The sequence below is a fragment of the Trifolium pratense genome, linkage group LG1 (assembly GCF_020283565.1).
Source record: "Trifolium pratense cultivar HEN17-A07 linkage group LG1, ARS_RC_1.1, whole genome shotgun sequence".
Lineage (NCBI taxonomy): Eukaryota > Viridiplantae > Streptophyta > Magnoliopsida > Fabales > Fabaceae > Trifolium > Trifolium pratense.
The window spans coordinates 12231705-12518650 of NC_060059.1; the positions used below are offsets into that span (position 1 = coordinate 12231705).

The following is a 286946-nucleotide window of genomic DNA, read 5'->3' on the forward strand; positions in this document are numbered from 1 at the left end:
CTCGAAGCAAAGTGTGTACCTGAATAATTTACATACAGCGGATACATTAAGTTCATCAACCAAAAGAAACGAGTTATGAACCGAATATATCACAAGGCCAAAAGGCACTAAACATGTCTGAGTATAAATGTATAAGACATACAGTCATCCAAAAATACAAACTAGGCCCTAAGCCTAACCAAAAATGTAGCCTAACAAGCGCTACTCTCTACACTCCGGGATAGTCCACGAAGTCCTCGCCGTCCACACGGCCTACGGTCTCAGATGGTGCTCCATCGTCTGGGGGTGGGAGGAGCCCGCGATATGGCATGCAAAATAAGGGTCACCAACTGGAAACAAGTAATAAAATACCGAATACACATACCAGAATAGAAAGCGGTAAACACTTATCACATCCTCACACCAAGAAGAATAAATAAAGTGCACACATACCCTAATGCAAGACCTCTAATGAATAAAGGTGATAACCGCCACTGGTTAAATCACACGCATAAACCTCGGAAACATCAATAAAATCCCGTAGCCCATCACGGTCACTACAAAGATTAGAGTGGACCCAATCACTGTCAATCACACCCCGCAGCCCATCACGGTCACCACGTATTGTGAACCCAAATAAAACCCGTAAGACATCAATAAAATCCCGTAGCCCATCACGGTCACTACAAAGATTAGAGTGGACCCAATCACTGTCAATCACACCCCGCAGCCCATCACGGTCACCACGTATTGTGCTTACTAAAAAGAATAACGGTGGACCCAATCACTGTCAGTCGCACCCCGTGGTCCACTCCCGCAACCACTTATTGAACCCCATAAAATACCTCAAACATTTGGGTGGATCCGCTCTCGCAATCACACCCCGTGGTCCACTCCCGCAACCACGTACCATGGACGCATGAGCATACGATACTCTTATCTATACTAATGCAACAACAATACATATTCACATAATATGTAATTTCCACAACAAGCATGTCAACACATATATTTCATCAAATCATATGTAAGACAAGTAACCTCATGTATTCATCACGAACTCATACCGAGAATACATCACGCAAACATACCAAGCACTCACCAACAGTGCACAAACAAACAAGCACAACAACAAGCATACCCTAATGCTATCGACGGAATTTAATACGGAAATAAAAACGGTGCCCTTACCTCGGCAATGCTTCCAACCAAAAACCACAACGTTTCACACTATCTACCGTTTCGCGTTTAATTTCCTAGAAATAACGAGCGGACAATGCATAAGTTTCTCCCAAAATATCTTAACGAAACTAAACCTATCAACAAAGGTCTAGAGGTGTCTAAGGCACTTCCTAACACTCTCGGATATTATTTCCGAGTCCTCCCCATAGTGATTAAAAATTCCCGAAGTTAAATACACTATTTTTCACAAAACAAACACATTTTCGACAAAATAGTTTTCAAACTAAAATGACCATAACTAATTCAACTCTTGTCCACTCGAGACGAACCATACGCCAAACTCTTCATCTCGAAAAGACGGATCAAATGGTTAAGTTTTGAGGGAACTGAAACAATTTTAAATGGACGAAAATGCCCCTGCACAGTTCGTCCAGAATTGAGAAATCAAGGCATTCTCCCACAAATTTTCATTTTTAAAACCATGATAATATCCCATAATACCTAAAAAGCATTAACCCTAACAATCCAAAACATTTTAGGTCGAATCGCAATTTTTGACAATTTTCAAATTGATTTCCTTAGGGCAAAAGCAACTCATTTTCTTTTCTAACAAAACCAAAACCAATCAAACTTTTTAGACTATGATTACGTCACACTACTTGTCTTAGAACAATTTCGAAAAAAATCGATTCTCCCTACCCAAATTTGTTGCCTCGGCCAAAGAGGGAAAAACAAGGCCAACACCAAATTTTTCATTTCAAAACCATGGCCTTGATCATTTTGTTCTCCAAAATTATTTCATTGATCAATCAAAACATTTTCCAAAACCCACCCAAAATCTCATAAAATTTTCTAAGTCTTTTGAGCATGAAAATAATTTTTCAAACATAAATCTTTGTCAAGATTTTTAACTTCTAAAAAGTCTTAAAACAACCTCAAATACACAATTAACAAAACCATTTTTCATATTATTGATCAATTAGAAATTCTCCAAAAACCCTAACCAAGAACAAATCCATGAAAAACTCACTAATCTCATGGAATCAAACAAGCTAAGCCTAAACAACCCTAGTTAACATCTCATGAACAACTTCCATGGATCACAAAACATTTTTAACCAAGTTCTAAAATTTTTCTCTCATGAACATAAAACCTAAAATCCAAACAAAACCATAATCATGGCCAACTAAGAGAAAGGAAGAAGCTAGTTACCTCAAGAAAGAAACCCTTGCAATTTCTATGGATCCAATGAGCTCAAAATGAATGAAAATGGTGAAGAATTGAAAATTTTGTGAAGCTAGGGCTAGGGGAAAGAGGAAGTACGGTTTTGAGAGAGAAGGAAGAGCAAAAATGTGATTTTTCTATGTACAAAACAATGACCAAAGTCATCCTATGTAAAGGCATCATGATCATTCCTAGCCATAGGATCAAATAGTGCCACTAAAGCAAGATTAAACCCTAACCATTGGATCGATCCAAGTCTATCCTCTTAAGATATTTTCTTTCTCTCATGAGAACTCACGCCTCACAGACGAGTCGCATTACGCTTACGGACCAAACTCGCGAAACTAGAAAATTTAGAAACTAAACGTTCGCCTTAAACGATTTCCAAAAATTATCGCGAAACATTTTTCCCCGACTGTATTTTTCATTCCTAACTCTTAAAAATATTCTAAAGTCATATCCCAACTCAAGCCGATATATAAAGTTCCCATCTAAAATATAAACGGATTCGGAGTTAACGAAAATTCGGAACAGCGGGTAAACTATTGCCCGTTTTTTCAAAAACTAGAATAACGCGAAAAATAAAATTCCAAGGATACAAGAACATCCTCCTTCCTATAAGAAGACTAGGAAAATAAACCCCGTGCCATTCCGGCACTCGAGCACAAATTTAAAACAGGCACGATCTCAGCAAACTATGTCGTTATAACGACGATACTCGAACTAATAACCTTCGAACCCTAATTAACCTATCCACAACCCATGGTCTTAAAATCGAAGAACCTAAAAATCATTCCTTAGCTCAACAAACAAACTTCGGAATCGAAATCTACGCGAAAAACTAAGCAAAATAGGTTCCGGGTGCAAAAATCCCTAAAAAGTCAACAAAAGTCAACCCTCACAAACCAAGCCTGCGCGCGTTGCGCCAGGACCAGAACCTACAGGATTATGGGTCTTACATTTATCATATCCAGATCATTAGTTTTCATCATGATTGAATCAATCAATCCCTTCAACCCATATTTATTCTCCTTATTGAATTTCTTTTACAAGAAAAAGTAACTCACTAAAGAAACATTCTATCTGAATAATTTGTATTGTTCTCAACATAGAATTAAATTATGTGTTGTTGGTAGAAATGAATAAACTTGAAAGATTATTCATATTTACAATTTAACTATAATGGTTCACAAATTATAATCAATAATTAATTACATAATTACAACAGAGAAGAACAAACAAATTAAAAATGGATAAACATAGAAGCTTTTTCCTACAGGTCAGGTTGAGCTTGGTAGTGAATTTCAGACTCAGAAATTTGTTTCTTGTATTGAGCAATGAAAGTTGTGGCTCTCATATCAATGACAGGATCAGCTACACCCCAACTACCTCTATCTTCATCACTAGGCCACACTTTGTTCCGTTGCTTTGCGCCATCATCATAATAATCATACCATCTTTGCTTGTTGCTTCTAGATTTGAATATGTTGAAAATAGACCTGAATGAAGATTCATACTTTCTTTGATTGTTTCCTCCCATTTCAGTACTGAGTGGTGACTAGTGAGTATTTGGCTGGTGAGAGTGAGAATATTAATTAGATTTAGTGACTAGAATGTAATTGAAGGAAGTGTGTTGTGTTGTGCTATAATTTGGAAGCTAGGGGTCTCAATTTATATGGTACTAATTACTTCTAAACACCCTTTTTGTTAAACTAAGACAAATAATCTGATTCAAACCACTAGGATGAGTGAGTTCAATATTCATGATTTAAACAAGATCACATGGAACAGTAAATTTTGGTTCAACTCTTTTTACAAACAAAAGCACAATTTCTTTGGTCCAATCGTTTTTGTGATTTGTTTTGGTTGTGTTTCTTGTTCAATGATTCATGTTTGTTGATGTGCTACTCTTAATTATATACTCATTTTAGGCTTTATATACAATCTATGAGCAACTTGAGTTTTTATATACACATTTCTTCATCGCACTATTGGACTTTGTGTGTGAATATAAAAGGTGGTTAAGTGGTTGATCATGAATTTATAGACTCTTATACTATATTAGATTTCTATATTAGTCTAACTCGACTTATAAGGTGAGGGATGTAATTTTTTATAAATTCCAAACTTAATTTCTATTTCATGTGGAAATTGGGTTTTATTATGTTGAAATTATTAATAGTAATGTTTTGTTGATAGAGGTTATATGTTGCTATTTAACAAAACCAAGTTGTGATCTCTGGTTTGTTTGTATTCCCTTGCTTTTAATTTTAAAACAATTTGGTGGTTCATCTCTGTTTATTGTTTTGTGAGATACCACACACGTTCATTACTCATCAAGTTCTGCCTCGACCTGATATTTTTCGAAAGAGCAAGGTGCGTGATACGCCGTGTTAGCGGTACTGTCGTTCATCGCACTAAGGGGTTTTATGGTTATTTTGACGATTCTCGTGTCCGTGGTGCTCAATTCCATTGATTGACCATCCCTCGATCTGGCTTAAAAAAGCCTAGTAATAATTGGAATGCCTTGTTGTACCAAATGGAGTCGACCCATTAAACAACTCTACAAACCATAAATTCATAATTTTATAAAAATTAAAAATTATCGGGACCAAACCACAATTGATGAAAAATAAAAAATAACAAAATCTAACGATTGGAAGATCATGCTTATTGCTACTAAATCGTTTGAAAGGGGATGAAACGGTAAAGTCCACCAAGTTAAATTTTACTAGAGAGACGAAAGTAAATATTTAAAAATGAACCTTTTAGAAAAAATTGATATTATTTTAAGAATCATTATTACAACATAAATGAACATTATATTTTTCTATGTATGAACTGGTAGTATAAAAAGATATTACAATACATTCAATCATACATCATCAGATACATTTATTTGATTTTCAAGTAAAATATCACAACATAAGATCTAATGAAATATGATTTGAAGTACCCGTAATAAAATTTTACACCGTTAGTACATGATTATAAAATTTTAAATACTTCTCTATCCAACATTTTCTTGCTACATTGAAAGTCACATTTTAACAAATTATTTGTCCTTGCAAGCTTCCATGCATGAATTCACAACAACGTTAACATCACGAGCGTCTGTAAAATAGTCAATTATTGTATAAAATACTATTAACTAATACAATTATATTTTATAACAATGTATAATTCAAGAGATTAAATTCCAAGTGAAAATACCTTTATTGACGTTAACAGACTTGGACATGACGCAAGTAGTTGCACAACCATAAGCACTTTTTGACGAAACTTTATGACATATCAATAATCCACATGTACTAACACAAGCAGCATATACTGGTGGAAATTGTATCACAGGAATACATTTCAAACCACACTGACCAACACAAATCAAATTACGTTTTACTGATGAGGTTGACGGAACCGGAGAACCATATGCTTGAGCAACAACTAAAATTATCATCAACAAAATTGAAACTATATTTTTAATTTCACACTTTGCCATATCTTTTCTTTATATAAATATTTATTTTCTTATTATCAAATTTGAATATACAATACAATTTGAATAAACTATGTAACAACCTGATATTTTATAGTGAACATTTTATATGTCATTCTTAGTAATTTCATTGACTTATTAAATATAATTAAATATAATCCTTATTTTATTTCTTGTTTAGGTTAATGATTTTATGATCTATTTTAATTTTAATTTCTTGTTTTGGTTAGAAATCAATTGTCTTATTATTTTAGAATTATGAGTTGGCAATGTTTTGGCAAATGAAAAATGCTATCATCTGAATCAATAACAATTAGTGTGGATATTAAGTTTTGGTTGATTTCCACATAACACATTAACCTTACTTATCATTCGTTAATCATTACCTCCTCATTCTGTACCAATTCAGGCCAGACTAGAGAGGAAAAAAAACTGACCTTCCTTTCATTTTCTCCATACACTCATCCTACATAGGAACCATTTTGTGAGATGATAGTAAAGCCTTTGTTGTAACGACCCATTTTTCGTATTCGTATATTTTATTTATTAATTGGCTTTTATTATTTTAGTGAGCGGCGAATAATTATTTAGCCGAGCATAAGTTATTAGACGCGAGAACCTTTGTTTTGGGCTTAATGGGCGTGAGAGGCATTGGGCCTAAGCCATTTGGGCTTGGTTCATGACAATGGAAAGTAGTATAAGTAGCAAGTCAAACACATGAATAGTATCACAATTCATTTCTTTGAGTTTTGAGTGAGTAAGAGCAAGAGCAAAGCTAAGCTAGGGTTTTGGCTAGGAGAATCACGAGCAAGAGAGGAGAGGAAAGGCATGGATCATCATCTTTGCTTAAGGTAAGAGATTAGAATTCATGATTCTTGAGTGGAAAGGAGAGGGGAGATTGTCTATGTCTCCATTCCCGAACTCTCCCACTCAATTTCTTTTAGACTTTTGATTAAGCTTTTGTATGTGAGTGTGATGTTCTTCATCATCACTTTGTATGTGTTAATCACTAGCTTGATTTCATGAAAAATATGCATGTGTTTGGATCATGTTGAAAAAGTTTATGAAAGTTGCTTAAAACCCAAGAAATTGGCATGATTTTGATTGTTAGAGGTATTTAGATGTTTGGAAGGGATGATTAATGTTCCTTGATACCATATATGCTTGAAATAGCTGTTTATAAGAATTTATAACATGTTTGAATGAATTTTTGAGTTGATTCAATGTTAAACCGCCTTATTGAAACTCAAGAACAGATATTTTTCTGGTATAGTTCGCTAAGCGACCAGGAGTTCGCTGTAGCGAACATGTTCGCTGAAGCTCGCCAATGCTCGCCATGAGCAGGTGATCCCCTGGTGTGGTTCGCGTAGGCTCGCTAAGCCTTCGCTCAGCGAATAGTTCGTTGAAGCTCGCCAATGCTCGCCATGAGCAGGTGACTTCCTGGATCGTGGTTCGCCATGTCTCGCTGAGGCTTCGCTTAGCGAAGGCCTCTGTGACAGCAATTTTTGTTGATGTTTGTAATTGTGATTAGGCACTTGTAACATGGTTTAAGGGTATGCTTACATGATTGTTGATACATGTTGATACTGTTAATGCTTATTGTTAATCGTTATATGATTGATAAACGTGTATGCAATAAGTTGTAGCTTAAAATGAGCAATGTGATGTTTTAGCATTAAATTGTAACGTTAAGTGAATGTGTTAGGATTGTGTTCCCGCATTCATAAAAGAGTAGCTTCGAGCTAGAGAATATCATATGGTTGATATGTGTATGCATACATGCATTCATGATTGTATGTGAACATTGGAAACTTGGGTTCCAATAACGAAAATGGATTATGTGTCCATAATGAAACCGAGGATCGGATTAGATGAATCCATGAGTCCGGAGTTGCTATCCAACAGGATATAAAACTGTGTTGGCTTATCCAAGGGAGATAAGATGGTTCGGTAAGTTCCGACATATCCAGCAAGATATAAAACTGTTCTTGGTCCACCGTTGGTGAGACACCTTGGTACCACATGCATTTAGTTATGTCTAGGGATGGCATGACAGTGAATTAATTGGCATTAGATACCTTAGGGTAAATGCGCATATATTTGATAAATGGTATGTGACATTATTTGGTTGAATTGTGTTGAACTTTATTAATTGATAATCGTTTAGTGCGATGTTTTGGCGTGAGTTAGAATATGTATGATGTAGTTCGAAAGTGTAAGACCTTTCTTATGTTCGTATGTTATGCGATTATGTTTTTCTAACTCTCTGCTTTGTGTTATTTGCTGGACCTTTGGGGGTTCAGATATTCAGGCTGAGGACTGTGCCGACGTTTAGACTGCTGTTTTAGCTTGGTGTTGAAGTACCTTTTGGTGAGGAGACTTAGCATAGATTTCTCCTTTTAGTACTAGCTTTTGACTAGAGGTTGTAAATAGTAAATGCTCTGGTAATGTAACATCGAGTCGGGGATTACGCTTGGATTTCATCGTATATCGGTGTTACCTTTTTGATATGCTAGTTCTTGTATAAGTGACATCCTTAGGGATGAATATGGCTTATGTATATATATATGTATATATATGCATGCTTGGTGTGATTGAATCCGCTGTTGCTTTTCATGTTAAACTTCATGACGCTCTGTGTGTATGCTTGTGTTTTAATTACCGCGTGGCACTCTGCCTTTACACTTGTTGAAAAGTTTTTAAAATTACGTTTTTAAGGGTAGTATGGGTTAGGGTGTTACAATAGTGGTATCAGAGCAGGTCGGTTCGTGTGAACCAATTAGGACTTTTCTTTTCCCCGTATGAGCATGTGTAGGGAACACTGTTAGTACTTTTTAACGTCTAGTTGTGATTCGTTCAGGAATCATGGCTGCTGCAAGAACGAATGCCCAGATTGCGGAGGCTTTGGCCGCACTCACCAACATAGTGGTTAGAGATCATCAACCTGGAAGAGAGGTAGAGATGAGGTTGGAAAGGTTCATGAAGCAGAAACCGCCAACATTTACCGGAGGTTACAACCCGGATGGAGCTCACAAGTGGCTGGAGGAACTTGAAATAATTTTTGAAGCAATGGATTGTTCCGAGGAAGGGAAGACAACCCTTGGGACATATGTGTTGCGTGAGGAAGCGAACGTGTGGTGGAAGAACGCCAAGTTGAGGCTAGGACCCGGTGGTATGGCTATACCATGGGCAATGTTTAAAAGAGAATTTTTGGTTAAGTATTTTCCTGTTGATGTGAAGAACAAGAAAGTGGTGGAATTCATGGAGTTGAAACAAGGAAATATGACGGTAGCTGACTATGCCGTCAAGTTTGAGACTTTGTGTGCGTTTAGTCCGCATTACAACACTTTGGAAGCGGAGAACGACAAGTGTGTGAAATTCGAAAGTGGTCTACGTCCAGACATTAAACATATGATTGGATTTTCACAGATAAGGGATTTTGCGACCCTTGTGAACAAGAGTAGGATCTGTGATGAAGATGGTAGGGCAAAGGTGAACTACTACAAGGCTATGAACGACCGAAAAGGGAAAGGACAAGAGCGCGGAAAACCTTATGACAACCGCGGTAAAGGGAATACAAGTGGTGGTAAGAAGCCGGTGAATGGGAATTGTTACAACTGTGGAGAAAGGGGTCATATGTCTTATGATTGCCCGAAGAAGGGAGATAGGTGTAAGAATTGTGGAAAGCTGGGCCACAAGACCGAGGCTTGCAGAGTAAAAGTGGTGTGTTTCAATTGTGGTGAAGAAGGCCACAAGAGTCCGACTTGTAAGAAGCCCAAGAAGGTGATGGGCAAGGTGTTTGCTTTGAGTGGAGAGGATGCTAGCCAAGAGGACAATCTCATTAGAGGTACGTGTTTCATCTATGACACTCCTTTAATTGCGATTATAGATACGGGAGCGACGCATTCTTTTATTTCTTTGGATTGTGCGAAGCGTCTTAGTATTCCTTTAACGGATATGACGGGTAGGATGGAAATAGAAACTCCTGCTAATGGTTCAGTGATTACCCGACAAGTATGTCGTAATTGCCCCGTAACCATTTTTGGTAGGCACTTTGGTATGGATTTAGTGTGTATTCCACTTAGTGGTATGGATGTAATTTTTGGTATGAATTGGTTAATCTTCAACCGAATTCATATCAACTGTCGTGAGAAGGCCGTTGTTTTTCCGAAGCCGGAGGAGAACTTGCATTTGATGAGCGGGAAGGAAGTATCGGAAGCGTTGAAAGAACATGCCGAGATGTTCATGATGTTTGCATCATTGAAACTCGAAGGAGGAGTTAAGATAGAAGAGTTACCGATCGTTTGTGAATTCCCAGATGTGTTTCCGGATGATATATTTGACGTGCCTCCAAAGCGAGAGGTAGAGTTTTCTATCGACCTAGTACCTGGAACTAGTCCGATATCGATGGCGCCGTATCGAATGTCAGCGTCTGAATTGAATGAGTTGAAGAAGCAACTTAAAGAGCTGCTTGAGAAGAGGTTTGTTCGACCGAGTGTTTCGCCATGGGGAGCGCCGGTATTGCTTGTGAAGAAGAAAGATGGAAGCATGAGATTATGTATAGACTATCGTCAGTTGAACAAAGTGACGATCAAGAATAAATATCCACTCCCGAGGATAGATGATTTGATGGATCAACTAGTTGGAGCTTGCGTGTTTAGTAAGATCGATTTGAGATCTGGATACCATCAGATTAGAGTAAAGACGGAAGACATACCTAAGACTGCATTCAGGACGAGGTATGGGCACTACGAGTATTCAGTTATGCCGTTTGGTGTGACCAATGCACCCGGAGTTTTCATGGAGTATATGAACCGAATTTTCCATTCATTTTTGGATAGATTCGTGGTGGTGTTCATTGACGACATTTTGATTTACTCAAAATCCAAGGAAGAGCACGAAGAGCACTTGAGGATTGTTTTGCAAGTCTTGAAGGAGAAGAAGTTGTATGCCAAGTTGTCGAAGTGTGAATTTTGGATGAAAGAGGTGAGTTTCCTAGGGCATATAATTTCAAGTGGAGGAATCGCGGTAGATCCTGCGAAGGTTGACGCTGTGTCACAGTGGGGAACGCCGGAATCTGTTTCAGAGATTAGAAGTTTCCTTGGTTTAGCCGGTTATTATAGAAGATTCATCGAAGGTTTTTCGAAGTTGGCTTTACCGTTAACCAAGTTGACGAGGAAAGATCAAGCGTTTGTTTGGGATGGTATTTGTGAGAAGAGCTTCCAAGAGCTCAAGAGAAGATTGACTACTGCACCCGTGTTGATTTTACCCGATGCCAAAGAGTCGTTCGTCGTGTATTGCGATGCTTCGAAGTTAGGACTTGGTGGAGTGCTTATGCAAGGGGGTAATGTGGTAGCATATGCTTCAAGGCAACTGAAGGTTCACGAGAGGAACTATCCAACGCATGATTTGGAGTTAGCCGCAGTGGTGTTTGCTTTGAAAGTGTGGAGACACTACTTGTATGGATCGAGGTTCGAAGTGTTTAGTGATCACAAGAGTCTGAAATACTTATTCGACCAGAAGGAGTTGAATATGAGGCAACGAAGATGGCTCGAATTCTTAAAGGACTACGATTTTGAATTGAGTTATCACCCCGGAAAAGCCAATGTGGTGGCCGATGCATTAAGTAGGAAAACTTTGCATATGTCATCATTGATGGTGAGAGAGTTAGAGTTGATTGAAGAATTCCGAGACTTGAGTCTTGTGTGTGAGGTTACTTCTTCAAGTGTGAAGCTTGGAATGTTAAGATTGACGAATCCTTTTCTTGAAGATATTAAAGAACGTCAGAAATCGGATAAGAAATTGATGGAGAAGATGGTACTCATCAATGAAGGCAAGGAGACCAATATCAAGATTGACGAAGGTGGAGTCATGAGATTTCACGGAAGAGTTTGTGTACCGGATGTACCCGAATTAAAGAGAATGATCATGGAAGAAGGTCACAGAAGTGGTTTGAGTATTCTGTTGGGAAATCGTTTCATAATGATCAGGTCTAGAATATTACCTTTGAAGAACAAATCTGTGGCCGCCTTTCTTGATCACAAGCACCGCACTTGCAGCACCTCCACTTAGTCCACACGAACAGGAACCTCCGATCTCACAGTGCTAGCTGTTCTTCGATGAAGGCTGAGGGAAATTTGTGCGGTTTAGGGTTTAGAGAAATTCAGAATTTCTCTAACTTCAGTTAGGGTTTTTTAAAAAAACATAAATTCTGAACCTCATAAGGCTCTATTTATAGAGTTTCTTATGAGGTCTTTAGTTTACACGAAATTGGGCTTCTCAAGCCCAATAACCGTTTGTCACTAACTGCACCCCCGCAATAAGTCTTACTTATTTTTCCCTTCTTAACTGTCCTTATGTGTGTGACCCTGTAGGTTCTTATGACGTTGGCAATAATATTAATCGTAATATTATAAACAGTGAGCGGTATCTAGCAACACATCATTGTTACCCAAGTCATAGGAATGTCACGTGATCTGACTAACCTTTTCGTGATAAATATCTTGTGCACAATTACCCTTTTGCCCTCATGTCTATATTGAACACAAGGCATAGTATGTCATCCTTGTCTAGTTCAATATTGGGCCCATAGACATATCTCCCGTTATGTAGGAGGGACAAATTCCATCTAGGTCACTCATGTCCCTCAGCATGATTCGTGAGATACCCATCAACCAACTTTATAATTATCCAGTTACGGATAATGTTTGAATGGCAACAAGGTATTACACTCCTGCATCTAGGGTACATAGTGGTTTCAGGTCGAAGGGTGGAATACACCTTTTATCACTATGAGAAAACTTATGACATTTCATAACACTCTATGTAGTATTCTCATGGTGGGTCAATCCGATATAAAGTTACCCTTAACATTTATATCTATGTGAAGACTTGATAACTCATTATCCATGATCAGTGAGATATGATCATCAGTCTACCAACATAATAGTCTTTATGCTTTAACGTTATCCCATTTCACAATAAAGCTTGTCTATGGATATGTTTAAGAATAGTGTTCTTATATGTAATGGAATCTCACGATTAAGTCATACTTAACGTTCCATACAATGAACTTACTATTCTAGGGACTCTATTATTATTTAACACATAAACATAATAAAGAAAAGCCTTTATTTAATAAGTAAAATATCCAATACAAGTATCATGCAATTATAAATAATTGGCCTCTAGGGCTTACACCAACATATTCATCCTGGAGTAACCAAGATGTATCAGGATTTGAGAAAGTTATTTTGGTGGCCGGGAATGAAGAGGCAAATTTCTGAATTCGTTTATTCATGCTTAACTTGTCAGAAATCGAAGATCGAACATCAGAAGCCGTTTGGTTTGTTGCAACCAATGTTTATACCCGAATGGAAATGGGATAGCATTGCAATGGATTTTGTAGGAGGTTTACCGAAGACCAAGAAAGGTAACGAGGTGATTTGGGTAGTGGTAGATCGTCTGACGAAGTGTGCTCACTTCATTGCTATCAGGAAAGGTACTTTGGTGCCTAAGTTGGCCGAGATTTATGTGGAGCAGATTGTGAAGCTACATGGTATTCCAACAAGTATTATTTCGGATAGAGATCCGAGATTTACTTCCAGATTTTGGGAAAGCTTGCAAGAAGCTTTAGGAACGAAGTTGAGGTTGAGTTCAGCTTATCATCCTCAGACAGATGGTCAGTCGGAGAGGACGATACAATCCTTAGAGGATTTGTTGAGAGCTTGTGTTTTGGAGCAAAACGTGAATTGGGATTTTTGTTTGCCGTTGGTAGAGTTTACATACAACAACAGTTACCATTCTAGTATCGGAATGGCACCGTTTGAGGCTTTGTATGGGAGAAGGTGTAGGACACCTCTGTGTTGGTATGAAACTGGAGAAGGTGCAATTCTTGGACCAGAGATTGTACAAGAAACAATAGAGAAGATTCGGATGATTCGTGAGAAGATGAAAGCGTCTCAGAGTCGACAGAAGAGTTATCATGATAAGAGGAGGAAGGACATTGAATTCCAAGAAGGGGATCATGTATTCCTACGAGTTACATCGACTACTGGAGTAGGACGTGTGTTGAAGTCAAGGAAGTTGACATCGAGGTTTATTGGACCGTTTGAGATTTTGAAGCGAGTTGGGAAAGTTGCATATAGGATTGCATTACCGCCATCATTGGCGAATTTGCACGATGTTTTCCATGTATCACAGTTGCGCAAGTATGTGTCTGATCCGACACACGTGATTGAATCGGACGATGTTCAAGTGAGGGATGACTTGACCATCGAGACTGTGCCTTTGAGAATCGAAGGAAGAGAAGTGAAGAGGTTGAGAAACAAAGAGATTGCATCCGTGAAAGTCGTGTGGGGAGGACCGGCTGGTGAGAATGCAACGTGGGAGTTGGAAAGCAAGATGAGAGATTCTTATCCCGATCTGTTCTAGGTAATTTCGAGGGCGAAATTCTTTTAAGGGGGGTAGGATTGTAACGACCCATTTTTCGTATTCGTATATTTTATTTATTAATTGGCTTTTATTATTTTAGTGAGCGGCGAATAATTATTTAGCCGAGCATAAGTTATTAGACGCGAGAACCTTTGTTTTGGGCTTAATGGGCGTGAGAGGCATTGGGCCTAAGCCATTTGGGCTTGGTTCATGACAATGGAAAGTAGTATAAGTAGCAAGTCAAACACATGAATAGTATCACAATTCATTTCTTTGAGTTTTGAGTGAGTAAGAGCAAGAGCAAAGCTAAGCTAGGGTTTTGGCTAGGAGAATCACGAGCAAGAGAGGAGAGGAAAGGCTTGGATCATCATCTTTGCTTAAGGTAAGAGATTAGAATTCATGATTCTTGAGTGGCAAGGAGAGGGGAGATTGTCTATGTCTCCATTCCCGAACTCTCCCACTCAATTTCTTTTAGACTTTTGATTAAGCTTTTGTATGTGAGTGTGATGTTCTTCATCATCACTTTGTATGTGTTAATCACTAGCTTGATTTCATGAAAAATATGCATGTGTTTGGATCATGTTGAAAAAGTTTATGAAAGTTGCTTAAAACCCAAGAAATTGGCATGATTTTGATTGTTAGAGGTATTTGGATGTTTGGAAGGGATGATTAATGTTCCTTGATACCATATATGCTTGAAATAGCTGTTTATAAGAATTTATAACATGTTTGAATGAATTTTTGAGTTGATTCAATGTTAAACCGCCTTATTGAAACTCAAGAACAGATATTTTTCTGGTATAGTTCGCTAAGCGACCAGGAGTTCGCTGTAGCGAACATGTTCGCTGAAGCTCGCCAATGCTCGCCATGAGCAGGTGATCCCCTAGTGTGGTTCGCGTAGGCTCGCTAAGCCTTCGCTCAGCGAATAGTTCGTTGAAGCTCGCCAATGCTCGCCATGAGCAGGTGACTTCCTGGATCGTGGTTCGCCATGTCTCGCTGAGGCTTCGCTTAGCGAAGGCCTCTGTGACAGCAATTTTTGTTGATGTTTGTAATTGTGATTAGGCACTTGTAACATGGTTTAAGGGTATCCTTACATGATTGTTGATACATGTTGATACTGTTAATGCTTATTGTTAATCGTTATATGATTGATAAACGTGTATGCAATAAGTTGTAGCTTAAAATGAGCAATGTGATGTTTTAGCATTAAATTGTAACGTTAAGTGAATGTGTTAGGATTGTGTTCCCGCATTCATAAAAGAGTAGCTTCGAGCTAGAGAATATCATATGGTTGATATGTGTATGCATACATGCATTCATGATTGTATGTGAACATTGGAAACTTGGGTTCCAATAACGAAAATGGATTATGTGTCCATAATGAAACCGAGGATCGGATTAGATGAATCCATGAGTCCGGAGTTGCTATCCAACAGGATATAAAACTGTGTTGGCTTATCCAAGGGAGATAAGATGGTTCGGTAAGTTCCGACATATCCAGCAAGATATAAAACTGTTCTTGGTCCACCGTTGGTGAGACACCTTGGTACCACATGCATTTAGTTATGTCTAGGGATGGCATGACAGTGAATTAATTGGCATTAGATACCTTAGGGTAAATGCGCATATATTTGATAAATGGTATGTGACATTATTTGGTTGAATTGTGTTGAACTTTATTAATTGATAATCGTTTAGTGCGATGTTTTGGCGTGAGTTAGAAAGTGTAAGACCTTTCTTATGTTCGTATGTTATGCGATTATGTTTTTCTAACTCTCTGCTTTGTGTTATTTGCTGGACCTTTGGGGGTTCAGATATTCAGGCTGAGGACTGTGCCGACGTTTAGACTGCTGTTTTAGCTTGGTGTTGAAGTACCTTTTGGTGAGGAGACTTAGCATAGATTTCTCCTTTTAGTACTAGCTTTTGACTAGAGGTTGTAAATAGTAAATGCTCTGGTAATGTAACATCGAGTCGGGGATTACGCTTGGATTTCATCGTATATCGGTGTTACCTTTTTGATATGCTAGTTCTTGTATAAGTGACATCCTTAGGGATGAATATGGCTTATGTATATATATATGTATATATATGCATGCTTGGTGTGATTGAATCCGCTGTTGCTTTTCATGTTAAACTTCATGACGCTCTGTGTGTATGCTTGTGTTTTAATTACCGCGTGGCACTCTGCCTTTACACTTGTTGAAAAGTTTTTAAAATTACGTTTTTAAGGGTAGTATGGGTTAGGGTGTTACATTTGTCACTTAAAACAAACCAAAGGAATCAGCCTTATATATATATATATATATATATATATATATATATATATATATATATATATATATATATATATATATATATATATATCTATATATATATATATATATATATAGAGAGAGAGAGAGAGAGAATAAATACTAGTTGATGTAATCCGAAAAAGATAGAAAATGGGGTACGATATTGATAAATACTTGGTTCTGTTTATACATGATATATTTTACTATGCTTCAGTATGTTTACTTTTGTTCGAATAGTATATATTGTCATTAGTTGACACCTTATTTGTTTTGTGGAATAATCCATGGCTATTTTGAATTGTTTGGTGTACTGTGTGCTTGTTTTTAATTCTGCTATATTATATTAAACATCCAACTATGGGTTGAGTGCTTCGTTTGGTTCTGTCACACTATAAGCTACACAAAATTTGACCATTTAATATATATAGACACATAAAAAAAGGGATAATGACATGCTTTTTTATTAATTAAATCATGGAAATTATAGAAAGAGTGTATGGAGGACTAGTTTCGTGGCTGGTCATGGTGGTCTTTTAAGAAAATGAATTTTCCTCATATTGTTGAGATATGAATCATATATGATGTGTTTAGCAGAGTCTGTATAGGTTGCCTTTGTGGCCGGTTTTACTTTTGTCTTTGTAGTATGTGCCTTTGTAGCAGGTATCTCATTGGTATGAGATTTATCATATCCGGATCATTAGTTTTCATAATGATTGAATCAATCAATCGCTTCAACCCATATTTATTCTCCTTATTGAATTTCTTTTACAAAAAAAAGTAACTCACTAAAGAAACATTCTATCTGAATAATTTGTATTGTTCTCAACATAGAATTAAATTATGTGTTGTTGGTAGAAATGAATAAACTTGAAAGATTATTCATATTTACAATTTAACTATAATGGTTCACAAATTATAATCAATAACTAATTACATAATTACAACAGAGAAGAACAAACAAATTAAAAATGGATAAACATAGAAGCTTTTTCCTACAGGTCAGGTTGAGCTTGGCAGTGAATTTCAGACTCAGAAATTTGTTTCTTGTATTGAGCAATGAAAGTTGTGGCTCTCATATCAATGACAGGATCAGCTACACCCCAACTACCTCTATCTTCATCACTAGGCCACACTTTGTTCCGTTGCTTTGCGCCATCATCATAATAATCATACCATCTTTGCTTGTTGCTTCTGGATTTGAATATGTTGAAAATAGACCTGAATGAAGATTCATACTTTCTTTGATTGTTTCCTCCCATTTCAGTACTGAGTGGTGACTAGTGAGTATTTGGCTGGTGAGAGTGAGAATATTAATTAGATTTAGTGACTAGAATGTAATTGATGGAAGTGTGTTGTGTTGTGCTATAATTTGGAAGCTAGGGGTCTCAATTTATATGGTACTAATTACTTCTAAACACCCTTTTTGTTAAACTAAGACAAATAATCTGATTCAAACCACTAGGATGAGTGAGTTCAATATTCATGATTTAAACAAGATCACATGGAACAGTAAATTTTGGTTCAACTCTTTTGACAAACAAAAGCACAATTTCTTTGGTCCAATCGTTTTTGTGATTTGTTTTGGTTGTGTTTCTTGTTCAATGATTCATGTTTGTTGTTGTGCTACTCTTAATTATAAACTCATTTTGGGCTTTATATACAATCTATGAGCAACTTGAGTTTTTATATACACACTTCTTCATTGCACTATTGGACTTTGTGTGTGAATATAAAAGGTGGTTAAGTGGTTGATCATGAATTTATAGACTCTTATACTATATTAGATTTCTATATTAGTCTAACTCGACTTATAAGGTGAGGGGTGTAATTTTTTATAAATTTCAGACTTAATTTCTATTTCATGTGGAAATTGGGTTTTATTATGTTGAAATTATTAATAGTAATGTTTTGTTGATAGAGGTTATATGTTGCTATTTGACAAAACCAAGTTGTGATCTCTGGTTTGTTTGTATTCCCTTGCTTTTAATTTTAAAACAATTTGGTGGTTCATCTCTGTTTATTATTTTGTGAGATACCACACACGTTCATTATTCATCAAGTTCTGCCTCGACCTGATATTTTTCGAAAGAGCAAGGTGCGTGATACGCCGTGTTAGCGGTACTGTCGTTCATCGCACTAAGGGGTTTTATGGTTATTTTGACGATTCTCGTGTCCGTGGTGCTCAATTCCATTGATTGACCATCCCTCGATCTGGCTTAAAAAAGCCTAGTAATAATTGGAATGCCTTGTTGTACCAAATGGAGTTGACCCATTAAACAACTCTACAAACCATAAATTCATAATTTTATAAAAATTAAAAATTATCGGGACCAAACCACAATTGATGAAAAATAAAAAATAACAAAATCTAACGATTGGAAGGTCATGCTTATTGCTACTAAATCGTTTGAAAGGGGATGAAACGGTAAAGTCCACAAAGTTAAATTTTACTAGAGAGACGAAAGTAAATATTTAAAAATGAACCTTTTAGAAAAAAAATTGATATTATTTTAAGAATTATTATTACAACATAAATGAACATTATATTTTTCTATGTATGAACTGGTAGTATATAAAGAGATTACAAGTGGAGACACCATCCACGCCTAGTATAGCTATGTTACAATAAACAAGCGCATAAGGTGCAGGGTACTCTGAACCGGGTTGACCAACAGTACCGAAAGCGTGGTAGAATAGCCAGAAAACACACGCTGATATAACACATCCCATAGCAGTTCCAATAATTTGGCTGACAAACATGGATTTCGGGGAAGCCAGTGTCATGTAACCTGTTTTAAAGTCCTGCATAAGGTCTGAAGCGGTAGAAACAATGTTCATCATGACACCACATGCTGCTAAACCAGCTATGACACCACCGTTAGCTGCACCTGCCCAAGCACAGATAATGAAGATGGCTAATTTTCCGTAGGTAGATGCAAGGGACCAATCTGTCAGTCCACAACCGTAGGCATTGCAAAAGCCTAGCGCCGGTCCAAAGACGTAAATGCAAAGTATGTGATACCACTTTAGCTGGTGGAAAATGTAGGGGATAGTGACGATTGAGATTATTGCAATTATGACATAGCCGGAGATAGCAAACCAGGAGGGGATTTGATCTTTGAGAAACATCTCGGTTCTGCGCTTGTCATCGAACTAAAGGAGAAGAACTTTCCAAGTGCTTGTACTTGCTTCTTTGCTAGTTTGGCACCTTCTGTTGTATGGAAACTGTTGATAAGAGTAGCTGTTGCAGTACCACTTGGATATGTCAATCTGAAGTCAACAATCATAATTTTTTGGAGTGGAACCACAGAGAATATACCAAGAAAACTGACAAAAAATAGAAACGCAATAATCCATCCTAAACCAGGAATTTAACATCCATCATGACACTGTCGGCACCACTTTGTTTTGCAACAATTGGACTCACTGCAAACAAGTAACTACCAAAGCCGCCGCTAAATGCAATGCCACTTGCAGCAACAACACAAGTCTGAATAACAGTATTCTCCTGTCTTGTAAACGGTTGATTCAGCAAACCCGATTTCTCGAGAACTTTAGTCCATGTCTTCACAAGAAGAACCCTAACAACCCGGCCGAAACATTGAGAGAAGGAATAATACCGGTTGTAAGATTAAGCTTCATCACGATGAAGGTGAAAAGCACTGATAACATGAAACTGACCATTACAGCCCTAACCGTAATCTGTTTCTGCCATGTTGGCACTGATTTTCCTTCAAACCCTTTTTCAATTGAAGCCTGCTCCTCCAGTTCTTCTTCCTTCTTCGACATCATCACTGTTTCATCGTTGTTAGCCATTATTCTTGTTGAATTTTTGGGATTTATCGATGATGATTAATAGTTGGGAGATAGCATATTTATAAGTGATTAGGTTGTTCAAATAATAACAGAATTATCCCTATCTTATCTTTTTATTAATTCAAATCTAAAACTGAATCATATGAATAAGATATAACAAACTTAATCATATACTTATTAACAAATATTATAAGATATTTTCTAACCGTATGTAATGTTGAATCGACATGTACTCTTTAAATGTTAATCATATTTTTACTTATATCACAAGTCACAACTTCCTCCTTACCAAAAAAAAAAAACAAGTCACAACTTTCTAAACTTTGGATTATACTGAATTCCTTGATCATAGGATAAGAACAACAAACCTAGTCATCTATTTTTATTTTTATTTTTTTGACTAATAATCATCTATATATCTTAACAAACAGTGTATAAGTATGTATAATTTAAACCAATCCAAGATTATCTCGGAAGTAGAATAAGAAGAGAAACAAACTAATTAACTTCACCCAAATTAAATTTCGTCCATCGATTTACTTTTAAATTGTAAGCAATCTTATATTAAAAAGATAGACAACAATTAGAGGCATAATTTTATTTTGACTTAATTAGAGGCATAATTTATGTAATGGTAAACCATAAAAAAAAATGTTAAGGACATTGCAATTTATTGAAAGCATAATATTATATATAATAAGGAACAACAAAGTGCAACTATATATAAGTCAACAATTCAACATATATATACTTGCTGATAATTAGTAGAAGCATTAGTTAATAATAACATATAATAAATGATAGTCCGGAGAAATAAACAATGAAATATATACATATGGTAGGGTAACTGATATTATGCATTCTAGCTAGGCAGCCGGATCTAGTTGATAACTTTCGGATTCTGAAACGCGATTCTTGTATTTGCGGATGAAATCTTCAGCTCTCCTGTTAATGTTAGGCTCAGCAACACCCCAGTTACCTTTGTCTTCATCGCTGGGCCATGTCTTGCGCCTATATTCATAATCATAGTACCCTCCACTAGACTTATTCTTAGATGAGAAGATATTGAAAATTGAGAAGCAACCTGAAGAAGCTTTTTTCTTATCACCTCCCATGATGATTAATGAATTTTGTTGGTTAAGTTTTTTAGCAAGAACTGGAAGTGATTAATGTCTTGGTTTTCAAATGATCTTGTAATATCTCGTATTTATATATAACAAATGCATGTCTTGGCTTAAATAGTGTAAAATTAAGAATCTCATAAAGCAGTGGTAAGGAGCAACATAAAGTGTTCAAATCATGTTGAGTGGCAGGGTTTTAGCAACTTTCTCAAGGCGCTTTTTATGTGGTCCGCTAGTTTCGTACTTAGAAACTTTAATTCTACGAATAACGCATGACAATTGGTTCTGCTCTTGTACTTTCTTCTCTTCTCAAGATTCATTTTGGTTATTATTATTGGCACTTTTCCACTTCTAATTCAAACACCTAAATTATGTACACTATATGAATTATAAGGAGTATAAGGTGTACTCAACCCTTACAATCCGATGAAACTCCATTATAAACTATGGAGACAAGCTAATGGATCATTACACCAATCAGAGAAAGTACAAGAAGCGGTATTTCCTATACGCCCTACAAACCAAATACTACTCTTCCTTTTTTTTTAAGAAGCTAAAAATATACTACTCTTCCTTAATCTTTGATCCTTTAAAATTTGGACACACATTAAAAAGTAATTAATAAAGTTAGATAAGTTTCGACTCATTTACCCTTAATTTGTGTTCCCTACTTAGGATCACAACTTCAACAATATTCTCATATACAGTATTATTTTGAAAGGAGCTTATCTTCTTCATAATGGCAAGATATTTTATATTTGACTGAATCAACATTATGAAACTGTTGCTTACTTTTTACTACAGATATGAGCCATTGCTGCCACTGATTCTTGAATCAAAGACCATCTTAAATTACCTTTACTTTTAGCACTTGCTATTATAGGATAGTACTAGTAAAAGAGGGTCATGTCATGTGCCATTGCCTATTTATTGGCAAGCTGATGCTGTGACATTCAGCCACTTGATTATTTATTCTTCAGCATTGACTGTCAGAACTCAGAAGTTCAGCCTTTACTTTGGAAATTTAATGGAATATACCAAATGTCCGTAAGGTAGGTGAAGGTGAAAAAAATTAATCGAAAGGAGAAGATATGTAGCATTTGGTCAACTGTGAATTTGTGACTATTATAAATATTAACATAGGCACCAGCCAGCAATTTCAGATTTTCATGCTGTATAGGATTCGGCTGAACCTGTGAAGGTCCTGCCGTTGCAACGATCGGCTGGATTTTCATCACAATACCTTCCTAACCTTGGCTCCCTTAAATTCCTTGGATTACATGTGGAGGTGACAGAGCTGTCACTAGAATCGACTTGTTTGTCCTCTAACCTCATTGTGAATCATTGGTCTAACCACCCTTTTTGTTAAACTAAGACAAAAGGAATTTGATTCAAACCACTAGTGTGAATGAGTCCAATATTCATGGTTCAAACTTTGTTAGAAGAATAACTCTCATTCAAAAGTAAACATATTTGAAAAACACAAGGTCACATGGAAAAGAAAATTTTGATTCAACTTTTGCAAAAGGTACTATATATTAAGGTCATATGGTTTTCTGTTGTTTTCTTGTTCTATAAGATATGCGAATTTGAGTTTTTCCACGGCACCTCCTCACGCCTAGTACTATATATTAAGCTTTGTGTGTTGATATAAATAGTGGGTGGCTGGCTATGAATGAATAGGTTATGAATCTTATGATATAGCGTCTAAAATTAACCTTACAAAATCGGGTCTGTAAGTCGAGAGGTGTTACTCTTTTTAAATTCATTTAAGACCTTATCTCAATATTATGTGAGAATGAATTTGAGATATACCTATAGCAGATTTGATTTTTAACTAATTTAGTTCAAGCAATCAAATTCTCCATCTTTCTTTGTTCCTTCCTTTACTAATTAAGTATTTGCAGCTGTTACTTTTTATATTATATGAATAATATAATAAGCTAGAACTATATGGTCTTTCTAACTTTAACTAACTTAAAAATTTTAGAACTAAAAAATCTGATAAATATCTTGATCAAACTTTTGAAATCTGGAGTATAAGAGTAAACTAGACATAAGATTTTATTATGATCTCAAAAGAACATCTCACAGCTAGATATGAGAGCATAATTAATATTTAATTTTGTTATAGGCAAAAACAATAGCAACTTAGCAAGAGATAATGATTGGGAAAGTAAGGATATGATATATTTTAAAGGGAGAATGCTTTTGCAAGAGATAACTACAATTTTTTGAACCCACTTGGGATTGGTCGAGTGGTGTTGGCTTGGTCCCTTGGAGTATGCTCCTCTCAAGGTCTCAGGTTCGATTCCCACTGGTGCCAATTTCGGTGGGCTAAATCCATACAGAGCAAAAAAAAACTCTGGCTTTAAATGGGGCCCCCGCAAGTGGGCGGTGAGATTGGTCCCCTTGGATTAGTCGGTCCTAAGGCCGGATACCAAGTTTTCAAAAAAAAAAAAACTACAATTTTCTGAGAAAATCTTTTTGATTCCTTGAGAAAAAGTAGAATCTTTCACAAATATAGATGGTTGCAATTCCATCCTGAAAATCTGTAACACAAGAGTATGTGCAATTTGATTTCACTTTTGTGTTTTGTTTTTGGAATCTGAATTCAAAACACAAAAGAAAGACAAGACAAAACTCCAAAAATTAGTGGTTATAGTATGTAGATACCTTATGTTTTGAAATTCTATGATGTTTACTTGTCTTTGTTCACTTTGGTTGGAGGGTACATGGAACGTGTTCTGTTATGAAAATGGTTGTATAATGATTAATGAGGTGATGGAAGAATGGCATAGCAGAGAGCTTAAACACCACAGATACAATGGTATAAAGGTGGGTCTAATGCAGAATTTTAAGCTAAGGCTAACTCTATTTTATTTCTCAATCATCCAATTATGTTCTATGTATATTAGTATAATCTTTTTGATTTTATGTATGTTCCATCATGCATCATCCACCATCCACCATAATTGAATGAGTAAATGCATATCATTTAGTCATTGACTATTCCTTCTGTCACAAGTCACAACATTATACATACAGCCATTAGTAGTTGGTATTATACAATATGGTTGTCAATTGAGACTCACGTTGAATGAGATATGAGTATGAAGCACGGATACTCCTCAGATTAGTCGTGTCCCGTGTCGGACACCAACACTTATGATTACACTTAATTATGTTATTTTCTCAAATTATTATCGGTGTCGACGTGTCAGTGTTCGGTGTCCGTATCTGTATTCGTGCTTCACATATGACCCGAACGTGTGATTATAAATAGTGGATAGTCTCGACCTTACGTTCTGATTTTGTTGAGCTAGACCCAATCAAATTTAGGGTCTATCCATTTTTAGCGCCACTTAGCATTTATCTTCACACACACACCAACCCAATATTTTAGTTAGACCCAACCTACGAATTTCTAAAATAGCCGGTTTTAATATTATTTGACCACTTATGTCATGCTCCAATTCCTAGATGTGAAGGTCAATAATTGAGTTCGGTCCAACCCAATTCTAATATGATTTTAGAGCATATGTGAGATCACGCTTAGATACTCAGCCTTAGATGTGAAGGGTGCGGGTATGTTAAGAATCTCACATTAAGATATGACATGAATATATACTATAAATGGAGGTTAGTCATTGCCTACACTTTCTAAAATGGTATTGATGTAGCATTGATGGTTGACATTTCACATGAAAGGCATATTTGCCGTGTCTACATGAGTTGGTGTCTGACATCGTTAATATGACAATCACACTATGATACTGACACATGTATTTACATTTGAATTTAAATATTTTATTTTTATAATTATTATCGGTGTCACGTTCGCGTAATAAAAAAAGTATCGTGTTTGTGTTACTTGTTTATAGTTTTTGAGTTTCTTAATCGGCATATGTTTTAGGCATTTAAAATGATCAACATATACGATGGCACATGTACATGACTACATTTAATTAACTCTTTTTTTCCAACCTCCATCGACATTTCAAAGCATGAATTACCAAAAATGGAAGATGAAATTGGTATATAATATAAGGAAGGAATAAAGATAGTTTTAATAGAAGAAAAAGTAAAAGGGAATTTTCCAAAAAAAAAATTAAAAGAAAGGACGTACGAAATTAATAAGAACATGCGTAAAATACAATCTTCTGACTGTGGAAACAAGTAGGACACCACGGACTGGCAAACATTTACTAAATGTTTGGTTGGAGAACAACTGAGAAAAGGGAAAGAATTTTAATAATTTTGTATTTGGTTCAAAAGTTTAGAGGGAAGAGATAACTTATAGATCGGTCAATGTTAAAACATAGAGTCATGAAGTTTTTTCAATTTTAATCATTCACCGGTTTAAAGACAAGACCCGTGTATTCGTGCGGATCGATTGACTTTTATTCGATATTTGAGTTTGTCATAATATTAATGTATAAAATTTATTTAAAATTTATTATTGTTAAAATATAAGTGGAATTACAACAACAAAAAAAAAGTTGAATTATTGTGTTAATTATTTCTTGTAAACTTATTTATTCAAATTTTTATGTTTAATTGACAAATAATGGTCCCGTGTATATTTTTGACCAAAAATTAGAAATTTTATTATTAATATTTATGATAATTTAGTAAGTTTGATATTATTTAACTTTATTATATTATTATTAATGGTTAGTAGTAGACTTTGTAGTAATATTATTTATGTTTCCTCTATAAAAAAAAATTGTTTCTTTTGTTTTTTTGATGAAATTTTTTGTTTATGGTTCTATTTTTATCTACGAAGCACGGACACCTCTATGATTAGGCGTGTCGCAGTGTCCGACACTCGTATGACACGTGTCGGACAAGTGTCCCCAAAACAATTTTTTTCTTTGCTTATAACTCTCCTTAAGCACGTATCACATATATCTACAAGAGTTAAAGAAGTATCGAAACAACAATATTGATCAATGAGGGATCGAAGAGATTACATTTTGATTACAATATTTTTAAGTTTTTCAATAGTAGATGGATAAAAAAAGGTAAAATACTATCATATCTTGCTTTAAAACTTCTATTAAGAAATAACTTGCTCAACTTCTATTATTATATACACTTAAATCAAATCGTCCAATCTTGATCACACAGTTGCTAACGTCTGACATTGAGATTGTATGATTTATTTATTTTTGGCTTAAATGCAGTTTTACCCCCCCTGTTTTGAAAAATGCGGAATTTTACCCCCCCTATTTTAAAATGCTGAATTTTACCCCCCCTATTTTATAATTTGTTGGATTTTGCCCCCCATCAAAATTCTGCACAAAATCTGCTTCTGAGCCTCAAGTTCAAAGCTTCGCACAGAACTCAATTTGGATCAATAATTCACAAAACGGATACCGAAATGACCGTAATCGAGTTAGCTTTTCACAGAATCAAACCCCACTAAATTTGGAGTTATAGAGGGAGATTAATTACCGTTTTAGTGAAGGTCTGTCCAGTTACTAATTCTGCAGAAATATACTCGTGACCTTCAAATTCAACACCGTCTTATGAACGCATCGTAACTCCAAATTCGAAAAAATTGAAATTCCAACAAGGGTAATTTCGTTAGCTTTCCATACATGTAAATAGTATTCAAAAATGAGTTACGGGGTGAGAGGCATGACAAAAATACCAGTAGTAGTTTCATACGATAATTAATTTGAACATATCTTCACTAAATGGTAATTAATCTCTCTCTGTAACTCCAAATTTAGTGGAGTTTGATTATGTGGAAAACTAACTCGATTGCGGTCGTTTTGGTACCAGTTTGGTGAATTATTGATCCAAATTGAGTTCTGTGCGAAGCTTTGAACTTGAGGCTCAGAAGTAGATTTTGTGCAGAATTTTGGTGGAGGGGCAAAATCCAACAAATTATAAAATAGGGGGGGTAAAATTCCGCATTTTAAAATAGGGGGGTAAAATTCCGCATTTTTCAAAATAGGGGGGGTAAAACTGCATTTAAGCCTTTATTTTTTTTGTATTAACCTTATGATTCTTAGGGAAATAGGGCCGATAATTCAGAGTTCGACCGCAAAGATAAGTAAAGTCAAGTCAAAAATTGTTCGACCAGGAATCAAACTTGAATTCTCCCGAACAATTTGCCCTAAAGAAAGCTCATTAACCGGAGTGCGTTTAATTAATCCTAGTCTAGTGGTTGTATTATTAAGATTTACTCGCCAACTCCTTCCAATCATCTCACTCTCGTATAAGAAAAACTTTTTAACTTGATATATTGTACATGACAGTTTAGTTGCAAGAATTTGACTTTATAACGTTATCAAAAACGAAGTTAAATTAATACTCTCAAAGGGGACGCTAAAATAATTATTAGTGTCTTTAATTAATTGATATTATTTTTCCTTATCTCCTTAACTTAATTTTCGATTATCAGAACTTTTTCCTCCTAAAAATGACACGGTTAAAAAATTGTATGCAGTTCAATTGAACTTGTATAGAAAAACAAATTCGAGACGTCATGAAATTTGAACAAGTTATATATTTAGTCAGCTCGGAAATAACTTCACCCAAATTAAACTTTGTCCACTAATTTATTTAAAATTTTAGTCATATATATACTTATATATTACAAATTAATATATATAATTAGAGATAGTGACAAAAATTAGAAGCATAAATATGGGTAACCATAAAAAAATTGCTAAGGCCATTGAAATATATTAAAACAAATATTATGTTACATATAAGGAAGAACAAAGTGCAACTATATATATAAGTCCACAATGCAACATTCTTAGCTTGATGATCATGCTGATTAAATTAGATGAACTTGGTAGAAGAAATTAATTATATTAACTTAATAAATGATAATAAGAGAAATAAATTAACAATGAAATATATACATATAGGAATTAATAGTACTTAGTATATTATGCATTCTCTGCAGCAGGATCAACTTGATAGCGTTCGGATTCTAAAATACGATTTTTGTAGTTGCGGATAAAATCTTCAGCTCTCCTGTTAATATTGGGCTCAGCAACACCCCAGTTACCTTTGTCTTCATCGCTAGGCCATGTCTTGCGCCTAGAATCATAATCGTAGCACCCTCCTCTAGACTTGTTCTTAGATGAGAAAATTTTGAAAATTGAGAAGAAACCTGAAGAAGATTTTTTCTTACCACCTCCCATGATGATTAATGCTAGCTGCTCCCCAAGTTTATTTTTCTTGCTAGAAGTGTTAATGTCTTGGTTTTCAAATTACTATGTAAGATCTCATATTTATATATTAAATGTCTTGAGTTATTCTTAGTGTTAACAGTGTGAAATTAAAGAATATGATAAAGGAGTGGTAAGGAGCAACATAAATGGTTCAAATCATGCTGAGTTGGCAGGGTTGTAACAACTTTGTCATGCCACTTTATCTGTGGTCCGCAAGTTTCGTACATGCATGAAATCTTTTTAGTTAGGGAATACTACGGATCCGGATTTGCTACAGTAATAAAATCACACAGTTTCACGCAGTTTCAATCTCAGCCATTGCTTCTTGATCGGACGGATCTGATCAAATCAGCTATAAAATCCATCAAAATAATCACAACCATACATAACAGATCTGACGGTCAATAATCAAAACTACGTGAAAACTTTGTGGAATATTACAGCAGGAAATCTGCTTCCGGAATACTACCAATAGCACTAATTTTTATTGGTTCTGCATGCTTTTGTAGTTGTACTTTCTTCTCTTCTCAAGATTCACGTTAGTTATTATTTTTGGTAATTTTTCCACTTATAATTCAAGCACCTAAACTATGTGTAGAATAATACTAGTTTTGCACATAGATATAGATTAGAATTACGGGCAAAGATATAATAATAGTTTTGCACACGAGTAAAATACTAGTTATACTAAATGAAAAGGTTGTGGGATCTAGCTCATCTTAAACATGAACTCAACTAGATAAAAAGGCCCTCTTTGAGTGGTTTTGGTGGCGCTATGTTTATTTTAGGCCTTCTTCTCGGGCGGGTGCTTCTGGTTTCTCTAATTGTGGTTGGTTGCGTTGTTTTTGTAGTTAGTCTGAGATTGCCTTTTTATCCCTGATTGGGATTTTTGTATTTTTTTTCTTGTTTGTGTCGGGTTTTGTTCTTAAAATTGAGAATTAGGTCTAACTCAACTTTACAAAATCATATAGTTGAATAGTCTTTTTCTTTTTTGTTATTGGCCTAGTGGTTGATATTGAAGTTGTTTGGAGGCGAGGGTGCCCAAAAACATATCTGTTGTGGGTCCTCGTCCAATTCCTACATTACAATCTTTAAATTAACTTTGATACCATGTTAGATAAGCTTTATCGTCCTAGCTCAAAGTTTGAGATGCTCAAACACAATTCTACGCAACATACCAAGAATCTAAGTAACCTGAGACTCCAAACAAACTCATTACAAACATGTTAACAAGAAAACATGCAAAACATACCAATTGTGTCTTAAAGAAACTACAAACACACTTCATGGATGTGTGTACTCTGCAGGATTCTAAGTGCTGTCACTCACTTAAACTCTTGAGAGGAATATTAGTAATTGTTAATTTGTTTTTGCTTTATAATTAAGGAGGAATTTTAAAAGTAACTCAAATGTAGGAGATGCAAACATTTGTCGCATCAATATACTGATATATAGCAAAGGAAATCTTTGAAGAATCAAAGAAAGTTTCAAAAGTACAACTTGCTTGAAAAAAAAAAGGGATGAATTAAAAAAAGTCATGAAATGGGTGATTTTAAACCAAATAATTTAACAATGGAGATTTTCTGCCAATAATTGTTACTGTTCTTTCTTTTCTTTTTTATGAAAATAATTGTTAATTGTTCTTTCCACCAAAAGTAAAATTAGTAACCTCATAAAATATCTCGACTATTTTTCTTATTTTTGTCATGGTTTTAAATTGCGGTTGCAGATGCCGTAACGGTTGCGGTTATTGTGATTGCGGTAATTACGGTTGCTGCAACACGCAATGCGGTTGCGGAGTGAAATCCTTTTGAAATTTAACAAACTATATATAGAATAACATCACTATGCCACTACATTATTTACCCACGCAGAATCTTAGTTTATTCCATAAGCACGTATTCAAATGTGTTTAAAATACACAGTTGAGAGACTGTTAAAAATAAAAATTTTCATTAGATTTGACGCAAATTAGAATTTGAGTTTCGTGAATTTTATTTTTTGGTGAAAAAATTTGAACAAACATGGCCAAATCCTTATGATGTGGCTTCTGATGCGGTCTTACATATGAATTAAAATCACCTGCAATTGTTGTGCGATGCGGTTGCGGAGCGTACCGCATTAGCAATACTGCGCCTGCTTTATATTGGAAGAAAAATTACCACTCACATGTCAAAATTGTTAGTTATTTAAATTTATTTACTTCATCATGTGTTGCTGCAAGCCTGCAACATAGTGTTGTTCCAGCAGTAGTACTTTTTTTGGGTGTAAACCGGTATGGTATCATTCATTGTAGAGAGGAATCTCTCGATCTAGTAATATTACAATGGGTGGTAAAATTCCCCCTCAAGAGTTTTTAATGTTTGTTTCATTTTCGAAACTGGATTCGAACTCATGACCTCCGGTTAAATTAGAAAAGACTCGAACCATCTCATTCAACCACTCTTGGTAATTTATTGAAATAATATTTGCAACTACATTCAAAATGCAATTACATTGTTTTACAAAATTTCTGAGAACTTCGATATGCAACGGCAAGCAACTACTGCAATGTGTTTCAAGTTAGGATTCATAGTCTTCATATAAATTGGGTCTTTTCTTCATCTTGTTTTATTTCATAGATTAGAGGAAATTTTGAAGAGTTAAGTATGTCCAGAGATAGTGAAATGGCAACATATATTTCACACCGCAGTGAGCACAATACGCATTGCAACAGCTGCAATGTCCACAATCGCAATAGTTGCAGCTGTGACTGCATCCGTGACAGCAACCACAATTTGTGCTTTGGCAAATCAAACTTAGACTCTAGAACTGTTAATATCCAACAATTACCTTGATTGAATAGGGATAAACAAGGTCATGCATAGTGATTGAAACGGTTAAGCCCCTAATTTCATTGATTCTCCTTATTGAAATTCTTTACTAAAGAAACATTTTATCTGCATTGCATACTTTGCACTTGTTCACTACATTGGAATCAATAATTCAATACTCTAATGAAACATGAAATATTATTCATATTAAACATTACTTGTCATGGTTCACAAATGATAATCAATAACTAATTACAACAGAGAGGAAGAAAAAAATTAAAAATGGATAAATTTGTTTCTTCCTACTGGTCAGGTTGAGCTTGGCAGTGAATTTCAGACTCAGAAATTCGTTTCTTGTATTGAGCAATGAAAGCTGTAGCTTTCATGTCAATGACAGGATCAGCAACACCCCAACTGCCTCTATCTTCATCACTAGGCCACACTTTGTTCCGTTGCTTTGCACCATCATCATAATAATCATACCCTCTTTGTTTGTTGCTGCTAGATTTGAAAATGTTGAAAATTGACCTGAATGAAGATTTAGACTTTCTTTGATTGTTTCCTCCCATTTCACTACTTGAGTAGAGAGTGGTGACTGGTGAGTGAGAATATTATTGGCCTTAGTGACTAGAAAGTAGTATTGAAGGAAGTGTGTTGTGTTGTGCTACAATTTGGAAGCTAGGGGTCTCAATTTATATGGTACTAATTACTTCTAAACACTCTTTTTGTTAAACTAAGACAAAGAATCTGATTCAAACCACTAGGGTGAGTGAATCCAATATTCATGGTTTAAACAAGATCACATGGAACAGTAAATTTTGGTTCAACTTTTTTGACAAACAAAGGCACATTTTCTCTAGTCCAATGGTTTCTTTGATTGATGTGTTGGTTGTGTTTCTTGTTCAATGATTCATGTTTGTTGATGTGCTACTGTTAATTATAAACTCATTTAAGGCTTTATACATTCTATATGTGCAACTTGCAACTTGAGTTTTTTTCAATACACACCTCTTAAACTAGACAGATACCTATCAGATTTGATTTCTAACTAATTGAGGGTAGGCATTCAAATTCTCCTACTTCCTTTGTTCATTCCTTTGCTAATTAAAGTATTATTGGCAGCTGTGTTACTTTCTTTGCTGTATTTTTTCAGAAAAATTTTCTTTACTATATATTACTTAATAATAAAATAAGCTAGTACTATGGTCTTTCTGTCTTTAATTAACTTACAGATTCTAGAATAAAATATCTTTTTGTTCAAAAAAACAACAAACTAAAATATCTGATAAATATCTAAATCATTTAAAATTTGGAGTATAAGACTAAGCTAGACATCAGGTTTGATTATGTCTCAAAAGAACATCTCACAGCAAGATATGAGAGCATATAATTAATATTATAAAACTGTTATAGTGAAAATCAGTAGCTTAAGAACATGTCAAAAGAACATCTCACAGCTAATTAGTAATTATAACAGTTGCAGTGTCCACAATTGCAACGGCCGCAGTTGTGACGTTATTCACAACTGCGTCCATATTTTATGTTTTGGTAAATCAAACTCTGCTCCTGACCCTTCTAAAGCCGAAACAGATAACAACAGTGACGTGATGAATAAGAAAACTCTAGGACTGCACTCTTAACTGTCTAACATTCATTTGATATCTCATTTTTTCTCTATCTTTCTCTTCCTATCATATCACTAACCTTAATGAAGTTCTTTAGCAAAAAAAAAGTAACTTACTACAGAAACATTTTATCTGAATAACTTGCATTGTTCTCTACATTAGAATTAAATTATGTTGTTGGAAGAAAAACTCATGAAGGGAAAACAAACTTCAAAGATTATTATTCATAACATATTTAACATTACTTATATCATGGTTCACAAATGGTAATCAATAACTAATTACAACAGAGAGGTACAAACAAATTATTAAAAATGGATAAACAGATAAGCTTGTATGTTCCTACTGCTCAGGTTGAGCTTGCCAATGAATTTCAGACTCAGAAATTCGTTTCTTGTATTGAGCAATGAAAGCTGTAGCTCTCATGTCGATGACAGGATCAGCTACACCCCAACTGCCTCTATCTTCATCACTTGGCCACACTTTGTTCCGTTGCTTTGCGCCATCATCATAATAATCATACCCTCTTTGCTTGTTGCTGCTAGATTTGAAAATGTTGAAAACAGACCTGAATGAAGATTTAGACTTTCTTTGATTGTTTCCTCCCATTTTACTATTGAGTGTAGAGAGTGGTGAGTGAGAAAATTATTAGCCTTGGTGACTAGAAAGTAATGGAAGGAAGATAGTGTGCTGTGTTGTGCTTACAACTTGCAAGGTAGGTGTCTCAATTTATAGGACTGATTATTATTACTAAACACCCTTTTTGTTAAACTAAGACAAAGGAATCTGATTCAATCCACTTGGATTAGTCCAATATTCATGGTTCAAACTATGTTTAGAATAACATACATGCTTTAAAAGTAAATAGATATGAAAAACGCAGATAGAGAATACACAATATTTGATCATCTTAGAATTGGGAGTTGGCTTAACTCAACCCTACAAAACTGGTTTGTAAGATGAGGATTGCCTCTTACTTATAAAGCGGCCAACTCACATCCGACGTGAGACTTCTTAACAGATCACGAAGTTCAGCCTATTGTGCATACGACTCTAACCGCGGTACTTTTCTATTGTTCAAACTTAGAGTTTGCATAGTACAACTTGTGTTTAAATACCACGGTCTAGTTTACAAGATCACCCATCAGCGAAATGTTCACTTATCATTAAACCATGAGTATATCGGAATTGGATTTCTCACAGTTACAACAGAATACTATAACTAATATAGGCCGTCCAATCTCAAATCGTTGCTGAGATTATTTTATTGCAAAATACTTAATATGAAATTTGAACCATCCAATTTCAAATTAACGACTAAGATTCACTACAACGTGAAACTACGTGGAATTTCAACAGCAGGGAATCTAGGTCCGAGAGATATCCAAGAAGCTTCAAACAAGGTCACATGGAATAGTAAATTATGATTCAACTTTTGGAAAAGGTACATTTTCTATGGTCCGATAGTTTTTTGCTTGACTTGATTAGTCATGTGATTGGATTTGGTTCTGTTTCTCCGTTCAATGGTGCACATTTGTTTGGGGACCTTTCTTTCACCTCTGAGTTATATGTTCATACTTTTGTGTTTTTTCTTTTTAAAAGAACATTTTACTGTTTCAGAATAAATTTGTGTGCATTTTAAACTAGACATATACTATACCTATAGCAGATTTGATTTTTTAACTAGTTTAGTTTAAGCAATCAAATTCTCCTTCTTTCTTTGTTCCTTCCTTTTACTAATTAAGTATTGGCAGCTGTTACTTTTTTAACTATATTAATAAGTTAGAACTATGTTCTAACTTAAAAAAATCTAGAACTAAAATATCTGATAAATATCTAGATCAATCTTTTGAAATTTGAAGCACAAGACTAAACTAGACATAAGAACCTTACAGCTAGATATAAAAGCATATAATTAATATTATATGTTATAGGGAAAATCAATAGCTTAAGAACCTGATTATGTTATTTAAACAGAATAGTATACCTGTTTACATTAATTAATATAGGCATGGAAGAACAAAATTAATATATTAGTCTAGTTTGAAGAATAAGATTAATGGATTTTTAACTAGGTGAAGAAGGAAGAAAGGCAGTCAAAAGATAGCTTTATTGATATGGTTCATGTACATCATATATAGGAACTGGCTAGGTAAGTGCTTTTCAAAAAATTTAAAAAACAAAAGTGTAAGGTTAAGGGTGCTTTAATTTTTATTTTTTCTTATTTAAAAGACAATAGAGTGATTCTTCTTTTCACCCAAGTTATTCTCTTCACATAGAATCCCTTGCTTTAGCTCGGATATTATGCGGAACAGAGGAGCCTCGCCTACCTCGCGGGGCTCACTCCTCTCCTCCACTCCTACGTTCCTTGCTTGACACCCTGATTTTAGAACCCAAGGGCAAGTAATTTTTTTAAAACATATTTTAAAAACTAAAAACCAAAATTATTTCAAACTAGCCCTTAGTCTCACGCATCGAATATGAAAAATTAAATATTGGATATATATAATATATGTGATTCTTATTTCTAGTCTTATAATTTTGAGCAGAAATGTAGTATATTACTATCTTAGTGGTCTTGAACCATTGTTTTGTTGTTACTTATGATGCTTCACTCAACTCCTAAACACTTAATGTTCTTAAAATTACTTATGATTCAATGCAAGTGACACATTTTTTTTTTGTAAAAATCATTCTTTAATTTTATTCCATTAAGTGAAGTGTTTTTATATACTATGTAGTGTTGTTCTTATCTTTCTTGTATTAGAAATGGAATTAGTGGCTACAAATCAGTGGTTGACAGGACAAGTTGTTATGGCACCACCAATACATTTTAACATGTGCCTAAACCCAAATTAATAAGCAGCAAATAATATATTGCTAAATTGCCAGAAATTTCAAGAAAATGAAGGAATTAAAGATTCCTTTTGAGTTTTGGAATATGGAAAAACAAAAATTTAAATATGTTTAAGGACCATAGTTTGGTATACCCAACTTGCACTCTTAGACACGGATCACTATTATATTATTTCTTTGCATTAGAACTTCTATTTTAAGTCATTATGCTTCCTTGCTGTAATCACATTCAAGCTTTTAAAAATCAAGTTGAATAGAAGAATAATGTGATTTTTGTGTTAAATACTTAAATCACACGCTTTGCATAATTCTAGAACAACCATATCAAATACTCTCCCTAAATGAACATTATACATCAATAGTTTGGAAAAAAATAGAAAATGGAGTTGGATGGAATAAGTGCAAACAAATAAAGATTGAATTCAAATGGTTAATAAATTTTATAATTTTGAAAATTCAAGCTCGACTCTTAGACAGGGTAATTATTGGTCAAATTTAATTTATCTCCTAACTTGCATTTCCCTGATAATCGGGGTTAATGTAGAAAAAAAATTGTTGTTATCCATTACTTATTAATTATAGGCTTTGTTGATTTTTTTTTAATAGAAACTTTTAGTTTGTTGTTGTTCTTTTTTATGGATATACATGTGTATTAGTAATATTTTTATATATTGTTTTTTGTTTAATTAAATTATCAGAATGAATAAATTTTTTTAATAGTGTCTAAAATTTTTAGCCTACTAATAATTATATCTGGATCCGCTCCTACTTTTGACCCATTATTATATTCCACGGTTTCAAGAGTAGCAGCTAACAAAGGAGGTGTGGATAATGGTTGTTTTAATTTTAAATATTGCAATTTATGTTTCCCCTCTATAATTCCCTATTCGATATATCCAAATTTCAAGTTTGTACGGCTCTTTTTGTGCGGTTTAACCTTTAAGTATTCGTATCTTTATCTCATACAGTATAATAATCATATTAGAGATCTTTGTCAAAAATACAGTATAATAATCATGTTAGAGATCTTTGTCAAAAAAAAAAAATCATGTTAGAGATCGAGTATTTGATTATGTTGCCTAGGTACAGGTACGGTATCGGTACTCGATAGTCGATACAGGTGCAGCATTTTTTAAAAAACTAATATATGTGTACGGGCATAAATTAAGATACGGGTATGTACCTGGTGGTATTAGTACGAATACATACTAGATACTGATACTCTCCCTCAAATGGAATATTCGTGCATCATAGTTCAAATATTTTAAAGTACTACTCTAAATTAGTCCCAAAAAAAGTACTACACTAAAAAAAAATAAATAAAAAAAAAACAAAACAAAACACAGATGGGTACTAAGTAGGATTTGAATCTTCTCCAATTTCCTCTCATGTTTTCTCTCATTTTTTAATTCAATGGTTGATTTTCTCTCCCTTTTATTCTTTATAAGAGCAATGTTATGGTCACACTATCTAACAATCACTTCACGATGTGGAGGTACAACAGAGGATGTGCTTGAATCGGTGTTGAACAACATTTGACGACTCCGGCGAGGGGCTAAATCTTCTATTGTGAAGCCTTCTTCTCTTTCACTCTCTGAACTTCTTGCTGCACTTTTTTGTTTTTTTTTTTTTTGGAATATTGAATTCTTGAAAAGGGATATGATGGAGAAGTTTATGAAAACTTGTTATTGGTATGTTAAGATAGTGTGCACTCTCCTCAACCTCAAGCAGTGATGGCAATGGGTAGGGTATTATAGTACCCATCCCCATACCCGCACTTTGGAAAAATACTTGTATCCATCCCCATATCCGCGTGGGTAACAACCTTTGTACCCGTCCTCATACCCTATGGGTACTTAGGTACCCATACTCGTACCCGTTACCCGTATTTTTACTAGAAATAAATCGATCCATTATAAAATATCATATCGTTTTAATATAATTAATTTTTTTAAAGATTTTAATGTCGGCTCATGAAAATTATAAGCAAAAATTTGATTAACATCATGTTAAAGTTCATTTCTTTGTTGACATATTCACATTGTGTTTGTATTGGGTTATAAATAAACATTTTATTAAAAATATGTAATAGTTTAACACACTTGTATTTTTTTAAATTGATAAACATATGTTATTATATAATAATATATATAAAATAAATAAATATATATTATGTGGGTATGGGGCGGGGTGGGTACTAAGGTACCCGTACCCGCACCCATACCCGTTCATTTTTGCGGGTAATTACTCATACCCGTCCCCATACCCAAAATGCGGGTTTTTACCCTACCCATTATGGGTATTTTTTGCGGGTGCCCACTGGGTATGGGGCAAATTGCCATCCCTAACCTCAAGCTCCTCGTCAATTGATATTATAGTGTGTTAGAGAGTGTGATGCTAGCATTCCTCTTCTTTATAATTTACCAATCTTTGGATTAAGAAAAAGGAGAAAAAACATAGGGAAAATTGGGGAAGATCCAAATCCGTACTAAGTACTGGTTTTTTAATTTTTGTTGTATGTTTCGAAAACCTATATAAATAGAAATAAAATAAAATTGTCGTATTTCTGTCCGTATAAAATTATTTATATAAGAAAGCTCAAAGTAAAAAGGATGTACAAAAAGGCTTAATTAATTGATTAGCGGCTCTTTAAACTAAACAAAAATAACAAGTTGCGGGCATTAGTCCTCGTCAGTATAAAAAAAAATAACAATTGTAATTGCAATCAGATAATGCTGTGTGAAAGAGGTTACTCATCCAAGTCTCACATCGAGTAGTTGGAAGAAAAAAGAGGTAGAAAGTTATTATAAATATGGATAGTTGATTTGAGTTTTGTTCACCACAATAACTATATTTGAGTGAATTGGGTTTGGGTAGTTGTGAGTCTTGAGAGGAGAGTTTGCAATTTTAGTCCTCTTAAAACATTACAATTGTGTGAGAGTTTGATAGATTGCAATTTCGTTTTGTAAAACTTGCAGATTTAGTAGTAAAATATTATTGTGAGTTAATTTTGTTTGGCTTTATTTATTAATTGAATATTCTGATTGTTTTTACTTATTGTGTGGAGTTTTTTTTTCTGATTGTTTTCCCAACAGATAACGCAAACTAATTTATTACTTTTTTTTTGTCAAAAAAAATATTATTTTTAATGCAAACTAATCTATTTCTAATTATGAAAAAATATATATGTGTGAACAAAGAGAAATGATATTTGTACAATCACTTATAAGACATAACACCATCCCTTTTTCAAGTCTGGTCCTACTTGTGAAGAAGAAAGATGGTGGCTAGAGGTTTTGCACTACTATCTTAGTTTATTCTTGCTAAAACGCGAAACATATAAGACAATCTCTAATGGTGTAGTACCTATTAGGTACTTATGGTACTTATTATAGGTACTACCATTGGAGTGTCATCAATTTGAGTACCTATTAGGTATCACTTCTAAAATAAGAACTATCTCCTCTTAGACTCATCTTATTTTTTATTAAAATATTCTTTTCATGGGACCCACTTTATTTTATATATTCAATTTGAATTAATGGATATTTATACAAAAACATAATTTTTTTTGGTATATCACAAAAGCACAATTTTTGAAAGGGTCATGTTAACATGTGCACAAATGGCACATGTTAAACTTCTAAATATAGAAAATAGCATTTAATGTTCGAAAAAAAATTTAATGTTTAAGAAGCTAAATGCACAAATTTCAATATATTATTTCTACTTTTGCTTCCTTAACATGTGCTCTTGGTGCACATGTTAACATTTTCCTTTTTGAAATTATGTAATGTTATTTTAAATTATTTTTTAATTGTGTAATTCTTAAAATTATGTAATGTTATTTTAAATTATTTTTTAATTGTGTATTCTTAAAATTTGGCAATATTATTTTAAATTAAATTTCGAATTTTAATTATTTTTTCAAATTATAAAAAAAATAGTACATACTAATTTTGTAATTTTATCATTCAATCAATTTATATTATAAAATAGGTAATTAAATAATAAGTTATTGTAATGATGTGAGGTTATTGATGAGACCCATTTTAGAACTTTCTAAGAAGTGCTCCATTGGAGGGGTTGAGTACCTATTAGGTACTATTATTAAAAAGAGCAATGCTATATCTACCGGAAAAAAACATCACGAATTCATCCCGAATGAGAATCCGCCAATCATAATTCGCTACCTGGCAGACAATACAGGGAGGTTTGGTAGAAAACAAGGAGGTTAGCAAATAGTCACGCAATAAACAATTGACACCTGTTTCGGGAGATGTACGGGAGCTGAAATTTTAGTATAAATAGCATTTCGCTATTAAAAAATAATGGGACTCATTTAAGTACTCAAAGTTAAAGTGCTCCATAGTAGATGCTCTAAGAAAGCCGGCCATCAAAAACAGAGGGCGTGAGGTACAAATTACATAGGTTTGGTATATAAAATTAAAGTTTTTGACACATTTTTGAGACAAAAAATATGAAATTCATAGGAAACACAAGACTAAAGGTCGAGTTTGTTTAGACGAGTTTTTGAGGTTATGAAACACATCCTAAACGCATTGGGTAGTGAGAATTTATTGGAGGAATGATCTAAACTTTGCTCTTGTGGGTCTAGTTATTTATTATGTTTAAAACTCTTCAAAACTATAGTACTTTATTATTATAAGAAAAAGGTTAATTGAATGTTTGAGAAAAAATAGTTAAATACTAAATTTATATTTTTAGGTAACTTAACCCTATTTAATTTTAGTATTTAATCTTTAAGTAAGATTTTTTATTTATTTTTAAATTGAAGAATTTGAAAAATTAAAAGTACACTAGTAGCAGTATATTCACACTTAGCTCCTAAGAGCATCTATAATGAAAAAACTCAATTTTGGGCAATTGAGTCTCACATATACACATAATTCATTTATAATTTTATAATAATAATAATACCTAATAAGTATTCAAACTCTCCAACTCAACACCTCTTAAAAAAAACTAAACGGGTCTTACGAATAACTTTACATCTCATCAATAATAGGTCCCATAAAATTATACTCAATTCGATCCTATATATAAGAAAACTTTTACTCTTTAGATTCATCATAGAATTAATGTATCTAGACTATAATATAGTATAGATAAATCCATTTTACCGTGAATCTAAAACAATAACTCTACATCTTTATTAATTGGTCCCATAAAATTATACTCCCTCTATTTCTATATATAAGAAAATTTTTACTTTTTAGATTCATAGTAAAATTAATGTATCTGGACTATAATATAATATAGATACATTCATTCTACAATAAATCTAAAAAGTAAAAATTGTCTTATATATAGAAACCGATGAAGTATTTTAATGAAGAGAAAGAGATAATGCTTATTTGAGAAGTGATATCTATTAAGTACTAAAATATGTTTTGCTCCGACATAGTAACATTTAGTAGATATAATTTATTTTTTTTTAAATAGATACTAACGGTCTAAATCCTCTAAACACAATGCGTAAAAAAAAAAACTAAATAAACACAAAATCAGAATCACACGACCCGGAAGCGAAAACACACAAGTCTTCGGAACTTCCAGTTCCAGCCCTAATTCATCACACAGCGCGGGAAAAACGAAATTCAAGATAACCAAAGCTCAAACAAACAAAACCCACTTTCTTCATTCTCCTCTTCTCTCATCACATTTTGTTTTTCCAATTGATTCATCATGGAGAGAATTCACGTCACCGTCCGTGCAAGACCTCTCTCGCCGGAGGACGCCAAAACCACCCTATGGAGAATCTCCGACAACTCCATTTTCATTCCAAATCAAACTTCGAAGTTCGAATTCGGTACTCTCCATTTTCTCTTCATTTTCATCTCCATTTCTATTTCAATTTCATATATACTTTGTTAATTTCAAATTACCCTTTGCAGATCAAATATTCAACGAGAATTGTAAAACCTCCGAAGTCTACGAAGCTCGAACCAAAGATATAGTCGCTGCTGCAGTTCGTGGATTCAACGGTTTGCAATACATGTTTATCTTTTTTTGTTGTTTTTGGTGTATGTGTTGTTAATTTAGGGATTTTGAACTGAAGGTACTGTTTTTGCTTATGGACAAACTAATAGTGGGAAGACTCATACAATGCGCGGATCGAAAGACGAGCCTGGAGTCATTCCTCGTGCTGTACATGATTTATTTCAAATTCTTCAACAAGTAACTACTTTGTGTCGTTTATTTTTCGATTTTTTATTTTCATGGAATGGGTGAACTTGGTTTTATATTGAGCTTTTGTCTTTACATTAGAGTGTTTTGGGATGAAATTGAAGACTTGAAGTGTTGACAAATGCAATTCAACTCTTGTTTAGAACAAGTGAAATACTATATGGTTACATTAGACTCTGATATTATGTCATGAAATAACTTTGAGAGCTTGAGCTATAGGGAAACATTTGAATACTTTTATATTCTAACACGGTTAAGTTAATATGGTGCTTAAATGATTCTTCTGTTAGCAAATTAGGTGCAAAAGAATATTTGAAGGGATAATACGGTACTACAGTGACATTGTTATCTTTGAATGGCCAATTTAGACATTTTTTCTTTCTAGAGCAGTTTTTTTTATTCCTATATCTTAGTTTCCACCTTTATCTATGCTGGCCGGATATGAATACATTGTTGGTTAGCAACACGAATATATTTGTTGTTATCAAATTAGTAGTTTGTCTCAGCTCTTCAATGACAGATCACTTGTTTGGTAACCAATTGATATGTATACTAATAATTAACTAGTGTAAAAAAGATGTAGAATAAACATTTTCTGAACTCCATATGGTTTGCTTCAAAAAGAAGTGTATGATAAATATTTTGCTTTCCAAATCATGTATAGCTGGATAGGTTAGTTAAAAGATGATATTAATGATATTTTAGTTCAGTACCGGTGGATTAGTTTCCATAAAAATGCATTTCTAAACACCCGTTTAAGTGCCAAAATAAATTATAGTTTAATATTTATAAAAAGTGTAGTCCTGGGGATCTTCCTTCTAATAAAAGCTAATAGAGTTGTTAGGAATGTAGTCAATGTACTTGGACTTGCATCTACTAGTTGTGACTTGCGAGAACTACTGGCTGTGATAACTGTTTTTCTTAATGATGTTTTATCCTTTGGGCATCTAGATATGATCTTAAAGTCTGACTATCTATGCTGTTCTATCATGATATCATCACAGCATTGTTAAATTTTTTCAAATTCAGTTCCTCTATTCCATATTTACTCTCATGCATGGTATTTTTATTTTTTATTTTAGGATGTTGATAGAGAGTTTCTTCTTAGAATGTCATACATGGAGATTTACAATGAAGAGATAAATGATTTATTGGCTCCTGAGCATCGAAAACTGCAGATTCATGAAAATATTGAGGTTATTTTTATTCTTTTCTTTTTCTGGGTGAAATTTGCTCATTTTTGCTGTTATATTTGTACTTCTTAATATTTTATATCATTTTTCTTTGAAATCACAGCGAGGAATATATGTTGCGGGGCTGCGAGAAGAAATTGTTACATCTCCTGAGCAAGTCCTTGATCTCATGGAGTTTGGAGAATGTAATTTGAATTATTATTTTTTCATTTTTTTCGAGTTACTTTTATCTCCGTTATCAGTTTTTGTATTGTTAAATTTTCGTTTTTGTATATTTGGACTGGCATACTAAATATGGAAATGAAACCTAAATTTGTATTTGATTGTTGAGTTCCTTCATATTAATTTTTTGTGTGATTCATGATACTTCTAGTTATCTATGCAGTATATCTATATTCATAGAGTATCTTTTAGTCTCATTTTTCCCAATCATTTTAATACTCACCTGCATATCTGTTGCTTTATATCTAACTTACTGTTTGGTATATCTTATGCTACTCCTTCTAGAAAACTAATTTTTTCTCTTTTGATCCTTTGAATTTTTATCAGCTCATAGACACATCGGAGAGACAAATATGAATTTGTACAGTAGTAGATCGCACACTATTTTCCGCATGGTAATTAGTATTCTTTCAGATTTTCCCCCTTTAAATTTGTAATGCTTGTCCCCCCCACTCATTAATATCTCGTCTTTAATAGATAATTGAAAGCAGGGATAGAAATGAAAATGAAAGCACCGATAGCTCTTGTGATGCCGTCCGCGTATCAGTGTTGGTATGTTCATTATTTCAACTACAAATTTATCTCTTGTTGAAATTGTCTTTACTCATTGCCTGTGGGCATTTAGCTATTCACATCACTTGTGCATTTTTCACTCTTCTTTTGTTATTAAAATGAATATTTTTTTTTTTTTTTTATAAATTTTCATATTTTTAATCATTATCTTAAAAAAAAAATCTAGAATTTAGTGGATCTTGCTGGTTCAGAGCGTGCTACAAAAACTGGAGCAGAAGGTGTACGACTCAAAGAGGGTTCTCACATAAACAAAAGCTTAATGACTTTGGGAACTGTGATTAAAAAACTGAGTGAAGGCGTTGAGAGTCAAGGGTAAGTTTAAATGATTATATTTTAGGTTTTTGCGCTTCAATGAGAAAATTTGAAAATACGGCATTTGATGCAGGGGTCATGTTCCATATCGAGATAGCAAGCTTACACGAATTTTGCAACCTGCATTAGGGGGGAATGCCAACACAGCTATAATTTGTAATATCACACTTGCTCAGGTAATATATCCCTGCACTGTGTCTTATGCTTCATTCACACTACTTTATCGGATATCTAAAAGTTAACTCTTTCTCTATCCATTGTGAACTATTTCTTTTCCAAATTTCTTAATATAGTGTAATGCACTAGCAGATGTTTGTCTACTATGAGCTTTTATATCATTGCAATAACTAGCACATGTAAATTTATTCCTGTCCTCCATAGGTGATATGGATTTGATTTAGTCCCAAATTTCCATTGTTCCTTCTCCCAAACAACTAGCCATTTGGAAGGTGTTTGTAAAGGAGTTTGCTACACGTAAAAAACATTTACAGTTTCTTTAATCTTTAATTGAATATAGTCCGTTAGTCAAAAAAAGTTGAATATAGTGCCAGTTCCCACCATTTTCAGCTGTGATGTTCTTATTCTTATTCTTTACATTTTAGTTGAAAAAAGCAGGCGGCTTCACTGGCTCGTAGATACAACATTGCCAGTTATTTTGTATATGAAATATTAATGGATATACATCTAACTTTGAGGCTTCCTAGCTTAACTATCAACGGCACACAATATCAAACTTTTCTAATGTGCGACTGATCTTTATTATATTTGTCATTTTATGAAGTAATTTCAAATTTTCTTTAATATTATCTTCATCCTGTTATTTCATGTGGCAGATACATACAGATGAAACTAAAAGCAGCCTCCAATTTGCAAGCCGAGCTTTGCGTGTCACAAATTGCGCTAAAGTTAATGAGGTGTCTCCTAAACCATTTCTCTTATTTGTAGAGCTCTTTATTTTGATCTTGTTCTTTTTATTTTTGTATCATACAGCATTTTGTTGTACTTTTCTGGTTGTTGTGTGTCCTATTATATGTGGTCATTCTCTTTCTTCCATTTTCTTTAATGAGTGTATTTTCATTGCATTGTTTATTGCTGGCAGGTTCAACTTTGCGCTGAAGTGTCTATTTAAGTACTGGAGTATAATGTTTTTCTTCTTTGTTTATGCTCCAGATTATGACAGATGCTGCTTTATTAAAGCGCCAAAAGAAGGAAATTGAAGAGCTTCGTGCCAAATTGACGGTTGGTCTAGTTTTCTGTTGCCATTTTTTATTTTACTTTTTCTATGAACTTTTTTGTTTGATTGAAAATGAACACAATTTTGTTTTCTTAAATATTAGTAAAATTATATATGGTCTTCTCTTTAGGGTTCTCGTTCAGAGCATTTGGAAACGGAGATTCTGAACCTTCGAAATACATTGTTACAGGTGCAGCAATTTTCATTGATCAATCTTACAAAGTTCTTGTTTATTCATTTTTTTTACGAACTTACAATGCTTTTCTTGCCAGAGCGAACTAGAAAGGGAACGTATAGCTTTGGAATTAGAGGAGGAAAAGAAAACTCAAGCTGAATGGGAAAAGAGAGTACATGAGCAAGCCAAGAGAATTGAAAACTTGAGTTCAATGGTTTTGTTTTCAAATAGGGATGAGAACAACAAATATTTTAAAAAGGTATTACTAATGCATGTGCAGATCAGATATACTTTTTGAGTGGGATGCATGCTTTTTTTTCTATAATTTTTATCCCTCCCCATCAAGTCTAACCTTACTATGTTTGGGATTGAAATACATTTACAAATAAAATATATTACTTGTTGTTGGAGTAGCTTGGTTTGTATTAGGCTCTCTGTACAGCATGTGCCTCAACTTGGGTATTTGCTAGATCTCTAAATTGAGAGGTGTCATTTTAGGTAGAACAAGCAATAGTTAGAGTTACACTGACAAATCTCTAGATATAACTTTCTCACAAATCTTTTAGTATAACTTGTTTCACTTTGTCCGAAATCTTCTATTGTAATTTTCTTCTCTATTTTTCTGTTTGATAATGAAAATTTAGGGTGAGGGGATGGTGCCTCAGTCCAAGACAGAGAAGACCTTAGGGCTCAAAGAGCACTTACAAAGAGATTTACGTTTACATTTACCTCCCTCCAAGGGCACTAGCGGGGCTTGAACCCGGAACCTCCGGTTCCGAGGCCTGTCTTTTTAGTTTTACCACAAGACCAAATCCTTGTAGTTTAATTTTCAATCTCTATCTCTCTCAGTTTTCTCCTTGATCTTTGGAATCTAATATGGTATCAAGAGCTTAATTCAATCTACATCAGTGGCTTATCTTCAAAATAATGACTAGACTCTGTATGCAGCCATTTCATGTAAATCTAAAATACAGGTAATCACAATTTAAGAAAATGCTATCAGAACGAATGACTTTTTCTAAAGCGGTCGTCACTGATTGGCGCCTTGTACCAATAACTCGTTTTTCTAATTTGCTCTTGCATGCCTATTTTTCCAGTATCCTTGATGCAGTTGCTGCCTACATAAGCATACTTGTTTACTTTTAATTTTAGCCAGTACTAACTCCTTACAACTAATATGCTTTTGCCTGATCTTTTTGTATTTCTTGCATTCTAGTCTCCTCACTACCATTGGTTGATTAAGTTTTTTCATGCATGTTCTGCAGGAGAAGAGGCGGGATACATGGTGTCCTGGAAATCTTTCACAGGCGCATCTAAAAGATGTAACATTTTTCTTTCTAATAGTTCATTATTGTTCTTGATGGGTCTTATATGAATTATGATTTGGTGTTTGTTTGTGATACTAATAAAATTATTTTTATTACTGTAATGACATCATTTATCCTTTGTTGAGAAAAAATACACAAGCTTTTACTAACCTTTATCGAGGAAAATTACACAAATCGGCAATGGTAGATGCTATGGCTGGACATTCTAAAGAGCAGAATTATCTGATATGATATTTGTATCTAGTTGTAGAAAACAATTTGGCAACTCAAGATACCAAAGAAAAATAGAGTGAGAGGAGGACATTGGACTGCTTCAATTTTATGAACTAGTTCTCATTTCTCAATATGACTTACTGTAGTTATGAGACATTAAGATTTTTGTTGCATTTACTTAGTTGTTTGGGACTCTAAAAAATTTACCAAATACTTTCATTTATTGACTTTCCTATGTTGATATAAGTAATTTTCTTATGTAAGGTACTATAAGTTTGATTTTCCTAGGTTATAAATTAAATTTATATGTAGCACCACTGTTATCCTTGCTTGCATAATATACTATGACGTTGATTTTAGACTATGATAGTTAACTTGCTTCTTGTATGCCATATTTGTATCCAAACTCATTTGTTTTCTGCACTTCAGGTGTACTCTAGCATCGACACAGATGGTTCTACTGCAGATCCTGTTCGACCTAAGCTAGAAATAGGACCACTTCTTCCTTTCAGTGAACTTATAAATGAAGATGACAATGTGGATGGTTCTTGTACGAAAGAAGATGATAATAAAGTTGATGCTAAGGACAATTGCAATCTACCGAACCCCTGCGCTTTATTGCATGTAACAAACAGGAGAAAGGATCCATCACGGAAGAAAAGCTTATCTATGGTTTGTCATATCATATTAAGCTAATTACTATTTGCTTTTCTTAAATTCTCAATAGTTTGTATTATAATATCTTGCAAACATAGCAGGAAGACAACAAAGATCTACAACTGCAAGCAGAATATGAGAATTTTAGAGAGTCAGAGGCTATTCTTGTTATCAAGAAACTTCAAGAGCAGGTTTTTCAAGAAACTTCAAAAAAAAAAAAACTTTAGTGTTGTAAATATCATATATATATATTTGTAGTTATTGTATTTGGCCAGTTAATCAGACCCATTAAGTTTAGAATAGCCTATTTAAACGAATCTGCTTGTATCCTATGAACAACTTTGAAATAGATCAGAAATATTTTCTACATGGTATCACGAGCTCTCTGTCTTGATCTCAAAACCTTTCAGTAGGTGTCCATGAAAATTGACGTTACAATGAAGCCTAAAATATTCTTCTTATATTCTAACAAAATGCATTTTATTTACTTTGTGATTCTAGATGTTTCTTGCTTACTTTTTTTGTCGTTGTTTCTTGAAGATTAACATTTTGGAAATGGAAAAGTTATCAAGCCAACAGAACCTGGATACTGTTTTTGATTTGGCAACCGAGCAGAACATAAGTGCCAGGGAGAAATTTGAAGAGGTAGTCATTGTTTTAGTTAATAATGTTTCTTCTGCTGTGCCTTCTAATCTAATTGAAAGACATTGATATTGTATTATTGGTTACACTGCCTATCATTAATTGTGTTTTTGTTGAATTGTTTGAGGAAGTGATATTTTATTAATTCAATTGGAATGGACATAATATGAAAAGAATAAAAGATTCTCTATGAGGCCATCTGGATTTCCCCTGAACTTCAGTCAAGCATAGAGATAAACTTTCTTTTTTCCCTTATGTTTTAAGTCACTTAAAGATAATATATCAAGGTAAATTCAACAGATACACCAACCTCAGCTGTTTATGTTGCCTCTAATTTTCCCACTAAGTAGCTGGTTCTGGATATCCAAAAGAATGTTCATATGCATTTGCTTTCCTCATATAGAAGTCCAAATAGCTACATTACACATGCAAAAGTATAAAAAGTAAAATAAAGGAAAAAGGATAAATTAGTAAAAGTTACTTTCCGTTTCCTAAGTTGTATTGAATTTTTTTAGTCCATATTAAGTTTTTTTTTTTTTTTTGTGACAATATGGTAGTAAGGATTGGTTATTCCATGAGACCAGGGCTCCATTTAACAACTCTGAATAATGACTTATATGCATAATTTGAAAATTTAAAATAGTTACCACTGTTGATTCCATAATTTCACCCATTTGAATGTTTTATGCAGAGCACCCACAAATATTTATCTAAACTATATATTTGCAGACACAAATGATGCTACTTGGTGATGTATAAAATTGTGTCAGTTTTTCATATTCAGGTTTCTAATTTCTGAATTTTGTTTTATGTGCTTAGCTCAATGCAGAGCTTATAAAAGCACAGGAGGCAGCTCGGCTGGCTAGTGAACAACTTATTTCCAGTAAAACTGTGAGCAACATCAATGTATGCATTTGATGCTTTGTATATAAACTTTAAGATTCTTGCTTAATTATAATGTCTTCATGGTTACATAAGCTAACCGTTTTATATGATTATTATACATACTATAACCTAGCCTATAAAACTGATTCTTGAAGTTTCATGTAGGATGGGAATGTTGACTTTATAAAAAGTGTATCTGTGGAAATTGAAGACATCATGTCCGAAGTTCAAAACTCGAAAGAAGCTGCTCAAAGTGTTATTTTGATGGTTGATGATGCGACTAAAAGTTTTTCTACTCTCTATCATATGTTCTTTGTAAGTATTCTTCAGGCTGTATATTGGATAAATGTAATAAAATTGAAATTGCTTAATTATATAGTGTTTATTTCCAATTTTGGCGTCATTCTATGATTTGATGCAGGATTTCAAAGCCTCGATAGCTCAGGATTCTGTAGAACAAAAATCAATCGTTAGTAATTATCAGAAGTTGAGTTCTTGCTTAAGACAAACAATATCTGAGCTTGAGAATGAGAAGGTAAAATTGCCTTTCTATTATGATATATTTCTAGTTGTAGCTGGGTTCTCTGGTAGGTCTAATATTTGTATTGCAGATTCTTCTGGACAACCAGTTAGCTAATATTCAAAAGCTTCTTCACCAATCAGAACTAGATGCTCAGAGCTCCCATAATTCTTTGCTGGTGGGCCTTTATTTACTATGTTATCTGTACTATCTTTATTTTGTCTGATTATGTAATGCAGCAAATGGGGCGTGCTAACTTATTATTATTACAGGAACGGTTAGGACAACAAGAATTGGAAAATGGAGAGCTGCTTTCTTATATCCAAACTCTTGAAAAAGAGATATCATGTTTAACATCATCTTCAGTGGCTAAGGAAAAGGAAACTTTAAGAAGAGATCTTGAGAAGGCAAAAACCAGGTCAAAAGAAACTGAATCTAAGCTTAAGATCGCTATACAAGAGAAAACAAAACTCGAGGTTGTTTTTGCTTTACTCAAGGTTTTTTTTTGGTTTCATCGTAACCTATTGTCAAAGTTGTATAATTTTATTCTGTAACATATTTTGTAGAGTGAGAAAGCTTGTGCTGAACGAGAGATCAAACGGTTGCATGGTCAGAACTCTCTTCTTGAACGCGATATCAGTAAACGTGATTCACTTGCTGGTAGAAGACGTGATTCAATAGCTGAAAAGAGTTCAAAGATGTTTGATCCTCAAAGACCAAAGGGTCCTGCATTTTCTCTGGTAGAAGGCCTAATATATGTTTGCAAGAAATGCAGTTATTACTTATTATTTAGAACCGATCCCTTCCCACTGCATATTTTCTATTTTGCTTTATATTTGGTTTTAAAATTAGTAATAATGTACTTTTAATGTTAGTTATGAATGTGTTTAATTTTGTATTTTTCTTTTCTGGTTTTAAGCTCTTGTATGTATACGGTATGAATTGTTTTCATTGTTTACCTAAGCTTTGATGTAGTGGTCATACCGCCACTCGCTTTAGCGTTTTGGGGGTTGGCCGCAACGATTTGCAATCCACCACCGACTACATAGATTGTAGGAGGTGATATTATTTAAATGTGGTGTATTTTTATTGTTATTTGTATGTGTATGCATGTGTGTATAAAAGCACCATTTCCTATTTCAGGGTTTTGCAACAATAGGTCAAGTGCAGTTACTGACAGCACCAATAAAGAATTATAAATAAGATTTTCTATTTAAACCTTTAATATATGGTTATATATCACAAATTATATAAAAAAAATGGTAAAATTGGCTAATACAGTCTTGTCTATGTTTTTAAAAATTTCCAATCAGGATAACTGACTTTTCAATATGTATGTATTGCTAATCAGGAAGAGCACAAAAAGCTGGAAGTTTGTGCATTTGAATCAGAAACAAGAATCACTTCGTTGGAAGAAGAGATAACAGCTGCACTGAAAGATAAAGAAGAGGTGATATCTATTAATGAAGCTTTGAATTCAGAACTGGAAGATTTGACTGAAAGACTGAGTACATCAACCTCTGAAATATATGATTTGAAGGAGGAGATTTCAGCTCTTGTAAGTTGTTTTGCAAAGTTTTTCTTAGGTTTCTCCTTTCAAGTTTCAACTCAAATGTTAAACGATTTGATAGAATGATGCAAATGAACAGAGAGAAAATGACTATTGATATCTGAATTTGATTCCATTGAGTGAAATTGACTATTGATATCTGTTGAGATCTTATGTTACATATAGTAACTAGTATTAGAGGTATTCTTCTAACTGTTTATGCCTAACCAATCAACTGTTGTCAGTTCAACAGAAAACAAACTACTTGACAACATAGTGCCAAAACTACTCTAACACAGTGAGTTGCACATACTGTTTAGAAACCATGACACAGCTAAGTACTCAAACATTTTCCCTTCAAACTCAGGGTGTATTAATTAAAATTGATCAAACATCTGAGTTTGTCACAGTTCACAGAATTTGTATGAAATAGTAGTACCTTGGTCAGAATATTTGCTTACTCATTGTGTGGGTATATATGACACATTCCAGCTCTTGTTTTGTTTTACACCTTTTATTGAAATCTGGTTCCATGCACTTGGTCTGTGAGCAAACCACTGGATGATATTTATGAGTGACACTGTGCTAAAGTTATCACAAATTCACATTTCACAATAAAGATAGGAATGATAATTGGCACTGACAACTCTATGAGCAGAGTGTGAGGCCACAATGGTTGAGCTGTTGTATTTGCCAGTTGCCATGCTCCTCTATTTTGCTTTTGTGTTGGGCATTGCAACTGGTGTTTCTTGGACCACTGACAGGTAAGGCTGGATCTTTCGCATATTTAGGAGCCAGAGATCGACATTCGGTCATCTGGATCTGAGGCTAAAGCAAATTAAAGAATAGGCCTGAAAAATAAGAGGCTGTTGAGGATTCACAGGTTGGAACAGAAATACATGGTGCATGGTGTCTATAAGATAATACATAATATGTTTGACCACCTTCTGGTGGTTGAGATAGATATGGGCATACTTCATTGAGCTGTACCTGATTTTGGGGCTAGGCTTAGTTGTAGTAACATAATGCAGCGAACCAACCACTGTTTTTTCAACTATATAACAGAATGCTGACTCCTTTAACATGCAGATTACATGGGCAGATTGGAAACTGACACAAGCATCTAACTATTTTAACAATTATACTAGTGTTTAATAGCTGATATATGTTTTCCATTCCAACCATCAAAGCTGACATCTTATTCTTGTTCATCCAGAAACAAAGATTGGAAGAATCTGATCTCAACCAAGAAAAGTTTAAAAGCTCTATCAGAGTATTGGTGGAAGAAAAGGAAGAGTTGGCAATGGTAGTGCAACTGCAACTATTCTTTATTTTGGGTGTGATTTTTCCCTTTTTAGGCAATTTCTTTTTATAAGTTTAAATTTGTTTCATTGTGTCTCCTTAATCTTGCAGCAACTCACAGATGCCCTACTGGAAATAGAGGAGGAAAGGGCAATTTGGTCTGCCAGGGAGAAAGATGCACTTCTAGCTATAGAAGAACAAGCAAGGTCAAACAATGAGCATGTTACATCATTATCAACAGAATTATCAGAAGTAAGAATCATGGTTTTACACTATTTTGAGCTAGTTTGGATAAATTTTCATCAAACACATGTAAAAGAAAAGTTGAAATGATTTTGCAATGATTATGAATCTTCTAAATGACAGCTTTTCATATAGATTGCAATTAGCTTCTGTAGTACCTCAACTTTTTCAAAAATTGCACCAATAAACTATGGAATTTTTTGCAACTTAATTTCTTTTATTGTTTTACAAATATTGTATCGTACATGGGGTCCTTGAAACTCCATTATTTATTTAGTTTGCACTGTATCTTCCATTTATTGGAATGCATTGATCCTTTCTTCCTTTTTTAATGGTTTAGACATGTAAGCTCGAATTTTAGTTTTATTCGGAAATGTTTCTTTTGCTTATGATACATTATACATAATGGCTTTGCTGTTGAGCATTCATTTTCTCATGATAACCCTAGTTTAAGTGTTGCAATTTTTCCCCTTTTAAAGGTCCTAAAAAATAAATTCTAAAATTACTAATTATCTTTGTAGAATTTGGTGTGAAGGCACAATGAAATAGCACTGTTCATAGAATTTGAACTTTGAATTTCTATGTCCATATAAGTGAGATGGGACAGAAGCATAAGTGAATTTTATATATTATACGATATAACCCTGCAGCAAATAATTTCATATATTATCCCATTGTTAAAATCAAAATTCATTGTTGCCATGATGTCTTCAAGTTTGATAGATAAAGTTTCTTTCTGACTTTCATTGCATCATCTACTTAATCTTATAAAATTTGTCTATAAATGTTAGGTAAGGAAAGAAATGGAATCCTATAGAGAAGAATGCAGGATCTTCCGGGAAAGATTGACCATTTCGTATGAAAATATGCTTGGCAAGGGAAAATTCAGGTTTACTGAACTTATTATATATTATTCTAATATTACACCCGCGACTATCACTATGTTGAACTTTGTCAAAATATCTGAGTCAACTTTTATGTATATCTTCTATAGGGAAGAAGAAAAGGAATAATTTTTTTATTTTCTGATAATCTATGCTTATTTATGTATCATCGTCATATTTTATGGCTACAGTGAAAACATTTTAGATTTGGATCACCTGGAAACGTTCAATGTTGCGAGCAAACAACAATCCCAAGAAGTAAGGAATATTGATTGTAATGATTTTATCAGCTTATGATTTAGTGCACGACATAGTTATCACTGTATTGGCCTGCAGATATCAAAACCTAAACTTGAGTTGCAACCTTTCGAGCAGGAGCTGCATGACTGTCCTGAGATTGTAGATGGAATTCAGAGAGAATCGCAAATTCGTGATAAGGGAGATCATCTACCATATCCAAGAGAATTAGATACTATGTCAGAAATTTTTATCGAGTTTCAGGTTTCACCTTCACTGCCTCTACTCGTATAACTGTCTAAGAAATTTGTCCATTATATATAAATTGGAATTAAGGGATAAAGATGTATGTGTAAGAATATGCACAATATTAGTTTTACTAATCATCTCAGGTGACCTGGCAGAACCTCAAGAGCAAACTTTCCACTGTCACAGAGGAAAGGGACAAATTGACGACCCAGTTGGAAGATCAACAGAAACATGTTATGGAAGTGGAACTCCTACTAAAACATTGTCAAGATGAGGTAGACTAAGGATTGTCTTATGATAACTTCTATCTTATAATTTTTACCAATTATATCAATATTTTTACAGTTGTCAAGGGCAAAGGACCATATTGAGGAGCTGAGTCATAAAATTTCCAGCATTGAAGTCAAAATCCATGCGGTAAGTGAGTCGTATTCAGTTATCTACCCCAGATCAGATGTATGTGTTTGTATGAACTCAAAAATATGGTCATCTTATTCTTAGTTGACATCAGTAAAATCTATTTACCTTCTAATTTGATGAACAGGATAAAGTTACAAATACCAACGAAACATCTAAGCTTAGAATGAGACTACGTGGAACACAAGCGAAGCTAGATGCTTATCGTCTTCGATATAAGGAAGCAATTGATGAATCAGCTTCGTCGAAAATAAAGTACAAAGAAGCTTCAGAAAAACTGAAAAACATGTTGGCTTTGAAAGGACTAGAGGTGCTCAACCTAAAGAAACAACTAGCTGCTGCTGAAGAACAATAGGAAATTTGTATTTTTTGTTGACACAAATTCGTATTCTCTTTAATATGTATATAGAATTTGTATTCTACAATTGTTGACCCCTATATGTGGTACATTTTGATTTTAATAATTTTATTGATTCACAAATATTGTGTTTGTATCGTACCAAAGAAAGGAAGCCACAAATGCACTACTACAAAGAACATGAAATTTGTTATAAAACAATGTCCAAACTCCAAATCAACCATATATCAGTTCAGCTGATAGCATTTAAATTGAACTTTGTTTTGCATGGTTTAACCGAATAATGAACAGAGCATTGTAGGCAAATTCAATCCAATAATACACCGTTGCCATTAATAATTAATTTTAAAAACATCACCCTGATGTAATGCATCATGCCTAAAAAAACATCAGAAATAGTCATTCTTTATCCTTAGACATGACGGCTAAGCACTACCCAAATCTATATTTTTATATATAAAAAAAAAATAAAAAATTCTATGTCCCTCCAAAAAAAAATCTGCTCAATTTACCAAAAAAAAATCTGCTCAATTTACCAAAAAAAAATAAAATTAAAGAAGTAAATTTTATATGTCCCTCCAATAATAATTCAAATGTCTGCTCAATTTATATTTATTAATTTTTTTAGAAAGGAGAATAATAATAATAACATAATATGTGGATGTCTGAATATAATTATTTACGTTATATGTTAATCTATTATTACTAGAGAATTATTACTTTTAGGATTAAAGTTAAAAGTAAAAACAATATAACCAAATATTAAAAAACACAATAATCATATATTGTTGTTCACAACTAGTATTAGTTGGAAGGAAAAAAAAACTAGTAAATGTGTATTCAAACGTGTTTGCTATTGTTAAAGTACCCCTCCTTTAGGTCTTCGAATCGCGGTTATCTCATGTATCCACCTTAGAAATGAAATTTTTAGTCACTAAGCTATTTGACAAAAAAAAAAACACAATAACATTTTTAATTATATTGTAGATTTATTCTGCCAGCTATGCATTCTATTTTTCATTTATTTTTGTGCTAAAGTAAACAATTTAATACATTACACAAATACTACTTGATACTGTCTTTAACACAGATAGTTTCACGTATATGAATATATATGAATCCATAAAGTTAACCTGAAACATAGTAGTTACATAGGAGCTTATATACAGTACACACTATCAAGCTCATAAGAAAGTATTCATACATAATAATCTACCAGAAGTCTCACTAAGCAGCTTCAGCAAAACCAAGTTGCAGATTTCCATAGTCGAAGACAGTGTGATATACCCTCATGAAAATATCACCAAGAATCCTTCAGAAAAGAAAAAGGGCAAAGTTTAGAACATGATCTATTTCAAGCATGGTTTGTTATGTACTATGCAAGTGTAAGTATATAGTTAATGTTGTAAGAGATACCAGAGAGGACCCCGTGGAGGAGGAATGTCGAAAGCAATAAACCCACTGAGGCAGACTTGTGCAATGCCTTCTCCGGTTTTCAAAATATACTGAAAAGTACAGAGCATTTTCAGAACCAATAAATAAAAGAAATCAGCAAAATAAATTATGCGGCCATTTTTTGTAAGTTATTAATTTAGGATTGTTCATGGTTCGGTTCTGGAAGGAAAAATGAACCAAACCGTTAGTAGTTCGTCCCGGACTGAACTGATATAAAGGTTCGGTGCACCAGTTTTATAGTTCTGAACCGAACCAAAACTACCTCTAGAAAATACCGAATTGTACTTTTTCAAACCGAACTGATAATTAGGACTTTTGAGAACAAAACAAAAACCGAACCAAACTAAATAATAAGGACTGTTAAAAAAACCAAAAACCAAACTGAGATAGTTTGGTTCAGTTTGGTTCGAGAGGTTCGGTTTTTGGTAACATTTTGGTTCTTTTCAGTTTAGTTAAGGTTCGGTTTTTCTTAGAGTTTTAACTAAAATCTTCTGGATAGATATTACTATTAGTTTCTCTGTAATTCAAATTTCTAGCCAAAAGCCTAAATATCTTCACAAATTTACAAAGTTAGAACATGACCCAATTGTTCTTTTCATGATTACAATAAATTTATAGGAGAGTATAACCCTCTCAAAGCTGCATTGAAATGTAATTTATCAAAATTTCAAAAGCTAACCTGCTCTGGACTGAGGACGAAAGATTTATCTCCGATAGTAAACGAAATATTTGGCAGTTGATAAATGCTATTACAGTCTACTATGGACTCCCCATTAGGACTTGGCAAGCTCTCGCATAGCTGTCAATAATTAAACAAAAAAATTAATAGATCATGCAATGAGATAAATCTAAACAACAATTCAGGTTTCTTGAAAGGATCATTCAAAAGGCTTACTTGATTTACGTAGTTGAATATTCTATCCTTAGTTGACTTTCGTTTAAGTTGATTCTGGATCCAAATCACAAGCATCTGACAGGAAGAGCACAAAGCAGTATCTTTAGCAGATAACTCTCCCTGTTCCTTTTCGGTAACCATCTCAATCCCCATGCTGCATAGGATTCAAAGATAAATTAGAGTCTGTTTGAGCCAAAATCTGGTAGCATTGTAAACTTTCGCAGTGGCAAAGAAAGAAATTAATAAACTAGTAATTGTAACCAATGAAGAGTATAAACCAACATCTTCAACTTATCGCCAATTGAAATACAATGAATGAAAGGCATTTGACACATTGATAGACAAAGATGCTCGATTTTATTTTAACAAAAAAAGAAAACCTTCTAACCTCTTAGATTGATCCCTCTTGGAAACACATAAACCAACTTGTGAACATACATCACCAGGTCTTACCTGAAAATCGGGTAGAAATTGCATAAGGAGAAAGAGCAAAGACTACAAGTCAAGGCAAAAAGAAAAACATTAAAGGGTAGGCGAGAGAACATACCCCGGCTACCAAGAGATCCCATATCAACTCTCCATATTCAGTAACAATTTCCTTACATTCTACACTCAGAACTCCTTCAGCTCCAATAGCATGGTTGATTTCGGTCACAACAGTCTGAAATTATCAACTCAGTCAACAAAACGTATAAAAGAAAAGATGAGTAAATAATATTGAAAAGATTGAGTAAATAATATTACAGTTGGACCAGCAAGCAATGATGTTCCTGAATCCACAATAGCAGCACAGCCACTTTCGCAAACACCTAAAATAACATTGACATGTTACACAATTAGATGCACTTTGTAATCAAATTTACAATTACCAAAATAATGTAAATGTACACTTTGTACATGGATTACATTTCTTTGAAAAATACTACACTATGAGAGGAAACTAAAGAAATTCATGTTTTCTCCATATTCCCCAAAATATAACTTTTATTGTTGAAGAACAGTGAAGTCACCTGTTGAAAGACCTCCGATGAAAAAATCTCCCATATTGAACTGAAAAGGTATATATATTCATGTCAAGTTTTTCTGCATTAAACTATATATTTGAATAGAATTCCTGATCAAGCTAAATTTTGTTTTTCTAACCTGCCAATAACCTTTTTGAGTGACTGGAACATATATATGTTTTCCTTTGAAGTGATCCGGATCAACACCCCCAAGAACTAGCTCACCACCCTTTTTCGCTTTTGGATCCCCATTAAGCCAAAAAGAGAACACCTGCTCATTTACTAGATCTTGCTGCACCATTTCGTACCTGTGATTTATAATGGATCATTAAGAGCCTGCTTGGATTGGCTTAACTGAGCTTATCTACTAGCATAAACACTTGTGAGATTGTTTGAGAAAGCTTATAGAAACAACATATGACATGTCCATAAGCTATTTTCAGCTTATTTCCGTAAGTTCTCTAGGATAAATTATATGAAAATAGTTTGGTTTTATTTTTCTTTTGTTATAGAAATAACTTATACATAAACACTTATATGATAAGCACTTATGCTATAAATTCTTAATAAAGTTGTTTATCCAAACAAAGCCTAAATTAAAGGATATAAGAGACTCAACATATTTAGTTCTGACATGCAATCAGATGCAAATGAAATAACAAAGGATTAATTGGAACATACCATACTGGCACAGCATTTTCAACAGAGATCTCCTGAAACCCAAGTCCAAGTAGTCCATCAAACTTTGCCAGCACAAAGGAAATACTTCCTTCACGGGTAGCTTCAATGAAATCCTACAGTTTCAAGGATAATATAATAGTTAAGCCTCTAAGATTTGCTGTATAACTATACAGTATAACTTGATGCACGAGCTCGTAGATAAAGAAGCACTCACCACATCCTTGACAACAACATCACCAAGTTTAACATCATCTTGACTGAAAAAACCAGATATTGTTCCAGATCCATATGCTATTTTACATGATGTTCCTGAATTAACAAGTAAAAGAAAAGGACATTTGAGTGTATTAAGCAGCATACAGAAGCATGTAATTTACACTTTGCGTATTTCATCGGCCACTATAAATAAATATGAGTAATGAGAGGATGGCTTTACCATTTTTGGTATATGTTTTGGATTTCTTTGCCTTGTACCAATGATGGGTGTAGCAGGCAAGCTGTGAGAGAATATCAGTCAATAAGACAAGCATATATATACATTTTTGTGATGAGTAAAGACATGAGAGTTAAGATGAACTCACAGAAAAATAGCATTTCGACGATGGAACCCAAAGGTTGGAACTACCAGTATCAAATATGACATTAAAGGTCTGTGGAGGTGTGCCAATTCCAATCTCTCCATAATATTGTGCATCCAAATAATTCTTCAAAGGCACTATGGCATCATCAGATGATTTAGCGGTATACTGGTCATTTGCGCCCAACACGGGTCTGCTTGACTTTAGCCTCTCTCTCACCATTCTAGCAGCTTTAATACTTTCAAGATCTAGAGTTCTCTTCTTCAAATCAATCCGCATAAGTCCATAGGAGAAAGAAGGAAGAAGCGAGCATGTCAAAGCCCACAAACAGCAAGCCACCAACAGATACTTGTTCCCCATAGAGAAAATCTGCCAGACAGGATACGAAGAAAGAAAGTCAAGTCGGATATAGTCCCAAACTCCCAATTTTTACATAACAAACAGCAATTATAAAGACGCCAAATCTTTGACTCCTTGTTATCTATTTTCCACATTAACAAATTTTACAAATAGGATTACCAAAAGACTGTTACACCGTATCTCCACTCAAAACCTTAAGACAATAAGTATATGAGTAAGCTCTTTCATATATCTTCATTTAGCTCATTTCTATCCGATGTAGTAGTAACCACTTACACTTAATTCCAACACTTCTTTTATCTACTGAATTAGGATATCGAGATATGGTCTCTTTCATAACCAAGGTTATTATTATTATTACTCCCTTCGATATTTTTTATGTGATACAACTGAGTAAACAGTAATTGATGTATTTGGTCTATATTATGAACTTGATACATCAACTTTTGTTGACTCGGTTGTCTCTCGTAAAAAGGACCGGGAGTAGTATTGTGAAAATACCCTATGTTAAAAAAGGTGCAAAAAAGTGAACTAACAACAATCTTCACAACCAAGGTTACTAGTGAGAGATAGAGATTATTAGAATCCCAAGAAACATCTTATAAGTAGTACAATCTTAAATGATATGTTTTTACTCTTGTCTTTCTTATCTTATCTCTATCTCCATCTTGAAGTAAGTTATTATTACTAAATTAGTCTAACCCATAAATATAGATCATGGAAAACAATCAAACAAAAAAGTTAAATATGTGGAAAAATGATATAATTGAAGAGAAATCAACAAGACTAAACTGAACAAAACATGATAATCATAAAATAAATATTAAAAAAATAATTAAGAAAACAGAAAATCAAACCTGAAGCATATAGCAGAAAAACAAAATATCTATAAAAGATTGAGGATTAAAAATTGGAAGATATAAAAAGCTTAAGATAGTATACGGATGGTGTTATCGTTAGGAACGTACCAGTCAGTGGTGAGGGCCAAAAATGAAGAAGGAAGTAGTAGCTGAGCTAAGTTGAGTGCCAAAACAAAACACATAAACAACAAAAAATAGGAAGGTGTCCACAAATAGTAGACTCTTTCCGCCTTGTGTACTATATGGATACTTGGCTTCTTTCAAATACACTCATTTCCCTTTTGTTCCTTTTGGCAACAACAAGAAAGTGACTCTTGAAATTTTTTTTTCTTTCCTTTGAACTATCGGCTTAATCCGGTTCGATGGTCAGTTTTGACATCAAGTGGTTTTAGCCTCCTCCCAATTATAGTTGTGAGGAATCGAATCGTGGCCCCCCTACAAAATTCAGCATCAATCATCACTGAACCAACTAACGATTGGTTAGTAACTCTTGAATTTATAGCTAGTTTTTAGTGTATAATGAGACTGATTGAGTTTATAGTTTTTAGAGCACTATTATTATCCCATGAACTCATATGGGTTCATTGAGTGGGTCTCGTTTCATTCTTTATATTATTTCATACTCCCTCCGGTTCTTTTTATAAGGAATAATTTGGAGAAAAAAATTGGTCCTTTTTATAAGAAACAATCATTAAATTTATTCTTACAATTCCATTTTTACCCTTATTAAATTGTATCAATTCCAAAGTTATGCATTAATTAGAGTGATATATTCCCTAAGGATAAATTAATACACCAAGGTTAGTTTTGGAATAGATTGTAAAATTTTATAATTTTTATTAAGAAAAATAAGATTTCTTGGTATGTGTGTTTTTTCCAAATTGTTCCTTATAATAAGAACCAGAGGGAGTACTTTTTAAATATTTAAACAACTCAACCACATTTTTCAAATATCCACGCAAGTCAACAAAAACTTTTAAATGGGTCCATTAAGTCCAACACATTTTTACACATTTAACATCTTTTTTCAATTCAATTCATTGCAATTCATTCATTGTCATTCATTTTGCCAGCGATATGCAGAAGGAAGTTGTGAATTAATGAACGTTCTTTAATGCTTATAAAAAAAAAAATGAACGTTCTTTAACTCCCAAATATTCATGTGCCTCTGACAAATAACATTGGTGGACATTGTAGGAACGATGCCACGGGCGATATTAATTTATAAATATAAAATTAGTCGTTATAATTTTAAAATGCACTATTATTAGTTCGTCAATCGTCACAATAAAGCTACATGCTACTATTAATTTTAAAAAAAGGTAGCACAGTATAATGTTTATTCTTATTTAAAATATGAAATTATTCATTTTAATGATAACAACTTTTTTTAATGACAACATTTTAATTTTAATCCTATATATTTGATGGTTTTGTTTTAGAATTTAATTGATATGTACCGACGGTGTAAAATAATTTTACACTATCAACCAATACCAACCATATTTTCCGCCACATCACCCCATTTTACCCTACTTTCTTGATATGACATGACAAAATAATGATTGTTTATTGGACGATGGTGTAAAACTATTTTACAGTGTCGGTGCATATCAATTAAACTCTTTGTTTTATATCTATATACTTGGAGTTTAAAAAAAAAATCAATAACTATATATGTGGACGGATAAAATTACAACGATAATGTCCCTGAGAGTTTAGCTCAGTTGGTATGGATATCGTACGATATGTACAGGAGTCCGAGTTCGAATTCGGAACACTCCGCTTATTCACTTGTAAGATGAATTTTTTAGTCACTAAACTACTTGACAAAAAAAATTACAACGATAAATTTATGCCGCGTAATAACGTTCTAACAATTATAAAAATTACAATGAATTTAAGATTTATATCATTTAGATTATTTATATAAAATTTTACCCAAATCTAAAATTATTTTATATATTATTGAGACACACTAAAATTAAATTTGAGGATTTATGCAATTTTTTTTATAGAAAGGATTTACTCGTGCATCTCTCTCTAGTCTCTGCTCTTCTCTGCTCTTTCCCTCTTTGAGAAAGCACATTTTGCAACTTTAGAAAGGGACAATAATCAAATCCAAGTGAACCACGCCACAACCGGTACAAAGGACAATAAGTTACTTCCGTTTCAGCATTGAAGCCTTCAGCAGTCGTCACCGGTAAGAGCTTCTAACCCCTTCCATGATGCTGAATTGTGTTGTGTGTATATATTTGGTTATTACAATTCTATTATTCTCTTCTTTCATTTCAAGATAGCCCTTTACGAGTTTGCATCATTGTCTAATTCATTTTAATATAATAATATGTGTGCTCACTAGGTGTTTGTCAAAATGCCTCAATGAGGTTCATTCTTTTATTACAAATTTCATCTTAAACATTTGCTTTATACTCTCCATTTATCTCAACTTTTGCTTAATTAATTCCAACTTTCTTATAGTTAGAATTACAATGGTGGGAGACTACTGTCCCTGTGAGCTTAGTTCAGTTGGTAGGGACATCGACATCGCATTATATATATGTAGGGGTCGGGGTTCATACCCTGGACACCCCACTTATTCACCTTATGGGTGGAATTTCTAGCCACTAGGCTACTTGACCAGAATAAAAATAAAAATTGTGGGACTACTTGGTTGAGAATCAAGATAAGATTGGCTTAGGGTGTGTCATTTTTTCGATTATTGCTGGTTTGTTTGGAACGAGATGTGGGAGGTGGTTGATAGTTGATGGTTGTCCTATTTGCATTCAATTGCAATGCCATCATATAAGTTTTATTTGGGAAGTGATGTTATTAAGGGTGTTGTGAACGACTGATATCAAGATTTTTTTTGTTTTCATTGGTGCCCGTTCTGGTTATATTTTGCTTGAATTAAGTACTGGCTATCTAAATGTCGCTGCTTTTCACAATGGTAATTATTTGCTATACAAATAATCTCAAGTTTCTGTTGTAGCCTTGTAGGCGTGTAAAGTGGTGATAGGTTGTAATGCTTTGATTGGGATCTTTGTAACGTAGCTAATTTGATTTGTAACTTTTATTGTATCTGCTGAAATAATGGATGTGGTTTAATTTGTGGCTTGTTCTTTTCAATTTTAACAAGCCAAACCAGCAAGGTTTTTTTATGAGTTGAAATCTGAATGTTATTTTTGGCTTTATATTTAGGTTCCCGACTACAAACTTATTATCATTCATGTGATTTACAATTATGCTTCTACATTCTCCAATCATCCCATAACAATAAAAACAAGCAGATCTAGTCAAAACATCAAGGATTTCTGTGATTTTTTTTTATTTGTCGCACATTTCTGCATCTACAAAGATGATCATTAATATGGTTCATTGACCTTACTACGATGTTGCTGCAGGTAACTGTTACAATGTCACTAAGGCAATTCTTAGGCTATTCTGAGGGCGATGTCATGAGGTCTGATTGCAAACCGTGTTCTAGACTAATGAGACACACAGCTGGAATATTTAGTGTTGGTGGAGCATTCGGATTTTGGGTCCTTTGCCGAATGCACTATGGTTCGTTCTACTTTTACCCTTGCTTCTTTTCTGTTCTACATTCATGTCTGTTAGTCACCTACAGACTAATGCTTTTGAAAGTTCAGTTCTAATTTATAAATGTCTTATAGTTCTTAATCTCCGAACTCTCACGCCTCTGTCAATGTGAATTATTATTACTAATACTTTGAATGTTTCCTGTTATTAATTTATTGTTAGACTGTGGTTACAACTTTTGAGCCGTTGCTTATTCCTGATCCTTGCTTTAAATTATTCAAACCGAATATTGCCACTTAACATTGCTTTCGTTTGGCTTGGGTGCATTTCGTTTTTCTATCTTAGCATTGTTTGCTGCTACTTTGAGGTGTTAGCTGCGTTAGACCTGTTACACGGCTTCTAAGAGTGAAAGACAAGCTATATTGAGCGCATTATTTTTCAGATTTGTATCTGTCTTGTTTTGTTTGTGTTGGGCTTCCTTGCTTTTGGTGTATCATAGTTATTTCTGGTCCTGGTGTTTTCTTGTGATGTTAAGCTGTTATAAAGAACAAAACTTTGTGCTCCTTGGCTGTTTGCTTAGGCGACTTGATAGTCTTGGTGTGGCTCATTGCTATTAGTCTGGGTCTGCATCTTTTGATGTTCTATGTATCAGACTTGCTAGTTTTGTATATTAGCACTTCTTGTGCTCATATCTTATTTTAATAAACTTCTTTGCTTTTCCAAAAAAAAAACATTGCTTTCATCATGTGGATGATGATCAATGCAAATACAGCACTATAATTGCTTGTAACCACAGCACTTTACCTTTTTTTTTAATATTAATAATATTTCTGACATCTTATTTTTCACAATCTCTTGGTCTTTCATTATAGTTCATAGAACTTTTGCTTTGTTGGTGATGCAGGTCCTCGAATTCAAATTCCTAGGAGTCTTCGATGGGCAGCATGTGGAGCTGTAACTGTAAGTTCAAGCACAGCTTTGCTTGTTCGTTTGTTTAGTCCTGAATGTGAGCCCCAGAATATAGCTGCTTATGACAATAAAAAGTAACACTGTTTGTAACCCCCCCCCCCCCCCCCCCCCCCCCTTCGCCCACATAAAGAAATAGGGAAATGATAAATTTTGAGGTGTTACGAGAATGGAACCATGTTGCTCTTATAACTTCATAATCTACGTGAGTTGGGTTACAAATACCTTGCATCTACAAGTTTTATGGTATAAATGAGTCGGGTTACAAATACCTTGCATCTACAAGTTTTATGTATAAATGAACCTTTTATGGCATCACAATGCAAAATTAGGCTGGTTACTTTCGTAAATTGTGGAGCTATTGCACTTGCAAAAGTATGTTTTATACTTTTTGTTTTTCAAAATGATGTTTTCTCTGCAGATTCCCCGTGTTTCTTTTATACCTCCTGAATTTCCAATTTTACTCTTGAAAAAACTTCGGTTTGTAGAAACTGAAGTTTTTTTTTCCTTGAAAACAAAATTCGGTTTCTAAAAACCGAAATTTACTCTGAATTTGCACTAGTAAAAATTTGGTTTCTGCGAACCGAATTTTTCTGCAAGAGAAAAATGGAATATTGGGGGTATAAAAGAATCACGGGGTGTCGGGAGAGAAAACATCTTTTAATACTTCCAAACTAGTTATTACCAGTAATTTACATAACAAGTTCATCAAGGTCTACTTTCTTTTAGGACACTAAAAGTCTTAATAGAACACCCCGGATAACCATACCCCCAAAAAATTCTTACCAGGATGTTTTTATGACTGCACACATAGGTTTGTATACAGCTTTTAACGCAAACATTATAAGCATTTCAAGATGATAGTTTTTCCTTGTTTATTTGGCCAACGTCAAAGCACCCCAAAGTGGCGAAGTAGTAATTCAACATAAAAATCTAATACTCCCTCCGGTCCTTTTTATAAGGAACACTTTGGGAAAAAAATTTGGTCCTTTTTATAAAAAACTTTGACCAATTTTCAAATGGTTTAAATGTTCAATTTCACTTATGCCCTTATTTATTATGAGTGAGAATTTAAAAATAAGTAAGTTAGTTGAATAAAATGTAATTAAATAAGGGTATACATGGAATAAATTTAAATTTATAAGAGTATTAAATGAAAATAACTATGTTAAATGTGTTTCCTTGGTATGTGTAATTTTTTCAAAGTGTTTCTTATAAAAAGGACCGGAGGGAGTATATGACAATGCTTGGAAAATGAAGCCACAAACAAACTTTTTCGTTTGAGTCTAAAATACATTGGCATCATCGACTTACATGCTTCCATGTAAAAGCAATAGCAATTATTCGAAGTCATGTTAAATGGTCCAATATAAATAAAAGATAGGTAGTAATTGATAGAATGCGAGACTCAATTGTATTGTATCCATTGATAGCATTGTGGCTTTCATGCTGTCAAAAAAAAAACATCGTGGTTGTCACCTAATTTATAAGAACCTGTTTGGTGGTTGAAGACAAGACAAATTATCTTGTCTTTATTTTAATCTATAGCAATAAAATATTATATCATCTTATCCTATTTTCACTGGTAAAAAATTTATGACTTAGTCATGGAACTTGTAACTAAAGAAGGCATTGTAAAGAAGACTTTTGACTCTTGTATTATTACTCTTCATGATTTCTATTTTTGTTTCTCTTAGATTATATGGTCTCATCCCCAAATTCAGCAGTAAAAGGAAACCAAACCAGTTAGAGTTAATTAATCATAGTTAGTTAGTGGAACACGACACGACATCAAATACGAGAAAAGAAAGAATAAAACATTGCAAACGGACGGATGAAGATGCAGACATGAATAAGAAAACAAACATCCTTAACTATAAAATAATACCAGTACTATAAAAATAACAAGTTGCATTATAGGCTTTTGGTTGGTTCTTCCGTCAACGTTTTGTATTCCTTCCATTCCCCTAAACTCATCACTCTGATAGTGATTTTGACTCTCATATCCTCCGATGGCCTTCCACGATCAAAATCACAAAAACGGCAACCTTTCAAAGAAACCAAAGCTCTGTATCTCTCCGATCACCGACGCTGAGATTCAATCAGAATTCTCCCACCATGACCCCAACATAGCACGCCTCAACAACGGAGCCTTCGGTTGCTGTCCATCCTCCGTCCTCGCAGCTCAACATGAATTGCAGCTCAAATTCCTCCGTCAACCCGATCACTTCTATTTCAACTACCTCAAAAAAGGAATCCTCCATTCCCGAACCATCATCAAAGAACTCGTCAACGCCCAACACCTAGATGAAATCTCCATTGTGGATAATGCCTCCACTGCCACCACAATTGTTCTTCAGCAAGCATCATGGGCTTTCCATGAAGGAAAGTTCAATAAAGGAGATGCTGTCGTCATGCTTCACTATGCTTACGGCTCCGTCAAGAAAGCTATTGAAGCGTACGTCACACGTGCTGGTGGTAGAGTCATCGAGGTTCCACTCGCTTTTCCCGTTAACTCCGAAGACGACATCATAAGAGAGTTCCGTCACGCGTTGGAAAAAGCAAAGAGCGAAGGTAGCAATACTAAAGTTAGATTGGCAGTTATCGATCACGTGACTTCTATGCCGAGCATGGTGATTCCGGTGAAAGAGTTAGTTAAGATTTGTAGAGAGGAAGGTGTTGAGCAAGTTTTCGTTGACGCGGCTCACGCGATTGGGTGCACACCGCGCGTTGATATGCAAGAGATTGGAGCTGATTTTTACGCAAGCAATATGCATAAGTGGTTTTTTTGTCCACCTTCGGTAGCATTTATCTACGCGCGTAAATCAGTTAATTCAGTTGATTTGCATCACCCTATCGTGTCACACCAGTACAGGAATGGATTAGCTATTGAAAGTTCATGGATTGGAAATAGAGACTATAGTTCTCAGTTAGTTGTTCCTGCTGTTATGGAATTTGTGAATAGATTTGAAGGTGGAATTGAAGGAATTAAAAAGAGGAACCATGATTGTGTTGTTGAGATGGGTGAGATGTTGGTGGAAGCTTGGGGGACACATCTTGGAACACCTCATCATATGAGTGCAAGTATGGTTATGGTTGGTTTGCCACCTTCTTTGAGGATTATGAATGATTGTGATGCTATTAATCTTAGGACACATTTGAGGGAGTTTTTTGGGGTTGAAGTACCTATTTATTTTAGAGATGGAGGGGAAGTTGGATGTGTAAGTGGATATGCTAGAATTTCTTATCAAGTGTATAATAAAGTTGATGATTATTACAAGTTTAGGGATGCAATTAACAAACTTGTAAGTGATGGATTCACTTGTGCTCTTCTTTCCACTTCAACTAATGGTAGTTTGCTTTACTAGCAATTACCATGTTCTTAGAAAATACAACAATTTTAATGTATTTGGCAAATACTGAGTTTTAGTTGAATAAAACACTGCTTTTGTGATTGTCTCACACTATGTGGTGCTCAGTTTGTTGAGATTTTAATTATCAAATACGAGTATTTTGCAGTAATTGTTTGGAAATTTTCAAGCTTTGAGTAGTAGCTAGCTACCGTTCTATTCTATCTACCTAATTAAAAGTTTTGCTATGTTATTAAAAAATAGAAATGATGAAAATGCCAATCTGTAAAAAAAATATTGTACTTACAAAGTTACACTAATGAGTATCATTAAGAGACTGATTAAATAAATATATATAAAAATATCGTTCGGAAAATTAGGATGACAAAACGGGTCAACTTGCCCCGTATCTAACAAAAAAAGAATATTTTATGTAGTCAAAATATGTATCTATTGAGTCTATAAAAGTTATCATTCGAAAGTTCATAGAACATCATAAAATATCTAGAATAAGCCAACAAGACAACAAAAATTAAAAGTTAATGAGATCACATTCGAAAAATATTAGAAACATGAGCTTAAAGTCATAAAACTAGAGTAATTTAATTAAAAGAGTTTTTCTATTTTAAGAGTCATACGATTCAAAAAAAGTGGTTGATGTCATATTTGGCTAAAACATCGGCAATTTGATTGCCTTTGTGAAAAGTATGGCCCGCCAAAAATACTTTCATCTTTTACGGAACTTTCGTCAAACGGACTTACTTTCGCCCTAACTTTTCGTGTTTTGTATGGAACGACTAAGAAATGTGATTACCTAGACAATTCAGGATGGCAAATGACATCAATTGCAACTTTCAAGGGAAGGTCCTAATATCTCTCATTTGTTCTTTGTAGATGAGGTGCTCTTGTTCACGAAAGTCAAGCTTATTTAGCGCTAACCTTTGGTCATGTGGAGCATTTGGGTCTCGAGGAACAATTTCAACTTTGAAGGGATACATCCAATGAAGAGTTCAATTATTGTGACAATTTTCTCTCAACTTCAGGTTGCTAAGGAGGTGTTTGGTGAGCCTTCCTTCCCTTTTGCTCAGCTTGTGCCTAGGGCCGATTGGCAGAAGGTCGACAGAGATACTATGATGAATCTAAGAAAGGCGGGTTTTAGTGATTTGGTTAGACGCCATGGCAGTCCAACGTGCTTCATGCGGAAATCCAAACTCTAAAAGGGTATTAAACTTTGTTTTTTTTTTGTTACACAGGGTATTAAACTCTGTTGGCAAGCAAGATTTAGTAATATTTTTTATTTTCCGACCTTATGCACGGTAATAATCACTTCAACCATTACACTAATTTGTTGAAGATTATTAAAAATTACTTAACAAAATAATGAATCTTCATGATTCATCACATTCATCACACTCTTCGTGAATAGAAAACTTACGTGAATATTTTAGAAAAAAAATGAAAGCAAATCATTTCGAGTCTATAATCATGGTTCTAGATCCCCATCTTTTTCACGAAATTAGTTTATTTCAGTTGATTTTTCGTTTGTTTTTTCTTATATAATCAAATAAAAAATTTACAAACCTATTTTATATTTGAGATTTAAAAACAACAGGGATTTTCAATCCAAAGCCCAACCCACTTAATTTTGAAGAAGCCCTTCTTAAAACAAACCCATCATAACAAACAAAAACACAAAAACAATAAAACTCAGCAGTTTGTAGTATCAGAAACAAAAAACAAAGTTTGAGTCACAGCAATGAACTCAACTGCCCGGAAAACAGAGGCGGAATCCGTCGTCTTCCGCCGCCACAAACAGTGACAAAGCCGTTCACTTTTCCCTTCAAAATCTCTCGAATTCGATTCCAGTGCACCACAGAATTAACGCAGCAGATTTTCACACCGCACCGTCATTCCCCAATTTGGCGCTAAAGCGGCGCAATTAGCAACCTAGGTTAGGGTTAATGATGATTTTTCAAATTAGCCATTCAAATTCATAAATTATTGAAATTTATGCTATCCATTATGATTTAATTGTCTTCTTAGTCATAGTTTTACATGTTTTAGTTATTTGGGAATTATTATAATTTTTAAATTTGGGATTTTTAAATTTGTTGATAAAAAGATGATATTTTTATGTGTTAGGTCATGGCTGATAAGAAGACAATTGCAATTTGTCAGTCAGGAGGCAAATTTGAAACTGCAAATGATGGTACTTTGTTATATAAAGGTGGTGATGCTCATGCTATGGATATTGATGATCAAATGAAATTTATAGATTTTAAGGCTGAAATAGCAGAAATGTTTAGTTTTAATGTTAGTAACATTGCTATCAAGTATTTTCTTCCTGGTAACAAGACTACTCTCATTTCAATTTCCAATGATAAGGATTTACAAAGAATGGTTAAGTTTCATCGTGATTCGAGTACTGTTGAAATCTATATCTTTGTTGAAGAGCCACTTGCACTTGAGGTCTCAACCTTGCCTGCCAGTAGGTAGTTTCTTTGTTTCTATGCTGATATATTTCTTTGGTATTTCATTGGGGCTTTCTAGTGTTTAATTTTGTTATTTCGGTGTTTTTTAGGTCGAGTAGAACAACTTTGTCTGAAACAGTGTTGCCGATTAATACCATTTTGAATCCAGATCCTGATTATGCTCTACCTGTTGCTTCTCATGATACCATTCAAATGGATACAGATATGGATATCCCTCCTTTGTTGAGTCTTTCGTCAAATGAGGAGAAGCTTGCTAAAGGGGCACAACAATGGCAGAATACTATCACTGGTGTAGGTCAAAGGTTCAACAGTGTACATGAATTTCGAGAGTCGTTGCGTAAATTTGCTATTGCTCATCAGTTTGCTTTTAAATATAAAAAGAATGATAGTCATCGAGTGACTGTTAAATGCAAAGCGGAAGGTTGTCCTTGGAGAATTCATGCGTCGAGGCTGTCAAGTACTCAGTTGATATGCATAAAAAAGATGAATTCAGAACATACATGTGAAGGGGCTGCTGGAACAACAGGGCATCAAGCAACTAGGAGTTGGGTGGCTAGTATTATCAAGGAAAAGTTGAAAGCTTTTCCAGACTACAAGCCCAAGGATATTGTCAATGACATCAAGCAGGAATATGGAATTCAACTTAACTACTTTCAGGCATGGCGTGGGAAAGAGATTGCAAAGGAGCAGCTTCAGGGTTCTTATAAAGAGGCGTATAGTCAGTTACCTTTCTTCTGTGAAAAATTAATGGAGTCTAATCCTGGAAGTCTAGCTTTGTACACTACTAAGGAAGACTCGAGCTTTGATCGTCTCTTTGTAGCATTTCATGCTTCGCTGTATGGCTTTCAACAAGGTTGTCGACCACTGATTTTCCTTGATAGCATTCCACTGAAGTCAAAATACCAAGGGGCGTTGTTAGCTGCAACAGCTGCTGATGCAGACGATGGTTTATTCCCTGTTGCTTTTGCCATTGTTGACGCTGAATCTGATGATAGTTGGCATTGGTTCTTGCTTCAACTCAAATCAGAGCTATCAACATCTGTTCCCATAACATTTGTAGCTGACAAAGAAAATGGACTGAAAAATTCGATTGCTGAGATATTTGAAGGTTCATTTCATGCGTACTGCCTGCGATACTTAACTGAGCAACTTTTTAGAGACTTGAAAGAGCAGTATTCTCATGAGGTAAAGCGACTCATGATTGAGGATTTATATGCTGCTGCTTATGCACCCAAACCAGAAGGCTTTCAGAACTGCATGGAGAACTTAAAAAGGATTTCTGTAGAAGCTTATGATTGGATAATGCAAAGTGATCCCCAGAACTGGGCAAATTCATTCTTTCAGGGTACTAGGTATAATCACATGACTTCAAACTTTGGGGAGCTGTTCTACTGTTGGGCATCAGAAGCGGATGATTTACCAATAACACAGATGGTTGATGTTATTAGGAGTAAGATTACAGAGTTGATTATTACCAGAAAGGCAGAATCCGATCCGTGGTCGACTAGGCTGAGTCCATCCATGGAAGAGAAGCTTAAAAAGGAAAGTCAAAATAGTCCTTCACTTCAAGTTATATTATCTGCCGATAGTACATACGAAGTTTGTGGTGTCACGACTGAGTTAGTCGATATTGACAGGTGGGAATGTAGTTGCAAAACCTGGCAGCTAAGTGGGGTACCATGCTGCCATGCCATTGCGGTCATTGTTGCGATAGGCCGGTCTGTTTATGATTTTTGCTCTAGATACTGTACAACTGAAAGCTACAGATTGACTTACTCCCAATGTATAAATCCGATTGTGAATATGGATGTACCGGCTGCAATAGAGCCTTTGGTAACAGTAACACCTCCTCCCACCCGACGACCACCGGGCCGACCAGCTACAAAACGATATGGGTCTCAAGACATAGTCAAGCGTGATCTACATTGCAGCCGATGCAAGGGACTAGGGCACAACAAGTCTACTTGCAAGGAGGAATTATATCTCAATAATACTTGAAAGGAGGAATTATAGTGCTGGACACAGTAAGTGTCATCTTCCTTTGAGTTTACACCCCACTCCCAATCTTTTGGATTGCAAATAGTGGTGATTAACTAATTATTATTTACCCTTTTGAATTTTATAACAGAGTTTGAACTAAGGATTGATGGCAAAGGAAGCTGTACAATAAGTTGAGCTTAATAGTACTTAGAGTTAAGAATAGTAGTACTTAGATTTATTTTTTTAATAAAGAAGAATAGCACTTGGTTTGTTATTCTCTTGCAGTTGTATTGCTAGTCTAAGTTCGATGATGTAAATTATTAACTTCATTAGTTGTTGTACTTGGAAACCATTTTGGCCTAATTTGTTTGAAATTTAACTATCCAGATTTGACATATTTGAGTGGCAAATAAAATAAGCGCAGGACCACTCTATCCTCCAATCCTATAACTATGTAAAGTAAACTCCAATTCTGTAACTATGTAAATATTGAGTTAGGAACTTTATTTCTCAAAATAAATGGATTTTTTTTTTTGTTCTTGCATGTTTTTGGAGGTACTACATATTTAAATTTAGACGAATGCATTCAGCCTGCACAAATCTGGTGAGTATTTTAGATGCATACATTGGACTGATGTTAGAGGTGGAAAAAGTAGTGTTGATGTTTGTTTGAGCTTTTCCAAATCTAAACTGTCACATTTTGTGTGAATCAAAGTTTCACTTCCTCTCCTTTTGATAACAACAAAATTATTAATTAAATAATAAACACAAATTAGAAAATTATGTTAAGATTTCGTTCATTTGGATAGATTTATATTTGAGAGACTCAAACCCTTTTCTCTTGTAGTTCTACCGCCCCACCCACCTCTTTGTTTCCACCTTCCAACATCCAAACAACAACCGCAAAGATCTAGAGATAAGAGGTGGGGGTGCGAAGTTTCCAAACCGTGTCACCTATAACCTCTTAGGCAGTGTTTTAAAAACCGGACCGGACCGGCCGGTCGAACCGGTCGGACCGTGAACCGGAGGGGTCACCGAGTTGGTTCGTTAACTGGACCGGACATGTAATCAAACCGGTGTGAACCGGACAAAACCGGAAAAACCGGACAAAACCGGTGACTCGGCGGTTTTCAAACCCGGCCGGTTTAAATGCATATTTAAAAAAAAAAAAAAAAAAGTATAACCCAAACATTTTTACGGTCAAAACATGGAGAAGAAATTAAATAGAAAATGAACAAAGGAAGTGAAGATTTAGAAGAATTTTTCAGTTTTCTAAAAAAAGAACAATATATGAAACTGAACAGATCTAGAAGAAATTAAATAGAAACAAAGAAAGTGAAGATTAAAACTGTAACATAGATTAATCTTGTAATTTTAGAGTCAAAATTCTCTTTGTTTCATGATGATTTTATTACTTCTCATAAGTATAATAATGTATGTTATGGGAACAGAAGTAGAAACAGGGAAGAGAAAAGTGAAGAAGAAAACTGATGGACCAGAAGAAGTGGTAGGCGGCTACAAGAATAATAATGATTATTAGGGTTGTATGACTTGTCTCAATTGGTGGTTTTATTTCAAGGCCATTGGGTTCTTTTTTTTAGGCCCATATATTATTTTTTAAGCACAGCCCATATACAATAATGAGAGAAGTGGGTATTGAGTTGACTTATATTACTGTTCTTTTTTATTAGAATGAGTACTATTCTAATACTCACACTTATCATTGAATTTTTTTTATAATAGAACGTGGGGATATTTAAAGTTTTAAACCATAGAGTGGGGGAAATTTAAACCATTATTAGGGAGAAACAAATTACTTAAAAACTTGCTCAACTTTCTTACACCATCTACTTTTTTATTAAAATAAATTAGAAAATAGAAATGACTTTATTCAAAACTTATTTGTATTTGTATTTTATTTTGTACTATATTATTGTAAGTATAATGACAATGTTTAAAATTTGAATTTAAATAATAAACTTGTGAAATTATGACATTTTAAAATTTTCATAACTTTTTAGAGTGTGAGTCATCCGGTTCGACTAGTTTATTAACTATATAGTTTTATTATAGATACCGGTTTATTCAACCGGTTTATCCGGTTTAGTCGTGCGGTTCGACCAGTGACCCAGTGGTTCGACCAATGAACCAATGAACCAGTACTCTTACCGGTTTGATGACCGGTCCGGTTTTTAAAACACTGCTCTTAGGGGTTGTCGAACCTCCGGTTTGTTTTTCACCTATGCCGCCGTCTCATGTTAGGTTGTGAAGGTTAGTGTTTGTGATTGATCCCTCTCATTTCGTGAAGATCTCGTGTTTTGTTTTATTCTGGTTGGATGGTTTTGATCTGTTTGTCTGCTTAGATTTGAATATACCTTGGTGGTTCTTTTAGCTAGGGATGAGCATCATGGATAAACCAAAATAACCGTCCATAACCAATCCATAACAAAATATCATAATCGGATATTAAAACCAAATATCATAACCGATTTGGTTTTCACAAAACCGGTTATGTCCATAACCAACCACTTTTATAACCGGTTTTTGGTTTTGAAAACTGATTTTTGATTTAATAACTTTTTTTTTTCAAAACCGGTTTTTTAGTGAAAATCCAGTTTTCATTTGTTTTTGGTCAAAAGAATCCAATTTTCTATTTTTCTTGTTGTGAAAAAATAAAATAAAATTGGTTGTTTATATATTTTCTATTTTTCGACAAATGTTTATATATTTTCTATATAACTAATTAATAACAAAATAAGAATCCAACACATATATACTAGAGTAAATTTGTAAGAAACCAATCACATAAGATATTCATAGTGTATCTTGAAAGTTATGTTATCAATTATCCCAACATCATATTGGTAAAATACATCATACTTAAATCAACTAAATTTGAATTGCATCATACGTAAATCAAGTAAATTTGAATTGCATAAGAAAAATAAGAATGACACTATAGTCATTGAAAAGCACACAAGTGGTGAGAAAGGCAAATCTGCCTATACATGGTCAAATTGATAAAGTAGCTGCATATACATGGTCAAATTGATAAGTAGATAGCTTTATGGCCATTGCATATACATGGTCAAATTGATAAGGAGATAGCTTTATAGCCATTGAAGAAACTTTAGTGTGTGTTTGGTTGTGCGGTGAAGAGAATTGAGTTTGTGAGAATTGAGTTTGAGAGAATTGATTTTGGTTAAAAGTGAGTTGAACAAAATTGATTTATGTTTGGATACGTTTTTGTAAAAGTAATTTTCATCAATTCCTATTATTTGGATAATTTAAATCAAAATTGTTTTTGGAGTGGCTAATTACCAAAAAGGGTTTTAAATTTAATTAACAATCGACAACAGTAAAAAACAAATTACAAATATATATAAACAAAAATCATTAAGCCCAGCCCAATTAAAAAAAATAATGGAATAATATTGTTCTCCAAAGTCTTCCATTACGTGTACTCTCTTCCATTTCTCCGTAACCTTCACCATTTTCTCCAAAACCTTCATTTACTTCTACCATTTATATTTATTTCCCGGTCTCTTATTGCTCATTTGGTTCTCTAATATCTCAATATTATTCTCTCATTGTACAATTTCTCCATCACATAATATTTGTGCAATTACAATTTACAAAGGAAAAAAAAAACCAGATCTGTGTGATTGTGGGTTTCTGAATGAAAGACTATCATCTAGCTAGGTGTGAATCTGGGTGATGTGAAGAAGAAGAATATTTATGGCTATTTTGAAGGACAACATGGGAATAAAGAGAAATTGAGCAACTGTCATCTAACATTAAAGTTTGAACTCGCGATGATCTGACGTAGAAGCTTGGATTTCCAGCTTCAATCAAACTCACGTTTTGGCCCTGAAAGCACGTCCGCAGAATCACGTTTGAGTTTATCCAAACATCATAGAAAAAGTTGAACTCGCGTTTGGAGAGAAAAACGCGTGTTTGGCGACTATAAACGCGCAACTAAACAGATACTTAGTGACCAACCAGAACAAATTTAAAGCAGATCAAAACATGGAAGATAATGATTTAGAGGACAATCCGGCAAATGATAAAGAGAGTACAATGGTGCCTACTATGTAAGCTTATGGCATTTTAGTTGCATGCAATCCAACAAATTATGTTCTTATCCCTGGCATAAAGTCTCGGTAATATAACGCGGATACAAAAAACTTTCAAGAAACTAAATGTGTAGGAAAGACATGATACCTTAAATCTTCATCAATATTGACACAAGTATTAACTCCATCAGATAAGTTTTGCGAAAACACATCTGAAAAAAATACTATTAAACAAATATTATTCATTTAACCTTCAATGCATAATTTAAATATCATTTAACCTTACCTCACTCAATTTTCTCAAGATCTTCCGTATCTTCTTGGGTAGGCAATGATGTAGGTGATCCGCCAAGCCAATCTTCTGTGCAAATAAGTGCTTCCACAATTTGAGTACTTAGGCGACTACGATACTCATCAAGCACTTGTCCTCCGGTACTGAAGGCAGATTCATATGCCACTTTAGAGACAGGTATAACTAACAAATCCCTTACAATGTTAGCTAGGATTGACAATTGACTTGAATGCACCTTCCAATAGTTCAAGATAACGAAGTTAGGACTATCTTCTTCTAACTCATCATTAAAGTACTTAAGTAATTCAGATTTGAAGCCACTTGGATTGACAATATCAATTGATTGCAAAGTTGATTGCAAAAACTGACCATAATAATAGTTGGGATTACCAATTTGTCCCACATATTTGGTTGGTTCAGACTCACCTACTCCACCACCAACACTATTATTATACTCTTATGGCTTTCAAATTCAAATCTAATTTTTTCTACAATGCATCAGCCTCAAGTTTAACAAAGTTTATTTCAATAAACCAATTTGCATACACCATTTTCTGCCTAAGGTTTAATACAAAAGAAATTAGCAACATGTTAAATTTCTCGTAACCTCCCCAATACTTATCATACTTCTCCCTCATATTTAAAGCTACATGTTGTGTATGAAATAAATTTGGATCATCAGATTCACACAACTTTCTTATCGCACAACCAATTGAAAATTCCTCTCTCAATCTAAAAAGATGAACCAGATATGCACAAAGTGGAAGCCTTAAAAATTTTCAAAAATTGTGATATCTCACGTGCTTTCTCCCATCTAATAAGGTAGGCACACCTTGCCGCTTCTCAAGCTCTTTACGATACTTACTATCGGTAGCATCAAGCTCAGCAAATGCCTTTTCAAGTTTTAAAGCAGCCTTCAACATGTCATGTGTTAAATTCCATCGGGTTCCAACATCCAATATAACGCTACCCTTGTATTCAACCTGGACAGTTTTAGCACAATCCAAAAATGCAAGTTCCCGATTAGCAGACGCCGTAACATACTAAACAACATCCCGAATTCTAGCAACAGAAGCATCAATTTCCTTTAAACCGCCTTTAATTATTAAATTCAAGACATGTGCACAACAACGTGCATGAAAGTGGTCACCATTCAAAACAAAAGTATTCCTCAATCTTAGCCTCTTTTTCAGAATATCGATCCCATGATCATTTGACGGTGCGTTGTCCACTGTCACAGTTAAAACATTGTCCAACCCCCAATCTTCCAAGCACTTTGCAACTGTATTTGCTATTACCTCTCCTGAATGGCCTAAGACATGAACAAAATTCAGAATCTTCTTGTGCAATGTCCAATTATTCACTACAAGAATCCTTCGTATTTCCTACAAAATATTTCGTGGGAATAATGCCTATTTTCGTAGGAAATGTAGCATTTCCGACGACATTTCCTACGAACAGGGTTATAGGTATAAAACTGACTATTCCGACAACATTTTTGACAAACTTCGTAGGAAACATTCCTTGAAAGTCGGGCCTCTCAGGGTATACAAATCCAATTTTCGTAGGAAATGTTCGTCATAATCTCAAGGAATTCTTGTAGTGGTTGTCTATAAAATGTGTTGTTACGCACATGTAACTCTTGTTTTGACACGATGTCCAACCACCAGTGGTCAAACACACACTTCGACAATGTTGGGAAAGAAAGCTCTTCAATTTTGTCCTTTCTTTATCCCATAAGGACAAAACATCACGTGCTACTGTATGTCAGGAGATTGGAACCCATCTTGGCTGAAAGACATTCATACAACGACGGAAAGCTTTGTGGTCCATATGCCGAAACGAAAGCCTCCATTTCAACAACCATGGCCACCACCGCCTGCCGACATTTCTGTTGGTCAAATTTTTCCGCCATTATTGCTGAACGGGTAGTCACATGCATGGTTGATGATGTTGTTTTAAGTCTTTTATCTACTTCATTATTTGAGTTACTCTTGCAATTATTCGTATGAGCAGCCATGGAAAAATTGAGGTTGTTCCATTATTGGACTTGAGTTTGGCTTTACAATAGTCACAAATAGCTATCCCAATCAAGACCGGATCGGGAATGAAGTGTTTTCATATATTAGATCTGTTTCTTCAAGGTGCTTTGCAGCGATTTTGGTTGTGTTGTTGTTGGATTTAGTTGTTGTTCTTCGCCATCCCTTTGGGGTTCATTTGACTTGAAATTGCATCAGATTGTTTGGCTAGAAATGTGTTATTGATACTTGTTATCGTGTTCGATGTAGAGGGTTTTAATGCGTGAATTCGTTACCATGTTGGTGGTTGAGATCATTTGCTATTTTCTACACTCTGGTTTGTTATTAGCTCGTTGTGGTACAAAATTCTCAAATTTTCCTTTATGTCGAATCTATCTCAATATTCATATCATTCATCATAGTTGATTTTGGATTGTTCGACTTGAAAAAGTCATTATTACTTGTTGTTTGTCGTAGGGAGTTGATGACACATAGACCGATTCTGTGTTGACAACGCCTTGAATTTTGGCCCCCCTTTTGTACTTATATATATAAGCACTTGGCCAGGGATTAGGGTTTACAAAGTGTGTCAACCTTGTTGGCATGCCTTTATTCTTTTTGATGTCATTATGTTCTTAATTCACCAGAAAAACATATAGATTTATAGTTATGCAATATAGTATTTTGGTAATTTTATTATTTTTCTAGAGAATACACAGATTTACAAGTATGAATATCATAATATCCGTCTTCGTATTCCTTAACTGATAGATAGTTGAAATATTTATTCATTCTATTTGTGGGTATCTATTAAGCTAGCCATTTTATGCAGTGAGATTTTATTTTCAAATATTTGCGGATACATATTTGTTATCCCTTACCACAAACAAGTATCTTGTCTAGAGTTTCTAATTTTAAAACATATATAATGCCACATAATCAATTTTGAGTCAAAAAAATCAACAAGGCTAACAAATACAAAATAGATAAACTTGCGGGGTCAAAATCGCGAGATATTTTTGTGTGGTCATGAGACTAAAAAATTCTATTTGGTCACACACACAAGAAAAAGTGAATGTAGAAAAAATAATAATTAAATAATATATATTTTAAGATAATTATATGTTGTGTTGTGTGACCAAATGAATTTTTTGGTCTCATAACCTCACAAAATGACAAGAATATCTCTAAAATTGCACAATTGAAACTTACCAAACAATTTTGAAACTTAAGAGTTAAAATTGTACAATTGAAACTTGAGGATTAAAATCGCACAATTGTAAAACTTGAGAGGTCAAAACTGTATTCAATCTTTGATTATTATTTTTTATATTTTTTATACTGTATTTAAACCTTGAGTCCTTAATTAAAAATTAGTTGTTGGTATAAATCTAGTAATATAAGTCTCATAAGTGTAGTTCATATGGTAGCTATCAAGACATTATTGGAGTGATCATAGTTCGAACCCCGAATTTCATGTTTCTCCATATTTAAATGTGTGAGTCTTATCTGTCATTAGGCTACTTGATAAAAAAAATCTAATTATATAAAGAGGCTATATTATTAAACTAAGAGTTTAAAGATGGTAAGCAGACACTATAATGAAAGTTTATATAGATATCCAATGAGAAATCACCACTCTTTCCTGTCATATAACTAGTTTAAAAAATAACCATAGATGAGTGGGGTGATATGTTTTTTGGTTACAAGAGAGAAAGAGTGGGGTGGTATGTGTAAAAGAATGACCGTGCATATTCTTTAAATTCTTAAATTAAAAAAAAAAATTAATTGATATGCACCGACGGTGTAAAATAATTATACACTATCAATCAATACCAACCATATTTTTCGTCACATCACCCCACTTCACCCCACTTTCTTGATATGACATGACTAAATAATGGTTTTTTATTAGACGATTGTGTAAAACTATTTTACACTGTCGGTGCATATCAATCAAACTAAAAAAAAACTTTACCAAAAAAACTAAAAAAAATATAAAATAAAATATTGAGTTGCACAAAACAACAAAAACTTGAGTCCCATCATCAAATTGCGATCAGAGTAGTACAGTAAGGTATCCGTTTCAATTACCATCTTCTTCCTTCCAAACCCTAGAAACACTCTCAAATTCCCCCGATCACAATTTCAAAACCCTAGAAATCCCAAATCCCCAAAATTATGAATCTTCCATCCTCAAAACCCTCTCAATCAGACTCACAAGTTCAATCCCCTCTCAACATCTTCCCTTTCGTCAAAGGCGATTGTTGCAACTGCAATGTCAAACAGCGTTGGCTTCTTCACAACGCCGTCGTTCGCGGCGCCGATCGACGAATTTGCACTTCCTGTGTTCTCCGTCTCAATCCATCAACATTTTGTCCTTATTGCTTCGAATTCTTCGAAAACCCTCTTTCAACAACTTCTTCTTCCTCTTCACATCGTTTCATCTCCTGTGTCAAATGTTCTTCCCTTTCTCACATTCAGTGTTTATCTTCTTCTCCTTCTCCTTCTTCCTATCACTGTCCTCCTTGCTCTCAACCCAATTTCACTTTCTTCCCTGTTCCTGAATCACCTGTTGATGAAAAACTAGCTAAGGTTTTCTTATGTGCTTGTAAGATTGCTTCTTCTGTCATGAAAAAGCAGTTCTCTTTGTTTAATGCTAGGTCTGAAAAAGCTGTTAAAGAGGCGGCAATAGCGAGGAAGAAGACTAAGGAAGCTATTGAGCAATGCTTTGCACTTCAAAGGCTTCATGGTTCACTCGATTTATCGAGTAATAACAAGAATGTGGTTAAAAATGAAGACTTGAGTGGTGTGTATGGACATGGACATCCACAGTCCCAGAATGGTCCTCTCAATAACAAAATTGGGACTAGTGGGAATAATCCTGTTGTTGTCAACAATATTGGAGCTAATGGGATTGATGGAAGAATAGGGAATAGTAATAATGGTGGGAGATTTGGTCCTCCGTTTAAAACATCGGCTTTTTAATATTTGCTACAGCCTGTGGCGACAATTCAGACTTATCAAGGTTGGGGAGGTTTTATATAAAGTTTTATTTTTTGCAATGATGCTTGTTTTGGGATTGAAATATTATTAACAAGTTTGTTTTTTTGTTGGTTTAATGCAGGCAGATTGACAAGGGTGTGGCTGTTTCGAGAGTTAGTGCTGCTGCGAAATTCTGTGTAAGAGTGCACATTAGATCTTTTTATGTAGTATATACATGATGCATTTCATGTATCCGTTCCATTCCCTTGTAAAGCCTTCGACCTAATGTGATTATGCAATTTTATTGTACTTTATGTGCCTGCCTGTAATTAGGTTTGAGCTTTTTATTGTGTTAAGAGTATCAGTCTATCAGATGTTGTTACTCGTTAGTCCATTTATATACTATCAGATGTCAAATAAGAGTCTGGTTATCTGAGATTTAAATAACTATAATCACAGTGATTTTAGCTAATTTTTTTCTTCATTGGTTTGATTTACCAATGTTTTTAATTGGGATGATTTCAGACTCGGGCATATCATATATCATGATTGATTAGCCATGAGTTGCATATTTTAAAATGAGAAATGGTATTTTGATACATAAACTGTTAGGTTTACTGAGTAGGCCAAATAAACTGTTAAAAACCAACAGATCCTGCATTGGCACTTGATGTTCAGATTGTCTTTTGGCGAATATTATCTCCTTAGCATTGTTGTCGTATGAGACCTAATTTTGACCATTTTGAGTTCTCAAATTTAAAATTCTATATGCTGGCAATCATTAGTCTACCTGAGAAATAATTCCCATGTTGTCTGTCATTAGCTAAAATTCTATATTGGAAAAGAATTCTCAAGTTGTCATTAGCCCCTGAGAAATAAGATGATGTCTTTGTTTTTCTAACCGGGCAAGCTAAAGTTTATGTTCTTTTCAAGCATTTTAATGTGTATGCACAAAAGTTTCATTCCTGCAACACTTAGATGTTGTACTGTTAATGTTTTCTTGTCATATTGGACTCCTCAATATTTTGCAGGAGTGGTGGTTTGACTGGTTTCATTCATATTGGGCGCGGATTCTGTTGTCATCCTCACAGATGCTCAACCTATTTTCCTGTCTGTCGTTTTCATTTATTTTTTATGAAATTTTCTTGTCTGTCTTTTCGGAGTGATAACTCTTATGTGATGATGGATGGTCATGTGTGATATGATGTTAATCCTGTGTGTGTTGATCCTTTGTTTGCGGCTGTATGGGGAGACTGAAGTTCTTATGATTTGTTTTCTAAGAAATCCACACTAGAGTTGTCATAAAGAAAGACTATTTTACAATTTTGAATAATAGTATAACCAAATTCCATCCAGTCTTTTATATAAGAATGGAAGCCATCAACTACCAACTAAGATGTTTTCTCTCCCGACCCCCTCATTTCTTTTATACCCCCAAAAATCCAATTTTGCCCCTTGCGGTTTGAAACATTTTTGCCAAAAAACTTCGGTTTATATTCACCGAAGCCAAATATTAGACTATTTCGGTAACTGCGAACCGAAATTAGCGTTTTCGGTACACAGAAAACGAACGTCAGCTTGTTCGGTACCTGCAAACCGAAATGTCATAGATTTCGGTACGTTGGTCGCTGAAATTAGGCCATTTTCGGTAGCAGTTTACCGAAATAATTGTTTCGGTACCTGCGAACCGAAATGTCCCAGATTTCGGTAAGTGGTTACCGAAATTTATCAACATGTCATATTATTTCGGTTCGTATAAACCGCAGTACCCCCAAGGACAAAAACGGAAATTCAGGGGTAGAAAAGAATTGAGGGGGGTTGGGAGAGAAAACATCACCAACTAATTTGAAATCAAACTCAAACTCAATAGGGCTCAAATTAAGCTCATGATATCACTGTAATACCAAAAGAAGATCAATTGCTTTTTCAACACTGTGGTGCAATCCATTTGGTCTTGGCAAGAATAAAAGCACATGTATGCATTGCCAATTCCCACACAATTGTTAGTGGAAGGGAAGACAACCTCAATGGTACATTTAACTCTACCTGTGGTTGGTTTGTGCCATTTGAGCACAGCAGGCCAGTCGCGCATACCTGCTGAATCAGCAGCCTGAACATTATGAAGGCTCCTCCAATTATTTAGAAAAGCAATCGCCTGTGAATTGCCAATTTGTTGTGGCACAACTTTGTTGCTCCAATCAAAACTTGACAATTGACACCTATGATATACGGTTTCTGTTTTTTAATAAAAAAAAAATTGATCTCCTTGGAATCCAACCAACACACAAATCTTCACTTCATCTAAAATTTGAGATAAATAAAAGTTCATTAATGTTGATTGTTACGCTCTTTTCACTTTCACAGAACTCAAGCACGAGCCAACCAAATAATTTAAAGATCTTTGCGTTACTCCTTACAACCCGAGATAAAACTTCTAAAAAGGAAAGCGCCCAAAGCAAAAATATAAATAAGAGCACAATAAATGCCCAGCCAATTCAATAATCCGACACCATACTACGAGTTCAGGTATACTACCCCAAATAAATGCAGCAGCAACAACAACAACAAAGAAAATCATAGCACTTTCTTCCTTTCCACACCGTCTTAAGTATAGAATCAGTCAGTGTTAATAATACCATGACGGAATCAAGTTGTCCTTACAATTAATATTATAAGATAGTGAAAAATAATCTACGTTTTTCATCGGTAAGTTCATAGGAACATTTCGGAATTTTTTATTTATTAATGTAAAATTTTGAAGAAATAAAACTCATCAAGGGACAAGAAATCTCAAAATGAGTCTTATAATAGGATACAGGTTATTTTTAATTGAATATGAGAGGAGGGGTGGTGCCTCAAAGTTATTTTGAGGATGTTAATGAAAGTTACAGATTTTCAAGGGACCATGACTCCAGTAGGGAGAGGTGGAAGATATAGATGCTATTGAAGTGACGAAGCGACGAGTGAAGACAAATTTAAATCATCTGCATTATGCCATCTGCTCCAAAGAATTCAAACATGTCCGTGCCATCAATGACGATAATACACTTGCATGTGTTTGAAATCACGGTGGTATGCCCGACCAACCCACGAATACGATCATTCTGAAGCTTGGATTTGCAGCTTAACAAAAATAGCGTTTAAAATACATTGGAACACAAGAATTGTGGTCACAAGTCAGTAAGTCACAACGCAGATACGAACAACCGCTTAAGCATCTTGGAAGTTACTTTACTGCAGTGTCTCTTGAATATATGTACTTGCGAAAACCACATCCTTTAAAAGATTATTCTTTAAGCTTGTATGTTCTTGCAAGATGAATCAGTAACCGGTTAAGAGATAATGAAAACGATAGTATTACATATAAACAAGACTCATCGGCATCTGAAAAGTTGTTCTCTACAACTTCTGTATGTAGTACATGTGTTTGTAACAAAAAAGTTTGTACTTTTTTCTGCTACTTTTCAGATTGTTATTGGACACAAGATGAAAAATACAAAATAAAATAGCTAAAATTACAAGGTTGACTGTATATCTCAAACCCCCTTCCCTCCATGATAAGCATAGAGTTTTCAAGGCATCGTCTTCTCAAACTATATACGACTGAACCTAATGTCTTGCACGAAGTACAGATAGTCTATTTTCCTGTGATTAACATCATCTCGTCCTTCACCCAAGCACTAATGTCTTGCCATGAATTATTCATAAAGTACTAATAGTCTTTTCTTCAAGTGCTCATCATAGTGTGATTAACACCGCCACATTCACTCCATGATTTGACGAAGTGGAAACATGTTATCCGTGTAAGTGGAGAGAATGTGTACAAAGATATACTCTTTAGCAGAAGATTTCTGGTTTGACCGCTTGTGAAAAATACTTCTCTTGATAGGAAGTCCTACTCTTGTTCTGTTAATCCCAGCAATGACTGTCTCTGGAAGGAAGTCCTACTTCTCTTGTTCTTTTTGAATCTATACAAAAGATAAGTTGAAATAGCTTGTTTAGTTCCTCACAACATAAAGTTAAGAAAATCAACTCTAACATTGTAAGTTTTTATACATATATTTTATTACAGTCTAAACCGTCAATATTTCAATCTACAGTAATCGTGTTTTATTGTGTGTGTGTGTGTGTGTGCATGTGTCTGTGCACGCGCATGTGAGCTTGATGTGTTATCTGAAATCCTTTTCAGTTGCCACACTCGTGGGCATAATCTATTTATAATCCAAAAATGAGTTGCTAAATAAACTCTTCTAAACTGACTTTGAGATCATTTAATTGCAACAACAGAGAAATTCATATATATACATTGCAAAAAGCATTGTAAATTTATCGAGTGAATTTAAATCCAAATTGCAAGTTACCACATCTTACCTAGTGTAGGAAGGCAAATACTTTTGATGAAACTAACATCTGCACAGCCGCATCTTTCAACCTCTTGAAAGAATTTTCTGCAAGACAACAGGTGTGATTGCTTTACCACTTGCTGAATAAATAATCCTTGATGGACAAAGCAACAATCACGATGAAACTAGTGTATTAAGAAATAAGATTCCTTTCATGGAACACTCAAGTTTCATGAATCTCCAAGTCCTTCTGCAAGTATATCGCTAACAGAATCATCAAACAACGGTGTTGCTTGACTTCTTCCTTCTCTATCATCAGATCCAACCAATACTTTATGAGTGCTCGTATCAGGAAGCCAACCCTTTTTTAGCATCATATCAAGTAATCTCTGTGCCTCATATTCCTTTCCCTCTTTCCAGAGGCCAGTTATCAGTAAGTTATATACTGCTGAACTCAACTCTTGGCTGCCAGAGATTTTTTCAATGGCGCTAGAAATCATAGATAACTGGGAATGATTGGCTATGAATGAAATTTGGACAAATAGTTTATCTGGATTAGGTATGAAACCTTCACTGACCATCCTATTGAAAAACAAAACACATTCCTTAACTAGATTTTGTTTAATCATGCCATGGATAAGGATACAATATGCTTCCGTGTTAAGATTTCCTCCCACAATGAACATTTGTGAGAGGAATGCTAACAAATTTATTTCCTTATCAGATTTAGACAACTCGTGCATGATAGTAGTTTGTGTGACATTACAGCAAGAAATGCCACAATAATAAGCTAATTGCCATAGTTTTACGGCTTTGTTGACCTGTCCCGAGTCACATACACATTTTATCAACTTGTAGAAGGAAAAAGAATGAAGAGAGCATTGCTCCATTGACATATAGTAAAACACTTCAACAGCATATTGAGAACGGTTGATGTCATCACAGAGGCCATCTATTAGTTCAGAATATGAAGCGATATCTAAAGTCCAACATCTTGCACAAATTCGACGAAATAGTTCCATTGCTTCATCATACTTTCTCAATCTACAGTTTCCAACCACAAGAGCTGAATATGTTGCATCTTCAAGAACAACTGAGAATTTGATCATTCTGCCAAGAAGTACATATGCTCTCTCGGTCTCCTCATTCTCACAAAGCCATCTAATGATAATATTCCAAGATTGACAATCAGCTATGTTTCTCTCCGTCATTGTTTCAAGAAGAGCATTTGCTACCAGAATTTTACCAGTATTGCAGCAACCTTCAAGCAATGCATTGAAAGGAGCAGTTTCATGAACTTGCTTATCCTCTAAAAACGTTATAGCCTCATCTATTTTCCCCAATTCACAATAGCAATTTATCATAAGAACAAAAACATTTTTACGTGGTTGTATACCATTTCCTATCATTTCATTTATGAGGCATACCGCAGAATCCAACTGCAAGTTTTTGCACAAGCACTGTATTAGAGCCTCATAAACAAAAGAATCTGGCACAAGATCAGAATTTTTCATCATTCTAAGCAACTTTATTGCTTCTTCAACTTTATTTTCGCTGCAAAAGAGAGGTATGGTGCAGGTATAAAAGCTCAAATCCGGTCGACACTCGAGTGTAAGCATTTTCCCTAAAGAAATAAGAGCTTCATCCACACGACCACTTTCGATCAAACCCTTCACAAGTACCTCAAAGGTCTTACTATTAGGACTACATCCCTTATTGCTCATTCTTCTAAATTGATCCAAAGCAAGATCAACCTGATTGATCGAAAACAATACCTCCAACAAACAATTCAAAGTGTCGACCGTGGGAACAATTCCGGCCTTCACCATCTCTTTATAAACAAACAAAGCATTTTGAAAATCTCTACAATCTTCTTGCACAATAGCACCTAACAAAGCATTAAAAACTTCAATCGGAGGCTTATAACCCCCCGAATTCATGTTCGTTAAAACTATCATTGCTTCTTTAATCCTACAATGCTTAACAAATGTGTGAATCAATGATACGAGAGCTACTTCAACACCTGAAAACCTGTTCTTAACCATGTTATGACAAAAATTCTCCATCTCTAGAACATTCCCAGCTAAACCCAGTTTCAAAATAATCTCAAAATATGTACTAGAAGTATGGTGGAAACTCTTCTGTATTGAAGCCCATTTAAAAATCTTCACAGCTGAGTTTAAATCAGTAGTTTGGTTCAAAACTTTGATTAAATTATCTGGGCCAAGCTTATTCTTCAAAAAGTTAATATTTTGATCAAATTCAGATGAATAATTGGGGTTTAGAACTTCAATGGTTTGTGAAATTTGTTGAGTACTTGTTGAAGATAGATAAACCCATTTGAGGAATCGAGAATTATGTGCCAAAGATGGGAACTTTATTGCCATAGAACGAAACATGAAATTCTACAGTAACGGAGAAGGAATGAAAAATGAAGAGAAAGAGAGACAAATTGGGAAATTGAAATCTGACCTAGGAACCATGTTATCGACTATCGTCGAGAAGAAGAACACAGCAAATGTCGTGCTTTTTATGTTAAACAATGTAAAACGTTGGAATCACAGTTCTTGTTGCTTCACTTCAACCACTTCACCCCAACCCAAGCCTTCAAAAAAAGTTATGCAAGAGTAAAAATAAGCTATAAGGTAAAAAAAAAAATTACGTTAAATACAAGCTAATTTATTGAAAAGCTAGTTTATAGTTGAAAAATTAGAGCGGATGGTTTATAGTAGAAAAATTAAGGGTCCGTTTGGTGCACAGGATAAAAGACAGGATATGATACTGTATCATATCCTGCCGTAATCCAAGTGTTACAGCAAGATATGATAAGTTAATCCCCAAGCTTATCCTATCATGTCCCTCTAGTTATAATTCTTATTCTGAATTTGAGCTGGGTTACTAGCAGGATAGGATAAGAAAAAAAAAATTACTGATTTATTTTATAAAATATATTTTAAAATACATAAAATATAAATAATAAAATAATTAATTTTTAAATATATATGTGATTTTCTCACGGGGTAATTTTGTAATTTATATATTCTAAAAAATCAAAATTTTACTAAAATTACAATATTTTAAAGTAAAATGATTATTAAAAAATTGACAAATAGGGATATTAATTTAAATTTTATAAAAAATTAAATATAATTTCTTTTGCAATAGTAGTTTTATTATTTACGTACGAGATATATCATATATTTATTTGGCTTATCTATAACATGTATATATTATTGAGTTATTTATTTGATCACGATTTATATAAAAAATTAAACTTGATTATTTTCTCATGATTTTTATTTGAAATTATATAAAGTTATTTGATTACTTATTTATATTTTTTATTTATAAAATTCAAAGTATTACAAAATAATTTTAAAAAAATAACAATTGTTTACACTAATAAACATCATGTGACTCGTCAAGTTCGTTGGAATCTTTTTCCAAAAGGTTTTATTAAAGTTAAATCGAAAGACACTTTTTTAGTATTTTAGAGGATTTTTGAGAAATAATAGGGGAAATGATATTCATGCGTTTTCAAGATCTTGTGGCAGAACTTCTAATTTATTTGTCGAACTTTCAGCCAGTTGGAGAGGTAATTGACATTCACCCATCAACTAATAATAACAACCCGCATAAATAAATTTGCACGTGGTACCCACAACTAACTTTTAACAAACTTTTACTTCACATACATAGATGTGGTTTGTTCTCTTACTTTCCATCAATCTTAGAGCATAAATATCGGTATACAATGCATCGTGTCTTGTTAGTGTATGAGCGTGTTTTGTCAGAGGAGATGGATAATCCATTCCGATGTTCCATTCTTCCATTCTTAAAGTAAAGAGGTGCTTCTGTCTACAAACGGCTCGTTGATGCCACGTGGTAGTGCTCTCAAAAAATAAATAAATTCATGGGACCGATTTAAGTGTTTTTGGTGAGTTGTATGGATATTTGAGAAATGTGGTTGAATTGTTTAAATAATTTGGAAGTGTGAAACAATATAAACAATAAAATGGAACTCACTTAAAGAACTCATATGAGTTCATGGGATAATGGTAATTAGTAGAATTTTGGGCATTAAAAGAGTTATTGTTGTTGGGATCCATTTCACTAAAAAGATATTTAAAGCTACAAACAAGAGTTTATTGAAGGCTAAATAGAAAAATTAGAAGGAAATTTTTTTTTTTTTTCTGTGTCCAAATCAAATGAACAAGTCTATATTTATAGACCAAAAAAAAATGATAAATTTTGGTGGAAAAAATTTAATTTAGTACGAAATAATTGACCTCAAATGATAAGGATGAAATAAAAATCTAAAAATCAGAGTAACTAAAAATCACAACGACCAATAATATATTGTAAGTGGAGGAAGGGGACCCACTCCCTCCCTCCCCCACCACTTGTTGTTTCAACCTGTTGAAAATTTTCAACTTCAATTCATCCACGTATTTTTCAACACCGTATTCAACTAACTCATTGTAGCAATTCAACTATTGAATATTTCAACTAGCCCATTGTAAGTGATCTTAGTGTACAGAAAAGAGTAACACTTTTATCCAATAAAGAGCAAGCTTTTAGAGAAGAATTGCACGAATCTGAGTTGGACCCCTCTAGTGCCAAACCTAATTCAGTCAAATGCATTTGGAGCTTGACAAGCTTGTGTTCTATATTTGTAGTGTCATTAACTCTAGTGTCAAACCTAATTCAGTCAAATGCATTTGGAACTTGACAATCCAGTGTTTTGCTCGTGTTCTATATTTATAGTGTCACTAACTAAAACAACTATGTTTAATGTGGCATAATCAAAAGACAAATAGTGTACACATGGACAAGGAAGATGGAAATGTCAAACGTGAGGCGCCATGTACACTAAAGAGGGACTTTATTTTTCATTACACTTTCATTAAGATAGAAAAATATTGTATTTTGTATTTCCAAAATAATGTTAGATTATGTCCTGTAACCAGTAGGTTTCATGCCAAGCCAGATTCTTAAATCTAAATAGCATTATCAGCATAGAACAAGTTAACTACAACAAGTGTTCAAATACAAATAGGAAAACACCAATGTAACCCCATCAACAGTTAATAATACATTTAGGTACAAACTGTAAATAAGTTTCTTGAGGTTTCTGACATAAGTGTTCTTACTTCATGTATTTGTGCAGGAACTTCCTATGGAAATCATTCCTGATGGTGTCATTTATAAATCGCTTAGCAAGCTTGGTTTCACCACGGGCTTGGTTTTTGAACACCACATCATCATCCCACCTAAGCCAAACAAAATTTTAAAAAATGAGATCATGACGACTAACGGAATTAATATCTTAAAAATTGAGAGTCGCTTTAAACTTGGATAACAAAAAACGCGAAGACTGTGTTGCTAAAAATATAGATAGAAGGAGCTAAGATGCAATGGTCAAATGGTAGATCCACATTAAACACACCAGTGAAAAATTATAACCATTGATTGGAAAATTAATAGTTAAGATTCAAATACCTTTATAATTTGTAATACAAGTGCATGCAATCACAACATCGATCATCGATTTTTCAATCAATGGTTATACTTTTTCAATTTCCATATAAATTAACTCCCTCACTTTAGAGAAGATAAATACTAAACTAATAGGGATAATAGTAAAAGCAGTCATTTTGGTTAAATAGGCAGTTCGATAAATATTTAGATTCATACCTTCTTTTGACATTGAAAGATGTAGGATTATTTATCAATGGGTTTCCACGCATAAGCTCTGCCTCCTTTACTTTGAGATCTTCTTCTTGTTGTAGTCGTTCCTGCACAAAGGTAATTTACATTTAATTCTTTCTGTAAATAAGAGTAAATACATTTGTTAATAACTCATAAACACCATTAGAACCAATTAGTACGCGAAAGGTAGTAATTACTAAAAGAGAGGTACCAACCCACCAAAAGTAAGAATTGAAGAATAGAATGGTTGATAAAACAAACAGGAGTGAATCTCTTATTGGTGAGTGAAGTTTAAGTAAGGAAGAGGCGCATTCTCCTACAAGGATTTTCCCTTTCACAAAAACTATCTAATTTTCAAGATGAACCCTTCCTCCATATTCCCCTATTTATCTAAATGGTATCACTTCTAAATTCCTAACCGCTCTAGCTATACCAAACTGGCGTACATTCTTACTAGCATCTAACTTTTCTTAATAGTACTCCTTATTTCTATCTTAAGAGGAGATACAACCACAAGCTCAATGTCTCATCTGAAGTGCTTCAATGACATGACTTTAAAAAAGCTAAGTATAAAAAAGGAATAATGTTACCTTGCGCATCTTTTCCTCTGCCCTTTCCTTCTTTATTTGTTCAAGCTCGGCCAGCAAAGCTTCAGTGTCATCCTCATCATCATCCTCATCACTGACAAAGACAGTCACATTAGTGTATACTAATATTAACAAACACAAGGAACAAAATAGCATGTCATTACATTACATAATAAATATCGATAAAAGATTTCCTACGCCTGATTGCCAATAGAAATAGCATATATATTGATGGGCACATGCTCATGTATGCATGCTTGAAAGGCCGTAAAAATAAAATAACAAGCCTTGATTATTCTACAAATCCTAAATATGACACATACATATAAACAAGAACTTTAATTACACACATGGTTATATGACTGTGTCTTTGTATTGCTATATATACTTATGTACTTGCACATTTATATTCTTAAATTTTGAATTCAATTTTATTCAATTGTGTTATGTATGGGAATGGATTCTCTCAAGTGTAATTTACACTTGAGAGAATAAAGTGTGGTTTGTTACCATTGATCAAGAGAGAGAAACATATAAAAATTTAGAGAAAATAAATTTAGATGGTGTTAGATTACACTTTATTCTCTCAAGTGTAAATCACACTTGAGAGAATCCATTTCCGTTATGTATACACATCAAAGATCAAAGATACATTATATAAACAAATTTATACTGTTCACATGAAGTTTATGCCAAATTACCAACCTTTCATCATCGCTGTTGACTTCAACATCAGAATCATCTGCATCAACACTTCGTGGAACAATGTGATCATCAATGTCTCTTTTTGTTCCTGTTAAGATAAAGACCCGTCAAATTAAAAGAGTGAATATAAACACTTAGACTTCTTTCCTTATCCTTTTCTACCTCCTTTTCTTGGATGGTAAATGGAAGACCATATCAATGTGCAAAGTAATGAAAAAATACCTTCGAGAAATAGATGGCTACCCTTTCCATAATCCCTATCATCTGTTAGAGCAAAGAATAAATTAATTAAACATTTACAGTTTGAAATAAAAAAACAAAAATGAAAATTTATCTAACAGGAATGATGGAATTTAAATGCTACAAGTAGAAACTTGCAAACATTAGACATTGATACTTCTTAGTTCTTACCGTTATAAGATTTATTTTTTGATGAGAAGTGCCTCCTTTCACGTTCATCAAGTTCATCACGTAGGTTCCTTCTCTTTATTTCATCTTGTGTATCCTGCCCGTCTTTCCTATAAGGGTATGAATACAATTAATAAGGAGGAAAACAAAACGGATTGCATAAGAAAAACTCTATACTACTGTGATAATATGAAACATTGACAGCATGTAATAAGCAGTGTGGCTTCTTAATCGTTTAAAAGAGAAAAGCGGGATAGAAAAAGCGAACTGCAAAGAAACCCAATCAAACTGTAACAGATTCTTAAATTCCTGTCTCACAAACATGTATCAGGATGCAGATGTGATCTAAAGAGTACAGGTAGGGATTAAAAAACCATACAAACATAAACAGTCCCTCACTTTTTGCAATTGAGGGGGGGAAACAAAAATGATAGCATTTTGTATCTAATTACTCCCCTCGTCCATAATATTTGGTCCTTTTAGCTTTGGGCATAGGTATTAATAAATAATAAATTTAGATTTTTTTGATCAAGAAATAATAAATTTAGATAAGATAAGTTAAGTCATTCTTACCCTTAATTCATGAAGAAATTGTAAAAGTGATTTAATGCATGTTTTTGTTTTTGTAAGGGTACAATGGTAAAACATCATTAATTGTATCTTGGTTTCTTAGAAGAACTAATATGAGCATGGGTGGAGCCAAGACCCAGCGAGCCTGGGCAGTTGACCGGGCTCTACCCAAATTTTTTTGTATTTTTAAGGGTTAGTTTAGGGCAAAACTGAGATTTCTTGTTCAAAACAGAGATATTTAGGGGTTAGTTTAGGGCAAAATTGAGATTTTTGTTGGACTATATTGTCACATGTGAAATTTTGCCTAGGCTCTATAATTTTTCTATCTCTGCCACTGTAGGAGCAACGATTAGGGACGGACGGAGGGAGTACTAAGCATAGGTTTTCACTTTTTATAACTTGATGAATCAATTGAGTGGCATATTCCACATGACAATAAAAAAGTAAGCAAGATAGCTTTGAGGTTGAGAATTATAGTTACACTTATAAATTATCCATGAAAAAACTAAGCAACATGAACATGGCATACAAACCAAATAGGATCCAATTAACTTAACATAATCAATACAAACCAATGAACATGGCATACCAATATGAGTTTTGAATTTTGATTATCTCTAACAAATTAATCACAAACCTAAGCTTTTATTTATTGAAATAAAAAAAAATAAAAAAAAAAAAATTGGGGGAAAAAACCCTACCTAGGTTTGAGAGTGGTGTGCGATGCGATATCTCTGGATGAGTACTTTTGAGAGGGACCGAAAATTCGAGTACCGCCTTGTTCGTTTCCACCTTTAGCCGGCGCCCATGTTGGTCTAGCTGCGGTCGTCATCGGATCAAGGAGGTTGAAGGTGGTTTAGATAAATGGTTGAAGGTGCCGGAAAACTCAACCCAAGGTCGCTCCTTTTGTAAATATAATTAGATGGGAAAATAGAGAAGAAAGATACAATGATGAATATATGTAGTTTTTTTTTACTAAAAGACGACGGCCGTAGCGATGGACGACGGCGAGTGGGATTTCAACGCAAGAATCATTGACTAGTTTAATATTTTGTCCTATGTTTATTTAGACCCGTCTAGTAGCCGTTTGGATTAACTTATTTTTTAGCTTATGCAAACAGCTTATGCAATATAAATTAAGTTTTATGTTATTTTATAAGTTCACATAAGTGAGAATTGTACTTTTATAAGCTATTTTATTACAAACTACATTGATAAACTTATAATAATACATAAAAATTGCATAAGTTGTGTGCATAAGCTCAAAAGCAAGCTAATCCAAACAGACATTTAACTTATTTTTGAGCTTTTGCGAAATAACTTATGCAAATAAATAAAGATTTTATGTATTGCTAGAAGTTTTTCGAGGTAGTTTGTATAAAAAACTTATAAAATTATAATTTTTGTTAGTGAAAATTTATGAATTAACATAAAAATTTATTTGCATAAGTTATTTTCATAAACTCAAAAAAAATCAAATTTCTCTATAAAAAAAATCAAATTCAGACAGCCCTTAATTTAATAATTATTTGGTTTATTTATTATCACATATCATATTGAAGTATCATATACGGAACAATTTGTTTTTCATAAATAACTATTGTATACGAAAAATAAATCGTTACTAATACAAAACTAAATTAATTATTATAAGCATGAAATTGTTGTTGAAAAAATATAAATTTAACTATTATACACGATGAACAAGTTATTGCTAATAAAAAATTTATATTAACCGTAACAAAAAAATAAAATTATATTAACTGTCATCTATAACAATATATAAAGGGGATAAGGGAGTTTGGGCTGATTTTTTTTTGTCCATTTTGCCCTTAACTTCCTTTATGGTTTTTTAATTATTCCATAATTGCCCTTAACTTCCTCTCTTTTTTTTTTATGGTTTTTTCATCTATATCTATTCTATACTATCTATAACAATATATAAAGGGGATAAGGGAGTTTGGGCTGGATTTTTTTTGGTCCATTTTGCCCTTAACTTCCTTTATGGTTTTTTAATTATTCCATAATTGCCCTTAACTTCATCTCTTTTTTTTTATGGTTTTTTCATCTATATCTATTCTATACTATAATATATAAAAATAATACATGAGTTTTGGGGTAGAATTTTCATAATACCAACATTACCCTTGCCTTTTTTTAGTAGCAACAAAAATATTTTATTAACAAACTCACCATAACATAAAGCGTATCTTTTTTTTTTGGGTACATAAGTTAGACACAGGCAGGCGCGGAACGCGCCTGCCTGACCCGCTAGTAATATATAAAAAGAATACATGAGTTTTGGGGTAGAATTTTCATAATACCAACATTACCCTTGCTTTTTTTAGTAGCAACAAAAATCTTTTATTAACAAATTCACCATAACATAAGGCGTATCTTTTTTTTTTTGGTACATAAGTTAGACACACGCGCCTGCCTGGCCCGCTAGTATATACTAGTAAGACATTTTGCTCTTAACTTCCTTTATGGTTTTTTAATTATTCTATAATTGCCCTTAACTTCTTCTCTTTTTTTTTATGGTTTTTCATCTATATCTATTCTATACTATAATATATAAAAAGAATACATGAGTTTTGGGGTAGAATTTTCATAATACCAACATTGCCCTTGCTTTTTTTTAGTAGCAACAAAAATCTTTTATTAACAAACTCACCATAACATAAGGCGTATCTTTTTTTTTGGGTACATAAGTTAGACACACGCGTCTGCCTGGCCCGCTAGTATATACTAGTAAGAACAAGTTAATCAATCATAAGCCACTAGGTTTGGTCTAGTGGTGAGAGATTTGGATAGTATGGAGGGGGTCATAGGTTCGATTTTTTCTGACTCCATTGTAACAAAAAAACAAGTTAATCAACCATAATAAAAAAAAACAAGTTAATCAAATTTATTTAACTAGTTAGAAGAATGCATCAAAGAAATTACCCAAACAAAATAAATCATGAACATTTTCTTTTTTATTACTATTAGCGCAATAAATCATAAACATTTTTATCCCGTAAGTTTAACTCAATTGACGACATATTACATTATATATGTAAGGAGTCGGAGTTCGAACTCCAACAATTTTATTTATTTTAAGAGTAAAATTTCTAATTAATAGTAAACAAAAAAAAACCATGAACATTACCTTTCACGGAACATCATGGAAATTTGTTCAAAGGAAAAGGACTACTACTACGGTACTACTTCAAGAAAAAAAAATTCTACCCCTACCGAATTCAATATTGTTATTTTATCCTTTTATTATTTAACTTCATCCCTACATTTATTTAAAGTCACATACCAATACATTTTAATTAACATACCAGTACACTATAACATACCATCATATTTTTAACACCAACACACTTTAATTAACATATCAACACACTTTTAACATACCAGCACACTTTAATATAAGGGTAAAATAAGAATATCTTAAAATATATTGGTGTAAATAAATAAATGTAGGGGTAAAAAAATATTCCTACTTCAAATCTCAAAGTCCAGTTTGATAATTTTTGATTTTTGTTACATACTGTAGTAGCAGGCTGGTTCTAGTTCTAGACTCAACAAGAAGGTCGAATATGAATTTTTTACACACGTGTTGCAAAACGGTTCGACTAGGCCAAAATTTGTATTTGCCGCGCTGATCATGGAGAGAGAGAGAGTCAACACCAATCAATCAATCCTAGCTGTAGCTTTGGAGTTTGTCATGACCGCGAGTCCCAGGTTTGGAATTTCCGAACCTAAGAAGTAATTATTTATTTTTATTTTCATTTTGGTGAGGAGAGTGCGTTTATTTATCAAAATTTCCACTATTATAATTAAATTTGGACACGTGACAAACGGAAAGCACACTTGGAAAGATGACACGTGTTCAAATTTAACGGTAATAGTGAAAAATTTGACGGCAAGAACGAACTTGAAACTGCAGAAAAGATAAAGACTAAATTGAAATCTGACGTGATAATGTGTAACGTGGCAAACGAGGATAATTTGTCAATAATGATGCTGAGTCATCTACTTAGAGGGATCAAATCCAAAAATAAAATTGCAGAGAATGACTAAAACCAAAAAAACCAAATTAAACCCAAAAACATATTTTTCTTCTTTTTTTCTCTAAACTCAAAAATGGACTCATATTTCTCTAAATCAAGAAATTTGTGTTGAATGTACTAAAACAATATTTTCTTCTTCTTTTTTCTCCGCAACCTAAAATTTCATAAAACTTTTTAACCAACAAAAAATTTAGTTTTCTGAAACTCCATTTATTTTGATTTAATCAAAAGACCATATTAATTTACTAATCACCATATTTAAAATTTGACATGAATTTTTAATCAAAAAACTTTATATATTGTAAAATTTGAGTTTCATTATATCCTCAAATTTCAATCAAAAAATTCACAAACTTTTAAGGTAAAATGACTTTTTTTTTCCCTTTTGAATCTCTCAAATCACATCCATTAAAACATGTTTTGCAATTTTTAGATTTAGAGAAATATGAGTCAATTTATGAGTTTAGAGAAAAAAGAAGAAAAATATGTTTTTGAATTTAATTTCGTTTTTTTGGTTTTGGTCCCTCTTTCTGCAATTTTATTTTTGGATTTGGTCCCTCTAAGTGGATGACTGAGCATTATCATTGACACATCATCCTCATTTGTCACGTCAGTCTCTGTTTGTCATGTCATCATTTTTGTAACGACACATAACGTTAGAGACTAAATCCAAATAAATTTGCATATTTGGGACTATTTTAAAACGAAAAAAATACAGGAACGAAAACAAAAAATTTGCAAACTTATGACAACAAATTGATCATTTAAGAAAGAAAAAAAAAAAAATCAAATGAATAATAAATAATCCGAAGCTAAGGTGTACCGACCCGAAGCTAGAATAAAGCGTAATTAAGTACTCCATAAAACACTTCGCGTAATCCCAGCCAAATAACACTCACAGACAAGACAAGAAAATAATTAACAATTAATTAATTAAAATAAAAACGAAGAAGTTACGCACAAGCCTATGATTCCATTTCCAGACTCCATCGTCACACTCTTCTCAATCTCATGCGCTGTTACACTTTCTTCTTCAAATCCATAGATCAATCAAACGCAGAAACCGGTAAGCAACTAACTCTTTTCTCATATCACTCACTTCCACAGTTATAGCGCTCGCTTTCAACTGCTTTCAAATTTTGAATTCTTCTTACTTCTCACGTCTTTCTCACCATTCACCATTATTCATTTATTTATTATTGCTACTATTTTTTTATTTTATTTTAATTTAATATTCGACATTGACAGATAGATCCATGAATAAATGCTCGCTGCCAAAATTTCATTGGAGGATATTCAAATTTTTTTATTTTAATTTTTGCTATTAATCATCTGCTTCTCCAATTCTCCCAAACAATTCGTTCTAGGAGACCTAATTAACCACGAGACTAATTACTTGGTTAATTTTTAGTAATTTATTAGTCAAATGAAAATTAACTAGCTGAGAATATTGCTTTGAATTTGAATTTGATTTTGAATCCACTGTTCAATGTTCAATAACCTTTTCGTGAAAATAAGTTTTTCTACTTTCTAAGCTTCTTTATAATAATTGATTTATTTTTAAATTTTATGCTTTCATGGTTGAATATTCTTCTGATTAAATTAAATGCACAACTACCATATATTCACATGCAGTAGTAGCATAATTTAATTGCTTTCAATTCAAGGACTTTCAAGTGTTAATTCCTGGTCCATAGGATCTGATTTTGATGTATATACATACAAAACAAGATAACTTCATTTCAAATTTTCAACAGATTTGGTCAAAATCTCAAATTTCCCATGTCAATTTCTGAGAAACAAGCTTCATCATCTTTAGTAACTAGAGATGTTGATCCTTTGTTAAGAGATTTGAATGATAAAAAACAAAGCTTTAGGCGAAACGTCGTGTCTTTAGCTTCCGAATTGAAGGAGCTTCGAAGTCGATTAGCTTCACAAGAACAATCATATGTTAAAGAAACTCAAACAAGACAGGTATAAGATTTTGAATTATTTGTGTCTTTTTGTGTTTCAATATACAAACAAATGTTCTTTAGTTTTGTTTTTCTCTTTTTGGCCATGCTTAAAAAATTATAGCTTCATAGTAGTATCAATGATTTCTACTTTTGGAGTCTTTGTGGTTGTGGGGTCAAGGAAAATTTGATTATTTTTTTATGTAGCAATTGATGATTATTTTATTTTTTCACAGGAAGCAGAGACAAATGCTAAGATCATGGAATTGGAAATTAGTAAATTGCAGAAGAATTTGGAAGAAAAAAATGAGCAGCTTCAGGCTTCAACATCTTCTGCTCAGAAGGTTTCAATTACATTTACCTTATTCCTATTATTCTTTTCAGTTTTCATGGCTTATGCATCTTGTGGTGGTATACAGCTGTTTGATTTGAAATTTGAAATGTTTCAATTTTTTTGTTTTGCACGATTATCTATTTTTGTCTTTTGCTTGCTTTTTTAGTTTCTAGCTGAAATGTTGTGGATGAAATTGATATTTTTGCTAGCTTTTTGGATTTTTTTCCCTAATTATTTTGTTAAAAAAAAAAACATATTAGTACTTTCCTCATCTTTTAGGATGTTTTTACTATTCATTTGTCCTCTTTTATTTTAGCATATTCCATTGGACTTTGGAGAGAAGGGTGACTAGGTCCTTTGGTCTATTACTTTTGTTACGATAAAAAAAGTTTAGGTTAGTTGGGTCCTAGAGTTCACTATGGTTTGAATAACTCCTAAGACTAAAAAAACACTTACAAATATGCTTACATGTTCATTTTATTCACTAACAAGGTCCTCACATTAGTAGTAAGATTCGACCTCACGTCCTTGTAAAGTATGAATCGACTTATTATCAACCGGAAATACTTCCTTGGAAAACTCTCTTACTCTTGTAGTCCCTTTCTAACTAGGATGTTAATTCTTTAATTTTGTCTATGCTAAATTTTTCTGTAGAATAATCACAAGCTTATTACCAAATCAATATATTAAAATTAATTTTAATATAGGGAGGGAGGGAATTGGGATTGGTCCATCCTAAAATTAAATTTTGTATTTGTTTTGTCTTACACGGCAACTAGTTGATTTTAGATATACAAAAGCAAACGGAATTAATTAATTTGAAAACTTTATACATCTAAATGAAGCCTATGTGTCCATATTTGCACCATGCTACTACCCAACCAATTGCCATAGATGCTGCTAGAATTAAAATTTATAAGTTCCTTCACTATTGAAGTCACTTAATTTTACACTATAATATTTTTAAACCTTGCACATATTAAATTGTACTGCCATATGGAAAGAAAATCATGTGGGTATATTCAATAGGAACAGTGCATATTTATGAATGAGCATTTGGCACAATAATTTTTCTAGCCAGTAATGGAGAAAATCTTATCTTATCTTACTCATTAAATGCTTTTTTATCATGAATTCAACTGTCACCTAAGCATGCATCTTATGGGTGTACTCCAAACTATTGATGAAATAATGAAATTTTGGAAAACCAATTATGCATCAACCTTAACATAGATGATCAAACAATAGTTTGCATTTGGCAACAATGGTAGGTATCAAGATGACCATTCATTCTCATTTCTCACCATTACCAAAACTGCATTAGATTCTGACTAGTTCTCTATTGACCAGCAGAATATTTTGATTCATATAACTTAAAGATTTTGAGCACAACTTTGTTACTAAAGTTTTTTACCATGTACAATTTATGAACATATATTGGCACTATCTGTCCCAGCACGGTAATGGTAACACGATTCCCTTTAGTTCGGCTTGATCCTTATGGGTTCTAAACCTTTTGAATCAAAGTATAGTAGATTTAGGCATACCAACCTGTTGCTTGAACAAGTCTTAGTGGTAGGGCAAGTGGGCAACCACACCCCCTTATATTTTCTTTCATAATTGAAGAATGTATATTCATAATTAGTCTGCAAGGTTTTATGTTGCTTTACAAAGTATAGTCCTTAAGAATTCATTAGATTAACTCTATGTTTATCACAAGTTGCAACATCGCTTCAAAAGAAAATTATCCCTGAAATATTTTTTTTTGCCCAGAGTGTAATCTTAGTGGCATTTACTCATATGATGTGTTGCAATCTTGATACAGCACATAAAGGAGTTGGATGATCTTAGAACACAGCTTGTAGTAACTAGAGCAACAGCAGATTCAAGTGCCGCAGCCGCTCAATCAGCGCAGTTCCAATGTTTAGAACTTCAAAAAGAATTAGATGAGAAAAATAGTTCACTAAGAGAGCATGAGGAACGCGTAGTTAGACTAGGTGAGCAACTTGATAATTTACAGAAGGATCTTCAGGCAAGGGAATTTTCACAAAAGCAATTGAGAGATGAAGTTTTTAGAATTGAGCGTGATATTCTGGAGGCTCTTGCAAAAGCCGGAGAGAACAAGGATTGCGAACTGCGAAAAATATTGGATGAGGTTTCTCCTAAGAATGTAGAGAAGATGAATAAGCTACTGGTTATTAAGGATGATGAAATAGTTAAACTTAAGGATGAAATGAAGATCATGTCTGCTCATTGGAAGCACAAGACTAAGGAGTTAGAGTCACAGGTATTACCATCCTGATTTGCCATTGTTATTACTCATTCATTTACTTTGTGATTTCTCTTCTTTATTTGAGGTCATGGCTAATCCATTTAAGTTCATTGATGAATTTTAAAACACAGTTGGAGAAACAGCGGCGTGCTGATCAGGATCTGAAGAAGAGGGTGTTGAAGTTGGAATTCTGTCTGCAGGAAGCTCGTTCTCAGACACGCAAACTCCAAAGGGTAAATCTAATTCCTGCACTCATTTTTTTTTGCATTTAAAAAATGCTCAAATGTTCTTAGTTACAGTGCATTGGGCTCTTTTAGTGCTGCTTTTTGAGTTTTTGATGAATTATTTGATCTTTTTTTAGGCAAGAATTTATGCATTGAAATAAATAAGAAACATGAGGACAAATTAGGTTTCATTTTTAATCTAGTTTTGGACCATTATTCAAAAGTTTTCTTTGATGCCATGATTGGTTGACTCATAGTATCATCCTATCATTTATTTGACCCTCCTTAGTCAAACTTATAGTGAATTATATGTCCTCGTGTAATCACATGTTTCATTGTACGTGTTTTGCGATCAGATGGGAGAGCGACGGGATAAAGCTATTAAAGAACTGAGAGATCAATTAGCAGGAAAGCAACAAAAAGTTGTGGATGCAGACAAGCAAAATCAGAATTTCTGGGACAGCTCAGGATTCAAAATTGTGGTCTCCATGTCCATGGTAGTCTTGGTAGTATTTTCAAAGCGGTGAAACCATTCCTTTGTCTATAAGGATTCTTGTATATAGAGGAACCTAATACCTTTTCTAGTTCATTGTAGAAGTAAAGAGAAGTTCTAGAAGGCGTTTCGTGCTGTAGAAATGCAGTTTTACTGTTTTAGAGATAATCTAGCTTTAGCTTATGCAGTATGTAGCAACATCAGGATCACAACACAATTTTGATGTGTTCTATATGAAACTAATCGAAGTATGTACACTTTCTATATTGAAGATCGTTTATTGCATCATTATTATTTGTTTTGACTTGCTAGAGAATTTAAGTTGGTCATTGCAGGTTAATATAATACATGTAAATCACCACAAGAAAATGATATCACTGCTCTTTAGTCCTGGTGGACCTTGTTCACACTCATATCTATATAAAAAATCATGAAATTTCAGCCTCTTAGTGATGTGTGTGCCTTGAAAGCATTTCACATGTGTCGGTTAAAAAGTCAAGGTGTTTGGTAGCTGATAGTCATCAGTGCTTTCTCGTTATTTTCTATGATAATTCAATCAAATGAATTCTTAGTTTAGAATCAGCATCCAATGCATTGGGTTAAGATACAGGTGGGTCTCTTCTTGTCCATATAGCACATGTCTCAGTCTATAGAATAGAAGTGCCACATCATTTGACAATTTTTATCCATCAGAATCTTAATAGAACCTCAATCTATAACAAATCTCCATTCATGGAAACGGATGGTCATAACAACTCTGACAGATTTACACTGAACTACAGACCCGACTCTCCTGCAGACAATATTTCTCGCATTCACGTACTCGGAATATTGTTGGCCGTTCAATCAAGATCTAATAGTCCAGATTAAAGCTTGGTATTTTGACTAATACAATCAAAATTAAAATCTACATTTTTTGGACTGTCGGATCAAAATTGGACGACCACTGTTGTCCGGGATGTGTAAATGCGGGACCCTTGACTGCTGGAAATACGAATTCCTCTACTACATAGTTCCTAGATTGTAACTTTGAATAAACAAAAGAAAACTACCTCAGCTCTCAAAATATATGTACACGACCAATATTGGCCATAATATATTTTACAACCTAAAACACCATAAGCAGAGCTCTTTTTCTTCCCTTCTTAATCTGATATCTTTCTGCACCTATAGACCTGATGTTGCAAGACAACTCTAACGTATGGCTATGAATAGTATGATGATCTGAAAGGAAAACTTGTTTCTGAATTCTGAACTCTATGGCATACTGAGTCTTGCAGTGACAAATGAAATCATCAGAACTATGCAGCCAGTAGCAGGTTTCAGAGCTAGAGAGTGCGAGGCCGTCGTTGTGTTTACAACAGGAGGGCTATCGGACCCAAAATCAGGCATTGTACCTGAAGCTGGGTCGCTTGATGAATTTAACACTGAAGGTGGGGCACCATAGCTACAAAATGCAGCATTATTTATACATACCCATGATTAGTATATGCTTATTGGTGCAACAGAATAATTATTAAAAGACTTGAAAAACTTGCCATCTCACTTACCCGAAAGTGCCTGATCCTGAAGATGTTGGTGGAGCTGTTGGAATCGATGGGGGAGCTATTGTTGGAATAGATGATGAAGGTGTTGTTAGACTTGGCGGCGGTGTTGAAGTTGGAATTGATTGTGTAGGTGGCGTTGGTGATGATATCGTTGGCGGCGTTGAGGATGATGTTGACGACGATGATGAGGAGGACGATGATGATGGGAAAATGCAAGAACCAGAACCTAATAAAAATAAACAGTGATCAATTTTTTGAAGCATGAGATTGAAAGAAAAAAAACGAGGGTTATTAAAATATGTTAAGATTTTACTTGGATTTGAGTTAACTAAGGTGGCAGCGCCTCCAAAGTTGCAACTTGTTGGAGATGGATTCTTTTGATAGTAACTGTTGAAGGCAAAAGAAGCATGGTTCTGCAAAGTGACTGGACTGTAACAACTAGCACCCTGCTGTATTTGAGAACAGTCAGCACCACCCATTCCACACGCATAATCCAACGCCGATTGAAGGGACGCTTGTGGAGCACCTGATTTCGCCACACACCAACTCTGTCCTTGAATGGAAGGAGCATTTACGCTTGAAGGAGGTGGCTGTTGAGGATTTACAACAGGAACATTTCCTGATGGAGGTGGATAATAAGATGTCACAGGGTTGGTTATTGGTTGTGTACCTGGAACTGTCGAAGGCGTTGTAGCTGGATTGAAGACAGGAACCGCCGGTGAATTGGTTGGATTTGTTGGAGGTAAAGGAACAGCAGGTGTAGTAGGAGGAACTGTTACTGGCATTGCAGCTGGATTTGTAGGGGAAATTGTGACAGGATTGGTGGTGGAAGGAACTGCAATAATGGTTGGTGTATCCGAGGGTGTCACAACAACTGGTGTTGGATTTGTCGGATAAACTGAGTTTGTTGGACTGTTTGTGCCATCTAAAGTTTTTCTTCTGTGAAATTTGCTTAAGATCTCTCTTCTAGACAAATGAAATATTTCTTCCTCTTCCCTTTTAAGCTCTTTCATTGAAAAATCTTCTGTTGCACGAAGTTCTACATATAATGCAGATAATCTTTTTGCAATAGGACTTCTTGCTTCTAAATATTTGGATACCCTTTTACTAAATTGAGCTACTTCTATTGAACTTGGTAAAACTGAACTCTTGATTGTTAGCACCACAGGAACATCATTGCAAGGAAGAACAGAAGCAGCAAGAGAAGCGCGTTCGGTAATAGTTTGAACAAAATGTTCTCCCATGCTTAATTCCCCATCAATGCTGTCTTCTATCGTCACAAACGATTTTGTTTCCTTTATAAATGAAAGTAGCCTACAAAGTTTGTGTTCTTGTGATATACTCAACTTCCTTAAGAATTGAAATGGAAATGCGACCGAGACTTTTACTTCGTTACCTATGTGAAGATCTCTGAGAATTGAATGAATTGATTTAAGAGCATGCATAATCATATGCATCTTATTTTGGACTAAGCACTCACTTCCACAGCTAGCAATGATGCTTTTGATGTTTAAATGTGGAAGAAAGTTCATAAGCTGAACTTTTAGCTCAGAAATTGCTGAATGTTTTGAAGTAGTGAAATTTTCAACTTGGCTTTTGTTTAAGTAAAGATCAACTAACACATTTGAGTTGGTAAGAGTGCTCAAAATCCTATGATCTGTGACGAAAACTCGAATCTGAGACGAAGAAACTTTACTCCATGTGTCTCCTCTCTCATGATAGGAAAAACCTACCAAAACTCCTGCAAAGAGTCAAAGAATGGAGGATTATTAGAATCTGAACAAAAACTATTACTATAATTTATCAGTGTTAAGTACTTACCAGAACATGAAATTAAGAGAGAAGAGAGAATCAAGAGGCTGAAAGAAGCTTCCTTGGCCATTATCAGAGAGTGAAATGATCTTAGCTGAAATTTCAGTGTGATTGATATATACAGAAGCAGTGTTTTAAAGACATAGCAAAGAACTTTAGATAAAGATGATGAGTGGGAAGAAGAGAAAAAGTTGTCAAAAAAGAAAGAGGACCAAGCTGTAATGATATGATAAAGAAAACAAAGATGATGTTGGATTATTAGATGTTACTTTGTCATTAAGCTTTAATTTGAAAAGTGGAAATATATTGTCGGATTACAATATTGGAGAATATGCTTTCTATATATATAAATATCTTTGCCAAAGTCCTTAAAATGAATGTGCAATGCAAATACTGAGACACATGCATGCAATATAAATGAAATTGTGCACATGTGATTCTGTGTCGGTGTTCCTTAGTTAAGGGCTTTTGCTTTTGGATTCCATATACTACTGCCTATTGCTCAAAACAAACCATGTGTTGGAGGGTAGATATCAAATTCTGAGTAGGAAACTTAGGCATTAGGCATGAGAAGTGTTACATGGTTACATGGATACCTTAGCTTTTGCAATGGAACAAATTAAGAAACTTAAAATGACCTATTTCTTACATAAAAGACTTAAGGATCTAACTGTTACAAACGCGAAATTTAAAGGATCCTGAATGCATTTATCTGAAAAATTAATATGGACAACTTTTATTGTTGAAAGATTTTGAGTGTAACAAGTAAAAGAAGGGATAAGGAGCCAGAAAAAGATATTGGTTTTGCTTTAAATTCAGATGAGGTCAGGCGGTATTGTGGACTAACTGTGAGCTTTTGTGCATCTATATCTAACAATCTAAAGTTGGAGGATGAGCTAAGATTTATATATACCAAAATCAATAAAGTCTTCTTTGTTCAGCAAATATTGAGTTTTATTTAATAATAACTTATGTTCAAATATACATAATTTTTATGTTTTTGTTCTTCACCCGTATCCGGCCCACTGGACTGTCTAATCTGGTTCGGGGTTAGTTCCGACATCAAGTGGTTCCGGCCCCTCCCGATTGCAGTTGTGGGGTTAATATTAAATATACTTATATCTCAACCTCAAAAGCTAGCTCTCAATAGCCCGGAAACCTAAGTCCAACAACACAATTATATATACTAGGGGTAAACCCGTGCGTTGCACGGGTTCGATTAAAATATATAACTAAAATAATTTTATAAATGAAAAATAATAATTGTGATAAGTTTAATCACACATAATTAAAACATAATTAATTTAAAATATGATCATGTTTAATATTAGTATATGTATATAAAAAAAAAGTTGTTTAGAAATATTAGATTTTATTTATTTATATCATAGTTTTGTTTATATTTTAATGTAATAGATCTCTTATAATATTTTATAAATTTGAAGGGATACATCATATTTTATTTTAATTGTGTGCTCCTATAAGATCTTAGGTTTTCTTTATATGAATGACAACTTTACAGTCATATGTCACTTTGCTTTTTATTTTTTTATGTCTCCGTTATTGTATTTTCAATAACAGTTGGAGGCATGCGTACATACATACTTTTTTTTATCACGTGATCTCGTTTTTTGAAAATTACGTATCAAATAACGTAACCGGCCGTTTACTCCCTTATATGCAATTTAAGGCACCAAATAGCTTTTCTACTTACTTCTCTTTCGGTCTTTTGAAGTTTCTCCTCACATATTCATTTGGTGAAATTTTATCCCGACTTTATTAGTCCCAATTTTTTTAGTATATTGTTTAGTTTACATTTTTTTTCTTAGTCTTTTTTTGTTTTGGTTTGTTTTTTCTTTTTTATGGTAAAGTTTGTGACCCTACAAATTTATTTTTAGTTTTTGTGTCTCTTATTTAATAATATTTGCTTGAATATTTAGTGTATTTTTGTTATAATATATATAAGGCTAAATTGCAGTTTTGACCCCCCACGTTTTATAATTGTGCGATTTTGGCCCCCCAAGTTTCAAATGAGCGATTTTGGCCCCCCACGTTTGCCCCCTTTTGCATTTCTTGGTCCCCCTGACTATTTTGACCAAAAACCTGCTGACATCGAATACTTTTGACACGTGTCTTAATTGTATTGGCCAACCAAAATTTATTATTTTTTTTTTAAAAAAAAAATTTAAGGAAAGGTCACGTGACTCTTTTTTTGTTGGGTTTAATTATTTATTTTTTAAAAAAAAATTTGTAAAAATCAACAATAAAAAGCCTTAATTTTAGCAATCAGATGTTAGAGTTTTCTAACCAAAATTGCGATTTAAGACTACCAACAGAGGCACTAACATCTGATTGTTAAATTAAGACTTTTAATTGTTGTTTTTTACAATTTGTAAAAAAAAAAAAAAAATTAATCCCAACATAAAAAGAGTCACGTGACCTTTCCTTAAATTTTCTTATAATTTTGGTTGGCCAATACAATTAAGACACGTGTCAAAAATATTCCATGTCAGCAGGTTTTTGGTCAAAATAGTCAAGGGGGACCAAGAAATGCAAAAGGGGGCAAACGTGGGGGGCCAAAATCGCTTATTTGAAACTTGGGGGGCCAAAATCGCACAATTATGAAACGTGGGGGGCCAAAACTGCAATTTAGCCTATATATAAACCTTAAATACTTTTTGTTGCCAATATATAAGTTTGGATGATGATTTCATATATTTGAATTTAGGTTCAGTTATTTGGCTCAGGTAAAGAAAGTTTATTTTGCATGTCTCCCGAGAGGTCACTTGGTTGAGGAGTTAATCTTCAACCTAGAGGAACTTGGTTCGAGACCCGACACCCGAAAAAGAAAGTTTATTTTAGAAGAATTTAACATCTCATCTTATTATTTGCTTAAAAATGTTATATTATTCTTATAAATATCTCTCTATATTTATTTTGGGCCGTAAATACTCTTAAATCATATTCTCAAAGTCCTACATATATGTTTCAATCATATTTTTCGTTTATTATAAGCAATTGTTAAATAATTATGACTATCTATTTTAACAAAATTAAAAATAGATGATAGTTTTTGTAACTTGAAAGTTGTCCTAAGTTAATATTATTAGTGGTGTGAAATTATAATATTTTTATTATATGCAAAATTTTAAAATTCTAAATTATTATTATTTTGTTGTAGGTATAATTTTTTTTCAAGTAAATGCATGCATGATAGAATTGTAATTTACAATTAAATACGTAAACTGATTGTATATGACATGCAATTAAAACTCAATATGAAAATGAAAGGTCCCATGAATAAAAACTAAACCTTTCAATATTCATTACTTTTAATCATCATTAATTAAATAGAATAAGAAAGGGGAGAAGTTACAAATGAGTATTAGGATTTTTTTTTAGAAGTGTCACATTGTCATAAGTAATGCAAGCTAAATATCATGTCAAAGTCATTATCATTATCACAATTCACACAATGCTTACATAATTTAGTCTGAATATATAAGTTTAAAGTATCCCTGAAATTAGAAGATTTGAACTTCACCACAATGCTTGCATAATTTATCTAACCGTCTATGAATGTAGAGGAAAAACGTGAGTATAAACATATACTCACATTTAGTTATAAAGACTATGGACCCATGTTATAATAGTGGTTATAACATTCTTTTCTTTTTTTAAATGAACTAAAATTTAGAATTGAAAGTGAATTCCTTCAAAACATAGATGAAAATTATAAAAAAAAATGAATCACTTGCACCAAACATATTGATGCTATAAATTTATTATCTAACTATTGGAAAATTCTTCAAACATCATATATCTCAATCCTCTAAATCTTCCACAACTTTCTTGCTCCATAATATTAGTTGACTCTTTATTAGATACAATTTGAGAAAGGAATATATTTTGTCATCTTACATGGAATGAAGCCTCTTAAAAATTATCATTGGTTCTATGTTCTTGATAACAAAAGAACAACAAATATCAGTAAATAAATGAGAAAAATAAGATTGTTTACTTACAACCATTGTTATGATAAAAAAAAAATTAAAGATTTAAATGACAATAATTTGATAAGAGTAATTGAGAATACCGACCTTTTCATCCATTAACATTCTATCTGCAGTGAAAAATTATTTCTTCCAAGCTACAAATGAAGAACAAAAACTAAACATTAGTACATATGAATATTGTAGGATAACAAAAACTAAACATTAGTATATATAGCACCATGTAGAAATAAACTCAAAGATTGAGTGAAATTGTCAAATGTTAAGATTTAGGAATGAGTAGAAAATGAATGTGAGGTGGTGGTTATAAAGAGTGTGAGAGAGAGTGAAAGTCACTAAACTTTTCTACTTTGGAAGTTATATTTGGAGGAATGTTAAAGGATGCATACAATTATGATGATGCTAAATAATGCATTAGTTTTTTTAAAAAAAATTTAATTTAATAAATTAAAAGAGACAATATTAAGATTTTAATAACGGTTACTAACATTTAAAATTATGATCAGTTGTATTTAAAAAATGATTGATGAGTTGCAACGTATATTCATTTGTCATCCACTATTGTGTTAAATACAACTCAATTGGTAGCTGTAAGAACGTTGATATACAGAAGTCTATATTTAAACTCGATATTTTTCACTTCCCCACAGCTTACACTTAAGGTGTGTGAGTCAAACCACTAAACTATTTCACAAACTCTTTTTATGATTTTTTTTTTTAACTAAATTGTGAGCTGAAATTCAGCTGAGTGTAGGACCAAAAATTCTATTTTAGTTTTTGGCTAGAGTGTGCATTGTATTAGTTTAAATGTCTAGTCATGCAAGCATTGTTTGATTTAAATGCTACGTAGACAACATGGGTGGGACAAACAAACCATGTGGAAAATAATCTTATTCTTCCTTTTCCTTGTTCAAGTTTCAACTAAATTAAAATAAAAAGCATTTGTCTGACTAGGTTTCAGCCGAAGGCAAAGCAGCTTAAGATAGAGAAATAGAAAGTGGTTGCACAGTCATGGTTGATAAGGGTGATGATGTAATTGTATATGCAGAAAAGCTTCCCTTGTAAATCTCTAACCCACAAAAAGTGGAATACTATAAAGTATATTTGGTGCCTTTGGTTTGGGTACTAATTAAATTTGGGTCATGTTAAACAGTGCCCCAGGGGCACTAGTTAAGCATACTAAAAATGAAACAAATGAAAAAGTTAAGTTAATGATGAAAGACAATAACTTTTCACATCATTAAAACATTGAATGCACAATTTACGAGATAAAACTTCTATATTTGTATCCTTAACTAGTGTCCCGAGGGCACTGTTTAGCATTTTCCATTAAATTTTTATTTTTTTGTACATGGGTACTAATTAATTATCTGTCTTTTAAAAGTGATTAAATTAAATATTTTAAAGCATTCAACTCATTGGTTTTCGTCAAAAAAAAAAAACTCATTGGTTGATTGATTATTATAAGGAAAATTCTACGGTGCATTCCAGCTTTGGAATGTTTTGGTACATTCCTAAACTGGCCAATGAGAATGCAGTGTTGACCAACTTTAAATGATACGGTACAATCCACATATATGGTGCTCACCATGTATCTTTGCATCTTTTAATATTTCAACTAAGTCCCTAAATATTATATTAAATAAATCTTCATCTTCAACCTTCAGCCAGGTCACTTCGACCCGTTTTAGATCCGCGATATCCAGCGTTGACCCGACAGTTTTAGGTCCATTTAAACGTGGAAAGTAACAATTAATTACCCAGAAACATCACAAAAATCATTTGCAATACAGTTATGATTTTAATTTTGATTCAAATCGTCTAAAACAAAAAACATAAAATTAAAATCTCTAAAACTTGAAAACTAGATCTTGCCATCGCCGCATATGCCACAACTGACGATGAATGATTTCACCATATCCACTGATGTTACTCGATTTGTTTAAAATCTTATGAGTTTATAAATTTTTCTTGAAAGCAATAGATGGACAATGGATCTTGAGTTTGAAATATCATGAGATTAAAAGTTTTTGTACAAACATGACAAAGAACATAGTTTCTTCTCTCTCCCGTTTTTTTTTTATTAAAATGATAATATATATTTAATTTGTAAATTATTATTAACTAAATGAGGGACTAATGTGCAATAAATTAAAATTTCATAAGATTCACCATGGACTTGCGCTGATGTGGAAATAATTGATATTCTATTGGTCAATTAAAAGGACTGCACCCAAACAGTCCAAAATAGAGCTGCACCATAGAATCTTAGTGTAAATACACATTAAATATTTGAATTTTTCATATTTTTATTAACCCTGCCCCTACCCCCACCCTCACCCCCACACCCTCCCCAAGAAAAAAGAAGATTATCACATTCACATTTTTGTGATATTCACATTGCATCCTTTCCCTAACAAGGCGCCTTCAACCGAATAGACCAACAATCCTAATCACACTTTGACAAATCTTATTCAGTTTCACAAACTCATCTAAAATGGAGTTTACCGGAAGTACAATTTTGGTAGTATAAGATAAAATAGATACATAAATATTTTAGTGAATGTTAACTATTTCTTATTAAAAAAAACTGGTAGTAGTAATAGATTTGAGTATATAGAGGTGAATTGAGAAATTGATCAAACCTTACAATTCTCCTCCTTTGAAAAATGTTTGCTCGACCCTCAAGTATTTCAAATTTTCAATTACACCATGAGAGAGAAAATAAATAAATTGAGTGGTCTAATAAATGTGATATATTAATTAGTGACGTGATACTACAAAGATAGAGATAAAAAAAAAGTGTTAAATAAGTGTATGAAATTTAGATATTTCCAAATATAATAGTTGCTTTCTACTATTAGACAATTTTCTCACATAGTTGACACACTACATTTCCTTTGTCATGAGCATAGTATACTTAGCAAAGGATGAACAAGATTAGGGAATGAAGCATGAGGAATTTTTGTGTGAATTTTTCTTTTATATTCCCTCTTTTTCATCTTGAGCATGCACTACAAGAAAATTGTTAATTAGCGACGGTTTTGGAAGCGATTAGCGGCGGTTTTAAACTGCCGCAAATAGGTATAACGACGGTTTCAGTAATGACGCAAATCCTGGCGTCGTCGCACAAAATAGCGACAGTTTTCGAAACCACCACACAAACCGTCGAAAAAGATGTAATGTCGGTTGCAACCGTCGTCAATTGATTTTTAAACCGTCGCAAAGTGAAAAGTGCAAGGAGTTTATTTCACCCTTTCCCGACGGTTTCAAACTGTCGTTGGTTTTAGCGTCGGTGTAAAACCGTCGCTACACATTTTTTGAAATAAAAAAAAACTTTCTCATCAAGGGTCACCACTAAGATAAGCCACGACGGTTTAGAAGAAACAGCCGTAATTCTCACAAATGAAAATAGCGGCGACGGTTTGCAGGAACTGCCGCGTGTTATCCGTCGCGAGTGAAACTTTTTTTTGTAGTGATGTTTCATGCTCGAAAGGGTTCACGATAAGGGTCACCACTATATCACTTTCTCATCTTTTATAAACGAAATGGAAATGGATATGATCCCCTTTTTGTTTAGCCATTTTACATTTTTCTATTTCAATGGTTGATAGATCACACAAATAAAAAAGTTAGGGGAGAGAAAGAGAGATGGGGTGAATATATAGTTTAAACTTCACATTATTGCAAAATGAACAATATAAAACTTCAAAAAGTTTGTGACAAAATAATTTGTTTCTGACTTTGGTTAATTAGTAAAAATAAAATAAAATGTAATTGTATGGAGTTTACTTTGTCAAATGATTTTAGATCTCATCTTAAAAATTAACTCAAAAAGTTGTGGTGCTTAAACACATTTATACATCAAACATGTACAAAATATATGAGACTTCAATGCAACTTCATGGTATAGATTAACAAGTTAAATTTGGATATTTGAGTGTAGAATGTGTAGACATAAAATATTTGATAAATCAGCCCATATTCTTTAAGTATCTTTTTTTAAAAAAATAAAAAGAAAAGAAAAGCAGTGATAAAAAAGCCAGTCAATTTATTTATTTATTTTTTGGTAAGCACTAGCAGTGATCCGTTCAATTATTATTTTTTGAATATAAAGAAACAAGAAGAAAAAAAAAATTATAAATAAGGATCCATATTGGTTATAACCTGCTTCTTCATAATGATATATAAATAAACTAAACTTTGGCATCCATTATATTGTTCCTAGTAAGATCAAATTAAGCAGCCAAATACAGATTAAGAAAGACACACACGAAAACAAACCTAATGATACATAGGAAAAATCAAACTTAAAAACAAGTTATACCATGCTACTGATACTTAATTAGCATTAAGTAATATAAAAACTATATAATTAATTAATAACACACATGTCTTCTAATTAACCAAGCTAGAAACACTCCATTTAGCACCTTAAATTTTTTTGTCTTCTATGGATGTGGTAGTGAGCCTCCTCCAGTTCCAAAAGTAGGGGGGATATTAGGGAAGGGATTGCCATTAGTACACCCCCCAGGGAAGGTGCAAAACCTTACACCATCAGGACCATACCCTATACCTGCAGCAAAATTACCAGGGCTACTTGGAAATATTCCATTTCCTCCTCCAATATTGAAAGTTTCAGGATGTTTCACACTCTCCTTTAGCAACCTTCCAGCTCCTTCCACATGATTTGAATTTGCAAGAATCACTAACATAATGGCTAACATCACTAACATTATCTTTGAATCTCTCTCCATTTTTCTTTTCTTAGTTACTCTATTTCACTCACTTTGAAGATATACTTATTAGGTTAATATTTTGAGAGAATGTGGTACTACATATTCCCTCTATTATACTACTTGCCTTGTGGCCTTTATGTAAATACTTCACTTTAACATGACCAAATTTTAGATTTAATTTAATAATATCTATTATTTCTTGCTTAAATGAAAATTGTTTTTCTTATGTCTTTTCATTCAAATTCTATAGTAATAATATAGATAAATATATATTTTATTTGTTTATTATTATGATGTTGATACGAATGTTTTACTGTCGTTTAGTGGTGATTAATATATCTCTGTCAAATTCTACCAAAAAAAATATATATTTGTCAAAAAATGTGTAGGGTACACAAAATAGATTCTTCTCTGTCAAGTGAATTTTCTCCATACGCAATTGAATCGCTAACCATTTACTTAATGAATTCAAATCCCTTACCACTTAATCAATCCATTGTTGTTTGATAACTATAGTTATTACAGAGTATATAGTAGTATATAGTATTTATTCTTTCATTCGTCAGAATTTAAATCTGAACATTTTACTCGTTCAACATCTTTAACCTTTAATTGAATTAATTGAACTACTCAACCTGTTGTAGATATATCGAACTAGATAAAAAAAATGATAAATATCAACCTTAAAATATATTTTAAAAAGTAAAAGACGAACCGTCCAAAGGTCCTAGCTCAACTGATAAATATATGCCTAAATTGTTAGGTCGGACCTCATGATCGGAGTTTGAACCCCGACTCTCTCACTTATGTATGTTAGTTTATGATAACTTTATCATTTCATTTATATAAAAAAAAAAGAAAAAAGAAAAGAAAAGATGAACCAAGTTATTGTACTATCAAAAAACCATATATGTTCAATTACAAAATTACCCTTATAGTGTAATTTTATACTATATAGTGTATCTTTAAATTACTAGTAAGATATTGTTTGTGTTAGAACAACTAGTAGTACAAATGTACAATAGGCCAAGCCAATTTCATAAAACCCAACCAATCATCCCTGCTCCTATTAATGGTCCTTTCCTGTCCTCAGTTTGGAAACACATTGTCATCTTGCAATTTAGGGTAATACTTACACCTTGTGTCAAATCATATGCGTTGGTGAAAATCATTAAGTAAAATTTTATGAACATTTACTATTACCGTTGAAGTATTAATAAATGGCCCAACAAACTTTCAATAGAGAGGGTCCTTAAAAATCTTTATTATGCTGCAGAGGTAGAGTTAATTACATTTCCATGTTATATAGTGTGTTTGTTTTGTTGTATATCTACTCCCAACTGAAATACCGATAGATTTTCTATAAAAAGGAATTGGAAAAGCAGCAATATTAATGACTACTAGTACTATTTTACCATACTAAATCTCATCACATCATGTAAAAAGTAGGCATGAAAATAAAACTCATACCTACGGATACTCACCCAAATCATATCCGCTTTGATGGGGAAAATTTGAGTTGACTGCGTTTGGATTCGGGTTTGGATTTTCCCCGATTTTAAAAGATGGGTTTGGGGTGGGTAATGAGTACATTGATACCCACCCCGAACCCGCTCTGCTTATACTAAAAATTAGATTTCAACTCTTTTAAATTAGAAACGCTTAAATAATCTCTTAAATTATGTTCATATATTTATTTTTTATTTTAATTTGAGTATTAAACAAACCATTTTCTCTATTTTTTTTTATTTAAAAAATATTGTTGAGAAAATAATTTTGGACATTTAACTTTTTTTTAATAAAAAAATACTAAAATATAATCTAAATTCATGTGGAAAAATGCGTAATGGGGATACCCGAAACCCGATGGGGATACCCGATCCTCGTTGGATATGGGTTTGGGGTTATCATTTTTATCCCCGCTCGAATTTGGGATGGGTTTGAGAAAACCCAAACTTTTATGAGTTTGGGTTTGGAGAGGGCAAAACCCGCCCCCGCCCCACCCCATTGTGATGCCTAGTAAAAACCACTTTCTTTACTTTGCATAGCTGTTGTATTCAATTTGAAATCTCTTGGATCATGATGGTTAAGGTCTGGAATGTGGTACTCTTAATTTTCTGTGGGTCACCAACAAGACTGTTCTAAGTGTAAGACAATCCAAATAAATAAAAATATAAAAAATTTAACAAGAGAAAAAATATATTTCATAAGTTATACGTTTATTTGTTTACACAAGCAAATGACATCGAGATAAAGAAAAGGCCTCTGAAAAAGAAAAAAAATAGTGTCTTCCATAATATAAAATAATGTGAGACTTTGTATCATATGAATAACGGAAAAATATTGGAAACTTTGTATTTTTTTTTTTTTAAAAAAAAAAACTGTTTGTATTCTTTGTTTTTGTTTGACATTTTTCACATTTTCTCTGAATAAACAAAAAAGTCTTAAGTCACTAGGTTTGGTCTAGTGGTGAGGGGTTTGGGTAGTACGTTATAGATTATGGGTTTGATCTCCAGCTCATTGTAAAAAAAAAAATAGTCTCACTTTAAAATTCAGTTTAGGTCCCTTTTAGTATTGGGTCGACTCTATTCAACAACTTCAACAAAAAGTACTTTTATTTATTTATTCATTTTTTATAAGAGATGAGCAAGTTTTGCATAGACACAAATCAAAATAAAATGTATTCAGGCACACACACAAAATAATAAAAAAATAATATAGCCACATCAATCATTATTTTAATTCTTTTTCATTTAATTTTTTTTGTGTGTGTGAGTGTACTTAACACCATATCATTTGTATTTGTGTTTATACTAGCATTTCCCATGAGAGAGAGATATGTGTTTTTTGTGACATTGTTTAGAGGTCAACTCTTCGCATTTTGTAACTTTTGATTTCTCTCTCCAGGTTTTGTTTAAAGTCATTCGATGATTCAAGTGTGAGTGGGTCACTTCACCTGACCTATTTCGATTATTTTCTATTTTTTATTTCATTTTATGTTAGTTTGCGATTTTGTGGTTTGAATATTTGAAAAAAAACGGAATGATGTTATTTTCTCTTAAAAGGTCGCGACAATTATCTTTGGCGAATTGTATTAATTTATCTTCTTAAAAGTGTTTTTTAAGTAAATTATTACCGGATTCCATTTGCACTTTCTACGAGTGAGTAATATCACTAATATGGAACGTAGTCTTTGTGTTGAGATAGTCCTTCATTGGCATGCTGGTTTTTGTCTTCTTAGATTTGAGTTTTGGACTCGATTTACGGAGAAAGTCATTCAACCATCTTAAAATTTGAACCAAAAAAATATTTACAACCAAAATTATTTTTAACTCAAAACATCACATGGTGAGTACATGTCATCCATGATATGTAAAAAATATGATACATTATATTAATTTTATTTTGAACAAGTATACATTATAGTAATTAGTTGTAATTATAAAGTCATAATCAATAACACAAATTGTTTTGATAATTTGACCTCATCATCATCAAAATTAGAGTCATAGAAAACAAACATAATCTTTCAAATGTAAATATTTTTTATATTCTTTGATACCAAAAGATCGAGATTAGAACATAAAAAGAAGTTTTTTTTTTACAAAGAGGGTCGAAGCCCAAAGCAAAATTACGGAACTAAACAAACATTTTTAGGTATAAGTGTCCAGAAAAATCATTAAAAAAAGCTTATGAAGCTTACTGGTTGGAGTCTCCACAATAGTACAAACAAAAGAATAAAAGGAAAAGCTAAAATATGTAAAAAATAAAAATAAAAATAAAAAACTAAAATTGGCAAACCAATCCGTACAACGGTTTCCCTCCCTCCAAGTGACGAATTTGGATATATATGTCTATCAAAAGCTAACATATTGTGAATGCTCTGAATTAAAGTGGAGAGCGTCCCATTAAACTTGTTGTTATCCATAATCATATCAATCAGAATCTTTTAGTCACTCTCCACTGCGAGATGAGAAATATGCTCCTCCCATGCAAGATCCAAGCCGATCTACATACCCTACATTTTAGCATGAAAGACATCACAAGCTCCGATCGTAACCTTTAATCCATAATTTAATTCAATAAATAGATTATTGCAATAACCATTACACCGTAAGTATCCTCGTATAGGAAGAGGACTCTACAAATAATATCTTTGTTTTCTTGTCATCATTAGTCAATTCAACTACAATAACATCAATATCACTAGCAAGGGGAAGTATAGATGAAGATGGAGATTGATATATATACTTCTCATTGCTACGCACATGTGTGATTACTAGGTAAAATTTGAGGTTGTGACTTGTGTTGTGTGGCCTCATTAAGACCCAAAGCTACGGATGAAGGAAGGAAGTTAGGCCACTCAAAAAATATATTATATTTTTGTATATTATAAATCCTGAATAAAAGTATTTGTGGTACAATTTAATTGTTAGAGATATTATATTAGGTAGAGTTGAAATTTAAATTTGGAATTCCCAATTTATTTGTCTTAAAAATGAAATTTTTGTCACTAAAATACTTGATCAAGAAAATAAAAATCTAGCGAGTAGTTTCAAATGAAAAAAATACAAACAGTATTTGTCCCAAATAAAAAAAAATATAAGTAGTACTACATTCACTAAAAACAACAAAAGACAAACTAGCTAGAAGTCTACCTATACCCAATGACGATGTAGGGGAGTATATATGAATTCATGTATCTAATTTTTTTAAGGGTCATGTTAATATGTGCATAAAAGGCACATGTTACGGTTCTAAATATAGAAAATTGTATTTATTGTTAGAAAAAAATTTAATGCTTAAGAAGTTAAATGCACATATTTCAATATATTATTTCTACTTTTGCTTCCTTAACATGTGTCTTTGGTGCACATGTTAACATTTTCCTTTTTTTAATACTCCCTTCGTTCCGATATATAAGAAAAAGAATAATTTCACATTTATTAAGAAACTCTAAAATTTAGCAAAACAAAAAATTGTGTTTCCTAAATTACCTTGCACATTTTGAAAATCAAAACAGAGTGTAATAAATATGAGCTACAAGTATTGGAATTTGATTACAAGAAACTTAAAAGCCATAGTGAAAGAACAAGCTATATTGAATAAAAACGGTGGAAGGTGAAAAAAACACTATAGTATGACTATCATTGATATTGGGAACCGAAAAGTTTCATGGAAAAAGTAATATACACACTTTTGAAAAACATAAACTTATTAAATACTAATACTATAAGGGTATTTCTGGAACAATACAATTAAAAAGGTTAAAAGTTGATGTTTTTTTGCTATATTTTGGGACAAAGAAAAGAGGTTTTTTTTGTTATAAATTGGGACGGAGGGAGTACGTTGGTTTCTCTAATTAACATTTTGATTAGCTATGACTCTCTTTGGTAACGACAAATTTTGAGCTTATAAATTGTAGCTTATAAGCTCATACGACCAAAAAAATATATGTTTGGTAAATTTTTTTTAAAAAGAACTTATAGCTTATTTTTCAAACGTTATTTTATGTAGCTTTTGAGTTTATTATACCTTATCATTTTTTCTTCCAATTAATTTGAAAAAATTAAATATCATATTTTTTATGTCATTTCATATTTATAAATCAGTTCAACCGCTAATTTTACTAAACATTACAGATTCAATCAGCTAGCTTATTCACTATAAGTTAAAGACTAACTTATAAGTTATTAGCTATAAGTCCATCAACTATAAACTAACTTATGAGTTCTCAACTATCTTTTATGAAACATGACCTATATGTAAAACAATAGAAAAAGGATAAATAACACCCCACTCATCAATAATATCTCCTTGTAAATTACTCCCCCATCTCATAAAAGTATCTCATTTACAACATTTATGTCTTAAAATAATTCTAACTTTAAAATATCAATTCAAATTTATGTCTTAAAATAATTGTAATATCAATTCATATTTCGAGTTTTTTTTGGAAGAACTTTTTAAAATGTTATTATAAACTTTTCTACAAAATAATAATTAAAAAATATGCATTAACTTGACAACAGAAATTAAAAATTCCGTATATGATAACTTTGTAGGAACAATACATACAACTTTCTTTATAAAGACGAATTTAATAATTTTATATAGAACAAAAAATATTTTTAACTAAGAAAAATGCGCCTTTATACACCTTCACAATCTAACGGAAGCACGGAGAAGTTTTAATTTTAGAAAATACATACAGGAGATAAGAAATACTTAAATGCAGAAATATCTAATGTGTTGGTCCCGTAGCTCAGTTGGTTAGAGCGTTGGTCTTATGAGCCGAAGGTCGCGGGTTCGAGCCCCGCCGGGACCATATAGCTTATTATTTTTGCCAAAAACTTGTGAATATGTATTTGCCTTCTACATGAACACACACACAATAAACACATGATGGTTGTAATAATAAATGTAATGTAACAAAGTGATTATTACAACCTTAATTTTTTTTTTGTTGATAAAAATGGTCTTAAATTTTCTAAAGCACAATTTAGTTACTTTTCTGATATCTTCTTCAAAGTTGTAGATTTTTAGAAAAGCAGTGCAATGATGTCAATAATGCTAAAAAATAAATCTAAACCACAATTTAAACACAAATGATGATGAGATGTAAAATTAGTGTTAATCGTACATACTGTATAGTAAAGTTATTGTCTCACAACCAATTGCAAAGGTTTGAGAGCGTTATTTTTTGTTATACTCTGTCAAAACTAACAAATAAGAATTGTGTGTGTGATTATTTGTAGGTTTTCTCTTGCTGTCAATATGTTGTTGATGTGAGCTTGCATATTTTTGGTATTCATTATGAGCCTTATAGTAACTTCTTCATATTATGTGTTGTATTGATTCTTGCTAAGGTAGTGTTTATTGTTTAAGATCAAATTACTCATTTTTCAAACGTGGTGAAAAGTATATTTCTCTTAACCATAAATCATATATTATTATGTGAGAACAATATATCAATCAAGTTAACACTACTTAGAAATTTTGTTTCTATTGAACATTCAAAGGTAGAGTGTGGCGCTGGTAATTGTTGTTCTCGTTGATATAATATAATTTTGGATAATTTATTCTTTTCATCTGTGTGATATCGTTACCTTTTCATTATAGTCCTTTGAAATACTTTTAGATTTTGTCCCTATAATTTATGTTTTTTTATTAGGTAGTGACTTGGGATCCGGGAATGTGCTTCTCCTTAAAACTGTGCGTTTGATTCGTAAAACAGTAAAGACTGAACATGACAGAACAAGATGACATGACATGACAAAATTGTATTTGAGAGATATAAGACGATGATATTTTTATATTCAAAAATAAAATGAGTATTTTCGTATTTTTTATAGTTATACTGTGGACAAAAAGTTGTCCCGTGGTTCAGTGAGGGACAAAAAATCTTATTTTTATCATATCCCTTGTTACCTAATTTGTCCAGTCCCATAATCAGTTTCAAATCAAACAGGGTACAACAAAAGTTATCTTATCCTCTGTTTTTTAGCATATCAAACGCACATTTTTTATTAACTAATGTCGCGTTACCTTGCAATGTTACAATAACATCCTCACAATACAAAAATCCTAAAAACATGTTGGCGATGGACCATATTTTGGAGAAAAATACTATAATATTGTTGGAGAATTCTGGGATGCTCGTGGGAAACATTATGTCAAATGCTTCAGGATCATAAGAAATGCTCCAAGATCTTATAAATCTCACATTCCATTCACAGTCAATGTGAGACTTAACCATTCACAGTCGATGTAAGACTTGACCATTCACACTTGAAATCCAACAAAATCCCGCAAGTGTGAGTCCTTACATCCTATAGTTGATCTAATATCAGGATTCACTCCTGTTCCCCCACCAAGCCGACCAGTGGCGGAGCTAGCCCGACAAATTGGGGCGGCCGCTATAAATATAAATCGAATATGCAAAAGAAATTACTAAAAAAAGACTTATTATATTGAGAGTCTGCCTAGTATGGATATCTCAAAAATAGTCAAAAGGTGGACCATTAACATGTTTATTAAATAAATTTTAAAAATATATTATGAAATATATTTTATGTCAAATGTGTAAACTTCATACTTTTTAATTAGTTTTTGTATTTATGTTTATAATATTATATGCATCTCTCTAACAAAAATTTAAATTTTTTTAACAAAAGATTGATCAAACATGAATTTTTATGCACAAACTCTATTTTAAATAAAAATTTGAGTACTTTTTTCTCCAAAAAAAATATACTTGAATACTTGGACAAAATAAATTACACATTTTAAGACATCTATAAATTATTAAACAATAAAACATTAGAAGGGATGCTTAAAAAAATAAATTAAAAAGTATATTTGAATCATTTGAATTATGGGACGTACAAATAGCGGGGGTTTGACACCCCCGCAAAATGCAAACCTGTTAAAGAATACTGGATTTTATGGTTTGAAACTCCCGCAAAACAAAATATAACAAACTATACGGACTGTTTAGCGGGGGTTTACAACCGCCGCTAAATAGTATACCTATGAAAAAAAATTAAAAATTCTAGGCCGGGTCATGCCCTGTCCAGCCCATGAAGGACTCCGCCCCAGAAGCCGACCCAAGGTAGAGAAGAAACATAATTACTGTTTCATATATGGTGTGTTTGGTAAAGAAGAAAAAAAGTGAGAGATAGATAGCTAAGAGAGAAATTGAAAAGATTGGGAAAATTTCTCACATTTGGATTGCCGAGGAATAAAGGAGAGATCAGTTTATTAGTTTATACTTTATGGTGAGACCCAACACTTTTTATTTTCTTCTCTCATGTGCCAAGAAAGCTGAAAAAGGCTTATTTTTGTATACTTGTTTCCAACGTTGGCCTACATCCAGAACAATGTTCTAGGTCTATTTGATATATAACATGTATGTATCGGACAAAATAATATATATCAAAACAATCCGGTATAACATTTAAGCTATTGAATAAATTTTGTCTTGTACAATATTTTTTGAATAAAAAGTTATTTTAGTATTTTATATGTACAACTTATTTGAGGATAAAAAAATTCTCATATCCCTTCTCTTATTTTTGGCAAAATTACACTACAGGTCCTTTATCTTATTTTTTTGTAACAGTTTAGTCCTTTATCTTTTTTTTGTAACAATTTGGTCCTTTATCTTTTTTTTTGTAACACTTTGGTCTTTATCTTATTTATTTATAAAAAATAAAGGACCAAACTGTTACAAATAAAAAAAGATAAAGGACCAAACTGTTACAAAAAAGGGACTAAAGTGTTAAAAAAAAATAAAATAAAGGACTAAAGTGTTACAAATAAAAGATAAATGACCAAAGTGTTACAAAAAAAAGATAAAGGACCAAGTGTTACAAATAAATAAGATAAATGACCTGTAGTGTAATTTTGCCCTTATTTTTTTAATAGATCAAACACACGTATTATTACATCTCAGTCAAAACAAATTTAGTCCGATTTATGTCATTATTTTTAAAAATAAGTCTTTTTTTTAACGATTAGAGAAGATGCTTTTAATGTTTAATCAATAAATCTTCTCTCTCTCTCTCTCTCTCTCTATATATATATATATATATATATATATATATATATATATATATATATATATATATATATATACTCAATACATTTCTCTCTTCTCTTACATCTTTCTCTCTTCTCACTTTCTCTTCACAACTAAACATATCATTAAGGTGAATTTAATGACAGATCATCTTCATAAGTGGTCTACAATAAACCAACAATTTAAAATCATTAGACATTTTAACGCCGGTCAATATATAATATCATTTAAAAGTAAAAAATTCACGACCCCATTATCATTTAAGATGGTGATTTGGCTAATGTCGATTTTTTTTGGAACAGACTAATGTCAGTTTAATACAAACTACATAATTACTTCCTTTTGTTTCAATCAAACTAATTTTTTTTTCTATATATAGTTCGATCATTCATAAAAATAAAGAGAATCATTAACAAAAACTTCTCCAAAGGAAAAATGTTTCAATAGGCACAAACAAAAATGACATGTGTTGGTACACTCACAACATAAAAAAAAATATTAAAAGAAAATAATTAAAATAATATTAATCGATATGATTATTTTATTTTCTTTTAAACTTTTTGATTTGTGTGTGCCCAAATATATTTTATTTGGGTTTGTTCTTAAACATTTAAATAGTATGAGTCAACAATGACACGATGTCATACTCATAAAAAAATGAACACATACGACATAGAATTTACCTTCACCTCTATTTAGTCTAGCCATGATTCATTAACAGACTTTGTCTAAGATGACCGTCTAACATGATCAAGGGTGATTCAAGTGGTACATGATGTACAAGTACAACTTGTAAAATTCACCGTTAAATATGAGTCAAAATTCACCGTTAAATTTTGAAAATTTTTATAATGTTATTAATAACACCATACACCATTTAATCTACTTTTCATGTTAGAGGTGTCCTGATTAACATCGTCACATGTTAGAATTTTTGTTCATATTCATTCATACATAAGTGTGGCGAATGGCGATGTTATAGTCATATACTATTTTCTTAATAGAAAAGATTAATCAATGCTATATAACACTAGTTAAAAGAGCTAAATATTAAAACTTGTATATTCTAATTTTAATATAAAATTTATTTATTTTATTTTTTGTAAATAGTACTCTTGAAAACACTAGGTGAGATAATTTTTCTTTTAGGGCACATCTTAAAGAAGTACTGTACTCAAGATCGGCCATGAATGAAGAAGGCCCCGAAAACAAAAGCCATGCTAGCTTGCTTGCTCCTACCTAGTCAGTCTTGTGTTGAATTAAATAATGGGAAATGCTAAATGATGTCTCCGGACACTTGTTAAGCATACTAAAAAAAGAAAATAAATGGCAAAACTAATGATAAGAGAGAATAACTTTATACTACATTTTAAAACATTAAATACACAATTTACGAGATAAAATTTTCATATTGATATTCTTAATCAGTGTCCCAGGCACTGGTTAACATTTTCCTTCCTTAAATAATTGCTTACTAGTAACTTAGTTGTACTACTAGAGTGATTTTTGAACATTCAAGTTTGAATGGTCAAAAGTATAGGTAACCAAGCCAGACTTCATTCACGTTCACACTACATTTCTCTATTATTTTTTAATTCACTCATTCACCTGACAATATAATAATATAACAAATAAATAAATAAATAAATAATTGGAGTGGGTTTTCTTCCTTGACTGTCACCAGCGCATTATAGCACACCACACAAAAAAGCAGAGAGAGAAAGAAAGAACAACTCTCCCTCACACAACACAACCCATTCTCTCAACACATACTTTCGTTTCATTCTTTCTTGGTATGTTAGTATTTATTTATTTTCTATCATATCATATACTACTACTACTACTACTACTATATCTTACGGATCTAAATCTAATTTATTTCATTTCAACCACTTCTTTCTCCATAGTAGATTTTCTTCCTTCTTTCCTTTTTTATTTTTTATTTTTTTTATAATTAATTAATTAAAATTAATTTTATCCTCTTTTTTTTCCCTCAATTTTTTAATTTTAATTTTCTCTCCGTTGTAACTGATATTTGTTTCTTTGTCTTTTATATGTGTCTGATTCTCTGTATTCGTTAATTTTGTTTTATAAATTTAGATCGACTTTTGTCCCGTTCGATTACAAGGATCTTCGGTTTAGGGTTTTTCTTTTTCATCAATTTTCCGTTGGATTCATCGATCTTTGATTACAAAATGGTTATTAATTTATTGCTTTTAATTCATGTTTTGCCTATTTAGTTTTTGATTAATGTTCAATTTTAATGACAAAAGGTGTTTAATTATGATAGAATTGTTCATTCTGGCAGGTAGATGAGTGGTGAGTAGTTACAATTGAAAGTTTTTTAAGTGAAGATGGCGGCGTCCGTTGGCGTGGCACCGACTTCAGGTTTTAGAGAAGCCAGTGGTCATGGTGAAATTGGTGTTGATGATATATTGCCAGAGGAAATGAATGATATGAAAATTAGGGATGATAGAGTATGATGCTCACTTTGTTAATTTTTTTACAATTTTATTTTGTGTTTGTTTTGTTTTGATTTTAAATTTCAGGCGCGGTTGTTAACGGCTTTATTCTGTTGTAGGAAATGGAAGCCACGGTTGTTGACAGCGGCAATGGAACCGAGACCGGACATATTATTGTGACTACTATTGGTGGTAGAAATGGCCAGCCAAAGCAGGTATACTTTCTCCCTTTATTGTTTGTGGGGTTTCAAATCATTTAACTCTTTCACCGTCTAACCGGTTTAGTATTTATTAATATTTGTGTTCATATGTCCCACCAAAAGAATTGCTGTGGTTTTGAATTAGCAACAAATGCATTGTTCTTGAAGTTGAAATGGGGTTTGAAATTATGTCTGTTCCTATGCCTGCTGACTACGATCTATTTACATTGACTAGTATATGATTGGTTGTCGTGTCAAACATGTTTCTGTTGTTTGTCTCGCGACTTAGCAAGTATCTATCTTACCAATTGTTAATAAATGATGAACTGGTGATGCTCTATGAGATACTATTGGATAGGGTGCAACTTCATATGGTGTTGTTTTATCATATTCTCTTTGATTTTCTATATTCTACATTTTCTTTCTCAATCTGTTAATGTTTTTATTTTTTATGTCGGAATAATTTTATATATTTCTGAATATCTCAGACTATAAGCTATATGGCAGAGCGTGTTGTAGGACATGGATCATTTGGAGTTGTCTTCCAGGTAACAATATGTAACGGTTAACTGGATGACTAATGTTACTTTAGTTTTTTCATCATAGTAGCATATGATGACTTTAGTTCTGATATCGTGTATGATTGTAGGCTAAGTGCTTGGAAACTGGTGAAACTGTGGCTATCAAGAAGGTTCTTCAAGACAAGAGGTATAAGAATCGGGAATTGCAAACAATGCGCCTTCTTGATCATCCAAATGTCGTCTCTTTAAAGCATTGTTTCTTTTCAACCACCGAAAAGGATGAACTATACCTTAATTTGGTACTTGAGTATGTTCCCGAAACAGTTCATCGCGTGATTAAGCATTACAACAAGTTGAACCAAAGGATGCCAATGATTTATGTGAAGCTCTATACGTACCAGGTAAGACAGTCACCTAAACCTTTCCTTTTCAGCTCTTACCTTGTTGTGGTTGTAATGATTTTGTTGGTATCTTGCAGATCTTTAGGGCATTATCTTATATTCATCGTTGTATTGGTGTCTGCCATCGGGATATCAAACCTCAAAATCTATTGGTACGACCGCTATTTTATTGTGCATATACCCTACTTCAAATTTTTGTGTCAATACTGCTGGGTGGAAAATACTTACTGAATGCTTTTCTATGTAGGTCAATCCACACACCCACCAGGTTAAATTATGTGACTTTGGAAGTGCAAAAGTTTTGGTATGTTACATGTGTGCCGGCATGTCTGCTTCACCTTTCATTAGTTTCTTTTCAACCGTCTGTTGTCTTGAGTTAGATGGTAGTTTAATTTTTTGACCTTATTTTGGTCCAACTTTTAACAGGTTAAAGGCGAACCAAATATATCGTACATATGTTCTAGATATTATAGAGCACCTGAGCTTATTTTTGGAGCAACTGAATATACTACAGCTATTGATGTCTGGTCTGTTGGTTGTGTTTTGGCCGAGCTGCTGCTTGGACAGGTTGGTAGCTGTTGGTGTAATATCCTACAATTTTGTAATTTAGTACATTTAATTGAAATATTTATTTGCTTTTCCCAGCCGTTGTTCCCTGGCGAGAGTGGAGTTGATCAGCTCGTTGAAATCATCAAGGTATTTTTGTGATATTGTTTAACTCATTATTGCGGCAAATGATTTATTTATTTGCACTGTATTACTTTTTCGAGCTTGATATACTTGGTTAATAATTCAATTAACTTGTAACATTATTGTCTGTATGTTGAATGGTTGATACGGAGTATTGTCTTTGCTTTACCCTTTTAAAAATGATTTGGCTTAATTGATGAGTTGATCAGCTGGATAGGTGGCCTTGCTTTTTTTTAACACAATGCCAGTTTCTTACATATAAATGATCCATTTATTGTTTATTCTGATAGGTTCTGGGAACTCCAACAAGAGAAGAGATTAAATGCATGAATCCTAATTATACAGAATTTAAATTCCCTCAAATTAAAGCACATCCATGGCACAAGGTAATAAAATAAATAAAATTTTATGCTTTATTCTTAAGCTCATCTTACTAATGTATTCATAACTACTTATTGTACACTAATGTATATTTGATGATTTTGTTGCACTAGATCTTCCATAAGCGCATGCCTCCAGAAGCTGTTGATTTGGTATCAAGATTATTACAATACTCTCCAAACCTGCGGTGCCAAGCTGTGAGTATACGATTTCTTGTAGATCTTTCAAACCTACCTTTTCTAAACAATTAGAATTGGTGGTTTCTCAGTCATGTAATGGTTCTTCAAGTTTGTATCGGCAGTTTTATGGTTTCTAATCTAGTTAGTCAATGACTGCTTTTTATCCTCTGAGGTTGTATATAAATTTTTTTGTGTATTATTGCTTTATGTGCTGCAGTTAGATGCCTTGACCCATCCTTTCTTTGATGAGCTTCGTGACCCGAATGCTCGCTTGCCGACTGGTCGTTTCCTTCCACCACTATTTAACTTCAAACCTCACGGTATGCTGTTTTTTGAATAGGCTATTGTATTTGTGCTTTGCCGATCTTTTATTTTCATCAATAGTTTTGGGCTTGTTACTGAATTTGTGTTATTGATACCTGTGTACCAGAACTAAAAGGAATCCCAGTCGAGACCTTGGTGAAATTGGTTCCAGAGCATGCAAGGAAGCAATGCCCGTTTCTTGGCTTGTAATATGTTGTGAAATGTAACAAAATTGCAAGTGTTGTATCCGTATGAATGCTGTGCATTCATTCTATTTGACGATATGATATTTATTAGTATCTTTGTTGTATTCGGTTTCCCTGTGAAAGAAAATTTAGAGATATATGCTACCCAATATTACCCAACCCCCAAAGGGTATTCAGAATACCCTGTTTCTTGTACCACAGCATATTGTAACATGCAATAGAAGACAGGTGTATGCAATTATCTAAATGTTGTATCACTATTTGTATTTGTGGAGATAATGACTGGTTGCTGCTTAATTTAGTTTTGCATAGCATTGTTATTGGAAGTTTCAGTTATGTCCTTATCTGCTTGTTTGTTTTTGCCTCCTTTGTGTTGGTAGTTTCTGTTGTTTCAGCATATCACTGTGTCTATGTCTCGTTCCTCGAGGATTGCTCTATTATGAAAATATTGAACTCCACTAGCAGATCTTACCTTGACCAGTGTCTGATGTGCAAATTATGCTCACGCCTCCAATCAGATCCAGGTACCTGCCTACCAACAGGAAATAGCACTGGAAGTAATGGACATTGCTTGTTATCGCGGTAATCATTTGAAGAACACAGCTCAGATTCTTGCATTTGGCTGTTTAGATGCTCATTCCCGTGCTCCTTTGGTCAAGTCCACAATGGTAAAATCCTTTGGAAATGTACTTGATGTGAATGGCAAATCAGCTGAGAATTCAAGTATGGTCTTCCTCTAGTTATTTGCCTAAAGATTTATTTGATTTTTTATGATATTCTTTTATTTCTATTTAGTTTCTTCTAGAATGCTCTTCTACTATATTATAAAGTAGAAAAGAGTATCTAATAGATATGTTCTCTTGTAATTTTTCTCTTTTTTTTTTGTCATGGATATTTCTTGTTTATTATATTTTTGGGTTCCTATAGTGCATGTTTGGTATATCAGTGAGCTTTTAAGAATCAAAGTGAGTCACTGTGATTTAGCAAGTCACATGAAGCCATTGTGATTATACAAAACTTGTTGCGATATCAAACATGCAATTAGTCTCTTAACTGTATTACTACATTCCTTTCAAAAAAAAAAAAAACTTTATTACTACATATTTTTAGGATTTCAGACTAGATTACGTTTCCAACTTGCAAGTAATTTTCAAAGGTATATACTTTGATTTGAGAGAAATTCCACATGATTTTGGCTAGGGAGTTGAATCCTACTAATAATCAAAGGTTAAGACCTTAATTTTTTGGTCTCGGGTCTACGGTCAATTCAGTGGTTCCAACTCTCCAAGTGGTTGGATTGTTGGTGTAGTACAACTGGTTATCCTTAATTGTCATTTGTTAATGGCTGAAGCAATTATAGAAACGTATTTTCTGATTTTTCTGTCAGGTGACGTTGACTACGTTTAGTTATTTAAGATAATTGAAGAAAGCTAGTAATATCTTTATGAATTTGTTCTATATAATTGACAAAGTCAAACCGGACCTTATTTAACTTAGCTTTTTTTAGAGCTTACGTAATTTTTGTATATTATTATAAGTTCAGTGTTGGTTTTTATTCTGATTTATCAGTGAAAGACTTATTTGTAGATTATGTTGTTTATTTTGACTAAACCTTTTCATTGATACTCCTTTCGGTTTTTCTTATAGGAAACACTTTAATATTTTTTTGGTCCTTTTATAAGAAATATTTTTTTAAATTTATTTTTTATTAAATATTTATTTTGGTAATTTTTATAATAAATGTTCTTTAAATTTATTCTTTATTAAATATTCATTTCATTTGTACCCTTATTAACTAGAGATCTATTTCTTATGTTAGTTCAAGGTTAATTTTGGAATAAAAGAAAAATTAGTTTATTTGGTTATGTGATTTTTTTTAAGTATTTATTATAAAAAAGACCGAGAGAGTATTAACTCCATTTCTTAATATAAGACCAATTTGAAAAATTATGGAGATTAAAAAATTTGATTGTAGTATTAAAGATGAGCTTATAATTTGAAATATGTTGATAAAAATATGATTAATAACCTTAAAATTTTAAAAATATAAAATAAAAATTAAAAAAAGAAACTTCTGGTTTTAATTATTTCTACAAAAAAATAAAATAAAAGCTTATGTTCAAAGACGGAAGTAATACAAACGTACTAATCAATAGAAAAGAATTACACACGTTACACGTTATATATGTGAACCAGTCCACAACACACACCACCGTCCACCGCACCACTGCCACCAAACGATCGCAACCACACCATCGAACCACCGCCATAAGGGTATTTCTTTTCTGCTCTGTTTCAATCTCACTTCTTAGGTATCACAAAACCCTTTTTTTCTCAGATTTTTTGTTGAATGTTGTTGATCGTAGTACCATTGATGTTATTGTTCATTGGAAGTGATCACTTATAAATATGTGTGTTGATCATCATTTTATATTACAATAACAATAAAATGAGCTCACTTTAAAGACTAAAGAGATGTATGGCACTATGCTTCTGGATCTTCTTGAATCCACAATTGTTAAAGACTAAAGAGATGCATGGCACTATGCAAGTTGGTTAATAAAGTGAGCTCACTTTCTCCTCTGGATGCTGCTCCTCCGTCCCCAACACCGCAGGTAATTAAATACACAGGGAGTTGCGAAACATAGTTTCTTTTCGGCACCATGTTATAAATTTGTCACTGTACCATACGTTCTGAGCAGTCTACATGTATGCATAACTGATACAGGTTTACAATTTATTTATCTGAATCCTATTGTTGACATGACATGCTTTAGTTTCATTAGTCATTACTGTGCATCTTCAGCACTTTGAGATGTTGTTGCCAATAATAGTGTTATGCTTTCATCAGGTAAGTAAGCGATTCTATGCTCATAGAATCTGTCTTCTTGCTTCATCAGATGCATTCAGAGTAATGTTTGATTGTGGTTATAGAGTGTGTATCAAGCTTTGTGTGTTTACCAAGTTACCTTTGATGCATATTCTGCTTTATCAATATTTTCTCAGATTTGTTAATTTTCATTATTCTTTACCTAGAAATGCAACATGAATACAAATTAATTCATGTTAGTGAGAGCTATCAACTGACCGACAAGATTTCGGATCAATGTTCTTTATACATTGTGGTCTGCTTTGTATATAATAAACCTAACAACTTAAATTTAATATTGCAGGAAAGAGATGCCAAAGATATAGAAATTCCTAACATTAGATGGGATGTGTTTGAATTGGCTCTACTTACTTGAAATGAAAGGATATATTATGCTGAATGCACATGGTATTAACGATCAAGTTCCAAACCGATATTACCTTGTTTCAATCCTAATTTCAAACTAAAATCAAATTATGAACCAAAAACCCTCTTATATAACAAAACTAAAACTAATATATGTACACAATGTGTGCTTGGCATTTCAAAAAACACTAGGTATTGAGGCTCACTCCCAAGCTTTTAGCAAATCGCAAATGCACGCCCATCAAATATACACAAAAGGAGCGGAGTTAGTGTTTCGGCTACTCAAAAACTACTCCGCTGCATCAAAGGCAACTTAGGATATGCCGCTGCTAATTGGAATGATGATCCTATGCGTGTCTCAGTGTCTGGACAAAAATGTGAAACTCAAGCTTCATGAATCATTACCGTGTAAAACACAACAAACAAAAAGAATAGAACAAATCACCAACCCAGCAACAAGATTAATCATATGAACAAACTGAATTAGGTACCTAAGTTAATTGGCTCCAGCTCATGGATACAAAACCATGAAGACCATTAGCTACAATACATCATAATTTACGGTTAACTAATATTTAAAGAATTTAATTTACAATTTTACACATACGTCTAATAATATATTGACACATCATGTAATGTGTTTTGAAACACATGACGTATCACATTCATTAAATGATGTGGTAATACATTATTGAATGCCTATGTAAAATAATTTTACACTGACAGTGTACAACAATTAAACTCATATTTAAACTTACCTAACAAATATTTTAAAAATATCTAATAAATTGGCAAAAGTTATTTTTTTTAATAAAAAAAAGTCATTAATTAATTGATTAATAATATAATTTAATTATACCACGAAGCATAAGGCTTAGGCTCTGTTTAATAATTGATAGGTGAAAAGCTAGCTTATAGCTGATAGGTTAAAAGCTAGCTGATTGAAATTAAAGTGTCTGGTAAAATTAGCTTTTTAAATGATTGATAAATATAAAAAGACATAAAAGGACATTTATATGTAGTGGATAATTTTTTATTTTATAAAAAATAATAACATTAAATTAAAGGTTAAAAATGCAAAAAACGGTAAAAAACTATAAGTATAAGCTCAAACGCTACTTGAAATAACATCTCAAAAAAAGCTATAAACTCGTGAAAAAAGCTTTTTACCGAACACTTTTATTTTTTTCAAACAAGCTCATAAAGTAGTCCAATAAGCTCTAAGCTAGCTTATTGAGCTTACAAACACACCTTAGTATAAAGAAGAGTTGGGGGCGTGGCTATGTGTGTGGAAAGGGAAAATGCCAATAAGAAAGTATTACTGCGAATACTGCGAAAAGCAATTTCAAGACACTCCATCGGATCGAAAACGTCATTCTGCAGGCATTCAACACCAGCAAGCCAAAGCTCGTTGGTATGATTCATTCAAACCCCAACAACACAACCCTAATATTCCACCTAATCAACCCTTCTGCTCCCACTTCATCAACACGGTACTATTACTATTACTATATGATTCAATTGTAATTATTTCAACTCACTCGCTCTATGTTTTCATTTAATTTGATTTACTCTATGTTTAGGGTTTTTGTCGTTACGGCGATTCTTGCAAATATTTTCATCCCAATACCAACAACAATATGCAGCAACATCAACCAATAATTAACAACACACCAGGGGATGTAGTTGTAGAAAGCATGGGGTTGTCTTTGGGCAATTTACCTCCGTCGCTGCAGCCACCGCCTGAGGGTGGATACCCTCACATTCCCTTTGTCGACTGGGGATAGAATTGTAATTGTATCCATCCATACTGCCTAAGATATTCTAGAGCGACAAACTAAATTAATTAATGTTGCTAATTTTTTATTTTTATTATTAAAAGAATTAGATCGACTTTTGTCCCGTTCGATTACAAGGATCTTCGGTTTAGGGTTTTTCTTTTTCATCAATTTTCCGTTGGATTCATCGATCTTTGATTACAAAATGGTTATTAATTTATTGCTTTTAATTCATGTTTTGCCTATTTAGTTTTTGATTAATGTTCAATTTTAATGACAAAAGGTGTTTAATTATGATAGAATTGTTCATTCTGGCAGGTAGATGAGTGGTGAGTAGTTACAATTGAAAGTTTTTTAAGTGAAGATGGCGGCGTCCGTTGGCGTGGCTGTGACAGGAATTAAGTATAGTTTAATAGTTTATTTTAAATAAATAGTTTATTTTATGTTATTTACTCTTTTAGCCTTGAGAGTTGTATTTAAAGGTCTTGTGCCTCATTTGAAAGAAATGAATCAATATTCAACAAATTATCTTCTTCTCTAAACACAACTCTCAATTTATCTTTGCATAATCTCACTTGTACCGAATTCTATTCAATTCATTAGAATTCCTACTTTGAGACTTGATTCTATCGGTTTCGTCCCTAGAATCTAATTTATCGGTTACAATTGGTATCTAGAGCCTTCGATTTGGCGCGTTAATGGCTGCGAAATACAAATTGGTGAAAATTTTGAATGTTGAGGAAGCGGAAGAAAAGATGGAAATGGGTATATGTTTCATATGCGATAAACCTTTTAGTGTGGAACATCAATTGCTTCATCACACAAATATTCAAATGATAATGAAGCAAAATGAAGAAGAAACTGAACTGGACAATGAAGGTCCTATAGAGCAGAAGATGAATGAGGGACATGGTTCTAAATCTGCAGAAGCTTATTCCCTCACCACCGAAACCACCACAGTTCCTCCTAAATCACAAGGTATAGACACATTCAACCACAGCCAGAGGAAATGAATGATATGAAAATTAGGGATGATAGAGTATGATGCTCACTTTGTTAATTTTTTTACAATTTTATTTTGTGTTTGTTTTGTTTTGATTTTAAATTTCAGGCGCGGTTGTTAACGGCTTTATTCTGTTGTAGGAAATGGAAGCCACGGTTGTTGACAGCGGCAATGGAACCGAGACCGGACATATTATTGTGACTACTATTGGTGGTAGAAATGGTCAGCCAAAGCAGGTATACTTTCTCCCTTTATTGTTTGTGGGGTTTCAAATCATTTAACTCTTTCACCGTCTAACCGGTTTAGTATTTATTAATATTTGTGTTCATATGTCCCACCAAAAGAATTGCTGTGGTTTTGAATTAGCAACAAATGCATTGTTCTTGAAGTTGAAATGGGGTTTGAAATTATGTCTGTTCCTATGCCTGCTGACTACGATCTATTTACATTGACTAGTATATGTTTGTTGTCGTGTCAAACATGTTTCTGTTGTTTGTGTCGTTACTTAGCAAGTATCTATCTTACCAATTGTTAATAAATGATGAACTGGTGATGCTCTATGAGATACTATTGGATAGGGTGCAACTTCATATGGTGTTGTTTTATCATATTCTCTTTGATTTTCTATATTCTACATTTTCTTTCTCAATCTGTTAATGTTTTTATTTTTTTATTTTTTATGTCGGAATAATTTTATATATTTCTGAATATCTCAGACTATAAGCTATATGGCAGAGCGTGTTGTAGGACATGGATCATTTGGAGTTGTCTTCCAGGTAACAATATGTAACGGTTAACTGGATGACTAATGTTACTTTAGTTTTTTCATCATAGTAGCATATGATGACTTTAGTTCTGATATCGTGTATGATTGTAGGCTAAGTGCTTGGAAACTGGTGAAACTGTGGCTATCAAGAAGGTTCTTCAAGACAAGAGGTATAAGAATCGGGAATTGCAAACAATGCGCCTTCTTGATCATCCAAATGTCGTCTCTTTAAAGCATTGTTTCTTTTCAACCACCGAAAAGGATGAACTATACCTTAATTTGGTACTTGAGTATGTTCCCGAAACAGTTCATCGTGTGATTAAGCATTACAACAAGTTGAACCAAAGGATGCCAATGATTTATGTGAAGCTCTATACGTACCAGGTAAGACAGTCACCTAAACCTTTCCTTTTCAGCTCTTACCTTGTTGTGGTTGTAATGATTTTGTTGGTATCTTGCAGATCTTTAGGGCATTATCTTATATTCATCGTTGTATTGGTGTCTGCCATCGGGATATCAAACCTCAAAATCTATTGGTACGACCGCTATTTTATTGTGCATATACCCTACTTCAAATTTTTGTGTCAATACTGCTGGGTGGAAAATACTTACTGAATGCTTTTCTATGTAGGTCAATCCACACACCCACCAGGTTAAATTATGTGACTTTGGAAGTGCAAAAGTTTTGGTATGTTACATGTGTGCCGGCATGTCTGCTTCACCTTTCATTAGTTTCTTTTCAACCGTCTGTTGTCTTGAGTTAGATGGTAGTTTAATTTTTTGACCTTATTTTGGTCCAACGTTTAACAGGTTAAAGGCGAACCAAATATATCGTACATATGTTCTAGATATTATAGAGCACCTGAGCTTATTTTTGGAGCAACTGAATACACTACAGCTATTGATGTCTGGTCTGTTGGTTGTGTTTTGGCCGAGGTGCTGCTTGGACAGGTTGGTGGCTGTTGGTGTAATATCCTACAATTTTGTAATTTAGTACATTTAATTGAAATATTTATTTGCTTTTCCCAGCCGTTGTTCCCTGGCGAGAGTGGAGTTGATCAGCTCGTTGAAATCATCAAGGTATTTTTGTGATATTGTTTAACTCATTATTGCGGCAAATGATTTATTTATTTGCACTGTATTACTTTTTCGAGCGTGATATACTTGGTTAATAATTCAATTAACTTGTAACATTATTGTCTGTATGTTGAATGGTTGATACGGAGTATTGTCTTTGCTTTACCCTTTTAAAAATGAATTGGCTTAATTGATGAGTTGATCAGCTGGATAGGTGGCCTTGCTTTTTTTAACACAATGCCAGTTTCTTACATATAAATGATCCATTTATTATTTATTCTGATAGGTTCTGGGAACTCCAACAAGAGAAGAGATTAAATGCATGAATCCTAATTATACAGAATTTAAATTCCCTCAAATTAAAGCTCATCCATGGCACAAGGTAATAAAATAAATAAAATTTCATGCTTTATTCTTAAGCTCATCTTACTAATGTATTCATAACTACTTACTGTACACTAATGTATATTTGATGATTTTGTTGAACTAGATCTTCCATAAGCGCATGCCTCCAGAAGCTGTTGATTTGGTATCAAGATTATTACAATACTCTCCAAACCTGCGGTGCCAAGCTGTGAGTATACGATTTCTTGTAGACCTTTCAAACCTACCTTTTCTAAACAATTAAAATTGGTGGTTTCTCAGTCATGTAATGGTTCTTCAAGTTTGTATCGGCAGTTTTATGGTTTCTAATCTAGTTAGTCAATGACTGCTTTTTATCTTCTGAGGTTGTATATAAAAAAGATTTTGTATTATTGCTTTATGTGCTGCAGTTAGATGCCTTGACCCATCCTTTCTTTGACGAGCTTCGTGACCCGAATGCTCGCTTGCCGACTGGTCGTTTCCTTCCACGACTATTTAACTTCAAACCTCACGGTATGCTGTTTTTTGAATAGGCTATTGTATTTGTGCTTTGCCGATCTTTTATTTTCATCAATGGTTTTGGGCTTGTTACTGAATTTGTGTTATTGATGCCTGTGTACCAGAACTAAAAGGAATCCCAGTCGAGACCTTGGTGAAATTGGTTCCAGAGCATGCAAGGAAGCAATGCCCGTTTCTTGGCTTGTAATATGTTGTGAAATGTAACAAAACTGCAAGTGTTGTATCCGTATGAATGCCGTGCGTTCATTCTATTTGACGATATGATATTTATTAGTATCTTTGTTGTATTCGGTTTCCCTGTGAAAGAAAATTTAGAGATATATGCTACCCAATATTACCCAACCCCCGAAGGGTATTCAGAATACCCTGTTTCTTGTACCACAGCATATTGTAACATGCAATAGAAGACAGGTGTCTGCAATTATCTAAATGTTGTATCACTATTTGTATTTGTGGAGATAATGACTGGTTGCTGCTTAATTTAGTTTTGCATAGCATTGTTATTGGAAGTTTCAGTTATGTCCTTATCTGCTTGTTTGTTTTTGCCTCCTTTGTGTTGGTAGTTTCTGTTGTTTCAGCATATCACTGTGTCTATGTCTCGTTCCTTGAGGATTGCTCTATTATGAAAATATTGAACTCCACTAGCAGATCTTACCTTGACCAGTGTCTGCTGTGCAAATTATGCTCACGCCTCCAATCAGATCCAGGTACCTGCCTACCAACAGAAAATAGCACTGGAAGTAATGGACATTGCTTGTTATCGCGGTAATCATTTGAAGAACACAGCTCAGATTCTTGCATTTGGCTGTTTAGATGCTCATTCCCGTGCTCCTTTGGTCAAGTCCACAATGGTAAAATCCTTTGGAAATGTACTTGATGTGAATGGCAAATCAGCTGAGAATTCAAGTATGGTCTTCCTCTAGTTATTTGCCTAAAGATTTATTTTATTTGATTTTTTATGATATTCTTTTATTTCTATTTAGTTTCTTCTAGAATGCTCTTCTACTATATTATAAAGTAGAAAAGAGTATCTAATAGATATGTTCTCTTGTAATTTTTCTCTTTTTTTTATGTCATGGATATTTCTTGTTTATTATATTTTTGGGTTCCTGTAGCGCATGTTTGGTATATCAGCGAGCTTTTAAGAATCAAAGTGAGTCACTGTGATTTAGCAAGTCACATGAAGCAATTGTGATTATACAAAACTTGTTGCGATATCAAACATGCAATTAGTCTCTTAACTGTATTACTACATATTTTTAGGATTTCAGACTAGATTACGTTTCCAACTTGCAAGTAATTTTCAAAGGTATATATACTTTGATTTGAGAGAAATTCCACATGATGTTGGCTAGGGAGTTGAATCCTACTAATAATCAAGGGTTAAGACCTTAATTTTTTGGTCTCGGGTCTACGGTCAATTCAGTGGTTCCAACTCTCCAAGTGGTTGGATTGTTGGTGTAGTACAACTGGTTACCCTTAATTGTCATTTGTTAATGGCTGATGCAATTATAGAAATGTATTTTCTGATTTTTCTGTCAGGTGACGTTGACTACGTTTAGTTATTTAAGATAATCGAAGAAAGCTAGTAATATCTTTATGAATTTGATCTATATAATTGACAAAGTCATACCGGAGGTTGTTTGACCCATGTTTTTTTTAGAACTTATGCAATTTTTATATATTATTATAAGTTTGTCAAAATTATTTATAATAAAAATAATTTATAAAATTACAATTTTCACAAGTTTAAACTTATAAAATAACATAAAACTTAATTTATATTGTATAAGCTATTTGTATAAGCTCTAAAAAAAACTGGGTCAAACGGACCCTCAGTGTTGGTTTTTATTCTGATTTATCAGTGAAAGGCTTATTTGTAGATTATATTGTTTATTTTGATTAAACCTTACCTAAGTTAATTGGCTCCAGCTCATGGATACAAAAACCATGAAGACTATTTTTTTTTTTGATAATGTAAACCATGAAGACTATTAGCTACAATAAATCATAATTTACGGTTAACTAATATTTAAAGAATTTAATTTACATTTTTACAGATACATCTAATAATATATTAACACATAATGTAATGTGTTTTGAAATACATGACGTATCACATTAATTAAATGATGTGATAATATATTATTGGATGTCTGTGTAAAATAATTTTACACCGACAGTGTACAACGATTAAACTCATATTTAAACGTACCTAACAAATATTTTAAAAATATCTAATAAACTGGCAAAAGTTATTTTTTTTTAATAAAAAAAAGTCATTAAATAATTGATTAATAATATAATTTAATTATACCAGGAAGCATAAGGCTTAGTATAAAGAAGAGTTGGGGCGTGACTGTGGCTATGTGTGTGGAAAGGGAAAATGCCAATAAGAAAGTATTACTGCGAATACTGCGAAAAGCAATTTCAAGTAGGGGTGATCGCGGTGCGGTTTGGTTCGGTTTTGAGTATAAAAGTCATCCTAACCGCGAGATAAAAATGCATGCGGTTCGGTTTGGTTCGGTTGATTTTTAAAAAGTCATCCAAACCAAACCAAACCAAACCAATGCGGTTTGGATCGGTTCGGTTGGTGCGGTTTAAAACATAACGATTGTACCGAACAATTTTAAGCATAAAAAAAAAAATAAAAAATTGAAGTTCCAAAATAACATTGTAGTACCAACAAAAATTATTTATCCAAAATAACATTATAGTAACTTACAATTTTAAATATATAAAAAAATTGAATTTTCAAAATAACATTACGGTACCGATAAAATTTGTTTATTTAAAATAACATTACAACACCAAAATAAAATTTCAGTACAAAAAATAAAAATAACTTGAAGTTCGATTAATTTGGTCGACTGACTTGGTAATTGGGCATGTATATTGGAATATAAATATATTTTCTTTTACGATATTGGAATATAAATATATAATAGTAACTTAATGCGGTTTTTGCGGTTATCCGCGGTTTTTGCGGTTTGCGGTTTTGCGGTTTGCGGTTCAGTAAGAAAGCCATCCAAATACATTCAAACCAAATGCGGTTTTTGCGGTTTTCGGTTTGGTTTGGTTCGATTTGCGATTTTACTTTTGGATTGGTTCGGATACGATCACCCCTAATTTCAAGACACTCCGTCGGATCGAAAACGCCACTCTGCAGGCATTCAACACCAGCAAGCCAAAGCTCGTTGGTATGATTCCTTCAAACCCCAACAACAACAACAACACAACCCTAATATTCCACCTAATCAACCCTTCTGCTCCCACTTCATCAACACGGTACTATTACTATACGCGTATGATTCAATCATAATTATTTCAACTCACTCACTCTATGTTTTCATTTAATTTGATGTACTCTATGTTTAGGGTTTTTGTCGCTACGGCGATTCTTGCAAATATTTTCATCCCAATACCAACAACAATATACAGCAGCAGCATCAACCAATAATTAACAACACACCAAGGGATGTAGTTGTAGAAAGTATGGGAGTGTCGTTGGGGAATTTACCTCCGTCGCTACAGCCTCCGCCTGAGGGTGGATACCCCACATTGCCTTTGTCAACTGGGGATAGAATTGTAATTGTATCCATCCATCCTGCCTAAGATATTCTAGGGCGACACACTAAATTAATTAATGTAGCTATTTTTTTATTTTTTTTAAAAGAATGAGACTATTCTATCTTGATTTGTAAACCTAAAAATGTTGAAAATTTGTTAAGTTGAATAATGTGGCGTTTTGGATTGAAATTCACAATCTAATATGTATGAATGTTATGTGATTTTTATCATCTTGTTACATAGTGGGTCATTAATAAGATTTTAATAATTTTAATTAATATAGAAAAATGTCCCCAAACAAAATTATCATGGATAATTAATTTTATTCTGTTTGGCTTCTTTTATGAATAACATTTGAAAATGAGTATTTTGATCATTTAAACAAATAAATAAATAGTAATACATGTATAATAGGACGAGTTGGATAACTAATTAGGTCGGTGAGTGCACAATTGTATTTAAAAAAATTATCGATCGAACATAAATTTTAAGTCAATTGATTATGAATGAAATGCTATAAGCATCTTTTTCTAAAAAAAACAAAATTGTATTTCTATTTCTAAATAACAATTTTGTAGTCTCAAAAATAATAATTGCATTTATTACATGCATATCTAGCTATATCTTTCCATCAATAAAAAGATTTATTAACAATGTTTTCTTTTTTTTTGGTTACAAATTAACAATGTTTTTTTAAACAAATTAACAATATCTTTATCTCATCAAAGAATTGATCCATGTACCAATCGTTAGTTGGTTCAGTGGTGATTGGTGATGAACTTGGTAGGGAGGACCGCTGTTCGATCCCCCACAACTGCGATCGGGAGGGGGCTGGAACCACTTGATGCCAGAACTGACCCCCGAACCAGATTCAACTGGTGGTGAAAAGCCGAAAAAAAAAGAAGAATTGATCCATGTATAAAAAAGAAAAGAAAGTGTCTAATTAGAACATAAAAACTAAGGAGATTCAAGGATACAAAACATTGAATCAACAATCCTCCGTTGACTTGACGTTGAACCACATATCCTCCGTAACAATCAATAACTCTAGAATGGATGAAGAAGAGAAAACTAATTTCCATGAATAAAACATGTGTATGAAGATACATTGACCTTCCTCTTCTTCTTACTCGGTCTCCTCTTCCTCTACAAAGAATATAATAAAAGAAGAAAAAATTAATAATCATGAAACTCTATTGCTGCAATCCTGCAAACTCCTCGCAAAATAATCAAATTTGAAAAGATTCAAAACACCACTTGTTTAAATGACGACATAGATGCGCTTATTGGATGTTCCAAATGATTTTACCCAACAAAAAAAATATATGTTCATGCATCAATATAGGAGAGGAACAAGAATCCATCAATATTTGTAAAAGGTAGTACTTAGCATTAAATAAATAATTTCTAGTATTTATTTTACACGGTAATCGCCAGTTGTTGGTTTCGTTTGTTTTTATTATTATTATTATTATTATTATTATTATTATTATTGTGAGTCAATAGTTTTAACGAGTTAAGATCCACTCCAGTGCTATATGCTCCAGTTTTTTAAGTTCTTTTTATAGATGAGCGACACATGGAAAAATAAAATTACTCAACGGAATCATTAAAACTAGAAAATTATGTAGCTGCAATCAATTTTAGACTGTAATTTTAGATTTCAATTTTTGTTTATAATCTTCTGCATTTTTTTTATGCATAAATAAAATCTTATACCTATGTTTTATTTTTACCAAATCTTATAATAAACGGAGTGATAAGTTTTTATTCACCAGGGTTATTTTGTTACAATGATATTGCTCTAAATGTTTTCAATTAAAAATCAGTTTTGTTATTTGTGAATACAAAATCAGGGGCGGATGAGTTAAGGGGCAAGGCCATGGTCCGCCCCAAGTTTCAAGTTTTTCATTTTTTATAGGTATGTATACACATATTTTTAGTTTAAGATTATATTATATATATCAGTGGTTGTAATTACAAGCAAATCAAGTAAAGTAGTCTATTGGTAAACAGACTCATCTTTTATTGTGAGGAACCTAAGTTCGATCATTGTGCTTACAATTTTACTTATATCATTCTTTTTACAACACGGCCCCCCAAAAGAGAAACCAAGCTCCGCCATTATATTATACAAAATTTGAGATTGAAAAGAGTAAATGGTGCGATGCTGGAGGAGTCTGTGGTTGAGAGAGAAAGGTGATTTTTTTTTTATATTGTGATTCCTTTTGTTTTCTAATTAAAAAAAAAAACTAATTTTAGTTTTTTAAAATTCAAACGGTTGATTCATCTTTATTCCACATGTCACGAGCATATAGAAATAGAGTGAATTGGAATTCATTTTAAACTCAAACTATCTAAAATCATACTATTGAATCAATGGATATAATGTTTTATCCAACAATATGCAATCTTACTTTCATGATAAGAAAAATTAACAACATTAATCATTTGCTTCTTTAAGATTTGTAAAAATTGGTTAGGGCTCTTGTAAAATGTATTTAAAATATCGTTTTAAATCGTAAACTCTATGAATTTTAGATTTTTAAGTATAATTTCCGTGTTAAATCGGAGCTAAAATAATAGTATACCCTCACTGTTTTTTTTTATAAGCAAAAATTCATGGTTGAATAATTGATTATCTGGTCAATATTATAGACCAAATACATCAATTATTTAATGATTCTAAAAAGAGAGTTTTTGCTTTTAAAAGGGGTGGAGGAACAAAAGGCGTATATTAAGAGTTAGACATAAAATAATTTTTAGTATTCGTGTGTTCCCAACAATATCTCATATTTTTATGCACGTGTACGAAAAAAATAAAACAATACAAAAAGAATATTTTTTTTTTACTAATACAAAAAGAATATATGAAAACAAGGGATAAACAAAATAAAAGAGTAATTACATTTTGATAAAATAATATAATATTTTATTTAAATATAATAAGTTTTTTTTGTAGATAGACTAAATGATGTTCGACCTAGCAATTTTAACATTTTTGTCAGTTAAGCTAAGACTTATGGACATTTAAATATATTTGTGAACATTTAAATATGATAAGTTATTTGATAAATAATATATGCATAAAAGTTGTTAAAAAAAACGATACATAATATAAAGAGATTTTGTAAAAATAAAATAAAACCATAAGGGTTAAAATATATGTATTTCAATCATATATAATATTCAATCTAACATGACATGCATGATTCAAAAAGTCATATATGTGAAGAAAAAAATGTGAGCGATATCATTTTTTTATAAGATATATTGATAGACATATAATTGTTGTCTTATTTGTTATTGAAATTCATGATTATAATCATATTTAACTAATGAGAATAAGAGAAAATCAAATAAGTGTGAATTATCTTCTTTTTTTTTTCAATGTTGGCAATGAGGATTGAACCTAGGACCTCATGCATACTACCAAAATCTCTCACCACTAGACCAAACCTAGTGGTTTATTTAAAATTTATTTTTAATTTAAAATTATTAATATATTAATATTATTATATTTCCTTTATTTAATATTCATAACACTTAAATTTCTAAATTAAAAATAAAATTATTAATTTTATATTATGTTCAAAATTAAATAAGTTAATATATATATTTTTGAAATGTTGAAATCCGCTAGTGCTTTGAGGTGGTAAATGCAAAAAAAAAAATTACCGTGTTTCAATTGCAAACGAGAATGAACCATGAACATGAAGTTCGTGTTCCAACTCCCACAATTGCACCAATTAAATATTAATTTATTTGTGTTTTTGTTTTTTCTGTTTTACCACCAGTTTAATCTGGTTCGGGTTCAGTTCTGACATCAAGTGGTTTCACCTCCCTCTCGATCGCAGTTGCACCGATTAAATATTACTTTAGATTTGGTTGACTTTCTTTATACTAAAAATCACCATAAAACAAATGGCTTCATCAAATCTATAATGAGAGCAAATTAAAAAGAAAAACAAGAGCAATATTGACGACAAGTGAAATGAACATTTTGCTAAAACAAATGTGTAGCCACTTTTTATTTCAATTTCATAACAATATTTTATTATCATGACAATCATAATTTATAACAATCATATAGTTTATAACATTTCATTCAAGGTTGTACACTCATGATTCATGGTAACACCAGAACACTTAGATGAGCTGTGTGTTACTAACATATTGTAGCAAGTACCTCTAATAAGGAAGCAGCAAATTGCATTTGGATTTCTTCATTTATCGTAAAGAAGAGTGGCACGTGCACGAAAAGGGATTTGGTTCCGTTTTGCTCCGCAAACCGAAGGGAATGATAGTAAACGTAATTGCACACAAACCTTCCTGCATCATCAGATGTCATTACATTATAACCTTTCTTTGCCAAAGACTTGGTGATCTCCTCCACAGGAAGGGTAGTCTGCATAAAATTAGGACACACGACAAAGTTAGGACACAAGAGTGACGACTGTGTCAAAAACTGGAAGATCCGTTATGGCGAAGTTTTGATATGGAAATTCATGTTGTCTTCAATATACATGCCATCATGATGCAAATACCGATTGAACAAATAATTTATGCCTTGTAAGTTTTGAGAAATGAAGAGCACAAAGTTTCTAGATTCTAAGAACTCGAAGATAATTGAAAACCATGCTAAATGATACTTAGTTAAAATACTTGCAACGACCCAAAATAAATGTTATTCAAAAATAAACCTCAACATTTTAATATTTGCAAAGTAAAAGAAAAACCAGTGGTCCAATTTACCTCTCGTACTTTTGAAATGGGGCCATCTGAAGGAACAATGGGAACTTTCTGCAACATATAAATTTTGGAAATGTCACTAAAGGATAACAGAGTACTTTACAATCAGGCCTAAAAGGTTTGATGAAGGCAAGTTTAAAATGTATCCACTACTCTAATTTCTAGTCTAACCTGGGGCTTCCATCCCAATTCATCGGGACAACGAAAGGTAGCCTCATTGACAGCTTGACGCTCTATTGCGAACCTTGTTGCACCACTGTTAACCCCAAAATGCAGCTAAACAAACATAACAGAAATTGACACGGCATAAGATTCATGGATGATTAAATGACTACTATTGAAGATAGTTGAATTCAACCAAGGAAATGTCCTAGCTAACTGGGCACCTTACCATTATTTCAGTTCTATGCTAATTTTTTTAAGAACTTTTCACTTCAAATTTCAATGATCTTTAGTCACAGTTAATTTCATAATGATCATTGAGATTATAAAGACACTAGTTTACCCAAATTTCATAGAGATATAAAACATTATCTGATTGCATAAATAATAAAAGATCATACATAACATGTGAACCTACATACGAAGTTTGAGTAAGGATCCTTACTCAGTAAACATAATAAGATAAAGGACCTCTAGTGTAATTTTTCCGTAAATAAATGGGCATCTTACCCAAATAATTTTATTGGAAGTTGAAGATTCAGACTCCTTGCCAATAACGGCAGATTGCAATGTCTGGTACAGCGGAATAAGGGCTCCTTGTCCAGCAGTATCAAGAATGCTGCAGCTTCCAATAACTAAACCTTTTGGCAAACCTTTCTTTTTTACATATTCAGTCAAATTATTCACAATTGTTTCTGTTGGATTCTCTGAAACTCCATGGAATTTCTTGAAACCTGTTATATGAACTGTTGTTACGGCAGCTGAAGGACCTTCAGACCCCATCTGCTGTTAATATTGGTCTATTAATATTTAGAGCTTCAACCACAAAGTATTGTTTAAAGTACCTGCATTAAATCATGAGCAAAATGATTAACAAGTGCAAAAAAGACAAAACTTTCTTCTTATGCAGTAGATCATACACAAAAAACATTACATATCATAATCTAAAATCATCGGTTCAAAATACAATAGGATCCCCCCATCAGAGATTAAAACAAAGAAAGTCTACTACTACAATTTGGACCGCGATATCATCACATCAATATTTTAAACCTCTTCGACAATTGTGATTCTGTTGCAGTCTACGACCACAACAGGATCACAATTGTTGATTGAGGCCCTATCAATTGCAGTTGGTTGCAATTCTCACAAATATTAAGCATCGTGATCAAACTGCAACTTAAAATCTCGACGGTGACACTGAAACACACACTCCACCAAATTTCAAGACTTAACAAGAAACACAAATCAGAGAAAGTGATCAAAGGGAAAAAAAAAAAAAGTTCACCCATTTAATTCAAGAACTCAATTTTTTCCTCAAATTTTGAGTCTTTAACAGTAAGCAAGCTGAAAACAGAATTGGGTCATGATATAATCTCACAATTGATGAAAAATCAGTTTCAAATTCCAATCATGACACAAAGAAGATCAAATTGTTATGAAACAAAAACAAGAACAAACATCCAATAATTTTCAACATGTTTTTTTACACAAATACTATAATAGTCTATGATGATCACACGACCAAATGATGAAAGAACAAGGAATATTATTAATTACCTCGAAATATAAAAAGAACATACTAATAATTAAGAATAAACATGTTTTTTTAATTTTTTTGTGAGAATTAAGAGAGAGAGAGAGAGAGAATTATGATATTCCTATTTCTTACCAGAAAATGCAAAGAAGACAATCTTGAAGTTGGGTTCAGAGATGACACATCCTTGTTCAGTCTTATCTACTCAAAGCAAATTAACTGGTGAAGATTCCGATTAGATTTAGAAATAAAAAAAAAAAGAGACAGAAAGAACCAAAAATAAAAAATAAATAATAACAGAGGTTGGAAAGTGCGAGTCGCTTTCATAAGATTAAATAAATAAAGCAAAGCACAACGTCATTATGATAATTCACACCTAAAATAAATTCTGCTTCTTTTTCTACACGTAGCTTGGGTTACTTCTGTAATCTGTATATAGAACGCTAACAACTCGGTCTCATAATAATTGTTGCGTTTATAAAAAAACAATTTTTTTTACAAAATATATTTAATTTTTAATTATACTGTATCATATAATTAATGTTAGGTGTTTCAGTCTCCTTATGCATAGTTCAGTTGGTAGAAATATCACAAATAATATGCAGATTGGGATTTGAATCCTCAAACCTCAAAGTGAAATTCTAATCACTAGATTATTTGACGAAAAAATGTTAAAGTTTTTCATTTTCCAGTTTTTTTTTTTTTTTTTTCATTTTGAATTTTATGATAATGGAAATGAAAAGTAAAATCGTCATTTTTTTTTCTTCTTTTTTGTCTTATTTTCTTATTCTTCTTTTTTATCATATTTTCTTAGGTTTCGCTCGAGTATTTTTTGTTAGCGCGACAATGGTACCTTGTTTCACAAGCAGTGTATGAATACTATCCAAAACTGAAATTTGATGATAGAATAATTGAGAGAGAAATGATTGTTGTTTGTAACTATGATTCATTGAGTAATGATTGGTGAATGTTTCCACTATTTATAATGTTTCCTTGTTGGTTAAGTAACAAATTTAACCAACTAACGAATAGAAAGTTGTTATTAATTAACTAACTAATCACTACCATTATGGATTAACATTTTAACACACCCACCCATAATTCTACACACATGTCAAGCCTAATTGTTCCCTCAAGAACACAAATCTATCGACCTGACCTTCAAAGCCTTTGTCAATCCATCTGCTAGTTGCACTTTTGTTGGACAATATGCAATTTCAAGCATTCCCTTCATAATTGTTCCCTAATGAAATGAAAATGAGTCTCTATATGCTTGCTTCTCCCATGTGAGATTGAATTCTTGGCTAGATTTATGGTTGATCTATTGTCAATAATAAGCTTTAGTGGCTTCTACACTTCACACTTCACTTACTTCATCAAGGAGTCTAGCCAATTTGCTTGACATAATGCAAATGTATCAGCTATATATTCTGCTTCACAAGAAGCCAATGCAGCGGCTAGCTGTTTCTTTGTACACTGTGAGATTGCAGCATCATCGTACTATAAAATCTACTAAAATATTTTTATTGAAGATGTTCTAAGAAACGTCAATTTTGAACTAGCTTAACAAGTGGACCTTTTTGAGTAGGGTTGAGCTCCACCTTAAATACATGCACTAAATAACTAAGCAAGTTTGGTCCAATAGAGGTGGCACATTGACTAGGTGTCCATATTTTATGCACATTTTAAAGGAAAAACAAAGACAACATTTACCCAAAGTTTATGGCTCAATCAATAATTAAAAACAATGTTGTGAAAGTAAATTAGATTGCAATCCCATCTCCAACTGAGACCACTCAATCGATCTCATCCACTTGAAAATTAGTGTAAAAGTTGGTAATCATCCCTACCCCGGATCTTAATTTGGACTTAATGTCAGATTATTTTATGGGCTCGGGTGAAATATATGTCTTCAGCCGTATTTAAGTTATTGTTGCTGTTTGGGCACTTGGAAAATTGACCTTCTTTCCTTTCTTTGATTTTCAGCGAGCATTTTTTGAAAGTAACAATTTTATTTATTAAGTTTGGTTTAGGAAAACTTGCTTGTCGTGGATTAGTGCATTTTTTGCCGCTGATAACGAAATTTATTATTTCTCAAATTTGCATACTTTTATTATTTCTCACAACCAAATTATTGGACATCTACCCGAGTCTCTAGGGAAATCAGCAGTGAGCATTTTACGGCTTAACAACCAGGGGTTTGACGGTACAATTAACGTTATATCTGATGGATAATTTTCGCAAGTGAACGAATTACCACGTAGTAATAAAAATATCGATCCACAGGGATTGTGTGATTAAACTAGTCTAATCGTGTTCATAAACATTATGCAAGAAATACACATAAATTGGGGGTATGTTGAGTGATGAATTGTTAGAAAACGTGCTTTGATATAATGGAAAAGCGAGGTAGAATCATCGGAATCATCTAGTCTATAGCTAAACCACATGCAATCTACAATATCATAGGAATTACTCAAGTGTTCACAACTAGATCGACAAAGTAGTGAATCGCAATCTCTTGTCAAAATCCACTCTATTCGTTGTCGATGCTCCCCCTCTCGGGTGCTAAGCTATCTACAACGAATGAGGTTTAAGCGCGTCGATCGTTCGCTACACTCTATGTTTCAATCTCTCGACCGGAGACACTCGAGTATTAAATGCAATTCAGTTCAGACATCAAATCAATACTCTCGCACGTGACTTGACTCGAAATCATTATAACACTAATGAAGGATTATAAAGCATTAAGAACAGATTTGCATTAGATGAACACTATGAAGAGAGTACATTCTTACAATTTTGCAGATTACAAACAATTCATCTACATCCTAAACTATCCTAGATCCTACCTCCAAAGAAGCTTAGCTCCTCATCTTGCTTCGTTCGCGTCCTAGCTTCAACGTCATGGCTTGAGAATCCATGCTATTGATGTGCTTGGAGCTATCCTCTGGAGTCTTGAATCCCAATCTTCAAGTTTCCAAACCCAGAATGTAGATCAAAATTGCAGAATTTTCCAACCTCCTTAACAGAAAAATGCAGAATCCTTATATAATGAACGCAACCACGCCGCGCGCCAGATCTATCACGCCGCGCGTGGTTGCACTTTCTTCAAAGCCGCCGCGCGTGTAACGGTATCACGCCGCGCGTGATCAACGTGAAAACTTGGCTCCCTGTGATCTCCATCACGCGGCGCGTGATGGGCTACGCCCCCAGCGTAGTGAAAATCAGCAATTTCCTGCAATTTTTCCTGTTTTCTTGCAAAACAAGTAATCCAGCTTATGATTAAATTTCTCTTACATTTATTGCTTAAAACCTACTAAAATGCATTTAATGTTGCTAAAATAGGCATGGATTAGAGAGTGTGACGATCCGTCATCACAACCCCAAACTTAAACCTTTCCTTGTCCTCAAGGAAACAACTTTTACCTCAAGCTTTTGTGTCAAGACCTTGGCATTTTCCTTAAATTCACTCGAATCATACATACGTGAGAATCACCTGATGATCAATGATCCACCTGCAAACAATGCTCAATTGCACAATCGTTCCCGCAAGACATTTTCAAGTAATTCACACTTTTCAACCAAGGTTCTAAAAGTTCATCACACTACTCACATATACTCTCAATTCAAGGTAATTCACTCAAATCAACACATCAATGCAAGTCAACAATAATTTTGCAAGTAGTCTAAGAATTCATTCGGTTCACTTTGTGCACACACTTTAGAGGTCTTTAAGGGTTATAACGTGGCTTGGCTAGGGTGGATGGTGACATTTTGGGATAAGTAGTAGAAAAACTTGGAGTTAGATCTCCCTAAGGTCAAAAATTCATAAACCAAACCCTTATTCTTTTGAACATAGTGGACTAGAGAACATTTTCATTTCAACACACAAGTTTGCAATTCTTTTTGTAACCCAAGGCTATCGCTTCTTTTTGCATTTCTTTTCTCTTTTGCAACATCCATTTCTTTTTCTTTTTTTCAATCTTTTCTTTTCTTTTCTTTCATAATGACTAAAGCCTTGCAACTTTTGAAATTTTTCTCAATTTTTCAAATCAAAACTTTTTGTAAGTTCTCTAGTACCCTCACCCCAAACTTTATTTGTTGCTAATTCCAAAGAGCAACCCCAAACTTAGTGGTGAGCAATGCGCATCAACCACTAATTAGGTGTCTAACCTCCAAGAAAGTCATTCCTTTCTAGTGGAGTGAGCAAATCACTTATGATCATGGGTTTCCTAGAGTCGCCACCCAAAAACACATACTTCCATTTAGGAGGAAGTTCTTTCAATTCCGGTGGCTTTTTTATTGCCTTTGGCTCTTTCTCCTCTTCTAGGGGGTTATCCAAGTTTTGAAGAAAAATTTCAATCTCATGATCCCACTCTTCTTCTTTCCCATCTTTTACCACTTCCTCTAGCACATCCACTTTGAAACATTCGGATACCACTCCACAAAATTCAAGGTCTTGGTTCTTGACCCTCTTCATCCTAGGATAAGGCATTCTAGCATATGGTGAAGGAACTTGAAACTTGGGGTCCTTCACAAGAGGTTTCTTGCCTTTCTTGGCACTAGACTCATTCTCCACTCTCTTTTCAACTTCACCCTCATAAGCTTTTTCTTCCTTATTTCTTTCTTCCTTATTTTTTTCTTCGTTCTTATTTTCTCTTCTATTTTCCACTACACCATCCATCATCTTTTCAACTACACCATTTTTACTCTCATCCTTCTTAGGATTCTCCACTACTTTTTGTGATGAAACTTCTCTACTCCTCAAATTAATGGAATTACAACTTTCATTACGAGGATCCGTGGTGTTTCCACAAAAACCACTTTGAGTTTGAAGAGAAGAGACTTGCCTTGCTAATTGACCCATTTGGTTTTCGAGATTTTTGATGGAGGCTTTATGACGTTCGCTTGACACTTCTTGGTTTGCCTTCATCACCTCAAAATTGCCTTGAGTCATCTTCATGGCTAAGATAAGAGTATCTTCAAAAGATTCAAGGTGGTCTTCAAAATGTTGATCTTGAGGAAATGCTTGATTCGGATTAGCTCCATAAGAACAATTCACGTGATTCTTCACTCCAAGATTGAAGGTGTTGAAATGAGGATTATTTTGAAAGGTTGCTTGCACGATACATTGAGCTTCTAGTTGTTTGGTAATGATTTGTAGAAAGACATTATTGAACTTGCAACTAGTTAAAAGTGCCTCTTGATTGTATGATTCAAACATGTCTTCCTTCCACTTTACGATTTGCTCGTGCTGCTTTCTCAATTTCAGGATCGAAATCCAGCTCGATTGGACCTGTTCTCCGCATGCACAAGGAAACACACAAGTAGAACGCTCTCGACAGAAAAATGTAAAAACAGACAAATCAAAAAACACAGAAAATATAAACACTATTGCCTTGTCGAATCAACCACAATCCCCGGCAACAGCGCCAAAAACTTGATGGATAATTTTCGCAAGTGAACGAATTACCACGTAGTAATAAAAATATCGATCCACAGGGATTGTGTGATTAAACTAGTCTAATCGTGTTCATAAACATTATGCAAGAAATACACATAAATTGGGGGTATGTTGAGTGATGAATTGTTAGAAAACGTGCTTTGATATAATGGAAAAGTGAGGTAGAATCATCGGAATCATCTAGTCTATAGCTAAACCACATGCAATCTACAATATCATAGGAATTACTCAAGTGTTCACAACTAGATCGACAAAGTAGTGAATCGCAATCTCTTGTCAAAATCCACTCTATTCGTTGTCGATGCTCCCCCTCTCGGGTGCTAAGCTATCTACAACGAATGAGGTTTAAGCGCGTCGATCGTTCACTACACTCTATGTCTCAATCTCTCGACCGGAGACACTCGAGTATTAAATGCAATTCAGTTCAGACATCAAATCAATACTCTCGCACGTGACTTAACTCGAAATCATTATAACACTAATGAAGGATTATAAAGCATTAAGAACAGATTTGCATTAGATGAACACTATGAAGAGAGTACATTCTTACAATTTTGCAGATTACAAACAATTCATCTACATCCTAAACTATCCTAGATCCTACCTCCAAAGAAGCTTAGCTCCTCATCTTGCTTCGTTCGCGTCCTAGCTTCAACGTCATGGCTTGAGAATCCATGCTATTGATGTGCTTGGAGCTATCCTCTGGAGTCTTGAATCCCAATCTTCAAGTTTCCAAACCCAGAATGTAGATCAAAATTGCAGAATTTTCCAACCTCCTTAACAGAAAAATGCAGAATCCTTATATAATGAACGCAACCACGCCGCGCGTGGTTGCACTTTCTTCAACGACGCCGCGCGTGTAACGGTATCACGCCGCGCGTGATCAACGTGAAAACTTGGCTCCCTGTGATCTCCATCACGCGGCGCGTGATGGGCTACGCCCCCAGCGTAGTGAAAATCAGCAATTTCCTGCAATTTTTCCTGTTTTCTTGCAAAACAAGTAATCCAGCTTATGATTAGATTTCTCTTACATTTATTGCTTAAAACCTACTAAAATGCATTTAATGTTGCTAAAATAGGCATGGATTAGAGAGTGTGACGATCCGTCATCAATATCTTCCATGGGTAATTTGTCTCAAGCGTGGTTTCACGCTAACAAGTTCGCGAGTCGAATTCCCAACATGTCCAATTGTACTAATTTGTCTAATTTGCAACTTCACTCAAATACCTTAACTGGTTTGATCCCACCTTCGTTACTCGCTCTACCTAACTTGAGCATCATCTCTTTGGGAGGCAATTGGCTTTCAAGGACCCACACCCGAGTTTCACAAGGGTGTTAAAGCAACATGGAAGCCAAATGAATACTTTTGTCGAAGCAATGTTGGACCTTGTGATCCCTTGATTATGATTTTGCTTGAAATTTCTGAAGATTTTTCTTCTATATTTCTTATTTCTAATGGTTATAATGTGCAACTAGATTAACCCTATTTTTAATTGCAATTTTGGCGGAAATTTGCGCACAAGCTTTATTAAAAAAAAAATTAACACGCGCGCACGCACACGCGTGCACGCACGCACATATGCACACAATAAGTTAAAAAAATTGATGCACCTAAAATTTTGGTGTCATGTGCAGTCACTTTTCTCGAACATCCTGCAAAACCCTCCTGCGAAGACACAATGATGTTTGGAGTACTCGAGTATAAGTAATTAAGATAGAGCACTGATTTATTTATTCAACCCTTTCTTTATGAGCAGGGTTAAGTTAAATCAAGTTTAGTTTATCCGGCAAATAAAATAAATTTACTAGCAAAACAAATTCAAAAAATAAAAAGAAAGGAAAAAAAACAAGAATAATATTTTAAAATGGCCCAGAAAACGCCTTGCGATTTCAATTTGAGGCAAGGGATTTACCTAGCCGGGCCAAATAGTAAGATTCGAAACCTCTAATAAAGTTGGGAATAAGATCGATGGTGATACTCCTTTAAATATTAATAGATTTTTTGACATAGTTCTTTATATAGAGATCTTAAAAATAACCTCTCATGTCATTTTTCTATAAAAAAAAAAAAAAAAGAGATCTTAAAAATAGGACATATTACTCTTAATTTCAATTATTTTAATTTATAAATCTAAGCTAATTAAAATTAATTAAGAACATAATTTTGAGCATTTTTTAAAACTATGATTTCTTTTACTTTGTACATATTTTATAGAAATTACCGAACATATTGTTGACTTGACTACATAAGATTTTTTTTTTTTTTGACAAATGACTACATAAGACATTTGTTAACTTATATTTTGAATTTAGATCAATTACACTATTATGAAAAATAGTTAAATTAAATCCCATTGGCATTTTTTACAAGTATACCTAACAAGTAACAACCATTTCGCTGTCCATCCAATAATTGTTTTTTTTACTCAATAATTGTTGTTCTTTTAAGAAGAATAATTGATGTCAATAAAAAAATCGATGTTCATTGTTCCTTTCCTTTTTAGGTCTACTTTCATAAAATATACGGGAAGAAAAATAATAAACAAAAATCTTTGACCAATAAAAAAAGTAATAAATAAAAACCCCACGATACAAAGCAAAGCAAGTTAAGATCCTTGTTAGTCAAGTGACTCCAAACGACACAAGAGGGGGGGTGAATTGTGTACTCGAAAAACCGATTAAAAATAAGCACTTAAAAAATTTAATCAAATAAAATTAAGTGCTTGTAAATAAGTTTAAATAGAATAAGAAATTATAAATAATGTTGCCGAAAACAAGTAAATAAATTGAAATAACTTGCAAGGAATATAAAAGAGATGAAAGGGAAAGGAGAAAGAACACAAAGAAATTATCCTGGTTCGGCCAAAAACAAAGGGCCTACTCCAGTCCCCAAGGAAAGCACCTTGAGATTTCACTAAACCAAGCTTTTATAACAGGATAAGCTAATAACCTTTACAACCGAGAACTCTCAACACAAACAATGGGATATCACCTCCCTTGTGCAAAAGCCTCTAAACCAAGAGATATCACCTCTCTTGAAAACCTTGGGATCACACCCAATACAAAAGAAATTACAATGATATTACACCAAGTGTGTAGATATAACAAATTGAAGCACAAGTACTACAAGGTAAACTAGTGAGAGTAATGAGTATTATTTTCTATATATGATTTTGATGTAAAAATTCAGTTCTTGAAAGAGCTATTACAATGCACTTATTTATAGGACAAATGTGATTGACGAACATTAAAATAAAATAGCCGTTTGAAAGCTTAATGCAGAATTAGCCGTTGTATGATATTTCTTCTTTAATACGTAGAATCATAGCAATTATGCCATTGTCTCATGAAATCAATTTGGCTATGATCATATATTATGCAATTATGAAAAACACGTAGACATGCAATAATATTTCACAAATTAAATCAAGTCAACATTAATGCATGCTAAATAGAATGATTTTAAAATTTAAATGTCAAAAAAATAATTATGCAATTTTCAAAACAATTATGCAAAAATATTTTTATCCAAAATCACATTTAAATAAAAATTATTGTGAGTGTGTGATATATTTTCAAGAGAGCTATTTCTACTACTCACATAATGATTTTAATAATATATGAATTATACAACTCAATAAGTATATAATTCAAGTCTTGAAAGTTTGATAATCTTTTCCGCTTTTTGCATCATTGTCATTCTTTGACTTCTTTTGTCAATCATCAAAACAACATTGTTCCTGTCAAGGCATATATTCACATTCTCCCCCTTTTTGATGATGACAAACATCTCATGGTGGGATTTGCTCAATGAAGGGGTTAGGATAAAATTAATCAATAATAAAGTATATATCAGAGATAAGCGCAGATTATTCTCCCCCTTTCTATATGCAAACATTTACAAACTACTCTCCCTGAAACATGCAAATCACACAACTCTCCCCCTTTTGGCATTATCAAAAAGCGGGAAAGAAATAATCATGACAAGGCATATATTTAGGAAAAATAAATCATAAAAAATAGTAAAGTGAAAAGAGTAGATCAGTTTTGCTTCTCTTGAATTTGCAATTTCTTTTTGGAGAACATTCAATAAATAACATCGCCTTATGATGCATAGCCATTTTCTTTGTTGATAATAAGGCAACTCCTTTCTCTCCATATCATGTGCTTTATATAGCCATTAAAAATATGCAAATTGAGTTCTTCGGCTCCAAGCACATCTACAACACAAAATCAAACTTTGGCTTTTGGTACCCAAATCATTTTGGGTCCTTGAGAGTTAGTTTTAGGCAAAGTGCCATTTGACATTCCTTCCCATCTATTATTTAAATATTGGTTCTTTCTCAAATTACAAATATATGAAGTATGACCATTTTTGTTGCAATAGAAACATTTAACAAAAGGTCTACTAGAAGTCATATTTGGGCTAAAATTTCTTTTAAAATGTAAAGTGTGTCTTTTTGGTTGATAACCCAAACCAGCTTTATTATAGCTTGCCTTTTGATTACCCAAAATGATGTTTAATTTGTCTCTACCCATTGTGAATTTTGCAAGAACATTATTCAAATCTTCAACTTTATCTTTCAAGATAATGCATTCATTACATTCAATATTTTCTTTCTTGTTTTCACAAGGGGTGTAAGTAGATACCTCACTTAGAGAAACTTGTTTCTCCTTAAGATCCTCTATTTCCTTAGTTAAAACATTAATTTTTGATTCAAGAGTGGAAATAGTTTTCTTAGAAGTAGAAACAATTTTTTTAAACTTACTAGACTCCTTATTTAATTCTTCACAAATAAAGAGCAACTCGTCATAAGTAAAGTTAGGCTCAGATTCAAAAGAATTTACCTCTTCTTCAATTGACCCATGAAGGAACTACCGAGGTCAAGAGGGCTAGGATGAACACATTGACTCATGAGTATGAATTATTTAGGATGCAATCAGGAGAAAGCATACAACATATGCAAAAACGATTCATTCGTATAATAAATCATCTTAGAGAGCTTGGAAAATATTTCGAAAATGAAGATTTAATTAACAAAGTACTTGGATGCTTAAATCGATGTTGGCAACCCAAAGTGACCGCTATTTTGGACTTCTTGCTTTATAATAATTCGAAACAACAAGACATCACTATTTTATTTTGTATTGACGTCCACCATTGCATCATTTGCATATGTTACTTCATTTCATTAGCTTCCCCATAGACATGATACCAAGGGAACCCCAAAGATGTTACATGTCACTTGTCATACCAATAGATATTTTAACAATTTGATTACAGTTGCTGTTGTTCTCTTTCTACCCAAACACAGGGGTTACAAATTTGTAATAAGAATGTTACATAAGGATTTCAACCAAGCATTATAAACTTTGGAGGCTACATACATTTTTACTTTATCTGTATAACATGTAAACCTTTCTACAGAACAAAGAGGCTATATAACAAAGAGGAGAAAACATTGGCAAATAAATTTTATTTTAAGGTCATAAAATCAAACAGCAAAAGTGCTCAAAAGAATTTTAAAATTATTTTACCCCCTCAATACTCGGTTTGAGCTTAGGAGGAAATTTTCTTCGCCAGCAACGGTGGAATGTAACCTGCCTGCGGCCCAGCCATTATTAGTAACTCGAACTGAAGCTCGTGCAGGATCCCCCCCAACTACACGACTTCCCTCAACTTGCTTTTCAAATTCAGGAAGGCCAGCAGCCTTCTTTTCTTTCCTTATTCTTCTATCTTCGTCTCGTTCCTTCCGTAGCCAAGCTTCTACTGTTCTCTGCATATTTAAAACCAGTTAGGCACAATTAATTTAGTTGTTTTTTTTTTATAAAAAATTGTAAATTGGACAACTTGGTCTACAGTTTAAGCTGTTCACTCCACAACCATATGTTGTATTCAAAGTTAATGCAGTAGCACGCATAATTACTATAAGATACGGCAAGTAACACACAAATAATTGATTGAGAGAGGGACAAAACAAACCATTAGTGACAGTTTGCTAGTTTCTCTGACTTTCTCTATGGGCAATGCTAGTTGCAGCCTTCCATGAGCAACATAAACCTGAAAAAAGAGCATTGAAATTACTAAAGGATTATTATGCTAAAACATTGACATAAAACAGTTCAGATTGGAATTAGACATACAATATTTGTTGGCCAATCCTCAAGACCGTCAAATATATGTGTTGCATATATAATAGTGGCACCTCTCTCATCACATTCCTTTTTTAAAAACTTCAGAAGGTCAGCTCTTGCTAGAACATCAAGGTCAACTGTTATCTCATCCAGAAGAAGGACCTAGGAAAACAATGAGCAACCATACAAATATAAAACTGTTCTGAATTCAATTCAACAATACATTCAATAATACTTCAATTCAATTCAACCTGTAAACATGATCAAGAGGCCAGAATTATACTTCAATCTGTATACATGAAGAGGCCATATTTATACTTCAAAAAAAGAGATATCATACCTTGAAAGGTTTGAGGAGACCCATACAAATTTGCACTCTTCTTCTTTGACCATCAGATACTTTATGTAATCTCCATGAAAGATTGATATCTAATACCTGCCCAGTTGAACATGAGAACAAAATAGAGCAACAGTTTTTCAAAGGCAACTATATATGCATAGCCTGATAAACCTTCCCCGAAATTACCCATGCATAGTTAGAGAACATACGTAAGAATACATAATGATATTGTTTTGATTGATTCTAGCATAAATCAGCCAAGTCTTTATGACATCTACTAATATCAAATTCAAGTATATAGACACAAGTATCATATAAAACGCGCTTATGCTCTCCTTTTTCCACTCCATACAGTTTCCTGACAGCTCACATACAGAAATGACCACAAAAGCTAACCAAACCAAAATGCAATGAAAACAGGAGGATAACTTATGAACTGAACATTAGTCGAATAGTATTTATTTTGGTGACAAAAGAACCAATATTTACTACGAAAAATGCTACTTCAGTGGCCACAACAAATACTCTTCTACACACATTTCAGCATGCAAAGACAGAACACATCTTCAAACAATTGAAGTCAATTCCACTAGCAAATAAAGAAAATGCTAAAGACAATTATTCATGGTACTGCTTTGTTATGCTTTTGAAACATAAGTGTCATACAACCACCAGTAAACACGTATGACACGAAGAAATTCATGAAAGGCGTATCTACATACATATTAAAACTAAGCTACCGCATACAGCTTAAATCAATAAAAAGTTTAAATAAAAGGTTCATCTAACCTTAATAAGCTCTGCTCTTCTTTCAGGATCAATCCCAGCCACACCAAATATCATTTTCTCAGCAGAAATGTCCATCTGTATTGGAACTTCAAAACCAGCAAAAGCAACATCTCTCCTCCACTGTGCCCCAACCCCAAAAAATAACAAATCTCAATCACCAACACTTAGCAATTTGATAGAAACCAAAAAGTGAAAAATTCTTAATTCCTAAATCAATGCCTTTCATTCCTATATTAAGAGAAAGCAACAAAATTGTAACAGTTCAATCAAGAGTAAATCGCCATTTTGGGTCTTGAAAATATAAGTGTCTGTCAAGTTGAGATCTCAAATTTACGAAACACCAAAATGCTCCCTCGAAAGTTCCAACATCAGTAAAATTGCTCCGTTACAATTACTGATGTGTTACTTCGTGGTCACTCCACGTGGACACGCCACATTACCACTTAACGCGACACATCAACAACTGTAACGGAGCAACTTGAGACCGAGGGAGCAATTTACCTGACTTTCTAAAATCGACGGCAAATTTTTGTGTTTCCTAAATTTGACGTCTCAATTTGACAAACACTTACAATTTCAGGAAGCAAAATGGCGATTCACTCGTTTAATTAACCAATTATTATAACATAATTTATACTAATCCACGTGGTAATGAGGCATAGTTAGTCAATAATTGTAAAAGTGCATTGATTAGGGTTACAAAATGACTAACCTCACCACCAAGATAACACAAATCACCAGAAGATGATAAAGCAGTATCATGAAAAGCTGATCTACCAAGAACACGAACCATTTCAGGTTCCACCATGTGTTTCCCTCCTAATATCTTCAGAATTGTGGTTTTACCTAATAACACAAAAAATTGAAATATCAATAAACAGAAACTTCAATCAATATATAGAACTGAAAATGCAAATGATTAGAACCTGCGCCATTGGATCCGACGAGAAGGCAACGATCACCGGAGAAGAGGTTGAGAGAGAAATGTTCGATGAGAGGTTTAGAACCCGGAGGAGGATGACCGTCGATTCCAGGATAAGTGAATTTCAGCTCTTTGATCTCAACCGTTAATGGCTTCGGAACTGAATTTCCATTATTAGCACTCATTTTGGATATTCAACGTTCAACAATAAAACCTAACACAGATACACTATAAATCGGTGAATCACGCTTAGGTTTTATAATAACTCTGCTAAGTTAGTTTTGATTGATTTTTGAATTTAATTAAATCGGTGAGAAGGAGGGGAAGCGTGGTTGATTCTCAGACACTCGCGCTCTCAACAACTACTACAAAGTTTTTTTTTTTTTTTTGTGTTTAATGATTAACGGGTCAAAAGCCCAACTTTATTGGACTTTATGGGCTGGTTTCATATCAACTCTTGAAAATTTACTTTTTAGGTCCCTGAATTGCTCTCATACCTCTCCGATTTTCGTTTTTCCCCTTCATTATGGTTCAGAAGTTATGTTTCGAACTAAATTTTAGTTCGAAAGATAACTTCTTCTCTACATGTTTCACATTTCGATCTCTTGGAAGCAATTTGAGGGATTTAAAGAGCAAATTTCCACATCTTGAGAAATTGGGCCAACAAATTAGGCCCATAAAGATACAATTATGTGAAGACTTGAGAAAGCTTCTTTTCCCCATCTAAAGTTAGTGGGGTGGGAAAAGAAGCTTATCCTCAAAAACAATTAGTACATGTAGGATTTATAATATATTCAATTTGTCACCCATATATGTAGTATTTATTTTTTGTACAAGACCCATATCTAGTATTTTGAGAAGCTATTATATTGGTATGTATATGTCAATATTTGTCCCCATTAAAATGTGACTCCACAATAACAGTTATTTGGTTCAAAAAAATTAAATAATTATAATTATTCATATTTATTAAGATGAGACTCCACAATAAAATGTGATAAATTTATTAAATACCGTAGTTTTTTACATTTCAATATATTGTTTGTAAATAACATAGTTGTTTACATTTCACTATAGGAGCTTGTCACTTGTATTTTTCATCTAGTTTAGTTTAGATAGAGATTCTTTTGGGCCGTGGCCCATTGGCCTAACCTGATTTGCTCACGTGAAATCAATGTTTTAAGAACCGGACCGGAGGTTGAACCGGTGTGGCTACTGGTTCAAGGGTCAACCGGTCGGACCGGTTCAATCGTTATTAAACCGTTTATATTGAACCGTTCATATAACTTTCTTATTTCACAACTAATAAACAAATTAATAAAGTAACATTAACAAAATAGAAAATTTAGAAACTTAAAATAAAGAAATCATAAATCCAAAATGCATAATTTATATCAAATAATTATACATAAATTCGAAATTCATAATTCATATAAATTGTTAAACTTTAAATTGGACAAAATCATATAAACTTTACATAATCATATAAACTTAAAATTGTTTGTTAAGAATTAAGAATATATTATACAATTAAGGCAAATATCAAGATATCAATGAATGCATATTAATGCATATCAATAAGGTAGACATGTAAACAATGTTGGTCAATGCATATCAGAAAAGTATATCAATTATCTTAAAGAGGAGTGCTAGGGACACACCCTCTAACACACTCCTTTAAACACACTTCAATCAATTGATGACACATCACCCATTTTTTTAATTATCACCTTGCAACCAGTTCAGCAAGTTCACTAACTTCTCTTCTTCTTTTTTTAATTAAAAAATAATAATTTAATACTCTACTTGTCTTCTCTCATACTCGTTATCTCAAGCTCCAGTCTTCTCCCTCATGGCCGTCGTTCCATTTTTGCCACAGGCTCCGACAACCGCTTCCGTCTCCGTCGAGAGTGAAGAACAGATCTAATTTCTACTTTATATTTCTCTCTTATAGATAGTTTTTATTGCATCATTTTTATCGCGAGATCTGGTGTTCGTTTCCACAGTTGCGTTCGAACGGAATCAATTTCTATGGATTTACTTGGTATTAACAGTAGAATCAAGCATCGGTTTGCTGGGTATTGCTTTACAATTTAATTGATTCTAAACTATTCTGAAATTTGTTTTATAGTTCTACATGATTTATATGTTTCTAAACAATGGTATTAGTCGATTGGGGCTTTGCTTGTTGCTGGTATATGGAAGGTAAAGTTACAGGATAACAGGCTGCAAATTGAAATTTTATTTTATTTTTTTAATTTTCAAAAGATTCCGAACCGGACGGTTTTTTCAAACCGCCCCCGGTTCACCGGTTCGAACGGTTCCGGACGGTTCGTACCGGTTTCAAGCGGTTTTTTCCGGTTCTGCAGACTACCGGTTCTCAACACTAGCCCGGACCGCTGCTGTGTCCGGTTCCCGGTTGAACCGGTTGAACCGGCCGGTCCGGTCCGGTTCTTAAAACATTGCGTGAAACACAAATGAAATTTCATTTAGCCACCTTACCGGTTACTCGCACGCTATTCGCTTTTCTCTTTTTATTCTTTCGCAACTTAATTAGAGGACGTTATAAAAATGAGAATTTTTGAAAAATATCATCCGCTACTTATATAACAGACGTTATAAAGGTATGGTGTTTTTGGGAGGTGTCTGCTACTTAAGTAGCATGAAACTTTTGAGTAGAATTCCGAGGTGTGGAAAAGTGGAGTAAGCTACTTAAGTAGCGGACAAGAGTATTTTGATAAATTTGTAGGGTGCGCAAAAAAATGAATAGGATGACAAAAGTAAATCTCAGCACAAATAATTCTCTCTTTTTTTTTCTAACCACTTTCACTCTTCTTTTTTTCCCAAAAAATTAATTTTTGGACTCAATTTTAGAATTATTTTTTGGAGCTTAGTGTGATGCCTCCGACTAATAAGGACGACAATGATTGTTGGTTGGTGCACAAAACATATATAGACAATGTGCGGCTCCTTGTAATTTCCAATTAAAAGAGAGCACATGAATGAATTGAAATTTACATCAAAATGAGAGGGATCCCGAGATGAAGCAGGTATGAGACTGCTTGGTCGAAAGACGACTTATAAAAATTGATTTGCATTACATATATCAACAAGATGCATCTTCTTTTTCGTAGCACATTCAAAAGAACTTCATGTTTGACTTGGAATACTCTTTGGATGAATGATCTTATAAAAGATTTCCATAAAATATTCCGTTGAGAACAAAACACGCTGTTAGGTTGTGCAATTCTTAAAAGCAATCTCGAATGTTACATTTAGGACGGTCACTTAAAATTGTAGTCATTGTTTTTTTTTTTTTGTGTTTTCCTTTCTCCTTATGAAAAAAATAAAAAACTAAACCCATTTCTTTTGTCTTTTAAATTGCTGTCGGTTTAGGTGAAACTGGTTTAGAATATAAGTGCGCGTCTTGACCATTTTGAATAATCAACAGCGTCTTAATCAATCAACGTTGCGTGATCCCCCGATTTCATGCAATTAATTAGTACAACCATAGCCACAAAATATATTCGTCATTAAGCCTTGTGGAGAGTTTTAATTTGATGATGGTATTAAATTAAAATGTGGGGCCATTAACGTAAACCTGGATTAAGGATTTCAAAAACAGATCTTCGAGAATGTATAAAGATAGTTTTTCTTGTTCAACAAAATGTATAAACAAAGTTATCCTAATCCTAATCCTAATCCTAATCCTAATGAGAAAAGGGAAACCGCGTTCTCATGTATGTAAGACGGTGAGAGCAATATATATAATTTGTCGCATGTACGTGTGGTGTGGTGAAAGAAGAATAAGCTTTAGGAAGGATGTAAAATAAAGTGAAATCTCGATTAGCATTTTCAATTTATTTTGAAAATATTAGACATGTTTTAAAAAATTGAAAGAAAAAAAAAATAGTGAAAAAAACATTCTCATATTTATTTTTTGTTTACAATCGGCTGAGGATCGAACTCAGGACCTATAGCATACTACTCAAACCCCTCACCACTAAATCAAACCTAGTGGCTTTCATTCTCATATTTATTAGTTGAAGTGGGAATGAAAAAGAAAACATAAGAAGCAAATAAAAAAAAATAGAAAATTAGGCTTCTAAACCCACTTGAGTTAGGACTAGTTTGACCCAGTTTTTTTTAGAACTTATGCAAATAACTTATGCAATATAAATTAAGTTTTATTCTATTTTATAAGTTCACACTAGTGAAAATTGTAATTTTATAAGCTATTTTATTATAAACTATATTGACAAACTTATAATAATATATAAAAATTGCATAAGCTGTTTGCATAAGCTCTAAAAAAAATGAGTCAAACGAGCCCTTAGTCTGGTGGTATTGGCTTGAGACATGAGAGTATTCTCCTCCTTAAAGTCTCATGTTCGATTATCTCTAGTGCCAATTTAGATGAGCTAATTTAGCTTCTTGAAGAAAAAAAATTAGGCTTCTAAAAATATTTTCTATTTTTATTTCTTAAAATTAAGATGTTGGATTATTGAAGTGAATAATTAATTGTATGCATTATTAGAAAATAACGAAAATCTCAAAATATTGTTTTTATTATTTTCAAAAATGCATTATCTCTAATATTTGTCTTTCTTCTTCTTTCCATCGAGTACAAATTGCTCATAATATGTCTTAGATCTGCTTATTAACAAGTTAAATAGAACACATATTTTAAAAAATGAAAACATAATGTTTTCACAAAATAAACAGCCCCTTAATTAGTTGATGATATTTTAATAAAAGTTCAATTTTTAAATTATATATTTATAAAAGTTTTTTAGTTTCATGTCATCCTAAGTTACACCAATTATGAATTATCACGTTTTAAAATTAATCAGATTGACCAAATTATAAAACTCGTCAAATTTTATGTGAATGCATTTAATTTTATATTTTGTAAATATATTTGAACTGAGTTAACGTAAATGTAAATGTAAAGTAAGAACTAAAAACACAAACATAGTTACGTGAACTAAGTTTATTTGACCATATTTAAATTGAATTTGCTTAAGATTCAATAACTTGTACTAATATATAGGATATTGTGAACTGAGTTTAGGTAAACATATTTGAATTCTTTTTATGAGAATATGTACATATATTTTGATTTGCATAACACTTCGGGTATATGTTAACATAACACCTATGTAAATTGATTTTACGTGAATTCTCAAACAAAAAAACAGTTTGATAAACTTTTTCCACATCTAAAACATGAGACGAGAGAGATATATAGTGTACACTACAAGAAAATCTAGGGTATAGGTATAAACTAAGCGGAAAACATTAATCATTTATCCTCATTTAAGTTATAAAATTCCAAAATTGTCGGTAAATTTATATTACAATTCATCATTTAAATTTAGAGAAGTGCTCTATATATTATTGTCTAGTATCCAAGAATAGTAGCTCTCCCTTTCTCTTGGAGTACATAATAAAAAAAGGAACTTACGTGAACATAATTCAATTGATAGGAATATTGCATTTTATATGTAGAGTCGGGGTTTCAACTCAGGATTTCTTACTTATTTATCTTAAAAGTTGAATTTTTAGCCATTAGACTACTTAAAAAAAATAGTAGAGGAAAAATATATTATAAAAGGATTCTAATTTTAAAGGATATTTCTATTTTGAAATATTGTGTCAATCATGCAACAAAATCTAAAATTAGGATATATCTGCAAGAGTACATTTGCATATTTTGTCTTTTCAGTTGTGCAATGTGCTTATAAAGCCAAGCTTTCATTTTCAATAAGATAAACAAGTCATTCTCTCCATTTGATTAAGCTCACGTTTAGTTTTATTCAGAATTTGGAGTGTGGATTATTCTTTTTTCCATTTGATTAAGCTTACGTTTAATTTTATCATAATGTGTACATATAACGAAAATTGAATGTAATCAGGGCTAAGAGGAAAGAAAAAATGGAGAAAAGATTACTCTAAAATAAAAATATCCACTCATAATATTAATGATATTTAATTTACATCTCTGGTATGACATACTTAAAAAAGAAAAACATACACTAACAAGGACTCATAAAAATAAGGTCCTCTTCTTTTTTTTTTGGACGCAAAAATAAGGTCCACCTAATTATTAAAAACCAAAATAAAAATAAAACTTGATTAATTTTGACTTATCCCCCTAGCTTAAATTAATATCCCAGAAGATCATGCGGTTGATAAGCAAAGCACACAAATTAAGCAGCAGATGGAGCAGGTACAAACTTGATACCATTAGCTTCCAAAATTGCTGATGTTAACTTATTTGCATTAATCGGTTCCTTGTAATCTAAACTTTCATCTTCATACACATCCCACCATCTCTTCACCAACATCTTAATATCTTCTCTTTGCATATTCTCTTCCACCCCTGTATACCTCCAAGGCTTAGACCCCTGTAATATTGTCACACCAACATCATTTAATTAATTAATTAACCAAATTAAATGAAATTAAAATTGAAATTCTATATTTATAAATATTTAAAAACTTACAGCTGCACAATAATGAACAACTTTAACTTTTTCAAGCTCAACATTCTCAGGGTGACGCCATAACATGGCCAGCACAAGATTATAAACATTAGGAATTGGCTTATATTTGTCATTGAAGTACATGTTCAAAAAATCCTACAAAACATATATAAATTGTTGATTATTAGCTAACTTGATAATTAATTTATTTATAAAATTTAAATACTACCTCCAGTCTTTTTTATAAAAAAACGGTTGATTTTTTAGTTTGATTTAATAACTGATGTATCTGATCTATAATGTAGATCAGATACATCAGTTATTGAAAGAATCTAAAAAATGAGTTGTTTGTTATAAAAAAGACTGGAAGAAGTATTAATTAGTACCTGCTCAGCAAAGGAAGTTGGCTTAGTGACTTGAAGTTTTTGCAGGAGATCATGATAAGTAGTCATATTAGGTTCATAAACAAACATGCCAGCATTGAAGTAGAGAGGTGGTTTGGGTCCAAAATTTGTTGGCCATTGAACCTTATCAGGACACTGCTGACAGTAACCGATTTCATATTGCTTAGTGTGACGCCAAGAGGCCTCACAAAAACAATCCTTTACAGCATAGAAATAGTTATTTGGCAAGTCAAATAAGTGGTCAATGTTTTGAAAAACATGAATGTCACCATCAAGGTAAATCATCTTGTCATAATCCTCAAACTGCAACATTAATTTCACAATCAAAACATAATCACAAACCATCTTATAATATATACTAGGATACATTTTTAGAAAGTATTAGCGGCGGCTGCATTTGATGGATCTAAGCAGTCTCTGATCCAACAGTTTTGCAGCCGCCGCGCCTGTATTTATGTGATGCAAAATTAACTTAAAAAGTTAATAGTTGAGTTTAAAAGAGGGAGAGAGATTGCTTACAGCCCAAATACGCAATTTGGAGTAGTTGATGACATAATAAGCCATAGCAAATTGAGTTTGATTCTCAGGAGGATAAACAGGTTCAATCTCTCTAACAATGCAACCCTGAGAGGTGAGAATATTCCGATGTTCAACCGGAACATCAGGCAAAACTGCAACCACAAGAGGGTACATGGTTTTAACCTTACGGAGGCCTTTGGCTAAACCGACAACACCCTTGACATAGTCACCGTTTCCGGCAAGGAAGGTCACAAAAGCGCGTTTTGTGGCCTTACCTTGAGCGTTGGTGATGTTGGTTGCAGCGGTTATGAGATCAGGAGCCATGGTGTGTGTGAAAGAGTTGTTTGGTTAACTGAAAAAAGTTTGAAAAGTTGGAAATTAAGGGACAGACAAAGAATCTTTGTGATTGTTTGTATTGTGGGTGGTTGTGTTAGTTGGAAAATGAAACGGTTGCTTATATAGAGCTTTGGAGGTTATAGTTGGTAATTTAAATCAGAGAAAATCCAACGGTTAAAGAGATGATCTTGGAATTGGACGGTTGGGATAGCTTTGCATTGATTAATTATATTATTTTGTCGGACATTGATTTATTAATTAAAAAATTATAAAGTTGTATTGTCAATTTTTCTTTTGATAAAGTATTGTCAATTGGTTAATACCGATAGGAGAATGTTAACTTGTGCCCTTAAGGCACATGTTAAGGAAGTAAAAATAGAAATTATTAAATGTTAATTTTTGCATTTTGACTTTTGAAGCATTAAATTTCTTGTATCATTAAATGTTGAATTTCTATTTTGGTATATTTTAACATGTGTCCTTAGGGCACATGTTAACAAGACCCGTACTGATAATATTAATTTTTTTCAACATATATTAATTATAATAATTAATGAAAGACAGGACCTTATTTTTTTAATCTAAAAAACATAGTATAAGACAGAATTTTTTAAGAAACTCATTTTTTAAGTTGGAAACATGGCGTTCGTTGTCTGGAATGAGTGATTTACTGTCCACCAACTGCAGTGTCATAACGTTGTTCCTGTTGAGGATTCTAGGCCGATTCGATGGGAGAAACCAGGAGTGAGATGAATAAAATGTAATGTTGGTGCTGCGTTTGTAGTTGGGTTCGGTGTTACTTCTATGGGTCTTTGTTTTCGTGATACCAATGGACAATTTGTGGCTGACTTGATTCAATGGCAGCAGCTTTTTTTACTCCATAGTGGAAGGTGAAGCATGAACACTACTACATGCTATAATAGAGGCTATCTATCATGAATTTGAGCGAGTTCAATTTGAAAGTGACTTAAAGTTGTTGGTTGACGCCATTCATTCGAGAAGACGAGGCAATTCGGAATTTAGTTTAATTGTTAACGACATTATTCTTCTTATGTAAACTTTGAGGTTAAGTTTGTTATGTGACAAACGAATTTGGTTGCTCATACTCTTGCTAGGACAGCCAATGTTTGGGTTAGTTTTCATAGATTTGAGATTAATCCCTTATGTATTGAACATATTTATTAGTTAATGATATGAATTAAGTTCGTTTAGTTCAAAAAGAAAAAGTTTCATATATTACTAATTATCAAATAATTTTTACAATGTCATATCATATTTAAACAATTTATATATTTTACTCTAAAGAGAAAATATTAAGCACACAATAATTAGATGTGGAAGCTTCCATAATTGATACAGTAATAGGCATAAAATTAATTTCAATTTTTTATGAGACGATATGTGTTTTATTATTCTATATATGAAACTTGCTCCTAACTCAACTAATAAAAATTTGCTGAAATTGTAAGGTGATTAGGTCGAACACCATGACTGAATTCGAACCCCGATTTTTTCACTTGTATGTGTAAATTTATAATGATTTTGTCATTTCGTCTATATAAAAAAAAAAAAAAAACAATGTTTTAGAACGATGTATTAGTCTATGAAACTTGTTTAAAATATCATCACCGAAAATGCTTCTATAATGATAGAACGAACAACAACATAAAATATATTAACATTAAAACAACTATAATTTAGTACAAGTATTTAGTACAAGTGACAAAAGCCTCTTTAAATATGCAAAAATAGGTCAGATTCATGAAATAACATATTTAAATTTATTATTTTTTATAAAAATATGACATAATTCTTTAATTAGGCTAACAAATCATACTACAATTTTTAAAAAGCTCAAATTTATAGCTAACTGAGATTAATTATAACAATTAACAGAATAATAAGTTCACTTAAATCTTAATATTATTTTTACAAGACTGTTCTCAAGTCTTGTAAAGTTCAACTCAATCCAATATTTGTTTCTACTTTTAAGTTTTTTTTTGGGACAAATTTTTGTTGTAAATATATGTGACAATTAATAGAACGGAGAAAGTATATTCAAAGTTCATGATTAGTGGAGGGGGAGAGTGACATGGTGGTGACTGGTGAGCACTAAATTAAAGTGGACAAGAGAGATCATTTTCTTTGTTGAAAAATACTAATGAATAATAATAATAATAATAATACAAACTATAACACTCCTTAAGGCAAATGTTAAATACTGTCCCATGAACACTTCTTAAGGATTCAAATTTAAAAAGTTTTACTTGGAAATAGTATAGTCAATACAACAAAAGTTTATATTTTGATGTTTTTCATGCACAAATTTTATTTTATTTCTTCTTTTAGTTCATTAACTAGTGTCCCGGGAACATTGGTTAGCAAGACCCTTAAAAAACTTTGATTTGCCTTGAACCCTTTATATTATTATGTCGGCACGTAAAATGGTGTTGCTCTCTAAGCTTCCGCTTTTCTACATAGCCATAATATACTTGTAGCACCCAATAAACTTTTGAACAACAAGATTTATTTTGTGCCCCTTTATTGTCATTGGTTCCCTCCCTTTAAAATTTTGTCTTGATGCTTGTTATAAGTTTCACCAATCATCTTTCAATAACTATCTCATTTTTTATCAGTCCTAACAATTAGATCCTTTCAAATGTTGAGTCATGGTTGAATAATAACTTCATCCTCTTTTGATTAGAATATTTGTTTAGGCATTTTCACAACTGGTGCAGATATAGCTTGAGTGTAAAATTGTGGTGTTTCGTACTCATCGTCATTTAATTGCACATCGCTACTCTCTATATTAACATCACGAGGCATAATTATGTTAGTTGATTGAGATGAAAATTGCTGATATATGTAATAGGTTTAGTCAAAAAAATTAATATGGATAAGTTGATGTATGATATGGTTAATTTATAAAGTGTGGGCTATTTTGTGAATTTGGAATAAATAAAGGGTTTTAAAAATTTAGATTATATAGTGCGGATTTAGAAAAAGATGCGTATTTCTAAAATACGAGTTATTTTGTTCATTTGAGAAACAAAAAGACTACCTTCATTCTGCATAAGATTGGACTAGAATTGTGGAGATTGGAGTTCATTGACAAATGAAATGTCTAGAAGAAAAAAATAAATCAAGAGATTATGGTTCAAATAATTTAGACTAAATGTGAATGAAAAATTATAGTGAATAAGTGAGAGTACCAAAATTAAAATGTGATTTTTGCATATTACATAAAATTTCTAATAGATGAACTGTTGGACAACCAGTTGCATACAAATTTTAATTGACATTTTTAGTAAAAAGTAAGAGGCAAACAAGAGACAAAGAAGTGTAGTACTACTCCGTCCCAAAATATAAGCAAAAAAAGATCAACAAAAGTAAATGTATCTGGACTAAATTTTAAACCAAATACATCAACTTTCATTGACCAATTTTTGCTTATATTTTGGGACGGAGAGAGTATACACTAAGAAGATACGTTTATTAGAGAACAACGTGAACAACCAAATATTCAAGTGTTTATCCAACATTAAATGCATCTTTGAAAATGGGGGCAGACATGGTAAACTAATACTGTTGTTGCTTTTATTTTATTTATTTATTTGTTTTATATGTTACTGTTAATTTACTCATAGTCTAATTTTATTGTTATTGTTAAATATAAATAAATGAAATGTTCGAAATTAAAACTCTAACTTTTAAATATAAAAATACAATATATCTATCGATCGAGTTAAAATCACACTAACACTTAGCATTTAAACAACAAGAAAAACTATCCATCTGATTTATTTTATTTTTTTTGGTGAAATATCTTTTTTTATTACTAATTAATGTATGTAATCTAATTTTATTTTTTTTTTAAATCCTAATAAATATAGGGATAATATTATGTGGTGCATGAATCAACAAAAGAAAGTATAGAATATTATTCACTTTCTTTTTCAGGTTACCTGCCACCGTCCTTGTGGCTATCATTTAGTAACATTACCATTTACCACCGACATGCCATACGTAATTAGATCCACACGATGGTGACTCACGTTGATGGTACTAAACACGTGTCATCCATCTAAATACATACTAGTAATTCGTCGTATTTTTGTGGGACCTGTATCCTTTGCGTGCATGCAACGTAGACACTCTGTTTGTAAAATTGAAGGCCGTGTGGCGGTTAGTCCAGCTTCCTGTAACCCACAATTCTGGTTGTTAGTTAGTTAGTTGGTCCAAAATTAACGAGTCTAATCTACTCCACTAATTCAATTTTAATATATAAGAGACAACAACACTATGAAAAAGGATAAGGAAGTTTATTTATTTATTTATTTAGTAGTACTTGTATAAGTTGTAGTTCTAACATTTTATACCCTTTTTGGACTATAATTTTTTTAAGGAAATGCTATTTAAATAGTAGTAAATTTTCCCCACTATTTTAGAAGGTTATTAACCACTTAAATTCAATTTTTTTATTATATTTTGTTAAATATTAGTTGGCTGAAAATATGTATAAGATTGTTTCAAAAAAAAATATGTATAAGATTAAGAAAATGATGATGAAGTGAAATATAACACTAACATATTGTATTCTTTATGCACGTTTGGTAGTTGGTCAAAAATCAAAAGGTCAGATTATCTCAGATAACAATCTGTATGTTTGACATTAAAAAATAATTTATAAACATTTTGATGTAAGAAAGTTATTTTGTACACGTTTGTCTTTAAGTTTTTTTTTTTTTTTTTTTTAAATATGACTATATTGTTTTTTACATATATTGAAATTCAGATAATTATTTTACAAAAGCTCGAATAAATTGATTTTTTTAATAGAATATCAGGAATTTTTATATTACATGAATTATTTTTGAAAGACTTGTGTTTTTTTGGTACTGCACCAACCTGCAACCTTTGCGAATATTTCAATTATTTGCATTTAAAGTTATTAGTCTAATCACAAAATTATTTTAAAATAACAACCAATAAAAGAGTTTCAAACATTTTTCTCTTACAAAAGAATAATACACTGAATCAAACACCACCCCCAACAAACTTATTTCTTAAGCTATTGACTACCAATTCAGAATCAACACAAAGCTTGACTTCCTCCTCGGACAATATATTTGTTAGTTATATAAGTATAATCAATTAGCAACATAGTCGAAAAATTGTTAAACATTTTTGTTATGTTTTTTTATTTTTTTATTTTAAAAAGAGTGTCATGAAAAGTGTATTAGAATAAAGAGACATGTTCAATGTGAACACCTTCACACTCAAATTTTGATTCAAAACTTTGCAGTTGTGTGTAAAAGTTTATGATAATTAATGTCACTTCATCTACGAACAAAAGGAAAAATAAAAGTGAGGCGTGAATAGTAAATTACTTTGAAATTAAATCAATGCATGTAAAGCCCAATCCAAATCAGAACACTTTTCTTCGATGTTTTCTCTCCCCACCTCCCGTTAATCTTTTATACCCCCAATATTTTAATTTTGTCTTTGCAAAAAAATTCGGTTTGCAAAAACCGAATTTTTACTAGTGCAAATTCAGAGTAAATTTCGGTTTTTAGAAACCGAAATTTGTTTTCAAGGCAAAAAAAACTTCAATTTCTACGAACCGAAGTTTTTTCAAGGACAAAATTGGAAATTCGGTGAATAAAAGATTCACGGGAGGAGTGAGAAGAGAAAATATCTTTTTCTTCCTGTTCATTTTTTTTTTGTACAATGTGCATTTCTTTTAATTTTTTTTTTTTATTTTTTTTTAAAAAAAAGACCCCTTGGTCCGTGCAAGCAACATAGAGAAAGAAAAAAACGATTTCACTCGCAAATCTAACAAACTTTTGGATCGGAAAAAAACTAACTTCGATCTGAAAAATCTCCGGTGACTGTAAGATCTTGTATGCTCCGTCGTGTTTGATTCCTTCTCTATCCGAAACTCACACATGGATCCTCCCAATCCGGTAACTACAGATTTTCTTCAACCATTCTTAGATCTGCTTTCTTAATTTTACCTCTAGGTCGTTTCCGTGAATTTTTGTTCATCCACGATTTCCATTTCATCGATGATTCACTTTCTATGCTGGAAATTTCTTCAATGTGAATATTTCGTTGGAATGTTCATGCTATATTGATTAATCCGAAGATTTATTTGATTAATAAATAATAATTTGATGTGATTAATTGAGATTTTGCTCCGTTTGCAGGCTGTAATTGAAAATTACGCAAATCCAAGGACTTGCTTCTTTCATGTTCTCTTCAAGGTTTAGTTTAGTTTACTCATTTCTGTGAATTTTTGTTGTTGTTTTTTGGTATAAGGTATATTCACATTGTGAAATTTGATGACTGTGAATTTTTTGGCATAAGGGATGTTCGCATTGTGAAATTTGATGTGTTTTGCAACTGACAGGGTGCGGCGTTGGCGTTTTACATTCTATCGGCTCTTTTTATTGATAACTTTGTCATTATTTTTGTGGTGACTGTTCTACTTGCTGCTCTTGATTTTTGGGTAGTTAAGAATGTGAGTGGAAGAATTTTAGTTGGTTTGAGATGGTGGAATGAGATTGATGATCTTGGTGAGAGTGTTTGGAAATTTGAATGTCTAGACCAAGAGGTAGGTATTCTTTGTTTTGAACATGGATTAGTGTAAGAATGGTTTTCAAATTCTTTATGCATGCATGAATTGTGTGTTTTTTCTCTGTAGTCATTGGCCCGGATGAACAAGAAGGATTCATGGCTTTTCTGGTGGACCCTTTACCTTGCGGTAAGACAATTTATAGATCGATTATAGCATGCAGTGATAGTTCCGTTTTTCCTTCGGTCCTTATGGCGTTACAGTCAAAATGTGGTTGTGTCCTGATTGAGCAGGATAGTATATATGATTGTATGACCCGATCAGACTTTATTCAGGAAGTGCTGAATTCTCTATATACTTTGGATCTGGATGGAGAATAATTCTGTCAATTATCATGCCAGGGTCTTATTTTGTAGTTTTGATTGCCCACACCTTGCTAAAAAAAGAGCATAATGGTGTTTTCTGGTAATCGGCACAATAAATTATTTTTTATTTGTATTGTTTTACAGGCAGTTGCATGGATTATGTTGGCTATATTCTCGCTCATAAGGCTTCAGGCTGATTATCTCCTTGTTGTAGGAGTTTGTTTGACCCTCAGCATTGCAAATATCGTTGGTTTTACCAAATGCAAAAAAGGTGTGCAAATTTATTGATGAAGTTCTTAAAATGTTTTCTTCTATTATATTGCAAAATTGATTTAGGTTGGGGAAATAGTTTGGAATAATAAGATATTAGACTTTCCATTGCAAAATTGGTTTAGGTTTGGGGAATCGTCTGGAATAATGAGATACTGGACTTTCCAATTCAAGACATATACATTTTTTGGTTTATAACGTGTAACATAACACGTCATCTTGAAGTCTTGGAATCTTAATTTGTTACACCTGTTTCTCTTTTTCATTTTGAAATATTCAAAGTTAGTATTTGCTGCATTCTGCTTGCCTCGTGTGAAGTTGTTCACTCACTGGGATATTTTACTAACTAAATGTTTGTACCAAATACAAATTGATGACTGTACTTGCCAATTGCACCCGAACATGACCAATTTAATCTACAAATCATAATTTCTTAAGGCTGGACTATGATATATTTGGTTCAAAGATGCTTTTGGATGCTGATATATTGTATACTTATATAGAGTTCTTATTCTGTTGATGCTTGTTAGCTGCATACTTGTATATGCGGTGGGTAACACATCCATTGTGCTTATTTGGGCTACTATCTCTTGAAAAGCATAAGTACACATTCAGTTTATATTCCCAGAAAGTGGAAGTATGTTATTGTCATTTCTGTTGTTGTAGTAGTAGAAATAGTTGCAGCAGGGTTGTTTAACTAACTAGAAACATATTTGGAATGAAAATACAGTTTGACCATTGTAATAGTACCCTGTTTATGGGAACTTTCTGCCCCCTTGTTTTCATTTGTGTTTCACTTCCCTTGTTTAGCATTTGTGTTTCATTTGGAATGATATAGATATGTGTGAAGACATACATGCCTGTAGAAGTTTCTCTAAGCCTAGTTTCACATCCCATTTTGAAATTTGTGATTCTACTCGCAATGGATAAGACTTATCTTTGCCACCCTCTGTCTCCCTTTCCTACCCAATATGAAAGACTTATCTTTGCTCCCCACTTCAATTTACTGTTTTATCATTACATGCTGTGTTCATTTGAATAACTCGCAATGGATAACAATTGATTGGTTTTCTTTCAGATGCTAAGAAGCAGATTCAACAATATGCCTCTCAGACAATTGCCTCTCGGTTCTCATCTACCTTACAGTCAGCATTCAGTGTTGTCTGATTATCAATGCAAGTTGAACTGAGCATTATTAGAAATATTGAGATGCAGCGGAGGTTTGTACATGATTATGATATATTTCGGCTGGCATCAGACCGAATCCTGACTACCTATCAGACTTGCATAGTTACTGATACAGAAAATGCAAAATTTTGTACCTTTGATAAGAAATGGCTTGAGTAAGACATAATCAGATTACGTAGCTAAAGAATTGTTTATTTTCAGGTGTACATTGTGTTTTCTTGTATTCTTTTGCATTGTTTATCAAAGATTTATGTTCCAGTGTTTGCTGCTTATTTTCATGCAAAATTGGTGGATAATAAAATTGTCGATGTTGTAACCTCATGGGTGAGGGGTCACCATTAACCGACCGACCAAAATACTCTTGAGCTTATATCAGAAGTAGAAAAGGTTTAACCATGTCTGGGTCAGGCTAGGTAGAGTAAGCTAGTTTAGAATAAAAAATTGCCAAATCTTGGGATGAAACTATTTTTCTGTATCTTCATTTATTGGGGGTTGGGTCTGTTGATCCTTTTGTCATATTCATCTGGAAATCAAAACACTTGTAAGTTGTACTGGCCCCAAAAAACTTGTAATCCCTTCATACATTCATCTGGAAATCAAAACACTTGTAAGTTGTACTGGCCCCATAAAAAGAAAAACTTAATATGCGAATCAAGTCTCCATTGGACGAGCAATTGCTATAGTAGTCGTAGTAGAGTCGGATGTTGGACAATCCATTGTTATCTTGGGGGGCTTGAACGAAGATGCGATAACTTGGTTATTGTATATGAGGAGATATTAATCTCAAGTACTTGTCAAGTACTTTCCTTGGAATCATACATTCCTAGACTTTCTTTATTAATCTCATAATGTTGTACTTACTTTTTTTTTTGGTACTGATGTGATTTGTGAATTTGCTTACTAATACTGTAAAACGGTACTTAAGTCAAAATTTCTTTGTTCCGCTTGGAAATTTCCGGTCCCTGTTAATATGGTTTTCTACATTGGTCTTTGTTGGTTATATGCAAGTAATCTATTTGTTCTTGTTGCTGTTGGATGAGGTGATAGACAACAGCTTCTCCTTAACTACTGATATACTGCAAGAGATTATTTTATCCACCAAAAGTTGTTAGCAAAGCCTTTAACCTTGTAACTGGAAATTCGAACGTTGATACCTTTCCTGTAGCTACAACATTTTGTGTTCCTTCGAGAATGCAGAGTATTCCCAACCAATACCTTGTTGAAGAAATGGAAGCAATCATAAACAAGTTTATATGCACAAGTCTAGTGATCATGGTAGCCACTAGACACGATAATTTCCGTTCATTTATGTTCTTGTATAAAAACCCGAGCTAACCTCCAGGAAGGTTGAGAGTGGTACATCTGCTGGCTTGAATAGTATATGTCGATGTCAAATGAGGAAGAGGTATACATATATGCAAAACAGCAAAAGACACTTCGATGCTTAAATTAGTATCTACATAATAATACGAAGTGAAGTAAGGAATTAGAGACAACTATGTTTTTTGGTCAACTGAGATGAGATTCAATAAGGTGGCTTTGCTAAGATTTTTTGGTGGATAAATAATCTCTTGCGGGATATGAGAGACACCTAACTAGAGGAAGAGATGCTCCTTATGTAAGAATCTAACGGGTTCATTTTTAGGTTTGGATCCCAACTAAAGTGATGGGGGATATATGAGAATTCTTCTTTCAGTTAAAGTTGACTGTAATGTTTCTTACTTGCCAATTGAAAGGATTTGAGGGCTTCTAAGCTCATTTGTTGGTCTGTCGTCCTACTAAATCTTTACCTAGAGCTTTATAATCGTAAATTAAAATTTGGTTCTAGCAACCTTATATATTTAAAGTTTTAAAACAAAGTAAGCAACTAAGCAGGCACATTATTGTGTGTTATGGGCAAATTGTAACTTGATCGAACACGAGCAGTGAACCAAACATGCAGTTGTGGCAGTGACATGTCCATGTAAGAAGTTGTGGACAAATTTCTATGCTGACTCCTCAACAACTACCCATATATAATTTCACGTGGTTTGTATGTGCTTTTGTCTTCCTTGTGTCTTATTTGCTCCCTCCATCTTAATTATTCCATTATATAAAAACTATTCGTAAATTTTTTAGTGAACAATGCAGTTACTATTTCACAATTTTTTATTAAGATATATATTTGAAAAATATATATCTACTTTAACAAAAAAAATTGAAAAAAAGTTTAAAAATTACTAAAATAAATAAGTTCAGTAGTAGTTTTTTTATTTTTGTCTAAATGGTTAAAAATTCATCAATAATTAAAAAATTCTGAATTTGAACTTCAACTTTGCGTATTTATCAACTGATCTATGCTCAAGATATCATTTATTTTGTTTTTACCTCACCTATAATTAGAACAAGATGTACTAGTCATATATTTAAGTAAAATTATACTCCTAATACTTTAACTTAATTTCAGTTAATATTTTAGTGCTTTTCTCTTTTTCATGATATTTTAGTCTCTTTTTTTTTTATAGCAAAGAGGGGCTAAACCCCTCCTAGTCCTTTTACTAAATTGGAGGACATGAATATATATGATTTTCTTTTGCGCTCTTAAATCTTAATCATAAATACCAAAAAAACACATAAATTTAAAATGGAGAATGTTAACTTGTGCCCTTAAGGCACATGTTAAGGAAGTAAAAATAGAAATTATTAAATGCTAATTTGTGCATTTTGACTTTTGAAGCATTAAATTTCTTGTATCATTAAATGTTAAATTTCTATTTTAGTATATCTTAACATGTGCCTTAAGGGCACATGTTAACAAGATCCATTTAAAATTTGAAAAAATCATACCTAAAAACAAAATATATGGAAGATTTCATAAAAAAAATAAAAATGAAAGATATGATGACATGATAATTCTTTTTCACTTCCCCGCCGGTTGTATTATCACCGCCTCCATTTTACATAACACATGATTTCCCCATTCGCTCCTCTTTCTTACCTTCTTCTTCTTCTTCTTCTTCTTCTTCTTCTTCTTCTTCTTCTTCTTCTATTTCCATTATTTCACTTCAAGAATCAAACCCTTTTTTCAGATTTTATAAAGAATACATTACATTCATATTTTCCCATTCATTTAAAATTCTCCCAAATCACAGTTTTATACACTAATTAATTACAGTAACAATTTACGCAGATTTAGTTTCTGTTACTATTACATCAACCCTATTTTTTCGCCATGAACACAATAACCCTAATTCGTAACCGCGCCATAAATTCCGCGCGTAAACTCCTCATTGATTCTAAGAATTCATCGATTTTTGGCTCCCTACTACCTCATCACGCTCTTCCTGTACCTAACGATTTTCTTCAACCACGTTTCAATCTTTACCACAGCAAAAATCACTACCCTTTTCGAAAACTAGGGTTTCAGCATGAATTGGGTAGTGTCCGGAAAATTTTCAATCCATCCTCTTCAAATTATGCAACTTCAAGGTGTTTTAGTTTAAATTCAGCAAAAAGGGGTGCAAGAATTGGATTCAAGGTTCAAAATTTCTCAACTTCTGTTGAGACACGTGTTAATGACAATAGTTTTGAGAAAATTTACATTCAGGGTGGGTTGAATGTGAAGCCATTAGTGGTGGAAAGTGTTCATAATGATGAAGAGAGTGTTGTAAGAGAAGAAGAAGAAGAGAGTGTTGCGGAAAAACAAGCTTGGAAGTTGTTGAAGGATGCTATTGTTACTTATTGTGGAAATCCTGTGGGGACGGTGGCTGCAAATGATCCTGGTGATAAGTTACCATTGAATTATGATCAAGTGTTTATTCGGGATTTTATTCCTTCCGCGCTTGCTTTCTTGCTTAAAGGTGATAGTGAGATTGTTAAGTACTTTCTTCTTCATACCTTGCAATTGCAGGTAAAATGTAGCCTTTAAGAGTTATTTAATGGTTCAATTCAATGATTGTTTTATAGGGGTCTATTTGGATGGACTTATTTGAGCTTATTTACTAAGTACTTGTGAGACTATTTGAGAGAATTTATAGAAACAACTTATGACATGTCCATAAACTGTTTTTAGCTTATATTTATATAAGCCATGAATGATAACTTATGAAAACAACTTATATCATATCCATATATGAAAATAATTTGACTTTGTTTTATTTTTGCTTAAGAAATAGATTATACACAAACACTAATGTGATAAGCGCTTATGCTATAAGTGTTTAAATTGTTTATTTATCTAAATAGGACCTAAGTCTACAAATGGTCGGCTTGTCAATAATTGAATGCATGTGTAAATGTTTTTAGTGTCACTGTCAGTGTGTACATGTACAATCATTAAACTCTTCTAGCATTTGTGTTATTCACTATCATTGATTCCTACCATGTTTAATCAAAGAGTTAGCTGGGGATACTGGTGAATGGTGGTCAATGGTAAATCCTATTGTTAAATGCTAAAAGGAAGTGTATATACTATGAATATTGAGTGATCATTTTTTCAAAAGAAAGAGTTGTTATGCTTACAGAAGTTACAAACGTTCAAAACTTTGTTGTTTATTGATTTCTAGTATTCTAACTTTTTCCCCTTATTTAATTGTCAAAGAGTTGGGAGAAAACTGTGGACTGCTACAGTCCAGGACAGGGCTTGATGCCTGCTAGTTTCAAAGTTAGAACCGTAGCTCTTGAAGGAGATACTCGTGAAGAAGTTTTAGATCCTGATTTTGGTGAATCAGCTATTGGTCGAGTTGCGCCTGTAGATTCAGGTTTGTTTTTCAGCGGCTCATTATAATGTGCATATAGATAAAAATGATGCTCCTGAAAACTGCTTATAAGTTGTAATGTAAATCAAGTGCATTCTAATAAATGAGTAACATAATAACAAAATGACTTTTCTTTCTTTTCTGTTGTATTGTGTTTTTTAATATAGGATTGTGGTGGATCATCCTGTTGCGGGCTTATGGGAAGATCACGGGTGACTACAGCTTGCAAGAAAGGGTTGATGTTCAAACAGGCTTGAAAATGATTCTCAAATTGTGTCTAACAGATGGTTTTGATATGTTTCCATCTCTGCTAGTCACTGACGGGTCTTGCATGATAGACAGGCGTATGGGCATTCATGGTCACCCTCTTGAAATCCAAGTGAGCTTAACGACCCTATGTTTTCTCATTCTTCTGTGTTTTGCATTAAGTACTTTATGCATTTGGAAATTATTACCAAATAATTTCATATCATGTTTAACAAATATATACTTTTATGTCACTCGAAGTATGTACAAAAATATAACATTAAAATAGGAGCATATACCTATAAACTAGGGTAATTGTTGTCATTACGAATTAAAATAGAGCATCCTTTTCCTTCAATTCTAAATAGAACATATCACAGAAACAGAATAGTTTCCAAATGTGGTAAATAGAACCTTTTTTTTTTTTATTTAAAAAACGGAAGTTCTGAAAAATTGTAATCGAAGAAGTATGTGGTTCATTCTAATTGTTTCACTTATTATTTCTCCTATTGGTTTTCCTTATATGTGGTAATTTTCACCTGACAGGCATTATTTTACTCGGCTCTTCGCTGCTCGCGTGAAATGCTTGCTGTAACAGATGGAACCAATGATCTTGTTAGAGCCATTAACAACAGATTGAGTGCATTATCGTTCCACATTAGACAATATTATTGGGTGGATATGAAAAAGATTAATGAAATATACAGGTACAAAACTGAAGAGTACTCCATGGATGCCATCAACAAATTCAACATCTATCCAGAGCAAATTCCTTTCTGGGTAATGGACTGGATTCCAGAAAAAGGTGGATATCTAATTGGGAATCTGCAACCTGCTCACATGGATTTCCGGTTTTTCACGCTGGGAAATCTTTGGTCTATTATTTCGTCACTGAGCACCCCAAGACAGAACGAGGCTATTTTAAATCTGATAGAAGCAAAATGGGATGATCTCGTAGGGCATATGCCTCTTAAGATATGTTATCCTGCCTTGGATAATGAAGAGTGGCGGATAATTACTGGTAGCGACCCAAAGAATACGTAAGTTCTGACTATAAGTTTCCTTTCTCTTGTTTGCACATCTACGAGTATGTTTAAAGAATTTATATCATATTATTGTGTTTGTGTTTACAGTCAGAATTTTTTCTAGGGTGTTCATCTTAACGGAAACATTCTTAACTTTTGCAGCCCTTGGTCATATCACAACGGTGGATCCTGGCCAACCCTTTTGTGGCAGGTAAATTTTTCCTGTTTGCAATAGATTTGTTTTAAGGAAAGTTCAGATATGTTCTTGAATATATGCACTTTGCCTTGTCTTAATACCTCAACTATTGAACCCCTAAGTCTCATGAAGTTTTACTTTAATTTCTAATGTAATCTTTGTACACCATCTTCAGTTCACATTGGCATGCATGAAAATGGGGAGAATTGATCTAGCCCAGAAAGCAGTTGATTTGGCTGAGAAAAGGCTGCCAGTTGATTCTTGGCCTGAATATTACGATACTCGTTCCGGGAAATTTATTGGTAAACAAGCCCGGCTGTATCAAACATGGACCATAGCTGGGTTCCTTACATCTAAGATGCTTTTGAAGAATCCAAAAATGGCATCCATGTTATTCAGTGAGGAGGATTATGATCTCCTTGAGATATGTGTTTGTGGTCTTAGCAAGAGTGGAAGGAAAAAATGCTCGCGTGTCGCTGCCAAGTCTCAGATTCTTGTATGATACAAGTCTGCATTATTTGGAAACAGAATGCCAATTCACAAGTTCAGGGTATGGAGTTAAATTGGAACTGTAATAGAATTTTCCATTTTGTTGTAGTTATAGTTTTTTCGGTTATGATGGCTTTCCTGTGTATTGGGAGGGGTTCTTCAAAATAAAAATAAAAATAAAAAATCAATGGGAGGTTTTTAAACTTAAAACCTCTTAATATTTACCTCATACCATAGCATAGTTCTTTACTTAGGATTTATACTTACCCATAGGTATATTAACAATATTCACTACATAGGGTTTCCACTTACAGTTATGTATACTAACTATGTTCATATTGATTTTTCTCATTATACAGTTCCTCCTTTGCAGGAGTTGCATCGTTTTATAGTAATGAATTTCTCTGTTATGTTTCTAAGATTATTTTGCTTTGTTATTCATCGTCTCTTTGGCTATATTTTCACAGACTTTGGCATTAATGAACATTATTATACATTATACATATAGCCGATGTTGCCTTACAGTTAAAGTATACTAACGATGTTCATATAGTCATGCTTTCGAAGAAAAATCACGAATTTCTGTTTAGAAAAATGAGGTTGGGATCAGTTAGTTCCCAAAATACATATCCATCCACAGTTGATATGCGCTTATGTGAGATTTGGGTCCTCTCATGTTTGTATTCAATATGGGGATTATTTTGATGATCTCAACATAGTAATATTGAAACTCTAAATTCTCTCATCTCTTTAGATTGACATAACTTCTTTATTCCTCCTTGGTTAAGTACTTATCACATCCATATTTCTCTTGAGTTGATTAACTTCGGCGTCTAGAAACTAAGCTCTCGCAATTTGTGACTTAATAAGTTCATCCTCTCACATGAAAAACTACTATTAGTGACAAAATTACGTTCAAAATGCTTAAGGCATCCGCGAGGATAACATGAAAAAGCTGTGCAGGACATGGGTTCAACATCCTAAGGGAGTCATTTGAAAGGGCACCCTTTTTGCAAGTCAATCAACACATTCTTTACCTTCTCTAAGGGTATGAATGAGGAATTGGATCCTCTCCGGCCATTGAATGGTCCTGTTTGATCTCAGCCATTGGTTTTTATTAAATATTAGTAGTCAACACTATAGTATTATTGATGGATCGTTCAGATCTGCACATGACATAAAACTGGAGAGGAAGGACAGAAAAGAATCCGAATCCGTATGAATGAAGGATATATTTCAATCCAATTGAAGATGATGACATGTTAACCAGAGGAGCATATGAGTGGTAAGGAGACCCATTTTATACCAAATCAAGAACACAAGTAGAGTCATGCTCAATGATGATATTATCATTTTGATCTATTAGAAACTTTAAATTAAGTTAAACACATGTGGTGTAGTTTGTCATAATAGTAAATCTTTAATGTAGTTCTTAAACTATCATTTTCTTTTCCATTTAATCCATAAACTATATAAATATAATACTTAATACATACTGCCAAATCGTCATGGTTGAAAACTCATGATCGATCATATTCATATTGCATATTGCCGGTTCTACTTTAGGGCGCCTAGAAGAAGCAAAAAAAATACTACTGGAGTCAATTATAAGCAAAAGAAAAATGTTTAAAACGTCAAATACAAAGTGATTGTTGTTTCAAGTGTGACTAGTTATGTCCCATATTGACTATGAATGTGAAGAATATTGAAATTATAAGAGAGGTGACCTATTAACCTAATGCCTTGAGGTTTTGGGTGGAGATGTGGTGTCTTCCTCTTGTGGTCTTGGAGCATTTGACTCGTTGTTTTCCCCTAGCTCCCCGGATTTCCCAACAAGTGATAGTTGTGGTTCAGCTTGCTGGGGAGCAGGAGTGGATCCTGGTATTGGATCAACTATAGGATGAAAGAACTCACACTTGTGGGGAGATTCTTGAGAAATCTCACTCTTTTGTAGTTCTAGAACATTTGACCCATTATTTTTCCTGAGTTCTCCAGACTTCAGGACTCTCTAGTACGGAGAGAATCCTTTCCCCTAGTAAACATATTGCTTTTTACATGAAATACAAAAAAATCATATTGAGTTAATTACCATGCTTTTTTTTGACAGGAAATTACCATGCTTAATAAGTATAAAATTAGGTATTTTTGTTTATAATTAAATTTTAAGGGAGTAGTCTCTAAATTATTATTATCCATTAACCTCAGTCGTAGTTGTTAGGTATTACATGCAATGTCGATGTCAACTGAACTATATGCTCACAAAAACTCCATCTTAAAGGTGAATGAGTAGAATGTCCGGAATTCGAACTCAAACTCCTACATAATATATGTGATGTCTCTACCTACTAAGCTACACTCACCGGACCTATTTATGAGTATTTATTAAGAGATAAAATGATGCTCCACTTTTTCGTAAAATAAAACAAACTTATAGGTTTATTTGGAGGATTTCTTATGAGAGTTTTTGAAGGGGAAACTTCAAAAAATTAAGTCTATATTTAAAATATATTTTTGGATAGACATGATAATAATATAATAGTTCAATCACAATTTATTTTTTGTTGGAATAATAGTTGAATCACATTTAATTCATTTTACAAAATATAAAATGAATCCATGAACATAAACCGTGACTACTGACTAATAAGAAATAAAAATATTTCCTTAAAAAAAAAAGAAATAAAAATATTCCTTAAAATAAAAATAAAAAATATAAACCGAATAAAACAGTCTCGTGTGAACAGAACTGAGTTTGTCAGCCCAACCAAACAATAACGACTAACGACATTGTGAATGAAAATTATATCTTAGTTAGTTCCATTTTTACACCGTTATACATGTTTCTATATTACAAATACCTTATTACCTTAAACACAATACAAGAAGCGTTGTAATAGTCATTGTTATGGCCATTTTGAAACAAAGATAATAATGGCATGTAGTAGAACCTTACTATCCTCAACTGGTTTCCGACCCATTCCATTATCTGTCCATAACTCTCTTCACTGCATTCAATTAAACACACCCTTTAGCCCCAAAGACTTAACCGGCTTAACCACCGATCTCATAAAGTCCTACTTCGACAAAGGCTCCATCGAAGAAGCACACACACTGTTCGATGAAATGCACCACCGAGATTTTATCGCTTGGACAGCCATGATCACTGGCTACGTCTCCTGCAATCAGTACACCCGTGCATGGAACGTGTTTTCTAATATGCTTAGAGATGGAGTGAAGCCCAATGCTTTCACTGTTTCTTCTGTTTTGAAGGCTTGTAAAGGTTTGAAAGCTCTTTCACGCGGGAAATCGGTTCATGGGTTGGCTATTAAGATTGGTACTCAAGGTTCGTCTATATATGTTGATAATGCACTTGTGGATATGTATGCTACTTGTTGTGATAGTATGGATGATGCAAGATTGGTTTTTGAGGATATCGTGACAAAAAATGCTGTCACTTGGACTACGTTGATCACTGGGTATACTCATAGACGTGATTCCTTTGGTGGTCTTCGAGCTTTTCGTCAAATGTTTATGGTAAGCTTCCGTTTTATATCGTCAAATGTTTATCCTTATTTTCCTTGTTGTAGATACCTGATTGTTTGAGTCATTGATGAATGAAGGAAAATAAAAATCATTGATATGAGATGAGATGAAATCTGTTTAACATTGTTTTCTTTTTTGGTGGCAAACAGGAGGAAGGAGAGCTGAGTCCCTTCAGCTTCTCAATTGCGGTTAGTGCTTGTGCCTCAATTGGCTCAAGTAATTTGGGTAAGCAAGTACATGCTGCAGTCATTCATCATGGATTTGAGTCCAATCTTCCTGTCATGAATTCCATACTGGACATGTATTGCAGGTGTCGTTGCGCATCTGAGGCAAAACAAGTATTCAGTGAAATGACTCAGAAAGATACAATCACATGGAATACTTTGATAGCTGGATTTGAAACACTGGATTCTAAAGAGTCTCTCTGCATATTTTCACAAATGGTGTCAGAAGGTACTAGTCCGAATTGCTTCACATTTACTAGTGTCATAGCTGCATGTGCAAACTTAGCAATATTGTATTGTGGGCAACAACTTCATGGTGGAATTATTCATAGAGGACTTGATAACAACTTGGAACTATCCAATGCCCTTATAGATATGTATGCCAAGTGTGGAAATGTAGCTGATTCACATAAAATATTTAGCGGAATGCCGCACACAAATTTGGTCTCATGGACTTCCATGATGATTGGATATGGTGCTCATGGACATGGAAAAGAGGCGGTTGATTTATTCAATGAGATGGTTAGATCAGGTATTAAACCTGATAAGATAGTGTTTATGGCAGTACTGAGTGCTTGCAGCCACGCCGGACTAGTGGACGAAGGCCTTAAATATTTTAGATTAATGACGAGCTATTATAATGTTGCACCTGATCGAGACATATATGCGTGTGTGGTGGATTTGCTTGGTCGTGCGGGAAGGGTAAACGAAGCTTATGAACTAATAGAGAATATGCCATTTAAGCCAGATGAGTCTATATGGGTAGCCCTTCTTGGAGCTTGTAAAAAACACAAACAACCAAGTATGGGAAAATTAGCAGCTTTGAAGGTTTTGGATATGAAGCCAAATAAGGCCGGAACTTACGTTCTGTTGTCAAATATTTATGCTGCTGAAGGTAATTGGGCCGATTTTGCCAGTTTGAGGAAGCTTATGAGAAGTACTAGAAGTAAGAAAGAGGTGGGGAGGAGCTGGATTGAATTGAAAAATCAGGTTTACAGTTTTGTTGTTGGAGATAGATTTCCTTCTTCAAATGATGAGGTGTGTGAAGTTCTTGAATTGTTGATTAGACATATGAAAGATGTAGGATATGTACTTGATTTAGATTGCTCTGTACATGACTTGGAAGATGAGACTTGAATATGTAGAAGCTGAAGATATCATCTTATTCATGAGTGCTTGTAGCAGATTCATAAACAAGCATTCTTATATAAGATGATATTTCAAACTTGTTAGGCCTCCGGTTCATAAATCAATACAAAAGCATTCATATATACATGTATATGACTTGGAAGATTACACAGCGGGTTGACTGATCTGTGGTGGGACGGCATGAGATGTTCAGCCCAATACTATTCATCCCGCCCCGCCTCTGTTTATTTTTCGACGGGTTGATGGCAGAGTTGGGCGAGACAGAACAAGTTGTTTTGATTTGCCATCCTTGGTAACAAGCTTTATGATATTTATATACTATTGTATTTTAAATATAAATAAATGGAGAGAAAATAACATATTGTTTTGTCATTTTTCTTTACTTTTTTCTCCTACAAAATAATACAAAAATTAATTCTTTATTTCAGCTATACCATTCTCTCCATTTTCATTCTCATTTATTTACAGTTCATTCTCTTGAAACTAACAAATTTCATGAGCCTACAAGTTACAGAAAATGTTTAAAAATCTTAGTTTGTAGACTCTATAAATGTAATATATGTGATATATAACTATGGCCTATGGTTAGCAAAACGGGTTGAGTAATGATTGTTGGATTATCTTTATCATACATAGTTGGTTATTGGTAAACTGACATTTATATGATGATGATTGATGACTATGCATATGAAGGTTAGTTTAAGGGTTTGCTCTAGTGATGAAAAGACAGATATGTTGTTACATTTAAGTTAGACTAGTGTATTTGAATCCTAAGATATTCAATATAATTAATTTGCCAATATGCTTATCGCATCTCCTGCTTTAGATGGGTCAATTTATAAATCAAAATATCAAATTTTGTATTCAGTATCAACCAAGCATAATTCTTCACCATTTTCTCGAATTTAGAACCGTCTGCTTCAAATATCATATTTTCCAATCAAGGGTAATTGAAGTACAAAACTGGTCTGTAAGTCGAGAGGTGTTACTGTTTTTAAATTCATTTAAGACTTTATCTCAAAATTATGTAAGAATGAATTTGAGTGCATTTTAAATTAAACTGACATATGCCTATAGCAGATTTGATTTTTAACTAATTTAGATGAAGCAATCATTGGCAGCTGCTACTTTTTTTACTATATTAATAAGCTAGAACTATGGTCTTGCTAACTTATAACTTAATCATTCTAGAACTAAAATATCTGATAAATATCTGGATCAAACTTTTGAAATTTGGAGTATAAGACTAAATAATATTTAATTTTTGATTTCTCAATCATCCAAAATCCAATTATGTTCTATGTATATTAGTATAATCTTTTTGATTCCATGATCTAGCATGAATATCATTCAAGTCATTGACTATTTCTTGTGTCACAAGTAACAACAATACTAGGGTGAGAGAGCCTATCATATCTCTCACCAATGGGCAGCTGTTAAGGGCCTTTAGATTAAAAGGTCTATAGAGCTTATGTTAAGCTTTCCATATCAGAATATTTTTCCTTTTGGCCTCAAACTTTTTCAACCGTGATTTTTTTTTACTTTCTCTGTTTCCAGTAATTCTTTTAATTTTTAATACAATACTACTTCTATCTTTTAATATAAGATCATTTTTTAATTTTCAATCAATTTTTTTAATCTACATAATTCTAATTATTTTAACTATATATTTTTTCCTATACTTTACAATAAATGCTTTGATAAACCTAAATAAATTTGTCCACAGCACCTAGCTCAATTAGTTAAAATGCCGAAAATTGTTAGGTAGACGTCATGGCCGTGGTTCGAATCCCGCCTCCTTTACTCGAGTGTGTGAATTTATAATGGTTTTGTCATTTCGTCTATCTACAAAAAAATAAACATAAATAAACTCTCTCTCTCTCTCTTACGGGATGAATTTATAAAGGGCGCACATTTTTTTTACCACCAGTTTAATCTGGTTCCGGGGTCAGTTCTGACATTAATTGGCTACAGTCCTCTCCCTATCGCGGTTGTTGACATAGAATCGTGATCATTCCTAACAAGTTCAGTACCAATCACCACTGAATCAACTAACGATTAATAAATGGTACACATTTTAAAGCAACTAAAAATAGTAATTTTTTATTAAAAAACAACAATTATTTATCAAAAAATTATGCATTTAATATAAATTATACAATGAACTTCGTAACGTGTTTAAAATTGCACATACTAGAAAAACTCATTTATAAAAAGGGTCTTGCTAACGAGTGCCCCCGGGGCACTCTTTAAGCATTCCATTTAAAGAAACTTTTTATTCAAAAAAGTTAAACACTACAATTTTCAATGCGTTGACTTTATGCATTTCGATAAAAATTCTATAAAAAACTTACTATTTAAGGGCTTAAAGAGTACCCCGGGGACACTATTTAGCATTTGCCTTATAAAAATAACATCAATTATCGATAAATTTATTATTATTATCACCAACTTTATTAATTCTCGTGATTTAATCAATAGAGTCATATTTACTTTTTTATTTATTTATTGTGTTTCTATTATTTTTAAATATTATACTCTCTTATTAATACTATTTTCATTAGTCTTAAGTCAGTAATTTTTATTTTGCTTTATGAAAATAATGAACCTCGGGAAATTTAAATATTCCCTCTGTTTTTCTTTAATTGTCCATTTATGTCGGATTTAGTATTTTATTTAACTGCCCATTAGGTATTTTTATAGTTGTAGTGTGGATAAAAAGTTGTCCCGTGGTTCAAATCAAACAGGGTACAACAAAAATTGTCTTGTCCAGTTCCCTGTTTCTTAGCAAATCAAACGCACCCTAAATGTTCATTCATCCAAATCATCTGAAAATATTGTTTAAAAAAATAAAATAATTTTTCCTTCATTCTTCAACCTTTATTTATAAAAATAATACTCCCTCCGTTCCATTTTATAAGATCTCATTTGACTAAATGCACTATTCATATGTCTTGTTTTGACCGTATTTTTCTACAAGTATATAAATGTAAATATTATCATATAAGATCTTGTTTGATTTGTTTCGACGAATATTTTCAAAATATCAAATTTCTATAATTTTTACTAATGCACAATTAAAAATATTTGTAATCAAAGTTATGCATTGGTGTGCGTATAGTGGTCAAATAGTTCTTTTTTTTTTTTTGGGACGGAGGGAGTAATAATAATAATAATAATAATAATAATAATAATAATAATAATAATAATAATAAAGTGAGGAAACATCAAATTAATTCAGGTATTTTAGCAAAATCTCGAAAAAAAATAGGTACAATTATGACTGTAAAAATAGCTTGAAGATTATCATTATTTTTCATGTTGGTGAAGCTTTTTATTTAATGTTATTTTGATTTTTCCTGAGTTCAATAGAAGTGAGAGGGAGATAATATGATTGATGAAGAGATAAAGAAACAAAGAAAAGGAAATAAATAAAAGTAAAATAGGATGTCATATTTGTTTTATACATCTTCAGATAAATTTCTTTTTACTCAAAGATTTTATTTTCCGGTTAAATTATGTTCAAAAGTTTTGATTTTTGGTTATGGTTAAATTTTGTTCAAAGTTTAGAGTTTTTTAGTTTATGGAAGTTTCAATTTTGATTTTGCAACGGTGGTGGTGATTTTTGCTGTAGCCGCATTGTTAAAAGGATACAATAATTGAAATTGATTGCAACATTGTTAAAATTTATGGTTTTGGAAGCTTTGAGATTTATTTTAGTCCTTGATTTCTGGGTTTTGTTTGTTTCATAGAGAGGTATAATGTGTGTAGTGTAGAGAGATGAAGACAGAGAAATAGTGATCTCAATTGCAGAAGAAAGCACAAAGATAATAATAAAGTGTAAGATATGTAGGATATGCACCATCATTAATGAACGGCTGAGATTTGTATTTAAGTTGTGCACCCGTGAGTGATATGAGACACTCACTCACGGTAGAATCCGCCTATGTATACAGCCTAATAGTTGATATTAATACAATATGGCTATAAGTAACTAAAATTAATTCCAAAATTTTCTTTTCTGACAAGAGGAAAAATTGAATAATTGATTCCAAAGTTAATTATGTAAAATCTGATATAAATCTTTTGAAGAAAATAAGAGACAATAATCAGCTTCAAGTTTTACTATTTCATGTTCATTATTGCATAACACTTGTATATGGCACTTGTACATTATTTTATCTCCACTCTGTTACTCTATTATTGACTAATTTTCACAAAACATCATGTTTTGGTAGTATCAATCACTATCTCCATTATTGAGTTCCATTGACATTTCAAAGCTTGAATTACAGGAAGATGAAACTGATACATACTATAAGGAAGGAATAAATATGGTTAAATAGAAAACATAGAGGAAAGCTTAATGATTATCCAATAATAACTGATGAAATAAAATAAATAACTCTACAAAATATTTGAATAAAAGTATAAAAATGAGCAACATGATAATTCAAGATCCTAAGAAGGCATCAACCTTTACATTTGCTGCTCTAGACAAGAATTTCATGCAAATAGGAGGCTGCACACCACCAAGAGCAAGAAAGGAGCTAGGAAGTGACCAAATGCCATCTCCACAAATCAAACCAGAAGCAACAGCCGATCCAAATGCATCAGCCTTAGCCCTATCAACCTTCTGCCAAACAAACAATATCAAGCTTCCAACACACATATCAATAGCAAAATAGCTTCCAATGTAGAAAGGTATAGCCATAGCCATAGGAACAGGAATAAACTTTGCATATTTCTCTCCAACCAAATCGCGAACAAGATTAATAATTATCGCTCCAGCAAAAAACACGCAGCATAGTACAAGACAGTTTTTTGGTAGAGCGGAGACACCGTCCACACCTAGTATAGCTATGTTACGATAAACAAGTGCATAAGGTGCAGGGTACGGTGAACCGGGTTGACCAAGAGTGCCGAAAGCATGGTAGAATAGCCAGAAAACACACGGTGATATAATACATCCCATAGCAGTTCCAATAATTTGGCTCACAAACATGGATTTCGGGGAAGCCAATGTCATGTAACCTGTTTTAAAGTCCTGCATAAGGTCTGAAGCGGTTGAAACAATGTTCATCATGACACCACATGCTGCTAAACCAGCTATGACACCGCCGTTCGCTGCGCCTGCCCAAGCACAGATAACGAAGATGGCTAATTTTCCGTAGGTGGATGCAAGGGACCAATCTGTCAGTCCACAACCATAGGCATTGCAAAAGGCCAGTGCCGGTCCAATGATGTAAATGCAAAGTATGTGATACCACTTTAGCTGGTGGAAAATGTAGGGGATAGTGACTGTTGAGATTATTGCAATTATGACATAGCCCGAGATAGCAAACCAAGAGGGGATTTGATCTTTGAGGAACATCTCGGTTCTGCGCTTGTCATCGAATGAAAGTGTAGGTGAGAGATCATGGGAGGGTGCTACACTGCTGTGTTTTTTTGAGTTAATAACTTGGTTATACAAACCGTAAAGAGTGCGGCCAAGAACCTTGACAAAGTTGTATAGACCATCACCAAGAATCATTGATATGGCTATGAAAACTTTGTAGCCTTGAAGACCATGTAAACTGCTTTGTTTGAGATCAGAAGGGTACCAATCTCCTTTTTTATCTTCGATGAGAGGCCACATGACACCCCAAGAAAGAATTCCACCAATGAGTAGTGATATATTGATTATATATGGACATATCATCCCAACCCCGCAGAGGTAGCTGAAAAATCAAAGAAGAACTTTCTTTGATAGGCTTCTAGACCAAATGTTGGGAAGCTTGAAAATCCACAAGAATCACCAGAAGTGAAAAACCATTGGAAAAAACCCCACAAGAAACTAAAGGAGAAGAACTTTCCAAGTGCTTGTACTTGCTTCTTTGCTAGTTTGGCACCTTCTGTTGTATGGAAACTGTTGATAAGAGTAGCTGTTGCAGTACCGCTTGGATATGTCAATCTGAAGTCAACAATCATAATCTTTCGGAGTGGAACCACGGAGAATATACCAAGAAAACTGACAACAAATAGAAACGCAATCATCCATCCTAAACCAGGAATCTTAACATCCATCATTACACTGTCGGCACCACTTTGTTTTGCAACAGTTGGACTCATTGCAAACAAGTAACTACCAAATCCGCCACTAAATGCAATGCCACTTGCAGCAACAACACAAGTCTGAATAACAGTATTCTCCTGTCTTGTAAACGGTTGATTAAGCAAACCCGATTTCTCAAGCACTTTAGTCCATGTCTTCACAAAGAAGAAACCTAACAATCCGGCCGAAACATTGAGAGAAGGAATAATACCGGTTGTAAGATTAAGCTTCATCACGATGAACGTGAAAAGCACGGATAACATGAAACTGACGATGATAGCCCTAACCGTAATCTGTTTCTGCCATGTTGGCACTGATTTTCCTTCAAACCCTTTTTCAATCGAAGCCTCCTCCTCCTCCTCCTCCAGTTTTTCTTCCTCCTTAACCATCACCACTGTTTCATTGTTGTTAGCCATTTTTCTTGTTGAGTTTGTTGGGATTTTAGGTGAAAGATTAGAGAATAGAGTATTATTTATTGAGACTTAACAGCATCGATATTTATAAGCAAGTAATGGTTGTTCAAATTGTAACTTAATAATCCCTTCTTTATAGAGATAAAGCAACAAACTTCATATATGCATTATCTTTTCAACAAACTAAATTTATGTATATCGTTCGTTAGACCAAAAAAAATACTCTATCTTATCTTTTTCACTGTAAACAAAAAAAAAAATTATGTATAGCTTTTTATTTTGTACTTGTTATCTCTTATCTTTTTAAATCTAATTCTTAAAATTGCTTAAGTTATATGTTACTGTTACTATATTTTAATGTCATATTTCAATTCAAACTTCAACTATAAACTAGTTTAAAGATCCGCACATTTTGTAACAAAAAAAAAAAAGATTCGCGCATTCGTATGGAACCATTAACTTTTATTCGATTAAATGTATTCTTTAACTAGAATAATCCTTAATCATATTTTACTTATATCACAAGGCACAACTCGATTAAAGCAAAGACTAGTGTATTTGAATCCTAAGATATACAACATTATTAAACGGGCTAATAACGGATCCGGATCCTCGACAACGGTTTCTCTAACGCAGTCCTTGCCGCAACACTTCAGTCATTCGATTAAAGCAACAAGGCTTCTGTCTTCCTTTTTTAGAACCGCCAATCTATTTTTTTAATGGAGCAACCATTTAATTTCTGCATATTTCTTCAATTCATCTTGTATATTAAGAAAAGTAAATTAATGTAGAGAAATTCACTTATATTTTTTATTACACATTAGAAAAGTAAATAATGCTTATTAACATTATTGTGTAATAGATTTTTTCTTCTTATATATATGCTACACGCTCATGCATGGAAAACTCACATATGTTAAAAATACATTGTTTTGGTTAGAACTTAGAATTGATGAAGATGTCTTTTGCCTCTTAAGTGTCTCCTTTTATAGTCTTCTTTGACATATGAGTCTCTCTTTGGCCGTTCAAACCCATTAGTTATGTTATACGAGTAGAGCTAGCTACCCTTCCTTAATGATGCTCGTTCGTATATGCCACGTGGTATGTTGAGTATGAACTATAGCTTGTCAAACTAGTCCACCAAACATTATATATTAAGGCGTAAATGTTTGTTCTTTATTAGATTGATCTAATAATTATTAGGGTCGTCTTAAACATTTTTGAGACCACATTCTAATTTAAAAAAATCATATAAGCAAATATTTGGCCACTTAAAAATTGATATATACATGAATTTGGGTCCTTAAACACTTTAAAGCCCCACAAAATTTAAAATTCATTGATTTCATTAAATTCAAAATTTCTTATTTGATTAAAATTTAGGACTTAAACGTGTAATATTTTTGAAAAAAAATATATTTAAGCCCTCAAAATTTTAAAGTCTTGTACTCCTATCACCAACCAGGCCCGGCTCAGACACATGTGCAACATGTGTTGTGGCATCGGGTTTCATGAAAATGAAGACCTCAATTTTTTTAAGTGTAGTAGTATTAGTAAATTAGGGGTGCAAAAATTAGTATATTATACAACAAACTGCAAAAGCCCAATTGTTATGCCCATAATTTCTTTTACGGAGTTGTAGTTTTAATAAATTAGGGAGTGTAAAATTTAATACATTACTTAATTGACGAATTTCCTTCAAAAAATATTCCAAAAATGACTCGTTTTATTTTTTTTTTATTGAGAAAAATGACCTGTTTTAAGTTGTTAGAAAATATTTTATTAGTATTGATTAAACCATGACTCTTTTTATGTTAATTGCATTGATGATTATTTTTTTATGCTATTTGTAATTTAAATTAAGGATGATATTTTTAAAAAAAAACTGCATTTTTATTTATTAAAGGGCCACTTTTTAAAGTCACTATGTTTGGTCTAGTGATGAGGGGTTTTGATAGTATGTTATAGATTTTGGGTTCGATCTCTAACTTATTGTAAACAAAAAAAAAAGACAACTTTTTATATTTATATATGGCCTAAAAAAAACTCAGAATCGGCCCTATCACCAACCGTGATAATTATTAAACTATCATACATCAATTATTAATCTATTAAACATCAATATCTATAACGTATTTATTTTACCATCAATTTGTTCTTTCTTAAGCATGTCCAACTTTAAACCAAAAATACGACTTAACAGTTAACACAGTACTCATTTAAAATGAGTCATTTTTCAAGTCAACACACTCAAATTCACTTAAATATCAACAATTAGTCAACACAAAAGAATTTAATTATTTAAAGCCGATACTTCGTTTGAACAAAATTACAATTACACCCCAATGAAAGTAGCTATCGAAATACTCCACAGCACAAAACAAGGGTACATTGGGTATTTGGCAATGGTGATTAGAGAAAATGAAATTAGCTGAAAATAAACTAATTCTAATTCCCGCCAAAAACACTATTTATTAGTTATTAGTATTACTTAATAAAGCAAAAAAAAAAAAAAACTCTCTCATTCATTCTTTCACACCTCACTTCACTGTTTCTTCTCTTTTCCATTTCTGCAATCACAGCGCGTGAAACCCTAATCCGATCATCAATGGCACCCAAATCCAAAACACGCGCCTCCTCCGAAGCTTCTGAATTCTTCAAACCTGGAACCTTAATCGAAATCAGCTCCGACGACGACGGATTCCGCGGTTCTTGGTTCTCCGGCAAGATCCTCCGTCGCGTCTCCGCCGACAAATTCATGATCGAGTACGATACTTTGATGGAAGACGACAAAGGAACTAAACCTCTCAAAGAAACCCTGAAGCGTCACCAGCTCCGACCAATTCTCCCAACGGAGACTAACCGGGAATTCAAATTCGGCGATGAAGTTGATGCGTATCATAATGATGGATGGTGGGAAGGTCACATTACCGAGGAATTGAAGGATGGAAGATTCGCTGTGTATTTCAGAGTCTCAAGGGAGCAGATCGTGTTCACCAGCGAGGAACTCAGACTTCACCGTGAATGGATCGATGGAAAATGGGTTCCACCATTTCCACAACAGGTTTGATTTAATTCTAGGGTTTCATTGTTGTTGCATGTCTTAGAATGTTAATTTTAATGCTAATTAACTTAATTTGATTTCAATTAAATGTTGTGAGTGTGATTTTGCTTGTTAATTATTAATGTTATAGGAAGATAATGATAATGATAATGAAACTGAGAAAGTGAAAACTAAGCGTGTGAAGGCTGCTGAAACTGTGACTGTAGAGAAGGATGATTTTAAGTTTAACGAAGGGGCGTTGGTTGAGGTTTGTAGCGACGAAGATGGTTTCAAAGGGGCTTGGTTTTGTGGCACCATTGTTGAGTTAAAGGGAAAATCTAAGTTTGTTGTTGAGTACGATAGCCTGGTTGATGATGATTCAAAACTATTGAGAGAGGAGATTAGTATCTTGCATGTCAGGCCTCGCCCTCCAATAACTGCTGATGTTGCTGAGTTCAAGTTTCTTGACGAAGTTGATGCTTTTTACAATGACGGTTGGTGGGTTGGTCTTGTTGCTAAGGTTCTTGGGGACTCGAAGTATGTTGTTTATTTCAGGAACTCTAATGAAGAGCTGGAGTTTCAGCATTCTCAGTTGAGGCTACATCAGGATTGGATGGATGGCAAATGGGTCATGGCTTCTAAGGTATGATTTCAATGTTTGTTCTTTTGAATATGCACATTGATACTTTCTTTTAAACCTAGTCTCAAGTTAATTTGCATAACAGTAGATTGTCAAAATAATTTTTTACCTTGTGTGGATTGGCTTCAATACCCTTCTCTTGGAATGTTTGTATTGAATTATTATCGCCGCATCACAAGACCATTTCTAAAAGGAAATGTAGTCTTCCTTTGGATTAACTGAAGCATGAGTTTGCGGCAAAAATTAAATCTGATTTAAACAGACTCAATCTTTTGGAGTATGTTGGATTTCATACCTGCTGGAATCTGTGGTAAAGTGCTGATGTTTTGAAACTTGCGGCTTCTCATTATGAGGGTGAGGTACCCGGTCGATGTTTTTAAATTGATTGCTTCTTAGGAAAACAGTTTACATTTAATAACACAGTAAGATAATTATTGACTCAAATTCAAGTAAGTGTTTAGTGGAAGTGGCTTGCCTGTTTTGTCACTTGCTTTTTTGGTCTAGATTTCTAGAATCTGAACTATCAAAGTGTTTTTTCAGTACTTAACCTAACTTACTCTGCATTTTTTATTGCTGCCTTTAAATCGTGCATTCTCTTCAGATACTAGCAGAGCTAAAGTAGGAATTTGAGTAAACAACTACAACCATGTTTTTTCCCATCATCAAGTATTTTCCTATTGGTTGAGATCAACAATATGAATTAATCGACACCATAAAATCATGTTATATATGTTATGTATGGTTGAAAGATATACTCCTAAATCACTCTCAATGTTTTGATTTATAGTTTTTTGTCTTCTCTAAAACTTTAGTACTATCCCCTATCTATTCTACTCTCATTATTGATACTTTACAGCCTTTCCTTTCTCCATGCATATCCACGCCATCTAAGACAATATTCTATCATCTTCTCTATTTTGAGAGTTATCATACCAAATTCCTCTTTACTAGTTATTTTTCTAATTCCTTTTTTTTTTTTCTTCAGGTAAGCGCTCATTCAATCCTATTTGTTGGCCTCTTTACTACTCAATATTTAGTTTTTTTTTGTTTGTTTTATAAAACATTGTGGGTCTTGTGAAGTTGTGTTTGTGTAACACAATTTGATATCACATAACACACTCAAAGCATTCCTTTATTTCACTCATACTATTTGGATCCTACGATTGACGTATGCTTTAATCTGCCTTTAACTTTGTATGATGGGCTCAAAAGTTAAGATTTGTTGAATCTAACGTTCTCCAGTTTTTAACATTACAATTTACGTTAAAATTTGTTTGTAGATCTGTAGACTTGGCTTACATCATAATTTGTTTTACTTATACCAAGGTGGAAATCATATGTTTCCTAGGCTTGTTACCATATCTCTAACTTTTTATTCATCTCCTCTCTTGACTCTCCAATTAAGTTTATATTATATGTAGTAAAAGTATGCATTGGATTATACATTGCTAAAAAGACTAGTTCGAAAGCATCTATGTCTAGCTCATCGGTGTCGTGCACAATATTTGAAAATAACAACTCTGTCAAAGCAATAGTTTGAAGAGCCATGTGCACGATAGTGTTGGGTCATGTATAACATCAATGAAATTGGCTTATTACACACAACTCCTACTTTTCTATCATTTGCTCATGTTAGTGATATTTTATTAATAGTGATCATCAATATTTAATGTTGGCATGATCACAAGCAATGTTTTAAATGGTGATCTGCTTCGCAATTTTGGCTAGAATGTCAAGGTTTACCATATTACTTATTCAGTAACCACTTTGTGACAGTAAAAAACTAAAAATACATAGCAAATGATATATCCTTGGCTTTCAAATTTACTAAACCATGTAGTCTTGCCTCTTCAGCATGCAAAAACATATTTTGATTTCATGGTCCTAACCTCAAGCTTTTGGTTTAAACTACTATTTCAGGCGTTGAAAGTTTGAATGTTGAAAGCAGCAAGAGATTGGAGGGAAAAACCAGGCGCCATGGACTAAGGAAAATAAACCTTGTGTATATTTGGACTCAGTTCTTACTCGTCAAAACTTTGAACTTGTAGTTCTCATGGATCAAAACTTTGGCCTTGTTGTTTTCATGTATCAAAACTTAAACTCAGCTTGATTGGGTTAAATGGCATTTTAGGTTCCAGATCAAGTAGCTTGGACCTTCAGATTTCAGTTAGTATACCTGCTCAACAAGCATTTCATAGTTTTGGATTCTGGTTTGTCGTATTATTCCTTTCATTCTTTTAATAAATGTAAGATTTTAAAGAACGTGTCCTTGTTTATTTTTGAAGAATGTGTATTTTTATTTATTTCGTTTGGTGAAAATAATTAATATCATCCGGGACCATGAGTATCAAAGCATGGTAATGGTAAATTATAGCTGGATCGCATGGCTCTTGAACTTGGAGTTGCAGTAAGCTCAAGTAAAAAACAAATATGGTTCAAATGAAACATGAAGAAATAATTTTTTATAATCATCTTTGATCATATATCATAATAAATGATTATAATTTCATATATTCTTAGTCTTTAAGTAAACTGCTCCATGAGAGCAGCATAATCAAAGACCCTTAAACATAACAAACATTGCTGTGGAGCAAGAAACGGAAAGGATTACAATGTACTGGAACATAACATAAGTAGTTTTTTAATAAACTTTCTTAACAAATACTCATAATTTAGAATCAAATTCAGACCTCATTGACTTCAACAGGAGCAGCAGTAGTAGCAGTAGCAGTAGCAGCAGGTGCTTCTGCTTCTTTGACTTGATCTTTGTTTTCTTCCTTCTCATCCTTAACTTCATCTTCTAGTTCAAAAGCTGAGGCAGGGAATGTCCTGAAAAGCCCAGTAATGGCCCTGAAAGTGATTTTGCCAGTAGGTGGATTATCCAATTCAATTTCATGCAGTGGAAGCCAAACCAACAGCTCCTTCACCTTCACACCAGTTAGCTTCTTGATCTTACCAACCTCAACATAGGCAGTGACTTCAGTACCATAGGTCACTTGCCTATCAACTTTCTCAAACTTGTGAGTATTGCCTGCTTTCTGCTTAAGCCACACAAATCCACTCTCCCTATGATATCCACATTCTTCAATGTCTTTCAAAGGTAAAAGGCCATTTGGTAGGTTTATTTCCAAGAGCAGTTCCTTGGATTTCACTTGGCAGATTTCATCTCCTTGGTATACTTCTGCTTTGGCTCTGATCTCTTCGGTGATCAGCTGAGACATTTTTTTTGGTATGTTTGAATGAACTGTTTGTGTGTGTGAGTTACTTGTTTGTGAATGATGATGAGCAAAGAAAGGTGATTTCATATATATAGTTGTCAATCTATGACATTGCCCTTCTATTTCCCATTTAATTTCAACAAATGCCATTGTCCTTTAAACAAGGATGATTAATTTAAGAGATGATTGGAGAAATACAGTTGGGTGAGAAAAACATAAATGAACACAATATTTTTCTTCTTCTAATTTGGTTGGGGATGAAAATAAATGACCCACATCAACATCTTCTCCATTTAAATGATGGAAAAAATAATACAAATTGTAAGAAAATATTTTTCTCAATTAGTTTTATTCATTCATTGAAAATTTATTTTATAAGAATGAAAGATATTATGCTCATATATAATTTATTTTCCCTTTTTATTTGTGAATTTATTCTTTTCAATTTTCTTCAAGTCGTTTTTTTAATCATGTTATAGGTACGAAATTTACATCCAAGTTTAGCCGTGATTAATCTCTGTCAAAGAATATGTGAGGTACACGAGCTAAAAATTGAATCATCGACCACTTGTTGAAGGAGTTCAAGACTCTTACTACTTAGACCAATTTATTGTTTTTTGAAGAAGCTAAATTAGTTCATTCAAATTGGCACTAGAGAATCGAATAGACCAATTTATTGTTGGTGGTAAAATTATTTTCTAATTTGATTACAATGCATGGTACGCTAAGATTTATGCATATTTTTCATTTGAATTACCATTTTGTAAGTATAAAGTTTTATTGCTATTTTGTGGTGATTAATTTTGATAGGAAAATTCGTTGGACACAATGTGAATTATCCTCTTTCAAGTAAGTTTTTTTGAGTTTTCTTTATATGCAAAAGTTAAAGATCAAACTATTGAACATTAACTTAAAATGTTCAAATCTTTTTATCACTTATATAATTCGTTGTTGGTTATGCAAATCTTTTGGTAGAAATTTCAAGAAATAATTTTGCAAAAATGTCGAAAGGGTTTAAAAAATTGAAACATGAGAGGAAGGGAGAGAAAAAAAAAAAAAAAACTTTTACCACAGTCAATATTCATTTTTCAAGATATGATATATGAAGAAATGTGGACACAGGTGGTCCTTACATAGTTACATCAATATAGCTATATTTATAATCTAACAAACCAACTTGTAACTAACACAATTATAACTAAGTATCTATCATGCATATCCATTGATTGATTTTATTCTCTTAATAGCCAGCCACCTTGCAACTTAGAAAGATAGATGCAATGCAATAAAACAAACTAACACTTATATATTTGATTATATATACATAAACGACGACTAAAAATAATATTTTTTCTCTATAACGTGATGAAATAATGTTCAAATCTATACTAAAAAAAATGTGCCTATATTTAGCGTCTGATTAATGTCTTGAGTAAAATTTCCTTCAGCAGAGGGAACCTATAGAAAAATATCATACTCTCCTAATTATCCCACCTGATTTTCTCCTAGCAATATCTAGTTTGTACTCCGAGTCTTATATATCAACAAATTTTCACATTTTAGGTTCATTCAAATTATTAATGTATTTGATTCATAACATGGACCAAATACATTAATAATTGAATGAACCTCAAAAGTAAAAATATTGTTCATATATAAAACCTGGGGAGCTGGTGATTGAGCTGGAGATAAAGAATCTTCCTCTCCTTTACTTACGGTCGAGCTCTATTAACATAGACCCTACATCGTTATATTGAATGATATATTTTCCTTTTTTGGTACAAGAAGGAAGGAAATAAATATTCGTTGGTATGTAAGGCTCATATACGTCTAATACGATGAATAAAATAGGGTAGTCCCATTGATCATGAAGCTACATATATGTAAGTATATATGTAACCATATATTCACAAGCACCTTGTATCACTTTCTCATGCACAATTTCCTTGTCTCCTTTCAATCTCCATCCCTTCATAGTTCATACATACCCCATGCGTCATATGTTCCTAACTTCCACAATACCACATTTTCCACAAATATATATTGAATAACATTAAAAATAAAAAATAATTATAAACAAACATCTTCATATAAAAGTCTAGATTTAATTTCTAAAAACTTTAAAACCCCCGTTTGATGTGGTTTTTGGATATCTGTTTAAAAAAATTCAAAAATAAGATATACTAGTTTAAGTTGTGTTTCATTTAATTTTATTTTTTAAAAAATATTATAACAACTCTCTCTACCTAGTGTAAAGATATATACTTATTTTATATTTTAAAATAAACAACTCTATCGAAAGAAAGCTGTCAAAAAAACTCTATCGAAAGAAATTGTACATTTATTTTATTGAAATTATTCGGGTAATGCTAACTTGTATCAACACAAGTTAAGGAGCTAAAAATGAATTAAAAATAAATAAATTGTATTAAAAATATTTTAAAATATTGAATACATAATTTTTTTAATAAAAAAAAACTTTAATATTTAGTTTCTTAACCCTCTATACAGCTGAAAATTTAATGCATAACAATAATGGGAGAAGTTGAGTAGGAGTGCAAAACCAATAAGAATGCCTTAATCGAAATGTAGTTGGGACATGGGAAGGTATGGCTTATTTATTTGGTGATAGGTGAACCAGCAACTATCTTCTACAAGTATCCCCACCCACCACTCTAGCAAAGCCTCACATCATATTTAATTAATTCATACTGTATTTAATTTTTTATATAATTATCATTTTATTTTTTTAAGAAGCTAAAATATATATTAAGTAAAAATATTTAAATTAATATATGTTACTTTATTTGTACCTAATCGAGAGAAATATCACAAGTCTAAAAAGGGGCAAAAAAAAAAAACAAGACGCCGCCCTCCATTATATATCAAAACCGATCATGTCATGTGGCGCTAATTCTTAAATAAAGTAACGGATTACACAACCACAGGTTTAAATCATATATGAAATATTTTTTCTTTGACCTCGGCCACCACCATAGGAGAGTCTTAATTTTATCAAATATGAGCTCAATAAATGAAATTCATATAATCAAATACTACGATGTAACTAAGGCAAGGGCAATTAATGTTAAGGCTTTTATAGTTTTATTTACATGTTCTTTGCTTATAGGTTAAGCAAGAGGTATACTCCACCAATATATGGGAGCAGATCCTCTGCTATTAAAATGTTTGACTGTTAGCTGGATTTCAAGATAGAATTCCAAATGACATGCAAGACGAGTCAAGGAGTCGTGCTTGAGCCCTAAATTGGGAATCGGCCGGCTAGTTAAACTTCATGAGACTGACTTACCTGACGTTGTTATGTAAAAATAACCAAGATAATGAATGTGTGAAACACCTTTCTCCAACCAATTATGTTGTTGAATAAGCTTGTGATTGTGACACATGATTATATCTCCAATTTAGATTCGTAAATTTAATAACTAACCAAATTGTGCATTTTATTTATAAAAAGTAGTAGTACTATCTTTGTCATAACAGCACAACTATTTAGCTCCAAGAAAAGCATGAAGTGACAAAAGATAACTAAGATTTTTTAACATGTGATTAAACATGATAATAAGTCTACTTGACCAAAAAAATAACATGATACTCATACTCTCATTAATAGCCTTTTTTTCTCTTTATTATTGGTCCACCTTTTATTTAAAACTTACTTTCGACAAGGATATATTATAAAATGAATGTAAAAAATTTATACCGAAAATACATAGAAATTAACTCTTTCCATTGTTGTAAAGATTACATTACAATTTCAAACTGCTGAAGAAAATTTATATGGAACTGGCCATTTAATAAAATCATCAATAATTTACAGCAATAAAACCAAGTAGGAATTATGCAACAATTAGGTAAAAGAAACCTACTACTCTATCAGTCCACAAAAATAAGGGAACAACCCAAAACAAGTAAGGAAAGCCTGCCCCCACATTCTCTCCTATTCTTTAGTACCCTCCTCTTCACTAAGATTGTAGAATACATGTTGGAATGTTTGCTCAGCTAAAAGTTAATATGGAGGAGGCAAAAAAGTAAGGGATGTAAATAATTTACCTAAAGTTTTGACAATGCAATGCACATATTCATTGTTCCAGTTCTTTAATGCACATGGACAATATTAGTTGGATGTAGCTCTCAAGTTATTTTGGCTATCCAATCCTATTCCATGGCTGAAGTTGTTGAGTAAGGACTCAATTTGCTTCACTTCTTTAGGAATTGATGCTGTTAGGACCTGTGGTGCATAATATTATTAGTTATTAACCTCAAGAATGGGCGCAAGTACGTGTCATAAAACTTAGGTTAAGTTCTGTATAGACACGGACACCAACATGTGGACGCCAATAATAATTCAATGTAATCATGTGTCGGTGCCTGCCAGATACCGACGCATTGCCTGACGCCGGCACACACCTAATCCGAGGAATGTTTGTGCTTCATAGTTTGTAGCATTATTTTTTTCTGGAATACAAAAAGGCCGAAGCCAAGTTTGTAGCCCTGTTTTGAATAAAAGTATATAATATATTAATTTTTTTAGCCACTTCATTCTCCTCTTTTCTAAAGATCATAATTAGGGTTTAAAAATAATACTCCTCTTTTTTTTATACAAGAGAAAGTTGTTGTATACAATATTTTTGCTTATAGGCGTTACTATTTTAGGTTGTTGGGGCCATTAGTTGTATGGAAAAAAGTTGCATATACCCAATTTGATAGCAAGTATTTATTGGTTTCAGATTAAACAAAAACAGCCACACAACTTACATGGAAAATGGAACAAATTTAATGGTACTGTACACAACCATATGTATTACCAGAACCAACCACATATAAAATACTACTAGTACCACTAAACAACTTATCAAGGGACTGGTATCCTTGAGGAAAAAAGGTCACCACAGTTACTTATATCACTTAATCATGCATTGGCTTTAACAACTTTTTTTTAATGATTTGTTAACAAGTGACCAAGAGAATTAAAATTCTACTAGTATATGTTTGAAATTAGGATCATGCAAGCAAATGCCCTTAAGACATTGGTTAAGAAAACAATAAACAAAAAGGGGCATTTTCCAATGAATTGATGACTTAAAAAACTTCTGTCCAATCAATATTTTCTATTTTTGAAATGAAGGACTCAAGTTTATGTTTAAGGAAAATGCTAAAATATAGATGAAACCAAATAGTGTAGCTGATGCTGAATGAAGAGTTACCCTCTTCTTTTACAGCTAGCAAAAGTTTCATGAGCAAGCTCGCTTTTTTTTTTAATGAAAAAAGGATCAAGTATTTACTTGAAACTCGATTCATTTTTTTTTTATGAACGAAAGTTGATTCATTATTTGAATAATCCTCTCTACGTTTAAATGTTATATGATACGACAGTTAACGAACTTTTTTACTATGTCTATCTTTATGAATATTAAATAGATGGGACCCTATAAAAAATTATGAATCTTTATAAAGAGATAAATCAAACCAACACAATTTTAAAATTAAAGGACCTATTCCCTTCCCTTCATCCATTATTTCAAGTTTTAAAAGAAGTGTCATGAGCACATCTCTATCTGTCACAAATAAACTAGTTTCAACTGCAATACTTTTAGAGAAAGAAATTACCTCATAACCTGTCTCTGTAATGAGAATCTCATCCTCAATCCTTATCCCAATTCCTCGGTACCTGCATTGGACATCACATACGAAACTGAAACATTTAATGCCAAGATTGAGGATCAACTTAAATGCGCACATGGAATACACGGTGACCAAATGATATGAGATTGAGATCAATGAATGATGTAACTGAAGTTGACGAGAGTGAATGACTAAAAAGGTAAAACGAGTACTAGTAGAATACAGACCAGAAAAAAATGAACTTCATACTATGTTAAGCTCAAGTGTACAAGTTGTTTTGCAATTGAAACAAATCAACTTAAAAAACATACTTAACTCCGAAATAAAAAATCAAGATTCAAAACTGTATACAATACAAGTCTCTTGAAGGATTGAAAATTTCGAGTAATACTTCCGTAGAACTTCAGGTCCCAGCAGGTTCAAATCAAAATGGAATGAATTTAATAAGAATGGAATTGAATAGTCATTTCCATTAGCATGTTTAATATGATTAAATGATTACTCCATTATACTTTACATGTTCCGTCAAATCAAACAGGAATGGAATAATACTTTTTTTTATGACAAAACTACCCTTGGGGATGGAACTGGTTCAGTGGAAGCTAAGGGTTGGTAAAGGTAGGGCCATGATAATGCGGTCATTGGTTGCAGTAGGACATGATAGAAAATATACATGGATAACATAAGGATGGAAAAATGTAATGGATGGAAAATAAAATTACTACCTGTGTCCTTAAATATAAGGATCTTTTAAAAAAAAGGCTAAATTGCATGTTTAGTCCCCTACTTTAATTTCAACTTCAATTTGGTCCCCTATGTTTAAAAAATTTCAAGTTGGTCAGTCATTTTAGTCAAATTCCCGTTTAAATCCTCCATGTGGCATAGGGTCACATACATGGATAACATAAGAGGGTGCCACGAGGAAATGATTAACCTCCTTCCAAAATTCCTATCAAACAAACTCAACTCATTTTAATTCCTTTTACCCCCATTTATTTGAATCGATCAAAAACTTACAGGATTGATAATGATTAAGCAGAAAAATCAGTGCTAAGTATCCGTTAAATTAAGAAGCAACCAGGGTTATCCAACTTTGGTTTTAGCATATTGGTTTACACAATCAGATTCTAGGAAAAATGAAAAATAAAATTCCTGAAGCTGTTTAATGGAAGGAAACTCGCATGAATTTGAATGTTTTGTAGAAATAGCTGGTAACCCGGGAAAATATATAATAGGAACAAGCAAACAAAATTATTAATTTGTAATAATCAATTTGTTAAAACAAGTTCTTCAATCAACTTAAAAAAGTACCTTTCTGGACAATTAAAAGAAGATGGGATGTATACTCCCGGTTCAATAGTTATTACCTGCTCACAAATTAAAAAGAACCGACTGTTATTTAATGAGTATACATTATGTCCATATGAATTATATTGTATTTTCATGGATTTGCCTCCTCTAAAGTGAGAGGTTCACTTTAGAGGATTAAATGCAATGATAACAATCGGAAAATCATCATTAAGAATGTGATAAAATATATGTATATTAGCATGTATATAACAAAACAGAATGTGTGTGTGATCTTTAGACTCCTTTTTGTCCCCATTGCTACAACCAAGTGGTTGGCTGTGAGGACGCTTTATGCGGGTGTATGGGTTCAATCCCAGGATTCCACCCTTCCCACTCCCCGAGCGCGTGTGTTGGCCACTAGGTTCTCATGTATAAAAAGAAAAGTATGCATGTATATAACAAACTATCCAGAGGACAGTCAAAGCTTCGTCGGGAAAACACTTACAACACCTGGCTTCAGAGGACTGTCAAAGCTGATCATTGAACAATCATGAATGTCCATTCCTAGATAGTGACCTGCATCAATAAAACATAACTGAATATATCTCTCCACTCTCTATTAGCTACCATCATATTTTTATTTCAGATGTCAAACTAGCTTATGAACAGAATATCTATAACCAAAAAGAAAGAAAAAAAACTGAAGTGCATATCTAGCATGCTCTGTCAGCTAAAACAGGGGGGAACAAGATACCTATAGAAGTTGGGTTCAGCTTATGGTAGGAACTGCTTCCGGTGTCTCTCAAAATTCCAAAGTCCTTGAGTCCTTTCTGCAGCATTTCAACCTATGCAACCAGACCATTTCACATGTTTCACTGTTTTAGCTAAATAAGCTTCAAGTAGCTAGTAAGGACACTAAACACCAAAGGATCTATCAAGAAGAAACTCAGACTACTAGCACACTCTAATGGATGCTACTGATTATGAGATAGTCTTTAGCATGCATTGGGGAAAGCAAATAAGGTAAATGTAATATCTAGGAATAATATTGATTCAGTTTTACTAAAAATCTTTAGTGTTGCGACAGAATTTGCATTTAGGCATTTTTTTCACCATACACCTCCAAAATTAAAATGTGCAATCGCAGGCCTACCTACCTTACATTAAAATTTAATTTTTGTTTATAAAGTATGAGAACAACAAGGATTAAACTCCCTACAATTTATAGCGTGTTTGGATTGAAAATTTGATTTTAGATAAACTTAATTTTGCAAAACATTCAAGACAAACTTTGTTAATCAAATTTGATTTTGGCTTTCCTAATGTAGAATCAGACACACAATTAATTGAAGAGGCTCCAATACCATGTCAATCACCAACTCCTAAAAGTTTAAGCTATTAGACCAAGGGCCTGTTTGGATAAACAGCTTATAGCACAAGCACTTATCATAATAAGTGCTAATGTATAAGCTTACATAAGCTATTTTTATAGCAAAAGATAAAATAAAGATATTTTTTTTTATATATGCTACAAGCTGTTTTTATAAGCCATATTGGAGAACTTGTGAAACTAAGTTTAAAAAAACTTATGAAAATTGTCATAAGCTGTTTTTTACAAGTTCTTCCAAACAGTCTCACAAAACTTATGTCAGTAGATAAGCTCAAATAAGCCAGTCCAAACAGACTCCAAGTCTCAAGAAGGACACTGACTTTTTTTAAGGATAAGAACAATGACTTCATCATTGCATCTTTATAAATTGAAAGAACGATAAGATTATGGACGTACCGAATGGTTGTGTATTTGTCGAATACTAGCACCTGGCTTACAAAGTTCCACACAATGCTTGTTTGTTTCCAGTATAAGCTCATAAAGCTCTTCCTGAAAAGTAGATAAACCATGAAATTCATATGAAAAGTGACAAGACTAAAAGGGTAAAGCAACAAGTGGAATTAACAGTTTTATTTTATACCAGATTTCATTGGCATGAATATGGAACAGAAACCAAATTTCAAACATGTATATGCCACGGAATAGCAGAAGCAAAGAAAGATTCTGCCAACATGACATGATAGCATGCCCTATGTTGGGCAAGTGCAAGCTTTAGACTCATCAAATCCCCTAAAGAAAGGGGCCATGAGAAGGGATAATTTATCACAAATTGAATGTCCAAGTGTCCATGCATGAACAAATTATTTAGAGTATATTTCATCCATTCAAACAATGAATTTGTCCCAAAATATTGGGCTATGTTAGCATGCCACCATCTACCTTTTGTCAAGGAACTCCATATAAATTGGCAAGACTTCAGGTTATAACATCAAGAAACAACTAGAATGATTATAGAAAAATTAAAGCTTTTATTTTCTACTCAAGGTATAAGGATATCATAGCTTAGAAGATCGTATTACTATAATCAAAAGTGGAATTAAATTAACAATGGGTCAACATCAAAGAAACCTGATCCAGAAAAAGTGCATTACATATTGAGAGAAGATACATATCCATAAAATAAAATCCATGCAATTAACCTCATCATGGAATGAGGTCTGCAATGGAAAACAAAGACTACGCAGTCTGCTTGTCTTGGATTGCTATTAAATGATTAGTAAATTGGCTATCAAGAAAACAGAAAACAAAAACAGATTGTTTTTGGTGTTTTCTGTACAAATCGTTAAAAACGGAAAACATAATGAAGACAAGGTATCAACTCTGTAATTAAAAGTGAAAACAATAAATGAAAACAAAATATTTTCTCAATAGTATATGGGCCTTAAGCTCTCAAATACGTAGATAGGGTTTATAAAAGGAACCGAAGCATGCTAACCTGGGCAGAAGAGAAGCTCCCACAAGGTGGCCAGGTACGTGTGAGATCACTGGAATAGCCATGTACCTCACATCCAACATCCATCAATACAAGATCTCCATCTTTAATCTGTCAAACATGATAAAGATAAAAAAACATGAAATTAAACATACTATGAGATGGCAGTTAGTAAATGAATTTACCTTCTGATCGTTCCTAGAATAATGTATAACACTTCCATTAGGCCCACCTCCAACCACGGGATTAAATCTGATACAGGGAGAAAAAGAAGATAAAAATCATCTCATTAGTTGTGAACACAAGTGATGCTTAAACTTCCATTTAGTTTTCTATATTAATGAACTAATTCTCTGTTACTGTTGTAGAAGATTTTTTAAGTTATCAATAACAATACACAAAGTAGTCAGGTGTGAACGGATTGCATTAAGAGGAGTAGTCCCTCAAAATAAAGAAATGCTCACCCCATTCGCTGGGCACCTCTCATTTTGCATTCGTATTCAAACTTTGCAGCTAGCATACCTTCAAAAGGGTATGCCTTTGAATGCATCATTGTCAACAAAAGAGCCTATTCAAAACCAGAAAATGTTCAAATCATCAAGTTCTTACCATTTGAGATCCATGACCACCTAAACAAATCGGCAAAAACAGCCTCACTAAGAATTCTAGAATTTTAGTCATCAAATGGTTAGCCATCCAATAGAGTTGAACGTACCTGACAAGCAATTGATGCAGATTCCTTCATCAGCTTCAGCTCTGAAGGAGACTTTATCCATCGCAGCTGATGGGTATAAACAGATAGATCATTTACATTGTTACAGTAAGCTAGTTTCTTGAAGGCCTCCAGTTCCGTATATGCTGATGTAGCAGTCTGAACATTGTGATACAATTTTGAGGATCCCCTTATCATATCTGGAAGGATCTGAATCAGTAATTAAAAATGTTAAAATTGAAAATATTTTAAAGAACAGAAGTAATTGTTTGACCAGGGAGACTTAAAGTCACATTTTAGATGGAAAAACCGGCAACCTTGGCTGCAGGCCACCAGTAGGCTTATCGATGAAAATAGTTCAAGTGTAGAGGACAAAATAGATGACTAGTGATTCACCTCGTGCAATTTTCTCATTGGATATGCCTTGTCAGCCTTGAATGTATTCAATGCTGCATCAACTCCAGCTACTTGCCCTTGCCAAATCACATCCTAGACAAATTTATGCTTTCAAAGTCATGTTAACTTCATATATGTTATAACTGTAGATGAAATGGCAAGAAAAATCACCCACATGATGACCCAATCAACGGATGATTGACTCTAACATAACAAACAATTGAAATACTATATAGATTTCAAAAGAAAAGATATTTGTTGATAATCAGATTAATGTTCAAATATTTATGGCTTAAATATATTTTTGATCCCCAAATATACGATGACTTTTGCAATTAGTCTTTTCAACAATAAAAGAAAGTCCTTATACTACTATATTTTGCAAAAATAATATGTTAATAAGTCCCTCACGAATTTCTTTAGGATAATATGCACATGATTTTTGGATCTTTTAAGGACTGCCAAAAAAAATAAAGGGTTAATTCAAAAAAAAAAATTAAGTGGAAATTTTTTTTCAACAAAAACAGCAAGTGTCACCAGAGATGATGATGATGATAATACAACAACAACAACAAACTAAAAGGTTGTGGCATAGATAAGCGTTGCAGAATATACGAATAGAAACAACAGTGTTCTATTTTTTAAAAAGAAGTATAACCCATCACATCAGACTCACATAAGGTTTGGCTTCTGGCATGAACATGCATAAACCAATGTCATGTCCTAAAATGGCCACGCCACCAGGTTGTTGGCAGCCTGTAATATACGAGTAATCAGCATCTTGTCGAAATGTATAAGGCACGACATCTGTCATCATCTTTACTGGGGCAGCAGCAATGATAGCCAAACTCTTCTCCGGGAGAAGTTCCAACATCTTTTTTCTTCTTAGGATGTATTCCTCACTAGATATGCCTGGTGTGATCTCCCCATCTTTTAGAAGCTACAATGCAACATAAAATTTTGGGGGAAAATGCTAATTAATCTTAACAAATAACTATTCAAGTTAAATGCATGAAGATAATCATACTAAGCATGTCAATCACTTGGTGAATACTTCAGAATTTTACAATTAATTAAGTATACTTTTTAAAATTCTAATTAAACACAAGTGGAAATACAATGATAATCACATACCGATAGTATTTTACCAACTAATGCCGACTTCTAAAAGTTAATTATCTCTTTCAAACGGGTAAACTACCAAATTCGTCTCTGACTTTGTATGTCACCTAACTAGATCCCTGACTTTATGAATATTTCAAAAAGGTTCCTGACTCTATCAATTTTACTCATATTAGTCCTTTTCAGAGTATGCTAGGGACTAAATAGATGGTAAGTGGATAAAGTTAGGGACCAAATTTATTCTCGGTGCATTGTAAAATAGTTTTACACGGTCATCTAATAAAAAACTATCAATTTGCCATGTCATATCAAGAAAGTGGGTGATGTGGCGGAAAACATGGTTGTTATTGGTCGACAGTGTAAAATTATTTTACACTGTCGGTGCATATTCCTTTTTCTTTTAACTTAGAGTTTAAAAGACATGCCCCAGCAATGTAAACAAGTTTTACACTAACATCCAATAAGAACTCATTGATCACGTCATCCTACACTTACAAGTATATTTTGAAATTGAATGTATCAAGTGGCAAAGTAACTACTTCTTATTAGATGTTAGTGTAAAACAAATTTAGGTGTCAATTGCCAAATAAGAACATAATTTAAACAAACAAACAATTACAGGAACATAATTGATTTATGAAAAATGTGGATGTTATGAAATAGTACATACATGTGGATGAGATGAAGGGGTTGGTTGTCCAATATCAACAGCAATCCTATCATTGCAATAGGAACGAAAACCTAAAACCTGCAACTGAAACATGCAAATGGCACAATTACTCAAATTAACTCAAATAAGAATATAAATCAAGGTAGAAGAAAGCGATGGACATACATGTCTGTTTGAGAATGTTTTGGTTAGTTTTCTTACAACACTCTGCATCTCTCTGATGCTTCTTTTTTTTGCGTTGAACTCGCTAAACTAAACAAAGAGGTTTAAACTTTAAACTCTGGAATAATAAAGGGTTTAAGAGTTGAAGAGGGTTAACCCGCTTTTGCACTTTGCAATTGCTTGATTTGTTTTGTGCTTCGTGGCGTGGCTCGTTCGTTGTATTTGTTTGTGATTTTGTCTAACTAAAGTGAAGCGTGTGTTTGGTTTCACTGTATTTTCATTTTTGAATTAATTCATTTTGTTAAAATATGACTATATGAGTTAAATAATATCAATTTTATAAATAAATAAATTTGAGGCATCATCATAATATTTGGATAATTTAGATGAAAATTACTTTTGAGTGTGGATTTATCAAAATGGGCTTGAATAATCACGCACAAAAAAGAAGAAAAGAACTAAAGAAAATATGAAGGTGGTTTGTTGTACCAAAGAAAAAAATGAAGTTGCTGGTGTAACCCAAAAAATAAAAACATATTTAGTGAGAGTCTCGTAAAAATCATCAAAACAATTAGGTCCTAGTATTATTATTATATGAGTATAAATATAAGTCTCGTACAAATTAATAATTTAGGGTAGTTTGGGAACTCATAGGTATTTCAATTTCTTAGGTGTAAAAAAGTGTATCATTGTGCTGTTTTTGTGCATGTAAGTATGTCGATGTATTTTTGTTTTAGGCAATGTATTTGAGTAAAATGTCAAATACCCTCTGAAATTTTAAAATTTGTCAAATACCCCATAAAATTTGAAAATAGGTAAATACCCCCTAAAATTATAAAATGTCAATAAAAAACCCTATGATTCACAATTTTGTTTAAACAATTGAAACAAAATTTTGTTTGCATTACAAAATTACGTTTACATAATAAGTTTGCATTACCAAAATTTGTTTGAATATTTGAGAAAAAAAATTAGTATTGGAAACAAAATTATGTTTCAAAATTAATATTTAAGAATATTGTAATACGAAATTACAAAATAGTCCAGTAAAAAGTTACTCGTCAGTGTAAGATTGTTGTCTCGCATGTGATAGTTATAATTTTAATGTTTATCGGTGACTACTTATTCATGTATGAATTATATTAAATTTATTGGAATGACATTTTAACATCATGAAACCTAAGAGAAGAGTGTTACCTCTAAATCATGACCGGGGTTGGTGAGAACGTGAGGTGGAGAGAGAAATCGTGATTAACGGAGAGTGAAACCGTAACGGCTGAGTAAACTTGTGAACCGCGGAGACACGGAGAAGGGTACCAAAATACAAAGAAGAAACAGACATGCGGAGAAGGGTATTCAAAACTACATTGTTATTGCGGATAAGTTGAAGATGTTTTCATGCTTCAGTGATGAGTTCTCCACACCCCCATTTCAGGCTCCAACTCAACCAAAGGGTCACATGAACATACGATCATTGTTGAACACACGGTTATTCATGTAATCCTAACATATCGGCTATCACTGACAACAATCTCAACCTCTTTTATCATGCATTGTTAATCACAATACACATGATGGATCACAATCTCAACCTCTCAATTCATTTATTTCCTCACCCGAAATCTCACTTCACCTTAACCTCTCAGCCTATAAAAACACCTCACTACTCACCTCAACCCAAAACACCTCACTATTCTTAGAGTTTTTGTGGGTCAAGGTTCTTTCCAATGAGTTTCATTTTTATTTGTTATCCATAATCATTTCATTACCTTTTTTTCCAATAATATTATTATTTGTTAAAAATAATTATTTTTTATTTTTTTCTCGGTACCGGGTCTCGAACCGAGTTTCTCTAGGTTGTGGAACAAGTCCTCAACCAAGTGACCTCTCGGAAGACAGGCTTATTATTATTATTACCGTCTTTAATTACCATTTTATTATTTGTTCGTTATGACTATTATTATGTATTATTATTTTATCATCATATGTCATTAGATTAATTTGGCTAGTAAACTTAATCAAGCCCTTTGAAATTATTTCATTAAATCAACAAGGCATAAACTCTAATTTTCCACATTTTCAAACCAAATTTCTAAACAAACTGAATGCTTGATCCAACATCGAGTACTTTATTCGAAAATGACTCCAATATTTTCTCAAACAATATTTTCCCGAGTGTTTGAATTGCTAGCCGTACTTAGCCAGTGGGTTCAAACACTTGTCTTCGATTTAAAATTGGTTCTCTTCTGTTTTGTTTGACATTTAAATTATGTATAATTATGTATAATATGTGGATTGACATAAGTTGTTCCTATTTTTCAAAATGTAGGCCTTTCTTTTATTTATTGATATTCTGCATATAATATAATAAAATGTCTTAGATCTTCTTGCATCTGATGTTTAATATGATTTACAAGAATCTTATGTGTTAAAGATAACAATAGTTGAAGCCTTTAGGTTTGGTCTAGTGGTGAGGGGTTTGAATATTACATTATAGGTTCTGGGTTCGATCCTCAATTCATTGTAAACCAAAAAAAATAAAAATAACAATAGTTGTTCTTAGAGTACGCTCTGGGGCTGCTGTTTCATTGTTTCAAACCGGACAACCTGGTCCAGAAATCCCTATGGTATAATTATTTTTTTTTATTAAATTTAATTATATCTATTAATTTTAATTACTTTCTGGACAATATATCTTTACCGCAATATTGGAGGCTTGGACTAGGTTGTACAGTCGATGAAACAATTGCTCAGTTTAGGGCTTTTTTTCCTGGCGCAAGCAAAGCAAGATTTCTTGGTTTGATAAAATTGAATTTACTCGCATCCTTGATCTGGATGCTAATCTGAGTCAGGTTTGTTGTTCGATTATACGGTTTGATTGTTTTATTCTTTCTTTTTTTATTTTTTTTGTTCTTATTTTGTAGTTTAACATCAATTTGTTTATATTTATCTCTTCCAAAATAACTTATCATTATTATTTTTGGTTATGCAAATGGTGAAGTTGAATTTGATCTAGCTGCTGTTTGATAACATATAACAGTGATTTCGATTTTGTAATGAACATATAACCGTTATCACTAGTGCATTTCAGATACCTATGTGACTTAATGACTTTATAGGTTGTCAATCCTTATTTTGTAATGAAAATCACATGCTTGTCTTTTTTTTTTTTTACCATTATAATTATTATTACTACTATTTCTACCATATATACTTTTTTTTAAGAGCTACCATATAGCCTATTATTAGTGTTACCATGCTAAAAGAACTCTTAAAAGAAAAATGGAGGTAGTAATATATGAGTAGAAATATAATTACATAGATTCGCATAAAAATTATAAAAAAAATATGCTTTCGTGTAAATATATACTCCCTCCGTTTTTTTAAGAGTCCTTTTAGAATAGTAATACCAAATTAAAAAAATGTATTTTTGCACTTTATCTTCCTATTATACCCTCATCTTAATTCACCAATAAATTCTCTTTTTTTTCACACATTTTCTTTTTCCAACAAATTTAATAATTATGTAAAAAAAAACAAAAATTTAATATGTTATGTACAAAAAAATCCAATATATAGCATTAATTAGTTTTATTGAAAAAGATAAGTTTTTTTTTAATTGAAAAAGATAAGTAATTGACAAAGGGTACAATTGACAAATCATACCCTTAAATCCGACGTTAAAAACACTTTAAAAAAACGAATGGAGTATTAATTTACCCAAAGACCTTGATTTCTTGTATTTTATCAAAATATTTGGAGGTTTGATTGTTGAGTTTTTTTTTTCAGATATAAAAGTAGAAAATTTGACTAGTTTAAAGGAAATTTGTTGAATGAGATATTATGGTTTCAAAAGAATGAAAATTTGATTTATTTATTTTTTTAAAACCAAAAGGCGATATTCATTTAAATGGATAGAATTCATAAAAAACTAACAAATTCAACATCAATAAAAATGACGAAAAGCTTGTTCAAAAAAAATAAAAATGATGAAAATTTGAGATTTTTATTTCAAGTGAAATTTGATATTGTGATCGGTGAGTTTTAACTTTTAAGTTAATTAAAAAAAAAAATCAAATGTTAACTTAGACTTTGAAAGTAGTCGAATAAGAGATGGCCTCCAGTAGGTAGTTTGGCCGGTAAGCATCTTTTCTTGCTAGCTTATCTTCACAACACAATTGATTCATGAAAGGTAACATCTCTAATGTTCAAACCACAAAGAGATCGCCTCCAGTAGGTAGTTTGGCCGGTAAGATAAGAGACACAAAAGAGATTTAAGCATAAGGTGTCAAAGTTTGACAGCATTCTTGACATCCTATAGTTTAACAAACACGAAACCGGTCGATCTAGCCATGAGCAGGTTGAAGAGAGCTCTAACAGGCCTTGGAGGACCAAACCCACGTATGTGGCAAAGGCAATAAATTTTCAAGGCGAAGTGCCATACTACAAACCCTGCCCCTTGATGTAGTAACAAATGGCTGTGTTTGCATCCTCTGCCACTATAAATCACACAACATTCCTAACAATTACATACTCACAGTACAACCTACTAATTTGTTTGAACATAGTGCAGTGCACACTTGTGAAATATAATCAAGATCCACGTCCTTAATTAGGCAATTGCATTACCATAGGGCATTGTACAATTTTTTGACCAACCTATTTATCAAGCAACAGTGTAAATTTTGAATAGTATAAAAAAAATTAGTTTTTTAGTTAAACCTCTCTTACAGAAATCGCCCAAGGAAAGCCTTGATCTCGTCAATATATGGGGACCGAGTAGGAATTATATGACCACAGTCATGTTCAACGATCACAGAACAACCACTGTCATATAGAGAAGCCAGTTCCTTGCTTGTTTGGTTGGCTATCTGTCTGTCTTGACCATGTTCATTACCAAAAATATGAAGAGAGGGACACTTGATAGGGCTACACTCCATCTCCTTCAAATGCAGAGCAAAGCCTGAGCACAAGACTACAAATTTAAAGTCCATTTTACCTTTTAGCTTTTCTTGTTGTGCAGAGATTACCGCAGTCATTGCTGCTCCCTGTGAAAAACCCAAGATTCCATCAAACGGCCCTTCTTGGGAGAACACGTTCTCTAAGTGTGATATTGAAATATCGCATCCACCAGTTTGTTGCTGGTATTGAAGCGGATCAAATGGACCGTCTGCTACCTTCCACTCAACACCACTACTTCCCTCAAAATTAGGTGCTACAAACCATGAGAACTTCTTCTTGCAATTCTCCATAGGTGGAGGTGGACTAGCTGGCAAAGAGGACAATGCACCATTAACCTGGGGCACTGGCACTGGTGTTTGATAAATGAAGGGCACCTCATGAGGTGCGTCTATAAAAACAAATTCAGCAATTTTCTTGAGTTTTTTGGCTAACGATGCAGTCCTTCCCTTAAAACCGGAAGCATTCTGCCGAAACCCATGCAAGCATAAGATTCTCAGTTTTCTTGAGGTGCTTACGTCTGAAAACATTATTCATCAGAATGTCAGGAATTGCACACTTCTGGTAAATTATAGATGGGTTTTCAATTACCAACTTTTCAGATTTTAGGAGACTTGAAAATTTTCAGTACACTGCAAAAATTGTAGTGTTAAAAATCAGTAACTTAAAAATTAAAATTTGATTAAAAGACATATCAAAGCAAGATTTGATAAAGCAATATGGATCACGGACCTTACCGTCCCCTCTAGGCGCTTGAGACAAGAGCATAGTATCTGAAGATAAATTCTGGAACTCAACATCTGGCAGAGATTTTTCTGAATCATCATTTTCAATTAACTGCTTTGACCCAACAGCCTTACCCTGTTTTTGGCATAGCTCACAAACGTACTGTGCAGATTCATTCTAGTAGACCACAATAGCATCAAAAACAAGAAATCAAAACCCCAGAAAACAGAATAGCAAAAAATCTAAATAAAATAATAAAGAGAAGAAGTGATGTATTTTATAGATTTGTTAACAATTCGCTATATTCCTTTACACCCCCCCCCCCCCCCCCCCACTCCTTCAGAATGGTATGAATTTTAGAGGCACGCAAACAAAAGTGGTGGCACAGAAAATATATTACGTCATACCTGGCAACTATGGCAAACCAAGACAAGCATTCTGCAATAAGTACATCGACAGCGTGAAGAGTAATCGTCAAAGGAACATTGACACATAAGACAGGTACCAATTGTACTAGCATCTGAACCTCCAACTGATATCCTACAGCCATAGAAGTAATGAAATAAGGATTCGTTTCATCCGATTGTTGCAAAATGTTGACTGGCTTTCAAAATTATACACTGCAATATAATCTCAGTACTGTAAATTGATAAAGAAACCATCATTGCATAGAAAGCCCCGCATGTTATATTACCAGAAGACAGGAACAAGTGACCTAATAGGCTAATACAATATTTTCTTTCAACAGTTTGGTTATTTGAATGGTATTTTACTATATAGAACCAAGTTGAATAACCAGATCATGAATTCAATTTAGTCATATAAGGTTAACCACAACATCAGTCCAAAAACTTTGCTATGGTTACGGGGTCTCAGAGACCCATAGCTTAAATAATTTCATTTGTCAAATTAAATTTAGTCATATAAGGTTAACCATAGCATCAGTCCAAAAACTTTGCTATGGTTACGGGGTCTCTGAGACCCATAGCTTAATGTAATATCAATATTCCAATCCTTGCAGAATTAAAAATTATACACAGATTCATGCCTAAAAGAAAAATGTGACAACTAAAGACATACCTGTGATCAAAAACAAAATTCTTTCCTTTGAAATAACCACCATCTGGGAATTGCTCCAAATACCGTTGTATACCACCAAATAACTGCAATTAATTAATGGGAAAAAAGTACAAAACATACTGGCCATCAGCGGGACTGACACTTTTGACCATGTTTTATAACAAGTTTTTATTATATAAAAGGATATGCAAACTGATATCAAGGTCATTATGAATGACGGTATGCTTGTTGTCAAATGTTTGTTCCCAAACACAGTTTCACTATTAAGTATGAAGATAAGAATCTATGACAAAATCAAACTTCTTGCTTTCAAACAAGGATTTTACCTGAAACACATTCTCAAACCCAGCACCTTTTGACCTAATATATGCTGATGCCATTTCGCACCTGATTCCACCAGTACAATACCTGTAACCAGCAAGTGAAATTACACACCATAAGTTATAATAGGTTACTCAAGTATTAAAATGCTACTCCTTAATCCCTAATAACATATATACTAAATCATATTAAAATAAGAATACTAACAGCAAACCAAAAATTACTACTAAAAAATTTAAAATGAGGAATTCACTCACATGAGGATATTTTTGCCTTTCAACTGCTCGCCTCTATCATCTATCCACGAGGAGAAATCGCTGTACTGCCTAACCTGTGGATCCAAAGTTTCAACATTTGGTGCATGAAACTTCCCAATCCTTGTTTCATATAGATTCCTTGCATCAAGTAAAACAAGACTGTTTTCTGGACTCTCCTTATCTACAAAAAGGACAGAATCATACAAAATAATGTTCAGATTTCAAATGGAGGAACGGAATAAACATGTCGACAAAACAATAAAAGTGACTGAAAAGTCCATTTGAATTGGCCTATTTGATCTTATCTACTAGCATAAGTACTTGCGAGACTGTTTTGGAGATCCTATAAAAACAACTTACGACAAGCCCATAAGCTCTTTTCAACTTATTTCCATAAGCTCTCTTAGATAGTTCATGAAAACAGTATAAAGCTTATATTGAAAATAGGTTTATTTTATTTTATCTTTTGTTATAGAAATAGTTTATACATAAGCACCAATATGATAAGCGCTTGTAACGTAAGCTCTTAATTAAGTTCCTTATCCAAACAAGGCCCAAATATAATAAATCCGGAGTACAATATAACAAACGAAAAAATACATAAATCAATTGTATGTCAAGGTATAGCAACTTACTAGCATTGTGAAGGGTTGAATGAAACTCAAGTGCTGATAAATGTCTTCCAGCATTGGAAATTTCTGGTGACTTCAATAATGGATGAGAACTCAAAGTAACAAGTTCCTACTCATTCCACATAAGGATAGTAATAAGTATATAACAACTTAACAATAGTACAATACACAATTGAACACAGAGTAAATAAAAAAGCAAAAAATCAATAACACTAGTAATAATAACCTTGACAATTCGAATCGAGAGTGAAGTGAATCCACACTCCTTAGCAACGTCGTCGTTTAACGGTTGATGACAAGTTGCAAGTTTGAAATCAGTTCCATGAAATAAAGTACTATTAGCTTTGAGGTCTTCAATGTGTCGTTCCAAAGAGGATAAATTGCCACCAACCTACATTGAAATGAAAGAAAGTGAGATTGAATTTTTTAGAATGAATGAAATGAGAAAATTAAGAAAGGGAAGAGGATTAGGGTTTAATATTACGGTGACATTGACGCCGTGGGAAGAGAGACGAACACGGCCGAGGAGGGAGAGAGAGGAGCAATTGGAGCGGTAGAATGTGAGGAGGTCGTCGAGGTTTGGAATATCGACGTAGTTGTAATAGAGGAGGACGCCGTATTGGTCTGTGGCGGGTTTGTCGTCGGACATGGTTTCAGGGTTTATTGATCGCTCAGTTCTACGGCTGAAGAGGAGAGGCGCAGTCGTTGATTCAGACGGCTCAAGTTTACATTTTTGTTTTAGATTTATGCTAGTTACACCAACTAGTTTCTTACTTACACCCCACAGATATATTTCCAATAGTCTATCCGTACCAAATATATGTCACTGCGACACTTTTATGTATATTAAGAAATTTCTAACTTATTTTAATCTTGTCAAAAATTATACTTTTTTTTTTCTATTTTACCCTTGATAAAACATTTAAACCTTTCTACCAATTTTTTTTTTTAAACCTTTATGCAAATGAAAAAGTAAAACTACTGCTGCAGCCGTCATTGCCATAACCGATCCTTTCTCTCTCTCAATTTGTTGGTGTACTTCATCCGTCCTAAAATATAAGCAAAAGGTGGTTAATAAAAGTGAATGTATTTGGTCAAAATACATTCACTTTTGAAGAAAATATTTAAACCTTAATCTAAGTCGGTTCTTTTGAAGAAAAGTAAATATAAAATTTGTAAATATATTTATAAGCGTTATTTAAACCTTAAAATATTTTCTATTTTTAATTGGACATCATCATATCACTCTAAATTTCTATGAATTTTTTCTTTTAATTAAAAACTCTAGCTCCATGAACCATAACTTAATAACCAAAATATAGGTGGTGGAGTTGTTCTTTTGACGCAATAAAAGCAGTGGCGGAACCAGAAAATAAAATTCGGGGGTTGCTAATTTTTTTTATTTCATATAAAAAATTATGTATTAAAAAATTCAAATTTGATCATAAAAAATTAAATTGCATATCCTAAATGTTATTCTACACATGCCAAGTGACTTGAAATTATCAATGATCTGCCTTAAACAAATACTTACAAAGTTTATCATAAATAAATTATATATTTTATCATATTACACGTATACTTAAAAGAGAACGATTGTTTTTAGGTGGCTTCTAAGATGAGGGCTCTATCAAATCTCTCAGACCATTTACAATGGTATGAAAAAAGGGTGTTGAATGTGTGTTTCAACAGTTGAAACCATTGGAGGGTACCTGTTGAAAGCTTGCTGGCAGAGGGAGAAGATGAATTCTTTCAACATGTTGAATCTGACACGAGAGGGACGCGTGGCAATTTTTCCTTGGCCAAGACTGGCGCGTGTGAAACACGCGCGGACAGTGAGAGTGGTCTGCAGATTACGCGGAGAGAGAAACAGACTTTGGATAAAGGCAGCCACGTGGCTGCTGCTGATTGGTCCGGTGGATTTTTATGATTTTTATCCTTTGAACTCAATTATTTCATTGAAAATTAATTTTTAAATTTTTAATTTTTATACCAAAATTCGTGATTTTTTTTTCTCTACAAATAGAGACTTGGTTCATTTCATTTGGACACAGAAAAAAAAACCAAATTTTTCACTATCTTTATCTATTATTAACTTTCTAATTAGTCTTTCTTTTGAAGTTTTAATCTTTTTTTAGTGAAATGGATCCCAACAATTCTTCTAATTATCCCAACAATTCTCAAAATCCCAACAATTCTCAAAACTCCAACAATTATCAAAACCCCAACAATTATCAAAATCCCAACAATTATCAAAATTCAAATCAATTTTTCAATCAATATCCTCAAAACACACCTAATTTTGGTTTAACACCAAATTTCAACCAATCATCCTTTGTTCCAAATTTTCATCCATATTATGGAACTATGCTGAGAAATCCATCTCAAACACCCCCGTTTAATGGTTACATGCCGATGGTTAATGAAAATTTTTCGAGTGGTGGTACAACTAACTTTCCCGAATTTTCAACACAATTAACTATTGTTAATGAAGATTCAACTCCTGTGAGCAAGAAAAACCATCAACCATCATGGAACACTGAACAAAATTTGGTGCTAATTAGTGGGTGGATCAAATTTGGAACAAGCAGTGTTGTCGGGAAAAACCAGAAAGGTGAAACATATTGGGGTCAAATTGCTGACTATTGTAATGAGCATTGCTCATTCGATCCTCCGCGTGATGGAGTTGCATGCCGAAACCGTTTTAATTATATGAACAAAATACTGGGTAAATGGATTGGCGCTTATGATGGCGCTAAGCGTCTCCAAGGAAGTGGTTGGTCCGAGAATGATGTTTTGGCAAAAGCGCAGGAAATATATGCATGTGGGAAGAATGTTCAGTTCACTTTAATGGAAGAATGGAATGCTCTCCGTGATCAACCACGTTATAGTAGTCAAGTAGGATCTGGAAGTAGTGGATCTAAGAGATCACACGAGAGTGATGCATGTGGCTCAAACTCTGTAGGATCTAGTGCTCGTCCTATAGGTAGGGATGCAGCCAAAAAGAAGGGAAAAAAGAAAGCTTCCACACCCACAGAGGTGGTGGACAAAGAATGGGATACTTACATGAAAATGAGGGAGAAAGAGGTGGAACATTTGGCAATGGTAGTTTCCAATCAACAAGAGAAAAACAGACTTAAGAAAATGAAAATGTATCTGAAGTTAAGTTCTGATGAGAATCTCGATGACCGGAAGAAAGCCATGTTGGACACATTGGCCCAAGAACTGTTTCCATAATTAATTTCAATCAATGTAGTGTTTGCTTTAAATATTTGTCTGTAGTGTTTGCTTCAATTATTGTGATTGAATAAGTCAGTGTAGTCTTTGCTTTAATTATTGTGATATGTCAGTGTAAGGTTTGTTTTAAGTATTTGTACTACGTGTTTGCTTTAATTATTGTATCCACCACCCAACTTGCTTTAATTATTGTGTCCACTACCCAACTTGCTTTAATTATTGTGTCCACCACTCAATTCTTATCTGATAATTAACTCTATACAATAATTATTTGAAATCCGTCAGTGGACCAAATTGAATCTATATATAGGGACTCATCCATTTATGTATCAATATCCTAAATCTCACCCAATCTACTTCCAATATCACAAACAATGGATCCATCGAGCGATGATTTTGATGTCGCAGCCTACTTGCAAAATCGTGAAGTTGAAGACACTTATGTACTCAACCGATTTAGAGAGCGTCGGAAAAAAATATTGGAAGATGGTGCACCTCGTAGTAGAAAATATGTCAATAGAGATCATCCAGCTGCAAACCAAAGACTAATTGACGACTACTTTGCCGATGAGCCTACATATGACGATGCAATGTTTCGTCGTCGGTACCGCATGCAAAAACATCTTTTCCTTCGAATCGTTGGGGACCTTTCAAGTAGTGATAACTACTTCACCCAGCGAGCTGATGCTGCCAAGAAAGAAGGTATATCACCTTTAGCAAAATGTACCACAGCAATGCGAATGTTAGCATACGGTATGGCAGCAGATGCGGTCGATGAGTACATCAAAATAGGAGGTACTACTGCATTAGAGTGCTTACGTAGATTTTGTAAAGGAATCATACGATTGTATGAGCAAGAGTATCTCAGAGCACCAACCCAAGATGACCTGCAAAAAATACTACATGTAAGTGAACTACGGGGGTTCCCAGGGATGATTGGGAGTATTGACTGCATGCACTGGGAGTGGAAAAATTGTCCTAAAGCATGGGAAGGTCAATTTACTAGGGGGGATAAGGGAACCACCACAGTTATTCTTGAAGCAGTTGCATCTCATGATCTATGGATCTGGCATGCCTTTTTTGGATGTCCGGGAACGTTGAACGACATAAACGTTCTAGACCGTTCACCTGTTTTTGATGACGTGGAACAGGGAAAGACTCCAAGTGTGAATTTCTATGTGAATCAACGTCCCTATGATATGACATACTATCTAGCCGATGGTATCTACCCTTCTTATCCAACTTTCGTCAAATCTATTAGACTTCCTCAAAGTGAACCCGATAAGTTATTTGCAAAATATCAGGAGGGATGTCAGAAGGACATCGAACGTGCATTTGGAGTGCTTCAAGCTCGATTTAAAATCATCCGTGAACCAGCTCGCTTGTGGGACATAGCCGATCTGAGTATCATCATGAGGTCTTGCATCATATTACATAATATGATTGTTGAGGATGAGCGAGATTCATATGCTCAACGTTGGACCGATTTTGAGCAGTCTGAGGAAAGTGGATCTAGTGCACCGCGACCATATTCAACCGAGGTATTACCCGCTTTTGCAAATCATGTGCGTGCTAGATCTGAGTTCCGTGATCAAAAAGCTCATCACGAATTGCAAGCAGATCTAGTGAAGCACATATGGACCAAATTTGGAATGTTTCAGGATTAAAGATGATTTGTTTCGTATTTGTGTGTTGTTTCGTATTTTAAGTTAGTTTGCATCGTATTAATTACGTAACTTGTGTGTTGTATTGCATTTTAAGTTAATTTGTATCGTACTAATTACGTTATTTGTGTGATGTATTGCATTTTAAATTAAGAAAATAAAAAAAAAATATTTAAATAAATTTTGTTAAGTGTATTATTTTAATTTAATTTTAATCGATAATTATAATGTTATTTAATCATAAAAACAAAAATTAAAATTTAAATAAGAATATGAAATAGAAAGTGGTGGGGTAGAGAAAGTGGTGGGGTATGGTGTTGAATATAAAAACCATTGGAGAGGGTAAAAGTTGAATGTGTGTTGAATGATTAGGTGGAAGAAAGAGAAAATGATGTGGAGTGAAAAAGTGGGTGTTGAATATTTTTTGGTGTTGAAACCATTGTTAGTAGTCTCACCGGTGTACCACTTAATTCCACCATTAGATTAAATTAACATATTTGATCTAATATTTCATCATCACCCTAGATCCAAATTTTTTTCTTCCTTTGACAATTCTCTCTACTGCTTTTTGTTCTCTCTCCAATCCATAGCCTCCACATAACCGTTTGGAAATGGAGAGGACTTAGGTTTGTATCAAACACAAACACAGTCCAGAGAATTGATAAGAAAAAAAAATTCAACCACTCACTTAGAAACTTCATTGAACCTTCCGTTGCAAAAAAGAAAAACATTATGTAGGAAGTTTTTTCATTTGCAACAAATTGGTCATATAGGCAATAAATCCCAGCTTAACATGGTTTTTTTAAAAGAAAAAAGAATAAATAATCAAAAAACGAGACTGGCTGGAGTTGAACTCACAACCTCGGGATGCAAAGGGTGTGGGCTTATGCTCAGACCCGCTAGGCTTCGCATAATTATCTATAAAAATATCAAAGGTATTAAAGTAATTTCTCATTTTTTCGGGGATGATCGTAGCACACCCCAACTACCCCTGGTTCCGCCATTGGATAAAAAGTGGTCAAGTTGAAAACGTTAACATGTGTAAATTTGTTTAAAATTTCAAACTTCCCTCCCAAATGAAAAGAATTTCATATTTTTTTGTCTTATTTGGTGTGAGTGACTCAAGGTGGATGGGTAGATGGGTGTTTGTTAGTGTAATTGTCCAAATCAATCATGAAAAATTGGAAAATAATGTGCGTTGATTATTTTTTTTTTTTTTGGTGATACGCATTGATTATTTGTTTTACCCTCCATATTAAACAACATATTTGATAATTTTATATAGATTAAAAACAGACTCATATATTTTTATTAATGACTATTAATCTATTATTTGTTGTATTTAAAAATTTATTTAGGTAAGATAAATGAATGAAAAGAGAGACATGTCTTTTACTAAATATTTCTTTATTAAATATTGATTTTATAAAGATAAATTTCATAGTATGTTTAATTGGGTATCAAGACACATAGATAAAATTTATTTAAAAATATATTTATTTTAATATAAAAATATAACATGATATGAAATTCTGTTTATAAGATATCGATATCCAACTAATGTAATGAAAATTTTTTGCTAGCTAATGTAATGGAATTACTTCCGGATGATTCCCGTGTAATTTTTCTTTTAGGATTTAAGCCCTATGCATTATGAAAAAACTGCATTAAAAGTTTAATAATTCAATTATCTTAGGAACAAAAATTATATTTTTTTAAGAATAAATCGAAATTGACTTAATTGCATATTTGGTCTACTATATTTATTTTATATTTCAATTTAGTCTCTTATGTGTAAAAAAGTTCAAGTTGGTCCTTGTAGTCAAGTTTTTGTTTAAATCGTCCACGTGACTAATAGAGTTGCATAGGCGAACAACTTATGAGGATACTATCTGAAAGTTTTAAAAGAAATTAACTAAAAATTTAACGAAAAAGACAAACTTATTTTGATATTAATAACATAAGGGATCAACTTAAAAATTTTTAATATAAGAGACAAAATTAAAAACTAAAGTAACTGTAAGAAAAATATGTAATTAAGTATCAAAATTTAATTAATTAATTAATTAATTGAATAGTAACAAACTGCTTTTTTCAAAAGTCCTTTTTTTTAGTTCAAAAAAGCTTTTACCGCCATATATGGAAGTAGACCCCACTCTGTCTCATTTTCCCAGACCTGTCTTATATCACGGGATCAAATTTCAAACGATTTGGAAACAAAAAATTGCGCCACACTAATAATTAACTCATGGAACAATTAATTACAGCTAAGCCAGTATTTACGGTGATTAAATTTTCGATATAAATAGCCGAATCTCGATTTCTATTATTTTCACACACAAGACACACGAAACAAAAGGAATTAACAGATTGTTCTTTCACTGATGGCATCGCTATTCCGTTGGGCAAAGTCAAAGTTATCATTGACGGCGCGGTGGTCGGAGTTCATCAACATCTCCATTGTTGATGATTTTTTGTGGGGAATCATTACGGCATTCGAATCTGTTGCTCTCGTCTCAATGCTTTGCTTCTTCTTCTTATTCTATGGCTGCACAATATGATTCACAACACCGTGAATCTGGTGTTGAGTAGTTTTTTCCATTTTTGATTTGTATTTGGGGAATTAGTTTCTTGATTCTTGTTTTTCTTTATTTTTGAATTTTTGGATTGTAATTGAAATTTTGGTTGATGATAATAGAAAAGGAATTCACGTAGTTCTTGAAATTGGTTGTTACTATGGTTAGTTGTTATCGAGATTCTTTTCTGCGTTTCTCAATTGCTTTTATTTCAGTACTTAGAATTGTCCTCTTAAACCTAAAAAATCCAATTTCAGTTTTAGATGCGGTGTCGTTTGATTATGAGATTCATGGATTTTAGGGGAATCTCAATTGTACTATTTGTGGTGGTACTTGGGACAAATGACAACAACATGTTGACAAAATTTGTGTTTGTTAGAATGGATGAATGAACACAACAGTACACACTTGAAAGGTAAAAGGAGTGAAGTGCTTAAAGCGAGCCAGTTCAATACATGGTCAGTTTAAAAAGTACAATGAACTAGTTTATAGGTTATAGTTATACATCATTCGTTCCAAAATATAAGTAAAAATTGGTCAACAAAAGTGAATGTATTTGATCTAAATCTTTAACCAAATACATCAAATTTTTTTGACTCATATTTGTTTATATTTTGAGACAGATGAAGTATTTAGATAAACAGCTTATACAAATGTTTATAGGCTCCGTTTGAATTAATTTATTGTAAATTTATATGGGCTTATTGATTGGTATAAGTCTTTATATTAGTGTTTGGGTAAATTAATAGGAGTGCTTATCACAATTTCATAAGCTACTTATGTCATATTTTAATAAACTTTTATAATATGCTTATTATTTGGCTTAATATAGAGCTTATGAAAAAGTATCCCGCTTTAAATCCTAATCCTGCCTGCTCCATTTTACACAAGGGGATTGCTAAATCTTACCAAAGGATCACATAAGAAAAGCAAGAATATACTATAAACTATTTTGAAAATGAGATAAAACTGTTTTTTTTAACGGCAAATATATTATTAATAAAAACTAAAATCTCTGCCGGTAAAAGATGAGCTACAAAACAAAAGTGTCGTATATAAGCGGAACACCAATAAAAATACCAAAAATAATGCCACCTAAGGTAATCATGGGTAGGTGGTTATATAAATCTACAGCTAATATTAATTCTTTTGTGGGGGTACATTTAACATTATCCTTCATGAGACTAGTGTGATATACATAATAGGCCTAGCTTAAAGCTTGGGCCGTCACAGCCAGACCCAATAAAATATCCACATATTTCAACTAAGATGTTTTCTCTTCCCACCCCCCGTGAATTTTTTATCCCCCTTAAATTTTCAATTTTGCTTTTGAAAAAACTTCGGTTCGTAGAAACCGAAGTTTTTTTTTGCCTTGAAAACAAATTTCGGTTTCTAAAAACCGAAATTTACTCTGAATTTGCACTAGTAAAAATTCGGTTTCTGCGAACCGAATTTTTCTGCAAGGGCAAAATTAGAATATTGGGGGTATAAAAGATTCATGGGAGGTGGGAAGAGAAACTTCAACTACATTGTGCAATTGCTCTTCTCTCCCATGTTGCTCAGAATGCCCCTAATTCTATTAGAAGACATCTTCTGACCGTGTATATTTTATCGAGGATATTAATATATTTTTCTACCGTGATTTTTTTTTTTCAATAATGCATTTTCCTTGTTTGAGCAACATATAGAGGAGAAGAGGAGTTACCACTAGGTTGTTTAGTTCAACCCTGTTAAGCCTAAGACCCAAATTGCTAAATGAAAGGCTTTAAGCCTCCTAAAAAATTGTTTTTAATGTAATAAAAGGCCTGAAAAATATAAAACTAGTAAGTGCAAAAAAAAAAAGATCAATTTGTCATACTAAATTAAAATATTTTATATTTGGACATGTTATAAAGGTAAAATTTACATAAAAATATTATTGTTAACATAAACAGTTTCTATTTCGTCAAAAAAATAAAATAAAAAGACTAATATTTTTTTTGTCAATTGTTTTTTAATTTTATAGAGTTTGTTTTAGGCTGAGCTAACTCTAAGTTTTTTTTTTGGTTACAAGCTAACTCTAAGTTTAATGACATGTTTTTTGGCCACATTTCACTGCGGTGGTTTGTGTGTCCGATGAAGCATGTGAAGCAAAGGTGTTGCATTTGGAGGTGCACCTAAATGTCTATGAATGTGGCGTCTTTCTCCAACAATCAACGGGACTCGATGAATTAGGAGAGAGGGAAATATCATAATCAACGTAGAATCTTTAAATAACATCTCAATTGGGTCAGGAATCGCCTAGTCAAAGGCGGGAGAAAAAATAAATTTTAAATTTATTGAATAATCGGTATATCTGATTATATAATAGATCAATCGGTTATTTAATGAATTTTTTGTATAATAATTTTTTTTTTTATTTTTTTTATATAATATTATTATTTATATTTTTTTTGCCAAAGAAAAAATATATTATTATTTAATCATATTTGTTATTTTATTAACTTTTAATTATTGTGCTAATAATTTTATTAGTTTTTTCTTAATGTTGAAGATATTATAAAAATTTAAATGTGAAATAGGCTTTTAAGGCCTGTTTAGCCTATTTAAAAAGACTATATAGAGACATTTATGTAACACAAGCTTTTAAATAGGCTAAAAGGTCAGGCCAGACTTTAAAAAGGCTCAAGCCAGACCAAAATAAATAACATTTGATAGGCCTTAGGCCAGGCTTAGGCTTGAAGAAAAATCGTAGGTCAGGCTTAGGCCTATCAAGGCCTGGCCTGGCCTGTTCCCAACCCTACCTATAAGAGAAAGATCTGATCTTGTCCAACATTTGATGTCTGAATGTGCCGAGCGTCAAAACAATCGATGATTTCGTTCGGTCCACACAACCCACACGCAAGCAAGCCATATGAGTTGCATGAATGAACGTCGTGCACGAGAAACCCCTGCTGAAATAGTAAACTGAATAAAGTGATCCGAAATAGTCTGAGTAGTCACCAAAGATGAGTCAATCCACGAACTGGCAAGAGGCCAAAGGAAACCAAAAGTGCTGCAAGATAGTAACACATGCTGAGCCGACTCAATCACTCCACATCTAGAAACACAAAAATGAGCCTCTTGAGATAAAAATGTTTATGAGGTGTAGACTCTTCATTAAAAAAAGAAGTAGATTTTATTGTATATTGAGCGAAACTTTTTTTTTTTTTTTTATGTTAACCCTCTACTACTTAGAAAAAATGAGATCTAAAATACAAAAATTACCTATTTAGTGAGACTTGTTTTGAAGAGTGTTAAAAAGTGTATGATATTTTATGCTCAATATGTTCTAGGTATAAATTGTTGTCTTTATTTAAAGCTAACAATTAAATGTTATCTCATCTCATTGATTCTTAAATATTGAAGTGTAACTCAAAGCATTAACATGTCTTTAGACAGTAGTACATAAATAAGAGGAAAGATGACAAATAGGCCCTTCCCATATAATGACAAAAAATATAAGGGGAATCAAGAGTGGTAGTGGCTGGGTCTCTGGTTTGAGAGTCTTTGTCCATTCTCCATTAAAGCCACGTGTGGTATATGGTCCCGGAAGTAGTAGTTGTTGTATCTGTAGTGTACCATACCATACATAGCACAGCCCTTTTCTTTGGTTTGTTTCCCTTTTTATAGTTTGCTTTTTCTCAACCACCATCTACACCAAGTAACCAAACTGCCACCATTCACCAACAAGCTTCATTTATTTAATTTTTGTTGTTCAAATATTTATAAAAAAAAAATCAATATAAAAAAAGTTTAAGTGAGTTGAGTCGGAGTACTCATTAACGTCGCAAACCTTAAACTCTAAAATCTTCAAAATTTAGAGAGTTGCATCGATAAAATAAAATACTTAAATATTATTTATCGATTAGGTCTTTTTACATCGGCAACAAAATTTGAATTCCATCATTATGGGATCTAGCTTGAATCATTTTCAATTGCACTTTGTATTATACTAAAAATTTCAAGGATAATTAAATCACATAAAAGGAGCTTATTTGTCATGCAAAATCATATGAATATAAAATCTAGAAAGCTTTGTTCACAACAAAATTGTAGAATTGTAAATATATTGATATTTGTCTTCACAAAAGAATGTTCTTAACAATTTACAACGAAAAAAGAAAACATTTAAATGAGATGATAATAAATATAGCTAATGAGTTTGAATTTAACCCCTAAAAATGCAGCATTGTTATCTTAAAAGATAATTTTGTCATAAATTATTATACTATCCGATTAATCTGATGAATTAGTCTTTATAATCATTTGTGGGTTCGATTCACAGTTCATTGTAAATAAATAAAAAATTATTTATACGAGAAAAACTATATGGTATGTTAAATGAATGAATGAAATGGGTGAAGTTGGTTTGTTTGACACTCCTTTTGTCGTATTCTAGTTTTGGGCCCAACCCAATGTGACTCTTCTTTGCTTAAGGGTATCGTTATCGACATTGGACCCTGACAACTCAAAAGCAATAGCTACTCTTATATTTTGTCGTTTTGTGCTTACACTATTCCCTTATTATTCTTTTTCCACCATCTAAATTCTTCTAATCTAACTACTAATCATAAAATGCTTAGCTTACATAGCACTTATCTCTAAACAACACTTATGTGGTTCTAATTGCACGTATAGTCTCTATTAATCTTGACTCTCAAGGCATTATAAAAAGAAATAATAATCAATAATGCAATAATAGTAATTAAGATTTATATATGCATGCGTTTTGTGCTCAAGTTGCGATGTTCTTTTCAGTGACTATAACTAAATTCGAATAGAGTTTTAATTGAGTTTATCAACATTTAGGTACAATGATATTGATAGTTTATCTTCACATCCTCCTAATTAAAAATTTAACAATTTGTTTTAATAAAATATAATAATTTGAGACACGTAGATGTTCAATAATTAAGGTGTTGATATTGAAAGGGTGATTGTTGTATTTTTGCTTTCACTTTTGTCCAATTACTTTGATTTTGATAAGACCAAATAAGTTAGGAAAAAACAAAAGAATAATAAATAATAAATAAAATTAGAATATTTACATATTGGTTCTTCTATGGTTATATGTATATATAGCTAGTAGTAGCTCAGCTGAGTATTGAAGAATATGGGAACACTTTTGATGAAAGTGTGACATGTCATTTGGCAACACATTATTCAATTACTACTTATTGAGGTACAATTTCTCAATAGAAAACGACACCCCAGAAAACAAGGGTTTTCTGTATACCACCATGCGTTGTAATTTAGGTACTACTATCATCCAAAAATGAAATATCTAATTATTTAGAACAAAGAGACATGGTTTCCTAAAATTTTGGAAATACAATTGCATGTTGTATATTTTTATGTATATCAACTCAATAATTTGTTTTAGGAATCAATTATGACGATACTATTAAGGGTCTTGCTAAAGGTAAATGTTAAAGATAAGTAGGAATTTTTGTATTGAAAAATATAAAATTTTTGCTAAAGCGTCTTTTGTTGAATGCACAACTTAAAAAAAAAATTATATATTAAAATTCTTATCATTTGCATGACATTAAAAAGAGAAATTAAAAATTAAAATAAGTGAGAAGAAAAAATAATAAGGAATATAGTTTCGTCGGTATTGTCAAACACAACTTATGTTTTGAGACCTTTGTTTTGCAAAGTGACTTATAATTCTGGAGGAAAGAACTAAGAGATTTAGTCTCTTAAACAAGTAGTAGAAATTTAAACTCCGACTCCTGTACACTTTACTAATATTTTTTGATCTCATCGTAGATTTTCTTGTATGATAGACTAATATCTTATTGGTAACTTTTGGAGTACTTTATTTGTCCATAATAATTCCTTGGTCAAAGCTTCAATATTGACTAGAACAAAATACTATATATACTAGTACTACTGTATTGGTAAAAACATGTACAACCAAAACTAAAATCCCTTAAATAAAATAAAAGAATAGTTGTCACTAGATGATTGTCTTTAATGAAAAACAAAAACACCATGGGCCATAACCCAAATTATCATGCTTTAAGATACAAAGCTCTCATAAGCTTATGATTACTTCACCTGCTTAATGAAAAATAGTGTATACTAAAATAAAGTAAAACGCTTGAAGCACAATTCAAGATTTTGGAACCGTGACACACATATATGATTACATTAAGCCAAGTTGCTTTTTTATACATAATAACTTTGGTGTTATTTCTCTACCAAAAAAAAAAACTTTGGTGTTATTTTACGAGTTTTAAAGAGTTTAGAGGCGAAATTTGCATACACTAAATACATATAATTTGATTTTAAGAGGAAGAATTAAGAGGACTATAATTTGATTTTTAAAGAAGAATTAAGAAAATTTATATTTCAAAGGAATTAATATTGATGTAACAAACTACTCCCTATGTTGCTAAATGGACCACACTACCACACTATAATTGAATGTTGAAAAGATCGTGTACACTTAAGGCAAGTTTTCCTATCAAACAACCTCTTATAACTGGATTTTTAGGCTTATTTTCATCTACTTATAAATGCAAGGACACCTGTTATGTACAAACAATCAATAACTAATTTCAAAATTTGTTCTATGATTGGGCATATCATGCCCTTAACTTAAAACCAAGATCCAAGGGCTGAATATTCCATATATAAATTAGGTCATCCTAATGGTTTTTTTTTTCTTCATCCTTAATGGTGATTTGAATTAGGCTGCTTGATCTGTCATTTTTTTTTAGTCTTGAACCCTGTTATGGAAGGCACCATAAACCCAAAAACGAAATGACGCAAGTCTCTTTTAACTTAACTAATATACTGAATTAGATCTCTGACTTGGACATATAATAATATTACAATTTTTGGACATACAATAATGTTAAAACTCTTAAGTTACTACTATTAAAAATTGCATTATTGCATCAAATTCAAATTTTAAATTTAAATTTGAGCTATGCTTTTGTGGTGAAAAGTAAAAGAGGTAGATAAATATGAAATAATAAGTCCCCACAAAAATAAAGAGACAGGAAAATAAGAAAGGAACAAAAGAGAGACGGCTTCTTAAATGGAGGCACATGGATGCATGTGAATTGGAGTGAAAAAGAATAAATGAAAGCCCACAAATAATGTGATTTGAAGCTAATAGGGGTAAGCCAACAAAATAATACACACTATATACGTAGGTGTGGTCCTAACCGATCAAACAATCTATTTTTTGTTGCTGTGAAACTGAATATATCAATCTTTGTCCAATTCTTTTTTAATATATCAATCAATAGTTTATATATACGAAGACTAGTGTATATTTGATATTAAGGTGAGTAAGTCGGAATTGCAAACAGTGATTTTGTAAAACATATATTATACATGAGTTAGGATTCGTTGACATAATCTATCAAACTTTAATTTGACACCAAATCTAAACCGTCTATTTTTTTTAATCAAATCCTAATAATAGTTTCCTATATTATCTGGTGTGTGTATCTATTTAAGAGATTCCTTATTTTTAGGTTGCATAAAAATTTGATTTATTTAGTAAAAAAAATAAATTGATTTATTGTTCTAAAAAAAATTGATTTGTTGTTCTAAAAAAATTGTTGTTATCCCCATCGTTACTATGCTCTTTGCTTTTTCATTCCCCTTTGGTTAACTGCCAAAATCAATTTCAATTGCAAACTATGCAGATAAATAACCGACTACCAACTCAATTTAATTAAAAGGGTTTTCTATACTAAAACCATAAATTGAATTTTTATACTCATATATATCATGATTGATGATTCATATATGCACTTGCTTTCGATGATTTATAACCTATATGTGATTCTTAAACCCAACTCAGACACCATGGGAATGAAAACGCAAAGATAATGTTGGGGGAGATTGAATAACAACAAATAAAAAAAAAAATCGGGCTTAGGCTCTCATATTTAAAAAAAATATCAATTTTTTTTTGGTAGAACAATAAATCAAATTTTTATGCAACCTAAAAATAAGGAATATCCTAAATAGATATGCACATGTAGGCATGGCATGGGGCGGGGCGGAGACGGGTTTTGCCCTCGCCAAACCCAAACCCATCGGGTTTCCCCAAACCCATCGGGTTTCCCCAAACCCATCTCAAATTCGAGCGGGGATAAAAATGATAACCCCAAACCCATACCCAACGGGGATCGGGTATCCCCATCAGGTTTCGGGTATCCCCATTACGCCTCTTTTCACATGAATTTATATTATATTTTAGTATTTTTTTATTAAAAAAAAGTTAAATGTCCAAAATTATTTTCTCTCAACAATATTTTTTAAATAAAGAAAAAAAGAATAGAGAAAATTGTTTGTTTAATAATCAAATTAAAATAAAAAATAAATATATGAACGTAATTTAAGAGATTGGTTAAGCGTTTCTAATTTAAAAGAGGTAAAATCTAATTTTTAGTATAAGCGGGGCGGGTTCGGGGACGGGTTCGGGGTGGGTATCAATGTACTCATTACCCGCCCCAAACCCATCTTTTGAAATCGGGGAAAACCCAAACCCGAACCCAAACCCAGTCAACTCGGGTTTTCCCCGTCAAAGCGGGTATAGTTTGGGTGGGTACCCGCGGGTATGAGTTTTTGCCATGCCTATGCACATGAGTTAATATAGGAAACTATTATTAGCTTTTGATTAAAAAACATAGACGGTTGAGATTTTGAGTCAAATTGAAGGTTGACATCTGATATCAACGGATCCTATAGTTTTTAACAGTTATAATGAAATACCATGATTCTTACATATCTATAATAATACAAAATATAACTTTTGGTTGTTTGAATTTTGTGGAACTCAAATAAATGATAAATTTTATCATATTCTTAAAAGAAATATTCGTATTTTTCTTATTTTACCAAACAAAAACACATTGTTTTTTTTTTATCACCAATAATTAATTTTTTTTTATTTTAGAAAAACGAGAAAGAAACATAATAATTCATCCTACGCCTAAACACCTCAAAAGGATGCTATTCAATTAAGGAGAAGAAGTTATTCAAATTGAAGGTGTTAATATTTTTTTTTTTTGGTAGTAGAAAGGTGTTAATATTAGTAGTACTATAAAATTTAACCAACACATTCGTTCTCTTGTTAGAGTATGAGCTGCAGGAGCTGCAGGCATGCTCATTGGCAAGCCAAGCCCGCGTGTGAGCCAACTGCGGCTGCTAGGCCTGCGCGCGCGTGGTTGCTTAAGGGCCAAGTTAGTTGGCTAAGTTTGTTAGTTTGTTGTTAATTGGTTGTAACCGCTTTGCAAGTGCTATATAAGGTCTTGCCTATGTCTAATGAGAACTAGTGATTGCATTTGCCTTAACATTTGGTATCAGTTTACCTCCAAAACGATCCAATCCTTTGATTCTTAACCGTTGTTAGTTACAAAGATTCATCGTTTTTTCGTTTCTTGCTTGAAGATTCCATGGCGGAATCAAGCACTTACCTGCAACCATCAATCCCTAGATTTGATGGACACTATGATCATTGGTCAATGCTTATGGAAAACCTGCTGAGATCCAAAGAATATTGGAATCTCATTGAAGATGGAGTGTTTGTTGCTCCTGCTGGCGCATCACAAGAACAAATTCAACGTGCACATGAGAGCAAATTGAATGATCTGAAGGCGAAGAACTTCTTGTTTCAAGCTATTGATAGAGCAATACTTGAAACCATTCTTGCAAGAAGCACAGCTAAAGAAATATGGGACTCAATGCGACAGAAGTATCAAGGATCCACCAAAGTGAAGAGAGCACAACTTCAGGCTTTGAGGAAGGAATTTGAAACCCTCAACATGAAGATTGGTGAATCCATTGAGGAGTATTTCTCAAGAACTCTGTGCATTGCCAACAAGATGAGTAGTCATGGTGAGACTGTGACACAGTCTATGATTGTTGAAAAGATCTTGAGATCTTTGACATCTAGATTCAACTATGTTGCTTGTTCAATAGAAGAATCTAATGATACAACAACCATGACAGTTGATGAGCTGCAGAGCAGCTTACTTGTTCAAGAACAAAGAATGAAGAGTCAGAAAGATGAGCAAGAACAGATCCTCAAGGTCTCTAATGGTTGAAGAGGCTACAATGGTGGTAGAGGAGAAGGTTCTTACAGCAGAGGTCGAGGTAGGGCCAGAGGAAGAGGGGGAAGAGGTGCTTCAATCAATAAAGATTCAGTGGAATGCTACAAATGTCACAAACTTGGTCATTATCAAGCTGATGAGACAAAAGAAATTCTTTTGATGGCTCAAGAAGTCAATAATTCAATAGAATCTGATGATAAGCTAGAGTTGTGGTTCTTGGATTCAGGTTGTAGCAATCACATGGTGGGAAACAAGAACTGGTTATTTGATTTTGATGACACATTCAAAGACTCAGTGAAATTGGGTGATGATTCAAAGATGGCTGTTGAAGGTAAAGGAAATCTGAAGTTGTACATCAAAGGTTTTGTTCAAACTCTCACAAGTGTGTATTACTTGCCTGGTTTGAAGAACAACCTATTGAGTATTGGCCAATTGCAGCAAAAGAATTTGACAATTATATTCAAAGATGATACCTGCAAAGTGTTTCATGATGAGAAAGGTTTAATCATGGCCACAGCAATGACTTTCAATGGAATGTTTGTGATCAAAGCACCTGTCATAGTCCCTCAATGTATGAAGATCTCAGGAGCTGATGACTCTACCCTGTGGCATCAGAGATATGGCCACTTGAGCTTCAAAGGTATGAATATACTGACTCAAAAGCAAATGGTTATTGGTTTGCCTAAGTTGAAGGAATCAAATGAAAAATGTACAAACTGTATGAAAGGCAAACAACAAAAACAATCTGCACCTAAGAAAAGTTCATGGAGAGCTAGCACAAAGTTAGAACTGGTTCATTCTGATATATGTGGACCAATTAGTCCTGAGTCAAATGGAAAGAAAAGATATTTCATCACCTTTACAGATGACATGAGCATAAAGACATGGATTTACTTCATGTATGAGAAATCTGAGGCCCTAACCATGTTTAAGAAGTTCAAAGCATTAGTTGAGAATGAATGTAAGCAAGCCATTCAATGCTTCAGAACAGATAGGGGAGGTGAGTATACTTCATCAGCTTTCAATGAATTTTGTGACACTCATGGCATAAGAAGACAGCTTACAGCAGCCTACACTCCACATCAGAATGGAGTCTCTGAGAGAAAGAATAGAACCATTATGAATATGGTTAGATGCATGATTAGTGAAAAGAATGTTCCAAAAAGTTTTTGGCCTAAAGCTGTGAATTGGGCTGCTCACATACTCAACAGATCTCCCACTTTTGCAGTCAAGGATGTGACTCCTGAAGAAGCTTGGAGTGGGATTAAACCATCTGTAAGCCATTTCAAAGTGTTTGGATGTATTGCTTATGTACATGTTCCAGATAACTTGAGAAAGAAGCTAGATGACAAAAGTACAGTCTGCATTCACTTAGGCTTAAGTGAAGAATCTAAGGCTTACAAGTTGTATGATCCAGTTAAAAAGAGAATTGTTGTCAGCAAAGATGTCAAGTTTGATGAAAGCAAACAGTGGAATTGGGATGATAAGAATACTGAAAATTCCAACAAGATGAGACAGTTAGTTGACTGTGATGATGTTGAAATCCCTTCCACAAGTTATGCACATGAGACAGACAATGATGCTGAAGAACAAGCCAACAATTCTCATAGTGAAGATATGGATCTAGTTGTGTCTGATTCAGAAGAGGAAGATGGAAATAATGAAAATCCATTGGGCAAAAGAGTTTCAAAGAGGCCTGATTACTTGAATGATTATGAAACAGGTGACATTGAGATTGGAGAAAGCAGCAACAGCCAAGCTTTTTTCAGTCCAAGTGAAGATCCTATATCATACAATGATGCTGCAAAGCATGATGTCTGGAGGCAAGCCATGGATACTGAAATTACAGCTATTGAAAGTAATGATACTTGGGAATTAACACATCTTCCTTCTGGAGCTAAGAAAATTGGAGTCAAATGGATCTATAAAACAAATTATAATGAACAGGGAAAGATAGATAAATACAAAGCAAGATTGGTGGCAAAGGGATATACTCAGCAGCAGGGCATTGACTACAATGAGGTTTTTGCTCCTGTGGCTAGATGGAATACTATTAGAACCTTGTTGGCTATAGCTGCAGCTAGAAACTGGTATATATTTCAACTTGATGTAAAAAGTGCTTTCTTACATGGTGAGCTGGATGAGGAAGTGTATGTTGAACAACCTTTAGGTTATCAGAAAGCAGGGAAAGATATGGTTTACAAGTTGAAAAAGTCTCTCTATGGATTGAAGCAAGCCCCTAGAGCTTGATATAGCAAAATAGAAGCCTATTTTTGCAAGGAAGGCTTCATGAAGTGTGCTCATGAACACACTCTCTTTGTAAAGAAAGAAGCAGAAAGCAAAGTGATCATTGTAAGTTTGTATGTGGATGATCTGATTTTTACTGGTAATGACCAAAGATTGTTTGATGAATTCAAAAAGTCCATGGAAGAGAATTTTGCTATGACTTTACCTGGGAAGAATGAGGTACTTCCTTGGAGTTGAAGTAAAGCAGACCAAGGAAGGTATATTCATATCCCAGCAGAAATATGCTTTTGAAATTCTCAAGAGGTTCAATATGGAAAACTGTAATGGTGTGTGCAACCCAATAATGCCAGGCAACAAATTGATGAAAGATGAAAATGGAACAGCATGTGATGCAACTAATTACAAACAGATGGTAGGATGTCTAATGTATATGCTTGCTACTAGACCAGACTTGGCTTTTTCAGTCTGCTTAGTTGCAAGGTTTATGGAGAGGCCTACAGATATCCATGTTGCTGCAGTCAAGAGAATTCTCAGGTACTTGAAGGGCACCATTAGCTATGGTATGTGGTATGAAAAGAGAAATGGTGAGGAACTATCTGACTGGTCTGATAGTGATTATGCAGGTGACTTAGATGACAGGAAAAACACATCAGGTTATGTGTTTATGATTGGCTCTAAAGTAGTATCATGGTCCTCTAAGAAACAGCCTATTGTAACACTATCCACCACTGAGGCAGAATTCATAGCAGCAGCCAATTGTGCTTGTCAAGCCATTTGGTTGTCTAGGGTTCTTGCTCATATCTGTGCAGGCAAGGAAGAATGCATCACTATATACTATGATAATAGCTCTTCAATTAAGCTATCAAGGAATCCAGTGATGCATGGAAGAAGCAAGCACATTGATGTTAGATTTCATTTTCTTAGGAATCTAACCAAAGAGGGAAAGATTCAAATGCTGCATTGTTCATCCTTTGAGCAAGTTGCTGATATTATGACTAAGGCTTTAAGCCTTGATAACTTTTGCAGGATCAGGGATATGCTAGGTTTGTGTAAAATTGAAGATGTAATTGTAAACTGAATCTTTGTATAGTATGCAGTTTAGGAGAGGCATTGTTAGAGTATGAGCTGCAGGAGCTGCAGGCATGCTCATTGGCAAGCCAAGCCCGCGTGTGAGCCAACTGCGGCTGCTAGGCCTGCGCGCGCGTGGTTGCTTAAGGGCCAAGTTAGTTGGCTAAGTTTGTTAGTTTGTTGTTAATTGGTTGTAACCGCTTTGCAAGTGCTATATAAGGTCTTGCCTATGTCTAATGAGAACTAGTGATTGCATTTGCCTTAACATCTCTTATCTCAAGACTCAAAGTATAAACAAATGACACCACCCAAAAATTAGTGTTTGAATGCACTAGTCAGCAGCAATACCCTTAGGACCTGTTTGATGCACATGAAAAATGACATGATATGATAACTATATTATATTATGTCTCAATCCAATATTTGATCAGGCAATAAAATATGATAAACTAATCTTGGAACTTATCATATTTTGTCTCTTTAGTTAAAAGTCTTATTCTGTATTTGAGTTGGGTTACCAGCACAGCAGAATAAAATAAGAAAATAATTTATTGATTTATTTTATAAAATATATTTTAAAAAATGAAAGTTAATAAAACATACTAGTGGTGAGGGATTTTGGTAGTATGCAGGAGGTCCTAGGTTCGATCCTCTCTGACTCCATTGTAACAAAAAAAAATGTTGCATTTTTTTAAAAAAAAATTAAATAATAAAATAATTTCACATGAAATTAAAAATAAAAATAATTAATTTTTAAATATATACACAATTTTCTCACAGGGGTAATTTTGTAATTTATATAATTTAAAAAAAAATACTAAAATTACAATATTTAAATGTAAAGTAATTATAAAAAATTGCAAAATAGAGATATTAATTTAACAAATTAAATATAATTTTCTTGCAATGGTAATATATTTATTCAACTTAACAAATGTATATAATTGATTTATTTATTAAATCATGATTCTTATAAAAATTTAACTTGCTTATTTGCTCATAATTTTTTTATTTAAAATTATATAGAATTATTTTTAGGTAAGGTAGCTAAAAAAAAGAAAAAATAAAACTACAAAAACTATCCACGAAGAAAAAAGATTCTCATTTCAGCGTTTCTAAGAAGATCATGAACGCCTTTTGGCGGAGAAGCATGAGTCAAGCAGTCGACATCTGAGGAGACTCCAAATTTAACGAATAAATCTGCACATTGACTTTCCTCTCTAAGTGTGTGATAAAGAAAAAACATTGGATTTAGAGAGTAGCTATTTTATATCTTGGATCAACACATCATGAATATGATCCTTATAACATGAGGACATTTGATGAGGTTGACACAATGTAAAGAATTAGAGTAACAGACAAGTTCATCAATACTCATGTTTTTGGCTAGTAAGAGACCCTTGTAAATAGCATACAATTCAGCGAGCAAAATGTCAGATGACAATCATATATAATTATTTGATTACTTATTTATTTATAAAATTTAAAGTATTACAAATAATTTAGAAAAAAATAATTGTTTTACAAAGGTAATTTTGTCATATAAAATATGACATATATCTTATCATATTATTATAAGGTATGTATAAAAAACATTATAGGATTGTTGTGGTAAGTGCGAGGAGAGCTACCTCCCACATTGTTTAGAAAAATGAAGGTTGGACACTTTATAAGTGAGATGCATAAACTTAATGCCTTAAGATTTTGGGTAAAAGTGTAGTGTCCAACTCACTTGTATAGTTGCTCTGAGCCAAATGCGGATGATCCATTAGTTGCCCCCCTCGTGACCCAACAGTGATATATATCAGAGTTGATGGTTCAACCGACTCATTGTATCGAAAGTCTTCTTGACAAAGATGGTCAGGCCGGGTGGCGTGTCCCATTGAGTGCAACTTTCGATTGAGGCAGAACATAAATAGTTGAATGACTCATATTATAGACTAGCTACATTAAGAATCTAATGTATCTAATCCATATTATAGACTATATACATTAGATTTTCAATGAATTTAAAAAGTAAATTTTCTCTTTTTATTAAGGACCAAAAGGAGTATCTTATCTTGGCACTATCATATCTCACGCAATATTATACTCCCTCCGTCCCAATTTGATGACACAATTGACTATTTCACGCATGCCGATATATAAATAAATTTGACGATTAATATTTTTAATTGGATAATAGTAAAAATTATAAAAATTTGATATTTTAAAAATACTCATCGAGACGAATCAAACAACATCTTATATGCTAATATTTATTTTTGTTTATTAGTAAAAAAATAAGGTCAAAACAACATGTGTGAATAATACACAACAGTCAACTGTGTCGATAAAATTGAGACGAAAGGAGTATTTTATATCTTATTTTGTCACCATCATATCTTGCGCATTAAATAGATTTTATAATTATAGAGAGAGAGTAATACTAGTTATAGACATGTCACCATCTAGTGATCTGTTATTTGACAGTTATATTGTCAAGGTTCCACACGTGTCAACCATTAATTAGGAAAAAGGTTTTCCTTGAAAGTCGCTAATTCACTCACACTCACCCACTAGGATGAGGCAGGTCCCAACTGTTGAGAGTGTTTTTATCCATGATATGACCCTCCTCAAGTGTCTGTTTCAAGAACAACAATGTGTAAATACAAAACAGCAGTGAGGGTTTAATATTTTTGGTTCTTAAAATAGCATGTGTAACCCCCTTCCCTATATACTCTCACCTAGTCACATGCAACCCAATGCGAAAGGGCTCGGTCGGTGCACTTGATGTTGGAAAAATATGACATAGAATTATTTCATTAATATAAATCAAAGAAACATTGGTACAAATATATATGATACATAATAAAATAAAAATATGGAATAAAAAGAACTTATCGCATTATTGACTGAGGCGTGCAATGCACTGGGCTTAAGAGTATTTCGCCACCACAGGTAAGTTACCCGGTGCAGTTGGTCTCATAGCTAATACCCTCCAGGATACAACAGTCACTTCTTGCTAGCACTGCACGTGAATTAGCAAGGTCTCATAGAACTACTTTTTTTTTTGGATGCTCATGGGAACTTAGTATTATTATTTTAGTAATATAATTTGTTGTATCTCCTTTTTTTCTCCCATTCTCAAACCCATATATATATATATATATATATATATCACTCAACAACGCGTTGTTTCACAAAATCACAATACATTGACTAAGACGTCTCTTAATCAATATTTCATCATTTATTTTCAAATGTACATCTATGATTTATTATCATAGGCTTACTTAGATAAATTCTAAGCAACAACATCTCCACTAAGAGAGAAATTAAATCTATATTTAGATTTATTGGTACAGGTCTACTTGAAGATTTTCAAGTGACAACACCCCCACATTTGGTAGAATTAAATTTCCAAACAAATTATTTATCCAAGTCTACTTGAAAAAATTCCAAGCGACAAACCCCCACATTGGAAAAATTAATCCACGCAAATATTTATTTTCTTATTGAAAGTTTTATTAATCATCATTGTATTATTCTAATACAATGGATACTCCACAATATATATATTTTTCTATATTTCATAATATCTCTCAAATATTAAAATCTTGGGCTCAAATACGCCAAATGATTTTTCAATGCATAACAGATGCAGCTGTCTTTTCTTTGAATAGGGAGAGACTCAATGTTGCCAAATTTTCAATATTGCTATGCTTCAGTTGCAAACTTACTGCATCACTCAAATTATCATTAGTGCACACAATAGATATTAGGCAAAAATAATCTTTCATGATAAATAAAATTTTAACACACATTAACTTTAATTCTCAAATATAAATATGCCCCCATATCAAAATATATTTCACACAAATTCAAGTGAACATCAATTTAATTTCTACTCAATAAAATTTCAACCTTAAATCTATTATCAATTTTGCACAATTAAATCAATAAAACTATTGAGGGCAAATAATATTGAAATACACAAACAAGCACAATGAAAACTCAGACACGAGCGTAAAGAATTACACAAACTTTTATTTATATTTTTCCATCAATTTATATTGATCCAAACATTACACTTTATTACAAATAAAATACATGCATCCATATACTTCTCAATTTACTAACAATAGAGAACACAATTAAGTAATATTTCACATTAAACTAAAATTTTCCAAATAGATATATTTTCACACATAAATTATTATATTAAACATGTCATGATAAAATTCTTATTATGAGTTGTATAACCCACACACTTTCACACAGATTAAACAAGTGCACATACATATATCATCTTGAATTCACAAAAGCCAATTTCAAAATATAAAATACTAGAAACTCTAAATATGTTAACATGATAATAAACTCAATATAAACCCCCCCTTATTTTGACAGTTGCATATTGATAAATAATAATAACGTGTCATATTGAAAACAAATGACACAGAAATTCGGCATAAAAAAAAAAAAAAATTACTTCAAGTCAATACACAATTTTATAAGCACCGAACAAAGCAAAACGAGTAACAGCTTGAAATTCATAAAATTACTATATCACTAAGCATATTCAAAACAAGTTCACAATTTGAACATATCATTTCCACAAAAAATTAAGTACTCATATCCACCGATTCATAGCATATGTACAAATAAGGCACTCAAACATATGGACATGGTTTGTAACTAACACAAATAAATCATCCTTAAATAAAGAGAATTAAATAAGGTAGAATAGATAGAACCTGGATAAAATATATATATGAAGATACAACTTTCAGAAACTTATTCACCATTTTCCCGTAGCATCAGGTTAACCAAACTCCAGATATACTTTTAAGCACCATGTAGACAAGCATATACTGGAACTCCTAATTCCCACAATATTCTTATTACAGGTATCTATCAAGACCAAAATTTATTATTGTATCACCAATCGAATATAAAGGCAAAACAGAACATAATAAAATTTCTCCACTACTGATTGCACCAATCATTTTTCATTAGCAGCCCTATAAACAAATCTCAAAATAAAATTAGTAACATACTTTATAATAATAATAGTAAAATAATTCTATGTCATATTTATCCAACAATCTTAAGAGTATTTATTTTTTTGATTTGTAGGTCCTTACAAGCACATGTATCAACCGTAGTTAGCTATAGCTAGCTAGGCTAGCTATTTCAAACTTTTGCCATGTTGGTTTGTGTAAGTTTATGACAATCAAATTAACGGTTGAATTAATTTATGAATATATAATATTATTATAATTTTTTATTCTTAATATTCTATTTTTATCAACTAAAATGACATGACATGAGTACTATTGAAAGGATAAATGATAATTAAGTCATAAGCTTATAAGAAAAAAAATACTATAAAACAAGTTTTTTTTTTTATATTTAAAATTAGCTTAAAAGTTATAAAATATGATTAAGTTTAAAATTTTGTATTCTTAAACAAAACTCTGACATCTTTTTTTAACGCCGACCTCTTTTTTAACAAATTATTATACTAACAACACACTCTTTTATTTACACTTTTTATTAGTTGACATTTATATAAAACATGTATATATATAAATTCAATAATCCGAGAACATTAGCAACATGAACTCAAATACGACTCCAATAATACTAATAAGCATGAATTTTTGGATCCAAGCATGTATATATTGAACTAGTTAAGAGTAATATTTTTCTTCTATCTGTGTAGTTCTGTACATTTTGAATTTTATCTCCTCACATTGCTTATTGGGAAGAAATCTTCATGTTGTGGCATAAATGGTTTTGCAAGTGGATGCCAACAAACGAATTATACTTGAAATATTTCAGTAATTTAAGTAACAAGTAATGTTTATTATTTTGATCTTCACGTTTTCTAGTTTAAGCATAGGTGGTTTAACGACAACAATATTTTTAACCAAAAATGGAGAGGCAAATGACAGTGGGATAATCATAATATGTATGGTACGAGTATATGCTAGTGAGGCTGTTTATTGGTAAAGAAGGTATTATGCAAAAAAAAATTGACGGTTTCTCTCAACTCTCAAGTATGTATGACCACAAGTCCAACTTTGCATAGACAATATGGTCAAACTATGTCCCATTAATTAAAGAAAATTAATGGAAAGCAAATTTTACCTTATAACACATTTGGAAAATACATTTTTTTTGACAAAAAAATTATGTAGTTAGTTTCAGATACTATATATGAATTATTTTAGGTAACTTATATATAGTTTTTTTTCCTCGAGTCTTGTATTATAGGACTCAAATGAGCGGCAAATCATCTCTAAGAGTTTTAGAGCTGTTGGATGCTCAAGTCATGAATCAAACGCAAAACATTGGCTAAAATCGAAGAGATCTGCATCATCTTATCTAAAAGCTTTTGGGTAACTTATATATAATTTTTAAATATAAAAATGCAATATTTCATTTTTAAAATTATCAATAAACATTAAATATTTTTTACAACTTTAATTTATATTATCTTATTTTTAAAAATTCGAGTTTGATAAAATTACTATACAATTATCTAATCCTCAAATGACATAAAGCTTGACAAATCTATTATTCTTAAAGCCCAATACAAGGTTGGGCCTATATGCATAAGTGCTAGAACATGATATAACACGATTCTTTTTTTGAATAAAATATACCAACCCTTCCTTTCTTTTTTGAAGGATGTACCACAACTTTTTTCTTTCTCTTTTTTTCCCTTGATTTTTCATAGGAAACGTGTCGGACGCAAAATATGGATATTTATGATTTTTTTTTTTACTAAATGGATATTTATGAGTTAGTATTCAACTTTAATTTATCTTGAGTGTTTAATTTGTTCTTATAATAAAATTTATATTGATGGAAATACTCCTACTCTATATTCATATATGCTTCCACTTTTCAAACTTAAATGCATTTTGTGTCTAGTTTCTGATAAATTATTTTCATTAGAGGTAATCATATTTAAAATACCTTAGTATTCAAGATTCAAACATTAGTTTGTTGCATTGTAAAAAAAACTAACTCTTTGTGCTTGATCCAACCTTGATTGGTACTTATATGCAATTTCTATTAATTTCGTACAAGATTACACAAAATGGTCAATAAAATCATTTCAATTATTGATAAAAAAAAAAATTCCATTTGCAACTTTTGTCCAATACAATTATTGTTCAAAAAATTTATACAAATATACAGAGAAATTGTAACTTCACTTAAAGTTGAGTTAATGTAACTTCAATTAAAGTTGAGTTAATGGAGAATATCTGATTTATTTCATAACTGATGATTATTAATAAGACTTTATTATTTATTTATAGTCTGGATCAAAAGTTTAAGATATTTAGGGTAAAAAAAAAAAGAAATTCTTTTTTAAGTCAATAGAAAAAAAAAAAAGTTTTGTCTAGTAAATACATGTCATGTGATAAAATACTACACTGTAAACCGTTAGATTTGATTTAGTGTTGAGAAGTTTAGACAGTATGCTAAAAAGTAGATACTACGAAAAACACTACATGGTATTTCATATGTTGCGACGCAAGTTAAAAAAATTGATCACAATTTTTCTTTTCATAAGTTAATTTCCAAATAGTGGTTAAGAAAATAATCAAAATAGGTAGCATATTCACATTAAATTAAATATAATAATAATAATAAAATAAAATAAAAAATCAAGTAGAAGAAAAGGGTTAGATAGTGGAACTTAAAAGGAGGAATAATCAAATGGCATGTACAATGTACACGATAATAAAATACATGAATAAAAGTGAAAAAACAAATAAAAAAAGAAAGAAAAGAAAACAATATAAGAAAGAAAAAAAAATGAAGTAACACCTGGCGCAATATAGCCTAGGCTGTAACCAAAGCGCGCGGGTCAACTCAACACCTGACCGGCGATTCCCGCCGACGTACCACCGGCGAGAAGGTCAGCGAGAGCTGTCATAGCACGCACTTGCATCTCCAAAGCAGAAATATAATCAGTAGCTTCTTCTAGAAGATTCGGTAAAGGAACTTTCCGGCAACCAGGAACTAACCGTCCTAAAACGCGCGTTTTCTTCTGCACAGCCGGTAACCGTCTCAACCTCTCTTTTTCAATCCCTGCTCTATTCAATCCACTACCAGCTTTCGCTTTCTTCACTTTCCTGTGATGTCTACGAAGCTTCTTCCACTTTCCGAGAATCGCGCGGCTCCAGCGTGTTCTTCCTTTGGCAGTTGAAGCGAGAACTCGATCGGCGGTTTCGCGGACTTGACCGGCGACTCTAGGTTTGGTTGTTGTTGTTGTTTCAGGTGAATTTATTCGGCGGAGTGCTTCGATGAGTTTTTTTGAGTAGGTGTTTTGGTCTGATTCGGATCTCCATGGCATGAGATTTAGGGAATTTTGATCGGTTGTTAGGTCTCCGATTTTGCGGCGTTTTTTGTGATTGGATTCTTGAAAGGTGTTTGAATGAGTTGAATCCATAAATGAATTTGGTAGTGGTAGGGTTGAGGTGGTTGAAGGTTGAATAGAGGAATTGGTTTGTTAATTGAAGAATTGGAGAAAAGGAGAAGAAGAAGAAGAAGATGAAGATGAGGGTGGATGGTACGAAATGACGAAGGGAAGAGAAGAGAGAAAAAGAGTATATAACAGCAGTTTGGAGTCACGGGGAACCACGCGTCCTCACGTTACTCACATTTATTTCATTTCTTATTTGCTTTTTTATTTTTTTTCAAATTATTATTGCAAAATTAGTAAAAAAAATAATATTATTGTAGAAGAAAAATTTTAAAAATAAAATTTTGGTTTGGTGAAAAATAAAGGATAGTTTATAAGTTGTAAAAAAAAAACTCAGAGTATCGGAATTCGAACTCCAATCATAATATTTGATATAGCAATTTTGACATTTATAGTACTCCCTCTGTATCAAATTATATGTCACTTCGAGAATTTTTTTTTACACTAAGGGTGCGTTTGATCTGCTAAAAAATAAGGGACTGGACAGGACAACTTCTGCTGTACTGTGTTTGATTTTAAAACTGTTCCAGGTACTGGACAAACTGGGGGTCAAGGGACAGGACAAAACTTGAAATTCTTGTCCTCCACAGAACCACGGGACAACTTTTTGTCCTCAGCACAAGTTGTCTAAAATACCAAAATAACATTTTATCCACCAAACATCGTACAACACAAAGTTTGTTCAATACCTTAAACGTTTGTCCTGTGCTGCTCTGTCTTGTACTGTCCTGTACTGTTCTGTCCAGTATTTATATTTTGCAGATCAAACGGACCCTAAATCAAGTCACTTTATATTACCAATGAAACATTTAATACTATTTTTTTTATTATATACCCTTAAATATTTATTATCCTATCTTCTTTCAATTCTTCAATTTATTTTTTCCTAATCATAAATTAAAGATAATTTTATATACCAACTCATAATTTCTCTTTTTCATATAATATTAATTACATTTCTTAATAAACTGGTAGTTGATTGTTTCTTATAAGAAAGGACCGAAAGAGTATAAAATAAGAATTTGGTTAACTTCGGATCACTCACTATATATTTTGCCACAAAATATCATTCATATAACCGCAAGAATACTTTTTTTTTAACCAGAACTATGTATATAAATGACCAACAATGAATTGGTTCAAGTGACAAGGGTTTTGGTTTTCTTAAATATATGGTCATGGGTTCAATTTTTGGCTCGTGCATATGGAAAAAATTCGGTTGGAAGGAGAAAACTCACCTTGTGTGTCCCACAGGTTTCTCAACGGAGATTAATTATCGCTAACGGCGGTGAAAACTTCGTACTATTATGGTAAAAAAAAACCTATATATATAATGAATCAATTTGGTGGAAGGAAGTCTCGGTTAAATTATTTGATAACAACTTCTTCAAGTCATTTAAAGGATGATTATCGAAGATGAAAAGGTCTATGAATTGCATGTTGAAACCGTTATTTGCTAACTAATTTGCACACGGATTGTTTTCAAGTCAAATATGAAAATTTTAATGTGCCAATCTTTCATCAGGAATAGATATATGATTTTTTTTTTTTTTTTAAATTACAACAGAAATTTCTCTGGATTTTGTATGGAAAATTTAGATTAGGTGAAACATTACTTCATACCGTAAAAAAAGTCATCAACTTCATGTTACTTGAAAATATTTTCTAAATTCAACATGCAGTGGTTAAATTGTCTTACGAATTTAGAAAAAGATGGAAATGTAAAACGTGATGAGATTAATTGGATTGGAATGAAAGTCATTAACTGGTCCACCGTGGACAAGTAATTTATCGAATATGAATTTTACGAAATTAACTGTTGGATTGAAAGTTTATATCATATGGATCATCCATAAATTTTTTAAAATTTTTTGAAAATTATTTGATATGTTATTGAGACCCATCAAGATTTACGTTATTTAATAAACCGTTAATCTTGATGTATCTCAATAACATATCAAATGATTTTCAATTTTTCTAAATTTTTTTATGGATGATCTATATGATATAAACATTCAATCCAACGGTGGATTTTGTAAAATTCGTATTCGTTATAATGTTATTCATGACTGATCCACTATGGACCACTTAATGAAGTGATCCATATTAGAATTTACCTTCTAAGTATTAGTGGTTTAAGGTATGAGGGAGGGTTGACTATTAAAATGAAGGTCATCTATTCTTTTTGGGCTTATGCTCCCACCATAATAAAAAAATAAAATTGAAAAAATGAAGGTTATCTATATGGATATATTTCGAAAATGATTTAAAGGTGATTTATTAAGCACCTCTAAAATTAGATGAAAGATTAACAGACGATGATGCTTATAATTAACATGATATAGTTAAATATAGAAAGATAGAGACCTACGGCTATTGTCATGAGGAAAGTTTAGGTTTATTTGTTTAGACAAGATATATGGACTAGTGGACAACTTGCCTAATTAATTTATTGTATTATCTTGCAGTCCTAACTAATTCGCTAAATATAATCTTTTATTTCCGTGTCATTCCCTGATTAATTCCAGTGGCGACTCCATGATTGTTAGGAGTCTGGACAAATTTTTGGAGGGAATTTTATCAACCCAAATTTCGAATATAGAAATATTTAAACTCTGTTTTTCAATATTTAATTTTGGTAGAAATTTTTAAACAAGAAATAACATGCAAGAGTATAGCCATGTTTCCAATATAATTAAGGCTCAACTAAACAAGAGACTACAATGAAAACTGAATCCACATCGACGTATATAATTATATTAAACTACTTATTTATACAATCAAAACAGCTTAACAAATTTTAAAATTCAAAACACCATCAAGTCATCAAACAAAGATTATAGATTGAAAAGGTTTTAGGTTGTTAAAAATTAGAATTAATTGCATATTTGATCTGTTATGTTTATTTTAGGTTTCAATTTGGTCCCTTATTTTTTAAAAGTTTCAAGTTGGTCATTTTTCTCAAATTTTAGTTTAAATCGTCGACTTTTCTAATGAATTTGCGTACGTAGACCACTTAGGAGAGTACTATGTGAATGTTTTAGAAAAATTAACTTAAAATTTAACAAAAAGTTAGAAAAAATTAACTCAAAATTTAACGAAAACGACCAACTTATGTTGAGATCAATATCATAAGGAACCAACTTGAAACTTTTAAAAAATAAGGGACCAAATTGAAACCTAAAATAAACTTTAGAGACTAAATATGTTTCGTACGGTACCTTTACGAAATGCGTTTCTTTCTTTTATTTTTATTTTTTCTTGTTTCTTATTATTACAAAAAAAAAAAAAGGCAGCCCAGGCATGTGCCGGGCATGCTGAACGGCATAATCGCCAGTGATTAATCCTATGTTCTTATTCGACATTTTAGTGATTAATTTTGTACAAACAAATTTAGATTGGTATACCTTGTTTTTTGCTTCTTCTTTTTTTTGAAACATTGTTTATATTAAAATATATATAATTAAATAATTTTAAAAAATAATTACAGAACACTCTTTAAAGATATTTTTTGTTGATAAACTCTTTAAAAATCTTAAATAGTAAATTTTTATAAAATTATATTGAGTCAATGTATTAAAAATTAAAGTGTTTAATAATTTTTTAAATAGAATCTTTAAAGAGTAATTCAGACGCCGGTTACAACATCTGCGATAGTTTTTCTTATGAATCTTCTCATATTGAATTTCATATACTATTAATGAGTGATCATTTTGATGTTAACTCTTATTTTTACAACATATATAAATTTTGCATCAATACTAAAAAAATAAGCTGGTACCATATCTACTAACAATATATTCTCTTAAACTATTTTTAGGATACTCTTATTAGAGATAATTAATGTTAGCAGTGCTTTGAGTTAGCTCAGTTGGTAGGAATATCACAATATATGTGTTGAAGTCGATATTCAAAATCTAGATACTCCACTAATTCACCTTTAAAGTGAAATTTTTAGTCACTAAACTACTTAAAAAAAATAAAGATTATGTTAGTAAACTCAATTAATTATAATGAGAATATTCTTTCTCCTGCGTTCAAGTTAAACAAAACTCTTAATTAAGGTTTATTAGTCACGGGAAGTGCAAACTATTTCTAATATTAACAGTAGAGTCCACTTTATCTAAACATGCCTATCCTTTTTTTTTTTTTCCTTCAATCAAACACTATTTGTTTTGTACTATTTTTCGAACAATAGAGTCCACTTTATCAAAACATGCCTATCCAATTTTTTTTCTAATTAAACACTGTTTATTTTGTACTAATACGGATAAGATCCCCCATGTTGCCTCAATTATCTTAACTTACTTGCAAAGATATATAAAGGAAAGAGAAAAGGAGAGGGAAAAAAAATAACGTAGTACATAAAAAATTATCAAAGCATGTCCAACAATTTCTATTAATTTGCTGCAACACATAAGATCAACACTACTTATTTTTTTACTTACATACCCTAATTAATTTTTATATTTTTCTTCACCCAACAATAAATATGATGTCAATTATCTTTTTTGATGTGCAAATTTGTAAAACAAGGCTAATACTACGGTGGACCACCTTCACAAGTGGTCCACCGTTGACAAGTGATCTACCGAATATGAATTTTATAAAATTCACTATTGGATTGAAAATTTATATCATATAGATCATCCATAAATTTTTTAATTTTTTTTGAAAATCATTTGATGATTTATTGAGACCCATTAAGATTTACATTATTTAATAAACCGTTAATTTTGATGTGTCTCAATAACATATCAAATGGTTTTCAATTTTTCTAAATTTTTCTATGGATGATCTATATGATCTAAACTTTCAATCCAATAGTAGATTTTGTAAAATTCGTATTCGTTATAATGTTATTCGTGACTGATCCACCATGAACCACTTGATGAAGTGGTCCATATTGGAATTTAGCCGTAAAACAATACCCCCTTTGGCCTTTGCAACAAAATATAAAGGAACCCAAAAAATCAATGTTTGTGGTCTAGTTAATTTTGGACTAAATATATTTTATTTTTTAATTATTTATATTTACATTTTGTTACATGGGAGTATCCATTATTAAGATATTTAATAATTCTACAAATTTTCTCAATTTTTGAAATTTAAATAAAAAGGTCTTAAAATATTAACTCATATATTTGGACATCTCTGAATTTTGATACACCCATTGATCAACACTTTAATTTCAATATCTATCTCTATATTCATATCATATCATTCTCTCTAGGTCTTTTTTCTTTATAATGTCATTGGAGTGTTTAGGTGTCCACGGAACATTTTTCATTAACTACAAATATTTAGGACCCATGAATTTTTTCTGTTTGTTTACCTATGTACTAGTGGTTGGTAACTTGTTTTTTGAGCACCACGTCACCAGTAGGTAAACCCTAATTCGTATTTGCAAATCAAAAATAACATTTTCAGGGCTAATGCTACGGTGGACCACCTTTATAAGTGGTCCACCGTGGACAAGTGATCTATCGAATATTAATTTTACCAAATTTACTGTTGGATTGAAAGTTTATATCGTATAGATCATCCATAAATTTTTTTGAAAATCATTTGATATATTATTGAGACCCATCAAGATTTACGTTATTTAATAAACCGTTAATCTTGATGTGTCTCGATAACATATCAAATGATTTTTAATTTTTCTAAATTTTTCTATGGATGATCTATATGATATAAACTTTGAATCCAACAGTGAATTTTATAAAATTCGTATTCGTTATAATATTATTTATGACTGGTCCACCATGGACCACTTGATGAAGTGGTCCATATTAGAATTTACTCATTTTCAGTGTGTCTCAAATATATTGAAATGTGTCCAAGAAAAGCTAGACAAGATATCACATTCAGATATCTTTTTTAACTTAACTAAAATTTGATCCCAAATTTCGAAACTTGAGTTTGAATATATAGTAGTGTTAAAACGCTTACAATAAATTTTTTGACTATTTAAATTTCAAAAGACTCGATGGACCAATATTCACAAATGCGCGCGGAGATACCTTGTTTGTACATAAAATGCATTGAAGTGCAAAGCTTAAAACCTTGGAAAGAAAAAAACAACAACAATAGGTATTCAAAGTTTTCAATGAATAATCTAACGGTTCCTAGGCATTGCTTGTCTCAAACCCAACGGCCAAGATTGAAGATCAGAGTAGTCATGAGTATTAGGTCACGCTGAATGATAAAGTAAATTTCTTTTGTTCTCTCTCTTTTTGGCAGGGCATGAATGACAGGCCAAATGAATACATCACAAATGGGTGTCATGTGATAAAAGCCATACAATCCGTCCGTATTATTTTTATCATAATAATGTTAAATTTCACTCTGTTTCTTACCTTTTTTTACCTACCCAAAATTGGATATGCATGCCTATGTACTTTTTTTTACTTTATTTATTACGTGTAACAGTTTTTTTTTACCATGTAGAATATGTCACATAGAATATTACATGCTGTAATAATTTTTGAAAGCCAAAAATAAATACTTTATACTTTAATTGAAAAAAGGGATTGATGAATGAAAATGAGCAATTGGACAGACAAAAGTTGTTGGCTTCTGTTGATTGGTTCCTGAAATGGGACCAAACTTGTTTGTTTTTATTCTTGGCAATGATTAGAGGGTGATGCACCCAAATGGAAGCCAAAATAGAGAAAAAAATAAAATAAATAAAGTCATGCATGTGGTTGTTTTCATCACTTTTCTATCACCTGGCCCTCATTTATTAGTATAATTTTTTTTAATGAAATATATAAAATAATTTTTTTAGATGGTGTGGCCAGGTTTCATCCACATTGCATACTAGTTATTCTATATGTGAATGGAGAATATTATTATGTGCATTATTGGTATACAAATGCACTCTTTATTTTGATTCATCTGCCCTTATAGGTTTTTGAGAAGAGCATGTGCTAATAATAAAATTACATGTTAGAATAAAAAAGTTGTGGTGAGAATTGAAAATTGGAAACAAAAATCTGTGAAAAATCTTATAAGCCTTGTATGTTAATGACAAGCCAAATGACTTTGCCTCCTTGAAAGAGACATGCTTTGCTGTCTACACTCTCCACTCTCCAAGAGCCAACTTATTAATATATATGCAACTATGAAATTGGTCCATTGCAAAATTACTTTGCATAAAATATCTATTTCATTGTAATAGAATAATATATGAATAGGTGATTACCATGTGAGATTTAGAATGAATCAAAAGATGTAATTATATTACCATTTAGGTATGGCATTTCATCATAACACCACAGTTAAGCGATAATAATACTATGGAGTTAGAGAATATTTAGAAAATTCAACTAAACCTATTAAATTAAAAATAATGCGCTTGGCGTGCATATATACTCTCATTTTGAACATAATATTTTTTACGCCACTAATTTAGAAGAGTCAAATTGATTTCACTTAACCTATTCTTTGAACCCTCACTGAGATGAAGAAAATGTCGACACTAATAAAATAAAATGTTTGAAATAAATAGCGGAAGGAAAGAAGTCACTCTCGTCAAAGTCTTATACGATATTTGATGAATCTTCATCCATAATTTAAAAACATAAAAAGATCAAGTCTTGTTTTTCTTTCTATTTGGGATTTTCACCGGATAAGAGCAGTTAATTAACTAAGTGTGTTATTTTGTCCAAACAAGGAAACACATGGTTTGATTATATTTTAATGATTGTTTTGTTTTTATATCCCTAGATTGCTGTACATGACTTTAACATTTTTAAACTTATCTTGGTCAGAATTGATCTATACTCAGTCAAAATAACAAAGGATTTTAACCTTTCTCATAGATTTGCTAAGAATCTTTAGTTTTCCTGTGTGGGTTCCAGGATTTGCAACTTGAAAATAATCTGTTATTAATCCATGTGAGAAAGATGTGTCTTTTACTTAGTGATGATGCATACTTTTATGTATAGCTCATCTTCCGATGGTTAATGGTCAATCAATTTGACTTCTCTAATGCACCAATAATTTGATCCATAGAAGCCAATTTGCATTCCACCTTCTCCATTATGACCATATTATATTATTGATTGATTTAGCTGAAAATCTCTAAACTAGAAATATTGAATAATTTTTCAGTTTAGTTTATTGTCTCTCTCCAATTTAAAATATCTCTAAATATATAAAATAATAGTATAAAAAATAAACCTTATTTTTTTTTTAATTAAATTGACCTTTTATGAAAACTTGTTCTACAGAAATAAAAAAAAAGTTATTAGAAAAATAAATTTAAAATTGATGTATGAATATTTTAGTGTTTGTTTAAACTTAAAAAAAATAAAAAAATATTGTTTTGAAAAAATTGACTGCATTAGAAATTTTTAAAAAAAAAATCTGAAGTTACTTTCTGATTATTTACTATGTAACAAATTATTTTTTAAAATGTGAAGCTCCTACATCTAAGTTCTTTGTACTTTATTAGGAATAATAATTTTTCATTTCAAGGCTAAAAATTATTTTTTAACAAAATGTTTTTCCAACCAATCTAAAACAAACACTATTAAAAAGATAAAAGTGATCTTTTTAAGAAAAAATAAAATTTTTCTAAAAAAAAATCTGCAAGAAACACACCCTTCATATATTTTTACCTATATATTTGAATCGTGTTAAAACCTTTTAAGCATTTTTCCCTTAAATGTTAAATGTCTCATGCTTAAGGGGTCATGGTTGTCACAACTTGCTACATCTTAGATAAAGTTAAAATGGTGTATACCTAATGTTAAGCCAAATTACAGCCACTCGTTAGATTAGATTCTAGATCGGCCCGTGTTTTTCCGCCGTGAATTTGGTTAACGCACCACTATGTTTGTTGTCATTGTTTTCTCCACATCCATGTGCAAGAGCACAAAATCTCTACTAGTTTAGATTAATTATCTTATTAACATATTAAATACTCCATACAATTACAAGACCCTTTCCTACAATACAAAAGATTAGTTAAATCATATGACCGAATAAGACAAACGACATTATATATATAGTGATGCTGCTATGCATCCGACATGGTTTCCTTACAATAAACAAACATGAAAATGTCAAGAAGTTTCTCATTTTTATATGTACATACAGTACATCTTTTAACCATTTTATGTTTTATCAATGGAATGGTTGACCTCATCAATAAGCAAATCAACAGCTCACCCCTCACAAATTTTAGGCAGAATGAAGAACATGAGGGAAATGACCGAAGAGGATCCAAAACCCTATATAAACATAAGTATCACTTTAATACAAAAAAAAAAAAACTTAAGTATCACTTTGAAGAGAAGCGATATTAAAGCCTCGAACGTTATAATATCACTAGAAAATTTAGTCAACCTAGAATAATAGAACGTTCAATAGCACTTTCAAACGCTATTAAAGTTTTTTTTTTTTTTTTTACGAAACACTATTAAAATCTTTAGAAGCTGTTAAAGCCAATTTTTGTTGTAGTCACACAAATTTGCGATATTCCACCATCACATATCGACGACATGTCAATATGTATTAAATAAACTATATTCTAATGTATCCGTGTTTCAGAGACTTGGACCTCTACATAAATATTGAGATGATATTTTGGACCAATTGTTAGACAATTGTAATTAGGCAGGAATTTAATTTTGAGATTTGGTGAAACTAACGCCTTTTACTCAGTAGATTAGAGTATTATAATCCATTTGTTTGTACGCACTAATAATATCTTTATAATGAAGCTAATCCCTAATACTTGTAGTCTTATATGGATGGGGTAGGGGTGATTTGTTTCTCTTACTTAACGAATGAATTAACATAAGAAAAGAATATCCAATAAATAATGGATCCAACTACCTACCATGAATATGTTAATCAAACACAACGGCGTGGGAGTCTTTGCCTTGATAGCCAATCCATCCCTTGCTTATCCACAAAACAACCATCATGTCATGTTATTAATAAATAATGACTCTGCATAATATAATATTAGCAACCATAATCTTAAATAATAGTATGACCACTACAGTGACATGGCTGCTTAACAACAGCGATGATAATGCCAAAAGACCCGACAAATACCCCGTCAATTGTAAATTTTGGCGTATTCAATTCTATCACAACAAAGATTGCCAACCTTCAAGTAACTTTTTCCTTCATTCAAAAAAATTAAATTAAATTCAACCCCGACGTCCACAAATCCTAGAGCTCAACTTACAGAAATGCTAAAATTATTAGTGTCGGACGTTAAGATCGGGTTTCGAACCCCGGTCACTCCATTTTGTGTGTGTGTTTTCAATGACTTTGTCATTTCATCTATAAACAAAAAAAAATCAACCCGGACATGTATTAGTAGCATTCCAATTCCCACACTTGCTGCAAACTCCTGCTATTAATCTTTGAATATCATCCTCTTTGATTATTTTTTTCTTCCTTTCTCTAGCCGAAATGTTATGAGTCTAGTTAGTTTTATGTAGGGTTTTTTTTTACACAATTTATGTAGAGAACGTTTTTTTTTGGTTTGGTAAAAGAAGAGAATGATTTTAATATATTAATTATAATTTTTTTAAATTATTATATAAGCATGTCATATGTGCTCCAATCAAAGCTTACTTTTCTTTATTAGAGTTTAAGCTTATACTACAATATTATTAATATTAATTTGGTGCCCTTAAAACTTAAAACTCTGGTGCCTTGTACCACCTTCGAAACCCCCCGGCCGAAGATATATATAGCATATTTGAGATATAGTCAAATATTAAATGTGAATATTTTACCAAAATAACATAGAAACCCTCACGCCCCCCTCAAATTGCAAAAAAACCTCCCGCATTTTAGGATGTGAACACTATTCGCATCCTATTTTGCAAGTGACAATTTTATTTGACTCAAGTTCAACGTCTGCTCCCCCATAAATGAAAATAATATGAAAAAAAGGAGTTTCGGTTTATCGATCCCAGAGAATACACATTCATAATAGACATATTGAAATTATTATGCTCAAATAACATCCAAAGTCTTTCACTCTTTTTTCATAGTATTTTCATTCATGCACTCTTTTTTTTCATAGTATTTTCATTCATGGGGAGCAGACGTTGTGCTTGAGTCAAATAAAATTGACACTCGCAAAATAGGGTGTGGACTGAAACACAATTCGCTATTTAGAGTGCGAACTCAGTTTGCCCTTTAAGTAACCAGTGAATCTTATAAAAATGTGGCCACTATCTAATACCATATTTTAATTTGCCACCGGAGCGGTTGTGACACTATCGACCAATCATACACACCACACCATAAAAATAGCTATATTGAATTGTTAATTTATTTGATCTAACCAAGTTTACATTTATACTTACAATAGGCATGTATCAAGACTACAAGAGCTGATAAAGTTTGACAGAAAATAGGAAATTATGATTAGGACTTGTAATAATTACAGTGAATGAGAGAATAATAAATTGATGAGTGCAATAACTAAGGAGATTGCATTATGATGATCAATTTATGCCATTTATTTTATTTCCTTGAGGGATGTTGGTCAGGTCTAACACACACATTGTATAATTATATAAATTGAAACCTTTTTTTTTTTTTAATTTTTTAATCATCCACTCATACCTTGTTTGTTTGATTCAAAATATTTTCTTGGGAGTGAATGAACGATTCACACTTTAACTTGCGAATTGTGTTTCATTCAAAATTGTTTTATAGGAGATGAAAGAATGGTGAAGAGGACAAAAAAATTGATTTTTATAAGGCCAGTTTGCATCTTAGAATGCAAACTCTTTTTTACCCAATCTTTGCTATTTACAAACTCGCATCCTAAGTAGCGAGGGGATAAAATGGAAATGTCAGGGGGTGCACAAGTGTAATGGGGGTATGAGAAGAAATTCTCATATTTTTACTATTTTGATTTTTGGGTCCATATAAAAATCAGCTAGGTCCAATACTTATTTTGGGCCGCGTTTGCTACTTGCTAGAATTTAAGAAGAAAGAATCCTAGTTAAAATCATTGTATCAGTTCATTAAATATATATTAATTTGATGTTTTTTTTTTTTGACGCAAAGAAAACTTATGTCATTTCATTCATAATAATAGTAGCAATACAATGAGGGATTACATTAAAAGTACTGCGATAAGCATGGGATAAAGCTGCTCGTGCGAGTGCATGAGCGCTACCGTTTGCTTGACGCCTAGTAAAAACGACTATGAAGTCATTATAGTGATGAAGTAAGGTTCGACAATTTTGAATGATTGAACCATACTCCGATTGGTTGATACTCATCTTGTTCACATCATCCACAACAATCTTACAATCTAGTTCAAACACAACTTTATTATAACCCAAGCTAGCAACCCATTGTATACCTTGATATAAGCTCCACGCTTCTGCTTCCTGTGCTGTCATTACCACATCTTCATGTGCTGTCATGGCCAAGATAAAACTCCCTTTGTCGTCGCGAAGACAAGCTCCCATGCCTATACGTTGCTCATGAGCAAATATGGCTGCATCAAGGTTGCACTTGACGAAATTTAGCGGCGGAGGTTGCCATGGTGTAACTTGGACCTGTTGTTGTCGTGGGTGGGCTATGTCAGCTGGTTGACGCGCCTGCTGCCAGGCCTGGAGGGTACCATTGGCGCGGCCAATTACCTGTGTCGTGCTCTCAGTTTTCTGCTCCCATAACTGCAAGTTTCTTTTGCGCCATAAACTCCAAGATATCATAGCAAAAGAAACCAATTGTTGAGTGGTGAAATTGTGCCAAATATGTTTGAAAACATCATTAAAACCTTCAGCATTTTCCATTAAATTTTGCAACGCATTCCACAAATTAACTTGTCGCCAACAAGTTATACTATCAGCACAATCAAGAAATAAATGCCAATTATATTCTGTGTATCTATGACACACAACACAATTAGAATCACCATGAATTCCTTTGCTCATTAATCTTTGCCTATTAGGTAGACAATCCCTTCCAAGTCTCCAAAGGAAATTCTTGACCTTGGGAGGAATAGGTAAAGCCCATAATTGTTGCCAATCTCCTTCCACTTTCCAAACATCTCTGTTAATCATCACATCAACACATACTCTATATGCACTTTTTACTGAATATATGCCTTTTTTATCAAAGCGCCAAATAATCTTATCTCTTCTTCCAAGGTTAACAAGTGGGATCTTCAAAATTTCATTAGCATCTCTATCACAAAATAACTCAATCACACGATTTCTATTCCAACAACCTTGATTGACATCAATTAAGTCACTAACCTTTGATAAATTCTCAATGTTGAGGATGGGAGTAATGATAGTTGGGTTGTCTTCATTTCTTAACCAAGGTGTATGCCATATAGGAACCGAAGAGCCATTGCCAATTCTCCAACGGTAACCTTCCTTCAACAAACGTCGGGATGACCAAATGCTACGCCAAACATAACTAGAATTGTGCCCCAAGGACGCTCCCAAAAAATCCCCATTAGGATAATATTTAGCTTTGAAAATTCTTGAAACCATAGCATCGGGGTTGGTTAATAATTTCCAACCTTGCTTTCCCAACATTGCCAAATTGAAACCGAGGATACTTCGAAATCCCATGCCTCCAAATTCTTTTCTCATAGTTAGTTTGTCCCAACTCATCCAACGGATCCCATGCTTCATATCTCCCTTCGATCCCCACCAAAAGGAATTTAACATCTTCTCGATATCGTCACCTATGGATGATGGTAACAGAAATACACTCATGCAATAAGAAGGAATTGCTTGAGCCACTGATTTAATTAAAACTTCTTTACCTGCTTGAGACAACATCTTGCTACTCCATGAAGAAATACGGTGCCAAATTCTATCTTTGATGTAGTTGAAAATTGATTTTTTACTTCTCCCTATCATAGAGGGAAGACCAAGATATTTTCCGGTACCTAAACACTCTGTAACCTGAAGAGTATTGGACAAAGCAGTTCTCAAGTCATGTGGCACATTTTTGCTAAAAAATATTTCAGACTTCTGCATATTAATCATCTGTCCCGAAGCATTGGCATACACATCTAAAATATTTTTTAAGGCATTTGTTTCAGTATCATTTGCTCTGAAGAAAAGAAAGCTATCATCAGCAAATAGGAGATGACTGACCGCTGGAGCCCTACGACATACCTTTACTCCATGCAACAAGTTATTTTGTTCGGCCTGTTTTATCAACGATGTCATACCTTCAGCACATAAAAGGAAAAGATAAGGTGATAAAGGGTCACCTTGCCTTAGACCTCTCTCTGGGATCACTGGTCCAACTCTATCATCATTCATCAGAATATGATATTTGACATTAGTAACACACATCTTCATCCAATTAATCCATGTCTGATGGAAACCCATACTCCTCATAATGCTAAAAAGATAGTGCCAGTCAACACGATCATATGCCTTGCTAATATCTATCTTAAGTGCCACTTCTCCTTTTCTGCCTCTATTTTTACACTTCAAGTAATGGATGATTTCTGATGCCACAAGAACATTATCTGTAATGGATCTTCCTGATATGAAGCCTGATTGTTCAATAGATATGCATTTGTCAAGGACTTGCTGCAGTCGGTTAGCTAAGGCTTTCGACAAAATCTTGTACACAACATTACACAAGGAGATCGGTCGGAGATCCTTCATACTACTAGGTTGATCACATTTGGGAATGAGCACAATATTAGTGTCCCCTAGAGCATCCGGAAAGTAACCATCATGAAGCCATTTGTTGCAAGTATTCACAATCTCACTACCACATAAAGACCAAAACCGTTTATAAAATGCCGGATTCAAACCATCCGGTCTAGGGGCTTTGTCCGAATTCATTTGGAACACTGCGTCCTTAAATTCATCTGCGTTGAAGGGAGCAATAAGCAACTGGTTGTCTTCTTCAGTTAGGCGTGAATGCACAACTTGAAGCACCGGGTCCACATCACATGTGGTGGCCTTAAACAGAGCTGAAAAATAATCTACACCAAGAGTGCAAAGACCTTCTTGAGTATTCACTTCAATGTTATCATCATTTCTCAACTTTGTGATTTTATTTCGCTGTTTTCTTGAAGTTGCTGCAGCGTGAAAGAACTTTGTATTCATGTCTCCATCTCTCATCCAAAATGTCTTAGCACGTTGTTTCCAAAAGATCTCTTCTTGAATCAATAAAGAATTGAGCTTTTCTTTTAAAGTAATCACCTCGACATCTGCTTCGTGATCGTTCAGCCCCTGCAACTCCTCTATTTTCTTTTTACAATTATTAATACCTTCTTTGTACCGCTTTCTAAGAGCTCGGCCCCAATTATCGAGCTCCTCCGTGCACGCAGCAAGTCTGTCCAGCAACGGATCAGCAAGGTTGCGCTTCCAACCATCATCAACAATACTGGGCAGCTCCGGTTCCACAAGCCAAGTGTTCTCAAATCGAAATTGTCGCTTTTTATACACAAATGTTTGTGGTTCGGTGCATAGAAGCAACGGAGAGTGATCAGACGCCCCAGATATCAAGTTCTTCAAAATGCAATGAGGAAAAAGACTCATCCAAGGTTGAGTAACAAGTGCCCTGTCAAGTCTTTCTTCTACCACATAATTTGTTCCCATTCTCCTTGACCACGTGTAAGAATGCCCTTGTAACGGAACATCAATAAGCCCACAATCACTAACGGCTTGTCTGAAACCATTGAATAGCCATGTTGGATGAGGAACATCACCTCTCTTATCATCATTTGAGAGGATATCATTGAAATCCCCAATTATACACCAAGGAAGATTTGATTGTTGTGAAAGCATGCGAAGAATATTCCATGATTCTCTCCTTTGACCCCTTTGAGGAATACCATAGAAGCCTGTGAGCCTCCATTCTTGATTGCTATCATCTTCTTTAACAATGACGTTGATAAAATTTCGTGAATAGTTTTGGATTTCACAAAATCTTTCATGTCTCCATAATATAGCTAGGCCTCCACTTCTACCTTCACGATCAACAGAGAAACAAGACTCATAATGAATAATACGTCGCACCTCTTCAATTTTATTGGCGTGACAAATAGTTTCACTAAGAAAAATAATATCCGGTTTATGAATCCGGATTAGGTCCCGTAATGCCGGAACTCCACTCGGGTGACCCAAACCCCGACAGTTCCAACTCAGAATAATCATTGGATGAGGATGTTCATAGCTGTCGGCAACTCCAAGCTATGCAACTCATTTGAAGGGAAAGCAAAACTCCTTATTGAAAGGAAAAACACAACTCCTTATTAAAAGGGAAAAACACAACTCCTTATTGAAAGGGAAATCATAACTCCTTATTAAAAGGGAAAAACACAACTCCTTATTGAAAGGAAAGCCAAAACTTATCAGTAAAATCAAGCCAAGAACAAATGCATAATCCAGGAACCAACATTCTTCACAAGCAATTTATCAAACATTTTGAGGGCATTCTTCACAAGCAATTTATCAAACAGTTTGAAGGCATAATTACTATAATGAGAAGGCTATAGCTCCAACAGGATAGAAGGAATGATGAACATTGAGACGAGAGGAGAGGATGCAGTGGTAGAGAGCACTCAAACCTTGAGTATGTAACTGAGATACTTACTATCCCATGAGGGCCACAAATGAGAAAGTTGCACTCACATGTCAAGAGAAGAAGAAGCAGCAGCTATGCAAGAAGGTATGGATCGGGATCGAGATGAGAATTAAACGGACTTGCTGAGAAGGCGGCGGCGACGTTAATATTGCGGCTATATTAATTTGATGTTGAAATTGCATTTTATACCTTTCTCACATCTCACTTGTGTTAAAGTTAAACTTCATAAAATTAAACCAAAGACACTTGGCTCAAGTGGTTATGTAGTTTTCTGATAGAACTCTAGATCTCAAATAATGAAAATAAGATTGAAATGGAGAAATATGTAATTGTATTGATTGAAACAGATGAACAATTATGGAGAATGAAAATAACAAAGATAACAAACTAGTAGAGAGAGTCTACTAGCCTCAAAGCACTAAGTGCACCAACACACTAAAAGTGATCCCATTAATTCTAAAAAAAAATTCTAACTAAATTATTCCTTGTGTTCACTACTCTTTATATAGTAGAATAAGTCCTCACGCATTTCATGCACTCATGCCACCTCATCATTCCTTTCTCCCTTCCTTTTCACACCTTAGTCTTGGGCCAAAGTCAAGGCCCACTTTCACATTCAAGTCTCTATCATTTCCATTGGTATAAATTGTTCATGAGAACTCGAGTTCTATTTCTTATGAGAACAATTCTTAGCCAAGTTTTACTTATCGGGAAACTCTATGTTCACATTGCATCTCAATCTTTGTAGTACTCAACTATTGGCTTACCAAAAATAAAAAAAATTATTGGCTTACCATCCTACTTTGTGGAATTCTATAGGCCCTTTTCTTCCTGAGTCACGTTCCACTGCATTTTGGATTTGGGAGCGTGTGATTAGGCAAAGGAATGTTTGGTAACTATGCAGTTATAATTTCCTACCATAACCATATCATCATCAAATATGTGTGATCCATCAGTGTTCTAAATTCATATGATTGATCCTCTATATTATTAAAGAAAGTTGCCTTAAATGAGCCCCATTGGTAGTAATTTATATTTTATAGTTCAACAGAAAGATAATTATTAAACAAGACATTAAACTCAAGTGGTTAATAAATTCTACCAAAATTGGTAACAAATCATTCAAGAAAATCCAAGTTATTGATTACTGAGTAAAACAATTTACTTACCTCGCAACTCCAGATTACTTAGGACCCTCTTTCCATACAAAGAGAAGGATTAATCCAAAAAAAAAATAAAGAGAAAGATAGTTTTCTTAATAGGAAATTGGCAGCCATTTTGCATTACAACACAAGTCTTTACAGTTATATATATAGTTTATATACATACTTCACTAGTGCAAACATTGCTAACTATTCATCAAAACTTGGTTGCTGCAGTTTCAAAACCATAAAATACAAAACATGTTAGCTTGGTTTGAGTCACAAAAAGGGAAAGCCGGTGGATACATCAGCAAGAACTTTGCCTCAAAAACCAAAATATGATCCACCCCACAACTAGTATAGTTACATAAAAACCTCATATGGCAAATCTACGGAACGATAAGCATCCAAATCAACCGGGAAGATGGGATCCTTAGATGTTTTTTCTGTCATGTTAAGAGCCAAGTCTACTGCTGGATTGTTGACAAAAGAGTGATTTGGTAGAGGTTGCGAAGTTACACAGTAGTGGTCACTAGACACATTAGGCCTCTTCTCGTCGCTTTTAAGATCTTCAGTGCTATTCTTCTTCTTCTTCTTCTTATTGTCAATGATCATTGCTTCCTTATTTTGTTCCTTCTGGTTATTGCCAATGATCATATTTGCTTGCTTATTTTGTTCCTTTATCTTCTTGCTTTCTTCCACATATGGCTACGTGAAAAAGTAATCAGAAGAGGCAAATTCCAAGCAAAAATATAACAGATACTATGTCATTTATTGTACCTGCTTATCATTGTCAGACATCTTGTTCCACGCTTCAACAGCCGTGCGTAGGACTGTTTTCCCATCTATGTCTGGACAACAAGCTTTTAATCGAGCACATTCTTGCTTGAGAAATATTTGATATCCACTTCTCCCCGTTGGAGCACCTCGCCGTTTCTTCGTTTCTTTGTCTTTTGAGGGTGTTTGTAGAACCACCGGAGGGGGTATTTCCGGATGAGTAACAGGAGGTAATGCTGCATTAGTTACCACAGATAGTTGATCAGTTGTGTTAGTTACTGAAGTTAGTTGTATTCTGTTATCTTAGTTGTTCCGATTCAGCTAGTTAGTTACTAATTCATTAGTGTATATAAAAACACTTAATTTTCATTCAATCAACGAATTAAGTTTTCCTCTCATTAACATTCTAAATCCTTATAACCTGGCAATTTTTTGATAGGGTAGTCCTTGGACAGCCTTGCCGCCGTCAGATAATCTCCATCATCCATTAATTGAGATAAACTAGTGGCCGAGTTCTCCTTACTTTTAACTGTACCATAGAAAAAAGTATTTAAGATTAGTCAGCACATATTAAACTTAGTACCAAAATGCAACAAAAACATAATACAATGAAGTTGCTGAAATCTCTTCAACTACATCCAATTAGTCGAGTAAAATTGTAAACTTAAACCGTAAATTTTGAAGCCGCTTCAAACACTTACATATGAAGCATACCAAACTAAAACAAGATAGATATACTTAAAATAACCACAAATTCGTCTCTTAGATTAACCTTTGGTGCTGCTAGTTGCAGCTTGAGTTGCAGGAAACCTGTAAAAGTACAATTTCTCGAATTTGTATAAAAGAAGTGCATAGAGCTTTTCAACTTGAGTACATAACTTGACGTTGTTGCCTTCCAGTTTTAGTGCTGAAACAACTTCACCCCATTTCTTTTGTTGACCAACCTGCAAGAAATATTCAAGAGAAATAGAGAATCCATAACAATATACTAAATTTGAACATCCGAAACACTTTTGTATAATGATATATGCAAAAAGTTGCTTAAACAGTTAAACCTTTCTTGACCAATAGAGATTAGAGACACAAATTTGGATTGATAAAGTTCATGTGCAAATAAACAGAAGCTACATAAAATATATACACATGCATTAATGAGAAATTAGCATAAATTAAAATACAATAAGTTAAATCATGTCATTCTGTGAGGTTAATGTAGATAACAGGACAATATACCTGGTGATAACCTCCTCTTCTAGTGACCTCCAAGTAAAACAGGTACAGGTCTAAGGATGTTTCTCGGGCATTGAAACTGCAAAGTAGAATTGGAACAAAGTAGCATGAGCATGATTCATATATTTTACATATCCATCACATTTTTTTATCCAAATAATTTCAAAAAAACAAAAAATTATGTATATTAACACTTCATATTTCATATTTAACATAATTTCCCCCTGAATTTTAAACTCGGCGGCATGAGAAAACAATAGACTAGAAAAAGACTCTCAAAACATTGAATGCATGCAATTTTTTAGCAACCAAATAGAGAAGTAAACAAAATGTCAATAATATCACTTAAAGTCCTTAATATAAGGAAAAAGGGTTCCATTTTAGATTCATTGAAAAATTGATGTATCTGATCTGTATCAATCGTATCTGGTCTGTATCAATCATAGAGACCAGATATATATCATATATCAATGCTTTAATGAATTTAAAAAGTAAATTATTTTTATATTTAGGACTAGAGGGACTTTCTTTGCATAAAAGGTAACTATCGGACAAAATAATATAAGATAGAATAACCCAAGATAAATTTTTAAGGTATTAAATAATTTTTTCATTTGTACAATGTTTGGTGGACAAAAAGTTGTCTTATGATTTGTGAGGACAAAAGTTCCAATTTTTGTCCAATTTCTTGTCGCCATTTTTGGGGACGTTTGGAATGAATTTTTTTTTTTAAGTTATAAAAAATAAATAAGTTTTTATGTTAATTTATAAGTTCTCACTAATGAAATGTCTTCATGAATATCTTCATAAGCTGTTTTTTCATTGAACTACTTGACAAGCGTATGAATACATAAAAGCTTTTTTTTTTCGTAAGCTGTTTTGCATAAGCTCAACAATAAGTTTATCCATACCGACCCTTTGTTTAGTTCTAGGAACAATTTTAAAATAAAAAAAATCAAGTAGAGTACTTTTATGAAATTTAACCAACCACAAACACACATGCAAGCAAATGCAGAAGAAAAAAAAGGGGCAAAAAGGAAAAAGAGAAGCAAAATGAAGAGTATTGAAGAAACTAACATGAGAGTAAACCCAGAGTCGTCTAACAAGTCAGTGAGTTTGATGTAGAAGGTCTCTAGGTCATCAGGAGAAGAGTAGTGTTTCCCGTTGGAGAGAACAACAGTGGTGAGTTTTGTATCTGACAGTGATGGAACCATAGTCTTGCATTCCATGTTTGAGCTTGGAAGTTGGTGGAACTAACTAAACTCACTTGCTTTTTCTGTGTTGTTGTTGGAATGGAGAATATTATGTTTATGTGTGTGTATGTACTTTTTCATACAAATGGAAAATTGACAGCTGATTCATCTGCGACAGCTATACACATTTCCCCCAAATACGTGCCACTCTTCTGTTTTCCCCATCTTTTTTTTGTCAAGTCCCCATCTTTTATTTATACTCCCTCTAATAATTAATAAATCTATAAAATATATATTAACATATTTGTCTCAAGGTAAAATAACATATAATATATTAAGATATTTGTCCGAAGGTATTGACTTAAGATCTGAGAGTGTGTTCCTCTTTAAAGTCGCAGTGGACTAATTTATCTTCTTAAAAAAAAAAATTGTCTCAAGCCGTTATTGAATTTCTTCAAAAACAAATCGTTTAGAAGAACTCGAGTTTGATTTTTGGATGAAATAATTTCTTAGCCATAATTTACTTAACTCGGACTGAAATCCAGATTATCGGGATCTCTTCCTTTACAAATTGGAAAATTAACACATAAAAAAATTCTAAGAAATTATGATGTAACTTAATGTTCTGTTTCACAAAAAATAGCTAATAATCGATAAGTCAATTTTATAACATATGAGCTTATAGTTTATTCTCTATAAGTTAATAGCAGATGACATAACTCACTGAATTTGTATTATTTGGTAAATTAATAATTGAACTAGTTTATTTATATGAAATGTCATAAAATATGTTTAGTTTTTTTTAAGTGAAAAAAAATGATAAGTTATAATTGACTTATCAAAATAAACTAACATAAATGAGGAAAAAAAAATATTACCAAAAAATCTATTACTGAAACTTCTTCCATTAAAAATTAGAGATTAATAAAAAAAAGTCAAATATAAGATGTTGAAAACATCTAAGGGAGTAGATTTGATTTATGGTTGTTATAGCCGGCATTTCTGATTGGCCCCATTAATGATTTGTTTCCATATTCAAAGTAATAATCAATGTCATAATTCCTTTTATCTTTCCTTTTTCCTTGTTTTATTTTGGGTCGAGGATCAATTGTTTAGGTTATTGTACTAAAGTCTTAGATTTCCCCCCTTTAATTGATCTACAGGCTTACATCCATCTATCATCGGAGGATTTAGTGGAATGTGTGCTTTTATGGGCGTGGCAGCAACATTCGTGTCTTCAACTCTGGTCAAGCAATTTGGCATTTTAAAGGTATCTTTAGCTTTTCATTTTTTCTAAAGTTCCACATAAGGAAGTATGAGAACTTATTATGCATAAATGAATGATTCCATTGAAAATACTCTCTCTTTTCCAGGCTGGGGCAGTTGGGTTGGTGTTTCAAGCTTTACTTCTCAGCATGGCTGTTGCTGTATATATGAGTGGATCAATATCACATCATTCCTTTTTGAAATAAGGCATATTAGAATATTACTGTTTTAAAAAAAAGAATATAAGGCATATTCCATTTTGTTATAAAATAATAATAATTACAATATAAAAAAATTACTATTTATTTTGTCAATAATTCACTATTATTTTATTAATAACAAAATGTTCTCAATATTCTTGCATTCTCCCATGAAAACAACTTTGCTTCTCGTGTTCCATATCTTTCTTTATGATCACATTCCTGAAAAATAGAAGAAGAGAGAATGATCAACAAAATTATAGAATAAAGAAGAAAAAGTTGAAGAAAATTATAAAGACAACAAATATGATTGATAAAAGAGAGAATAAATTAAAAATTCAAGTAATTCAAGTAAATAAATAACAATGAAAATAACTAAGAGAAATAACTAAAAGAAAATATTTGAAAAATTGTGAGTTGTAGTATTCACACAAAGATCATATATAGAGAGAGAAAAAAATGGAGATATGAATAATTTTGTCTTTAATATGAAATTAAAATTATTAATAACATATATGACCAATTAGTCAAAATAATAAATTACATGATTCATCAACAATCAACAATCAAAAACATTCATATATTATCACATCTTTTTCAAAAAAGAAAATTCCATGATTCTTTTTTTTTTTGGTCAAGCCATGATTCATTTTAAAAAAATATAAAATATTATTTTCACGTTTTTTCATTTTGTTTAAATCATTTCATCCACAAAAATAAATAAATAAATAAAAATTGGTTTTTAAAATTATTTGAAGTTAGTCAAAAAATAAAATATTTGAAGTTGAAATAATAATAAATGAATTATTTTTATTATTATTTTTAAATCGAATATTTTAATTAATTAGAATTATTTCATTATGAATTATTTCCTTTTTAAGTAGGCAATTTAATATAAGGCATATTTCATTCCTTTTTGAAATAAGGCATATTAGAATATTACTGTTTTAAAAAAAAGAATATAAGGCATATTCCATTTTATTATAAAATAATAATAATTACAATATAAAAAAAATTACTATTTATTTTGTCAATAATTCACTATTATTTTATTAATAACAAAATGTTCTCAATATTCTTGCATTCTCCCATGAAAACAACTTTGTTTCTCATGTTCCATATCTTTCTTTATGATCACATTCCTGAAAAATAGAAGAAGAGAGAATGATCAACAAAATTATAGAATAAAGAAGAAAAAGTTGAAGAAAATTATAAAGACAACAAATATGATTGATAAAAGAGAGAATAAATCAAAAATTCAAGTAATTCAAGTAAATAAATAACAATGAAAATAACTAAGAGAAATAACTAAAAGAAAAGATTTGAAAAATTGTGAGTTGTAGTATTCACACAAAGATCATATATATATAGAGAAAAAAATGGAGATATGAATAATTTTGTCTTTAATATGAAATTAAAATCATTAATAACAAATATGACCAATTAGTCAAAATAATAAATTACATAATTCATCAACAATCAAAAACATTCATATATTATCACATCTTTTTCAAAAAAGAAAATTCCATGATTCTTTTTTTTTTTTGGTCAAGCCATGTTTCATTTTAAAAAAATATAAAATATTATTTTCACGTTTTTTCATTTTGTTTAAATCATTTCATCCACAAAAACAAATAAATAAATAAATAAAAATTGGTTTTTAAAATTATTTGAAGTTAGTCAAAAAATAAAATATTTGAAGTTGAAATAATAATAAATGAAATATTTTTATTATTATTTTTAAATCGAATATTTTAATTAATTAGAATTATTTCATTATGAATTATTTCCTTTTTAAGTAGGCAATTTAATATAAGGCATATTATAGATATATGTATATCAACATTAAATGTGAGGAATGAGGTTGAATGAGGAGAGGAGAGAGAAAGGAAAATAAGTCTGGCTTATTACATATTATAGATTCCCTCCGTCCCAAAATAAATTATTTATTTTTTACTTTGTCTATTATTCATATGATATCATTTGACTGTATTTTTCTTCTAATATGTATATGTAAATATTAGCATATGAGATGTTTGATTTGTCTCGACGAGACGTTTGATTATCATATGAGATACTCTCTCTGGTCATTTTTATAAGAAACACTTTGAAAAAATTACACAGACCAAGAAAACACATTGTAAATGGTTATTTTCATTCTTAAAAATTTAATTTTTTTATGGTTTAACTACACATTTGGTCCCTTACGTTTATTTTAGGTTTCAATTTGGTCCCTTACGTTTAAAAAGTATGAATTTGGTCCCTTACGTTTATTTTAAGTTTCGAGTTAGTCCTTTCCGTTAGTTTTGTCACTAACACCGTTTGAATAGTACACGTGTCAGCGTGTCCAAGTGCCACGTGTCAGTCCACGTATGCAAATTGACTGCCACATGTGACAAAATTGACGGAAATGACCAACTTGAAACCTAAAATAAACGTAAGGGACCAAATTGATACTTTTTAAACGTAAGAGACCAAATTGAAACCTAAAATAAACGTAAGGGACCAAATGTATAGTTAAGTCTTTTTTTATATATATCTTTATTTAATTACTCTAACTTCAACTAACTTCCTTATTTTTAAATTCTCTTTCATAATAAATAAGTGTATAAGTGAAATTAAACATTTGAAAATTGGTCAAAATTTTTTATAAAAAAAACCAATTTTTTTCCCCAAAGTGTTCTTATAAAAAGGACCCGGGGGAGTATTTGATTTTGTTGATATAATTTTTAATAATAGACGATTTAAGATATTGATGATCAAAGTTGTGCATTGACAAACGTAAAAATGGTCAACTAAGTCATTTATTTTGGAACTGATGGAGTAATATTTTTTCCATTAAGAAGCAGGGTCAACCCTGAGCATATACCTGAGAGCCAACAACCTAGGGGGACTGTTTATAAGTGATACTTATTGAGAAGAGGTGCGTGCGTTGTTAGTAGTATAGTAAACAACTAGGGATGACAATTGGTAGGGTATGGGTAGGGTACTATAGTACCCATCCCCATACTCGCAGATTGAAAAAATACCCGTACCCATCCCCATACCCGCGTGGGTAACAACTTTTGCCCCCATCCCCATACCCTATGGGTACCTAGGTACCCATACCCGTACCCGTTACCCGCATTTTTACTAAAAATAAATTGATCAATTATAAAATATCATATAATTTTAATAGAATTAAAAAAATTTCAAAGATTTTAATATTGACTAATAAAAATTATAAACAAAATTATTACTAACTTTATGTTAAAGTTCATATTTATGTTAAATATTCTCATTATTTTTATATTATGTTATAAATAAACATTTTTATTAAAAATATGTAATAGTTTAGTAGAGTTGTATTGTTTTAAATTGATTTATATATATTATAATATAATAATATAAATAAAATAAATAAATATATATTATGCGGGTATGGGGCGGGGTGGGTACTAAGGTACCCGTACCCGCACCCATACCCGTTCATTTTTGCGGGTAATTACCCATACCCGTGCCCGTACCCAAAATGCGGGTTTTTACTCTACCCGTTGTGGATAATTTTTGCGAGTATCCTCTGAGTATGGGTCAAATTGCCATCCTAAGTAAACCCTTAATTCAAGTAGGTTAAACAACTAGTTATCTCATCTGAAAATATGTCCAAAATGATTTGTAAGGTAAGATTCAATTTAAATCCCTAGGATAGAACATCTCGTCCACGTGGCTCCACGTCAACATGGTGGAAGATTAAAGTTTCACTCAACTGGGAGCAAAAAAATGGCCACACACATCAATTGCACACTCCGCCGTTCACATACAAACCACCAATATCCATTCACACATTTTTCCACAGATAAGATAGATTTTCGACATTGTCACAAAAACCATTACTCTACGTTTCTTCTTCTATTTGCTCTGCTCTGCTCTGTAATGAACACATTTCTCCTCTTTGCTTATTGTTTTTTGAAGACTGCTGCATGAGTTTTACGAAACCTAATTGGTTCTCCTTCTTCAAGTTCCATAGCTTGAAGTTTCTTCGTCAACTATGGCTATTACTTCGCCCACCTTTAATCTCCATTTCACCAAATTCCACATTCCTATTCCCCTCCACCATCATCAACGTTCCTCTCAAATTCGATATCCACGGTTCAAACTCAATTATTACCCTTCTATCTCCTCTCACACTCACAGGTATTAGGTTTTCTATTTCACCATTTGCAAATTATTCAAATTTATTTATCATACTATTACTATTTACTAATGTTTTGTTTATGTGTTTATGTGATTATAGATTTGCTTGTATAAGTTCCAAATGTTCGATAACCAATACTGATATACAATTGGTGGATCATGTAAACATTACTAATGAGGATAAGACTGAAGGAACGTGTTCACTTGTTGTTGAACCTGAATGTCCTGTGCCAATTACACTCAATACTGAGATTCTGGAGAATGAGTCTTTGAATTTGCTTTCTGAAGCCACGTTTGTAGATACTCTCTTGACATCGTTACCTGTAGGTTGTTTTTTTTAATAGGTTTAGGTTTTATTAAGCATTTCCCGCATTGTTTCTTATCTTTTTATGGTTTGTTTTGTAGGTTTTGTCTGAAGAGGAACAACATGTCCTTGCAGCTACTCCGGCCCACCCTGCCGGATTATATGGTGGGATGTTTTTCAACATTTTTTATGAAACAATCAAAGTTAGTAATTAGTTGTTAATGTTAGTGTTAGTATTGTTTTGCGTTCACCGGTCCTTGAACCCTAGTAGTCCTTTAGCTCCTTTAACCCTTAGATCAAACCAGTTGAGCTACCCGTTCCCCGAGATGTTTTTCAACCTTAACAACTCCATCTGTAGCATACATGTTGTGTCAGTTAGTTCTATTACTCATTATTATGTTTAGTTCAATATAATTGAGTTTTCTTTTGGGGTAAAATAAATGTTCACCAAACTAACACAATGATAGAAACCAACTGATATAGAATAATGAAATAGGGAAAATCCATTTGATTGCAGAATGATATCGTAAAACTTCGAGGGTCTGCACCTCTCTAATGCCAAAATGGCCTCTTTCCATTCACAAGATACCATCTTTCTCAATCACCCCTGCTATTTATAGGAAACACTTATATGACAGTTATTTTCTATAAAAACTGTCTATTCTTATCTAACTGCAGACTGCAGTTCCATATTACAGTTATTTTCTATGAAAACTGCCAACTAATAATAAAAACTACTTACTAATAATAACTAATAAGGCCTGTTATTATTGCTATCCTAATTAAGGCCCATATCTAACACACAATTGCACTACACTTTTATTTCAGTAAATGTAACTTGTATAAAACTGTGTTCTTCTCGCTTTCCTTCAATTGGCCTTTTCTGCCAAACCCCCTAGATGATGCACTAGCTTGGCCCAAAATCCCCTTATTTACTTGTGGTATTTAAAGTATCTAAAACCCTATCCATTTCTCTGCGTGGAATCAACTGATATTGGCTTGGCTAGTTTGTGATTTCATATGCTGAGAATCTAACGTTGGTGTGGCTTCCTACTATGTTTTATTATTAAAATTCAAAAGTGCTTTCATTTGCCTAATGTGACATTACAATCCTACAGATGAAGTTTATAACTTGAGATGTGCCCAGCGGTGATTTGTTACAAAAGTTATCTTGTCCAATGATCTTATTACTTGCCTTTTTCCTTGTACATTAAATTGATGATTGTGACTTGTGAGTTTGAATCATCTGAGCTGCTCTTAACTTAAAGGTTATACGATTTCAGTTTTCTATTCTAGTTGCATTGTTGCAAATTTTGTGGAGCAGCTTTGGAATTTTGCTTGGCCTTCTGCCATTGCCTTGATTCATTCAAGCCTCTTGCCGGTTGCTGTGATGGGTTTCTTCACTAAAGTGGCTATAATTGTCGGTGGTCCCTTGATTGGAAAATTAATGGACCATTTGCCTAGAGTGCCTGCATATAACTACTTAACTGTCATTCAGGCAAGTTATCTAACGAGCTATGTAAAATCATGTTGGATGTTGCTCTTTTTCCTAAAAGTCTAAAACCAAACTTTTTTCCATTTTCAGGCAGCCACTCAGTTGCTATCTGCAGCTATGATTATCCATGCCCATTCTTTGCCTCCTACTTCAGTGTCTTCTTTGCTTCTGCATCCATGGTTTGTCATATTGGTTTCAGCTGGGGCTATTGAGAGGCTCTGTGGTGTCGCTTTAGGGGTCGCAAATGAGCGTGACTGGGTTGTGCTGGTAATTTGTCATTCAATGCTTCTTCTGTTCCCTTTGACATGTTATTTGTTATTTATAATATTTATTTATGATCCTCGGTGGATTATTTCTACAGCTGACAGGAGTTAATAGGCCAGTCGCACTTGCACAGGCAAATGCTGTTCTAAATCGAATTGATCTCTTATCCGAGGTATTTTATATATATACATTTGCACTAAGTTAATCAGCTGCCTTATATCCAGAGAATACTATCATTTATCCAGTTCAATGAAATATCATAGGAACTTTCTTATGAAGTATCAAGTGTAGTTCTGATTTTGAAACTCAAAATTTTCATTTTCAGATAGCTGGAGCATTGTTGTTTGGAGTCCTTCTTTCCAAATTTCATCCTGTGACGTGCTTAAAAGTTGCTTCTGGCTTAATGATAGGATTACTGCCTGTTACAGTAAGTTCTCTGTTTTTCTTCTTGTTCTATAACTTCCTTCAGTCAGAATTCATTCATAATATGAATTCGTTCTTATTTTCACACATCATTCTTAATATGCAGATTGTTTTAACATGTTTAACCAACAAGCTTTCTACTGGTGTTCTTGACCGGCCTAAACCATGTTGCAAATTATTCAATGAAGATTCTACACCAGATGCTGACAGTATAGGTACCAATTAGACCAATCTTTCTCTAGAGAATTATTATCTCGTTGTCTGGATATTGTAAATATGCTTACATCTATCTGCTGGAAAACCAGTGGTTAAAGGTCTGGAAGCCATCAAGTTGGGCTGGAAGGAGTATTTGGGTCAGCCAGTTCTTCCTGCTAGTATTGCGTGGGTGCTCCTCTACTTCAATATCGTTCTCACACCAGGCAGTTTGATGACAGCATTTTTAACACAACATGGTATGTGATAATTTCCTAAATGGCCCCTTTTTTTTAGGAAACTTCTTTCACTGCTATCAGATCATTTATTGCATAAAGATTGTAGTGAAGTACGACACAATTGGTTTCAAGAATTTCTGTCTGTCATAGTGACAATGAGGGGCTTTCATGTTTTTGATTTATTTTTAAGGGTGTTGTTAACATGTGCATATAGGGCACATGTTAAGGTATCTTAATATAGAAATTTAACATTTAATGATACAAAAATTTAATGCTTAAAAAGTTAAAATTTAATGCTTCAACATTTAATACTTTCTATTTTTGTTTCCTTAACATGTGCCTTTGGTGCACATGTTAACATTCTCCTATTTTTAATTGAATCTTTCATATAAATTAGCTAATTAATACATGTTCAATGCTCTTTTTTATTTCTTACTCATTTCAATGTTAATATCCATTATCTAGCACAAATGGCGTTTCCAAGTATTTTCAGTTGAGGTCCTCCTTGAAGTGATGACTTTTAAAGTTATTGTTAAACTGAATGCTATAACAAACAGTCAAAACGAGAGAAGGGTAAAGGGAGTAGATTTGATTTATGGTTGTTATAGCCGGCATTTCTGATTGGCCCCATTAATGATTTGTTTCCATATTCAAAGTAATAATCAATGTCATAATTCCTTTTATCTTTCCTTTTTCCTTGTTTTATTTTGGGTCGAGGATCAATTGTTTAGGTTATTGTACTAAAGTCTTAGATTTCCCCCCTTTAATTGATCTACAGGCTTACATCCATCTATCATCGGAGGATTTAGTGGAATGTGTGCTTTTATGGGCGTGGCAGCAACATTCGTGTCTTCAACTCTGGTCAAGCAATTTGGCATTTTAAAGGTATCTTTAGCTTTTCATTTTTTCTAAAGTTCCACATAAGGAAGTATGAGAACTTATTATGCATAAATGAATGATTCCATTGAAAATACTCTCTCTTTTCCAGGCTGGGGCAGTTGGGTTGGTGTTTCAAGCTTTACTTCTCAGCATGGCTGTTGCTGTATATATGAGTGGATCAATATCACATCAGAGTCCTCTTCTTATCTTCTTGTTTCTGATTGTAAGTCACTAAATAAGGTTTTCTCTTTATTACTTGGTATCTAATTATATAATTACAACAGCCTTAGTTATGGCTAGTAGGTCGAAATGATAGGTATAATTGATATCTGGATACTCCAAAGTTGCTAAAATATCAGTGTCGTATCCGAATCTAGTAATACTTCTATGTCATTTCTAGGGAGCATCCTCCAAAAAAAATTCCATCAAGAAATTGATGACAAATACATTTTAGATACAGCTTTGATTCATTTGGGGTACAGCTACTTGCCTTAAATCTTCTTGCTAATCCTTATTCCACATCATTTTGTGAGAGTAATTAGAATAGATACTCCTTTTGTCATTGTCTGAGTAGAAATAAATATGATTCAAAACGGCAGGGGAATTTCGTTTGTATGCACTGCAACCTCAAGGCTATGTGACAAGGAAACACAAGGTTGTCGGACATTAGTAGAGTAGAGATGTATGTTATATACTTGATGGTGGTGCTGGACTTCTTGAATGTGCAGGGCTGTCTATTGATGACCAAAATAAAAAACTATGCTTTTTATGTTAAATATTTTGGATTCACTTTAATTAATTAATGTATAATTAAATGTGTATAATATAAAATATAATTACTTGTCATATTATATTTATTTAAATAAATACTATTAGGCTTATGTTGAACGGGCCATGATGGGTTGGGCCGTTCTTTGGTCTGCCTATTGAGTGGTCCTGCCTCCGCTGATGAGTATAAATAATCTAACCATCCCATTAGGTTAGACACACTGAAAAACCTAAAATACGTAAAACTCATCAGAAGGTGGCAGAAGTATTCTCTCAACCTTTTCTCGATCTCAGTTAACATGTCAATGGATTCCACGGCTGTTCCAGGTACATGTTTACAACAATCAAATATTCTTATTAACAATCATGTTATGCTTCATATCTAC

At 32.8% G+C, this 286946-nt stretch overlaps 31 protein-coding genes, 1 non-coding gene and 1 pseudogene across 57 annotated transcripts in view; 19 read left to right on the top strand and 14 right to left on the bottom strand.

Moving 5' to 3' along the window:
* Nucleotides 1-19149: 19149 nt before the first annotated feature.
* On the bottom strand, nt 19150-20424 carry LOC123888445 (annotated as a pseudogene).
* A 21102-nt stretch (nt 20425-41526) lies between these two features.
* LOC123885549 (kinesin-like protein KIN-7O) lies at nt 41527-55569 on the top strand. 4 transcript variants are annotated; one of them, XM_045934932.1, is made up of 32 exons: nt 41527-41874; nt 41960-42049; nt 42124-42242; nt 43334-43447; nt 43548-43629; nt 43994-44061; nt 44144-44218; nt 44406-44551; nt 44625-44727; nt 45385-45465; nt 45722-45790; nt 45916-45975; nt 46058-46219; nt 47226-47282; nt 47931-48173; nt 48260-48349; nt 48699-48803; nt 49620-49706; nt 49851-50000; nt 50107-50220; nt 50297-50383; nt 50478-50681; nt 50772-50945; nt 51557-51763; nt 52971-53060; nt 53168-53308; nt 54091-54188; nt 54375-54441; nt 54520-54684; nt 54825-54944; nt 55015-55086; nt 55214-55569. In XM_045934932.1, exons 1-32 carry the CDS (start codon nt 41751-41753, stop codon nt 55439-55441), a joined length of 3792 nt encoding a protein of 1263 aa, XP_045790888.1. In that variant the 5' UTR covers nt 41527-41750; the 3' UTR covers nt 55442-55569. The 4 variants fall into 4 exon arrangements, with proteins under 4 accessions (XP_045790888.1, XP_045791026.1, XP_045790958.1 ...); XM_045935070.1 differs by having other exon boundaries at nt 54559-54684; XM_045935002.1 differs by having other exon boundaries at nt 41530-41874; nt 48257-48349; nt 54559-54684.
* Nucleotides 55570-56520: 951 nt separating this feature from the next.
* On the bottom strand, nt 56521-61543 carry LOC123885812 (aspartic proteinase-like). Of its 2 annotated transcripts, none has more exons than XM_045935230.1 (14): nt 61386-61543; nt 60061-60426; nt 59916-59976; nt 59694-59788; nt 59480-59592; nt 58938-59106; nt 58805-58844; nt 58539-58603; nt 58342-58455; nt 58183-58247; nt 57795-57948; nt 57579-57698; nt 56861-56949; nt 56521-56756 (listed from the first exon to the last, which is right to left on the bottom strand). In XM_045935230.1, exons 2-14 carry the CDS (start codon nt 60415-60417, stop codon nt 56672-56674), a joined length of 1527 nt encoding a protein of 508 aa, XP_045791186.1. In that variant the 5' UTR covers nt 60418-60426; nt 61386-61543; the 3' UTR covers nt 56521-56671. The 2 variants fall into 2 exon arrangements, with proteins under 2 accessions (XP_045791186.1, XP_045791125.1); XM_045935169.1 differs by having other exon boundaries at nt 61275-61396.
* A 1743-nt stretch (nt 61544-63286) lies between these two features.
* Nucleotides 63287-65895, top strand: LOC123885938. Its single transcript, XM_045935302.1, has 3 exons — nt 63287-63480; nt 64682-64841; nt 65722-65895. The coding sequence occupies exons 2-3, from the start codon at nt 64694-64696 to the stop codon at nt 65862-65864; spliced, it is 291 nt and encodes a 96-aa protein (XP_045791258.1). The 5' UTR covers nt 63287-63480; nt 64682-64693; the 3' UTR covers nt 65865-65895.
* Nucleotides 65896-67578: 1683 nt separating this feature from the next.
* LOC123886010 (probable L-cysteine desulfhydrase, chloroplastic) lies at nt 67579-69305 on the top strand. Its single transcript, XM_045935364.1, has one exon. The coding sequence runs from the start codon at nt 67796-67798 to the stop codon at nt 69149-69151; it is 1356 nt and encodes a 451-aa protein (XP_045791320.1). The 5' UTR covers nt 67579-67795; the 3' UTR covers nt 69152-69305.
* A 1503-nt stretch (nt 69306-70808) lies between these two features.
* On the top strand, nt 70809-74149 carry LOC123886061. Of its 2 annotated transcripts, XM_045935422.1 has the most exons (4): nt 70809-71084; nt 71276-71625; nt 71715-73649; nt 73754-74149. In XM_045935422.1, exons 2-3 carry the CDS (start codon nt 71279-71281, stop codon nt 73621-73623), a joined length of 2256 nt encoding a protein of 751 aa, XP_045791378.1. In that variant the 5' UTR covers nt 70809-71084; nt 71276-71278; the 3' UTR covers nt 73624-73649; nt 73754-74149. The 2 variants fall into 2 exon arrangements, with proteins under 2 accessions (XP_045791378.1, XP_045791418.1); XM_045935462.1 differs by lacking the exon at nt 70809-71084 and having other exon boundaries at nt 71489-71621.
* A 7871-nt stretch (nt 74150-82020) lies between these two features.
* Nucleotides 82021-83393, top strand: LOC123886172. 2 transcript variants are annotated; one of them, XM_045935576.1, is made up of 2 exons: nt 82021-83019; nt 83123-83393. In XM_045935576.1, the coding sequence occupies exon 1, from the start codon at nt 82173-82175 to the stop codon at nt 82977-82979; it is 807 nt and encodes a 268-aa protein (XP_045791532.1). In that variant the 5' UTR covers nt 82021-82172; the 3' UTR covers nt 82980-83019; nt 83123-83393. The 2 variants fall into 2 exon arrangements, with proteins under 2 accessions (XP_045791532.1, XP_045791485.1); XM_045935529.1 differs by having other exon boundaries at nt 82022-83019; nt 83119-83393.
* Nucleotides 83394-86282: 2889 nt separating this feature from the next.
* LOC123886286 (putative pentatricopeptide repeat-containing protein At3g16710, mitochondrial) lies at nt 86283-89905 on the bottom strand. The gene is made up of 2 exons (XM_045935639.1): nt 87348-89905; nt 86283-86944 (listed from the first exon to the last, which is right to left on the bottom strand). The coding sequence occupies exon 1, from the start codon at nt 89716-89718 to the stop codon at nt 87550-87552; it is 2169 nt and encodes a 722-aa protein (XP_045791595.1). The 5' UTR covers nt 89719-89905; the 3' UTR covers nt 86283-86944; nt 87348-87549.
* A 2405-nt stretch (nt 89906-92310) lies between these two features.
* Nucleotides 92311-96344, bottom strand: LOC123886353 (protein CWC15 homolog). The gene is made up of 7 exons (XM_045935699.1): nt 96003-96344; nt 94735-94841; nt 94546-94587; nt 94324-94411; nt 93622-93712; nt 93017-93117; nt 92311-92592 (listed from the first exon to the last, which is right to left on the bottom strand). Exons 1-7 carry the CDS (start codon nt 96131-96133, stop codon nt 92469-92471), a joined length of 684 nt encoding a protein of 227 aa, XP_045791655.1. The 5' UTR covers nt 96134-96344; the 3' UTR covers nt 92311-92468.
* Nucleotides 96345-100237: 3893 nt separating this feature from the next.
* LOC123886527 (nuclear envelope-associated protein 2-like) lies at nt 100238-104928 on the top strand. 2 transcript variants are annotated; one of them, XM_045935902.1, is made up of 6 exons: nt 100238-100431; nt 101123-101339; nt 101554-101661; nt 103477-103938; nt 104055-104156; nt 104504-104928. In XM_045935902.1, exons 2-6 carry the CDS (start codon nt 101148-101150, stop codon nt 104672-104674), a joined length of 1035 nt encoding a protein of 344 aa, XP_045791858.1. In that variant the 5' UTR covers nt 100238-100431; nt 101123-101147; the 3' UTR covers nt 104675-104928. The 2 variants fall into 2 exon arrangements, with proteins under 2 accessions (XP_045791858.1, XP_045791818.1); XM_045935862.1 differs by having other exon boundaries at nt 100257-100431; nt 100614-101339.
* A 383-nt stretch (nt 104929-105311) lies between these two features.
* On the bottom strand, nt 105312-108593 carry LOC123886415 (glucan endo-1,3-beta-glucosidase 12-like). 2 transcript variants are annotated; one of them, XM_045935793.1, is made up of 4 exons: nt 108009-108593; nt 106501-107928; nt 106191-106413; nt 105312-106087 (listed from the first exon to the last, which is right to left on the bottom strand). In XM_045935793.1, exons 1-4 carry the CDS (start codon nt 108067-108069, stop codon nt 105898-105900), a joined length of 1902 nt encoding a protein of 633 aa, XP_045791749.1. In that variant the 5' UTR covers nt 108070-108593; the 3' UTR covers nt 105312-105897. The 2 variants fall into 2 exon arrangements, with proteins under 2 accessions (XP_045791749.1, XP_045791706.1); XM_045935750.1 differs by having other exon boundaries at nt 106191-107928.
* A 14412-nt stretch (nt 108594-123005) lies between these two features.
* On the top strand, nt 123006-123079 carry TRNAI-UAU. Its single transcript has one exon. It is a non-coding gene; the product is annotated as a tRNA-Ile (tRNA).
* A 4819-nt stretch (nt 123080-127898) lies between these two features.
* Nucleotides 127899-132021, top strand: LOC123886639 (glycogen synthase kinase-3 homolog MsK-1). 6 transcript variants are annotated; one of them, XM_045936132.1, is made up of 14 exons: nt 128130-128240; nt 128435-128532; nt 128643-128811; nt 128916-129011; nt 129485-129544; nt 129646-129918; nt 129996-130070; nt 130166-130222; nt 130345-130485; nt 130564-130614; nt 130899-130994; nt 131103-131186; nt 131386-131488; nt 131599-132021. In XM_045936132.1, exons 3-14 carry the CDS (start codon nt 128689-128691, stop codon nt 131679-131681), a joined length of 1242 nt encoding a protein of 413 aa, XP_045792088.1. In that variant the 5' UTR covers nt 128130-128240; nt 128435-128532; nt 128643-128688; the 3' UTR covers nt 131682-132021. The 6 variants fall into 6 exon arrangements, with proteins under 6 accessions (XP_045792048.1, XP_045791910.1, XP_045792088.1 ...); XM_045936092.1 differs by lacking the exons at nt 128130-128240; nt 128435-128532 and adding an exon at nt 127899-128127; XM_045936186.1 differs by lacking the exon at nt 128435-128532.
* A 4169-nt stretch (nt 132022-136190) lies between these two features.
* On the top strand, nt 136191-137092 carry LOC123887269 (zinc finger CCCH domain-containing protein 3). Of its 3 annotated transcripts, none has more exons than XM_045936661.1 (3): nt 136191-136405; nt 136496-136703; nt 137009-137092. In XM_045936661.1, the coding sequence occupies exons 1-2, from the start codon at nt 136214-136216 to the stop codon at nt 136697-136699; spliced, it is 396 nt and encodes a 131-aa protein (XP_045792617.1). In that variant the 5' UTR covers nt 136191-136213; the 3' UTR covers nt 136700-136703; nt 137009-137092. The 3 variants fall into 3 exon arrangements, with proteins under 3 accessions (XP_045792617.1, XP_045792682.1, XP_045792549.1); XM_045936726.1 differs by having other exon boundaries at nt 136496-136709; nt 137009-137087; XM_045936593.1 differs by lacking the exon at nt 137009-137092 and having other exon boundaries at nt 136496-136920.
* Nucleotides 137009-140945, top strand: LOC123886974 (glycogen synthase kinase-3 homolog MsK-1-like). Of its 3 annotated transcripts, XM_045936337.1 has the most exons (13): nt 137009-137092; nt 137368-137668; nt 137834-137929; nt 138410-138469; nt 138571-138843; nt 138921-138995; nt 139091-139147; nt 139270-139410; nt 139489-139539; nt 139823-139918; nt 140027-140110; nt 140310-140412; nt 140523-140945. In XM_045936337.1, exons 2-13 carry the CDS (start codon nt 137591-137593, stop codon nt 140603-140605), a joined length of 1197 nt encoding a protein of 398 aa, XP_045792293.1. In that variant the 5' UTR covers nt 137009-137092; nt 137368-137590; the 3' UTR covers nt 140606-140945. The 3 variants fall into 3 exon arrangements, with proteins under 3 accessions (XP_045792293.1, XP_045792225.1, XP_045792364.1); XM_045936269.1 differs by having other exon boundaries at nt 137069-137668; XM_045936408.1 differs by lacking the exon at nt 137009-137092 and having other exon boundaries at nt 137129-137729.
* A 1799-nt stretch (nt 140946-142744) lies between these two features.
* LOC123887175 (zinc finger CCCH domain-containing protein 3-like) lies at nt 142745-144226 on the top strand. Its single transcript, XM_045936488.1, has 3 exons — nt 142745-142852; nt 143554-143706; nt 143797-144226. The coding sequence occupies exons 1-3, from the start codon at nt 142805-142807 to the stop codon at nt 144031-144033; spliced, it is 438 nt and encodes a 145-aa protein (XP_045792444.1). The 5' UTR covers nt 142745-142804; the 3' UTR covers nt 144034-144226.
* Nucleotides 144227-147983: 3757 nt separating this feature from the next.
* Nucleotides 147984-150887, bottom strand: LOC123887469 (pyrrolidone-carboxylate peptidase). 2 transcript variants are annotated; one of them, XM_045936820.1, is made up of 5 exons: nt 150575-150887; nt 149413-149747; nt 148912-149016; nt 148744-148791; nt 147984-148396 (listed from the first exon to the last, which is right to left on the bottom strand). In XM_045936820.1, exons 2-5 carry the CDS (start codon nt 149683-149685, stop codon nt 148157-148159), a joined length of 666 nt encoding a protein of 221 aa, XP_045792776.1. In that variant the 5' UTR covers nt 149686-149747; nt 150575-150887; the 3' UTR covers nt 147984-148156. The 2 variants fall into 2 exon arrangements, with proteins under 2 accessions (XP_045792776.1, XP_045792832.1); XM_045936876.1 differs by having other exon boundaries at nt 150463-150584.
* Nucleotides 150888-161128: 10241 nt separating this feature from the next.
* LOC123887628 (ABC transporter I family member 20) lies at nt 161129-164457 on the bottom strand. The gene is made up of 7 exons (XM_045936900.1): nt 164098-164457; nt 163884-164017; nt 163172-163291; nt 162383-162478; nt 162052-162204; nt 161891-161968; nt 161129-161684 (listed from the first exon to the last, which is right to left on the bottom strand). Exons 1-7 carry the CDS (start codon nt 164276-164278, stop codon nt 161442-161444), a joined length of 1005 nt encoding a protein of 334 aa, XP_045792856.1. The 5' UTR covers nt 164279-164457; the 3' UTR covers nt 161129-161441.
* A 5585-nt stretch (nt 164458-170042) lies between these two features.
* LOC123887783 (galactinol synthase 2-like) lies at nt 170043-171942 on the bottom strand. The gene is made up of 4 exons (XM_045936905.1): nt 171505-171942; nt 170968-171288; nt 170603-170737; nt 170043-170503 (listed from the first exon to the last, which is right to left on the bottom strand). Exons 1-4 carry the CDS (start codon nt 171826-171828, stop codon nt 170306-170308), a joined length of 978 nt encoding a protein of 325 aa, XP_045792861.1. The 5' UTR covers nt 171829-171942; the 3' UTR covers nt 170043-170305.
* A 5673-nt stretch (nt 171943-177615) lies between these two features.
* On the top strand, nt 177616-180512 carry LOC123887940 (Golgi apparatus membrane protein-like protein ECHIDNA). Its single transcript, XM_045936918.1, has 6 exons — nt 177616-177806; nt 178050-178106; nt 178253-178456; nt 178547-178606; nt 178927-179053; nt 180131-180512. The coding sequence occupies exons 1-6, from the start codon at nt 177789-177791 to the stop codon at nt 180217-180219; spliced, it is 555 nt and encodes a 184-aa protein (XP_045792874.1). The 5' UTR covers nt 177616-177788; the 3' UTR covers nt 180220-180512.
* Nucleotides 180513-183256: 2744 nt separating this feature from the next.
* Nucleotides 183257-187305, top strand: LOC123888042 (alkaline/neutral invertase A, mitochondrial-like). Its single transcript, XM_045937017.1, has 6 exons — nt 183257-184129; nt 184820-184979; nt 185144-185355; nt 185769-186262; nt 186410-186458; nt 186619-187305. The coding sequence occupies exons 1-6, from the start codon at nt 183452-183454 to the stop codon at nt 186943-186945; spliced, it is 1920 nt and encodes a 639-aa protein (XP_045792973.1). The 5' UTR covers nt 183257-183451; the 3' UTR covers nt 186946-187305.
* A 2304-nt stretch (nt 187306-189609) lies between these two features.
* Nucleotides 189610-192432, top strand: LOC123888117 (putative pentatricopeptide repeat-containing protein At1g56570). Its single transcript, XM_045937109.1, has 2 exons — nt 189610-190466; nt 190625-192432. The coding sequence occupies exons 1-2, from the start codon at nt 189864-189866 to the stop codon at nt 191834-191836; spliced, it is 1815 nt and encodes a 604-aa protein (XP_045793065.1). The 5' UTR covers nt 189610-189863; the 3' UTR covers nt 191837-192432.
* Nucleotides 192433-196211: 3779 nt separating this feature from the next.
* Nucleotides 196212-197682, bottom strand: LOC123888199 (probable metal-nicotianamine transporter YSL7). Its single transcript, XM_045937205.1, has one exon. The coding sequence runs from the start codon at nt 197547-197549 to the stop codon at nt 196302-196304; it is 1248 nt and encodes a 415-aa protein (XP_045793161.1). The 5' UTR covers nt 197550-197682; the 3' UTR covers nt 196212-196301.
* Nucleotides 197683-200829: 3147 nt separating this feature from the next.
* On the top strand, nt 200830-204417 carry LOC123888273 (protein AGENET DOMAIN (AGD)-CONTAINING P1). Its single transcript, XM_045937305.1, has 3 exons — nt 200830-201419; nt 201550-202041; nt 203959-204417. Exons 1-3 carry the CDS (start codon nt 200964-200966, stop codon nt 203971-203973), a joined length of 963 nt encoding a protein of 320 aa, XP_045793261.1. The 5' UTR covers nt 200830-200963; the 3' UTR covers nt 203974-204417.
* Nucleotides 204418-204521: 104 nt separating this feature from the next.
* On the bottom strand, nt 204522-205259 carry LOC123888350. The gene has a single exon (XM_045937418.1). It carries the CDS (start codon nt 205257-205259, stop codon nt 204723-204725), a length of 537 nt encoding a protein of 178 aa, XP_045793374.1. The 3' UTR covers nt 204522-204722.
* A 3724-nt stretch (nt 205260-208983) lies between these two features.
* On the bottom strand, nt 208984-218337 carry LOC123888428 (intermediate cleaving peptidase 55, mitochondrial). Of its 2 annotated transcripts, XM_045937521.1 has the most exons (15): nt 218296-218331; nt 218077-218140; nt 217912-217995; nt 216796-217059; nt 216120-216212; nt 215727-215933; nt 215476-215579; nt 215197-215263; nt 215015-215122; nt 213976-214068; nt 212944-213034; nt 212695-212765; nt 212211-212266; nt 210885-210945; nt 208984-209505 (listed from the first exon to the last, which is right to left on the bottom strand). In XM_045937521.1, the coding sequence occupies exons 2-15, from the start codon at nt 218122-218124 to the stop codon at nt 209392-209394; spliced, it is 1461 nt and encodes a 486-aa protein (XP_045793477.1). In that variant the 5' UTR covers nt 218125-218140; nt 218296-218331; the 3' UTR covers nt 208984-209391. The 2 variants fall into 2 exon arrangements, with proteins under 2 accessions (XP_045793477.1, XP_045793533.1); XM_045937577.1 differs by having other exon boundaries at nt 217912-217989; nt 218077-218337.
* Nucleotides 218338-222658: 4321 nt separating this feature from the next.
* On the bottom strand, nt 222659-226862 carry LOC123888544 (rhodanese-like domain-containing protein 6). 7 transcript variants are annotated; one of them, XM_045937647.1, is made up of 10 exons: nt 226533-226838; nt 226275-226439; nt 226052-226157; nt 225417-225597; nt 225165-225246; nt 224839-224921; nt 224166-224298; nt 223770-223935; nt 222805-223552; nt 222659-222732 (listed from the first exon to the last, which is right to left on the bottom strand). In XM_045937647.1, exons 1-10 carry the CDS (start codon nt 226695-226697, stop codon nt 222699-222701), a joined length of 1863 nt encoding a protein of 620 aa, XP_045793603.1. In that variant the 5' UTR covers nt 226698-226838; the 3' UTR covers nt 222659-222698. The 7 variants fall into 7 exon arrangements, with proteins under 7 accessions (XP_045793603.1, XP_045793671.1, XP_045793955.1 ...); XM_045937854.1 differs by lacking the exon at nt 222659-222732 and adding an exon at nt 223628-223664 and having other exon boundaries at nt 223431-223552; nt 223765-223935; nt 226533-226837; XM_045938038.1 differs by lacking the exon at nt 222659-222732 and adding an exon at nt 223628-223664 and having other exon boundaries at nt 223453-223552; nt 226533-226837.
* A 1328-nt stretch (nt 226863-228190) lies between these two features.
* LOC123888917 lies at nt 228191-229502 on the top strand. Its single transcript, XM_045938111.1, has one exon. The coding sequence runs from the start codon at nt 228191-228193 to the stop codon at nt 229283-229285; it is 1095 nt and encodes a 364-aa protein (XP_045794067.1). The 3' UTR covers nt 229286-229502.
* Nucleotides 229503-229659: 157 nt separating this feature from the next.
* LOC123888477 (putative nuclease HARBI1) lies at nt 229660-230952 on the top strand. Its single transcript, XM_045937542.1, has one exon. The coding sequence runs from the start codon at nt 229660-229662 to the stop codon at nt 230950-230952; it is 1293 nt and encodes a 430-aa protein (XP_045793498.1).
* A 12022-nt stretch (nt 230953-242974) lies between these two features.
* LOC123888486 lies at nt 242975-243625 on the top strand. Its single transcript, XM_045937556.1, has one exon. It carries the CDS (start codon nt 242975-242977, stop codon nt 243623-243625), a length of 651 nt encoding a protein of 216 aa, XP_045793512.1.
* A 10996-nt stretch (nt 243626-254621) lies between these two features.
* Nucleotides 254622-255581, bottom strand: LOC123888988 (transcription factor bHLH149). The gene has a single exon (XM_045938185.1). The coding sequence runs from the start codon at nt 255402-255404 to the stop codon at nt 254820-254822; it is 585 nt and encodes a 194-aa protein (XP_045794141.1). The 5' UTR covers nt 255405-255581; the 3' UTR covers nt 254622-254819.
* Nucleotides 255582-273260: 17679 nt separating this feature from the next.
* Nucleotides 273261-276602, bottom strand: LOC123889073 (high mobility group B protein 10-like). Its single transcript, XM_045938289.1, has 6 exons — nt 276242-276602; nt 275168-275243; nt 274707-274878; nt 274356-274463; nt 273938-274170; nt 273261-273865 (listed from the first exon to the last, which is right to left on the bottom strand). Exons 1-6 carry the CDS (start codon nt 276391-276393, stop codon nt 273521-273523), a joined length of 1086 nt encoding a protein of 361 aa, XP_045794245.1. The 5' UTR covers nt 276394-276602; the 3' UTR covers nt 273261-273520.
* Nucleotides 276603-281574: 4972 nt separating this feature from the next.
* Nucleotides 281575-286946, top strand: part of LOC123889139 (solute carrier family 40 member 3, chloroplastic) — a 9051-nt gene continuing 3679 nt past the window's right edge. Inside the window, exons 1-11 of the mRNA XM_045938392.1 lie at nt 281575-281996; nt 282097-282319; nt 282402-282465; nt 283584-283798; nt 283886-284062; nt 284157-284231; nt 284385-284486; nt 284589-284697; nt 284788-284934; nt 285692-285798; nt 285902-286015. Coding sequence (XP_045794348.1) covers nt 281851-281996; nt 282097-282319; nt 282402-282465; nt 283584-283798; nt 283886-284062; nt 284157-284231; nt 284385-284486; nt 284589-284697; nt 284788-284934; nt 285692-285798; nt 285902-286015 — 1479 coding nt within the window. The 5' untranslated portion in view covers nt 281575-281850. The remainder of the gene's footprint in view (nt 281997-282096; nt 282320-282401; nt 282466-283583; nt 283799-283885; nt 284063-284156; nt 284232-284384; nt 284487-284588; nt 284698-284787; nt 284935-285691; nt 285799-285901; nt 286016-286946) is intronic.

Coding starts and splice junctions, on each gene's coding strand:
- LOC123888477 (XM_045937542.1), top strand. CDS start 229,660: ATGGATCCATCGAGCGATGATTTTGATGTCGCAGCCTACTTGCAAAAT.
- LOC123886527 (XM_045935902.1), top strand. CDS start 101,148: ATGTCAATTTCTGAGAAACAAGCTTCATCATCTTTAGTAACTAGAGAT. Junction 101,340..101,553: donor AAGAAACTCAAACAAGACAG/GTATAAGATTTT, acceptor ATTTTTTCACAG/GAAGCAGAGACAAATGCTAA. Junction 101,662..103,476: donor CAACATCTTCTGCTCAGAAG/GTTTCAATTACA, acceptor ATCTTGATACAG/CACATAAAGGAGTTGGATGA.
- LOC123887628 (XM_045936900.1), bottom strand. CDS start 164,278: ATGAGTGCTAATAATGGAAATTCAGTTCCGAAGCCATTAACGGTTGAG. Junction 161,969..162,051: donor AGGATTGGCCAACAAATATT/GTATGTCTAATT, acceptor CTCTTTTTTCAG/GTTTATGTTGCTCATGGAAG. Junction 161,685..161,890: donor CTAGCAAACTGTCACTAATG/GTTTGTTTTGTC, acceptor TTAAATATGCAG/AGAACAGTAGAAGCTTGGCT.
- LOC123886415 (XM_045935750.1), bottom strand. CDS start 108,069: ATGGCCAAGGAAGCTTCTTTCAGCCTCTTGATTCTCTCTTCTCTCTTA. Junction 107,929..108,008: donor TCTCTTAATTTCATGTTCTG/GTAAGTACTTAA, acceptor GACTCTTTGCAG/GAGTTTTGGTAGGTTTTTCC. Junction 106,088..106,190: donor TCAGGATCAGGCACTTTCGG/GTAAGTGAGATG, acceptor TGCATTTTGTAG/CTATGGTGCCCCACCTTCAG.
- LOC123886353 (XM_045935699.1), bottom strand. CDS start 96,133: ATGACGACCGCAGCTAGACCAACATGGGCGCCGGCTAAAGGTGGAAAC. Junction 94,588..94,734: donor AAAAAATAAATCTTATAACG/GTAAGAACTAAG, acceptor TTGCTCTAACAG/ATGATAGGGATTATGGAAAG. Junction 93,118..93,621: donor CAGAGGAAAAGATGCGCAAG/GTAACATTATTC, acceptor ACCTTTGTGCAG/GAACGACTACAACAAGAAGA.
- LOC123886061 (XM_045935422.1), top strand. CDS start 71,279: ATGGCTGATAAGAAGACAATTGCAATTTGTCAGTCAGGAGGCAAATTT. Junction 71,626..71,714: donor TCAACCTTGCCTGCCAGTAG/GTAGTTTCTTTG, acceptor GGTGTTTTTTAG/GTCGAGTAGAACAACTTTGT.
- LOC123887175 (XM_045936488.1), top strand. CDS start 142,805: ATGCCAATAAGAAAGTATTACTGCGAATACTGCGAAAAGCAATTTCAA. Junction 142,853..143,553: donor ACTGCGAAAAGCAATTTCAA/GTAGGGGTGATC, acceptor CCCTAATTTCAA/GACACTCCGTCGGATCGAAA. Junction 143,707..143,796: donor GCTCCCACTTCATCAACACG/GTACTATTACTA, acceptor CTCTATGTTTAG/GGTTTTTGTCGCTACGGCGA.
- LOC123886172 (XM_045935576.1), top strand. CDS start 82,173: ATGAATCTTCCATCCTCAAAACCCTCTCAATCAGACTCACAAGTTCAA.
- LOC123888117 (XM_045937109.1), top strand. CDS start 189,864: ATGGCATGTAGTAGAACCTTACTATCCTCAACTGGTTTCCGACCCATT. Junction 190,467..190,624: donor CTTTTCGTCAAATGTTTATG/GTAAGCTTCCGT, acceptor GGTGGCAAACAG/GAGGAAGGAGAGCTGAGTCC.
- LOC123888042 (XM_045937017.1), top strand. CDS start 183,452: ATGAACACAATAACCCTAATTCGTAACCGCGCCATAAATTCCGCGCGT. Junction 184,980..185,143: donor AGTTGCGCCTGTAGATTCAG/GTTTGTTTTTCA, acceptor TTTTTAATATAG/GATTGTGGTGGATCATCCTG. Junction 186,263..186,409: donor GGTAGCGACCCAAAGAATAC/GTAAGTTCTGAC, acceptor TAACTTTTGCAG/CCCTTGGTCATATCACAACG.
- LOC123888544 (XM_045937647.1), bottom strand. CDS start 226,697: ATGTCCGACGACAAACCCGCCACAGACCAATACGGCGTCCTCCTCTAT. Junction 226,158..226,274: donor TCTCGATTCGAATTGTCAAG/GTTATTATTACT, acceptor TGGAATGAGTAG/GAACTTGTTACTTTGAGTTC. Junction 223,936..224,165: donor TGGTTTGCCATAGTTGCCAG/GTATGACGTAAT, acceptor GTGGTCTACTAG/AATGAATCTGCACAGTACGT.
- LOC123888273 (XM_045937305.1), top strand. CDS start 200,964: ATGGCACCCAAATCCAAAACACGCGCCTCCTCCGAAGCTTCTGAATTC. Junction 201,420..201,549: donor TTCCACCATTTCCACAACAG/GTTTGATTTAAT, acceptor TTAATGTTATAG/GAAGATAATGATAATGATAA.
- LOC123887469 (XM_045936820.1), bottom strand. CDS start 149,685: ATGGGGTCTGAAGGTCCTTCAGCTGCCGTAACAACAGTTCATATAACA. Junction 149,017..149,412: donor CTTCCAATAAAATTATTTGG/GTAAGATGCCCA, acceptor ATGTTTGTTTAG/CTGCATTTTGGGGTTAACAG. Junction 148,397..148,743: donor CCATTTCAAAAGTACGAGAG/GTAAATTGGACC, acceptor AATTTTATGCAG/ACTACCCTTCCTGTGGAGGA.
- LOC123886639 (XM_045935954.1), top strand. CDS start 128,689: ATGGCGGCGTCCGTTGGCGTGGCACCGACTTCAGGTTTTAGAGAAGCC. Junction 129,919..129,995: donor TGAAGCTCTATACGTACCAG/GTAAGACAGTCA, acceptor GGTATCTTGCAG/ATCTTTAGGGCATTATCTTA. Junction 130,071..130,165: donor TCAAACCTCAAAATCTATTG/GTACGACCGCTA, acceptor TTTTCTATGTAG/GTCAATCCACACACCCACCA.
- LOC123885812 (XM_045935169.1), bottom strand. Junction 59,593..59,693: donor ATGTTGTTGTCAAGGATGTG/GTGAGTGCTTCT, acceptor TTGAAACTGTAG/GATTTCATTGAAGCTACCCG. Junction 59,107..59,479: donor GAAAATGCTGTGCCAGTATG/GTATGTTCCAAT, acceptor TATAAATCACAG/GTACGAAATGGTGCAGCAAG.
- LOC123888486 (XM_045937556.1), top strand. CDS start 242,975: ATGGCGGAATCAAGCACTTACCTGCAACCATCAATCCCTAGATTTGAT.
- LOC123889073 (XM_045938289.1), bottom strand. CDS start 276,393: ATGGAATGCAAGACTATGGTTCCATCACTGTCAGATACAAAACTCACC. Junction 275,244..276,241: donor GACTCTGGGTTTACTCTCAT/GTTAGTTTCTTC, acceptor TCTACTTTGCAG/TTTCAATGCCCGAGAAACAT. Junction 273,866..273,937: donor TGTCTGACAATGATAAGCAG/GTACAATAAATG, acceptor TTTTTCACGTAG/CCATATGTGGAAGAAAGCAA.
- LOC123888428 (XM_045937521.1), bottom strand. CDS start 218,124: ATGCAGAGTGTTGTAAGAAAACTAACCAAAACATTCTCAAACAGACAT. Junction 216,213..216,795: donor TGCCAGAAGCCAAACCTTAT/GTGAGTCTGATG, acceptor AAATTTGTCTAG/GATGTGATTTGGCAAGGGCA. Junction 209,506..210,884: donor TTACAGAGACAGGTTATGAG/GTAATTTCTTTC, acceptor TATGCACCACAG/GTCCTAACAGCATCAATTCC.
- LOC123888350 (XM_045937418.1), bottom strand. CDS start 205,259: ATGTCTCAGCTGATCACCGAAGAGATCAGAGCCAAAGCAGAAGTATAC.
- LOC123885938 (XM_045935302.1), top strand. CDS start 64,694: ATGTCACTAAGGCAATTCTTAGGCTATTCTGAGGGCGATGTCATGAGG. Junction 64,842..65,721: donor CCTTTGCCGAATGCACTATG/GTTCGTTCTACT, acceptor TTGGTGATGCAG/GTCCTCGAATTCAAATTCCT.
- LOC123888917 (XM_045938111.1), top strand. CDS start 228,191: ATGGATCCCAACAATTCTTCTAATTATCCCAACAATTCTCAAAATCCC.
- LOC123886286 (XM_045935639.1), bottom strand. CDS start 89,718: ATGTTTCGTTCTATGGCAATAAAGTTCCCATCTTTGGCACATAATTCT.
- LOC123887783 (XM_045936905.1), bottom strand. CDS start 171,828: ATGGCTCCTGATCTCATAACCGCTGCAACCAACATCACCAACGCTCAA. Junction 171,289..171,504: donor CCAAATTGCGTATTTGGGCT/GTAAGCAATCTC, acceptor TTAATGTTGCAG/TTTGAGGATTATGACAAGAT. Junction 170,738..170,967: donor CAACTTCCTTTGCTGAGCAG/GTACTAATTAAT, acceptor TATGTTTTGTAG/GATTTTTTGAACATGTACTT.
- LOC123887940 (XM_045936918.1), top strand. Junction 178,607..178,926: donor GGTGGACCCTTTACCTTGCG/GTAAGACAATTT, acceptor ATTGTTTTACAG/GCAGTTGCATGGATTATGTT. Junction 179,054..180,130: donor TTTTACCAAATGCAAAAAAG/GTGTGCAAATTT, acceptor GTTTTCTTTCAG/ATGCTAAGAAGCAGATTCAA.
- LOC123888988 (XM_045938185.1), bottom strand. CDS start 255,404: ATGGATTCAACTCATTCAAACACCTTTCAAGAATCCAATCACAAAAAA.
- LOC123887269 (XM_045936661.1), top strand. CDS start 136,214: ATGCCAATAAGAAAGTATTACTGCGAATACTGCGAAAAGCAATTTCAA. Junction 136,406..136,495: donor GCTCCCACTTCATCAACACG/GTACTATTACTA, acceptor CTCTATGTTTAG/GGTTTTTGTCGTTACGGCGA.
- LOC123886974 (XM_045936337.1), top strand. CDS start 137,591: ATGAGGGACATGGTTCTAAATCTGCAGAAGCTTATTCCCTCACCACCG. Junction 138,844..138,920: donor TGAAGCTCTATACGTACCAG/GTAAGACAGTCA, acceptor GGTATCTTGCAG/ATCTTTAGGGCATTATCTTA. Junction 139,411..139,488: donor CCGAGGTGCTGCTTGGACAG/GTTGGTGGCTGT, acceptor TGCTTTTCCCAG/CCGTTGTTCCCTGGCGAGAG.
- LOC123888199 (XM_045937205.1), bottom strand. CDS start 197,549: ATGATATGTCCATATATAATCAATATATCACTACTCATTGGTGGAATT.
- LOC123886010 (XM_045935364.1), top strand. CDS start 67,796: ATGGCCTTCCACGATCAAAATCACAAAAACGGCAACCTTTCAAAGAAA.
- LOC123885549 (XM_045934864.1), top strand. CDS start 41,751: ATGGAGAGAATTCACGTCACCGTCCGTGCAAGACCTCTCTCGCCGGAG. Junction 44,219..44,405: donor CCGTCCGCGTATCAGTGTTG/GTATGTTCATTA, acceptor AAAAAAATCTAG/AATTTAGTGGATCTTGCTGG. Junction 53,061..53,167: donor AAAAGGAAGAGTTGGCAATG/GTAGTGCAACTG, acceptor TTAATCTTGCAG/CAACTCACAGATGCCCTACT.